Source organism: Platalea leucorodia (assembly GCF_965183815.1).
Source record: "Platalea leucorodia genome assembly, chromosome: 4".
Lineage (NCBI taxonomy): Eukaryota > Metazoa > Chordata > Aves > Pelecaniformes > Threskiornithidae > Platalea > Platalea leucorodia.
The window spans coordinates 21,057,882-21,270,446 of NC_138826.1; the positions used below are offsets into that span (position 1 = coordinate 21,057,882).

The 212,565-nt window shown below is 41.3% G+C and overlaps 3 protein-coding genes across 3 annotated transcripts; 2 read left to right on the forward strand and 1 right to left on the reverse strand.

Annotated features, from left to right (window-relative positions):
- Positions 1–470: 470 nt before the first annotated feature.
- On the forward strand, positions 471–38,510 carry VSTM4 (V-set and transmembrane domain containing 4; the record flags this gene model as incomplete). Its single annotated transcript, XM_082308110.1, has 8 exons — positions 471–594; positions 6,165–6,563; positions 14,456–14,524; positions 15,990–16,097; positions 20,237–20,270; positions 25,306–25,418; positions 26,269–26,330; positions 38,385–38,510. Exons 1-8 carry the CDS (start codon positions 540–542, stop codon positions 38,508–38,510), a joined length of 966 nt encoding a protein of 321 aa, XP_082164236.1. The 5' UTR covers positions 471–539.
- An 11,365-nt stretch (positions 38,511–49,875) lies between these two features.
- On the reverse strand, positions 49,876–196,255 carry WDFY4 (WDFY family member 4). The gene is made up of 62 exons (XM_082310287.1): positions 196,155–196,255; positions 191,070–191,343; positions 184,589–184,703; positions 183,880–183,983; positions 182,283–182,429; positions 181,709–181,898; positions 180,358–180,547; positions 178,124–178,284; positions 177,328–177,780; positions 175,604–175,708; positions 174,532–174,722; positions 171,313–171,923; positions 167,545–167,638; positions 160,712–160,926; positions 158,482–158,594; positions 157,316–157,523; positions 156,965–157,041; positions 156,043–156,261; positions 154,542–154,726; positions 151,817–152,048; positions 149,347–149,498; positions 148,694–148,805; positions 148,390–148,580; positions 146,599–146,751; positions 146,088–146,161; positions 145,088–145,249; positions 143,281–143,372; positions 142,157–142,256; positions 141,119–141,324; positions 140,332–140,501; positions 139,799–139,924; positions 139,158–139,319; positions 138,847–139,044; positions 137,199–137,316; positions 136,484–136,641; positions 135,798–136,036; positions 133,224–133,333; positions 132,065–132,256; positions 131,356–131,495; positions 113,870–113,947; positions 112,740–112,943; positions 111,865–111,916; positions 110,276–110,442; positions 99,431–99,579; positions 98,174–98,294; positions 95,672–95,757; positions 94,194–94,256; positions 80,899–80,941; positions 79,977–80,096; positions 79,289–79,406; positions 78,476–78,585; positions 72,990–73,143; positions 71,323–71,414; positions 64,834–65,046; positions 64,140–64,287; positions 63,112–63,269; positions 61,590–61,748; positions 57,486–57,665; positions 54,417–54,599; positions 53,701–53,788; positions 51,347–51,458; positions 49,876–50,253 (listed from the first exon to the last, which is right to left on the reverse strand). Exons 2-62 carry the CDS (start codon positions 191,328–191,330, stop codon positions 50,187–50,189), a joined length of 9,591 nt encoding a protein of 3,196 aa, XP_082166413.1. The 5' UTR covers positions 191,331–191,343; positions 196,155–196,255; the 3' UTR covers positions 49,876–50,186.
- LRRC18 (leucine rich repeat containing 18) lies at positions 89,912–90,700 on the forward strand (the record flags this gene model as incomplete). Its single annotated transcript, XM_082310292.1, has 1 exon — positions 89,912–90,700. One exon carries the CDS (start codon positions 89,912–89,914, stop codon positions 90,698–90,700), a length of 789 nt encoding a protein of 262 aa, XP_082166418.1.
- Positions 196,256–212,565: the final 16,310 nt, after the last annotated feature.

Sequence of the window (212,565 nt, forward strand, 5' to 3'; positions counted from 1 at the left end):
GAGGGGAATGGGCATGAGGGCCTGCAAAATTTCAAACACCTCCAGGAAAGCAGAGAGGATGCATAACACAGCCTTCCCGGTCCCACCACCCTGCCCCACAACCCCTAGCTGCCAGGCTGTCTCAGCCGCTCGCAAAGAGGCTTTCTGTGCTCAGAGAGGGGAGCTCTCCGCTTACCATCTGCACAGATCCGTGTCCTTTGGGCACGGGGTGTGTGCACAGGGGGGATCACAGAGACTACAGATGGAGCAGCCCTATCTAGCCCTAGTGCCGCCCCACAGACCTGAGCTCGGTGGGAAGAAAAGAAAGGGAAAGAAGGCGAGAAAAAGAGGAGGAGAGTTGAATAGGGGGCAGGACGGTGGGAAGAGCAGAGAAGTAGGGAGGGAAGGAAGAAAGCGGAAAAAAAGGAGGAGAAAGGGGAGGAGATGAAAGGCAAGGGGAGAAGGGAGGACCGGGCAGGGAGGAGGCGAGAGGCTGGGGAGGAGAGGAGGGAGGCAGCTCGGCAGAGAGGGAAGGGACGGGACCCGGCGCCCCGCGGGCCATGCGCCTCCTGGCCACGGCGCTGGCCGCCCTGCTGGCCACGGCCCCGGCCCCAGGTAAGCGGCACCGCGGGCGCGCAGCGGCCGGCGCCCAGCCCCGGCAGCCCGTTCCCGGCCGGGACGGGGCAGCCCCTTAGGCAGCCTACGGGACCCCGGGCTCCGCCTCGGGCTGCCGCCCGCCCCTTGGCGCCGCGGAGCAGGGTCCGGGTCCCCCCCGCACCGTGGGCACCGCGATAGGGGCTGGGGCAGTGGCCCCCAGCCGCGGCAGCGCCCGGGGCTCGGGCAGCAGCAGAGGGGGCTTAGCGAGGGGTTGGGGGGCCGCCGCCCGGGCACCGCCGGGAGCGGGCACCGCCGGGAGCGGGCGCCCCCGCCGCCCCGCGCCCCCGCAGCCGGCCGGGTCCTCCCCCGCCGCCCCGGGGGTCCCTCACCCCGCTCTGCCGCTGCCTTTCCGGGCTCCCGGCAGCAGCGCTTCTGCACAGCGACCTGACCCGCAACTGTGTTTTGACAAAACAAACAAACAAACAAACCAACCCCCAAAAAACCACCTCCCCACGCAGAAGTTTATGGAACGTGTCCTCTGCCACCTTCTGTGCCAGGCGGGACAATGTTTAGCTGCACCGAGGAATTACACACCAAGTTGAGGCAAAGGGAGATTTGGCATTGCTTTTTCCACAGATGCCTCTATGCATCCAGTGGAAATGGAACCCGTAGGTTACTTGTAAAAAACCTTCCCCCCTCAAGACCTTTCTGCCTCCAAAATCAAAGGTCCGTTGGCCAGCGTTGTGTCCTAAAGCTGCAAAATGCACACAGAGCCTGGATCTGAACTTCAAGGTGCAGTGAGGGTTGGGGGGTGGGAAAGCCCTGCTCATTCAAGGTTAATAAAAGAGCTGAATTTGGATCTTCCCTCAAAAGGGCAGGAGATGGTGGAGGCAGAGAGGTTTGGTTCAAGTCCATCTTTAGTCACTGCAGAAGCTTTCTCAGAGAAGAAGCCTCTGACTTGTGAAACTTGCAGACAGATCCGTTCAACTGAAAACAGCTGGTTGCTTTTGGTGATCTTGCTAGCCAGTTCCTAATTATTTTCATTTAAATGAAGAGCTTTGCTTCTTGTCAGCTCATCTGCTCTTCTTACTTTTTAATTGTAGAGAAGTCAAAATAAAGCAGGCTTTGACAATGACATTGTTTCACAGAACAAACTACAACAGGGATAAAAACTATCCCATATGCTTCTGGTCATGCAAATCCGAGATCAGAGGGTAACTACCCTGACGGTATGCCTCTCTAGTCCCTTAGCTATCAGCAGGGGCTAAGGAAAAAAGTCCTCTCAGCTCTTTAGGGTGAGTTATTGATTCTGCCTGTCAGTCTCCATAGAGGAAGGAAGAGGGCCCTATATATAATGCTAAACCTGGATTGTGAGCAGTAGCGCACAGGAGCAACGCTACTCGTGAGTATCTTCACCAAAGTAGCTGGGGTTCTTCCACAAAAACACAGCTACGCTGAAAGTGGTCACCAAATGTAAGGACCCAGCAGTGACTGTGGGTCCTCTGCTACTGTTCCAGCACAGACAGAGGGGACAGCCCTGGTATAGACAGGTTTCTGGCTGCTAAAAGTATGATTTGTTAATCCCGACAGTGAATGTGTTTTGCTATGTAATATGGCAGGCAACAAAGTCCAAACCTAGCTAATACTTGGAATTGACCTGGTGTAAGCAGAAGTGGACTATTTTCAAAATAGGATTTTTCAAAACAGAATGTAGTCAGCAGTAACCTTCCCTGACTCCCAACAGGCTAGTGAGACATGCAGGTGGAAGGTACCAAAGAAACAAACAGCTAAAACATCAGGATGAGAGCAATTAAGTGAGCTGGTTGCAAATAGGAGAGACATGTTTGATGATCAAGCACACTGCAAAGGAATCCTCAAGTCTTTGACTCACTCTCCTCCCCTTTTCTATAAATAATTTCCCTTTGCAAGCAGAAGCAAGACAAACTCTTGTGGTGAGCTCCACCTGAGCATCTACATCATGCTATACTGGGAAGGCAGGAGAAGAAAAACAGAGATTCCTCACTTGAAGCAGCAATCTGAAGTCTAGAAATTCAGTGCTCTGTTGGCACACAAGCCTGCTCTCAAGTTGTGGAGGAGTCTCCTGTTTTGGCAAGGAGCCCATTACCAGGGTAAACCTCATGTTGGGGCTGATCCAGTGTCTGCTAAAGACCGGAGGAACATTTCCACTAGTGTCTGGGAGCCCAGAACGAGGGTTTTCCTTTCCACAGAAGAGGTAAATGACCTCTTTCCTCCAAAATCCACCCCTGTTCCTGCTCCAATGGCAGTGGGAGGATAGCGTCAGATGGACACTGCTTTTCTGTTTTATATAAAGCATCACCTCACCCTGTTCAATATAAGATGAGATGAGATCATGGTAAAAGCATCAGGAACTTTCCAAAACTCTCCCCATTGTTGCATTTGTACAGCTGCACCAATAGGAGCCACAGGAGAAGGATAAGGAGATGGTTTCCCACTGATCAGACAACATGAAGGATACAAAATTTGATATTCCCTTATAAAAAGGCATGTCCCCAGAGGAAAAATAGAAGCCTTAGTTATAAAATACCAATGTTTGTATGAGTGTAAACAGCTAGAAAGGGATCAGAGACTCCATGTACAATGCTTCTTTATCTTCTTGCAGAGGCTTCCATCATCACCATATCTGAGTTCTTCTGTATTTTCTCTTGGGTACTTTTTGGCACTGTGTTCTGCCTAGTTTCGAATTAAGCAATGATTCTTTTGCCTTTTATTTTGGGACTCTATTCCACAATTAATCCTAGCCAGCTTTTTCAAACAAGAAGTTCACATGTCAGGAAAATGACATAATTGTTTTTCTTTACAGCGTTCACGACGTGTTCATAATTTCAGTAGAAAAAGTTTGTTTTTCATTTACCCAAACCACATTTTTATAAATTATTAAACATTTATAGCCTAAGTAATTATGAGAACCCCCAAAGTGTTGAAATCCTTAAACTTTTTCCTTATTTACTGAGCAGCACCACCTTCAAAGTTTAATCTTATTTTGATGGCAGAAGCCGCCACCTTCACACCTGCCTGTAAAGCACTACGGTCAGGTAACTCCAGCAAGTAATAACTGAAGTTTCAGGCCTGGAAAGCTTTTGGTGGTATTCAGCTTTAATTTTAAATTTCAACTTCCTGTTCTATTTGTGTGCTTTCTACAATCCAAAGTAATCTCTTGCTTTGGCCCTTACATGAATTGCACACACAAACGTCATGCACAGATTATATCAATAATCTAGGCCATGCTTAGCTGTAGTTTCTTAAAGAAATTAAAAAAAAAAACAAAACACTTTCTTTATACAACTTATTTTCTCCTTCATAAAGAAAATATAATGGCTACTTGAAAAAATACACCATTCAGTAGACCTTTTTATTGAAATGACCCAAAATAATTATTATACTATTAATTTTCAGAGGGTTCTTCTCAAATAGCTGCAATATAACGTCTTTAATTTGGTGGATTTACTTTAAGTAAGGTGATACAATTCACCACTCGATTTTACAGCTTCACTGGGGCCATAAACCCAGTGTCTCTGCCTCTAATACTCCTTCAGAAATAGAATGGAAATACTTTACTTGCTTATTTTGAAGATAAATATATGTTTGTGTTTCAGGAGCTGATGTCAGACGAGTCTCTGCCAAAACGCTCATCCCCTTTGTTAGAATGTTCCTAGCTGATGTGCTAGAAAAGTGTCCAGAAATGAAAAAATCATTCTCCCAGAGTTGCAATTCTCATTAGCATCTGAGTACAGTATAGTCACATAACAGGAAGCTTAACACTCACATTTTAGAGGACATTTCATGCTTTGCAGAGTGCATTTCGGGGAGTGCTTGCTCACTGTTGAAATATGGTTCTCTCTCTAGCGGATGCCATCAGACCAGTAGATTACACATTACAAGTCATTTAGGGAACACATTGCCACAATATACCATTGGTCAAAAATAGATCAGTTTCTGATATGACTAATACAAACATTCTTTCTTTATATACATTAGGAAGGAAATAAAATGAGTGTTGATTCCCCTGCCTCAGAAAATCAGTCCAGCATAAATCAGTTAGGTCAGGAAAGAAAAATCTTCCTCTAATGAGCAACTATGGACTTCTTTCAACCTTCACCTATAACGGCCATAGTTAGAAATAAAGCAGAGAGACAAACAACTGGTCTAAGGTAGGTTCATGCTGAAGAACAGGAAAAAAAAAAGAGTCAGAAGTGAACGGAATAATCATCTGTCCCAGTATAATCTCATGTCATATTTTATCATGCAAATGATGTCAGATTAAATTGAATTTGTATTCAGAAGGACTAATCTGACAGATGTAACCCAGACTTGAGATAACCATTTGATTATGACAAGGAGAATATTACTTAAAACACAGGCCATGGGGAACTGTAAAGTGAGGAGCTGGTTACAGGCATATAGAGAGGTTAGTAGTCTTTCAGTGATCATCTAGGGAACAGTATCATGTAAGGTTTGCACAAATTATACCTAAAAGAAGTAGACAGAAGCATGCACATTGAAATTATATGACCTTATCAAGTTAGCATAAGATTGGGATAGCACGTAGGAAAAACTCAGGACCAAGTAACAAAAGTGGAGCAGAACTTAGTGAAGCAAAGTCATGCACTTGGGGATTAGTAAGAGTTTCTTTGGTACACTAGGAACTGAACCACAAATGACAAAGAAAGGAAAATGCTGAAGTATATTATTTAATTATGAACTGACATATAATCACATGTGAAAATATCATGAAGAAGGACAACATAATTCTGGGATATACGAGGCAAGGTATATCTCAGTCAACTCTGGGAAGTACCGTGACTATTTCACAGGACATTGGAGAGCTTCTTTCCAGACACTCCCTATAATTCCAGTCACCCACATTAAAAAAAAAATAAAATAACTACAATCAAAATAAAAATTTAAACTGGAAGCAATGCAGAGAAGGGCTACTAAGCTTAATAGGGAAGTGGAGACACTACTTTACTAGAGGAGACTAACAGAGCTTGGCTTCTTTAGCTCAACAAAGCAAAGGCTGAGAGACCAGATAATTGCTTTCTACATGGAGTCAGGAAGCAAGCGCTAGGGAAGAAAACACTATTTAAACTTCAAGCTGGCACAGGAACAAATAGGCATAAACTGGCTATTGAAACAATTTAGCCTGGATATCCTAAGAAGGATGCAAGTCGTCAGAAGAGCTGGTTGTGGAACAGCTTTCCAAAAGACATTCTTGGCTGTTGCTCCAAGCTAGTTTTAGATTAATGATTGTTCGCACTGACGAAAGATTATGTGATGTTGGGCCTATGGTAGCAGCAAGGTGTCCACTTCAGCCCTGCCTTATTATTATCGACAGCAAGAATACTAGAGCAGAGTCACTGAAGGAGGGCCTCATACCATATTTAACATTCACAGAGAGACAGAAGATGTCAGGTTCTAAAAGCTCATTAAATTGCTGCACACTGAACAGATGCCATCAGTTTACCTGCTGTGGACTTGCACGCTGGGACAGATTATGGTGCTGTTGTGCCAGTATGGAGGATTCTCACCATCTCTTCTTTCCATTGCAGATGTTTGTGAGGCTTTAAATGTGACAGTCTCTCCAGGACCAACTGTGCGATACTCCGAGGGAGATAATGCTACCCTTTACTGCCACATTTCTCAAAAGAGAAAGACAGACAATTTGCTGGCTGTGCGGTGGGTCTTCTCTGCATCACCTACCCAGGAGTATCTGATGATCAAAATGACAAAGTTTGGGTCTGTCCAATATTATGGAAATTATACTCATCATTTCCACAAGCAAAGACTTCATCTTCTTAAAGAGAAACATGGAACTCTGTACAAATTTCTTATTCTAAGCCTCCAGCAAACAGATCAAGGACATTATATATGCAAAGTCCAGGAAATTGGCAAACACAGGAATAAGTGGACAGCATGGTCAAATGGCACGGCAGCTACTGAAATAAGAGGTGAGAGAGTACTGAATTAAATTCTATCATTTTTCTTGTCCCATGATCCCTGTTTTTCTTTTCTTGCAAGTTCATCCATAAGACATTTGAAGTTGTTAGGTTATTTTTTAAGTGTTATCTGTGGATATGAGAAGAAAACCTAATACTCAGCTTCTTTACTTATACAATTTAAACATTATTCAGTCCATATTAAAATGTAAAGAAGCGAGAAGATTGGTAGATTTGTAGAAGATAGTCTATTTCCATTGCCTTTTACCAGAATAGCAGTAACTAAAACTCCTTTACATTCAGCTACAGGTCTCTACAACTTTGCTAGGGGGAATAAACAAATGCCATTATTATTTAAATACAAAGAGGCAGAAACAGAGAGAAATTAACTTATTTTCTGAAGAATATGCAGTGGGTCAGCCAGCAATAGAAGCATTATATTTTAGATCTATGTTTTGCCTCTCTCTTGGTGTTTTCATTGCTTTTAGTTCTAGTCTAGCAGTAGTTGGTAAGTAACATTTCTAGTATCACTTCTGTACTTCTGTTTATACCACTTGTAGCCAGAAAGCAGAGCTAGAAAAGCAGTGACCAGCCTGCTGGTATTGAACTTCAGAGAAAGAAACGACCAGCAACGAGCGAGGGTTTTGAACCAAGTCGAAAACAGGCCTTCTCTTCAGGATGGGTCAGCTCAAATCTAACGCCACCACACCCACACTTTCAGAGATGGGTGAAACTGGCTTTTTGAGAACGGACTCCTTTGAAGGAGTGGTTGAGCTCAGCAGTTGTGCCATTAGCTCTAGCTGGCAAACTAACCCCCTGCTTGTGGTTTTATAAACAGAAAAGTTGATTTCCCACAGGGCCAACTCTAAAGATAATGCTAAAAATCAAGTGTGACTGCTTGGTCTGGAAATTCAAGAGGTTCATCCAGCAATCGCAGAAAAACGGGGGAGAAAACTGTACTTCATGAAGTTTCTGCCATTGTTGTTGATGATAAATTTATTGTTGTGTTTAGACTGCAAATGTTATTCCTGTAGCTGGGAACCCTAATCCCACTTACCTAATTTATGTTTTGGGGAAAGTGGCACTAGCTCTCCTCTGAAGCCAGTTTTGCTCTGAGGGAACTCTGTTGACTACAGGTCTTTTCAAGATGGATTCGAACACATTTATGTAATCTTAATCCAAAGCATATTCTGTCAACGCCAACTTCAGTGGTGTCATTCAGGTTTCTGTATCACTTTTGGATTATACACACACCAGGGAGACAAATGTGACAGTAAAAAATAATCTTTGTGAGTGTATGATGATCTCCTGTGGCTATTTCTCAGGTATCACAAGCTTTCATTTTGATCTATGAGAAATATGAGAGCAAAGATGTGAAAAACACAATATAACAAGAGATAGAGAGCAGCTTCATGTTGACCAGCAATGTTTAAATCTGCCTTGAGAAATCATGGCATTAACATAATATAATTAGCTGATTATTACTAGCAATGATGAAAGACACTAACGATGCAAAGCTGAAGTTCTGTTTAAATTAGCGGCAAACACCATGGATTAATTTTAAACAACAGCAAGAAAATCCTAGTCTAAACTATTTGGTCTTATAGGGTATGCAAAAGTTGTCTGGAAAGCCTCTAAGACACTCATGTGGGATTTCCTCTGCTTCCTGGTTGCAGACAGTCAGAAATATAAATAATGACAGAGCAAGACACAAGTCCAAACTGGAACTCCAACCCATTACCTGTCTCCACCAGGGAAAAGCCCACCCCTCCAGCACCCAGACCCCAGCTGTGTGCATCAGCCACCCTTCTTTTGCACAGAAGACCAGGGAAGCAGAACTTAAAGGAAAACTTCACCAAAGTTCATTAGACTCCTAAATACAAATCACCAGAGCATTCAGTACCATGGGTCAGAAAAGCAATCCTGCAGCCTAATGTCATCTGTAATCCATAACCTGGTATCCTAAAGAAACCAAAGCCTACATGATCACACTATCAAGTAGTCTTCACCCTTTTGAATCCATGCGCTGATTTTAACGAGACAACAGTCTTAAAGATATTAAGGCTGTATAAGTAATGTGAAATTGGCTGGGGGGAGGGAGAGAAGATCTGCAAGAACTTCCTCACTGAAGGAAAGCTGTAAGAACAAAAAAGGTAATTATTGTTCTTGAGCTGCTATGTGCCCAGTGACCTTCCACATCACAGTCAGTAGTTGGGGCTCCTGGACATACCACAGGAGGAGGTGGCCAGTACTAAGGTTGTTGTGGAAAGGGGAGCCATTAGAGTATGGGACACAGAATTCATTAGCTTCACAGCTCAAAGAACAGTTTCTTGTTTGATTTTTGTTGCTGTTTTCACTCTTTTGTTTTTGAATGGGGAAGAGTAAAAACACTAGAGCCCAACATCTCCTGAACTCAGCCATCTTAACCTCTGGAGGGCATTAAGTTTTACAAGTACTAACCCCATCTTGGGTGGCTGGAGCCAAGACACAGTGGTTAGTCTTGCAACCACACAGGGATAAGAACTGAAACTTTATTGCATGCATGATTTCGCCCTACAGACTTCAGGCATTAGCTTGCTTCATGCTCAGCAGTCGTTCTTCCCTGCTGTTCCTATGCTTGGCTAGGAACTGGCTCTCCTCCTCCTCTTCCTCTCTCTTCCTCCTTCACCCCTTTAGATTTGGCCAAAAGGAGACATTCAGCCACTGTCAAGAAGGAACTGGCAAGCAGGAGGACTGATCACCCCAACTGCCTCAGCGTCTCACCTTTGGGAAGGGGCAAAGCTGGTGACTGGTGTGGGGAAGAGATGCCAAGGCTCTCATCTCACCCTGCAAAGAACAAGTGGTTCAATTGCTGTGCTGGGGGAGAAGAGGAAGAGAGGCTGAGAGTAACTTGCAGGTGGTGTTACTTCCAGCAGCACCTCGAATGGATGGCCAGGGCTGAAGCTTGCAGGCCTACAAGCAGGTCTAGGAGGCCACCATACAATCCCAGAATCTCCTAGAGGATAGACTACACCTTTTTCCAGTGCTTTGGGGAAGAAATTCTGAGGATAACTTGAGGGATGGGAGCTAGAGAGGTCCAGGTCTGGTGTCAAGACACAGAGAGAAGCAGTGAGGGAGGAAAGTACTGTTTCAGGTGGGGGCTTTCTCTATACTGACCCTTCCCCTCAAATCCTCTGCACCAGACCAGGTCTCTGTCTCCAAGAGTAGTACACTGAAAGACAGAGTGGATAACAAGAAATGTGTTTCTTGCATGAAGGACTTGCAAGATAGACCAATAGATATACCCAAGGAGTGCAGAACAAGTAGCAGGCTTGCAAGGGAAAAAAGAAAAAAAAAAGAAAAATAAAGAGAGAAAATCAGATGGAGAAACATTTTTAGAATTTTCCTGTGATAATGTCATTTCATAGGGCAGGTCAGCATTTTAAAGAGTGTTTTCTCATTCACTGAATGATGGAATTTCTTAAATGCCTGTAGTGAAACATATGGATTTGTCAGGAGTGCTTGGAAAGGGAATGACATGTTCCAGGTAAATGGCAGCAGATGAAAAAGCAATATAAAAATATTGTTAGACCACCTGTCATACCCCTCCTCACAAAAAGCCACTCTGCATCCTTCATAGCTGCTCAGGCTATTGCTAACTATAACACAGAAATTTCTCATTGCTCTTCCTAGCTGAAGTGTGGGGTTCAGATCAATTTAGTTATTGCAAAGAAGGAAAACTAACTTTTCAGTACAGCCCTTAAATACTATTCTCCCCCCCCCCCCCCCCCCCCCCCCCCGATTTTTAGTATGATTTATGAATAATCAGGGTGGGGATTTGAGACCCATGACTTCATCTTTCTCACATTCTCTGGTCAGCTGTATTGCTTCTCTCTGCTTCAAACGTAACTGAAAGCAGAGCAGGAAACCTGAGACAAGGGAGGAAAGCAGGGCCACCTGTAGACTGAACACATTGACAATACACCCTGTGGTGATCTAGGGCAGACACCACCACAACCCCGGCCATCCCAAAGGCATATTTATTCTAATTCTAAATCCAGAATAAAGATACTAAAAGACATCTGAAAAATGACGTATCTTTAAATGCCATAGCAACTGTTTTACTACTAAAGGCCTCTTCACTGGAAACAAAGGACTGCCTTAGCTAGCATTCGGTTAACGCACTGTGAGCGTACAGGGCTTGCTACACACGGGAGGGAAGGCAACTCATTTCAGAGTGGTGATAAAGTCTCCAGTTTCCCCAATGGTAACAGTTGGACTCTTCAAGGAAATTTTCTTCCAAACACATTTTGCATTTTATATTATGATCGGTTACACTTTTTATTGCAAAGGGATTTACTTATATTATAGTTAGATCCAGGATGCAACAAAAGAAGCAATGCAGATTGCCTGAAGCATTTGGATACTTAAATTGTACTGCTTGTGCTTTATCAAATAAGGTAACAGTATTCAAACAAATCACAGTTGCTGTCTTGTCTAGTATTTTGTTCCAGTTAATGTGTTTGCAGTTATGCCCAAATTCAAAGTAGTATCTTTATGCTAAAGCACCAGGCAAATTTCTTACAACCTTGCACATCAAGTGGATGCGGAAATAGCATTGAGGTCCCTTTTTTTGTTCACACAGGAAGAAGAGTTCACTGTGTAAGACAGAAATTTCCAGAGGGAATGGAAAAGGGTCATTCTGCTTCTTCAAAATCTGACTTGCTCTTGAAACAGAAAAAACCTGGGGCAGTTCAGTACATAGCCTGTGTCAGCCACCAAACATAGCACTATTCAAAGCAAAAGACCTTACCAGATTATGGCTGGGTCTGTAGTATCTACTGCTACTACCTTATATTCAGATTTTTTTTATTTGCTAGCAAGTTTGCAGGTGTGAATTTGTGTAGGCCATTAAGAAGTTGCAAATGCATTTTCTTACAACACAAATTTATACAGATACACATATTAGAGTTGTGGAAAAACAATTGAGTTACAGGCTACAGTTCCTTAATGTGTAATGATGTCAGTTAAAAGTTTAGCTACATATCTGGCTTCTCCTTTAGGGACAGAATACATGTATTCAGAAAATAAGCCTCATCTGATGGGGATGAAATCCTTAGTCTTCCATTCATGGAATCATGTGTCAACTACAGCAACTTTGTAGTGTTTTCAGAAGCCCTAGCTAAAATTTGAACTGTTGCAGTTTGCACCTTTAGGTGCAGTAAATACAAGACATCAAATAGGATTTATAAAAAGGCTGCTGTTAGATCTTGGTACTAAATCCAAGAGAAATCCATGTCCTGATGTTGCCAAGAAGTGTCTCCTACTCCAGTCATGCAACATCTTCTCTCTAAGCTAAGGTGAACCTTTCCCCCTTCCTCCATCTTCTTATCAAAGACATCTGTTCTTTTCCTGGGCTTGTGTGGTCAATGTTAGCCTAAAACCAAGTTAGTGATCTTCATTGTAGTACAGAATACACCAGAAAACAGTTTGAGGGTGGGGGAAAAAAAAAAAAGATATCAGAAAGATGGTTCTCCCACTGCCTTCCTATCAGAAATCTCAAAATAGCGAGTAGTCTTCTCAGAACAATATGCAGCACCTCCAAACCATCATTTACAGTTGGGTAATCCCTCAAGCCCACTATGCAAGGTACTGCACATCTCTTAGGAAGAGCAATACGTCTTCCAAATGGTTTACAATCCAAGAGAAGAGACTACATGTAGGAGGACAAACAGAGAAAATTAGGCAGTCCAACTATAATCCTACTGGTATGGACAACACAAACAAGTAGAGATGATCACAACAGTCTGTCCTGTTAGGAAGTTTATGTGTCAGAGTCTCCCATAGAACAGAGTCCGAGTTCTGTTAAGTATTAGTTGCATGTTGTGTTTTCTAACAGTAAAAATGTTGCAAGATATAGGAATGCAAGATCCCCCCTCCCCCCCCCCCCCAAATGAACAAACCCCCTTTTTCAGGGAAGGTATTCTAAAATACTCGCCAAAAATCTGTGTGTGATGCTTTCCTGTAACAAATGAGTAGATTTGCTAAGATATTCAGGATGAGCTTCCTATCACAACTAAACATAAGATTTCTTTAGTCCTGAAAGCAGTTCCATATCCACTGAGTTAGCCCCACACCTCACATCCCTAGAGGACACTCCTTAATGCATTACCTTTCCAGTAAGAAGGAGGTTCAGACCTCATTGGCAATGTGGGGGACATCACCAGACTCCCATTCAATTGCACTGATTGCTAGCAGAAAAAAATAATGGATTATCATAAGTGAGATCATCTAATCTGATGTCATCAAAAAATGTCAGCATGCATAAACAATCTGGCTGAGGAGAGCAGAGAGGGTTTTGAACAGTGATACAGCAGTCAGAGCATTTGGATTCTAGTACTAGGTTGTACAGCTGTTATGACATTGACATTCATCCATTTGCCCAGAGCTCTGCAGTCTGCTCCTCTTTCTGAAACAGAGAGCGCAATTCTGTGCAAAGTCTGCAGCTATTTTCCCCCTCTTACTTCAATTAGAACACAGTCGTTCAGTCGGCCCTTTTTCTAGGATATAAAGGTGAGCTGATACAATTTGTGGTCAAGCTGTCTTCCTTCTCAGGGAAAACCACCCCACCCATAGGCAGGAGAATTACTCCAGCTGAGAACTTAAGCTATTCTACACTCAATAGTCAATGACCATTGATACAGCAGTGACAGAAAAGTTTACGTTAATTAAGATGTTCAGACTAATCCGTTCCTACATCTAAGCCAAAGACACTGAGGGTAAGTAGATGTGTTCTGCTTCCCCGCTCAGATACGCACTTTCTAAAGCATTTGGACATGCTTCAGAAAGTCCATGCATGCATGGGTGGCTTTTTTGCCGATAGGCAGGTGTCATATCCATGTATCTTTAAAAGGCACAGCATAGAAGCCAACTTTTGGAGGAAGGAAGAAAAAGAACTCGTGAGCAGTGATCCCACTTTAATGGGTTGTTTGGGTGCTGTTGTAGGAATTGCAGGGCAGTTCAACATGCCAAGGGGCATCCATAAGAGCTTTGTAAGGAAGGCAAGTTGGACAAAATCAGGGGCCTACGGAGTCAGTCCCGAAGCTGGGGAAACATTATCGTATTGGCAGAGATTACTTCAGTGCCAAGCATTTCTGGAACAACTTCCTTGTTTAAAAAAGCTGTGTCTAATGAGGCTGGCTCCAAATCAATTCTCAGGAAGCCTTCAGAAGTGTGTCCTTCAGTAAAGCTACTGCTCTTAAAATTATTTTTTTTCCTTAACCTCTAAGACTTCAAAATAGACTGTATTGTTAAAAATTCTTATATATTAATTACAGGGGAAAATAAACTCCCATTCTCTTGAGCAAAAGTTATTTATCTCCTCTCTCGGAAGTAGCCTGCTTTGGGACAGAAACACAAATTGCAACTCTAGAGGTACAAGTTTGGGTAACTGAGAATGCAGAGTCAGAATAAAACCAGCTACATACAGCATTAACAGCAGCTTTTCCCCTGGGATACTCAGACAATCCCCACAATGCCATTACAGACCTTACAAGCACATGGCTGTCCTATTCTAAGGGCTAGGCTCTTCTAAAGTGTGTTTCTATCCTCTTGCTGTACTTCACTGCATTTAACTTTCAATTGAAGAGCCACACACTGCATCTTCCCAGAATAAGACGACAACAGGGAGGCAGTCTCACAAGCCTTACAGCACTCATGAGGGGTGCCAAGCCAGATGAGATTTGCTGGAAGACATTTTAATAATGCTGTTGTATAACTGAAGTGTTTCATTGAAAAGTAATTATCCTGTGAGATAAGGCAAGATATTAGTGCACTGAAGCCTAAGGCAGAACTACATTTACTTCAAGAGGTCCCAGCATTTTATGCCACATATTTTCAGTTCTTATGTCTTTTTTTCTTCTCAGTGATTTCATCAAAATCTTCTGATGATCCCACTTTCAAGAAAAACCATGAAGCTTGGAAGTTTTTTGAAGGTAAAGATACATTTAACTGCTACTGGTTGTATACAAGATGTTACTTTAGTTCAATGCTACAGTACAACTAAAGTGCCCCAATCAGGCCCAATTTTGCTAGTTCCTGTGCCAACTCAGGTCTTGCCTGAGAAAGCATCCCACAGAGTACTAGGGGTGCTGGAGAAAAGAGAATGGAAGGCTGCAGTTTCAATTTCTCATACATCTGTTATGGTCAATGGGAAAATAACCTAAGCCTGGCTAATCATGCAATGCAAATAAACCCCCTTATCCAGGATGGTGCTGAGTGTGTCTGAAGAGGTATCAAGCACTCTACACTCCCACTAGCTTTAGAAACTGCTCACCAGACATGCTCTGCACTGCAAGAGCAGCCTAAAGCTCCCTTGAGTTTCAAGGCAAGCAGTATTTTCTGTATAGATTAGTGAACAACTGTTCTAGGAAACTGAAATCCAGAATTTGCAGGCAGTTGGGATTCCCTCCTCCTGCCCCAATCTGGAGCACCAGTGAAGCACCAGCATGGCATTCACAGCCACTCTGCTGTGCTGCCTGCCAGGCAGTAGTGCTTGCTCGCAGGCTGGCCTTGATTCTGTGGGGACCCTTAACTGTTTAAACCACAATTTACAAACTATATTGCTGTACTGTGTAAGGGGAACGAAGCACAGAACTGCAGGTCAGGGGTCTAGTTCCAGCAACGCTATTTTCTACAAGAACACTTGACCTTCGAGGCTTAGTTTCCTCTCTGTGAAGCAGTAAAGAAGCCAATATACCTCTCTAAGGACATTTCAAGACACTAATGGGTAGAGCATTCTTAAAGTACTCTATTTAAAGTTCTAGTAAAAGCAGAAATAAGTCATTAAAGATTTCTTCTTCTTCTGAACAAAACACTCCATCTTGATCTGCCATGGTACAACTCCTGTCAGCTCCACTGGGAATGTGTTATAGCACCTGAATAAAAGCCATAAAGAGAGACTGAAGCAGTAGACTGAAAAATAAAACAAACCAAAAATTTCAAGCCAGTGCTGCCACCAGAAGCAGCAATCACAGACTTTCTTCCTTCTTCCTCAGCCATGCAGCACTCCTCCTGCTGCCACTTTTTTTTTTTTTAAACCAGTACAGCTGTTTGAACTGGGAGTTCAAACTTCCAACTGAAGTCCTTTCAGTTTTTGGTTGCTCCTTCAAAAAAAGGAAAAAAGGAAAGAGAAAAAAAAAACTCAAACCAGCTCTCTCCTCCCTCTTGAAAGCAAGCCCTCATAACTACACCTATTTGCATTTATGGAGACGTCAACAAAATTTTAAACTGAGCAGGATACTGTATGAAAGTTTCAAGGGGGTTAAATTACTTCTGAATTGTTACCTTAAATCTTATGGGCCAGGGTCTGTTTAGATCTTGTAGACGTAACTTTTTTCTATCCTATAAGCATGAAGCATACAGCTGCAACCCTCACCTTCATCTGTGCTTGGCTTTCAGATCTGTATGTGTATGCAGTCTTCGTGTGTTCGATAGGAATCATCAGCGTTCTCCTTTTTACACTTGTCATTCTCTGTCAGTCACTCCTGAACAAGAGGAGATCCACAGGTGAGTGAAATGTCATTCTTGCTGACTGCAAGGCCCTTACCAAAGAGGGAGAGGGGGAGAAGGAGAATGTAGAAAATACAGGGAAGACAAATATCTCCTTGCCTTGATTTTAATAAAAACAAAAGAAGTTGTTAGAAAAGACCATTTCTGCCAGCAAAACTAGAACAAAGGCATTTTGCTCCCTTTGAATAGCTATTTCACTTTAAATTTGCTTTGGGCTTTTCAAAATTTTTCAGCTTTGCATAAATATAAATTGAAGGTTGTTGGAATTTCTTTCAGAGAAGACCAAGTGCAATACAACTAAATTGCATTCTGACCAGATTTAGCTAACATTTTGCATAAGTGACATTTCTGCAGACAAGTTTAGAGGGGTTTCAAAGTGGTTGTCTTCTGTTCTGTTTTATTCTCCCTTCCTGACTAGCTGTCAATATTAGGAAAATGGGGATTGGTATTAGCACTCTCTCCTTTGTAGTATTCCTTGAAAGTAAAGCATCATTCTGTCATTCAGATGTGCATTTTTATAATAATCTTTCAAGATCAATGATTACTATTTTATTCTTCTCTTCCTCAGAGAGGGCTTCTCAGAGAGGCTAAACCTGCATCAAAGCAGCCCTATTGTAATCAAAAGTGCCATTTCAGATCTGTGGAGTAGCCAGTGCAGACTCTACTTTCATTTTGGTTTAAGAGTGATTTATTGGAGACACCAGCACGCTTAGCAGCCACCACCTTAGAGGAGAGCGTAAGGACCACCTCTGAACAGAAGCTTTCAAAAAGAGTTTGGTTAGTGATTTGACCTGTTAACAACAGGAGAGAATTGTGACTTTGCTGCTTCTTCAGCACTACACACACCACGAAGGAATGAGTGACTCAGATACATGAGGGAGAAGACATGTAAGCCAAAAATAGATGTATACAGAAGTCCTTGCCTGACCACAAACACATTTCAGGCTGTGGCTCTGTCTTCCCGGTAGTGTGCTTAGTAGAGTAACTCTGATTCTAACTGACCCCAACAACTCTGCTTGCCAAAAGGAAGGAGCAAGATCAATGTTATTCTTCCTACCCTGTTAAGTGATGACAAAGGTTTTGTGCCAAGGGAGTACCCACACTTAAGTGTGTTGGTCACGTTGAGTCACCCTGAAGCCACAAGCACTAGACACACTGATGTATCCTGGTTTTTCTTGAGCAGACATTGGGCTAGATTTTGCTTCTGTTTTTTTGTGATTTACACCGGTGTAAGCATACAAGCAGCTTGGAGAAAAGGTCTCCTTACATTGAACCAACATCAGTTAAATATAGAAATAATATAGAATACAATATAAAATAAGCATATACAACAGAGAAAAAGTAATTTCTTCTGAGCTGCTAAATCCTTTCTTCACTACCCTAATACCTGAGTAATTGCAGGCTTCACCAAGTTTTTATTTAGATTTTGAACATTATCCAGTAAACCCTGGCAGCATTAAACTTATAGATTCAATGCAAATATAACAGAATAAATCTTAGCAGACAGGCGCTCAGTATACAACGATAAGATTTTCAGGCAAGTCATTCAGCTAGGACCACCTGATCAGAGTATTTTCTGGAGCCACATTAATTGGCTCAGCATCCAGTCAAGCACCAGGGAATTAAAATTTCTGAAGCAGCAGTGGAAGAAGCATCAGTGACAGACACAGTCTCCACCAGCCCTGAATTGCTTTTTCTCCCCACAGCCTCTGGGCCATCGCACAAGTCTCAGGCCTGAACCTCTGCCCCAGGGAGCAGCAGTTCCCTGGGAGATGCTGTTTCCACTCAGCCATATGGGCACGGGGCAGAAATAGCCCCCTCCTCCCTCAACACTCCTCTATCCCCTCCAGAGGCACCTTCCAGGGGTTAGGGTCTGACCACAAGATACCCACCCTGTCAGCCAACAGCAGTGCTCTCTCATTCAGACTCAGAATAAGGCATCACTCCTCATAAAGCATTACCTTACCTCCTCTCCATCCTCAGCACTCTGTACCTCCATCCTGGGCTGGACTAGGCAGATGCTAGTATTCATGTGAAAAGAGCCTGCAGTGAAATCATGAAGTCCATCCTTCCTTGAGGAAAGGAGAAAAGACAGGGACAGCAAAGCAATCCTCCCTTTGCATCATCCCAAGCCTCCTGGCAGGCTCCAGGCACAGCCTTCTTGCACCTTCAGCGAGGTGGTTGCCACATCACCTTTCTCAGACATCCTTCAAGAGAAGCCTGGCTCTGCTCTTCCCCTTGAGACCAGGTCAGGGGCCCAGGACAAGCAAAACTATCTCCTTACCTCACCTTGCTAGGCAAATTTGTACAAGGGCTTCTTTCTCCCTGAACCTCTCCAGTCACCCCATCCCTGTCAGAGGGACACCAACACCCCCCTCCACTCTCCCACCACTCCAACTTCCTCCCTCAGTTCCTCAGCCCTAATACCACGACGAGGATCATCTGCCCTGCCCTGCCCTGCCCTGCCCTGCCCTGCCCTGCCCCGCCCCACCCCACCCCACAACAATCCACCCCACCTAGGGAGTGGAGGCAGAGACCCAAGTAAGCACCAGGAGAAGAGGGAGGGAAAACTCTGCCTAATCCTGTACGAGAACAGTCCAGCCTGGGACAAAGAGCAACTCATACCTGAACTAAAAGTTGGCATTTGCAATAGATGAACCCTCTGGAGTGTCTTTCTGTGAAACCTGAGCAGACCCTGGCTCAGCTCAGGGATCTGACATGAGAAGGGTGATGCTGAACCCAGTTCCATCAAAGGATCTCCCTCAGTTTGATTGGATTGGCACTGCAGCTGAGGCTGGCCCATAGCACAGGGCAGCTATGGGATGCTGTGGGAAGCAGCAGTGGTTGCAGCTAGTAACCCCTCTGTGGTTTTGGTAGAAGCCTATGCCCATTTGTTACAAGGAGTGGTTGTTCTTCCCAATCCCTGGTTCAAAGGCTTGGAGGATTTACTGTAGGGCAAACCAAAATATACATACCTAGAGATGCTCAAAAGCATGTCAATAGTGTACATGAGCATCTCCTTGCTCCCAAAGGGTCAGGCCTACTGTTCTCCTGCACATCTAAAAAAGGCCAGACAGATAGATGGAAGGACTGCCTTGGCTGGCTTATACATGGCCCCGGTGTTAGACCCAGTTACCAGTGCTGTCAGCTCTCCTTTCCTTAGGACTAAAATGCACCCCACTAGGAGCTGCGTACCTTCCTTAGAATGGGAGAATTCAGGTAAGACCAAATATGAAAACTTTCCTGTAGAGAGGGGCATAATGATGTAAATGTACTGTTGTCTGGTTTTCATGGCCTTTTAGAGAACAGAGAACATGAAGCGAGGGGGGTGTCTGTGTTGTATTCAACTTCACATCATGGCCCAGGGATGCACCCTCTTTTCCTTCTGAGAAATAAGTTGGCAGTAGGTCGACCAGAAGAGCCAGAGCCTCTCCTCCTGCCTGCATGTCTCCACACTCAGCACATGGCACAGCTTGGGCAGGGCACAGAAGCCACTAAGCCACAAAAGAGGATCTTAATAACCCTGGCTCCTAAAAGGCTGCAGTGGGGGGAGCTGCTGTTGCTCAGGACTACTGATTCAAATGAATACGAAGCAGAAAGATTTATACAGCTCACACACACAGCTGTCAGAGACAGGATAGTGGCTGGACTGGACCTCTGATCCGATCCCAGGAGGCAATCCCTTTATGCCTGAGGCCACAGTCTAGTTTGCATTAGGAACAGCAGTGGCTCCTGTGGGTGAATGGTTTATTTCAGGCTTCTGGAAATAAATAGAGGCACCACAAGGGAAATAAAAGTCTTCAAAGTAAAATTACTGGCCTGCTGTGCTTTTCCTTAGCAAGCTGTCTTTTGGCTGGGCTGACCACTGGAATGTGTGTTGCCCAACACTTCCACAGCAGATTTTTGGTGTTGTTTGGTACATTCCCCTCTCCCAAGCCTAGCTATGTCTTCGAGTCAGACTATATTTTAATGCACAATATAACGTATGGTGACGATTAGCAGCTCTCCCAGAGTAACAGCCTGGCAACTCCACAGTCTTAGCAACACAGGTCTATCTGCAGTGCCCATTTGTAACTCATAAACTGTGTTGGTGTAAAGCCATATTTTCTTTCTTTTTTTTTTTTTTTCTTTAACAGTGAAGCATTACCTGGTGAAATGCCCCCAGAACAGGTAGGAGATTACACTTCTCTTTACTGTAACCCAAGGCACCAGTTCTGGTTTCGTTTTGCTATGTATGCTGAAGAAGATGAGTAATGTTTTCCAAAATGCATACAGGAGGATAAGGAGTCCCAAGTTCATGACTCATGAACATGCCTGCAAGCCAGCATCTGCTGTGCATGATAAGGGAGATATACCTGGGCTATCTAGGTGGAGGTCCTGCAAGTTCTTCAGTGACAAGTCTCTCCTTGAGGCTCTGAATTGCTTTCTGGAGAAGCCTGCTTTCATCCTGCATGGCTTTCTAGGGTTTCCAAACACCTCACCAGATGGTAATGACTTAAACCATCCATGTACATACAACAAACCACAATGTTACCCAGTGATTCCTGCACCCAGGAACAGGGAGTGGGGCTCAAAAGCAGGTTTTCTAGGCCCACAGTCTATTCCCAGCTGAAGACTCCAAGTGATGGGAAAAATTATACTTCTGCTGCAGTCATTAATCACCGTTCCTTTAAATACAACCAGATGCCAAAAGTTTTTGATTGTGTGGTGCGATAAAACTGATTTCCATTGTATGATCTTCTCGAGATATAAATTGTGCTGGAATTGCAGTAAAAAAAAGATGACAGAAGTATTTTACAAATAAAAAAGATTAAAGAGGGATGCCTCATAACAACACAGAAGAACAGCTGTTTCCCAGTTTTCAGTGACATAAAACATGTGTTTGTAGCTTGTAGTTTAAATTCAGTACCGCTTGGTATCACAGATACTATTTCTCATACTATTTCTCTGTTTAGATACTATGAGATTCAATGCCAAGTATAGCATATCCTAGATCCTCAAATAGCGAAATTTTTAGTGCATTCTCATGGGATTATTGCTGTGTTCAATCTAACAAACACTCGGATGTAAGTGAAGTCACAACAAAGCAATAGGGTTCAAGAGAGGCCAGTACAAACTGAAACTTTCATGTTATTCATGGAAAGATCTTTGTTCTGTGACCCTGACCAGCCATTGCACCACACCAAAAATTTACAGAGACAGCTCAGCAGTTTTCATTTTTCCCTGAATGTTTTCTCTTTCTTCTTCTTTATTAGCTGCTGGAAGTTGGAAGTGCAAAAACAAAAAAAAAGAAGCGGGAGGGGGAGGAAATCAAAGTAGATGATTGGTAGAGAACACAAGAGGAGGAAAAAAACAAGGCCCGATTGAAAAGTTGACTGAAAAAATGGAGCATGGCAGTCAGATAAAAGACTTGTAATACAGAATCTGCCTGTCTGGGAATACATGATGTGGTAGTGATACTACTGCAAGCACTAAACTTAGTAGGCTCAATAGCAGGGGAAAACAAGCCAACATGATTTTTTCACTGTAAAATGGAGTCTCTGGAAGTGAAATAAATGCATGACTCTACACGGATAAAAATAAGGTTTCATGTATTTCAGTGTGGCAAGATAGGCTAATGAAAGGCCTGATCCCACAAATGCATGTCTGAGGTGCATTGACTTCAGGGCTTTAATATTAAATAGCTGTGAAAGTATTACCAGTATCATAATTTTTGTTATGTTTCACACTTGGTACCATTTATTTTCCACCCTCTGCTCAAAACACAAACCATTAATTCCTTTGAACTCACTTCTCTTCACCTGTGCATTCCTTGTCTCGGAACTTAGTTCAACATATTTAGACCCCCAAACCCAGTGTCTAAATATCCATTAGGCCAAACTGATGAACTAATTTGCATGAGATTCCCACCAGTCAAAATGACTATGCTGTGCAAAACTCAGCCTTGATTAGAGAGGCTCAGCCCCAACTCCCTTAGTGGTATTTCAAACTCAGAGCAGAATCCGATTTCAAAATTACATTAATAGTCCGGTGTCTAAGAAATGTCTGTACTCCCACTGCAGTAATACCTAAGCACCTTAAAATATTTCATGTCTTGACATCATAATGGTGTTTTTACTTAATTGGAATCTGAAGCACAAAGGGCTAAGTGATTTGCCCCAGGTCTCACAAAATGGCCATGGTAGAAAAGAAAATTAAATCCAGATTTCCTGAGTAGAACAAAGCAAATGTTTGGGTTTTGGTTTGCTTCTTGACCAATAACAAATTAAGGAAAAAAAATGAGTTTACCAAAAACTATTTCTTTCCCACATTTTAAAAATAAATACCTAAATAAAAAGTACAGTTATTTTGGGCTTTCCAAACCACCTAATTCTATTTTCTGGGGTTTTCTTTCCTTTAAATATCCTCCTTATTATTATCTTCCTTGTTATTAGCTCATTTTGTCAGTTTTCAGATCCAGAAACCCCAAGGAGGTGTAGGTTTCAAAATAGGAATTCTGTCTTTTATTTATTTGTTTTGGCCTGAACTCCCCAGTTCTTCAGTGACTGCTCTTCTGGAGACAAATAATTTGAAAAGCTTTGAGAAAGCTGTCCGTTTCATGCCTTGGCTCCACGGTGCCGATCTAACAGCATAGGAGCAAATTCTGCCAGGCTGAACCAGAACCAAGTACCCAGTCCTCCCCTGGTGCCTTCTCACACAGCTCCCCTATTTGGAATATATCAAAGCAGCTCCCAGTTCACTCGGGTGAATTTTTTGTCATCCGCCTGCAGACAAGAGGGAATAGCTGACCTATACAACCACAGGAAAAGTCCCACATCCTTAACTCTAATAGGGATAGTAAAGCCCAAAATTGCAATAGCTTGCCAGCTCTTGGGACAAAATGTTCCAGAAATACCAGCCATGACCTCCAGGGAAACTGCTGTCCTGGTGCCATGATTGTTAGACACCTTCCACAGTTTTTTTCCCCAAACTCCTGTCTTTTTCTTTTTCTCTAAAAACTCATTAGATCCTTCAAGAAATGCACAATGTGACACTGTTGAAATAGAAGCCAGGAGGCTGGAGGAGGAGCTGGAGATAAAAAACTAACTTTCCTTTTAGACATGGAACAAGACAAGCTTACAAAGAGGCTGTGTTTCAGAGCCAAGGAGTCTTTTCTGAGCCTCCTTGTTTGGTTTGAGGAGCTCAGTTCTAAGACAGCAAGTACGGTTATTGTATCTCCCAGAATCAGTTAACCCTGTATGGCCCTGGCATTTAAAAGAAAAGTGTAAGCTACAAATACATTTCTCTGTAGCTTCACTTTTTCAGTAGCAAAGCAGGATAACAACTAATGCAATGAATTGACACTAAGCCTTTTCATATATCATGCTTAAAGTAGCTGTATCAGAATGATAGTATCTTTAAGCTACACTTCTGCCTTAATGACCTTGGATTATTAAAACAAAAAACATTAAAAAATCATTCTTGTCCCCTTTTTGGTATTCTCTGCAGTTTGCTGTGTTTGGGCAATGGAGCTAGGCAGGACAGTTTCATTTCCTGCTGGTTTTAAACAATTTCATGTTTTGATTTTAATATAGAAACAAATGGTTGTTGTGGGATAGGTTCACAATAGTGCAGGCAGACTTGGAAATTATTTTAATACAACCCTTAGTTTACATAATTGATGTGATTTATTTATAAATCATGAAAATATTTTACCTTTTAAACACTTTAAAAAACATTTGGCAGCAAACCTATGTTTTGGACTGAGTATATGGAACAGAACTTAGGAAAATCAGAAAATTAGAGGCTTTTTGTAATCTACGCAAGTGTAAATCCAGAGTGATTTTACCAATGGTAGTGACATTCATTTGGATTTACAGCTGTGTAAAATTATAATGTCTGTTATTTTGTTACTCTTGTGTGGGCAATAGCAGAGACATCTTAACTTTCATTAAGACTTTGGCCCAGTTTGAATATATTATTCTATTAATATAAAGAGAATGTTTCATTATGCAAAAGAACCTGGAGAGGAACAGCAACTTGGGATAAATGATTTAAAATTCACTGAATTCAGTGCTGTCAGTGTTGTGACTATGGAGACCCTGGTTGGATCCCATTGTGTGGTGTAACTCACCAGCACAGAACAGAAAGGTCCCCACAACCATACCGCGTTCATCTTTCCCAGGGCGAGCCCGTGGTCAGATGCATCTGAGCAACAACTGCTTACCAAGTCACCTCCGCCACCATAGTCATCATAACTAACTGCTATACACTCTCCTCCCACCCCAGCTGTAAGTTCAAATTTCTTTCTTTACCAGTTAAGCCCATACAATTTCATTTCATCTTAGCTGCAAGCTAGGAGCACCTGCACAGTCAGTTACCACAGCTCAGCTGACACATGGTGACAATCGCTGCAACCTGACTGCGTATCCAAGCTCTAAATATTCAAAGCAGGATATACTACCTCAGACTTTGGGAGATGCTGAGGGTAAAAAACCCAGACTTAGAGGATGTTAAACTGTAATAGTCCAAACAGAAGCTTTCTTGGACAGGAGTCTGTTTACTGTATAGCTTGTACTCTTCCCTCATACCTACTAGTGCTTTTTCAGCACGGAAGTACTGGAGAATGCTTGAGTTTAGAGATCAGGGCACAGTTTCTCCATTTTAGATGCACTGAGCACACCAGCCTCTTTTAAAAACCTGGCTTTTTCAAATGTGGGTTTGTGAGCTGTCTGAAGGCATGCTGCACACTCTCCTGGCCTGCTGGCCCCTCAGCCAGTCTTAGCCCAGAAACCACATCGAAGATTTGGCTTTGCCGTAGGCTTTCCCTGTGAGCTTACACAAGTCACCTAACCCATCTGTGCCCCCGGCCCTTGAGGACAGAAGGGTACAAGCTCATCCTGGGTGTAGCAGTGGGGTCATACATGTTTTTAAGGAATAGGTGTTATGAAATGAGTCGTTTAAGCCTGACACTACATTTTCTGTGCCAGGACAGATCAGACTCCTGAGTTTCTGAGCCAGGCTGTATGGTTGAAAAAATGCGAGACCCAGAGCATTTCCAACCCCTGTAAGAGGTTTTTCAGTATATCCCCAGGTCAAAATGCAAGTTGTCAGGCAGGGACTCTTACAAGTGGAAGGTGATGTGTTTGCATGAACTCACTGGGACAAACCGTCTTTCCCTACATTGCCTTCACTTTTCCCTCACCTATGGGTCTCTGGTTTGCAGCTCAGGGGAGACAGTTACCAGTGTGACAAGCATGTCCCCTCTACAGCCCAAGAAGGTAAAGAAAAAGAAAGAGAATGAGAAAGCGGAGCAGCCACCAGCCATCCCAGCAAAAGGTATGAAAACAGAGATGAAGAGGTATTTCAAATCCCAAGCACAACCATGGAGGGACAGCAGAGCACAGGATGTCAGGACTCCTGCACTCTGCCACTGACTGTGCCTGTGGGGTGACCTGTGCTCGCTGCTGTCAGTGGGGGGAGAAATGGCCCATGCCTGCTGCTGGGACCAGGCTCTCACCTCCGTACAGCTTTAGCTGTTGAAAAGCTGGTCACCAAGTCCAGGCGAGAGGTCTCAGCTCCCACTAATCAGAGAAGAGAGAGGAACCTCTGTAGCAATATTCATACTGCTCGAAGAGAAGATTAGGCAAGATGAAATTTCCTGTTGGAGTTAGACTGAGAGAAGCCAGCACATTGCACTCTTAAAATTGCAGGTGCACTTGAGAAGTTAAACAAGCTGAGCAGACAAAGATCAACCTCTTGGGGAACCTCACTTTCAAAGAGGATTTGCTATTGCCTCCAGGGCCAATCACACAAACTCTTGGGTGTACTTTCTGAACACTACTGCCAGTGTTGAGCCACTGGCAGAGAGGAGGGTAAGGACCTGAAGGCTTACTGTGCATTAGATCACAAGTGACCAGATCTCAAGAGGTGTATTTGCTCTGGCTTCCGCACACAAACAGCATGTTTTGCATATCAGATTCTTTAATATCTTATGAATTTTTCTAATTCATAAGCCCTATGTTTCATTGTAAAATGTTACCTGAAATACAGTTAAACTCTGGTATAAGTACATGTATTTGCTCTTAATCTGTTATTAATCTGTAATTTATAAATTGCTAATGCATATACTAAAAATGACAGTGAATGATGATAATATGAAATGATCCCTTAATATTTATTTCCATAGCTCCAATAGCCAATAATTTTCCTAAGCCCAAGCTCTTGAAACCTCAAAGAAAATTGATCCTGGTAAGTAATTTCCTATGACATTATTTTCTCCATATTCTTCTCTCTCAATACAATTGCTGTAATGTTGCCAGAACTCTAGGTTCAGAAACTATAAATTGGCTTAAAAATCATACAATTCCTTTTTTTCTAAGTAATATTTGCTCAAGTGATGAATTGTCTTGGCGCTTTTAATTTTGAGCATTAGGTTACGCTGGATCATGTTTTCCAGCTTTCTAGCAGTCGTCGTGTCTACAAATTTAGCCTGTTCTTAAAAGAAACCTGCTATTGATTCTCACATGCTTCTGGCAGCTGGTGCTTTGGAAAAAATACCAGTTACTGACAGAATCACAACTGCACTGGTCACACTGATTTTGAGACTTTTTAAGTCAAAAACAGGATACCTGTTTCTGCCCTACAGTGATATAAGTCAGGAATAACTGAAGGTGCAGGAATGAGATGTACGTATACAGCTCATATCAAAGAAAAGAAAAACGCATATGGCAGTTTCTGCTGGATATGAGTTTCTGTATGATAAAACCCTGCAGATATTCGCCAGACAAATCAAATAGATGGAGAGATGTTTCTCTGCATAACAATACCTGGACAAGACATCCAGGGGTAACACAGACAGAGTTTTACACCAACTATTTTCAGCTGCCTATATAAAGAGGCTGGTCTGCTAGGATCCCTATATAGTCAATAGAAAGAGAGATGAGTTAGAGTAGGAGCCTGATACTCCTACTAATTCAGACTAGATGCTCTAAATCGCCTTTTGGGGATCCTTTCTCCCTTCTCTGGCAATAGAGCGAGCTCAGAGTGACTAACTCCCTAACTTAAGGGAAGGTGGGTACCTAAAATTAGGCCATGTGAATAACCTGAACGACTCTGTGATGGCTTCACTTTCAGAAGACGGTTAGAATTGGGAACCTTCCCAAATAACCCCTGCCCTTTTAAGCATGATCAGGGTACAACCCAGGATACCTGGACATACCAGTATACCTGCCAGGTGACTTCAGAACATCTCAGCTAAAATCCTAGGCAATGCTGCTGCTTGGATATGGAGCGCATCTCTCCTCTGCTGGTCCTGCAGGGGTTGCACCTTGGCAGGCTCTGCTCATACAGGTCAAGTTTCAGCAGAGGAAGAGGTAGCGTTTTAAAAGTCCATAAAAAAAACCTTATATCCATGTAGGTAATTGTGTCAGGCCACAGCTACGCTGAGAGGACAAAGACACAGATGAGCGCATTTGGCATCAGGGAATGACAGCCACCCTTTGCTGCACACGCTGCATTAATCACTGTGCCCAGGCACACGGCTCCATCAAAAATCAGTTAGTCTTCAGCCCTCCGAGGAAAAGCTCTCATCAGTTAAAGCACTCAGGCTCTTCCTGCAGGTCAATAAAGCACATCAACATATGCTGAACTTGAGGTAAATCTGTTTCCAGATGCTTTCTCTTTCTGGAATAAATCCAAGGATGTAGGCCACAAATAGCTGTTTGCTCTTCCCTTCCTGCTGTGCAACCCCAGTCAAGGTTCAAACTGTTTGGAGGTGAGCAGGAATAAAGCCTTTTCAAACAATGAAATCAGCTTTGTTTTCCCTAGCATAACTGAGGATCCGTACGCTGCGTGCAGCCAGGAGACTCGGTTTTAATGCCTTGCTGTCGGACGCGTGTCTGGCTCTGCTCTGTTCCTTTTCATATTTCACCTCAGCACCTGGAGAGACATCGCAGCCTGCAGAAAACACATGATCTATGGACATGAGTTAGTTTTAAGTCGAAAAGTAATACAACAAATATTATTCAAAGGATTTTCAAGACCCACACTCACCTACTAGTACTTTAAAGGGCAAAGGAAACTAAACCCAAGTCAGTCTATAAGGCATGTTCAGAAGCTGAGCAGGACACGTGCCAGAGCTGTTTCCCATTTCTGTTCCTCTTGCCCCCCTTTACAACACAGTTATTTAAACCCCTATGTTTTAGTATTCTCAGAAAAAAGAAAAAAAAAATCAATTTTTTCTGCATTTAAATGATTTTTCAGTGAGGAACTTAAAGTAATTGAAGTAAAAGAAGTTTCAACAAAGATACAAAATGGTAATAATTACAGAGAAAAAGACATATAAAATTCATCTAAATGAAACATTTTATTGATTTTCAGCATACTTGTCTCCCCAATTTTTTAATTCTTAAAAATTCCTCAGATTTTAAATTTTCAGTCTGCTTTGGGGCAAAAAATACTGTTGTCATCCTGCCAAATCTCTGCAGGATAAAATACTTTTTTCTTTCCAACTGTAATTATTGCGCAGCTGGTGTTTGCACTAGGTCTTTTTTCATTGATGGCACAGAATTACTAGGTAATCATCACTGCAAAAACAGACTCAAATTGCTGAGTTTCTGGACTTCTTCTGCAGCTTCCCTGTGCAACCCAAGGAAGGTACCACACCAGAGCACCAGGAGAATATTCTAGAAAACCTAAGCAAACAAGCTAGAGTATAAGGGAACATTACAAAATAATTCCAGTGTTTTGGGAAATTTTTTGTAATAACCTAAATACCAGCAAAATTATTTCCAGAGGACATGTGTTTCTGGTTTCTTGAAAGATGTTTATAATAAGCTAGAGAATTTCTTTTGTTGTTAACATGCTAGAGTGGGTTGCAGTATAATTTTACAAGAATACAATAACCTGGATAAATTATGGACATAATCTCAATGAAAATTAAAAAAAAAAAAAAAGAGAGAAAGCCTAGTATCATGCTCAATTGCACAGCCTTGAGTAAAGCCTTTTAAAAACTCTGCTTAAGTCATATTGCTTTTGCTTTAGCCAGAATAACAATTCTATGCTCCCCTTGTTGCAAAAATATTCCCCATCAGTGTCATTCTCTATTAGCATCAATGAGAAATGCATACAGATCAAAGGAAATAGAGATGCTGAAATGCAAAAAGGGATGTTTTTTATAGCATGCAAGAAGCACAGAGAGTCATTAGGTAGAAGAAAATTCTAGGGGCCCACAAATTCTGCTCTCTAAGCGCTGTTCTGCTATAGCCTTAAGTACTTACCCCTTTGAGTTGGTAGAGATAAATCTTATACTTCCTCAACCAAATTTTCTGGTAAGCCTTTCATTGCCTCCTAGAGATTAGTTGTCATAGCCCAAGAGTGTCGGTTATAGAACATCATCTAAATGAAAAGGTTTCAGTGTCTTTTCATGAAAGTTTGCACCACCAAGCTTAGGAGCTCCTGTGTGATTCACCAGAGCCAATGGAAAGGATGTGAGACTTCAGGTTAGACCAAATCCTGCAATCTTTACTTATGCAAAATTTTTGTTGACTTCATCATTTTCACACTAAATGTTACAGGGAAGAATACCTGCATAGATAAGACAGGCTATAGGGAATCTTCCTGATTCTGCTGTTGACTTACGTGGCCTCCGCTAAGTCATATAATCGTCCCACTTTGAAATCAGGTAAATACATCCTGTATTACAAATGATTCCCTCAGGCTTAGTTCTTCAAACACATCGTAACATGTAAAGCACACAGTATATGAGAGTTGGCTTCTGCTGTTCCTACACTGACTAAGCTTTTGAATAAGCTCTTTACTGGGGTGTATCTGGCTTCTCTTGTTCCCCACCACAGAATACATATTGGTCCTGTGTGACTTCGGAAGCAGAGTGCTTTCAGTGACCATAGCTGAGCTATTTAAGAGAAGCATCCTTCTACCTTCAGCTCACACAGCAGAGACAGCATTGTTTATCTCAGCATGGATTGGATCACCGGTGGCCCTGCACCACATGATCACTGAGATTTTCTTTTGATGATGATGATGATGTAAAAGCTACTTGAGAAACAGGAAGGGCTTATGGTTATCTAAGCCCGAGAGAAATTTCTGAAGTCATTTTGTTAAGTTTGAGTGAAAGCATAATCTTTTGCACTCCATCTGCCCGCCCGCCTGCCTTTTTCAGGCACCGCTTACATATTTTACGCTGAGCCAGCTCAGAGATCTCGATTCCCAGGTTTTTACAGATGTAACAGAAATGGGAAGCTCAGGTTCCTTTCTGCGGCTTTGAAAATCCCATCCGTATTTATCATTATAGGCTAAGTGCTGACAATGTGTTGAGTCCCAGCCAGTGCAGATCAGGACAGTCCCTGCACTGAAAGTGCTTACTCTGTAATGAGTAACATGTCTGAAAGTCAGGAATTTGCAAGTATTCATTCAAAGGACAGCTTCCCTGCTCCTGCCATGTCTGCAAAGCAGAAGGGTGTTGTTTCGAGCAGGAACTTGACATAGGTTTGACACCTGTGGAACTGAGAAGGCTGTGACTTGGTCTCATCATCTGCAAGTACTCAGCAAAATCTAGTTTTCAACATTTTACATTTAGCTCAGTGTTCTACATCAGTGTATACTCCTGAATCAAGCAATGAAGATGAGTGCTCCTAAAGCTGCCCAGAAGCTTAAGGTTCCTTCACCTGAAAAATCCTTTTGACTTTTAGGTTTCAGGAGTGCATTTCCCATTGTACAACAAACCAACAAGATCCACTGTATATTAGAACCAGCGACCTTGGAGTCCTTTAGGGAAAGGGGTCTAGATGTGCAAGTGAATTATCTGCAGTCTGATTACCACGTCAGAGCTGTCAAATGTAAAGAGCTGCTTTTGGGTTTTGATGGCTGGGGAATTTGTGCCTTCTAAGCTGTGCTCCAGCCTGCTGTCCTGAAGCTTCAGCCTCACTGCAACCTGGGAGCAAATTTACACATTGCAAGATTCTACTTGATGGACAGAGCTGATTTTTTTCCATCTTCTTTTTCATCTTACAGTTAAGCACTACATCATTCAAACCAGTCTTATACCATATGCATCAAGCTAGCTAGGAAAGGTAGGCTAGTCAGTTTTTTTGCACAACTAGTAGGATTCCTTGTTAGTCTTAACCTGTAGGTACCATTGGCCCTTTCCTTGAGAAAGAAAAGGAAGTGAAATACAGCTATTCAGTAATTTGTGAATTCTGGATCTGGGAACAATCAGGCCTTCCTTTCTGCTGGATGGTTTTAAATTAAAAGCTATGCCACCCTCTGTTAGAAGAGTTGTTTCCTCCACAATGTGTAACAATGGGTGATGATTTAAGTTCCCAATTTCTTAAGGCATTATTGATCTCCACAGACTTCAAATAACATTGTACGTATGATATACAAAGAAGTGGTGAACATTTTTTTCCTTGACTCCCTGTGATTCTTGAATATTCCAGTCCACATAATTTCTCTCTCTGTGAGATGAATAATACTTTTTTTTTTTTTTTGCAGTCTCTCCTTAGGATGTGAGATGTCCATAGGAACATGAATATCATTTACACATTCACATACACATGACACTCAGAACACAACATATTCAAAACTGCTGAGTTATGCCTGCTTTCCCATTCAGATCACAGGTTGCTATCTTTACCCCCAAGAAGGAACAGTTTGCATAAATACATAAAATCTCTTGCTGGAATTGTGCCGAGGCTTGTGTATTTACAAAATCCCACAGCAGATGATTTTTGTGTGATGACACATTTGGAGTAATAAAAGTGTCCCCAGAAAACTGAAAACCTTTAATTACTTCCTTGGGCCTTTTTGAAGGATAAGAAGTCAGCCTGATTTCAAGCAATGTTGGTTTAGAATCTAGGAATAATGCTGCAACTGTAAAAGAAATAAAGCATTAGCACAGGCTTCCCCAAAAGCTGTTAAAACAGGCTGGACAAACCTCTGCCAGGTATATTTAATTCTGTTAATGAAAAAAGATGGACTGGCTCACCCCTTAGAGTCACTACCTGCCCTACATTTGTGGGATTCTGTTTCTTTAAAATAAAATCATTCAATGAGATTTAGTAAACCATCTTTGTCCCTGAATTTGTTACCATAACTTCTGTGGGATTCAATAGCAAAATTTAGATGCAATGCTGAAAGATGTTTCACAAATTGTTGTACATATTGTTCCCAGGGAGTCTGGGAACTTTTTTACTCTAGGGAGTAAAAAATATGCATCTTAGTGGAAAGAACCTGTCCTTTTTAACTGATAGTGCCACTAAAAGTCATACTTTCTACTCCCAATATTTTCCAATGTCATATTTCTCAGCTTTGGCACTGAGAAGACAATGGCTCCATTGGTATTTCAGCGCTCTTACTGGCCAGCAGTTGCATTTCTAGGGGATAACTCATCTTGCAGATCTATCTTCAGTTTGTCTTGAAGGTCTGCAGAAGCAATTTTTGAAGCTCCTCTCTTCCAGGAGAATCTCTGGCTTTCTGCCTGCAATCAAGACACTGACATTGGTAAACACCCGAAGCTCTAAAGAGAGAAGGAAAAAAAAAAAAAAAAAAAAATCTCTTTCTGACTCCTGAGTTAAGTTACTACGTTGATGAGGGAGCCATCCCACTGAAGTTCATAGGGTTTGAGCATAAAGTGTATCTATGGCCCTGAGGAGCACTACTGACTTCAGCACAAGAAAGACCACACATTCTAGAGAGAGTGGTTTTCCAGTGTATATTAAAAAATAGGACTGTCAAAGGCTAATTCTTTTCTCTCTGAAGCTACAGTGAGTTTTCTCACTATTAACTTTGCAAAATCCTGCCTAACCCCATTGGTAACATGTGCTGTCTTCCCCTCTCCTGGTGGCCCAGACAAGGGAGTTGCAGCCTGCCCATCAAACATGCTGAATCTTTGCTTCAGCACACTCTTGCCTTCACCTCCTTAGCTGACTCTCTAGTGATGGCCAAGCTGGCAGCCATACACCATCCCCTCCCACATCTTCAAAAAACCAGATGCTTATGAAAACGAGATATGCGGCGGAAAAGATGGGCTAAGCCCCTTTTCCTTAGGTTGCGCACAGTATGCAGTTTCCTCCCATCTGGGCATTCATGCAGGGAGATGCAACAATCTGTCCCTGTGGCCAAAGCCCATCCAGTTGGCCTGGAGAGTCCTGTCTAGACACTTTCTGACCGAGTATGCTCAGGCAGTGACACAGGATGCTCCTGAGCTGTGCCATCTGGACAGTATCTGCATTTTTCCTGTGGAACTCTTTACCAAGTGTGAATACAAAACAGGATGTTTCTCAAATATGAAAGGCAAAAGGCCAAAGATCTGAGTTTGGCCTTTGCAAGAGAAAGAGGGAGAAAAAATGGTAGTTCCAGCATGTGCTTGCTAAGAAAGAGCTACTTCATGGCAGGGCTGCTTGCTTTGTGCTGTGGAGTAACCTGGAGAGAAGTGCAATTCCTAGAGACTGGATCAAACAAACCTCACCACCACCTCTTGACTCTGTACCTTTCCCATTTGCATTTCCTAGAACATCCCCCTGGCGCTGCAGTGTGCATCCAACAGCACAGCATGGCCAGTCCATACGTGGCAATTTGCCATGTACTGGCAATTAGACCAGCAAACCTATGCATAATTGGCAAGGTTTTATCCTTGCTGACCTAATCCATTCAGCCACGAACACAGGGCATGCCAGTGAGGGTGGGGTTTCATTTTCAAGTGTTGCTGCATGGAATCTGAGTTACTAAAAATATTACGAAGCTCTGACTGGAACTTGGGACAAATACTTGTTAAATACAGAAAACTCAGAGGTGAAAATTCAATTTGGTCTATAAACATAATTTTCTTGCCCTGGTCCTGTGTTAAAGTCATTCTCCATCATATCCCAAACAAAAACTCCATCACATGTGATCATATAGACACCAAATTCCAAGGCAAATATCTGCAGAAGTAGTCACTAAAATATTTAAGATCGAAGTGAACTAGGAAGTGAGCCCTTTTCTGCCTATTTTTGATAGTAAACTAGAATCAGGGGATTTTTTTTTTTTTAATTAGAAAGTCACATTCGTTTTGTCATCTTCATGATGACTGGTGTGGTCATGGAACAGTGAGATTGCAGCAATCTGTAAGTGCAAGTTGGCATCAGTTGTTTTTCCAGACAAGTTAAATTTATGAGGTTATTATTTGCTTGTTTTCTTCATACCTAATTACAAATTTGGATAAAAGTGGTCTTAGTTAAAACTTCAAGAACTTTCAGTCTGACAGTGCTCACAGTAAACATCCTTGAGGCTGCCAAGAAACAAACCAGCTAAGCCTAGGAACAGCAAATTTGACATTCCTGGTAATTATGACATAAAAATCAGAGTAAGTTTCAGTAAAAACCCAACTCTTCTAGGTCATTTATAATACATTTATATACCGGACAAACCCAATAAAAACAAATCTATGTATACACATACTTTAGTTTCTTTTAAATATTCACATGATAGACTTTGCAGATTGTTTATTAAAAAAAATGTTCCTGTAAGTGAACTCTTTCGAATAGTTGCCCGTGGGAAGCCCTGTGACTGGAATAAACTAAAATTAAACTGGAAGAAATCTGGAAGAGAAATCATTTTGCATTTGCCAGAAGATACACTGGAAAATGATGACTCTTCCTAATTTATATTTCTGCAAAGTGTGTGATCCCAAGAAAGAAACCAGACATACAAGATAAAGACTGTATCTAGAAATGTCACACTGGAATAGAATTCTACTTGAAGAAATCATTTCCATGTTATTTTAGAACAACGATGTAATTTTTCAGGAAAGGATGTTGTAGCCATAGAAATCCCAATGACCTCCTAAGTGAAGAGCCAGGACGGAAAGAGGGAGGTGAATGGCCAGTCATTCATTGTCTCTTCCTCTTCTGCCCTAGTATCAGTCCCACCTATAACATCAGTTATTAAAGTCACACTATTGTTCCAAACAGGAGGTGGTGGCAGGATTCCAGGTTTACACTGCCAAAACGCTATCCAATCCAAATGAGAGATGGAATTGTAGAATTAGTTTTCTTTCCCTGCCTGATCAAAAAAAATTTGTTTTGGACAAACAAACCAGCAAAATTAAATTAAATATGTGGTTGATAAATGAAGTACAGAAGAGCGTATGGAATAAAACCCTGGCTACCATAGGTACTTTAACGTAGTGTTGGCTTCCATGCACTGTTATTACGCATCCTTTGCTGAAAACTGTATACCCTTCACAATTTTGAATCTCCTGTGTGTTTCCTCATATTTTCAATCAAATTATTACATACTAGAAATATGCATAAGGGAAATTATTCTACACATTTTATGGTGTGCTGTTGCTTGTAGCAGTAATTGAAGTACCTTTTCCACTTATGAAAGTACTAATTTTATTTGGTTTTATTGCTTTTCTAGATGCAATTATTTATTTAGTGTGTTTTGGCTTTATTAAATTATGTTTACTATAGGAACATCATAAAAATGTATGAAAGCAACACATCAGCCACTACTGCCCAATGACCTGTTTTGGGGAATCTAGTGTTATTTTTCATATCCAAACATAATAGAATAAAGTAAGAATAAAGAGATAATCTACACTGGAAAACAATGCAATTTTGAGATAATATAATAAAACACCTGGACAATATGATTTCATAAATCTTAGTTCTAAAATTTACATGAGCTGGGTGTTGGGGTGGCTATTTTAGGACATGTGGCATTTTCTAAATGGAAACATAACATGAAATACAATTAAACAGCAAAGGGGAAAGCCTATACAGATTTAGCTTGCCCTGAGCAACTGATTTCTACAGAACAATGAAAATATTTCTACTTCAAAAGATGCACTAGGTCAGTCTTAGGAAATGTAGAGTTTTTCTCCGGCAGTGACCAACAGCTTGTTTGTAAAGTCTTATCATCAGATTCATTTTTAGGAGGCTTTTCACATGCAGTGTATCATTCTGCATTGAGGGTCTGAGGTGACACCCACTGAAGTTGGCAGCAAAACTCCCAATACCTTCAAATAGAGACTAGATGTGCTATCATACACCGATAATAAAATCTTCAGCATTTGCTGGTGTTATTGCAATGTCCAGCCTCAACTTAACTCCTGTATTTAGCCTCTGTACTACCTACTGAACAGATGGGCACATATAGTTTTGAAATCTCAAAAGGAATCTTTAACATATCATAAAAGACAAAAACAACTTCAATGCCAAGAAACTGAGGTTAATACTCTCAGGCTAGAAAGAAGAGGGGAATGTAAAAATTAATTAAGTATCAGATTGACCAGGCGTTTTTTCTAACTCTTTAAGCCAAAGCCAGGATAGGACAGATGCCTTTCTAAACATTGTGGTTCAGTGCAGTCCCGATATATGAACAAAGAAAAGAAATGCGTGATTTTATTTCTCTTACATACAAGATCAGGCTGGGATCCACAGGAAGTCCTTTTACATGGTTACATCAGAGAATTCAACGAAAGCAGGAAATGTTCTGTGTAGTCAACAGTGGAGCATTTGATAGTGAATGAGGACCAGAAGCTGAGATCAAATAGGACTACCTATGCAAGAAGGGGAGGGACAGAAGACCATGTGAATAATCAAATGCAAAGATTGCAGTCCTGCAGACACTTAGCCCTGCAAATGGCCTTTACTCACATGCACAGATCAACTGACTTCAGTGACACCACTTGCAGCAGCAGCTGTGCAAAGTATCTCAGGATCAGATCTGCAGAGAAGAAATAGGATTAAATTAATGCTGGAAAAGTGTAAACTGATCCACCAGAGGGAAACAATCTGAAATGCAGTGTGAGCAACTGTCAAGGCAAAATGAGAGGATTCCAGAGCAGTGCAAAAGACAGGAAGCAGGGGAGCACAGGGACTGATTTCGGAGGATATGAGATGTTTATCTTTTTAGCCAGAAGACAACATAATAATTATTCAAACACATTTCAAGGAAACAGGAATAATTTATGTTAAATCAGAAAGAAATAAATAGCAGTAAATAAAACATAAAGGAAACTCTTGCCATTGGAAAATATTGTCAATTTCTTCATTATAACATTTAGATACTGTATGGAAAATCTTGGTTAACGAACTTTGAGTCAGTTTTCAGTTTACAACTGGCAAAGCCTTTCTTGGTCTCAGAGATGCAACCTTTTCTATAAGGTATAGGCCTGTGACTGCAAAAATTTGCATGGCTGAAATGTTTTTTGTTTTGTTTTAATTGTCCTTTTTAGGCTTAAACTTGAGGACACCAGTTATATTCAGGTAGAACACAGTACCCAAGAAAATAGAAGAACAAATTCTCCAGTTCTTCACTTGCACAGGGTCGTAGCACTTCACCCTTCTTCAGGGAGCACAGACTTCAGTCTTCTAGAGATGAACTGAAATCCATTTCAAGCACTAGGGCCCCATGTACAATTCCACAGCAACTCTTTTGTTTGTTGCTACATTTTCCGAGGTGAACTCAATATGAACAACCCGCTCCCAAATGATGAGCCAACACACACAAAGGAACAGAAGACTTTCCTCCTCTAAGCCACTACTCTGGGTCTGGATGAAGTCTCCAATAGCAGTAGGCAGCTCTTCTGTCACCCACGTGAAATTTGTTCAGTAAATTTTCTTGATAACATCTCTCTTAGCTAAGTCTTACAGTTTTAAGTCTAAAGCTCAACCAGTGTAATACATCAGACAGCTTTGGTGGCATGGCCTTTGTTCTAAACTCTGAACTCATCTATAGCATGGCAAGAGTGGTGAAATCCCATTGGAATTACAGTAACGCAATTCTATCCATTTTATCCATTTTTCCTGCCATCTGCATATTTTTAGCATGTTTTCTGTTTCTGTTAAGAAACATAATGAGAGGTACTGTGAGTGGCTGTGATTAGAGATGTAACTGGTCCAAAGTTTACAGCTGGGAAGCAAATCTAGCATATATATTTCAAATTGTGAAATCTGCAATAACTAAAATTAAATTGGGAAATTTAGGATTAAAGAGGCTGAATGTTTTGCTAACACACATCTTTCAAATTTGCAATATTTGAATTGTCAAATTAAAATGTTCAGTGTTTGAGAAACAAAGAGAAGTTTGAAATTAACCTGAAAATCTTACTATTTCCTGTTTCTTATTTTTCATATTTTCATTTAATCTTCTATGAACTACCTAGTCCAGACTTAACTGATTAACAGCATAGCATGTGTGAGAGAAGAAATATAGCCCATTATATAGAATATTTAAGGTGTCTTACATTCAGTGATAATGACATTATAACTTGAATTTGTTGGTTCTGTTTCCTAGCCGAAAATTGCAGAGGAGAATTTAACATACGCTGAACTTGAACTTATGAAGCCGATTCAGGAAGCCAAAGGCATTCCCAGTACAACAGTCTATGCACAGATACTCTTTGAGGAGAACAAGCTGTAATAGTTCATGCCTGTATAAGTGTCCTTTGTCTGTGTTCTATTTAATTCTTGCTGTGCTGTTTATTTATAAAAATCATACAAATGACCTTATTTTTTTATTTCCATTCATGCACTTCTATTTTTCTGTGAGTCCTTTAAACAAAATGTAGTTGAAAGTAATCATAGAAAAAGCAGCTGGTCTACAAGTGACATCCCAGAGACACCCTTCGTAGTGTTCGGCCCCCCTGTTTTAAATGGACTGAAATTCCACCTGGGGCATTTTCAATACTAAGCATTATTCCTTCTTTGATGTTAATGTGATGAGTCCAGCTGCAAACATCAACATCTTAGCAAGCCTCAGAAGGACTAGTGGCAGGATCCATGCACATCAGCCTGCTCCTGAAGACAAATTTGTCAATTTAATGCTGTTTTTCTCATCAGAAAAATATTAACTCAGTAAAGATGAAGCTTTTTTTCTATAGCAAAGGAAAAGTTAAAATTACTTTTTCTGCTTTTTTTCCCCCCTCCAGAAATAGTTATAAAAAGGTTTGGTTTCTGTATTTTCAAATTCCCTTTCTAAATTACATTGTCTTTAAAAAACTTATGTTACTTTTAGTAAAGTTCTTCTTAAGTGCTTGAAATCAAACATTTCAAAATAATCCAAAGGAAACATTTGTAGTTAAACCTCAATTATTTGAGGAAGAATATTTATAGCTTGGGAACATTTTCCAGGATTTGATCTTTTTTTAATTCTGATTGGGAATAGGAAAAACTTGATAGTGAGTAAAAGACTTCGACAGAGCCAGGACACTACTTTTGCCCTTGATCTAGATTGGTGCTCCCAAACCTGCAAAAGTTTCCTCCTGTGGCCTACATTACTGAGCTGCTGAGCTAGAGGAAAAAATCACACAGCTTCTCCTTTAGTATGGAGCAGACTCCATTAACGCCCTGCTCGCTTACTTTGGAGTTATTTCTTCGGAAAGACCAGGGCTCGGGAGATAGGGAAGTGAGCCTAATGTGAGAGCACAAAATACTCTTCCTCTTTCTTCACCTCTTGATAACTGAGAAGGGATTTTTCCTTTTCCTTTGATACACATTCATGGAAAATGGGCTGTTCTGTGGCACCCTGGGAATTTCAGTCATGAAAGATAGCTGGACTGATGTTTTCAAGCTCCTAAATCTCCAATGCCAAAATTCCACCAAAGCTCAGGGAGAACTGGGTACCCAACATGTTTCAGCCCTTAGGAAGCTTTAGCCCTTGAGTGACCACAGAGTTAATGGAGATGTAAAAGTATGGGCTCTTTAGCTCACCATCAGGCCATGGAGAACTGATACTTGGTGTGTGCCAGGTCCTTTCCAGGTCTGGGAGGGAGCACCTTGACAGGCCACTCTTTCAGCAGTATTTAGTGTGGATTTTGGAGTAGCACTTGCAGGACTTGGGTTTTGAAATCCTAACCAAGGTGATTCAAGTTGCTTCCTCCTTTACAGGTCAGGCCTTTTTAGTGATACAGCAACTTCTCACCAGGGCTCAGAGCACAGCTGGGAATCGTCGCAGGAATACTCATGCCCTTATACCTGTTACTGCATGGGAGTGCAGGAGAGGAGGGCAGGGGTGACAATGTAGGGATGAGGACACACAACAAAGGGAAAGAGCACATCACTGCCTTTTGGAGGGTTTCACCAGAATAAGCAAGTCTGTATAAACTGCTTTTTAACATTTTTGAATGGGGCAGCATAGATTAGGCAGCATACATAATCTGTTACTGTGTAGCCAGGATGTGTACATGTAAAACGCAGTCACCTGCTTCCATGTTAGATAAAAATCTCTTGTATAAAAAAAGAATTTAAGAAAAGCTTGTCAGGCTGGCCATTATGTACAGTACTAATTCCAACCCTAGTTCCACATCAAAACAGTTCTTTCCAAACTAAGGCCAGCTTTTAGCAATAGGTTTGCTAGTAATTATTTGAATTTTTAATGTTTGCATTTGTGAGTTGTCAAGAAAAAGTTTGTTTCACCTTTTTATTATCCCAGGAGTTTAATCATCCATCAAAATGGCATGGTATCTTTCCTTGTTCTCTGATCGGGTGATGGACTTTCAATGACAACAGCAATCAAGTCATTGACCAAAATGAAATTGGTGCTAAAGAGTGATCAAACATTCAGGGATCAATTTTGGAATAGTCAGAGTTTGACTGACTCTTCAGAGAGGACATCCCTTATGCAGACAGCTGTAAGGAAGGCCTTAGAAAAGTATAGAACTTATTAGTGATTCCTTTGGAATTAAAAATAAAACCCTAACACATTAATGAGTTGACCACTTAGTTGTGAAAACTTTCTAAAGTTCGGTAGATAAAAATTCATTTTACATTCAACTGGTCATTGTGCCCATTGTTCAGAAAAATCCTCTACTGTATGTTTATGCACAGTATTTTAATGAATACCATTCTTTGTGTATTAATATTCTATATATTCTTGTTTATGTTTGATATCTAATTCCCCAAAATAATAGTTAATTGAGATAAATAAATTACCTTTTTTGGTGAGATAAGTTCTCTAAGTCTGTGTAGGATTTATTGCTTGCTAGAGAATGATTCGAGGATATGTGTTTATCTCATAAACAGCATTTAGACAATCCCAATAGGCGGGAATTGAATTTTTCATTCTGCAGAAAAGTCTATGATTTTAAAATGTTTTCCATTTGTGATTCAGATGACAGCAGAATCCTGAAATGCAACAGACCAGCTGAGTGAAAGGAGGCCAAGAAATACTACTTAGGAGAACACCCATCTTCCTGAGCAGACATTTCCTATGCCTTTTCTTATGCAGTGTCCACCCAGATTTAATAATGTCAGATCATATCATCGGAGAAAGAAAAACATCATCCTTTACCTTGCAATTAATTGTACATCTTTAAGTATCAAAGCAACTCCCTTGAAAGACTACAGAGAAGAAAATTTCACTGAGTATAATGTGCTTTAGTGGGAGAAATGCAGAATAGGTTGGATTTAGCTCCTTCTAACAGGAACCACAAGGCCGAATTAATCTCTGGACTAACTCCCTCTGGCTTCAGCAGAACACCAGCAGAGCTGAATGTGGTCCACTGTTCTTTTATGACAGGGGCTCCCATGGAGACTCTTAATACCTTATTAAGCAGCAGTTGGAGTCTGCTGAGTCATACTATTTTGGTTACTCCTTCTGTTGTCATTGGTAAAACATGGCCTAGTGCTGAAATTTTAATAAATACAGCTCTATTAGCTTCACACCAATTTAGTATCAGATTGTTAAATGTTAATATGTACTGCACCCTATAGCTTTAAATAGAATTAGAGATGTTTACAGCTTTGGTTAAATGCACCTTGTTCCTCCACATTAAATTTTATTACTAGAATCCTCCGTCAGCAAATAGGAGTAAATCATATTAGCGTCACTGGCTGTGTGGGGGTTGATTCTGCAGCCCAAGGAAAAGGTATTTTATTACTATTTATTACCACTTTCTAATTGGTAGGTGTGGTCAGAATGTAATTATCTCTGTAATTAGAAGCAAATTATTTGTTTTAGAATAACTGTAACATAATTGTGGGGTTCTCTTCATTAAGAAGTCCAATAAACTTGTGTCGTTAGGCAGGGTTTGGGCAGGTTCTGCTGGCATAGCAGGACTCAGACCAGATGAGGTCTCATTTGATGTTTGATTTGTAGGTCAAATTCTGCTTTTTGAGGGCTTCTCCAACATAAAATTCCTAAATTTCACTGCATAACAATTGCTCTTCTGAGTTCCCTGCACTAATCTGAAATACACTCATTTGGTATGCTTTGTTCCGCCACATGGTTTGACTCCATTTCACTACCTTCGTTGGGAGGCAGGGTAGATCGAAAGACTGCATGTCAATAGAATACTCCGAGTTTGTGTTATTCCTCTCAGAAAAAAAGAGAAAATGGAGATGGAACAGATTTTGAGATGTCAGCTACTCTATCACTTGATCTCAAAGTTGGACCAACTCAGCCTGACTTAACATGGTAGAGGTTGGTCTAACCTCTTCTTAGAAACTTACAGTGACAAGGCTCCATACTCTTCTCACCATCCGTTTCCATAGCCCTAATCATTCAAAATGTTTCTTAGCATACAGGCTATATCTTCTTGCCTTTTCCCCAGTAGTCATACAGAACATCTCCCTTTCCTCTTAACAGCCTTCTCCATATTTGAAGACTATTGAAGGGAAGGTTGAAAAAAGAATTAACAACCTCAATTCTGTCAGGCTTTCCTCTTGTAAAGAACAAATGATTCCCAATACTGCTTCTCTGGAAAAGATTAACAAATTATTCCAGAGAAAACAGCCCTGGAAATTCAGGGAATGATTAGGTTGGGTTCTCAGCTGGCTTCCGAGATCCCATTCTGAGCACAGCTCATAGAGGAAAATGCCTGCTGGAACCCCTGCACAAAACACACCATAGCTCCAACATGTGGATCTCAAACAACCCTTCTCCCTGGCTGCCCCAGGTCTTTCAGCAAACTTCACAGCAGTTTCATATTCCAGCATTTCCACTCAGAGGCTAAATGCTGAAGCAATGTGCTCTAGTGACTTCATAGCAATAGGTAGGGCAAGAATCCTACCTGTCTTGGCACCATATTGTGTTAAGTCTCCCTTGTTCCTCACCAGTATTGCTGGGTTGTTTGTAAACCCCACAAGAGGCTTTTCAGTCTTAGACCACCCCAGTCAGAAATGTCCTGGCAGCCGTTTTCGAGCCTCCAGCTGAGACCTGCTCAGGTTTTCATTTTAGTACATAACACAGCTAGTCACTGCAACTGCATTTCTCCCTGATGTGCAGGACCTGGGACTCTTCTGCATCTCACACCAGGGAAGCAGGAGGTCATGTGCACAGAGTCCCCAGGCAAGCTCACTTGGGTGTTGGTCCTGGCTAGGGAAAAACATCAGGGAAAGGGACTTCTTACCTCCCTGCGTGCCTGTTCCCTGTGCCCCTCTTGAATGCAAGCTGTTGAGTCGAACTCAAACTTTTCCTCTTGGATTTAATTTGAGTTGTTAAGCCATGTTAAAATCCTATATCTGCCTTCTCTGCAGCAATATTTTACCATAAGGAAGCACACAAGAACACAACGGTTCATTAGGGCTCTGTACATAGAGCTGCACAAGACAAGATCACCTTTGGGGGCTTTTGCCTTCCTGTTCTCGGCTGCCATGGTTTTGGGTACAGCTGACAGCAGCTACAGTACGTAGCTACCCACAGCCCCACGTCTGTCTTTGTGAAATTAGCTGTTGATCCTTTTGGATTATCCTCAGGAAAGGGGAGGCCCCCAGGAACTTCTCTGACTGCTAACAGTTCTCTCCTGACACCAGGGGCGAGCACAGCACAGAACCAGGATATCACGTAAAAAATACAGGGCAAAAAACCACATGAGGATGGGCAACAGTTATGACTTTCCAACATGGTAACCGGACATGCATCCTCCCCTTACAATAAAAGCAAACAACGAGTCACTGGATACTGCTCAGTGGTGCTACACCACTTCCTCTACCTCCGAGCCTGCCGTGCATAGGAACTAGAAGGGAAACTGCTCAGCACCATCTGTGAAGGGATTTTTCAGGCACCCAGTTAAGCAGCTTTACAAATCTCATTCCCCTGTACTAGTCCTGTGGGAGACACATAAGTGGAGAATCCTGGCCTAAGCATTCAGCTCAGAGAGGATCCACAAGATTGACAGCCAGCCATTACTATTCTATATGGCACCTCTATGCCTTAAATGTTCCTGCCTTGCAATGGCACTCTGCTCTCACGGGAACACGTGCCCTTCAGATCCCTCAGGCAAACATAGCTATGGTCACTTCTACCTCTACTTCCTTCTGGCTTGCTCTCAAAGAGAAACCAGAGGATAGAAGAACTCTGTTCTGCCAGGGAACTAACTCAAAAGCCAAAATTAGTAAATCACTGTGCACATGACGACGGCAAATGGCAAAGGCCACTCCTATGTATCACTATAAAAAATAACATTAATTGGGATGCTTTGCAATTTCCTGTACAACCCATAATTAGGTTAGATAAGAAACTAGCAGTGTCTAAGTGCTATAAATGTCTAAATTAAGTTATTTTGAAAGTGCTCGGCACTTTGACATTTGAGAGTTCAGAGTAATTGGAGTATTGAAATAAAATTGCTTCTGTTATTTAAAAGGTCATTATCTTCGGGTAGATATATGAGGACTATTTTCCACTCTACTGAGCCGTTCTATTTGGTACAATTAGACCTGCTTGAGTAGATTTCTAGTGGGCCTCCTCCCACTTATCACAGTCCCAGCACTGCCACAGGGAAGGGCCTGTAAATATACAGCCCAAATATGGAGTATATATTCAGCTCATAATCAGGCTCTGAAGAGCCAGGAGCTGCCCAGAGCTTCCAACAGACACCCACCATGAACACCACAGGCTGCTACACCCAGCAAGGTGGCAACTGAGTCCTTACAGAACCAAAGTCAACAAATGCCATGTTACAGGCAGAAACCAGCCTGCCAGGCAGACAAAGGCTTTGGAACAAATCAGGATTTCACCTTCCCAACCAAATTACCTCATAGTCTGGCAGTAACTCTGTTATTTCAATAACACCACTGGAATCTCTTGTTTACAACATGCATAGTCCCACTGTCACAATAAAGATAGGCCTTTTGCTTGCTTACCAAATCTGGTGCTCTGCAACTGTGACAGTCAAAGATGGGAACTTAAATGCCTACACCTTGACTGCATTTTATTTTGCTTAGTCCAGCCGTGTCAGTAAAATAAGGGGGTATAAAAACATAGACATTGGCAGAGGAGATTTAACTTGCTACCAAATCTTTGCTGGAGACTGCCACAGCCAGGAGACTGTGGGGAATGGACTGAGCACAGGAGTGGCCAAAGAGCACTCTCACTGTTCATTCCAGTAGCTTAATCCCTGTGCTCTCCCCATGGGAGCTGAGCATCCCACCAAAACTGGAGTAGCTATGGGAGCATGACTCTTCATTGTCCCTCCTGGCCAGTGAACAGATGTACAAGGGAGAAGCAAAATCCTTAGAGCCTCCTGCCCAAACTGAACAAGGAGACAATTTCTGACGTGAAACAGGGAAAGTTCCTATGCTGCTGTTGCAATCACCCACACAGAGACAGCTTCTCCCCCATCAGTAAGAGCTCACAATGTTCTTTCCACCGCAGAGACTCACCTGACACCCTCATCTCCAGCCACCCAGCCAGCACACTCACTGCTGCTCCCTCAGTAACTGCCCTACCCCACCAACCCTCCACATGCATAGGGTTGCAACATATGAGTATTGAACACATCAAGTGATCACTGAACAGAGGTGCAGCTGTTCCCATCACAAGGCCTACATTTGCTCAGTACTCATTACAGCAAATATTACTCACGGTCACCAAGATCCCAACGCAGTGCTGAAGGCTGCCTGGTTCTGGATACCAGGTTTCCATAAGACACTTACCTCAAGTGCAGGGAATGTGGGGGTTCCCTTTTAAAAACTTCATGTGGCAAATTTCCAGGAGCCTCCTGACCCTTGGGAAGAGCTCCCATGACAACTCATCTGTAAGGCAAAAAGCACAGGGAAGGCTGGCATTCCTCCACCAGCCCTGTTCCCTCTCACACATCCCCAACAGCCTGGCTGACTTCAATGACAGTAATTGCTATGCACATGTCTGAAGAGTGACACAAGGATCGGAGTAGCTGTTGCATTACTGAAGTGATGTGTGTGACCGTAAGCAAACAAATAACTTCAGCTACCTGTCTCAGAGGTGCTTCGTACCAAGCAGGACCAGACAAGAGAGCTGCAATCAGGTCCAGAGCTTTTCTGGGCTTATTTTTCAGCTTCCTTGGGATGTCTCTCCCGAAAGACGAGAGACAAGCATGGCAGGCTGCTTTTTCATGCAGAAGGGAGCATATTGCTGCAAATTATTTTAGCTCATGTGGCTCTCAGGTAGCTTCCCTCATGATAGCCATAGGCAATCCTGAATGAGATGATCTTCTTACCAATACCCTCTTGTAACAAGCTGAGATCCCTGTACGAAAAGGACTTGGGAACAGTAGCACATGGCAACAATCACAGGGAAACTTTCCTGTGGGAGTTACAGATTGGTTTGCGTGGATTTCTCAAAAGAGGTTTGAGCAAATTCTTTTTTATGAGGATGCAAAGGCCCTGCCGTACACAGGCAGCTCTGCAAATATTGCTTCACTAGCATTTATTAGCCAACAAAAAGCTACAGAAATCAGACAGTATTTAATGCTCACTGTAACATTTATAAGACTTCTATTGCCGAAAAAGGAAGCAAGATGGTCTGTGCAATAACCAAATAAGTGTGATTAAGGCATTTTAGGGTTTATGGTCCTCGATTAGATTAAACTGGTTTTTAAAGTCACATAAAGATTGTGCTGTTCCATATTTCTCTTCTTGGTTTCCCCACAGGGCAGAGTTAAGACTGTGCCTTATTTCTGCATTTCTTATCCTAATGGGATTGGATTTCTTTTAAGGGTAATTCTCACCCTGAGCTACTTACCCCCTTGCAAAAGTTGGTTCTGAGATAATTACAACACTCTGGTGATGTTTGCACTGTGCCACTTACAGTAACAATGGAGTTATGCTGAAAGTATTTGCTGCAGAATTGCTCTACTTGCTTAATTTTTCAAGTGTATTCTAGAGCTGTTACCCCTACATCCCATGCGGCCATTCAAGAATCAGTGTCACATCAGGATACCCACCAAGTAGGCACCACTACTGCCCCTGAGCTAGCACCAAGCCTTGTCTACGAGTCAGTGAAAGCTACCTCCACATCTAGAGCTGACAGAATGGACATTCATCATTTACCAAACGCACAGGAGACCAACACAAATATAAAAGTAGGTGCTTGTGAGGGGGTTGGTTTCAGCTAATTGTTCAACCATATATTACAAATCTCTAGCAAAAACTTCATGTCACAGACTTGCCTGCAGAAAAATGACCAGGTAGCATTCTACTACTGTCGCACACACTGGCTGTATCAGACTGAGGAAATTTGATGACTGCAACATGCTTACATTTGTACCTTAACTTTGCAAGCAAGGAGCAGTGCTTTTCGTACTCACAGTATGCGTTTCTTTCCATGACTTACAACTTTGGGGAAAAATCCTCTAGAGAAGAAACCAAAACTTGCTCAACCAAGCACTGTTGTACACCAAATCATTCCTAATCAGAATTTTCACCAGGAGGAAATTGCAACCCATTTCTACCCATTTGCCTTTTATATTCTCCCAAATTACAACTCCCTGAACGTTAGAACAAGCTTGACTCAGGAAGACATTAATTCTTAACCTGCTGACTTCCATTCACACATGCACACTCTGGATTTGTCCTCTGTGATCCAAAACAACAGCTGATGTACCTCGTCCTTCTCTTGAAGGTGTAAGAGAACTGATGTTAGGCACAAGGAGATGAGCCTGCCAAATCCATGCATGGCTAGCCTACAGCTGGCCTCTTCTTATACCAAAGTCAGGTTGATGTCTAGAGCACTGGAACCATTAGTGCTGTTGTCCAGGCTGCAAAGTAGGTGCCAGTGCCAGCTCTAGGAAAGGGAGTATCTGCTGGCAGACAGGCTGCATGAAAAGGCTAAAGGAGGAGATGCAATTAGCAAGCTATTAAGACGCCTACTAGGTAAATGAAAACACAGGTAGTGAGATTCTTTCATGGCTCTTAATCACTTTTATCATGATTCAGTAAAGCTGTATTCACAGTTGACGGGAGTCCAAGTCTTGCTGTCCATCTATCCAAATCACAGGTTATTTTTAAGGAATGTGCAGAGAGGGAAGAGAAAAGAAATAGTGTACTTAATTTTGTTGAATTCTATGACAATTGACCTTTCCCCAGTCCTCAGGAAAAGGAAAGATGGGCATGGTCCACCTTTGCTCCACAGGGTTACTTTGATTGCAAAAACGTTGGTGCGTTTTGGCCTGTTTTCAGTGTATGTTTCACCGAGCACAGAAAGGATAGTATTTGAGTCATCAAGTCACATACTTGGAGGTTAGAAAGGATAACCAGCCAGGTCACCTGTGTAGACATAATGCAGCCTTCCTTGTATGTCTGCATCATGAGCTAGCCTCTAATTACTACATTTTCCACAGGCAATTACCTCACTCAGTGTGGAGATTAGACCGAGCTGCAGGGTGGGTTGGGGGGGGGACATGTCTCAGCACTCTGTAAGGAAGGAAGCTGTTTGCCATAGGACATCTTGCTCATTCAGCAATGTAATTCAAAAGAAGAATCATGAACAAAGCAGTGCCCTACAGGAAGAAGAAAGTTGATGGTGTAGTTAGAGGAAGACAGGTAAAAACCTGTCTTCTACTCCAGAGTCTTCCTAATGATGCTGGCAAGTCTCTAGCACCAAGATTTTGGCATATAGCAGTTCCTCGCATACCTCAGTCTCTGGCTGTCCAGTGCAACACACACAGGGCTTCACTCCTGCAGTGCTAACCAGTCTTACAGTGCAGTGGAAATCGGGGAGCTCTCCTGGCTCTGTCCATTCAGGGGTGTGTTTATCGGTGTGAACACAAGGGCCTTCATGGCCACAATGTCCTTCGTGTTCATCCTGACTTGCCCTGACCCAGCCTGTGGTGTTCAGGAAGCTGCTCTGCCTAAGTGGCTACTCAGCCCTTCTGCATGTAAGATAAGATACTCAATTTCTTTACCAGGTCAAGGAGGGGCAGGAGAGTTGGGGAGTTAAGTTATCAGTTTAGCTCCTTCAAATTCTCATAAAATGTTAAGGAGCTTGATTTTTCACACTTTCTCCATCTCCAGTAGGGACACACATAGCACTTAAAATTTATTACACTATGGCCTCAGCCACAAATACCCACTTCTACCATGCAGGGTGATTATGAAGGTAAATCCTGAAGTATGTCTCATATACTGATACTCCAGAGAACACCGGGAGGAGGAGAATGGAAGAATATGTTGACCAGCTGTGTCAGATCTTCATCTTCACCCATTCCATGCATTTTACCTGCCTTGCTCACTATGAAAAAAAGCAAGTCAGGGATTAGGAAACTAAAGATTGCACCATAACACATGTTCACAGTGGGGCTGGATAAAGGCACCGCTGTCAACCTGAGAATTCCTACCTTCACTTTGCAAACAAAACAGCTTTTCAGAAGGCATGCATACATTTTCCTGCAGATTCAGGGAAGGAGGAAGAGCAGGAACGGAGATATTAACATACTTATATGTTAATAAGAACAAAGATACTGCAACAAACTCACTTAACATCTGTTTGAAGCCTCAGTATTTTCTGATCTCATGGTATTAAAATTAGAATATGCTAATTTTATTAAGCTACATTGCTCTTTGGCATAATCAAGGCAGTTTTATTTGCTAGCTACTATTTGTGAAATACAAAGTATTATGCGAAATTCAGTATCTAAAATAACATTTAAAATACAAAAGTTTTCCCAGGACAAATACTGCAACATCTCATTGCCTACGTGCATGTCTGCAAGTGTCTCTCTTACAACTTCGGAGTCCATTCTCTAATTTCAATCAGAGTTGACTGCAGGGTCAGTCCAACAACTCCTTTGAGATTCAGTCCCGCACTGTAGGCTTCCAGTTTCTCTGACTGTTTCATGCTCTGAAGGGTGATTTTCTCTCCATCCAAAAGGCTGAAAAACCAAGAGTTCTTGGCTATTTCTTCCTACCCATCCACAGACCAGCAGTAGACTCTTCCCCAGTCATCACCGACTAGGAGCTTGGAGGAATTTCTTGAGAAAGAAAGAAAAAGAAGAGAAAAACATTTAAGAACAAGATGCAGATAGGGTCAAGGCTTTCTCCTGTATGTCTAGCAATTAGGAGGATGTAACATTCAGGGGAGCAGGTTGTCTTTAATGTTAAATTTGAAGAACAATGATATAAACAAAGATTCATACTTCAAAGACTGAATTTAGAATCAGATCCAAACTTTTATGGAGTTCAATGGGTTACTTGTGGATGATCTAGACAGATCAGGAGCTCTTACCCTTCACTGATCCTGAGAATTCACAAACATTAATTAAATCTGCTGGCCAGATTCAGAATTCAGACTTGTTAGCACATAATGTCATGGGTTCAGCCGCTGAAATCTCTGCCGCATGCAGTGCCATCAACACTAATGAAACTAACCCTCCCCACCAAACTTTCCCACTTTCAATGCATACGAGCATCACGCTCAAAGTGCTCTAAATCTGAGCATGCAGAATATAGGAATCATTTTAGCAACTATCAAAATGCCAACACTTTTGGAGAGAAAGACAGCAACTGTTTTACAGTACATTGTAACATCCTGAGGTAGGAGATAATGACAAATGTTACAGCCAGATGAAACTGCAGGAGGGGGATTGAGTAAACTAAAGTATTGCTGGCTGTGCAAACTAAGTTGAGTTTAACAACAAAGTTGTCCTTTGGCCAAAAACTTCCTGTTTACATTTTAAGGAGATAGCACCTCCAGCAACTCCTACGATAGTGGTTTTTCTGTGGTGCAGAGGCAGTGTAGCAGCTACTGATCTCTACAACTATTCTGGCCAAAAGCTGCTGTTTCTCCTGGGTTGTCTCCTATCTGTCTATCCCAACATCATTCACTTAAAAGAGTTAGCCGGGCCAGCTCCCAGAGTGACTGCATTTGGCTAAGACAGCGTGATTCGACTGCGATTTTAGAAAAAACAACAAAAAGAAAAAACAAAAGACAAAAACCCAGCAGTAATACGAAGTTCAGAACAAAATACCATAACCTGCCAGTTTAGGGCAGAGCGGTGGAGACCCCGAGGCTGGCGCGGTGCCCTCTGCCGGACACCGGCTGCAATGCAAAGGGAAGGACAGTACCTGGATACTGCCAGCGCTGTCACTGCTGGGCTGGTCTTGCTTGGTTTTCCAGTCAAGGCAAGGCTGGGATTCAGTTCCCGACAGAGAACAAGATGTTTTCCACACTTGTTACCTGTTGCGTGGTTTAAAAATAAATATTTAGAAAGTGTCTGGGGGCAGCATGGATGGGATTGTTATTATTTATGGTCAGCAAGTTGTTAAGTTGAGAACAAATATATTTAATCTCAGCCTATGCTGTTGCAAAATAGGCCCATCCCAATTTAATTTGTGGCTATGATAGTTACATGTGCTGACGTGCGGCTGTATCAATTGTGTGCTAAATTGGATTTGTGTATTATTGCTTTCTAAATTGCATGCCTAGTTCAGCAAAATTGTTCATCAGTTTTCACTGGCTCTATGCTTAATAAGATGCCCCACAATACCTTGCTGCCAGGATATAATACAGCCCATAATTGCCTAGTAAAAAGAAATTACATAAAGCCCTGGTATTATCAACTTATCTAAATCTGCTCATAACAGAACCAATAATTAAATGCTGAGCACATTTCACATATACACACATACATACACACACACCCAACAACATAACTCAATCATAGTTACTTTGGTCTTTTTAATGACTGTGTTTTGTATTAATTTTATTTTCTTTAATGCGTAGAATGAGATATGGGAATATTTGGCCATTTGAAACAATTCTGAAGTCATCTGAATAGTTTAAGGGAGCATGTCACTGCTTTGATTATACCTCTCAACTCTTTAATAAAGAACACTGCTGCTGTATGCATCTGAGAACATGCATCATTATGTTCATGTGTGAAAAGGTGTGTCTGTCAACACATCACCAGATGCCTCGTCAATGCTTGTCGTCTTTTATGATCCTCTCTGAAAAAGGCACAAACAGGAGTATTCTGCTGTGCTCCCATGGGCAGCTTTTAAGTCCTAGTTTGGAGAACTGTTTAAGACATAAATTTTAAAAATAGCTAAAATCTCAGTTTGCTCGAAGACATTCCTATGCAATTGTACCTGAGTAAAAAGGACATGGAAATAAATGCCACAGGAAGTTACAGGCAAGAATTTAGGAAATTCTTAAAACAAATTGGATCTTTGTACATGTAAAAAGAATCTGCAAAATGACTACATAATACTACAAGGATTTTGGAAGGAATGTTAAGTCTTTTGCTTTGATTTACAGCAATCTGATTAGAGACTGCAATGAAACCAAATATGTAGCTACCACAGCCAGACTATTTCACATCTGGCATCTCTGGTGTTCTTGTACCTTCCCTAGAAGCATCTGGCTCTAGCTACTCTCAGAGACATGACAAAAGGTCAGACGGGCATCTAGTTTGGCATTTCCAGTATGCCTCTGTACGTATAAATATTTTCACATAGCAATTTAAGTAATGTAGATGCTAAGTTACATGAACAGCACTTCTGAAGATCTCAGTGGTAATGCCCAATTACTGTATAATATCTTTTTATGCAGATGTTACATCTATAGCTCTATATTTATGCAAATTTTGTGCCTAAAATTGAAGTAATAGAGAATGTCTGTAATGAGGATCACAGCAAATAAGTGGTGTAAATTATACATACTAACAGCACAATTCCTTTCTCTTATAAAATGTGCTGTGAAGAGAAGCAAGCTGTGCTATTTAGGCTGTGCCTTTAAAGCTCCCTGGCAGGTTTCAGCTCCTGTATTTGTTTGAACAGAGAAGTGAGCTTGAGTTGTTTTTAATACCAGTCAACACTGTAGCCCCATCATCTTATTAACCTCAGCTTTGTGAGAACTCCAAGGTATCAGCTTCAGCTTGGCACAGCCTTGAATAAACAGCTCCATGCACTAGGGTCTGCTGCTGGCCTCCCACCAGTTTGAAGGGCCTCTGACCTCATTTAAGGTGGCAAAGGCAACAAACTTCCCTGTTCCATCCCAGGGCAGGATCTGGCACTGACCACTCTGACATTATGCCAGGATACTTTAGTACAGGCCATCAGCAGAAGTGCCAAAGGAATGGGCTTTCTGGAGCCAGGATAGTTCATTAGTTTCACAGGTTTATGCAGAAAGGTAGTCTATCAAGCTTGACAGAACCCATGGCAGAGCCCATGAAGAAGCTTTCAGCTTCATCCAGGCAGGATGTGCCCTTGAGACTGGTGGCTCAGGGCTCCTCTCTCTCTCTAAGGTAGGGCAGTGGCTACCCACTACTTCTGCTGCTAGTTACAGTAACACCGCACCAGTTACCTGCACCATCTCCCCTTCACACCACTGTGCCCACACACCCTCTTCTTGCTCACAACCAAACAAGGCCTGCAGCACACAGTCACGCTGCAATTCACAGCCCACACTGTGGTCACACCTGTGTTGCCTGGCTCCTCCATCATGCCTCTCTGCGGTCTTAGTCCAGCAGCTTTGCCTGGGGTATTGGTGTATTCAGTCTTCCACAGCTGTGCCAGCAAGAAGGTAAAAATGGAAAAAGCATGGATTATAACAATGCAACAAGAGAGAGATGTGCCTGTCTGCTTCCCAGCAAGGGGTGGGAATTGGACTTCTAACATCAACACAGGATTTCACACTTGTCTCTCCCTCTACCACTGTGCTGCAGGGTGTCACACTGGAGAAATGTATGCAGGGAGCTGGTGGGGTTGTGGGGCTGACACACTAACGAGGATCCCAGTAACCCAGGAAGCTCTCCCACCAGACTGGAGGCAGAATCAGCAGTGACTTCCTGCTCCTTAGAAAATATGGCTTAATAAACTGAGCTATGAGCCAGCTCTCAGAAACCAGACTCAAACATATTTCCAATGGGCAATATAATTTTTGTTTTCAAAATCACACCAGAATGAAAAGCACATTTTCAAAACTCTTCCTGAATGGCCAAGACTCCTCCATTCAGGAGGATAAAAGTTGATAGGATGCAAACATTTTACTCTGATTTTCAGCTTCTGCCCTGTGCTGCCCTGTAAAGAAAGTGGCATGGGCTTTTAGTAGCTCTGTCACTCCATTTAGGATGCAAAATTTTGCTTCTAGTCTACAATGAATCAGGATTCCTGTTCCTCTCCCCCATCTACCTACCCTCACCACTCCATCTGTGCTTCCTGTGATGATGATGCTGCATGTGTCCCAGTCCATCACTTCAGCAAAGCAGCAGCAAACAATATGGCTTTCAGGTCTGCAGGTGGTGTTAATGCTTGCAAGAAGCTGGCCATTGACTGTCCACAGATATAGGTAAGATCCAGCACAAGAGATAATAGCACCCTGTAACAAAGCAATAGGCAATGTTTCAAGATCCTACACTCATCCTCCTCATAGCTCCTAAGTGCTGATTTTACATTAGAGTTGCTCTGACTTAAATTCTGACCTTTGTTTTGCTTCTGAGCAGATGATTTAAACCAGAGAGAGTAAAAAATGACATTTTTTTCTCATGAAAAATTCTGACATTTTTACATTGTAGAAACCTAAACCAACTGTCTCAGATTTAGCAAGATAATGCAGAAACAAAGGGTTTTTTGCATTTTGTAAAAGAAAACATTTCTTTACATGTTCCCTTTCTATTTTCCAGAAAATCTAGGCTTTTAGTAAAAAAGCAGACGGACAGACTGACCTGGATACTGCCAGGGACAGGCACTGTGCACAGGCAATGCCTAGCACAGGTTCTGGGCCAGGACTAGCGCTCTTAAATTTTACAAATAAGCATTCTCTTAAACAAGGACATGGTGTTCACCTGCTTAGCTGCAAAGCCTTTGGTGATTTCACAATCCTCCTCTGCCCCTCACAGGGAGCTTAATGTCATCGCATTTTTAGACTGTGTTTCGCATTTGACCAATGACCAGCTCAGCATTCAGTGAGCTGCACTTCTGATGCAGAGAACATCCTTTGCAACTGAATCTCTCCTCTCCCTTCTGTGCAGGTGCATAGTCTTACCACAGACTGCACGTAAGGAGCAGATACACAGGTAATCCCTTAGGGGCAAGAAACACAGAACCAAGTGCCAATGGTGCAATTTTAAATTATCTTATCAAAAGTGCATTTTGATCAAGTTACTAATTGAAATTCCACCTGACCTTTCCACCCTTTGCCTACTAAGAACCAGCTAAATAGAACACCATCAGCAAAGTCATCTGATTCTGGCAAAGGCCAGTGTGCCCTTAAATTAGCAGCATGCACCTGGTTTAAATCAACTAACACAGTACTTCACCCCTGCCTGATCTGGGGCCAGGGCTCTTCACACTGCAGGGCAGAATTCTGAAGATAGATAGAACAAGGATAGTGCATTCAAAACAGAGTTGCCAATAATTAAAGAGATTAAATTTCAGCTACCTTATCTGCATGAGAGTACGTCATGTCCAGGCATTTGGTAATGATCTACAGTGTTTTTCAGGTCAGGGATTTAAAACTAACTGAAATAATTTGTTACAGCAAGCTTTTACAGTCCTCCTTAGCCTATAAACTTTTTGGGACAGCCTTTTTATTTTGTGTCTACGTGACACAAACACCATGAGGTTTGGATCTATAAATGGAGCTTCTAGATCCTCAAGCAAATATAAAAATCAACAATCACATAACAAAGATCTGCACAGGGTTCTTATTTCACAGAAAAGTATGCAGTTCAGAAATTTGTTTCCTTCAAAACTTTACTTCAAAACGTTCTGAATTTTCCAGGAAAAAACCTTGTTACCAAACATGTACTTTTGTGTCAATCAAAATATTTAATTTAGCACAATGGAAACATTTTGTTTCTATCTTCATGTAATAATATATAAATATATACAGAAAATTTAAACAAAAACACATTTCAGAATTAAACATCCTGTTTTGCTAATGTCAAAAAGAATTTTTTTCATCCACAACATATGGACCCCTTCACCTTTTTTTCCTTGAAGTTTCAGTCATACTTTCCTAAGGTTTTTCCTCTTTTAAATGAACCTTTCTGCAGGCTCTTGTCCAATCAGTTTAACCATTTGCACACCAAAAAGTTGGAGAACTGCTCTTGGATCAATCACCAGACTGTTCCTAGCACAGACCATCTTGGTTTTGGATAGCTCCAGAAGAGGAGCTACCAACTAAAAAGGCTACCATCAGTGGTGGGCTGGTACATAGAAAGAAGAGGACTCCATCCTCTTGGGGTCTCAAGCCCATGGTCTGTGCCAGCTCACCCACTCATTTCTGAACGCATGGCACTGCTTCAGCTGATTTCATAGGGAACCACCAGGGTATTCTGAACTGGCCTGCTGAAGCCACTGGCCATTTTACACTAACCAGGATCCCTGGGGCTGGGAGCTGAGCTGGCACTGACAGACTACTTAATTCCCACCCTCAATTGCTAACCATCAGACTGCATGGTTAATAAAGCTCTGATATGAGATGACTATTTTTGCACAGACTAAGTAGAGAGTGTCTGCCTGGTTTCTTACTGCTATGGACTCAATTTTGCCTCTCTTTGTACAAGCTCTGGTACTGGATCCAACCTTGAATTGTCTGAGTAGCTGGAATCCTGCTCCAGTATATGAACAGAGACAGAAAATACAAATGTGCAAGCAACATTTTTGGGAGGTAGAAGGCTGGAAAAAAAAAATCTTATCCAGAGTATTTACAGTAAAATCCAATACAGAATATCAACATGCATGCAATTCTGGCCAGGCACATAGACTTATACCCACTGCTATCAAGAGCCTCCCGTGCCCCCCACCTGATAGTAGAAGGGAAAGTAAAGCCAACATTATCACCACAAAGATGTAAGGAAGTTATCAGCTGAGGTGGCAGACTGAGGTCTAACATGTCTCAGCTAACATGGCTTTGCTGCATGAATGTCAGGAGAAATTAAGGAAACAATGGAGGCAATAAGGTTGTGGGTGAGCCAAATCCAGGAGCTACTAGGGTAATACTTCATCCTCCGTAAACTAGAATTTGTTTAATCCTGCTATCTACCCACCCAAAGATGCTTCTACTTAGCTACTCAGTCTAAGATGTTGCTTTTAGTGCTTGCCTCTCATCATTAAGAACACTATTAGCAATCTCTGTAGAAAGAAAAAAAATCAATGTATCAGACTCTCAGGATGTTTTTATGTTGGGAAGAGCACCCATTAAATTATCATGAAATGTTCATGGATACATCAGAAGAAAGATGATAAATGAAGATCTTACTGTTGAATTGTTGATGGCAACAGAACAGAGGCTTGCCTCGTGGGCAGGAAGCTGGTTTATGTACATCAGCTTGTTCAGGTCCCAAATGATGCAGGTTCTGTCATCGGATCCACTCACGAAGATGCTGTAGGTCATAGATGCAGCAAGGCAGGTCACTGCCTGAGTGTGCCCATATAAAGCCTGGTGGGGAAAAAGCAACCAATAAACCACAGCAGAGGGTGGCTGATTTACTAGGGAACCACAATCCTACTGTCATTTGCTTAGTAAGAACAAGCAACATAGTCATTCTTTGGATAACTGAAAAAGGTATGAGGGGGAAATCCCAAAGGATCCTATGGAAGCAACCTTGTCCTCAACTTGTGGTTGAGGAAAGTTGAGTCTCCAAGAGATTAAATGATTTGCCCCAAGCTGCATACTAACTCAGGGCCCTTGGCATACATTTTAGACTCTGTGACAGTGCTTTGTGTTTAGCAACAAACCATCATTTTTCACTTCAGTCCATGAAGTTTTAAGTAAGATTTATGCTTGGAAATTACTATTTCTCAATATTTAAAAAAAAAAAAAAATTGAAACAGAACTTATCAGGATGTATTTCAGTGACCTTCCTCAGTCTTTTCTTTCTGTTTTCCTGAACAAGTACTAATATTTTTCCAGTTTTACTTTAGAAGAAAAACAGCATTTGGGGATAATTTTTGCATAAAGCCATATATGAATTCCTTTCTCTTTCATTATTATCCAACATCCTTTTTTTGTTGTTGTTGTTTTATAGGTTCTAGAGACGTAAGGAGTGCCCAGTTTAATTTAGCCTTAAACAGTTACATAAAAAAAGACTACACTTCAGGCAATTAAATCGCACAGATAGAAATAATGAATAGAAGTATACTGATAACAATTGTTTAATGCAGCATTCTCAAATGACAGCAATATACATCTCTGCTGCATAACCATCAATGACAGTAAAGTCTGTAGGGTAATAGAGAAAAAGTCCTTCACAGCTTTCCTAAAAAGCCTTTCAGGGCTCATTTTTTAGCTGCCTTACTGTGAAAAATCAGACCCACCAGTTTTAATCTTGGTTTTAACAGTAAATGCATATTCCCTGCTGGCTTCCTCTATGTGACATAATTAGCACATCTTCAGGGTCTGTCTCAGTTCAGCATGGAGCAGGAGAGCCACATGTCCCGGATGATTTTTGCAAACATATCTCATACTCTTTTCCAGTGTGACTGCGAGACTGAACTCTCACTGGCTAACGTGCTGCCACTTGCCAAGGTTACTAGGACAATAATATTCAAACATTAATCTACTGATGAAGAAGTCAAGCTGCAGCAGGCTATGTACTACTGAAGGTGACCTGCAACTGCAAGGGATGAATTTCAGCTTGTGATTTATTCCATTCACAAGAACTGTCAATTAAAAATACTGGCACAAAATGGAGTCTCCAACAGTGGTTTTCAGATGTCAAAAACACTCTCAACTAAGCATAGAAAAGGAGGCTCAGCAATAGCTTTGGACTGGCTGTAGAACAGTCTCCTTAAAAAGGACTGGGCATAACCCTGTGCCTGTGCTCGAGAACTGCACAAGACCTCTGCAAAAAGGGCTGGGACAAGGCAGGTTCAAGGGCTCCAAATTTCCTCTCCTTCCTCCAAAGCATGAAAGAAAACGTACCCACCATGACAGCATCCAAACTGCCAAGTCAAGCCAAGCTAAGCTCCTGCACAAGTTTTAATAAAACCCTTTTTTTCTTTTTTTTTAAACCCAAGATCCTACCTGGCAATGAAGTGCTTAATATAGAAGCTGAAAGTGGAAGAGAGGGCTGGACCTGAGCCCAGTTATAATCTCAGCTTCAATCCACCAGTGTCTCAATGCATATTCATGCAAAAACAGTCACATACTTTTAGCTCTGTACCATCTTCTCATTATTGCTCTGTAAAGATTGACAGGTTTTCCCTCAATGGGAAGTGTCCTGCAGCATATCTGCAGAAAGAACTGTGAGGCCTATCTCCAGAGTAAATTCACAAATTCAAAAGACAAAAAAGAAGACCAGTTTCACTGTAGGAATGCTTAGTCCATGAAAACTTAAACCAAGTTTGACCATCCAACTTAACTGGCTGACATGAACACAGACACTTCACAGCTACACTTAACACCTCCCTGAGAGATCTGTGTGGCAGACAGCACAGCTTGCCCAGATGCTTCTCCCAGTCTAGTGTTTCATTTGGCCCAGAAATTCTGGGGGCTGGATTGCATGGATCACTCTGCTCATGAACACTGAGGAAACTGGTAAATTGCATGGATCAATACTGAGGCTATTACGCTCCGTCTTTAGTGTTCCACAAAACTGTGGAAGCAGTCCCTGCTAGAGAGGGAAAAGTGACTTTTTCTGCTGAAATATAGTTTCTGTACTTTACTACATTCCAAACCAGAATGTGTCAGTCCCATGAGACAGCTGGTAAGTGAATAGCATCCACTTTATAGCACATCAGCTTTACTTAAGCAAAGCTCACTCTCTCAGGAAAGAGGATACAATTTTTTTGTTCAGCAGAAAAAGCAGCCACCATGAAGCAGTGAATTACATGAAAGCAGCAAGTAATTCACTGGAAGACATTTAGAACCATAGTTCAAATTTACATCTATGCCAGACAGTCATTAAAAAAAAAGCCTCTGCTAGCAAAGAGAAGGAAAAAAATACAGAATTTGTCATTGCATGATCTCATGCCACTTTGTGGACTTTGGGTAGTACTAGATTAATCACAGTGAAACACATCAGCAAAGCTGTTTTTAGATTGTTAAAGAGAAAGGCATTATATTGGAGATAAAAGCCTCTTCAAACGGTTGCCTGAAACTCAGACTGACCCCCTAACTGGTATCATTTTGATGTTGATGAAGATTACTGCTTATGCTTTTCTCTATTGCTATTTCTTCCATTTCGATGTCCATGTCCTGGTTTGGAATAATAACCAGCTGGATTAAAACGTCATCATTGAAGATCTTGTCTCATATTTCTGGCTTCTTCTCAAGCAGGAAACATCATAAACCTCAGAAGAGACACTGCTCTAAATACAGTTTCCTCCCTAATTTCAACACACAAGAATTTCAGATAAATGAAGATCTAAATACTTCTCTGGCATCCCAACAGACATTGAAGTTTTCACATCTTTTAATGACAAATAGAATCTGTTTTGGCTCAGGTTATGGAAAGCACTGAAATACCGTCTGAATATCCATCCAGAGCAAATGAACAGAAGCAGCTTCTAACACCCAAAGACCTTGCTGAGCAGCGAACCCTTTATTAGTTTGCCTAAAAGTAGCAGAGCATTTTCTGTCTCTTGATTTCTTAGGGAAAAAGGGTCCCATGCTGCCTTTCAGATATGATAGAGGTGTACTCTAGCTTTATTTGTAAAGCTGAGAACTCACTGTAGCTGAACCACACAAATCTTGCATGAGAATTCACTTTTGTAAAAGAAATAGCATTTACACAGCTGTTTGATGACTATAGATAAGCTCCAAATCAACAACCACTAAAGGACCTGGGACAATGAGGACACAAACTATGTCATTCTTACTGGATGCATCCCTACCTCATGGAGTGACAGATAAACCTTTTATGTTCTGAATTCAGGTAGAGAGAAAAGAATCAAGAACTTTGCCTAGCTGAGCCTTCATCTCCATCAGCTAAGTTCGCAGGGTGTTTTGGAGATCCTGTCCATTGCTGTAGCAGCCCAAAAAGAACCATAAGCATCTCCAGGTGATACTGGTTTTTGAAAATAATCCAAGGGTTGGCTGCACTTCAAGTGAGGAGAGCATATGCCTTATCTTCCCTGTTTCTTTGATTGTGATAAACTTTGGAAATACTAGCAAAGGGGGAAAAACAAACAAACAAACAAAAACCAAAAACCAAGCAGAGTTTATAATTATAAACTGTGGGTATAAGGCACATTATCAGCTCCTGACCTGATAACAGGCTGTCACATGATACTACTGATTATTGGTTTTTTTCCTGCCTTCTTGATTCACCCAAAGGTGTTTCCTCTGCCAGTCATTTGAAAGAAAAACTAATTTTTGGTTTTCATTAAGTTTCTATAACAAAAGGGCCACAGTACTGACCTGTCTCAAGTTTAGACATTTCACTTTGTCCTTGACCAAGGAAAGTTCCCAGACACACACAACCGAGCTTGTTCCAGATGTGATTATGGTAGTTGCTGAAGGACACACAGCGCAAAGGCACTTTCCCCAGTCTGCCATGCACTCAAATGTAGTCGTGTTCTGTACAAGAAAGCAATTTTAAGTCAAATGCTCATCTGGCGATACCATGCATTTATTAATACCAAATGGCAGATTCAATTTTCAGAACTGAGCCTCCATTTCCTCAAATCCAGGAAAGAAAAGCTCATCTTAACCAGTCTCTATGGTCACAGCACAGCTACCTAATATGTGCATGCACTGGCTGTGGCTGCATGCAGCTGTGCCATCCTCCTGGGCCAAACAGGAAGGCTGGACAAAGGTCAGTGTCTTGTGTCTTCAGAGACCTGAGTCCCAATCCTTCTTGTGCCACAGACTTCCTGCATAACTTCAGGCAAACTCATTCTGCCACCATATAGTGACAGAATGCAAACGTTCAATGTAGATTAAAAAGAAAGCTCAGGCTGTGGCAGCCACTGCTAACAGAGTTAGTGCCAGGCTCTGCAACCTTCCTCTTACTTGGATTGAAAAGCCAAAAGCCAAAGCACTATACTCCCTTCTGTGCCAGCGGCTCTGTTAGCAGCACCCAAACCAGCCTAAACCAAGGTCAGGTCTATTACACATCGCTACGATTATAGCACAAACATCCTCCTGCTCACATTCTAATTGAAATCAATGGAGAAAACTCTCAAAAATTTTATACAGGGAGCAGAAAGTAAAATACATCTCATGGCTTTTTCACTTCCATTGACTGTGGATGTATCCGTAAAAACATAATGATGTGTCTTGCACAAATACCCAAGTCAGTATCTTGCTAAATGATGTATTCTGCTATTCTGGTACCCAAGCTAACTCAGATGCCTTTGCATGTCATAACATTGCCCCAAAAATATCAAAAAATCAGTCTATTTGTGGTAGAGGAAGAAACTGGATCCGTCAAGTGCCCCAACAAGCAGTGTGATGACATAGACCGTTGATTTTTAACAGCAAAGAAGAGTATTAACTTTCTAGAATAGAAGACATTATTATTTTGAATGAATGCACTGGGCTAAGCTTGGGAGCCAGAGGGGAATTGACAGATGGTCCTATCTTAATTCCAGCAGAAAGTTCTGCACAATGAAATTTCTAATCAGTGGCCAGGAGACCTTGTATTGTCCTTACAACCTATGAAATGGGGTTTCTCCTTCATTTTGATGTAAAACACAGCCACTGGAAGGAAAACTTGAGATAATTTAGAGGGGAAATGCCACATTTTTCAGCAGTGTAGAATGACTTGGACTCATTGGGATATCCAACTTGAGATTCCTCAAGAAGCTTGACTATGAGAAAGTCCTGTACAGCATCCTCTGAAATCAGCTCCCCGACAACCTCTGAAATGGATGCCCAAACCAGCCAAAGACCACACATATAATTCACTTCTGGAATGCTTACACTTTTTCTTATTTACCTTCTCAGACCCATAGTTGCCAAAGCAGCAGGTGAAGTCCTCAAATCCCCAGCAGAAGGTTTTGCTCCAAAGAGGAGGAATCAAAACTTTATTTTTTTCAACAGCCAGAATGCCTTTCTCAGTATGAACAATGTGCCCAATAGCTCCCTTGGGATAGTCTGACAAGATAGAGAACATATTTAATTCTGTTGTTTTTAGACACTTATGTTAACTTTCCTCCTTGCACAGCTTGTGTGGTGAGGCTGGCAAGTCCCGCAACTGGGCTCAGTGCTGTGGCCCAGCCCACAAACAGAATTCCACTCTACAACTGAGATTCCAGACAGAATAGTGGAAACACTCCTCTCCAATGGACCACGTATATCCATGCAGAGGAAGTGACGTGGTCCAAAGGAGGGGGTTTAGCAGCAGTATCATTAAGCTCCTTTTCATTGGCAGACTGCCTTATGCCATGCACTACAGAGGATGCTGGGCATATGACCAACAGTCTCTGTAGTACAGCTATGGGAGCGCACTGTCCCCACGAAGAACTGTGATGTAAAGAACACCACCATGGGATGAAAAAGTAGACATGCTGAAATCTTCCAGTCTTCTTCATGCTAAAAAAAGTAACAGACTAAGAAAAAGATGAAGAAAAAGAAAAGATTTGAAGATTGAGAAGTGGAGAAAGACAGACAGTATTTACTTTGCTGTTGAATATAAAAAGAGAGAATGAGAATGGAAAACAGTGAGCTTTATGTTTCAATTTAACATATTCAGAATGTAGAAGAGAGAGAAGATTTAGGTGTCTTACAAAAAAAATCTGTTCTGAACTCTGCATCGGAAGTTTCAAGATTTCTCCTGAGTATCTGAGTGTTTTCAATGCCCACTCACAATACACACATATACAAACAATTGGCAAAAGGGATCTTGATTGTACTGATTCATACAAGGCTGTGTGACTATTTTTGTGCCCTTGAAAACCCACATTCATCCCATCCAAGAATTCTGCACTTATTAGCTCAGAAAATGGAGCACAGCCCCTGCAGCACCTTTTATTGTAACTGGTGAGAGCTTCAGATTTTGCAGGCTGCTCATAAAAGGAGGAAGAATTCCACTTGAGTGAAGGGACAGCACAGTCTCTCTTCCTGGTGAACTTTTCCCTTGGGCATTCCTGGATGGATGTGGTTTCGTGAAGAGCTAGAACAAAGGAATAGCGTCAAAAAACGAATCTCAATTTGCCAGATCATGCAGGAGAGATATCTGTTTAAATCCTTAATCATAGACTCCAGGACTATCATACATGAACCTTTTCATTAAAATAAAATCTTACCCTTATTACATTTTCACCAGACTACATCCCTTCCTCACAGAGACAGGAAGCTAATCCCAGAGATTCAGGAGAAGAGAGAAAAGTATAGGGGAGACTTTGAGCTGCTTTTATTTGATGGTATCCATTCCCAGACTAGTGGTTACTCATGTGACTGTACTGAAGGAGCAGAACTCAGATTTGATGCCACAGCCTGTATGGCATAAAACAGGAACAGAATGATTAGAAAGTGGAATCACACACATGTATGTGGGTGCATACTGATGTAGTACACAATATGGAGAAGTCTATAGCCCATCTTTCAGCAGATTTAAATCAGAAAATGTCTCTGATTTAAGTTTCTGTTCTCGCTTTTCAGTAGAAATACTACATGATCAAAATAAATTATGCTCTCTACTCTCAGGATAAAGTGGTACCTGCTTTGGTATCTGTCCGAAGTTGCTGATAAAACCCAGGATGGTGCTCTTAATCAGAGGATCTTTAATGTTGTTGAGGTCCATCTTGTCTCCATAGAAGTAAGGGTGATAGGTGTTAACTGCCTCCACTGCAGCTGGGCCATGTTGCTTGTGGCCAAAAATCAGATCTATCCAGCGATGGAGGTGTGCACTGACATAGTCACTTTCCAGTGCCTGACACCAAAAGAAAATTAATTAATTCACCAGAGTATATCCATTACAAATGCGTTACCACTTTCCAATTCCTGCTGGAGACTTAAATTCTCTGCAAGTGAATCTTCACACTTTCAGTTCCTCCAGTACCATCATTCTCAGCACATCCTCACAAAATGCGACCAAAGAGATGGAGGGTGGCTCCCCACAGGAAAAGGAAGGACAGAGTGCAGCATGCTTGACTTAGCAGACACCAGGAGCAATATCCTCAGAGACAACACAGGCAGATTCCACTAAGCAAAGTGCAAGCACTCCACAGATCTTGGCACATCCGCCAGCTTCCGGCATACATTAAAGCCTGCGCTATTATGTCTTCACCAATACCATTACTGACACAAGATGGTCTAAATGAGCAAAACGTTTGTTAGCATTTGGTATCACCACTCTGCTCTATAGATAAACCACAGGTGAATTAAGGTACTAGCCTATTTGTAGAAATATGCCTTAGTTATGAATTACACTGAGTAGCCGAGAATTTATTTGAGAAGATACATATAAATATAGATTGGAAAGGGAGATGATTAGCAGAGGGGCTTTAAGTTGGGTCTGAAGGATACAGCAGCAGAGGCTGCATGCCATGAACCGGCAAAGAGAATGTAGAGTTTGTACTGAAATGGCAAGGGGTGCTGCAAGCCAAGACAGGGAAGAGGGTTTGGAATAGCAGATTTGGGGTGCAGCAGGGCAGCTGTATAACATAAGCTTCAAGACTGTTTGGGTTTGATTGATAAAGAAACATTTTGCTACCCTCACAGGGCTTAAGCAGAGAGAGTCGCAGCACCAGATTTCCTCATCCTGGCAAAACTCGGGGTCTGAACTCTTTTCCCTAAAGTAAGAAATGGTTAACTTTGATTAGGTTTGTCACCCATAGTGACAGGTGTGTGGATTAATGGAACCAGAAGAAACAATTACTACTGGAGAAGACTGGGAGAGATGCTACAAGGCAATACATCCACCCCAGTGTGGGCTCCCTAGAAAGCTCAGTGTATCATAGCGGAAAACTTGTGCTTGGAAGACCCAGACAGCAAATTCATAAGCTGTGGACACAAGTTTGAGTTGAACCTTTGTCCACCTCCAGGTTGGCCAGCCTTACCCATGAGGCTTCACTAAATGCTACTGCCCCTGCCATCACCTGCCTAACCAAAGTTTTGTGCATTCCCAAAACAGCCTTGCCCAATGATTCAATCAGCAGTGTTAAGCATTATTAAAAATACTTTCCTATCTCCAAATCATTTGACTGTGCAATGCTCCCTGATGCTCAGTTAAAGGTCTCCCAAGCAGACCATCCCACCCAAAGCACAGCAGAAATAAACAAGCTAATGGGATCCTGAACAATGGCTCATTTCACAGAGCAGACAGTTAGCCCAGTGCAGCTGGTTTAAATGACCCTGCCCACAGCTATAACGATCACAGGGCAGCTCAGAGAACAAGCACAGCATACAATCTGTCCCCTGCAAACAACAGGAAAACACTTACGAACAGACTCAGAACTCATCCTCATTAATAAAAGCAGTTAGTCCATGAATTACAAACTGCAAATTTTGCCTGGCATCACTGCCAGAGCAAAACAAAGCAACCAACAGAGCTGCAACTGTGCAGCCTCTCAGTATTTCACTGAGCACTATGACAAGCCGAGCCAGGGAGGGAGAACTTGCAGTCTCAGGAGGAAGCAAATAATACATTTCTTTAGTAGACTAGATTCCCAACTTATTAAACATGAAACAGGGAGCTACTCACAGTTTTATGTCAAGAACAATTCTTTGCTCTCATATTCTTTAAAACAATAGCCAAACCTCAGAACAGTGTTGACCTGGATCTGTTTAATGCACCAAATTCACTGTGAAGCCTCCTAAAAATGACCATGATACCAGTAACAAGTACATTCAGTCTCGTGGATGATTTCAGAGGAGACAGAAACCGTCATGTTTCAGAATTCAAGATCTCTAACTCTTCACCTCAGGGTCAGATGAACTTTCCCAAGCAGGCTAATCAACTTACTTTCCACAGCAAGATTTCTTGCACCCTCCTCTGTAACATCTCATACTAGCTATGGTTGGAGAGAGAACATCGGACTGACTGCACGTGAGGTCTGATGAGGTCTCACAAATCATTAAGAACACGAGTTTATAAACGTGATCTTTCATTTGCTAAACTGCTCCTATTTGAGATTTGGATTAATTTGTAAAAGTTGTGTGGCTTTATCAGTTGTGCCAATGTTATCAAATAGTGCAGCTCAGTGGAAGCAGATCTGTAGAACAGAACAGATGGTAGAGAGGGCCCAGTATCCACATTATGCGCACTGTGGGGGCTTTACTTTAAACTAGATCTAGTCTGCTCCCACAGGCTGAATGTCACCAGCAGCTGGAGTGCACAACTGGAGTGCAGCTTTTGGTTTCGTTTCATTCAAAACAAATCTAATTCACACAATCTGAGATCACTCTACAATAAGAGGAAAATGATGCTATGCAGGGATGATTGATAGATTCATTTCCAAACTGCACCCTTACTCCAAAGTACAAGGTGAAAGCAGATGCTCCTCATTGTATCTAAGTGCCTTTGGAGTGCCCACCATTCACAAGCAGTAAGGAGCACAGGTCAGTACATTACACTCCAATCAAGCCACAATATAAAGGACAGCATTTCTTCCTACATGTTTTTCTTTTAAAAAACATCAGTGTAAAATTGCAGCAGCTTTCAGGCATCCATAGATTTCTGTTTGCAGCACCTCTGTTAAGGAAGGACAGTGTTGTCTTTCCCGTGTTTGGGAAACTGGAGAACAGAAACCAAGCACCTTGGAAGGTCACAGACTGAGCACAAGACAGAGCAGAGAAAGGAGCCAGAGCATCCCAAAACCTACATGCCTTCATTGGAGTCACTGGGGAACACCAGGGAATTGTCGTGTGTTTCACCTCAGTGGCCAAAACCTATTTGCGGTGGGTAGCGCTGAGTTGCTTCCCTGCAAGGGGAGGGATTGGGCACTCCCTAGGCTCAGCTCTTCAGTTTAGCAAGGACTGTACTTTGGCAGAAAGCCTGCAGTGCACACAACACTTACTTACACACGGATCTCCTTCCTCGTAGGAGATGTATCACCATGTGGTTACAGGCACTGATAAAAACTCAGGTCTCTCTTCCCTTCCACTACCTTTCAGTGTGACTAGAGCTCTGAGCCTCTAAACCACTCTCTAGGCACCTTCAGAGATGCCTGACTCAGTAATACCTGTTATTGTGTATGTATAGGAGCTTAAGCAGTCCGAACGCGGCTCTTAGTCTCTGCATCTCAGTTCTTTGGCAAAAACATTCTTTCCTTATAGCCTCAAGCTAATAGGTTGCAAACAGGCATGGGACAGAGTCTGATTGAAAAATGGAAGTCAGATTTTGGGGGAAATTCAGACACTGAATAGTGTTTTCTTTCCAAATTGGAACAAAAAGCCCAACTCTCAATTTTCTCATGTATTAAAATCCTTCCCACCCAATTCTAAATTCGGAAAAATCACATCCTTGTATTTTACTAATAATGAAGCTATTTACCATACAATATTAGTTATAACAGCTACACCATAAAATATTTTCAGTTCAGCCTGTAATCTAATATAAACATTGCAATGAAAAGACCATTTTGAAACGTTTTGATAACAAAGACAAAAAGTTGAAATGGTGTATTGACACATTTTCTTGTTACTACTGACACACTCCCAATTCAACCTGGCCAGTTTTCTGGTGAAAAACTCTTCCGTACTTTTTTTTCCCAGACAGGTCTACTCACTGTGTGCTTGTCAGCCCAGTAATACTGGGCTGTGATCTGAGCTACACATGTAACTGCTACAGAAATACAAAGTAAAACAAAGAACAAGAAGATTAATATGTAGCTTCTGTAAAGGGACTGATTGGTTACTGAATATGCTGTAAATTCAATGTACTGGCTTAGGTTACTAAACTGTGTGTCAGCACACCACTGAGTCAAGCTACTAGGCACGGAGACACTTGTGACCTGCTAATAATAGTGATAATAATAAAATGATTGAAACCAACGTTTTCAATAAGTGTATACAAAAGTTAACCATTTCAAAATAGGTAAAGTAGCAAGATAGAAATTTAACTTCTTCTAAGTATTTTTTTAGCATTATTGTTCTGACACAGATTTAAAGTGAAATGTTCAGGTCACAATAGAGACTGCAGGGAGCCTCTTAATCAATTAAACCAAAAAATGAAATATCTCACTATATGCTCAACAGTCCTAAAAAAGAAACAAAGGCAGGACTACTGCACAAAAAAGTAGTCAAGCACAGGCTCGGGTCATATCCATGTTCACTCACAGGAGTAACCTGAGCACGTGTGAATGAATCCAGAGTTGAATAAGCTCACTCTCAGAGTTATTCACAAGCCAAAGTATTTGAAGCATCAGGAGCCTACAGAGACAGCATGGGATGCAGGTGATACAAAGCATCGGCTTGTCTTTGGAATATAATGTTTTAACAACAATTAATTCTTTGCAAGATATACAGATGATGCACACTACCAGGATCCTGTTCTCTTAAAACTGATTTAATAGAAGAACATTTTCTTCAGAATGGATTCACAGCCCATAGACCAGCTTATAAAGGATTTTTTTTTAAACACAGATAAAAATGGCATTGCCAAACATGGGACTAAGGCTAGATTACTGACAGCACCCAGGTGCCTGCAGGGAGAAGGAGATAAAAGAAGAGGCCAGAACAAATAAATCAAATAGATGTGTAGGGTCTCAAGAGGGAAAGGAGAGACACCTTAGGTATGAGGAGTGGAGCCATACAGAAATTCAAAGTATAAGAGCATGAGGAAGGAGATTTGTACGTAATGCCAGACAATGAAGATGGTCCCCTTCCTGTTGTCTCTGTACTGACTTGAAACAAGGTATCAGTACATCAGAAAGAATGAGATGAAGATTCAAGAGAACGCCCAAGAAAAGCATGGAAATGATTTGGTAGTATGGACAATCATAAAAAGTATGGACTCTGAATGCAGCACAGAAATGCAAAGCAAGGGACATGAAAGTAATGGTAACTTAATGGAAGCATGGTCGTTGCTGTCAACAGTTAAGGGAATAGTGGAGAAAAGAATATTTATGAAGTAAGAGTATGACTCTGGTTTTGTTCAAAACAGGAACAAAAAGTTAAGGCAGTCAGTAAGGAGGTCAGAGACAGGATTTAGGAACCAGCATTTGGAGAGGTCAACTGAGGAGAAGCTTATTTGGAGATATCAAAATAGAGAAGATGGTTGTAGCCACAGGTTTGGATGCAATCACTTACAAAGAGATTATAGAAAGCGAAAGCTGAACCACCAAGGGCAAGGCCTGCATAGCATAGGAGATGTGAGAAGAACCCACTGAGGCAGAAACTGAAAGTACACATGACAAATCAGGATGATGCAATGCCTTGAAAATCATGGGCTATTTGTTTAGTCCCACCAATGCTAACACATATAATAATCATGCTTCTTGTATACAGCAACAATCTGCATCCACTCACAAATACAGATTGACTCCTTTTGCCAGAGGAAATCTGAAGAGATAATGCAGGGGGACTATAGTACAGCCCATTCCCTTTTTAGCTCTAACAAAAAGAGAGACCTGCACCAAGATATTCAGCAGCAAAGTCTGTGTTCAATGCAATAACCTACATACAGAATTGTCCTTGCACTCATTACTACGTAGCAGGTGACATCATACAGAAGACTTTCTAACTATTAACAAGATAGCACTAATTGCAATAAGTCTCAGGACATTAAAGCTATTTGCTTTCAAATTGCCTAGGCTGACTTCATTAAAGTCAGGAAATCACATTAGGTTCCCCGCCCTCCCCCCCTTCCCCCCCCCCCGCCCCAATAAAAAAAAAATAATTGTAGTCCTGGCACGACTCAGAGGTGGAGGTAGATAGTTTAAATAAACACACAGCTGGTTAGCAACAACATGGAACTATATGCATATAAATGCCATGTGCATGCCTTATGTTATGTTCACATACACTTACAGGCTGAGATAGGTCCATGCCATAGGCTTAGATACCAGCCTCACCTGGTTTGCCTTGATTCAGGGTGAATCATTAGGCAGACAAGGAGACATGCAAAGTTCAGAACCCAGCATGAACTCTGCAAAAGCAGGATGCATTTGGATCTAACATTTTGGTTTGTCACTCTGGCCTTCAGAGTTTCATTTTCAGTGGGACCCCCTTCAGCATTTTGTCACAAATCTTGATATTCACTGACCTGTCTGTGCAGGAGAATGAATTTATGGGGGTCCCCATCTGCCCAAGGAGGAAGTTGCACATCTCCCAGCACTGTTCCATCCTGCATGCAGCCTGCAGGAATTACAAAGGGAGAATTAAAAACAAGAATCAAACACACTGCAAATAGAAACAGCTTTTCTAAAACACTGAAGTCAAAGGAAATGGAGGCAATTTTCACACATGCTGTTTCAGGTTCTACATAAAATACAGAACACTGCAGAACCAATTTCTCCTGGGATTTCTGATCTAGTAATAAAGCACTGAGAAGATGTTCTAGTAACTGTCGCTAATACAGTAAAAATATGCACGTCCTCAGCACAAACCATTTTAGCACAGACTGCAAACTCCAACAAGACAAACCTGTTGGCACAACTTTCTCTTTATACATAACCCAATGGGCCTAACTGCCAGATATTCCTACTAAAGCAGCCACTGGGAGGGATTTTGTTCTCAAGTCCTTTGCAATCCGATTCCTTTCAGAAGGTGAGCATATGTTCTTAAATCAGAGCACGGTGTTGTGCAACTGGATGAATTCAAATCTAAGTTAAGGCTCAGGTCTGGGACTGCAAATTTCCTTACAGTGTAGCAGTGAACAGATTCAGGTTCTTGGCTTTGCCTATTGTAAAATCTTCCTGTATATTTTCTCTCTATCGGGAAGACTCTGGTGTCTTTTTTAGATCCCTCCACTCAGGTCAGTCTCTGGATCTTGATTTCAGACAGGCTCTGTTTCTTGGCCTCCTCTCAGGATGAGACTACCCCAATTCTTTCTTATTTTTTAACAATCTTCTAACATCTTTTTCACATTCTGCCCTTTTCTTGGCATGTCTCATTTCACTGAGATCTTAAATACAATTATAGCCAGACCTCAACAACATGGGTTACGTTTCCTTTGCCGTCACCAATTTAGGATGATTCTTAAGGTATTTCTCCTCTGCCTTAATCTTTAACCAACCTGAGTCCACTACAAAAAGCAGCTTTGTATTGCAAATAACGTGAATTTCCTGTAAAGCGAACTGAATCAGGACTGCCATGTCTATTTCTGAATAGTATTTTTTCTGGATTCTGTCTGACCTTCCATCACTCATGCAGAAAGGTCTAGAGGCAGTGTATGTTCAGAAGAGATTGTGATGCTGCTTGAGGCCAGGTTCATGTGGCTTCTGCAGACCCTCTCAAGATGACAGTGAGGACATTTGGCAACTTTAATCACCAGAGACATGAGATTTAAAAAGAGACCTTTCACCAACACCATTTAACAATTTAACCATTTAACAACTCCAAAAGTCAAATTAATCTTTTGTTCATAGCCACATAGATGTGATGGTACAAACCAGATTTTCAAAAGCAGCCATCTAGATTGCTTATATTGAAATCTACTTTTGTGTGACAAAATGTGCAATTCCTTTGCACAGTAACTAATAGGAACTACGATCCCTTCTGAGCTAGAAACATGGTTGTTCTGATATCATTCAGATATCAGAAGCTTGTATTCTTGTAGCATTATTTAATAAAAATTGATCTGTCATCGCTAGAGAACCTCATCAGTCAGCATAGTCCAGGGACCAACTCCCAACATGTGATCTGGATCTTTTCCTTTGGCAGGATGCTGGGGAGTGGAAGGGGGGCACTGAAGTCCCTTCTAGCACTTACCAAGTTCAAAGTGATTCGCATTGGTTAGGAACTCCGGCAAGTAGAAGAATTCAGGGATGAGTTCTCTGACATCACTCATGTTGTCCCTTGATGCCGATTCCCATGTGCTCTTGACACTGTGAAACATCCTGTCTGCAACATCAAAACTCCCACCCTGTGAAATGGAGGCAGACAAAAAGACTGCAGTGTGAATATTCTGTTAGATAAAAAGCAAATGCTGAATCTTAGCCAATTCTGCAATAATCACCTCATCACATGTTTGATTAGGTGATATCTCAAGATCTGTCCCAGCTCTATGTACTGTGATCTTATATTAGGAGTTGTCTTAGTCCTGATTTGTTAGGTATGTAGGTTGAGAATACCATAAAGCTTGGAGTCTTAGCATAGCTTCCAATAACACAGAGGCAAGCAGAAATTATCATGGGCAGCCGGAAAATATCAGCATACCCATTATTAATGCTTCTGAAGGCAATTCATTCCTTTCATCCCAAAGTGATTTGCAAGCATGGACACCACTTCAGTGTTTTCACTTCAGTTGTGACCCAAATAGTTGTGAACAATCTTATATGCAGTCCTCTAGAGAAGAGCCTTTGGGGAAAGGGGGTACCACTGAGATAACATTCATCAGATCCAGGTAAACAGGAAAGGCCCAGTGGGCAGGAGCCTGCAGGGACTGTTTATTCCTTATGAGAAGGAGGGATAGCATAAAGAGGGGAAAAAGGGAAGAATGTCTGGGTCCCAAGCTTAATAATTATGTAAGGAAGGAGAAACAAACTACCTCACATCTTGAGAGCATTTGAACATGTTAAGTTTAATGAGAGTCAAACACTAGACAAAAGCAGCCTTAGTAGCCCTGGACATTACTCTGAACTAAGGCTCCAAGAAGAAAGAAAGAAAAAACAGATTTAAAAAAAAAAAAACAACCCACTCACTGAATGAAGAGTATATGCCTTACATTGAAACCATAATTCCTACAGGATTTTCTAATGAGATTTCAGATACTGTATGCATTTGTGAAAATCCAGGTTCACCTTTATACAGGGATCTCTACATTGAGTATGAAAGGATTTATTTTAACATAAAATTTCTACAATAATGGAAATAACCAAATAGACAATCAGTTTTTGGAGATCATCTGAATGAGTTTGTCAGAACAAATGACCTGTTTCAGAAGAATGCTGACTTTTTAACTGTATAAAGTGACAGAACCAAATTGCTTAATAATACCTAGTTCAGGTACTGACAGCAGAATAGCTGCCCAACTGCAACATTCTCCCAGGCTAATATATGTATTTCTTATTGGGGTTAATTAATTTGGATTATATGTCATGGGACATAACACTACGTCCCACTGCCAGGGCTCAAGAGAGAGTATCAGAGATAGAACAAGTATCTTTAAACAGTTCTGCAATGCAGTGAAAATGTATGAATGATTGCTCATCCTCAGCCATTCAATCCTCAGAGCTGCTTCACTAGGCAAAAAGAACAAGCCAGTGCGACTGCAGAATGAAGACACTAAAACCCAGAGGTGGTGCAAGACTGAATCTGTTAATGAATATGAGATGCAGTCAGGTTCTGTTTATGGCTGACCTCTTGAGAAAACTTGCTAGCTTTGGTTAGTTTTCTCTCTGCCTGTAGACTGTTGCATGTGCCAGATGAGGAGGATGCTGTCCTTCTGCACAATAACAGTCAGCTGAAGCTTTGACTTGCAATCTATTAAATAGGAAAATAACACCTAAGCATGCTCATGCTGTAAGGATGGGATCTCACTCCCATGGTCCAGATGAACCCTGAGCAGCAGTTCCCACATTGGTTTCTGATGGTAAGAACCACTGCCCTTTTGACCCCTCAAGTACCTGCACACTGCACAATGCATCTCCTTTGGATCTACAAACTCTGCTAAGTCTGAGAACTGCAAGTCAAGAAATAACTTTTGCCACTATCTTTTGCTAGGGAGAAACTACCCTCATGAATAAGGAACCAAAACACAGAAGTCAATAAACCCTAGGTTCTGAAGCCACATCTCCTTGCTTGTCTTTTCAGATAGACTCCCACCAAAAGCCAGCACATATTCCAGATGGAAAGACCCTGACGCTGTTTCCCCTGAGGTGAATTCTGACCAGGTTTTTGGTCCAGCCTCATCTCTAAATGACAGCATAGTTCTGCTTTACTTCCTTTTATTTTATGGCCTACTTCCTTATACCACTGACAATTGTGAAGCCGTCCCACACCCACTCAAGGGACTGAGTGAAAAAGTGGCTAATCACATGAGTAAGCCTAGCTGGAGTTAATCTGATGCACAAGGTCATCTTGTTCTTGATCATTATTAGGCAAGGACCCTTGGAGTCAAATTCAAATTGAAATTAAAACAGAGTAGAAGAAGGACTATAAATAAATCAACAGCTAACAAGTATCTCATTGAAGCATATTAAAGGGCTTTGTATATTTAATCTGCACACAGCGCGCTGTGTCTCGTGGTGATTGATGCTTTTTCATCTTTTTTTGCAGCTTTTATGAGAGCTGATGGTAATCTCCTGAGAAACAATATGATTTGTAATAAAAAGATTACCTGTATTAAATAAAAATAATATATACATAGGAAATGCTGTTAGCGCGACAAATCTGGTTAAAGATATTACCACCACGAAAAAATGTGATTTTTTCCCTGGCTGTCTAATTCATTTTAGGGAAAAGTAATATCTTTAAAACTTAAGCCTGTATTATTTATAAAGGAAGCAATAACTGATTTTCCCATTTCCTATATTAATAAATTTATTTGCATATATTTATATCAGAATTAATGAGTTTTCTCTCTCTATGAATGCAAAAACTGCACTGAAAGGGAAAAAGAGAATCAAGAATTGCTTTATGCCTTTAGATTGCAAGTCAACATAAACTCTTATGGCTTTTCTATAGCTAGATACAGTAAGCCTCTGTTTTCTTTCCTTTCAGTAGAGGCCTTATACTGTCATCAGGAATACTGGAAAAATATGGGTTTTAAAACTACAGTTCAGCAGGGTATATACAAAGCAACTAGTCAAAGTGACCTCTAGAGAGAAGTTAGAACTTCCCATGTTTCTAAAACTTAGCATGCTAAAAGATCCTTGGTGGTGCTTTAAACCCAAAGACCTCAAAGTGTTTCTAAGAGATGCTTACGAAGATGCTTACGAAGGTGCAAAGACCTACCACACTCCCAGAGTTGCTGAGAAGTAATTACCTGCAGACAGTGCTTAAATGACTGCTCAAGAGTCAGTGACACAATGAAGAGTAAGAACCCTATTTTCTTTGAGAGGTAAACGCCAGGGAAGAAGATTAGCCTGCTAGCTGAAATGCAACAGTAGAATAAGAATAAAAGGGGATAAAATCTGACTTGAATCAAAAGCAAGTGCTTCTAATTGAGAGCATGGGGTCCTAGAATGCATTTCCAATGAAGACGCTAAACACAGAAACCTTTGCTGCTCTTTTGTGGTGCTGAAACCAACACCTGAAAGGAATTCTGGGAGATACTTGGCTAAGGTGAAGTGGAAGGTACCATCCAACACCTGTCTGATGAGCCTGTCTTTCATCCATTCCAATACAATATCCAAAGTACATACACACTTTCCTCCAGAGTCAGATCACAATACACTTAAATAAAATGTGAAATAATAAGGTTTTGTAAACTCCTGTACAGTTCCCTTACTAGAGGCAATGCTTCCTCACTGCCTTCTTCTGTGGTCAGGTACAAATCAATTCTTTGACTTGAGAAAGAGGATGGTACATCAACATCAGTTTTTCAAAAGGGGTGCACCCAAGTTTTTGCATTTCCTTGTCATGTGCATTCAGACTGGCAGTTTGCAGTTATAATCATAGCTTTTCCACTTTTTAAGGTGCTGAGAAGCCTTCACAGCTCCCAACTCAGCACCCTTCCAAGGTCTTAAGTTTGGGAGTACTCCTTTTCCAACCTGCTCTTGACTTGAGCATACAGTTCTCAGGTGTGCTGTTTGACTGACTGCATCTCACACTTAGCAATTCCTAAGCCACTATAGGACCAGTCACCTGGGGGAAATGACAGCAGAGCTCAGCTGAACATGCAGTAACATAAGAGCAAAAGAATGAGAATGGAAAAAGTTCAACAGTTACAGTGGATCCACATCCAGACAAAATTTTGAATGCTTGAGATCTCAGCAGCCTTTGAAGATAACTATCCCCACAAAAATGCTGGTTACCTGCTAATCACACATAAACACTGCTGCAAAGCAGCTACTCAGACTGGGAACTTGTTATGCGTGAAAAGTGTGCCAGTGAGAAACAGCAGCCTTTGTTGTTTACAACAAGAAATAACTGCTCCACAGTCACTGATTACTGCAGCTAACATATGGCTCACAGAGTGCGATGGTAACCATTGCCTCAGGTGGTTCACTAACCCATCAGCTACTGCTGGTAACAGCCGATATCATAGGGCTTATTACTTAATTAGCACAGCGCTTTATTTGTATTAGTTCATTTAAAAAAAAAAAAAAAGAAAAAAGACCAGCACAACAGCAAAGCACTTGGAGAGCTGCAGGAAGTATGGCTAGTCCTCACCATATGTACAGCAATCTCTCAGTGTGGAATATTCTGGCCTAGCTGTCTCCCTCACATTGCTCCATAAGGACAGGCAGATTTCAGCAAGATGCTCCTTAAAAAATATACTCTTGAGGACTTGTCCTCCTGGTAGACCCTGCTACAATGCAACACATACTACAGAAATAAGGGTAACAACTGCTACAGCCCAAGTGTCTGTGCTTGTGTGTCACCAACTGCCTGCTGAAGAAGGCTGTCAGGAAATTTGGTGCCCCTGTATGCTGACCAGCTGGGAAAGGTAAGCACAAAGCTCAGTTTTCATGGAATTCAGTTCCATAGGGAGTGATTTTGGCACCATAAAACAGCAACAAGTTCAGAACAAGCTAAACCAAAATATTCCTTCTGGAGCACTGAATGTAGTCTCACCCCACTTCTCCTTCAGGGAGCTGATCCCATGATCCCTGTCATTCCCCACCCACTAGAACCTCTGCATCCTCATCTGGCCCAGGAATGCTCTTTATGCCACCACAGCCAGCTCCAAGTGCTTGCCTGTAATCACATTACTGTATGGGCATTTGGGCTTAGAATACCTAGCGTGAAGGTCTCATATGCCCCAAAGTGAGAAGCTCAGTTCAGACAGGTAGTAAAACATTGTCTAGGTGTTTATATGCCTCAGGTCTCACAAAATGCATCACAGGACCAAAATTAAATAATCCTTCTCCCTCAGAAAAAAAACACGATCATCAGGCATCAATCATGCTCCCATTAAGATGTTTTCATTGCATTCAACAGACACAGCATAGAGCCTTCAGTGAGCCCAGAGTCCACACAGAGTATACAGAAAATGTCAAAAGAATTAATCCCTCTTCATTACACAGCCACTATAATGTGCTACATGGTTCATAACGAGGTGTAGGAGGGAAGCTATCTTGCCCCCTTACCTGCAGAGAACAGAAGGTCTGGGTAAATGGCTCCATTCGGACCAGGTAAGATGCCACTATAATTGCTGATGAATAGTGAGTACAGTAATGGCATTGGGCTGACAGGTCTCCTGGAAATTGGACACAAATCAGATTTCAGTACAAAATATCACCATTTCAAGCCCATAGCTTCCAGTTACCACAGCCCAACTAAATAGGGAGCAGGTCTTTGAGGCAGATGTGTTCAAGGATCTGTGAGCAAAAGCACACCTTGCATATTTGCATTGAATGTGCACAGTTACTACCATCTCTGTGTGTTCTTTTTTTGCCTTCCACATTTCATTTTCTGAAGAATACAGCCTTTAACTTTCCAGACCATCCCCTTCCCCATTAGTACCAAAAAAGATCTTGATCTCCAGAGGTCAACAGCCTCAACATCCTGTTTCCTTTTTTTACAGTAGGTGTTAGTTAAGCTGCATGCAGCAGTCTTCTACATGCAGCTTAAGCTAACAGACAAGACTAATGCGTGCAGCTTAGTTAACAGTCTTTTCTAGGGAACATATTGTTTTTTGCTGTAGCATCTCTTGCTGCCCAAGGGAAGAGGGTAGAATGCAGCAGTACAAGGCATGTAAGGCAGTGCTTGAAGGAGTAATTTCTCTTCGAATCCTCAACCAGTTTGTATCCAGAAGTGAGGGGATCTCCTTGACATGGTGCTTCCCTTAGCCACAGCTCTGGAAAGTTTTTGGGTGACCTTTTCCAAGGGATTCGCTAGCATCCCCAAAGGCCTGAGGGGACTTAAGCCTCTGCTGTCTGTTACTCTCCTAAAACACTCACCCTCACTCTTCTCCACCTCACTGTAGCGCTGGATGAACTTGTGTTTCCTCTCCACAGTCTGTGCTCCCATGGGCTTTGACAGGTCCCGAAATGTATGAGGATTAGTAAGGTTTAGAGTCTGAAAAGCAAAACCAGCAAAAATGTAGATTTTTAGATCCCCGAGTCTTAGACATCATGACTAGCTCAGTGACACTGGATAGCAGCAAGGCTCTGTTGGAAGTTTCACCTAGACAAGGCCACAGACTCAGTACTAAAACACCTGTCTCCAGAACTGGGATGGGACTTGGAAAGAGAGTGGAAGCATGTGCTGCTGAAAGGATAGCATGTACAAGTAGCTTCACAAGTAAAGGACCTGGCAGGTTGCAAATTGCTCTCAAGGCTTTTCTGTCCAAACTTCCTTGTCAGGGGTCACAGAAGACTGTCTCTGCCTATCTGCTGAGCCAATGCAGCCTGCCCTTAACTAGGTTATGTATTTAACAGATGTTTATCCACCTTTCTGAGGCAGAACATGATCCTCAGCATGCTTATTGGAAGATAACGCTAATCGATAAAGAATCACTACAGTTCAAATTAACTACCTCAAATTTTGAACCCTTAGTCTAGACCCCTCTGCTTCAATGGCATCGTTCAACAAACATTTGTATGGTTGCTGTCATAGAAAGTACAAAATGCTGCAGCAAGCACTGACCTCGGAGTGATAGTCAGCAAGGATCCATGGAAACACAGGATACTGCATATAATCATTGTAGCTGCGGCCAGCCAATGTGTTCAGGTACATGAGGTAATCAAAGTTGCTGATCTCCCTCTTCTGCCAGGGAAAGGAAACAAGCATTAAAACCTCCTAACTCCACCCCTGAAAACTATGCCTCAGAGGCACCCTTGGAGTCCTGTGGTTCCCAGGTCCACCAGGACAAGAATTATAAATAGTGTAATCAATCACCCATTGCCATTCATATCAGCACAATATCGCTTATACAACTATCCATTCAACAGAATCGGAGTCTTCATTCTGGCTCTTCTTCAGACAGGCCATTTGCATTTGTCTATAATCACCCATTACTTTTATGCTGTATTTGCATAATAGAGCACTTTTTCCCAATTTAAAAGTGAGTCAAATGCATGCAATCTGTATATTGGAAAATCCCGGACAACTGTCTGTACAGAAAAGGCTGCACAAAGTGCTACATATAAACAAGAAGATACAGATTTCTTCAATGTGTCTTAGGTCACCAAGATCAGGGATACAGGAAAGTGAATGCCTGTCTCAGGTCAGCAAAACATCTGGGAAAATGAGAGGTGCACTGATTTAGATGTACAGATGATCTGTGAACAGCCATTCAACTAGGTGGCTCTCTTTGGTCTCGGTTTAAAAATGTGCATAAAATCACACTTAATCTGTCAGACAGTAGCACCATATGTTTCACAGCAAGAGGAGCAAAACCTCTGCAATAACCAGATGTAAATATGCTGCTCCTCTTGCCAATAACCTCACCTCCAGCAGTGAAAGAGCAGCTTAGGTCTTGAAGTACACACACACATATCTGTGCACAGACACACAGACAGGTGCTGAAATTCTTCACTTAACCATGTGCAGCCAAGATTTAGCTTACCTGCCACTTCTGGAGCATTGTCTTTTCCCCTCCTGAGTGTTTCCTGTATGGAACAAACATTTGATTGAAATAATCTGCTTCAGAACAATAAGAGAAAGTCAATGCCTTAACATCTGTGCTCCCTGTGCCCCCTGCTCTCATCCCACAGAAATGAGAGAACACCAGCACTAGAATGTTGAAGTTTCATCATTGACCAAACCATTCCAAAACCAGAGTGTCATCAGTTAGGTTAGTGCTGCACGATGCAAGATTCGTTACTGCTTTCAGTAAGAAGGAAGGCTCTGCCTGATGAACAGGGATGGCCCAGCTTCAGATGGCTAAAGAGTTTATGACTGTCAGTCACTTTCCCTATGACACGCTGACTCTCCCAAAGCTACTTACCAAGTTTGCTCCTGAATGAAGTGTCACTTACAGTATGATATTTAATAAAGAAAAAAGAAAGAAATAGGGTGGTGGTGTTAAGGCTGGATTCTGTTTGCCTTATGATATAGCTGCAAACTGCGGCAGTGGTGCCACATGGTAAACTGCAAGAATTCAGAAGCTGACTCTCAGGCAGAGAAGATGCTCCTGCAGCAGAGGCAGATGGACAGCTGGGGACAGCCACCTCCTCAGCTGTTCCCGAGCTAAGCCACACTGCTAACCAGTCTGTGCTTCCTGTCTCATCCCACTGTAGAACTAGCGTGCTAGTGACAGGTACTATTAAGGCTGTCTGTTTCTATTCTGAAGCCTTATTCTCAAAGGCTCATGCTTTTCTGAAGCATTCTGAAAATACCAGCTTGAAAACAGAGGTGTCTCAATCTCCATATCACAGATATCCTTTTTGCATAAAGCACTTTGAAACTAACGTGGTGCTTAAAAAATGGGTTGCCATTTTTATAGTTTTTTTAAAGTAACAGAAGTAAATATGACTTCCACTTTCTCTGTTCTCAAAATGCAACATTTTACTGAAACTTTAAACAAAAACCAAACCACCTGAAGACAGATGCTAAACAGGGGAATTCACCTGAAAATGTGAAAGGGTCAAAGGTTCTGAGCAAGGAAAAGTAAGTTTCAGCTACACTGAGCTAGAAGGTGTGTCACTGTCTGAAGGCCATGGATTTGCACTTGTTAATTCCTAGGAAACAAACTGAGACAAGTGACAGCTTCTGGATTAAAGAAACTTTTGATCTGCCAAAGTAAACAGGGTTATTGACATGATATGATATGATATGATATGATAAAACTGGTGGTAGGAGATACTTTTCCCTTTGAGTGTACAACTTTAATCCTAAGGTGCCAGCTCAGAGATAGGATTACTAACTTCCTGAAATGTAAGGAAATCAGTTCAGCCATAGATTAAAAAACTGCTGTGTGTATAACTAGTGGCTATTTTGCATTCTTATGCTCTGTATTGGATCACACCAGAAATCCACAAAGCTAGGCTTAAAGCATCTTCAAAGATCTAAATAAAACACTGGAATGGTCTATGATCATTACAGTTTTATTAAATTTGCAGTAGTAAATTCTTGTAAACTACCTCTCATGATAATGAATCATTATTTTACTGCCTATTCACTCCTGGACCAGTTAATAGTGTATGTAAAGGAAAAACATAACAGTTTACTCAACACAATATTTTATTCCTTGCTTAGGCACTCTCTTCAGAGAAAAGTGTGTATCTGAGGGAAGGATTTTGCATAGTCTAAGTAATAACCTATTCTGTGAACAAACATGAAACCCACAACCAATTCTAGCTCATGGTCTACAACTCCTAAGCTTTGTTTAGTTCTCCTGCTAAGCATATGAGACCTACCAATGATAGGCTATGTTTACAGAAACCAGGCAACACAAAAAGGTGTAGTTCACATCTGATATGGGAAAATAGGATCTTCACTCTTTGTCCAAAAAATTTAATAGATTATAAGATGGTCTAATTCACACAATGTAAATCAGAAGAAAGTCCATTGACTAGAGTAGAGTTATGGTGGTTTTGCACCCCCAGTTTGAGCCACACGTAGCTCAAGAATGTAGGAATTCTAAAGTAGAAAACAGATATTATGAGCACTTATCCTTTATAATTCAGCCCTCTCACACTATATGTAGATTTCACAGAGCTTTGCCCCGCTGGCCTTTGTAAGGTCTCCGACAGACATTTGGAACTCAGAGTATCTCAAAGGGATGGAACAGGATCAGGATTCCTGGCATTATTTTAAGTGTGGTTGGATTAGGGTGTTTGTCACAGAGGGATCACGTTAGGTTCTTCCCTTTCCACAAGGGCAGACAGACTCTGTAAAACTGCCCAAGTTTATTTTGGATTTATGGCTGAGTTAGAAAGCAAGGAGTATGTAACATACAAACCTGCTCAATCCATCAGTCTTCCAACATTTTAAAGTGAGAGCATTATAGAGGAACTAAAATACCATACACAGAACTAAACTGGGCCAGCCTATGTGTGTTATGCAAATATGCATAATATATGTTGACTTGTGGGTGCCATGACCCTCCAGTGCAACTCTTGCTCTGCTTGTCACAAGCCCTAAAGAGCTAATAAGGACTCTACAAGGGTCAAAACAATCCTCTCTCTGCTGACTTTGGAAGCTGCTATATAACTCAAAGAGGTTGATGAGTTCACCATGTCATGAAAATACACAAGGATAAATGTAGTCACTCCCCTGTAAGAGTCATCCTTCTGGGTCTCAGGGGACCAGGCAGGATGCTCCCTCTAAGTCTCCAGAGATCTGGAATTCTGCATTCTCCCTTGTCAACTCGCAGGAGGTCAGAACATGAATCGCATTACAGGCAGCTCAAGCCTATTCCTCCCTTCTCCTTGGTAATCAATCAGCATTCCTCCAGCCAACACCTCTCTAGCCAGCACAGCAAAAGCTCAAAGTAGACCAACTGCAGCTATCCAACCACAGTAAGTGCATTTAAAAATAAAGAAATAATCAAAGGCTGGTTTGAAAAAGAAACAGGAGAAGTGCTTTATAAATGTAAATAAATAAACTTCAAGAGGGGGTGAAGTTATGTGAAGTCAAGAGAAGTACCTACATATCTATCTGTATCTAAATCTGTAAGGCATTTGTAAGGCACTAGCCATGGCAGAAGCTAAGCATGATGTGTACTAATGATGATCCACCTTTGGCTACACTATGCATAAGTGATTTATTAATCCCTCTTGCATTAACATCAGACTATGACCTCACTCTTGTGATAGCCAATGCTCTCCATTTGCTAGAGACAGGTGTACCTCAACCCACTTGCAGATTCATTGCAGATGAGATAATCTCAAAGGATAACATTTTGCTCCCACTGAAATTAATGCTAAAATTCCAATAAACTTAATTGGGTTCTTAGACTTCACAAAGCTGCTTTCATTTTCTTTTTGTCTTCCATCCTTCAGACTCCTTAAGTCTGCAAAACAGTGCCAAAGCTCTCCTAAAACCATTTTTCTTGAAGAATCTTTGCAATTACCAAAAATACTGTGAGGGAAATCCCCTTCCTGGTAAGCCACAACCTAAGTCCAAGTCCTACTACTAAAAGAGGAAAGAACAGGTCAAAAGGAATGTCAGCTTTCCCTGTGAAACAATCAAGTCTCTCTCAAACCTCAGAAAAGTGTTAAGTTAGATTACTTTAGAAAAAAAGGTACAGGATCCTCCTTGCTTGATTGTACCAGTCCACCTTCTGGGTATTCTAACTCTGTGCTCAAAGAATAGAGATATAATACAAAATTTATAAATAAGTATAATATTAAAGTAGGGCTCCTTGAAGTAGGATGTCTTGAAGGGGCTGGGGAGGGAGAAAGGAATCTCCCTCATTTACAGAACACTGTTTGCACCATGTGTATTCACAGGTTTAAACCAGACAAAGGGATAACATTTCCACTGGGGAAATGGTGCACCCAGGCACATTTCAGGTCGTAGAAGAAAAACATCAAGTAAATTCAATTAATTTGTTGAGGTGAGCAGAATGCAATCTCCAACCCTAGAATCAGCCAAGCACATCAACATTATCAGCTTCTTTATGCCAATAATATCCCAGTCCCATTATCAGCAAGAGAGGGACCTCAATGTTGCATCTCCTGTGAACAATACCTGCCACAAAACACACAGCTATTTCTCTTCCATAGTTCTTCTTTTCTAGATATTATTTTGAAATTATTGCGGCCAGTTACTAAAAGCTTGAGCTTGGTAGCCCCAGTCATAGGGACAAATTCCAGTAAATTCACATGCTACAAAGGGGAACTGTTGTATCAGCTGCACTTTTGAAGGGTCACAGATAGATGTATATAAAGTGCAGCTCATACCCTCTCTGCTGCACCGCTGAATGAGCCTTCCCTTCTGTGTCCATATCTATCCGATCTGGCACGTGCTAAGGATGGTATCACAAATGTTGCGAGTTTTAACACACACATGCAAGTATCTCACACTGTGTTACAGCCAAGTAAAATGAAATAGCCAAATGACTAAAACAGACAGTTAAGGCAACATTAGAAGCTGATGAACAGCTTCTAACCAGGTCCAGATGCTTTTTCTTTCTACATAATTTGAAATCTAACATTTCCAGGCACTGCATGCAGTTCAGTTCTTTTCCCTCCAGCTTGAACTTGCATGCTGGAACCAAACATTATGCTAATGATCTCCAAGGACCTAGCATTGCTGTTGCTTAGGAACAAAGGACTCACAGGCTGTGGAAGGAGAATTGAATAGAGAGACCCTGGAGCTGGGACCCTTTTTGCCACTCCTCCTCTCCCTCCTCCCCCCCGCCCCCCCGCACACTCACATACACAAGTTTCTTGAAGGGCTGCCATTTTCCGTCGAGGAAGTACAATTCAGAATTTGCAGGACTGAAAACGAAATTGTCCTGTGCTCTCTGCTCACGGGTTTATTTACAGACTGAAAGACTAATTCATTACTCAAAGAAGAGTAGACAGAGGACGACTGCACAGTAACAGACCATGAAGGCTCATCCCGCACTACTGAAAAAAACAAGCAGCTTGTGACATCTATACCTCACCTTCTAAGTCTTCCTAGCTGCTAGCCGGTAAGATCTTATGCAGGGGGGCAGTCTGGCAGAATTGTGAAGGTGAAACAATATTTTTGTTAATTTTTCTTGGGCCTTAGTTTTATAAGTGACCTTGCACTGTGTGTTAGCACAGTGGCTCTGAAGTGATCTAGAAAAGTAAGAAAATTAAGGAAGGAAACCTCTCTCTATCTATTTGCTCATGGCAGGGTTTAGTCTAAATCTGCCTGTTAGCTAGAGACTGCATTTAAGATAGTCAGTGAGTTAATCTCTCTTCCACAACAGGTTGTATCCAACGACAAAGAAATGGTAACAGGCTTGTAAGCGGGGAAATAAAAACCTACCCTAGCTGGAACTGCTTGGCTTCGTGCATTCACTGTACAAATGCTGGTTTTAAGTTTTATATGAAATTATTTCCATAAAGCTATTCCATGGGTGAATTAGAACATGTCACTGCCTTCCTGCCCCCAGAGAAGTGCGGGGCATGCATAGCTCTGCTGGGCTTGGCAAGCCTGCTCTGCCGTACACAGACTTCCAGGAGGAAAGACAGAGGGAACTTTTCTCACAGACTAGTTCAAGATGGGATCAGGATGGTTCTGTGCAGCTTTGGGTGCAGTGAAGTAGGAAGCAGCAACCTATGGCAGGAAAAGAACAGGCAGAACCACAGAGGAGGAGGTCCTGAAACACCCAGACAGTGTCACACGCAGAAGGCCTGTTCTGCTTCTGCCAGCCCTATGCTGGAAAGGAAGAAGAAAGGTTCAGGTAGAAGAGACTAGATCATCAGGGTCCAAATCTGTATTCTTCTAGGATCGGATCTCCTTCTTAGGACAGGCTTAGCTACAATGGGTCATGACTGTGCCCTGTGCAAGTGCTTAAGTGCAGGTAAGGAGTAATCTGCAATCCTTCCTTGCCTCAGAGAGACACTGACAGTCCTAGTCCTGATGCTCAAGGTCTGTTCCCTCGCTGCAGCTCCCAGCAACACAGAGCACCACAGAAAACATGATGCCCTTGACACACATTTTCTATTCATTTCTGTATCAGATCAGCCTGATCAGCTCTGGGCCTGTGAAACACTTCTAAAGCTCTGGGGTTAGCCCTGGGCTTTCAAAAGCCCAATCCAGACCAAAGATTTTACCAAGTGTGGATAAAAAGGGAAAGAGTTTTCTAGTCAAGGTCCTCTTTAGCAAGATCTTATCACATCAAAATGCAGCACCCTCACCCTTGGGCAAAGGCTTGCCAGCAACTCAGAGGGTGAACCTGGCAGTGGGGTGAGGGTTTAGAGAAAATGAGTAAAGAGAGTTCCCTCTTGTCATCATCATTTGTTAGGTAATAGGGCAACACATGTACCTCTCCCTCGCTGTCCCAGGAGATGCGCTGCGAGCATGAGATTGAACAGGCATAATTAACATTTACAGCAAGGAGGGCTCCTGTGATTCCTGAGTTTTTAATATCAGTGGCTACAGAACCGGAGCCCTCTTATATGGAGCTAAAGAAAATGAGAAGTGGCTAAGTAAGCTCCATTATCTCCAGCTACAGCCCTGTGAAACACTGATAATTAGTTTACAAGCATGCAGAGACAAGAGAGCTATTCATCCCCTTCAAGCTGTCCGGTGTGTTATGGTGTTTCTGCAGAACTCTAATGCTAATCTCTATCTCTGGGATTGACCATCACTTTTTTGTAAGTTCAAAACATGGCTTCCACTTTTAACGCAAAGGAAATAGCACTTGGAAAGTGTGAGCACTCCCTAGGGACTCATGTTTTCCTGATCAGTCCACCTGAGATGTCCACGGTAGGATTTTAAAAAGTCGAACTAAAAGAGACCTGACCCTACCTTCATACACAGAGATCTGCCTTCAGGAAAAATTACACTAATCTGTTGGTTTGGACTTCTTAACAATATGAAAGGTTCAGGTTCAAACTTCGTAACAAGTTGTCAAGGGTTATTGACAGAGAAATAGCCAAACCCAAAAGGTTAAACTGGACTGTTGTTCCTGACAAGCAAGCCTCCAGCACTCAACCTTCTACACTAGGCTCCCTCTAGTGCTCCCAGGCGCGCACAGCACCGAGGGACACCCGCACTGGGAACCAGCATTAACAGACAGCTGCAGAACAGGCTGATTTTTTGGCTAGCTGGTATTTTTAAGAAAGGAACTGTTTTGGATCAATGTTTTCCCCTTGGATTTTAAATGAAAAGTAGTAGAAAAAAAAATTACTAGCAACTGAACAAAATGTTTTCTTTCTGAGAGTTTTAAAGACGTTTTAAAAAGCATTTAAAAAGAAATTATCATTTTGAATTTTGAAAAAAAATGTATTTTTCCTTGAGGCTCCCTTTAATTTTTTTTTAAAGGCATACTTGGCTGAAAAACTTCACTGATCAAAATGTGTTGAATATTTTGGTCAACTCGTCCAACACAAAATTCAAACAAAAAGAAAGTTGGACCCAAAAGTCACCAGGTTCACATCAACTGCAGGAAACGAAGTCTCTTTCCATCCTGACAAAGTGTAAGGAAACTGCCCTGCAGATCTTTTTCTGAAGCATGGTAGTCACCCTCTGTGCACCAGTAAGGGACTCGGGGTATCCTGTACCACCAGTAGCGCTCTGGCATTTTCTATGTAGCTGAACTTTATCTTCACAGAATTGCTAAACAATATCACATCAAATCCTTAAAATGAGTGAACGGTGATTAAAACAACTATTGTTTTGATCTCCAAGAACTTCCTACCCACTCCTGGGCAAATTATCAAAGCTAACATCAACAAAGGTGGAAAAAGTGCTGGATTTTCCACTGTAGAGTACTTTTCTTCAGTTATCAGTCTACACTATGGAAAGAATAGCATTGATATTGCCCTGGGGCACAGTAAGGTCAAATATAGCAAAGGTCGAGAGGCCTTCAGATATAATGGTAATATGGCCCTGTAAGTACTGGTGAGAGACAGAAATGTGGGAGTGACAGACACAGAAAGATTTAACTGTGTTTAAATATTTTTATATAAAATAACAAAGATTCAATTTTGGAACATATCCTCAGGGCAAGACTGACCCCATGGTGCTGCTTTCAGGATTTTCTGAAGCATCTGCCTCATTACAGAGCTCCCAGGAGTGTGGGTGGCAACCAGCAGATATCCCCCTTGCTTTTGCATTATTTTTGGCTATGGCATGTAATTGAAAAGGAGCTGAAATGCCTTAGTTGTAGCCTGAGCTTCCCCTTCATGTATTTGCACATGATTAATGAGTAGCCAAAAAGCCTGAAGGGTTTATAATGAAACCTTTCTAATAGGAAAATGTATTGTAGACAAATCCATATTTTGTCCCAAACAATCATTCATCAAAGCTGCGATTTGACTCTTCACAATTAAATGCCAAGCACCCAGACCATCCTAAGATTAGCCAGCTGTAACCCATGCTCCTCTCTGCACTCTGGCTGAGTGGCACATTGTCATCCATTTCCAGGGAATCAGCCTATTTCCTTTGTCACTAGCCATAATTAGCAGCTGTATTTGATGACCTTCGATTAGAGAGACAGTTCACGAAACCTGAGACTACAGTGGACAACTACTCATACAGGCCTCAATTCAACAAAGCATATAGCACATGCTGAGCATCAGTATGAGTCAAAAGTCTGACCAGAACACCTACACGCATTTTTCGAGGGCAGGGCACCTTCACAGTGGGAGTCCATCTATTCCACGGCATGGATGGAAAGACAAGGTTAGAGTATCCAGAGTCTGTCCTTGAAAACACAGGAGTCACTTACTGAGGCCTGGTTTAACATGTTGTTAAGCAGCACTGACACAGACCCCCTGTTGCAGTCAGCTCTGCAGGTAATGTGTGAACTGCAAGCAGTTCTGGAAAATCTTCTGAAGAGTCCAGCAGTCACATGTTAATTTATAACTATGTGATTATTTTTTTTTTTTTTAATTAGGGAGTAACAGCCACTGCTTTCAAAGACTTTACTGGAGTTCCCACACTTCATCCACAGAGTCTGGTGTGTCTGTCTGTCTCTCAGTGGAGAGATGGCCAAGGGGAAAGCAAAAGGTCAAAAAGGTAAGAAGATCACCTTGAAAATTGCCAAAAATTCCATCCGGATATCTTCTGATGGAGGGCGCCGTCTTGACTTAAGCAAGATGGGTATCACTACCTTCCCCAAGTGCATTCTGAAACTGGCTGATGTGGATGAACTTGATTTGAGCAGAAACATGTTAAAAAAGATTCCAAGCAGCATCCAGAAGTTCCAGAAACTGCGCTGGTTGGACCTGCATAGTAATCAGCTTGAGGAGCTGCCCGAGGCAATAGGTACACTTCAGAACCTTTTCTACCTGAATATATGCAACAACAAGCTGACCACCAGAAATCTGCCAGAAGAGTTGAACCTTCTCAAGAACCTGCGCATTCTCAACCTTGGCTTGAACTGTCTTGACAGTATTCCCACCAGTCTTGGGGCTCTGAAGGAACTTAAGGAGATAGGTCTATTTGACAATGCCTTGACCACCATCCCAAACAGTGTGACAAAGCTCCCCAAGCTCATGAAACTGAATGCAGAAAGAAACCCTTTCCCAGATTCAACAAATCAAGAAGAGCATGCCGACTCCATCAAACGTATAGAAACGCTTTATTTAGTACAAGATAAAGACCTGTGCTCTTCCTGCCTGAAGACGTGTCAGGATGAGAGGAACAAGCTGAACAAGTTAAGGAACGTGACACCTAGCCCCTCAAAGAAGCCAAGTTTCCCTTTACTCCTTACACCCAATTCCTCTGCAAAGGATAACCAAGAAGAATGGAGATTAAGAGGCAAACATCCCTGAAATATACCAAGGCACTCCACAGACCATGTCCCATGAAGTCCAGCCTAAGCTAATAAAAAGCTGACCTCCTTCCTCCTCCCTTTTCCTGCAGTTCTCTTCCTTTAAAGATCTACTCAGTTTTAGAAGCAGGAGATCTGTGTGGTCTCTAAAACAAAATCCAAAACAACTAAAACAGATGTATATTTGGGAAAGGGTGCTTTTGGGAAAGGAAGGATTATTTCCATCTGGGCCTGTTCCTACAACATGTTTTCCATGTTTGGGTTTGTTTGGGTTTTTTTTTGGTCTTTTCTGTGTGCATTTGTCCAGTGAACCTATCTTCAAAAAGATTTTCTAGTAACTCCACTCCCACCACTGAGCCCCAAACATTAGTTCTGTTCGTTTTCATAGGGTGACACACGGTTAAACTAGTCTCAGTAAATACCATTTGGAGGAAAAGGAACAGATCTGGGAACCCTTTGCTGCTGGTGGCTGCCACCAACCCCTCAGAGAATCTCAGACAAGCACTGTCAGTGTAGGAACCATGAGCCCATTCCAATTTAGCAGAGGCAGCAGACACAAATATTATGCTCAGGAGTAACTGAACAGTGCAAACACAATGCTTAGAGCTAAACAAACAGTGATCCTGTTTGCCATCAAGGGGCCAGACTGCATAAGCAAGTTCTCTGGGATTTTGGGTGCTATACCTGGGTGCAGTGATCTCTAACTTGCACAACACAATCAGCACCACTACCTATTTTCACTGTGTTTTGTCTGCCTCTGAGTCTTCCTCCAAGGAAGGTACAGAAAGGAGAAGAGGTAGGGAAAAGATTGGTCTTTTTAAGGGTCCTGGGCATATCACTTAAGCAGTGACTAAGAGAAGAAGAGTCACCCTCTTCCATGATCCAAGAGTCAGCTGGTGAATTGATGAAATCGGGTCTGGCGTCCCCACAGTACTTCTAGCTTTCTGTTCACATGTGCACATGCATGTGTGCACCTGAGCGCACACATTCACTTGCTCAAATCACATCCCTAGGGCAGAGAGTGCTGACAGCCTGCGAACAGCAATATACAGGTACAAGCAATGAGCAGATTATAAAGGCAGTCAAGCACGACATGAGAAGAGGTGCTGGCTGTGGCCATAGTAACATATGGTGACAGCAAACATTTAAGTTTATTTAAATGAAGAATAAAGTGCCAGGGGCAACGTACTCAGTTGTCCAGTAACAGCCCATTATCATTTTTTAAATGGCTACAGTAAAGCCTGGGAGTCAGAACTCCTGTGTATTATTCCTAGGGACTAGGTGGAAAAACTGATACGGGGTTTCCCAGAAATGCTACTACCTCAATATCATATGATACATCAAAGCAGTGATTTCTTCTTTCCATGCTTCAGCTGTGTAGTTATTAATAGTGTGTCTGGGCAAAGAGCTTAGTCTGGCCTGCCTCCCTGTCTCAGGTAGGGCAGGAAAAGCTGAGATGCTATGGAAGATGGCCATTGCTCCCTAGATAGGGAAGGAGAATTTTTCTAACTCAGAAGCAGCTCCAGAATTCCAACGAGTAAACTCATGAAGTCCTCAGTCCTTCATTTCCCAGACTAGAGCTTGGTAAAGGCAAGCATGCCTACTGTGATCATTTTCTCTAACTTTCTACTTAAGCAGAACTTTTCTGGGATCATTACTTAGGCAGTGGCACTATCTTATGTTTATTTTATTTCAGCTCATGCTGTAACATGGCCCAGCCAAAGCTATGCCAAAGGCCCCTGTCCTGGTTTCAGCTGGGATAGAGTTAATTTTCTTCCTAGTAACTGGTATAGTGCTGTGTTTTGGATTTAGGATGAGAATAATGTTGATAATACACTGATGTTTTAGTTGTTGCTAAGTAGTGCTAAGTTGTTGCTAAGTAGTTGCTAAGTAGTGCTTACCCTAGCCAAGGGCTTTTCAGCTTCCCATGCTCTGCCAGGTGCACAAGAAGCTGGGAGGGGGCACAGCCAGGACAGCTGACCCAAACTGGCCAAAGGGCTATTCCATACCACATGATGTCATGCTCAGTATATAAACTGGGGGAGTTGGCCAGGGGGCAGAGATCACTGCTTGGGGATGTGCTGGGCATCAGTCAGTGGGTGGTGAGTAATAGTACAGCATATCACTTGCTTTGTATATTATTATTGTATTACTATTATTTGTTTTTATTATTATTATTACTACTATTACTACTGTTCTATTTTATTTTACTTCAATTATTAAACTGTTCTTATCTCAACCCACGAGTTTTCTCCCTTTTACCCTTCTGATTCTCTTCCCCATCCCCACTGATGCAGGGGAGTGAGCAAGCGGCTGTGTGGTGCTTAGTGGCTCACTGGGGTTAAACCATGACAGCCCCTTACATTCTCAGAGTGAATAAGGTGCACAGGGTCCTCTCTCAGCCAGTGGAGTAAAACTGAAGGCAGAGCCAGGACAGGCTACTTTAGACCTAGACATACAGCCTGCTTCAATCTCTGAGACCAAACATGAGTCAAGTGTTTCTCACAATAATCACAAGCCCCAGCTAAAAGCCCAGACTTCCTGCAGCCGTAGTGCATCTTATCTCAAGACATTGCCACCTCTTGAGCACCTAACAAGCACAAGCAAAGGAAACCCTAGGGTGAGTTATTGGTTACTGCACACAGAACACACATCACGCTCCATAGAGTCAACCATCACCTCTAGCATAGGTTAGGCTCTAGCCAGAACCGGTTGCATACTGCACTGATAATTTTTGCAAGCTGATGGCTGGTACTCAGGGGTGAAAAATGTTCACTTACAAGATAGGTAATGATCTACAACAGGTAGAGTGAAAATTAAAAAGAAGAGTACACCTGACACAGGCCACAACAACTCATAGGGGCAACCTGCCCCTCAGGTCTCAAGAGTATTCCAGCCTCCAGGCAATCATTTCCGAGGACATTAATTAGGCACTTAGGGTTGTGTTCCTCAGATATCCAAACTGAGAAGCGTTCTAGGTATGCAAGTAACTCAAGGTCAGCATGAAACATGCTGTCAATCACCTCCCACCAGGAGAAAACTTTTTTTTCCTGCAGTGGTGAATCTGAGGGACAAGTTGGAATCTCCACTGCATGGTTACTATCACATGCCAAAACATGTAACGTGTACATCTATCACTGTCTGCCCTAGCCACGCAATAAAGAGGCCATTATGCAGAAGCATTATGGATTAGCTCTAACCTCACCTCACTGTCTCTTTCCCACACTAACCATCTGTGTAGAGTTTACCAATAAAGTCATATTAAGGAGGTAATAATTATAATCAACTATGCACAGTCAGCTACTCAATACATTCTTCATATCTTCATACTGTGGATGCTGTATACTAGAATGCTTTTCAGAGTTCTGGGGACACCTTTGAATCTTTAAAACAGGGGGCACAAATAGGTATGTTTCTAGATGCTTTTTTTAAGATGAAACTTATTCATACAATTGCACTTGTTGTCTAGTTATCCAATGTTTCCTATGTTTTACCTTATATTCAGGGACTCTTCTGTTATCGCCTTCGACTTCAAAGCAGGTTGGAAAGAACAAAATCTATAGGAGATATGAAAGGTCACATTATAATTATTTAAACGGTTGTCTGTACATATTAGATGTGTATATAATCTATGTCATGCCCTGAGAGCAACTTTCTTCCTGAAGGACACCACCACATTTCACTGAGACTCTAACCTAGGACAAAGCTGCAAGACAACACAACAGAAGCATACATTTAATATTAAAGAGTTGCCTATGGGCTACTTGAATTGATATATAGGGCTATGGACTTATGACCAGGCAGTTTAAGTTGCTATTAATTAAGCCAGAGAATGAGAACTCACTTGGACATTTATCTAGCAAAAAATGGCAGAAAGGAATACCAACCCACATCTCAGCTATTCCCATTTACTTTCACTGGAGGTTTATCATGTCAGACGTACTAAACCCTTGAAATACATACGTTTGGTGACTTTCAGCTGAGGGGCAACAAAGGCAGCTGAGGATCAAAACATTATCTTGAACTGCCTCTGCAAGATTCCCCCAAGAGATGTTTGTTAGAGCTGAGAGACAGCAAAGATAAGGGCTAAACAAAGCAGCTGGCTCTGGGGCAGAACCTGGTGATTCTAAGTAGCCACATTATGCAGACAATTTAGAATGGAAGACTGGACAAATCTGCATTGACTTTTTAAGCAATGCTCCATTAGAAACTGCTCAGAGATTTTGGGAGCAGAAGGAACTGCTATGATTGTTTAGAAATTAACAGTACCAATCCTCAGTCCAGGCTGCAGAATTTATCACTGGAAGTACTACGGATCGAAGTATTTTTCCTGTGCAAAGGACAGTGAAAGTAAACATGATATAACAGCCAGAACTGCAGTAGGAAAAAAAAAAGCAAGAAAACAAAGTGCAAATTAATCACTTCATAGTCTTACATTCAAGTTCCATCAAACAAGACAAGCACATAAGGAGAAATCTTTTTTAAAAAAAAATTCCATTGTTAGAAGTTACCTTCACACCAAAGATACAGTCAGAGTCAGAGAGACAAAACCATTTTATTAAAATGAAATAATCTAACGATACTTGGTGTGCTGGAAGAGCAGAAGAAACCTTCTTTCATCCAGTACTGTGAAGTGAGATGGAGGTGGCGCTCTCATCTCAGTGAGAGGAAGCAGCACAGCTACAATTGCTATTTCCTGGGATGCTCACCACTGGGTGCTAGAAGAGTCCTACACATGCATTAGCGCCCTTGATAAATCAATGGCCATGCAATGCTCCGAAGAATTCACAGGTCAGCAAAACGAAAATTTTATAACTTTGCTTAAGTGTAACCCATTAAAGACCAAGGAGCTGCAATTGAAGAAAAAGCCCCTGGGACAGCACACAACAGACATCTGAAGCCAGGATAAATAGGGTCAATAGACCAGGAGTGTCACCTGGGTGTTCACATATTATTATGAAGTAGTGGTTACCTCTTATATATCTTATTTCGGTCACTGTCATGGAAGACAAGAAATCTGGAGTAACCATTTTTGAAGAATATTTCCAAGGCGATCTCCTGGAAAGGTAAATCATTTACAGTGTGAAGAGCTGCAGAGCAAAGCCTACCCAGTGCTGCAAAGAGTCCATCATGGCCTGTCCAATTCTTCAGGGCTTTAAAAAAAAAAAGGCCTTGACTTTGTATCAAGTGTGAAGAAGTGTAGCAAAATATACCTAATATCCCCAATTTCTCCAAATGTAGGAATGCTCCTACTGAGTTGACTTCTCTGAAGCAAAACCAAACTCCAGATATTTGTTCCATCACCCGCCTCCTCCTGCTTTTTCTGAAGCATTTTTATCTTGAAATCTCAGTGTAATTAACAAGACACTAGTAGGATTAATTTCTCATTAGGTGAGAAAGATAACATGAAGAGGGGATGCTAAATAAGAGTTTCTTTTAGAAAGCAACCATACTGCTTTCTAAATGAATAGTGAGCTCAACAGAAATGCCAAAATAATTTCTCCTGACTAGGAGCAGCAGAGGAGGAAAGGAAGTTTATGACATTTCTCACTGAAGTTTTAAATAATCAAAGCTGAAAACTTCACCCCCTTATTTCCACAATGTCTCCACGCATTGTTATGTTGGTCATTTGCTTATAATCCTATTATTTATTCAGTGAGTGGTCCTTTTTTCCCCAAAGTCAGTCAAGTAAAACTATAAATAACGTGTAGTGTCTGGAAACCCAGACATGAGTTTCAATCCAAATACGGCAGGTGCAATACAAACCTAGAAAAACACCACAATGGCAACTGCTCTCTACATGATTCACAAATGAAGTACAAAGCAGAAAGGTAACATGAGACCAGCTATGACAATAAACAGCTTGCAGCATTTGCTCTGAAGCTCAGCTTTCCAAACCAAGTCTGCGCAAGTATCGCCATTACAAAACTCAGCCGTGTGGTTTCACAGTGCTTTGCTCTGAGCTGGGCTATGTGCATGAACAGGAGATCAGCTCTCTGAGGCACAGTAGCTGCCTAAACAGCTGATCCACCTGTCCTGTAGGGAAAGCACAAGGAATCAGTTTTCTTCTTTTTCTGTAACATTTTTTCACTGGAGTCCCAGTGCAAGAATTTGAGAGACTGATACAGACATCTGAGTTTTCAGTTCACTAATTGAAACAAAGCAAAAATAAATAAAAAATCCACAAAGAAAAAAACCCACAAAAACCCCTCAAACTAAGAAGCCCCACCTCTTCCCTGGCCCATTCAAATAGTGTTTTTACTCATCTCCATTTTTCACTTCGGGTCACACAAAACATTTCCATTTCACCTGTTTAAAAAAATCCATGCATACACAGATGTGAATATATGAGAAGGTGGCAAGATTCCCCTGGCAACTTTGATGCTATTCAGAAAACAGACAAAGAGGTGACAGTTCTGTTGCTCAGGTTGCTCACCAGTGATGTAAGAAAATAAGCTTCATACAGTTACACAGAACAAGACTTAACATTCCTATACATGCCTGGAGAGTGACCTAACCACTAAGATATGCTATACCCTGTAGCAAGTCTCACCTACTAAAATTGTCCATTTTGCATACGTAATTAAATATAAAATAAACCAGGGCTGAGTCATGGATGAGTGCCATACCACATAACATAACATGACAATTATCAGCCCCATTTTCTCCATCTTTTGAATTTTCTGAATGATTTCTTAATTCTCTGTTGAATCTCAACCTTCCAAAAATGGATTCAAAATAACAGGTAACTACTTACGGCTTCTTCAAAACTCCATATTTTTTATGGAACAAAACAAACAAAATCTGTGAATTATTCTTTAGACTGTACCAAAACCCTTTAGAGCAAGCACAGGCTCCAGTGCCACAAGAAGCTCTAGCTACAACTCTTCTATGATTCTCATCACAGGCTCATCTAAACCAGAAAAAACTAAAAGGGTACCAGGCCACTGGTAATGAGTCACTTCTGGGTAGTGACTAAAGGCACAGAGGAATCAAATCCTCTGCTCTGACTTATGATTCATGTGTTGACTCACATGCGCAACCTGAAAGTTGCCAAGAGGCCCAGGGTAAGCGTGTTACACATACCCATAGTCCTCTGACGTCCAAAATTACTGAAGCCTGTGGGAGCTGAGCACTACTGAAAGTCAGCCACTTACTGGGAGCTTCCATCAAAACACAGGAAATTGACTTCAAGTTTTATTTTCAAAAGCATTGAGATAAAATGTGAAGAACATTGTTAGCCTAACAACTAATGAGCCAAGCACTCCAGTGAGAGTGCTTAAACACTCTGGTGAATATAGGAAGGAGTTTGTATTACCAAAGGCTAATGAAGCAATGATGGGAGCAAAAGCATTTTGGGACTCAAGAAAAAAAATCTCAGCAGTCTTAGTAAAAAATGTGCAAGTAGTTTTCAGTCACATGTCATTACTGCTGTTGTAACTTCCCTCAAATGACCAACCATGTTAGTTCCTACCTGCAGAAGAAAGCGCATCAGATGAATCTCTTTTATATCATGATATGAATAACGGGAACACATCTGGTCTCCCACAGCATGATCTTTATGACATAAGTTGAAAATAAATGGATCACTGATGCTGGAAGAGAAAAATATAAAGAAAGAAAAATTAATCTGAAACAAATAAAGATCAGGAGAGCCCTCATGACCATCCAAGTCCTCCCTAAAGAAGAATAAAAATGCTAAGAGATAGCAAGATCAACTGTGACATGCATTAATTGAAAACAAAGTTAAATAATGAAGGCAGATTTTGTATTAGTTCCCAAAATAAAATAAAGAGCCTGTGGAGGCTAAGGGTAGGTTTGGAATTATTTTAGCACATGCAAATAGGCAGACAGCAATGTTTTGCACACACTGAAGTTTGAGAAGCAGCAAGGGAAGGAGCTGGGTGGGAGAACTTGAAAGCCTGGGTCAAGGGCAAGCATCATATGGACACACAGCTATTATATACAGCAGTTAATTGGAACTAATAATTAAGAAATTAATTCATTATTACTTTAGTTGTGTATATGTATTGCAATTGCTATCTACAGCCTAGCCCATAGCAAATCCCTTAGAAAAACAACCTAAGCTTTTATCGGACCCAGTCCAATCGACCCTTAAGTCATGTGATCAGATTGACCGATATTGGACTTAGTAAGAATCGGATGTAGAGCAGACAGTCAGGGAGTAAAAACACTGAGTTACTCACTGTCCCACTGGGCTTTGCACATGAGCACACAGTATGCGCAAAGAGCTAAGTCTAACAGACTCATTTTCAATATTGATCAGTTTCAATAAATCATGAGTCAAAGCTGATAGCAGTGTGCCAAATATTAATTATGATTCTGTCTTGGAGAAACAAATAAAAACTTATGAGACAATGAAGCTAAAGGCTCTTGTAATGACTGTTCCATATGAATAAAAGATGGGAGCCAGTCAGAAAGAAACATTAACAACACTTTAAAAGAACTGAAAAACAGCAACGTATGTGTTAGACTGCCCACCATCTCCATCTGTTGGAGCTAGGAGTCCTTGTTGCACCTCCAAAGCCTGTGAACAAGCACCTATGTTAGCTATGTTAAACAATTCTGTGAACAGATGGAAAGGATGGCAAACTTCTTGCTTTGCTAATATCCCTCTTGAAATCCCCCCAAAGTATGTACAAATTCCAGGTATCCATGAACCAATATTGAAGTTAACCAAGCAGATCTCTGGGAGGAAAGAATGGCTCACCTGGACAAGCAGTGACGTGTACAGTAGACTTCTTCTAGAGGGGATAACACAAAGCACTCGCAGATGTAAAAGTGCTCTTTGCCGAAGAGCAGCACTCCTTCCAACACTGTATGCCCCTGCACAACTGCCACAGAGCACTTGAATGTGACCTAGTATGGAAGCAAGCATAATGAAGCCAGGAGTGGGTAACACAGGAAACAGGGACAACAGGGAGCAAGACCCAATGATGCAGAAGGACATATGTTTGTACCAAAACAGCTGCCATCTTGATTGGCAGGTCCCTATAGGGGTGCAGCCACAAAATCACCATATGACTGACAGTGCATGCCTCTGTGGTACTAGTAGTGGGAGGGTCTGATGCCTTTTTCCCCCCAGTAAATCTGTTCCTTCCCCATGCATATGTGGCTATATTTAGCAATTTCACTACAGAACACGAAGAACTTGCAAATGTTGCAGGAGTTAGCACTGCAAAACTTTGTTAGACAGCAACACTTACTACACAGGCAGGGGGTTGAAGCACTGAGGAAAGAAGTGACTTACACAGCATCATATAGAAAACGAGTGGCATATAATAAATATATGTATATTTAGAATACAGAGAAAAGGCAAATACTTTTGTTTAGATCCCAGTGAAATCTATACTTGAAAAAATCCTGCAAAGGGATCCCAGGGAGCAATGACCAAGGAAAGGATATAATAAAATCATAGAATCATAGAATCATTAAGGTTGAAAAAGACCCTTAAGATCATCGAGTCCAACCATTAACCTATCGCTGCCAAGTCCACCACTAAACCATACTCTAGGTATCTGTCTCACCATGGCCAGCTGAATCAGCATAGATTGAAATCTCAGTAACACAAAATTCCTTGCATTGTCACTTTTCCTTCCTTTATTATACAGAAGGCCAATCAAAATATATGAATCTATGATTATAGTTGTCTTAAAGATTTAGTTAAACATTCTGGAATAGTTTAAAAAAACTCCCTTGGCATCCTAAGACTCATTTCTTTTTCTTTCTCCTGAGCAGATTAACTTGGCCCTTAAAATAGAGGAATTTCTAACCCATAGTTTAGAATCATTGGGAATTTTTCAACAGAGTAGTTCTTCAGTCATATATGTCAGTTCACAGACAGTTTTCTTGGGAATTGACCAGTTTTGATAAAGTAAAAAAAGCCTTTTTTTCTGGAACAGTTTCTATGACTGAGAGATGGCGCAGAAAGAAAAGACCAATACAGAGACCAGAAAAGCCCAACGATCTGGAAAATTGTGTGGGCTGCAGGAAACAAAGTTCTGATTTCGAATCAAGCTGTAATTCATTGCAAAGAATTGTCCTAACATTTAGATCCATTAAGTTCCTTATTTTTCTTGTCTGTTGATTCAATCTTCTGTATATACTCAGCTCCAAAAGAGCAGTCCACTGGTTAGCACAGTCAACTGGGAGGATCAAGGTCAACTCACTGCTGTGCACAGTTTGGACCAGAACTTTGAACCAGTACCTCCTACATTCCCAGGGAAGGAGGCAGGAGCTAATCATCAGCCTATTAGCCCGGTCTCAGATGAAGCAACCTCTATTTGCAAAAATCCCTTCAAATATTCATGCTGCAAAACACTAATGCTCCCCAAATCTTAAAATACTAATACTACCTTACACACTAAGAAAAATGCTCACTGCTGAGCTCGTCCTGTAAATCAACATAATCCTGAACTACATACAATCCAGAAATGAGTGTAAAATTTTGCAAGCTGAGTCCATCTGAAACTGCAAGGACCGGAGAGCTGCATACAGAGGGATTAGATCTGAGAGGTACTTAAGTAACAGAAGTTTGCTGGTTCAGAAATCCAGCGCAATGTTCTTGAGAGAACTGATTGACAAGTATGAGAAGTATCACAAAGTCTATTTTTTCCTCTTAAGATCTCAATGAGCTCTTAGCTTACCAAACTTCATAAGAACAGGGGTCTTGTATTATTTTTTGTGCATGCAAAAATGACCCAGAAATAGCATTAGTTCTACTAGATCATGTAAAGTCTACATGATGATATGTACACTAAGTATGGTTCTCATTTGCTTTTTGCCTTTGTTCCTATCTCACTATTTCTGGAACCAAATCTACAACCTTCCTTGCCTCCATCCCAAAATACACATAGGCTAGCTCAGGTCAGCTGAAACAGACCTGCACTGCTACACACAAGCTTTCAGTCTTGGATGCCAACATAACATAAATAATAAATTCATAAATAATTGAAATAAAATCTTGTTTCCACATTTAATTTTTTTTACTGAAAAGCAATTACTTTGCCAACAAAATGGGGGGTTTCATTTTGAAATCACTTGAGTGGGCACAGAAGGTTGTTTTCATTCTGGATTTAAAAAAACCAGCCCTGGAAGATTTCTGTGGGTAATATTTTATGAAAATACCTTTGCTCTCTTTCTCTTTCCCTTTCCCCTCTATATCTAAGAGGAAGCTAGCATTTTTCCATCACCTCTCCTGCAGATCCCACAGGAACGCCTGTCTCTGTGGGGATATGCCAACCACAGAACTCTCTGAACTGGAGTGCCTGCATCTGTGCATGCCATTACATGGTTAGAGGCATGTATGCTTGCACTGAGAATACTGGGGAATTCTGCTCACATTAGTGAACCACAGGGTTTCCTGAAGTAACTAAATAGCAGAAAGACTGCTTCTTTCAAAAAGGAAGGTAACTAAATATTGAAAGATCAGGCAGTTGTGTAAAATAGCTAAATAGACACAAAGTTGAAATCCAGATTTCTAAGAAATCTACTTCAGCAAACCCAGCCCATATGCCAGAGATCATGTGTGTGGTTTTGGGAGGCACATGGATTGTGAAGGAGGCCCGCTCATGATCATTAATATGATGCAGCACAAATAATCACTTTGTTATTCCACCTAAGGCAGGACCAGGGCACATTAGCAGGCCTTGGGAGGGGAGAGAGCATATATCTCTCAAACCTTAAACTCTAAGCCCCAGTACATTCTATCTTCTGTACTATTCAACCAGCAACAGTCACCAGTGCCAAATCCATTTCTTCAATTTTATGTTATCACCCCCAACAGGATTGGACACATCTGCATTGTTAGAAATAGGAGAGCCCTTGGGCTGAGTCAGTTATTCTCATTTGGAGAACAGGGCTTATTTCATTCCAGGTGAGTAATAAAGATCTGACAAAGAGGTGTACTACAGAACCCCCACCAGGACAGTCTTGTACTTACAGTCTTGCACTGAAACACCAGGCAGCCTGAAATTACCATAGATTAAACAAAAACTTTCCTTTTCTGTCAAAACAGAACGGAATCCAGTTCACCAGCCACTAGAATCATTAATCAATGAAGCAAACATGACATAAAATAATTGAATAATTACCTTCTAAGGTATTGCCCAAAGCCCTGCATCTCTTGATTGCTCTGTTCATTCAGATGTACGAGGGAATTAAAGCTAAAGGCATGGTTTTTTTTTTCTTTTTCTTGTTTTTCAGAAGAGCTGTTTGTAAATGTTCCAGTTGCATTTAAGCAAATAGCCATAAAAGCATATCTGCTCTGGAGTTCAAGAGCCAGATTTCCAAAGGAATTACATGCCTGAAGATGCAAACAGTCTTTACAGTTTTCAATAACACTGGAGGAGGTTAGCCATCTATTCCTGCAGACTCTAATAGTGTTAGCATGGCCCCTCCAGGATAAAATACAATGCAAGGAAATTAAAGTCACAAAACCGTGTCACTGGAACATACTGACCCATGTCACACAATCTCCTCAGCATAGAATTTTTACAGAATAAGGACAAAAGAATGGCTACTCCAAGTCTGTTCAGAGGTCCATCTTAACAACTATCCTCCGTCTCAGTAACAGAAGCTTAAGGAAAGAGTATAAGAAACATGCTAGCTATGGAGTGATTCTTGATCTTCATATACCTTCTCAGCAACCAGTGGCTTAGGGACTTCCTGAAGCCACTTCCTCCTCCTCATTTGTCACATCTCATGTTTCTCTATGAACACTCACTTTAGAAGTCTCTAATCACTTGCTCAGCAAAAGGTACAAAAACTTTGCATGATACACATAAAAGCAACACATTCAGGTGGCACTGTATCAGGAATCACAGAGATGAAACCTGTAGTTATACACTCTTTCTGCCCTTTCTGTTGTGTATTGAGGAACCCCCGGGCACACCAGCTACAAAGGACCTGTCAGTAAAGTAGGGTCAATGTTATTTAGGGCCACAGAGTTTAAAATGACTAGGAATACATGAAATCAAATACGTTGCTTTCACAATTTTTGCTAAGGAAACAGATACGTGTTATCATGGTAAGTGAGAGCAACACAGGTCCACCTCTCTGTGCCACTCACAAGACCTTTCCTGCAATGATTGTTAGTTTGCTTGTTGTTGAAGTCTCATCTTACTTTGAAACTGTGACACACGCGTCTCATTAATCACAACTTAAGAATACATGACAGGTTGCTTCATTCTCTCCAGCTGCTCAGTGACCAAAGGAAACTAAATCTACCTGACCTAGTCTTTAGTGGTAGGGGCTCTAGGCTCAAGTTCGGTCACATCTGAACTGTTATGAACATTGGATCAAATTTCTTCTGCTCAGACTTGAGTGAAACAACTGCAATCACGCGAAAGAAAGCTTTGTGGTCACAACTTTGCTTTGGAAGACCCAGGACACATTCCTTTTTTGCAGGCAGCCTCCACTCACCCTCCCTCCCTTATTCCACTGGAGCAAAAACCCCATGTGGGAAGTGTTTCTTCAGCCTGCACTTCTCAGGTTTTAACAACTTCCCAAATGCTGCAAGGGAAGAATATCAGATATTCTCTGATATAGGGGAAAAGGGAGAAAGGAAGGGTGGCAGAAGAAGGTTCTTGTCTTGTACATGGTCATGGGCACTGCAACTGCTCTTTGTCCTTGCTTTCTGTGATGAAAGCTACCATCTGTCCTGGCCGATCCCCAGCCTGAGAAGCTGGCATCCCTTAGCTGATGATAGCATCTGGAAGCCAGTTCTAATAGGATTGTGCTCATACCTCTTGCACACTCAGACGTCTCTGTCTCACTCCAGGCTCCTCTCAAACAGAAAATGCTGCCAAAAACTAATATGAGCCCTTAAATTTCCCCTTAGGTCAGTTCACTCAAGTTCATGCCCTTCCCACTGCTCCCATGACTCTCTCAGGAACAACCACAGCAAAGTCTGCCTGCACCTTTCCCTGCTGCATCATTCTACAGAAAACAACTGTTAGGGAATCAGCTGTGCTTGGTTGAGGTGGTAGTCAGGACCCTGAGGTTTGTCAGGAGCTCTGCAGAGATCCAGGGAGCAGCTACAGCCTTACAATTGAATGATGTTTTTCATCAAGGCGAACACCAAAAAAACCCACCCAGAAGCAGATATGAAGGGGGAATACTAGGAGGTATCCATGGACCACAAGTAGCATGGTGAAGGAGCACATCCAGAAGAGCAGAGATCTGGCTAAAGCCGCTCTGGGTTTTTTTTGTGACACTGACAGCATGAGTCAGATCCTGCCCTTTGCACCTAGTAGCACAGTTATTCGCTGAGCTGGGGTGGGGGTGGAGGAGTATGGGCTGGGGAAGGGGCTCCCAGCAGCTTCTCTACTGCAGCAGAAACCCAGACAAGGAAAGTCAGAGAAGTAATCGTCCACAACAACTTGTCTTTCTTTAGGCACTCCCATCTGAACACAGGAAGAGTTTCAGCACTCCTTCCTGCAGTAAGGTAGCCGTTACAATCTCTGCTCCTGCAGCAGGGAGGGAAGAGGAGAAACTGAGGCACAAAAAAGGGAAATGGCTTGTGCCAAGGACCTGGCTTCCTAATTCTCTGCTTTGATCACAATAGCTAGTCCCTGTTCCCACTGTACATCAGCATACATACAGTTCTTCACTGCTGCATCCTCACACTGGGATGAAGTGTAACAGTGCTCCCATGAAAACAAGCTGCCTTGGCATCTTGCATAGCTGTGAGGTATGTGCAATACCCCTAAAAACACCGGCTCCACCAAGTGGATGCAGAGCTGCTGCACCGTTCTGATGGTCCTAGATGCTGAACCTTACAGCTGCTCCCTTTTTCAACGGAGCCTATTCTTCAATTAGCTTTTTTCTCCCAACCATGGATCCAACTCCCTCTAACTGATTTATGCTAGTCCCTTCTATTATTGTCCTTGGCATCTCCTGTGCTCTCTCCAGCCCCTCCTTCAAGGAAAGGCATTGTGCCCAGATTTCTGCTAGGCCGTGCCCTCTTGTTAACTTCAGATTCATTACCCCAGCTGTTTGGATTTCTTACCATCTCGAATGACTTGCTGGCAAACAGAGGTTTACTTTTCTCCAAAATTCAGAATTTCTACACCAAAATCATTCCCCAAGCTTTACAACACTTTCTTCATCTATTACATGCTAACCGCACATTAACAACCTGGCAGGACTACTTTAGGCTTGTAAAGATCAGGGAGGCAATCTTGCAGTTAGGGGCTCAGGTTGCAGATACAGGAATTCAATCTCCCTGTCTCTGCTGGTAAGCCAGGGTTATTTAAAGGGTTGACTCTGGCTTTTCGTAGGCAAGTTGATAGATTAGGTCAGGACAGGTTCCTATTTGCATTTCTCTTGCACAATTCTGCAGCAGCACATGTTGTGTAACATCACCCACATTGCATATAACCTCTCCTTCCATGTCTATGGTGTGTACAGTCTTAGTATACTGAAGATACATGCAAAACAGAATCTTCACCTGTACACACTATAACCATAATGGAGCCTCAGCAAAATGTATAACCAAGGACCCAGAGTATGACAGTTCAGTTACTTCTAGGAGGACAGCCCTGACAGCAACACCTGTAAATCTGCACCTGCAGTCTGATAATTCGTCTAGTGAATTACACACATTGACTTCTGCATACGGGAAAAAAACATATTGTGCTTTGGGCATATACACATAGATACTACTTTACACTACTGGAATTACAGCACCAGTTCCAAACATTCAGCAATGTAGTGACCCAATTCCCAGCTTTGAGTTCAAAGTCACATTTTTCCCCAAACACACCAAGAGTAGTCCTTTTGCCCAGCTTTCACAAGTGGTCCCTGCTGTGGCCATCTGTAAGGGAGGAGGTGAAGCAACAGGATCTCAGCTACCAGCCCACCATCCTCCTCTAGTCTGCACACAACTGCTCTGACTCTCCATCCCCTGTGCCCAGACTCTCAGTGCGTGGGCGAGACACAAACATCTACAACCCCTCTGAATGCCCACTTACTTCTTTATGTACCTCCATAGAGCCAAAACACAACAATGGCCCTCTGTATCTTGCATTTCACCAGCACTGCATATGAGGTTTTTGGCTTTTAGATCTGGCTCTAGCAGATCACTGAAAGCTGATGGACTAGGGGAAACTGGTAACGAGTATAGAAAGAAACAGGGAAACAACAGCAAAGAGCTTCATATAATTGAAAATGACACTACATCTAGGGTAGGGTGACTGCAGAGGAGAGACTAGGGCTCTCTGGGCAAGGGAAACAGGATGAGATCAAGAATCCCGAGAAACAGACTATGTAGGTGAGGAGAATGGGACAGATAGCTCAAACACAACAGGAATGCAGGGGCAGCTGAGAGGGGCAAACAGCTGGAGCTAAACTTCAAATAAACAGGAAAGAAAGGGTGCTCACCACAACACACTCTCCCTTCCAAAGGCAGGGCTGGGACACATGGTGGAGGAGATTCGTGATTCTTTGCAACCTCCTCCCTCTACAGGACAGGCCCTTATACAGGATCATAACATATTCCTACTATCCCCTCCAGCTGCCACTTTGGCAGAGGCCATTATAAAGGCCTGAAAGGCTCTAAAGGTGCTTTCTCCAGCAGATGTCAATGTGATACCTGCAACTTTCAGCAATTCTGCCATTGGCCCGCTATTCTTGGGAGGTCTGACAGATGCTTCCATTTTCAAGCTTTGGGAATGTCACACAAAATTTAAAAAAGCGTTATTATGATTGCAAAGTTATATCCTCAAAAGTCAGCCTGAATTTAGCCCCTTTGCATTATGTTACCATGTAACTCAGGATTAAATACTATTTTTTTCATAGAGCTTGCTCAGGATGGACATATCATAGTGATAAATTAACACTGTGTAAGGAAGATGATTCGAGTCTATAGCATTCCTGCTAGCTGCAGAACACAGAAGGTGGAGTTATATGTATTACAAGGATCCTGACTGGAAGAGACAGATTTATGGTCAATACAACTAAATACTACTTTGAAGGTATGGATTTGGATATACATACTTTCCTCCCTATGTACTGGTAAAACAGAAGGGATAGCCTTATGGTAAAATCAGCAAGTGATTATGTCATTAAGGGTTGTAATTGCACAGATCTGGCATTAATTTCTTGATTTCTGGCATTTCCTAAATTCAGAGTGTTTGAAATATGGGAAATGCATTCCTCTGTGGGTAGTTTATTGCATAAAAGCAGCAACAAAAAAAGGACACATCTAAAGGCTGAACTCTGCATGGTCTGTGTGCTGTTCAAACACACAGAGCATGACTGCTCCCTCATATGATTCATCTCCACTCTCTCAGGGACTAACCACTCTCAGTAGCTTCCTTTAGCCTACACTCAAACTATATCCATTTTTGTCCTTTATAGTCCCTTTCTCTCACAGTCCAAGTGGTAAATTTATCTTGTTTAAATACTTAAAATTATTTTCACAGGAATGCCTGGAAGTGTTTTCTATTCTATTTTTCAAGTAAGATAAAAAAAAGACTAGATGATATTAGCATAACAATACTCCACCTGCACCCATATTCTCCTGATTTAACTTGCTGAGGAACAGACTCTGAACCAACAATGTCAATAGCATTTGATCTGCTGCTTCTGCAAAAAGCCATCTCAAATATCTGAGTATGTACAAAAGTGCCTGTTTAATGGTAATGCAAAAAAATAGCACTTGGTGACATTATAAAACAATGACCACTTTCCAGAGAAGGGCTATCCCTGTGTTACAGAAATCAATCTAGTATCTGCCAAAGCATCACAATGACTTTTCTGTGCAGTGCAGTAGGTAAGATGGTTCCAGTTGCCTGCTTAAAGTGCAAACAGCTCACGAGGCAGCCATTTACGAGGCAGGACCACAGCGCACTAAGTGAGCGCAGGACAGCTAATGTCACCCCCTACTGCTTTTTTTAATACTTCTGTCAGCTCGGCAACACGGTGACTGCTGCTGGAAAAAAACATGCCTGGCGTTTCTGACGGCTTCCTGCAGAGTGACATGGAGAAGAGACAGACAGCCTGAAGGCTCAAAATGAGATCAGCACACGGAAAACATGCCTCACATTTTCATGCTTGTCTCCTTCTGCTGGGGAGAGGTATGGGGGGGCAGGAAGGAGGAGGGGCAGGGAAATGAATTATGTTGTATAGACAGACAGTGTACCAACAGCTCTAATAGCATAAGGAAGCCATCATGTTGGAGAGCACAAATGTGACCCCCAGCCACTGGCAAAGCATCAAGAAAATTCAGCAATGGTATTGAGACATAAAAATAAAATAATTATTTCTATATCTATGTATCACAGCACTGTGAGGGCTGCGTTTAAATACTCCAAGTCTGACCCTTGGCTTCCACTATGGGATGCTAGCTCTTGGGCCAACAGGGGGAATGATGCCACTGGAAGAAACAGGTACACTGGAAAAGATCACAGAAAAACTTCCTTACTTTGATGGTGACAGAGCACTGGAACAGGCTGCCCAGAGAGGTTGTAGAGTCTCCTTCTCTGGAGATATTCAAAACCTGCCTGGACATGATCCTGTGCAGCTTGCCTTGGGTGAACCTGCTTTAGCAGCGGGGTTGGACTAGATGATCTGCAGAGGTCTCTTCCAACCCCAACCATTGTGTGATTCTGTGATGAGGCCAGGTGTACTCCTCATGACAAAATATCTCACAGTCCTGCAGAAAATGGCCATGTGCAGTGCATATTCAACATCAAGGATTTGATTTGGAGTCACCATTGTGGGGACTATGCTGAAAGCAAAGGACAGGTTGCTGGCTTTCAAGCAAAGGGATTAAATTGAGAAGACCAGACCAAAGTTCCTGTCCTCCTAACAGAGTCAACCCTATTTACTCCACAGTTCATGTCTTCCCCCAGTGTTCCTGAACCTGCCTCTTCCTTATGCTGGGAAGAAAGCTGGGAGAAGGGCATCCAGCCCAGTACAAGAACAAAGAAGGAACAGCACTCTTTTGACTAGATGACACATGATGGAAGCATCAAACAGAGAGCAGGGAAAGTCTCTATGGCCTTAGACGGAAGAATCTATCCAGTACTCACGGGGAGGCAGAGAAAAAAAAAGGCATGTGAAGCGGGGAGGAAGAAAACATTTTCTGGTATTCAGCAAGAAGACATTTAAACATCACTGAAGTAGCAACCTATACAAAATTGGCACACCCTTCCAGAGGCAATAAATAAATTTGATCCAGGCACTGCTCTGAGCATGAGTGAAGGTGGGGAAGCATGACAGGAATTCTCAGTCTCATAATTTGCCATGTCTTAGGCAAATTCAGACAATACTGTCTCACAGGTACAAGAATACCTTGGTTGTATGCCCAAATTTTTTTCTGTTACTTCAAAGAGTTAATGTTAAATGCTCTTCAAGAATAAGTCTATAAAGGAGTTCATACAGAGGCTGGAAAACTGTAATTGCTCTAAGGAAACAGAGAGTGATGATGTTTAGTGTAGCCTGAATCCACCTGAACCCCAAACTGAAAGGAACAGATAGGGCTCCACATCCAATTCACCCTCTAAAATGCCATCTCCCCAGAGAACATTTTCTAGTTCATCTTTCCTACCTTTTCAGTCTCTGCAAACTCCTGCAGTATAATTTGTCTCTCCACACACAGTTCCAAGAAGTCTTCTGAATGGAAACTTTCATGTAGAGCAGGGAAGAACGTTAGCTGGTTACAATCTGATCCCTTCTTATCCATCTCCCTTTCTGCTCCATTTAACGTCAGCTCTCCTATATCAGTATAAAAGAGATTGCAGTTTTAGTGGCTGCCGGATGACACCAAAAGCATTTGCAATTTAGACTTTCACCCAATCTGTTCTACCTTGGGAAATAGCGTTATTTATCTGCAAAAAACAGGCAAGAGAGAAGTAAAATCTGTGACTGCTAAAGAAGGATGCTTAGGTTCAGGGAACTAAAAACAGGTAGCTGCACTCAGTCATAATTCAAACTAAATTCCTCTAATCACTGAAGATTCAAACATATTGAACAAATGTATTTATTCTCATTTCTGCACTGTGTTGAGCTCATCATCTGATAATAAAATAATTTTTTAAAAAAAGAATCTTGTTCACATACCCACGTGAAATTAGAAAAACTTGAAAACAGTAGTCTTTTGGGGACATGCACTGAGCAGGATCTTAAGAGAAACCAAGGAGAGACAATCTGCTTGTACCTTGCCCAACCTGTGTCTCAAATTTTGCAAATTCATGCAGTGCACACAGTTAAGGGAGGCATGATCAGCCTTCTTATTGAGGTAGACTGTAACCACTTTCATGCAGAAACTACATAAACTACGTAGTACTTCAATCTTGTTTGGAGTCTAGAACAATGAGCTCCACTCTCACTTGATTTCTAGGCCCTATCACACTAAAAAGTGTACAACAATACTGCCTATTTCCAACAGCGTACACTAGAAACTTGACTTGGAACAGCCATACAGGTGGCTGAAATCCACAGCCTTAGACTTGGCTGACATTTCCAAACTACAGTTCTTTCTCAAGTTTCCGCCCCCCCCCCCCCGAAAAACTATTGACTTCTGTACCATATTTCACTCGCCTCCCACCCCATTCTTTTAATGTCTCATATAGCAGAAAACGTGGCCTTGGAAAATGAAAAATGTTGAAAAATCTGGTTCTATTTTGAACACTGAAAAACAATTTGATGTGTTAATTTTCTTGGTGATTTCCTTCTAGTCTCTATTATTTTGTCCACGTTCTTGGAAAGTTACAATTCCTGTTACCACTTCTCTGAGGCATCTATCACCTGGTTTTAAATACTGTTTCACAGGTATAACAGGGGTGTCTGCTAAAAGCAGGGGGAGAGTCTGCACTTTTCCTTCTGAGTTTAAGCAGTTGGGAGTTTTCCAGCTGCCCAAGAACACTCAATGCTTTCATTTCAAGATAGCTTTTTTGCTTTCAGATCTTTCTGGTGGCAACAAGAGAGCAACAAATTCTGAAGACAGTTTATATACCACCTCTAATAATTGCATCAGTCTTTTCCCAGATGTTCAAGTAACTTTTTAGCCCGGAGCACTGACAATAAGTTTTTTTCACTAGATGAAATTCTGACCTAGAACTCAATACACTAACTCCAGTTCTTTTTGGCTGTTTGTGTCCACCCTCTTCATGATGTAATTTAGCCCTAAAAGGTTACCTGGATTCACTTCAGCAGTGGGGGTTGTTTCATTTCTGTTTGCTAGGAGAATCTGAAAAGAGACTAGGTATGACTAGAGTGGAATATGCAGACAGGTAAACATAACTCAGAATCTTGCTGCAGAGAAAACCACAGATTTATAACTATGTTGCAAATAAATGCCTTGGAAATTCAAATACACTCATTTGAAAGGACCCAAAGGAACAATTAAATGTAGGAACAAATGTCAACAATTAAGCCAGAGGACTTTGTCTTTTCAAAGAAGACCCTGCATGAGGCCAGTTATAGGATAAAAACCATACCACCCAGTCTACAGAAAACAGCCAGAATCCAAGCTTCACATAAAAGCTGAAAACGTCCTAGAGATGGGAACCTCCTGATATACTAAAGTGCTTCAATTTCTGGTTGATAGGATTTGGCACTTAGATACTATAGAGACAGACAGTAGTAAATACCCAACGTACACAGTTCAATGCTTAGTTCAAACCACTCTAATTCCCCTTTTGGCCATCCACCAGTTCTAGCGGCCCTAATAAGCATAAGACTAACAGGACAGTGCAGCCTTCTAACTGGACTCTGTTGCATACATTGGGAAGTGTTATACCCACGAGATATTACAAGCAGAAAAATGTCGTCGGGTTATACTCTTATCTGCCTGGGGAGATCTTATACCAGAAAAGAAGGAAGATCATTCTGTTGCTGCTGAACACATTGCAGCCCCTCTTACTCTCTCAAAATCAGACACATTCAGTGGGTTCTCCATGCATGGCACCGTATATTGATGAGTCAGGTAATGAGAACCAGAGGAAACAGGAGAGTATAAAGTCACCAGCAACTGTTACAGAAACTGTGCACCTCCTGCAACAGCTTTCTACCTCACTCTTCATTCGCATCATTGTCGCTTGACTGTTCGCATGCTGAATCCTCCTCCTCATTCGTGAAGGCCCTTCATAACAATCAAGAATCCATCGTGGCTTTAAGGATCGTGATGCATCTCCCCACAGGCCCATTCTGTAGAAAAGTTGCTCCTCAAGTATCATCCAGTCCTTGGCTGCTTTGCTGTAACCACACTGCAGCATCTGTGGGACAGAACCACTTTGTGCCACGTTTCTCACACTTCCCTCCTCCCGTCCAGCAGTGGCACCACCCCAGTGATTCAGAGGGATCTACCCAACCTACTGGATGGGACCACTGCAGGGGGAGCGCTGCAGACCCAGCAAACACAGGTCCGACTGACCACTGAAAGTGTGCTGTGGGAGATGCTACTAGTCAAACAAAGATACAGTGACAAATATAAGCATGTCACAAAGTTCAATCGCCTTGAAAATGGCTGTTTTCATTAGACTTCCAACTCAAAACCAGTGAGCCAGGAGAACAGCATCACAGAGCTTTTATTCACTCCATTTTTTTCTGGTGAATGTTTGTATCAAATGGCAGCAACCACACTCACTGAAAACACAGTCTGAAAGTTTCAGTCAGAAGTATACTGTGCTCCCTCCAAGCATTGCATAAATTTAATTATTTCTGCTTAGGAGGTGTGTGCAGGGAGTTGAGGGGCACTAAAATATCAATTTAAAGGAGAGAAGAGGTGAGAATTTCAAAGAATGAAAAGCTTGTTGGTCTCTGATGGCCAGTCCTGAAACAGAAACATACCTGTGAGATTTTACTGGCTATGAGCTTGAGAACTCTTGGAAAGTTTTACTGGTGCTAAGAAAAAAAGGTCAAAATCCTCACTTTCATTTCTAGCACTGTGAGAGTGGAATAATTAATTTAAACAAAAGAAAAAAGGCTCCTGAAGATAAAGTGAGGATCAGCAATCTGATTGGTGAGTGACGCTATATCACACTTCAGTGGCCATGTCAGGAACAGAGTATTGACTCATCAACACTCAGCATTTCTTTGGGCATACTACTCATCTCACTTCTGAAATGCCTTATTTCTCAGGGTAGTCCAAGAGCATCCTTTCAACAACAGAAAGCTGTTGCATGATATTCCTGTTGTTTACCTGTACGTGGTTCTTGTACAAAGAGGCGTACAGCTCCTGCCCAGTTCTTCGGTACCGTTCCATACATGACACGAATCCCTAGAAGAAACATCAGACCCCATTACACCAAGGTGCTGCAGGTGAGAGGCAGAAGCAGGCATTAGTTGCTCTGCCTTTTTCAAGAATAATTAGGGAATATGGCCTGTGTCTGAGAGTTTGACAGCTCTCCAGACAGTATAGTGATGAGGCAATCATCTGAAAGAAAGCTGTACACTTACACCAGGAAGATAAACATATTCATGATCTTAACAAGGGTCATTAGTGGAACTACTCAGAAGGAGAAAGAAAACAGCAAATAAAATTTAAGGCTCTTCCTTTTGGAGCGAATTAGTTAGTCCTGCAAGTAGCATAAAAGACAGTTATCTGTTGTAGAGGCCCCATCTGAGGCAAGGATCCAGGATTTGTAACTATACACCTGCTCCTTGCTGCATAAACAGAAAGTGCAGACAAAGGAATGGTCCATGTCCCCTTTTTGCAGACAGGAAACCACCTGTTCCCAAAAACATTTTTGAGATTTAGGAGCCTAAGTCCTCTGGCAACAAGTGACTTGGAGTATAAATACACTATTTAATGGGATTGCGATGCAGAGATGTCTGAGCTAGCTCTAGAACTGGAAACTTGTAAAACTGTACTAGTGCAAGAAGACACACCTAGTAACTGCCTCTGCTCCACTACGCAACACAGACATGCCCTAAACCCCAGTGCTATTTAGGTGTTTCTGGAAATAGATGTTTTTCAAGGCAGTCTGACAGAACTTCCTGGCCACCTTTCCTTCCAGAATGCACTAGACTCACAGAACAGTGAACCTGCATTAACAGTCATACGTTTCACCTGCTGTTTTATTGGAATGAACTTCTCAAGCTAAGGGTGTCTGTGCAAGTATAAGACTGATGAACTGCTGTCAAGAGATTATAGGTTGCATTCCCCACTCCACAAGCAGATTGTTATGTGATCTTCAGCAAGACATGCAATTGCCCTAAACCTCTACCTCTCCCACCACGAAACAGAGACTATAATACTAACCTCAGAGTTACACAGGCTAAGAACATGAACAATGGACCGGTGTGGTGGGATCCTGAAACTCAGGGAGTAGGGAAATGAAATGGGTTTCATTCTCTTAGAATCATAGGATTGTTTAGATTGGAAAAGACCTTTAAGATCATCAAGTCCAACCATTAACCTAGCACTGCCAACTTCACCACTAAACCATGTCCCTAAGCACCACATCTACACATCTTTTAAATTCCTCCAGCAATGGGGACTCAACCCCTTCCCTGGGCAGCCTGTTCCAATGCTTGACAAACCTTTTGGTGAAGAAATTTTTCCTAATATCCAACCTAAACCTCCCCAATTGAGGGGGAACAATTTGAGGCCATTTTCTCTTGTCCTATTTCTTCCTACCTGGCAGAAGAGACCGACCCCCACCTCGCTACAACCTCCTTTCACGTACTTGTAGAGAGCGATAAGGTCTCCCCTGAACCTCCTCTTCTCCAGGCTAAACAACCCCAGTTCCCCCAGCCGCTCCTCATAAGCCTTGTTCTCTAGACCCTTCACCAACTTCGTTGCCCTTCTTTGGACACGCTCCAGCACCTCAATGTCCTTCTTGTAGTGAGGGGCCCAAAACTGAACACAGTATTCGAGGGGCGGCCTCACCAGTGCCAAGTACAGGGGGATGATCACTTCACTAGCCCTGCTGGCCACACTATTCCTGATACAAGCCAGGATGCTATTGGCCTTCTTGGCCACCTGGGCACACTTCTGATTCTGATTCTGAATTCTCTCAGTGCCAGGAGGCACACAAGGCGCGAACATCGTTCTTCCACTTCGATCAGTCTGCGGCTGCATGCCGTGCCGCTTCCCAAGAATTCCAGCCTGCACCATTCCTCTCAACCTCCACCATCCGACTCCAGGTCGTTTTTGGGCGACCCCGCTTTCTTCTTCCCTCTGGAGTCCACCCAAGGGCCACAGCGCAGTCTTCTGTCAGTTTTTTCCTCAGGACATGACCGATCCAGTTCCATCTCCTCCTCCTCAGTTCGTTACTGATTTTCTCCATGAAAGTTGATGCTCGTCGTTTCTGCAACTTTTTTTTTTTTTTCTTTTTTTTTTTTTCCGGGAGGAGGTAGTTGGCCTCGTGCCCAACCCCCATGACTTGGAGGGCCAGTGGTTTTTCTGTCAGGGTGGCCTTCCCTTAGGCTGCGTTGGTTCACGGCACCTTCTTCAATTTTATCCGGTGCACCCTCCAGAGAGGGATCGCCTATCCACCACCCAGGGGACGCGCCTTCTAGCCGTGCAGCCCCAGCCGAAGGACCTGGGCACACTGCCAGCTCATATTTAGCCAGCTGTCGACCAACACCCCCAGGTCCTTTTCCACCAGGCAGCTCTCCAGCCACTCTTCCCCAAGCCTGTAGCATTGCATGGGGTTGTTGTGACCCAAGTGCAGGACCCGGCACTTAGCCTTCTTGAACCTCATACAATTGGCCTTGATCCATTGATCCAGCCTGTCCAGATCCCTCTGCAGAGCCCTTCTACCCTCCAGCAGATCAACACTCCCACCCAACTTGGTGTCGTCTGCAAACTTACTGAGGGTGCACTCGATCCCCTCATCCAGATCACTGATAAAGATATTAAACAGAACTGGCCCCAGTACTGAGCCCTGGGGAACACCACTTGTGACTGGTCGCCAACTGGATTTCACTCCATTCACCACAACTCTTTGGGCCCGGCCATCCAGCCAGTTTTTTACCCAGTGAAGCGTACACCAGTCCAAGCCACGAGCAGCCAGTTTCTCCAGGAGAATGCTGTGGGAACCTGTGTCAAAGGCCTTACTAAAGTCCAGGTAGACAACATCCACAGCCTTTCCCTCATCCACTAAGCCGGTCACCTTGTCACAGAAGGAGATCAGGTTAGTCAAGCAGGACCTGCCTTTCATAAACCCATGCTGACTGGGCCTGATCGCCTGGCTGTCCCATACGTGCTGCATAATGGCCCTCAGGATGATCTGCTCCATAACCTTCCCCAGCACCGAGGTCAGGCTGACAGGCCTGTAGTTCCCTGGATCCTCCTTCTGGCCCTTCTTGTAAATGGGTGTCACATTTGCTAACCTCCCCCTCAACTGGGACCTCCCGTTAGCCAGGACTGCTGATAAAGGATTGCAAGTGGCTTGGTGAGCACTTCTGCCAGCTCCCTCAGAACCCCTGGGTGGACCTCATCTGGCCCCATAGACTTTCGTGTGTTTAAGTAGCGTAGCAGGTCGCTAACCATTTCCCCTTGGATTATGGGGACTTCACTCTGCTCCCTGTCCCTGTCTTCCAGCTCATGGGTCTGGATACCCTGAGAACAACTGGTCTGACTACTAAAGACTGAGGCAAAGAAGGCATTAAGTACCTCAGCCTTTTTCTCATCGTTTGTCACTATGTTTCCCCCTGCATCCAATAAAGAATGGAGATTCTCCTTAGCCCTCCTTTTGTTGCTAATGTATTTGTAGAAACATTTTTTATTGTCTTGTACAGCAGTAGCCAGATTAAGTTGTAGTTGGACTTTGCCCCTTCTAATCTTCTCCCTGAATAACCTCAAGACATCCTTGTAGTCCTCCTGAGTTGCCTGCCTCTTCTTCCAAAGGTCATAAACTCCCCTTTTTTCCTGAGTTCCAGCCAAATCTCTCTGTTCAGCCAAGCTGGTCTTCCTCCCCACCAGCGCATCTTTTGGCACATGGGGATGACCTACTCCTGCACCTTGAAGATTTCCTTCCTGAAGAATGTCCAGCCTTCCTGGACTCTTTCTTACCTACTCCACCAAAACCCACAGGTTTTGGGTCATAAGGTTCACGTAGCCAAGACCTTTACAGAACACAAATCAGAAAATTTCAAACAGCGCTTCCTACCTGAGCCTCCCTTTTGAAAAAGATCAGCAGAAACATTATTAAACTCAGCTGAATCCCTCAGGTGCCAAACTAGCACCATGCAAATAACAATAAAATACAACCTAGGATATTCACTATCATACTAATTCCTCAAATTCACCTGTTAAACATTAATAAAAGACAAGCTTCCAGCTTTGAAAATGCTAGGTTTGTTCACCCCTTTCTCCTAGCCATCTATGAAATTCTGAGTCCCAAAGAGACTTGAAGTATTTGTTCTCATGACATTTTTTTGCCTGATCAGAATGACAAAGCATACTGAAAGGTTGTGCATATAGCTGAAGCACTGAACAACTGCTGAGTAAGCTACTGGCTTGTTTTATCTGCATGAGGGCAACTGAAGAACCAGCACAGGACTCTGCTTTAACAGGCTACGGTCTTGTAACTTTTTATGCAAACACAAGGACAGCTGCTCCACCTATTTCTCTCCTTGCTCAGTATCTCTTCGTGTGCCTGCTGACAAGTAGCTACTGAGGGAAGTTCAGTATCACAGACTTCTTACTAAGTCACAGGTAAAAGTTCTCCTGTTTGACAGTGTATTTTCCAGAAAAAGATTCTAGCTATCCTGTTACAACTACATGATGACATGTCTGATGTTCTAGGCATACTTGCTTTAAAATTTTCCAAACTGAAAGCTGTCTGAAAGACCAACTTTTTTTTTTCCTGAAGTCAATGGTACAACACTTTGGGATCTGACTCAGGATGATGCTCCTAATCACTACTGAAAGAAACAGAATCCCAAAAGTCACAATATCCAAATAAACCATAAATATCTATTCCATGTGCCAGCCAAATATTTAGGAAGGATGCAGGTTTACTTCAACATTATTTTGAAGCCAAAATAAGATTGCTTGCCCTTCCCAGGAATTTACAAATGGTACACCAAAGCCATGAAATGGGGGGGTGGGAGGGTGGGGGGGAGGCAATTAGAGTGGCTGACCATTAACTGCATTACAGAGAGCAGCAGAAGTATCTGGTCCTTTAATAAATTCCTGAGGATTAGTCATGGCAGAGAAGGCAGAAGCTGTTCAGAGATTATATGGGAGAGGTGAGAGTGCCCTCAGTGCCAGGCAAAGGCTCTCATGCCCACCCAAGGTTCCCTGACAAAGGTGAGATTGCTGTGAGCCACAGCACAAGGCTAAACTGGCTGCAAAAGTCCCAGCCTCTCCCTACCTAAAGCCATGGATCAGATGGGTAACTTTTAAATGCATGGACTCTGTGCCACGCTGGCAGTGATTCCTCACAGCAAACTGTCTAGCTGCTGCTTGCACTGTGCTATAATTAAGTTAACACACAAGGTCTATGTGGTGTGCCGATTACTGCTGGCTGGCAGCCAGGTCTGTACCCCTGCCGCGAAGTCACATTTATTGGTGTTTCCCTGCAGGAAGCTCCTGTTTTATACTGATGAAAGTCATTACATTTTTGTTTGTTTAAAGCATCATTAAACCTGTAATCACAGTTGCGGCCTCACAAAACTATTCCATAATTCATATAAAACTCCCATAAAGGCTGACCTAGAAAGCAACAGCATCTCTGTGCTGTTGAGCCTGGCTCAATACAGGAGAAGAGCTGAGATCCCAGCTCTATGTGGACATAGGGTAAAAGCCATTCAGAGTAGACAACCAATTCCTCCAAGTATTAACAACCATTTCAGATACCCACAGGCTATTCCAGCTGTGTCAGTGTTCTACTGGCAGCTGTTTCAAAGTTGCTCATAGTCTGTATTTCACTCATGGTCACCAATCAGACCCCTAGGTCAAAGCCCACATTGGAAAGATTCTGACTGACTTCACTGACCCAGCTCCCAGCCTTTGAAACTTATGAAGGGTCCTACGAAAGAAAAATTCTGCTAGCCACGTCTGGTGAACTGAAGACTAACCACTTTGGCTTCCAAATGAGCTACAGCTAGCCATCTTCAGCCAGATGAATATGTCCCTGATGACCATCCCCACAAGAAAACCAGCTGGTTGTAAAATGAAATGAACAGTTAACAAAATTGGAGATCACTGTGATTGAAAAAAAAAACAAAAAAACAAACCAAAAACAAACAAACAAAAACCTCAAAACAAATCAAACAAAAACAAAACCTGAAAAAGATATCCAATAAACATGGAAAATATAGACCAGGCTATTATTTATTAAGTGTTCAGTTAGAACAATTACACTGTAATGCTTAATGAACAACTAGTGCAAAGAAGTTGCTAACAAATAAATAGTTTCCATTAAAAATTGTAGGTGGTTACCCTTTAAAATGGTGACTCTTTGTGCAGTAGATTAAATACAACAGTGCCACAGTGTAATATCTATCTTGAACAAAATCAATATGCCAGCTTTGATAATTCTTAATACAGTGTAACATAATATAAGGTTTGAGTTTTGTATGCAGAAAAGCAGGTGTAAATGCAAGAAGTATGACCTGCATTCTAGGGAAGAGCAGACTAAAAGGTCATATTGATCCATCCTGGCCTAAAAATCTGAGTATAATACCATGCTTTAAGTCTTTTTTTATACAGACTTCTCTACTTCACAGCCTTAGACAATCACATTCTAAGTAGAATCAGGTCATTTTGCTGCCTCAGATTCCCCAGTCAATATTTAGAGCTTGAAAAGGTGATGGAATTTACAAGCTATTTCCCTATTAAAAAAAAGAAACCACAGAATCAAACCCCGTTTCTCCTCTTGCTGCATGGAGACCTCATGCAAATAGGAGAGAAAATGATTAGTGTTGGGGAAAGGTAAAACCAGCAAGGAGGAAAATGCTGGCAAACAGAGAAATTAACATGTCAAAAAACCTCAGAGAGTGGATGTTCTATAATTTCTTTCAAATAAAGCAACTGAAAGGCTGCTTGTAATAGAAACAGTTGAAAAGAAAAAAAAAAAAAGGTTGAGGTGTGACTTCTAAGTTAACAATTCTCTACTGAGCTCTGGTATGTTTTAAGTCTGTGGGATTTTTTATATATATATATCACTTAACACTCTTGCACCCTATAAATATTCAGGCTTGCCATAATAAACTCATATTGCATGATACAGACGCCACATATGCCATAGTTCTTTCATAAAGAAACATTATGTCATTGGACCTCTGCACTTTGAGGCTTTCTTTGGGGAATTAAAGGCTATGTGTTTTATTACAGAACACATGTGCGCACAAAAGTATGTGCCAAAAATCTTAATAAATAAAAGTAAACTTTAAGACAAAATAATTTCGGACTCAGAAAAGCCAAAAGGAAAGCCCAAATATCCAGATCCCTCAGATTGTATGATCGTATTCTAGTATAGCTGATATACCAGATATTAGACCTTATATCACAGGAAGAGTGCACATACCTTGCTCCTCTAACCTGGGCTTTCACAATTCCACATGGAAGGTTTTTTGACCTAATAACAGCTATTCAAGCAATCACTAGGTTTTTAGAAAGTATTCCATGGGCATAGAAAAACAGAACAATAGGTAAGGAGCTCTTACAGACACAATAAACTGCATGCAAATAGCATATGTGACAGTGGCAAAGAGTTTGTGCATGACAGAAACAGATTTCATGACCCTAATTCAAGAAAACGCTGTGTTTTAGGATGTGTTTAGGCATATATTTTGCAACATTCATATACAGGTTGTTTGCTACTGAAGGGGGGCAGATTTGCCTTTAATCCAAGCATTTAAGATATAAACACACAGATAATATATATGCAGCACTTGGACCTTAAAAGCGGCAATTAAACATGCTTAAAACCTCTATGGGTGATGACTGCAAAAGGGGGAAACAGGAAATTAGCATCATTAGAATGAGAAAAATGATATGATACTCATGTGATACACGCTTCCCACCTTGAATCAAACAGAAAAGCTGCATTTTTCATTAAATGGAACACTAAGAAAACACCATTTTATAAAGAGCAAATTGTTCAGTTTTACTTAAGTATATATTTCCCAGCAGCTCAACATTAAATGGCATCCACCTGTGGTGCAGCATTGCTCCTCTCAGCAGCCCCATATCCCAGCTCTGTCCTCTGGACTGCATGCCCTAAGCAGTGTGGATATCCTGTCACCAATGATGTGACTTAGGAAGGAGACACTTTCTCACAAAAGCGATTGATTATTGGGTTTAGATGCTGACTGCAAAAATCTTTTTAATGGAAAATTCCTGAACCGCTATGACTTACACAGGTATAGAGCTAGATTGTCAGCAGTTAACTTCTGAGCCTAAACTCTTTTGAGGTGTGAAAACTATCTTCTTGTATTCACTTCAGTTCTCATGCTCCTCCTTCTTCCACACATCTAACCAGAATTTCCCCTCCCGACATACACAATTAAAGCCCAATACTTCTGGCCCTTTCCTGCTAAATCACAGAAAATAAATCCCTTCCTCATCAGCCTCACAGGCAGAGGATAGTACTACAGCTAGCATAGCAGTTTTACAGAGAAGAATCTGAGTGTTATAGTAAATTACTAGAGCTGGGTGAAGTCTCCAACTGACCAGCCCTGTTGTATTCAGATACAGGGACAAAGTGCATAACATCTCCAAGTTTACTACTGCTACTAAATCTAACACAGTGAATCAGGGACCAGGTACACTGCTACCCCATGCAAACAATAAGCCACCCACCTTGTGACCAGTCTACATTTCAATTGACTATGCACTAGGAAGCAAGTAGGTTCATTGCATAAGAGGAAAAATTTTTTCATTAGTCACCAGGTAACAAGCATTAAGCTAAGGCAGATAAAGGTTTCCTTAGCAGATGAAAGAGCGATTTGTCCTAGCCCTTAACATATACTCTCCACACTGAGGGTTGTTTGCAGGCTCTTTTGAATCACAAAATTGTTATTGCCATGTGGATTTTATTGTTACTTTGCCAAAATTCATTTAGCTTTTCAACAGACTGTAGTTCCAGCAGTTAAGTGTTGCATGGAAGCTTCGTGCCTCAGCCCGCTAGGAGGCTAATGCACAGTGCCAACTGCTCCTAAGGATCATGGATGGATTCCTGGCATTGCCAGTTGGTTGGGGAATAGCAAACTTAATGAGAAAAACCTCCATATTTCAGTGCATCATAAATGTACCCACACACAAGGGTGGGTTTCAAGAGGATAAACCCAAAGTATGGTGTACATGTGATGAGACTTCCACACTGCATTTATCAGCTAAACTCAGGCAGCACAGGAGCAGCTCTACTTCTATAGCAACTATATATATATGTGCATACACACACTCTCCTTCAGCAGACGATACTAATGAAGAGATGAATTCCTGGGAGAACAGATAACTTGTCTCCTAATAGCAAAAAAACCACAATGGGAGGCGAGACACGTTTGTTCTTTAATCCTATCTCTGAGACTGACTTCTGTGACTTATGGATAATTCACTCAACCTCTTGAGGGCTCAGTTTCCATCCTGTTACAGAAGAAGTATTAGCTTTTACCTCTAGTGAAAGGTAAAGGTCAGACTTTGGCATTATGGGGAATAGCAACGGGGTCTCTTCTTTCCTTCACTTGTTCTTACTCACCATTTTCCTATTTCTATTTAAAATGGTGATTTGCTGTGAAGTCCTACAGGAGTATGTAAATTAGGGCTTTATTACATAGTATCTCAATGCATTTATCTGAAAGCCTCATGCGCTGGTGTTTTCTGATTACATTTGAATTATGGCTTTTATTTAAGAAAAATGTGTGCTTCTAATGCTTTAGCTGAAGAAAGAATTCTGTAAATATTAGTGTATGCCTAGAGCTCAAAGTACAGAATACAAAGAAACATCTCTTTCCTGACCCCTAAAATTATCAGTTTTCCTAAAATGGCACACATTTAAAGGTGACAAGATTACTTCTGGAATTTTTTAGTGCCTGTAGAACAATCCTGGATTCTACAGGCTACTCTGCAGCAGAAGGCATGAATAGAACACAGCTAGGCACAACCAAGCTTTATCTTTAATTTGGCTAGCAAGGATGAGAACAAGAAATGAATGATCACAGACTTCAGCACAGGCTAGCAACCTACACCGTCATTTAGGCAAAACCTTTAAGTTCATCTTGCAGAGATTTCTAGGACCTCCCAATTTCCTGTTCTCTACTTGCACACATCACCATTCAGTTCATACTCTTTGGTATTTTCAGTCCCTGCTGTCTGATAGAAACTCATACTTAATTTTCTGGGCACCCAGACTCCTATGTGCATTTTATACTGCTCCCTGCATGGGACAATAAACCATATATAAACTGACAACTTCTTGATAAGCAAATTTGGTCATAATTCTTCTCCTTATAAAGATTTCTAATAACAAATAACATAATTGAAAAAATCCATTATTTGTCTTTAAAAATAGAACAAATATAGAACTGAAAAAATAATGAATAATGAAAAATCATTTTCTTGTGGGAAACTGTGGATGAGAATGTTGATTCCCCACAAAGTTTTAAAACAAGAATGTAAGTTTGATTCAGTTTAAATTGCCACTTAAGGCTACTGACTCAAACAATCCATACAAAACAACTTAATTCAAACAATTTCTTTATGAAATTATTATAAATAAAATGTTGCATAAAAATTCCAGAAGAAAACAGACATATTTGAACAAAGAAATATGAAATATTATCTGTCTTTCTATATATTCAGCAGCGAAAAAACATGTTCCGTTTCAGTGGCCAGCATTTGTTTCTAGGGTTTCTCTGCAACCAAATAAAACTCTGCTTTCATCCACACTAACACCATTCAACTCATTTGGCATCATCTCTGTTACGTGAAAATAAAAGTCTGCAACCAGCAGCTCTTGAATGATGAGATTTCAATGCCAACAGCTTTAAACATTAAACTCCACTCACTGAAATCCTATATCCAAGCTTAAACCTGAACCAGACACAACCTCTAGCTTGAAAGGCAAAAATATATTTAAAAAAAATACACAAGAAACATAAAAGAAAACATGTTTTCATACAATGTGTAATTAAATGAAGGGACTTCACTGCCACAGGCCACCACTGAGTTTAAACATACAGAAAAACTCCCTCGGAATAGTTACCCACAAAAACTTTTGGAAGAGTTATTATTTCTTGTATTCAGGTGTTAAGATGAAACTGATATTAATCAAGAAAGGAACAACTTTGCTAGGATAGATTTTCTACTGTGCATTGTGCTGTCACACACCATCTCCTGTAGCAACCAGTACTGGATTTTTAGGGGACAGACTGTGGGGTGAGTGGCCTGTGGATCTGAGTCAGCCTAATAATTTGTATTCATCATCATACAACCTTTATATTCCAGCTTCTCTGTTAAATGGTTATCTTCAATTAACATGGAAATTATTCCCATACATTTCAGAAAGTTCAGTGATTTGTATTATATAAAACTAGATAGCTATGCATTTTTTGTTTTCGTGCAGTTCTTATCTAACTTATTGACCTGTTGAATTATTTCTTTATGATCTCGTAAACAATCTGAAAATGATAAATGAGCAGCGTGTCAGATATCTGCTTAAAAGGACATAAAAATTTCTTTGTTCAAAGTTAAAGAAACTTTTTCCAGCTTGCTGCAGCATACTGTAATTTAGCTTTGAGCCAGTTATTAAACAAGACAATAATATTATAATGGAAATTGTTTAATATACATCATTAATAGTAAAGTGCCTGCTTTCATTGAAGTAAAAAAAATGCATGCTATGAGCAGTTTTGAAATGAATATTTGATTCCAAACTTCCCTTGTGCATTTAATGACATGCTAATTTACATTTTAATTACTTCCTAAGAAATCAAAGCATTTGTTGACAGAAGAACATAATGTCAACTTCACGGTGCACTGTTGGTGGATAGTTAATGAACTTAATTAGATAATTAGTGATGTTAATTATCCTTCTATTGTGAAGATAAAGATGTTACACAAATGATGCACTTTTCAAAGAAATATCATTACATGTTTGTAACTTGAAAATCTCATAAAAGACCAACTGAGTGATTGGTAAGAAAAATATTTGTTTAAATAATAATTGTGATTATGTTTCAAATATTTCTGTCTTCTTCATTTCACCTATCATGAACTGCTAAGTTGAGCTTCTCCCTCCTTCATCCCAAATTAGCAAGCTCTTTTTGTTCAACCTTGTTCTCCTTTTCACTACCTCATATACCTCCCCACTTTAAACGACTCTCTGATGCAGTGGCTCTCCTATTGTTTGAAAACCCAGGCTGGTCAGCATCAGCCTTGATTTTACAGTCAGTTTTTGAAAGATGCTATAACAATGCAGGAAAGTAGCAGCTAGTGTTTGAAGGCACTGGTCCACTATTGAGCTCTGGGTTCAGCTGCTAGTGTTGCCACTGACATCTTGGGTGATAACGGCCAAGTGTCTGTGAATTCATGTCCGTCAACTCGAGATAAAGCTTCTTTCTTACAGCAGTCAAAGCCCACTGACACACAGCATTTAGAGCTAACACTGATTTTATGTCCTGGGGTTGAGTCTTCCGTGCCCTGACAAGAGCCTACATCATCAGCCAGTTCAACATTAAACACTTCTGCTTGAAAAGTCTTGTTTCAAACTACCCTCTAAAACACAGACTTTTGCACACAGACATCTCACCCAAGAATTTGTGAGTATGACCTATACATATTAATTTAAAACAGGTCATTTCTCCCTCTTCCCCCACACCTAATGCAAAACCTGTAAAGATGGCTGCAAAAAGTGTGAAGCAAGACTGACAGCCAGGAGCGAATGAAGCCACAGTGCTCTTTCCTGATGGTGTCATGTGGGGTGAGAGCCCTGCCCCAGACAGGACTGATCCTGTATCTGTAATGCAGCTACTATTTGTACTAGGTAAGTAAGTCCTAGCACTGTACAAAACACATTAAAAAGCCCTGTAAGTGTTGATGTAGAGATTTAAATTTCCGGGAAGGAAGGAATGTAAGTCTGTAGTTCAAACTCCCACTGCAGTCAATGGAATGTTATGTTTAAATACTTTTCAAAATACAATGCATTACCACCACTGGTGAATCACTAGAGATACCAGGTATACTAGCCATATTTATCTTAAGAATGAGTGTTAACATGTGAAACAATTTTTTAAATTCTTTTGCTGGCTGTGAAATTTGAAAAGATTTTTGTTCTTGGTATAACAAATGAATAATTTTCTGTAGCAACAACACTTCTAGCTAAGAGAAAAGCCTGGTGAATAAACACATGAGAAAACTAAAAAAAAAAAAAAAAAAATTTCCTGTAAATCTAAAACCAAAGAAAGTCTTAAAGACTTTGAAATAACATGTTGTTTGAAACATGCCTCAGTTTTCTCAGACTTCAAAAGAAACATTAACTCCTAGAAAAGATTTGATTCTTCCTCTTGGGAATCTAACTATAGAGGCAGGACTCAACAGACAACTTTCAGTGGAGCTTGCCCAAGAGACATTTGTTATTACTTTAAGCAAGGATATCTGTTGTTAGGAAACTATGCAGAATTCAAGTCCTTCTTGGTCATATCACTATCTTCTTGCACAGTGATAAGATGAGGACATACAACCCACTTTCCTAAATGAGTTAATGAACTTGCAGTTTCTTTGCAGCAGGTACCTCAAGAGTTCTCAGCCATCAGTATAAATAAATAAAATATTACATTGTAAAAATTTAAGAGGAAGAATTTTCAAAAGGAACTGAAATAGATTCTCTGTTTGACAGTGACTTAAGTCTCAGTTAGGAGGTGTCTTCTTGGAGCTCCTGACTTCAGAAAGTTATCCACAGAAACAAAGGTGGCTCTCACTGACACATTGATGGAGTTATTTGTAACGGATTTGCTGTAGGTTTAACAATCTGCCTGTTGCTTACAAAAGTAAGCACAAGAGATGGGCTCTTACTACAAAGCCAACTGAAGAAAAATGAATCACTCCCAGTCAAGCCAAACTTAGCACCTTGTATTTTCTGGTTTGTAGAACTACACCATTAAATGCTTTTTTTTGCCGTTAGCTCTGCAGTGACCTTGCATGCGCCGAGGGCAGCAGAGCAGAAACCAAGATATTCATCAAACTGTTCAAAAATCCTTAGAGTTCAACAGCTGCATTCTCCTATCACTTAACTAGGAAGAATTCTCTTGCAATGGACAGTGACAAAACTGGCACAAAGGAGGTCAGATGCTGGCTCTATATCTATAGCTGTCTTCACAAGTGTACACTTGCTGACTCAAATCCTACCATAAGGTTTCTGGGTTTGCAATTACAAGTTAGGAGGCCTCTGTTAACCTCTTCATTCTAAAGACTGGGATTAAAAAGAACTTTTCTATTTCATTCTCTCAAGGTATATGGGTCTCTGGCATAGATAAATGTAATTAATGAACTAAAACAGGAGAGGTCAGACATGATCAGGCCTGCTGTAAAACTCAGGAGGCTCTGCATTTCTTGTAAAGGATAACAACTATATCTACAGCCCTGAGGCAGTGTGTCTTAGAGTAGTTAGAAGTATGCTGCTTATAACCTTGCTCAGGCACTCATCCTCAGGAAGAACCTCAGGACACTGCATGGTAGAACCTGTTGACTAATTTACTGAAATATGATTGTTATAGTGGTCCCTTGCTGCTCTTGCAGCTTGTTGAAGATGAGAAAAACAATCAGTCATTGCTAACCTAAAAATTAAATGCATATTCTAGATTCTGACAGCAAAATTGAGGTAGAAGGGGACAGGGGGAGGAAAGGAGGAGAAAGAGCAAGAGATCAAAAGGCTCCCTTTGAAACAGGAAAGTCAATGATTTGGAAACCTTTGTCACTGTATTCAGAGTCTTATAGACCCTCCTGCTGGCAAACTTACCCAACTCTCTCAACTGTAAGCATTAAAAAAATCTGACTTTGTACAGTGCTCCTCTTGCTCCTGTGTAGCTACTCAGACTTCCAAGAAAGCACAAGATGGCAATTACTATAGCAGATTATTGCCCTTCTACTACCAGAAATGTGATCACACTCTCCCTGCTGAATGACCATGTGTTCCAGACAAAGCCCAGAGCAGAGTATGAGATAGCAAAGTGGATTCAGAAATATGGGGAAAACACAGCTGTATTGGATTGTTAATTTTATTTGCCACCAAAAAGCATGGAATTAGCATCACCGATGCTGGAGATCCTGAGCGAAAATACAGCAGAAACATGGGGCCTGATCCTTTGCTGGAGTGAATAGTTTTAATTTTGCTGTTTTTTTTCCCAGATTGAGGATTTGGTCTCAAAAGCACTCTTGCTATCTTGTAAATGACAACAGGGAAAAAAGTTGATAGTTTTGAGGGGGGTGTTTTGTATTTATTTATTTTTTTTAATCTGCAGCAAATACTACTACTGCTTCAACTTCTTTGTTTATTTTCAATCTATACAGGAATCAAACTAACAACCCAGGAGCCAACCCATTTCTTCTTTCTGCTGAGCAAAGCTTTCAAATCCTGGCTAAATTTCTTCACTTTTCTCAAATTTAATAAGTTTTGCTGAGTTAGGAACAACCATGCTTGGCTCTCAGTAAATGCAAAGATTTTTATTTTACTATGGGATTTAAAGGTTTTGTCTCTCACTATGTAGTTCATACTGCTACTTATCCTTTTATCTCAATGTTTCAACCAGGTGCCTACTGCTGTATGACACAGGTCTATAACTAGCAGTAGTGAAGACAGAGACCAGTATTTGAAGATTTTTCACAAGTGAATACAGAAGGCACCTGAGACACCGAAAATGATTCAAAATCACGTTACAGCACCTTTAAAGTGACTACCAAAGTGAGGTCAAAAATACAAGTTAGAAGCACAAATACCATTTACTTTTAATGTAACTTGTGCTCCCAACTTCCTTTGATGCTGAAAATCACACCTTATACCTTGCTTTTGAAGTGTATGAAGAGGGCCGCTGAGGAGCAAATAAATTAATTTTCTTCCCCTTAGATTTCATCTCTCTGAAAAGCGCATCAAACTCTTTCAAAGATAGGCTGGAGGGAGAAAGGGGGAGAGGGAGAGTAGAGAAGAACATTTGGAAGTGTAGCTTCACATGTCATTGAGAGGAACAATTTATCAGAGCTGTGGAGCTGTCAGTCCTTGACATGATAAGGAATAACACCAAATGAGTAATGTTTCCTCCAAACCCAGCTCCTTTAATTACAAGCCGCTTCCTCGCAGAAGAGAGACAGAAGATGCAGAAACACCAATTTCATGCACTTGTGCCTGAATAATGTCTCCGTGCTGCCTTTTCCAGATGGCAACCTTTTCACTGGAGGAACTAATGATGTGGGCATATTTAGGGAAAAACCAATAACGGAGTCTTTAACCTTCAACAGCAAAAAGCATGTTGTACAAAATGTTCCTTGGGATACATTTACAAATATCAATTACATTGCTCACTGAGGTGTAATCAGCTGTAATAATCAAAATTAATTTTAAAAAATAATTAAACAGACCCCAGGGCAAATAGTCGATGCTCTTGTAGTATGACATCACAGTCTACATTATGTACCTGGAAAGAACTTGCTCCTTCTGTAAGCAGCAAAGTGATTTTAAGGAATTAGAAGGATGCTGTGGCATGCTGAGAAAAAACTTGCAGCTCAGTAAGGTACTATCAGAAACATTACTTGTGTATCATAGCCTTCCTGATCAACACACCTAGAAGTGAACCAGTCATCACTGGGGATAAAGCTGCAACCTGCTACAGCTTGAGCTAGAGGACTGACTCCCTAAACTGAAGCTGTAACAGACTCACTATCTTCTCATGAGGAGGAAAAAAGACCTTAATATGTTCAGCACTGCAATAACACAACCTCAGTCCAAAGCTCTGAATATTCTGTCAATGCACTGCTGCCCTACCCTATATAGATGGTTACTCTAGCCCTAACACACTTAAGCAAGTAACATCTAACTGGTGCTTTTTATTTGCATTCTCAGCATATATGCCCAGCAAAAACATGGCAATGGCCCTGTCAGCAAAGGAGGAGCTTACACATGGAAAAGATAGTCCAGCTGCATTGCTGGCAGTAGCAAAGCTGCATACCCTCCAGACCCATCCCTGGTTTATATAAGCACTTGTCTCCTTATCTCTTGAGGCTAAACTAAAATTTGGACCTTTAATACTTCATATTGAGTAGAAAATGAAAGGACAGTACTATGGTAATACCTGATCCTTTCTACTAATTCAGTGTCCGAAGGACAAGGTTTACATAACCGATGTAAGCCAAAAGCAGCAGCAAAACCAGCATCTCCTCACCTTGCTCTGACCCAAGCAGAGCCCCATGAGCACAAGCACACATGGGTTGCTTAGGTTTGTCCTTTCAAGTGCAATAATTAGGCCTCATGCAAAAAGTAACAATTGGACTTGATGATTTTAAAGGTCTTTTCCAATCTGATTCTATTCCTTAAGGCTGCCAATTGAAGTTCTTCAGATCAATGACTATTTCTTAGTGATTATTTCTAGCAGTCTAGAAAAGGAACCTTAACAGCAATAGGTGTCTAGTGGAACATGTCAACAGAAATACTCGGAAGCCTCCCAGGTCCAGACAAACTCTCCAGAGCCATATCAAAGGCAGAGCTGGCGACAGTGCCAGAAAAGACAAAAAGCAGAACTTACCTCAGATTTGCATGCCATTTCCTTTGTGTTTCGGCCAGGCATCAACCTAATAGCTGAAGACAAGCTTTCACTCCAGGAATTGTGCTTGCTCTGCGACAGGCCTGGCCCTGCTTTAGTCTGGAGAATCTTCTTTTCAGATGCTGTGGGCCAGAACAGAAAAAATAGCTTGTAAGACTTAAAGTTGAGCCTGTGGGAAGGTAGAGGGTTTGTATCCACTTCACACAAGACACAAGAACATGGCAGTGCCTCACTCCAGCTGGCTTGTCCTTCTATTTGCAAGAAGAGCATTGAATTAACATTTACTTCTCAAGTCTTTATTTAAAAGCCTCACAGAGGTCTGCCATAGACCACTGTCATTATACAGACATGAACTTTGAATCCCTGCAGCACTACACACATTGGGATGCCGTTTGTCACTGAAATATCCTCCCTTTTAAATTCTCTAATGGGATACAATTGTCTAAGGAGATTTCTCTTTGTTGCAGTACAGTACGAGCCCTACAACATCACCAGGTGATTACAGAAGGGCTGGGGCATGACACAGAAAGCAATCACAATCCTGGATGAGAGAAACTGAGAATCTGCTTTGTCTAGCAGGTGATGTGCAGAGGAAGGGTATAACCAAGGAATCAGCGGCTTGCCATTAAGCGCTACATTTACTGCAATGTTTTTGCTTACTACAACGAGTGCTCCATAAAAGAACAGAGACCTATCAAGTGTTGCCATGCTTTTGTCATAATTTCTTCCCATAAAGGAGTGATCTCCGTTATCTTCATGTCCCTTTCTTTGTCATTTCCTTTTATAGAAAGATCCATCTTGTAAGTGTCCTCCAGAGCCTGCCGCCTCTGAGAAATGAGCTGCTTCCAGATGATTTCTACTGTTCTCAGAATTTCCTGATGGACTAAGAAAAAAAAGAAACTACAAATGAAGAATAATTTTTTGTGTAATAAGTCAAGCAGCAGATAAAGTAGAAACATCTCATTTGTAACAACATTGGCCAAGAGTAACTGCTGGAGTCAGTGGAGTCGCTCCATTTTGTCTACTGCCTCCATAGGTTCTAAGCCAGACTAGCTAGTCTAATACAGAAAACAGCAGGACATTTCTTTTACTATGTTTCAACTCCCCAAAAGAAACAAGTAGGAGCGACAGATGATTCTAACTGTTTTCTGCCTTGGAAAACCATCTCATCAGAATTTTGATGATCTTATTATCATACAGAGAGTGCTAAAGCATCCTGTTGCCAAACATCATTAGACACAGTGGGGGAAGGTAACCAAGTCGTGAAACAATTTGACACAGCAACAGGATGCTGTACAAGGAAGTGCTGAGCTGTTTTGCTGTATTTCCCTGCAAATCAGACTTCTCTGGTTGCATCATATCCAAGCCAACATATATATTAAAAAAAAAAAAAAAAAAAAAGAAAAAAAAAAGCATCACTCTGCTGTAGGGTTCAGCTGAGAGCCCTCACACTGAAACCTGCCCAAAATTTTTTCCAGTGTTTCTCTTAAAAGATCAAAATGTTTCTTCCTGTGTACAACAGACAGACACAAGCTCTGTATAGGCCTTGAAAAAAGAAATAGAGCTACAAATAGTACGTAGCTGGGCACTGATACTGGCCACAACATGGGGAAGAGATCTCCAAACTGATATCCATTACTCCTGAGGATGCGGGGTGTGAATTTTGAATAAAAAGGTATGATGCGAACAGAAGTAATTTTTAGCACAACCTTCCTTTCTCTATGCTGTGCCTGCAGTGCCTATATACTGAAGAGGCAATTCAGTAGCACTTGCACAAACTGCTCTGATAACTGTTTAGGTCAGGCACTTTCCTGGTCTGTAAGCCAAAGGTAACGTGTGCCATAAATTACCATCATCTGGAGTAGGCAGGTTGCCCTTGTCCTCTTCACTGGGTGCAAGGAAAATTTGGTGATACGAAGCCAACTTTGGTTTTGTATCCACCCCAAAACCTTCTGGATAGCTGTGACAAAAAAAAAGGAGGGCACATGAGTAAACCAGACTTGAACAAACTGAGAATAGTGCAAAAGCTAAAGGTATTTCTACACATCCATTCCTACTCGATTAATTTAGTAGACCAATATTCCCAGGCTTGAGGGCTTACACTAATCATGATATTGAAGAATTTACAGGAAGTGGGAACTAAACCACTGCCTGTCTGGTTTTCAAAATCAAGGAGCACTCATCAAGATCCTGTGGAACACACTGTTGTACATGCCTTACCCCTGCACTTCTTAGCGCATTTGTATCTACCATTCATCTCAATTACCTGGAACACAGGGCTGTACTGGTGGAGCCAGATTGCATACAGCTTTCTTGCACCTCCCCTGAGCATCTTGTATGCCATCTCATTGCTCTGAATTTCTTCACTAGAGGTATCTTCCATTCAGGTAAGCACCTGAACCACTTACTTAGTCTAAGTTCTTTGCACCAATGATTGTTCATTCAGTTTATAAACCACTCAGCACAAAAAAACTGCAGACTTTAGCACCATGATGTTAGTGTCACGTAGATGTGATTATAATCGAGACCACCACTGCCAAAAAGAGTTAGTGCTGCTTTGGTGGTGTGTGGGGGGTGTGTGTCAGATAATTTACCAGTCAATAGGTAAAAGACACCAGGAATTTCAGCACAGCATACTACTTACAATAAATGCAACAGGCTTAGTTAAGGCATCCAGACAATGTATACTTGGTCACAGAAATGCTGTCAATAATATATATATTATATATAGCCACTAGTAACATAATATGTTCTTTCAATTGTAAACAGGCACTACTACATGGGAGAGTCAAATCTCTTGGGTATGCAAAGCTGCCATTTTTATTTCTGATTTTCTTTTAAATACCACAATTCTGATTCCCTGGATCTGCTACATTTGGCTTTTGGATAACACCAACATTTCTGGTTTGGTTTTTTTTTTTTTTTTTTTATATTTATGCTCTTGCTACATAAAAACAATCCTTACCCCATCTCAACAGTTTTGGCCTGGAAATTATCTGACTGGAATAAGAACAATCAAGAAGAACAATCAAGAAGAGACCTCATGAAGTGCCACTCATTTCTGATGTGATACTGTATTAATGGATTCAATTCAGACCATCTAAGCAGCACAGACAGTTTTCATTGAAACAATGAACATCATTATAGTGAATAAAGCACTAGCCGATATTTGCTTCTTTTGACAAAACAGAGCTGTCCAAAATAAATCCCCAGCTTACATTAGCAAGAGTACTTCTGACACATCACCTGTAAGAATACCAAACAGAGCGTGCCTGGATGTTCTAGCCCTATCCAAGTCAATGGCAAAACTCACAACTTCAGTACAACCAGGACTTTGCAGCTCAGATCCAAGTAACAATAACCACAACAGAAAGATTCACAAGATCCATGCACAGTTTTATATATATTTTTTAAATGTACCCACATAAGAATAGCTGCTGGATCAGAAAAAGCATCTCCCTAAATTAGTCCAGGCAGATTTCTCAGAGAATGGCCACCTGCATGCTTGTGGAGTGATTCTAGCCCACATCCCAGGAAGTTTTCCAGATTCTCATTTTAATGATGGGCTTGTGAGCCAACTCCACTGAAATCAGTTCAAGCTTGTTAACTGCACTTACTACTCCGAAGTGAGTAAGCTGCTGGAAATGCTGGATGAGTAAAACAGGTACACACAGATGTTTTGGTTAATAAAGAGTAGCAATTAAACCTATGTGCAAATTTAAGGGTTCTGCTTAGACAAACATGCAAGCTTGTCTGGATGTCTCTGAAATGAAACACCCTTTTCAAAATGAAAAAAACGGAATTAAGCGTTACATTATTACCATCCACTGTGCCTTGCTTATTACACCCACAAACACACATACCAGCCTGCTTCTGAGCAAGAGAGGTGGTATGAAATTTTCTGCTCATTAGTGTTTCAAGGAGAAAATAGCCTTCTGATTGAAGAACAGTTTATCTCTTCCGCCTTCTTGCTGAAAGACAATCCATTGCCTCCAGAATACTGAGCACATTAGTAACCTTCTTCTACTCCAAATTAAATGATAAAAAAGTACATGAAAACATTTCTGTTGTTGTTTTTCTTTCTTTTTAAGTGTATGAGGAAAACAACCATCTTTCCTCAAGTGGCTTTACTCTGCCACTTCAACAGACACCAAATCAGACTGGAATGTTTGCTCTGTTTAAAGCAGAATGGTGCTTTAAACCCCCAGAGCACGGAGCCCAATGGGTCAAATGCTTGCTAGGATACAGTACACATACTACATCCAGAGTCCTTACTGTAGGTGAATCCAGCTCAATCTCAGCTTCCAGCAATTCCCCCAAATGGATATTGCCTAAGTTTTGTGAAATCTCCCCCTCTACACCCACTCCCATAGATAACAGCACAAAGATGTAAACAAATGTTATACTGAGATGGACATTTGTACCTGCCCGAATTCAGTTGGCAAAGGCAGTACATTAGGCAGACGATGAAATTATTATTTGAGTTGTAAGTTGCAAAAATAATGTCCCACTGCTCCTGCAGGACATTGAGAGTGTTCAGGACATTAAACTGTTCAGGCAGCGATTGTTGTGGTCTGGATAAGCAGTATAGGATGACTCTGTTTAGACAGCTGTATAGGGCACTGAGGAAAACTTCCTTTTGAGAAACGGAGCTTTCTAAGACCTGTGAAAACACAAAACAGCAGAGTACTTGGCTTGCTCAACGAACTCTCTCCCCAAGGATCCACTCCTCTCACTTCATTTAAGGTGCTGCAAACTTATTTCAGGAAAATACCACTGAACTACGTGTTAGATACAAATTCAATTTTCCTGTATTTCTGCTGAAGTCCCCAGAATTGTGGAGGAGATTAATTTATTCCTGTTCAGCAACACGTACATAGCCAACAGACAGTGGCACCAAAGAGCTAACTATCCCTTCTTTATACTGCACAATGTAGTTCTGATTGTCATTTAGAGCCATTATGTGCTCATGCAAGAAAACAGGAATAATCACAATCACCAAATGGATTACAGCCAACTTCTTGAGAATTGCAGTATCACGACCTCAGTGTGAAACAGAGCACATTACAACATGTTTATAACAGTTGGAAAAAAATTTCATGTGACTCACCCCCATAATCTGTTTAGCAGTGAAGATCAGAATTTGCTTGGGGTCAGCAGCAAACATTCTGCTGTTCAGCTTCTCAACCAGCTTCTGAGCACAATAAGCAATATTCATCATGGATACAGGTGCAGTTGATTCTGAAGTGTCATGAGGATCACTGCTCCCTGGAGAGGATACAAGAGGGTTGATTATTCCAAAATAAGCTGAAATGCAAAAAAAAAAAAAAAAAAAAAAAAGATGCAAGATGTGAGGTTACCAGAGCTGAGAAGGAACACTCTCATGCCATAATGTCTCAAAGTTGGGACGTGTCTAAGAAAACTCTAGGTCTAGAAGAAATACCTTACTCAGACTGGAAATAACAGCTCCATCCTAAGGACAGGACCAATCTCACTAAAATACCGTCATGAAGGACTGGTCCAAATAATGACTCAGAAAGGAGAGCAGCAACAACTAAGTTATCAGGGTTGTTTCCAGAAGCACTCAAAGATAAACCTAGGTTTCTTTCTAAGTACTCCCTTTTTAATGTCCACAATCTGTTCTCAAAAAGAGAGAAAAAAAGTGAAGAGGTTCCCTAGAAAAACAGTAAAACTACAGTAATTTATGCAAACTGGCCTACAGCAGGAGTGAATGGACAGTCCTAGCTGCTGTTTCCAAACCTTTCTAGCAATTACAGCTACATGCTAAATACCAGCTAGCTAATGATCTGATTCTCACCACTCACCTCTTGGTCTTGTTTTCCCCTCGCCTTGGCTGGTAACATGGAAGATGTCCATAGCAGACAGTAAAACTTTTGTCTGAAAATGTCTCTTCTGCTCACTGGTGGCACCCTCTGGAGAAGCCTATATAGTGACCGTATACATATTAGTACAGCAGGAAAACAGCCAGGAAATCAGACTCAAATTCATTTTCAGCCTTTACTCAAAGGCCTTTGATTTAATTGGATCTTTGTCAGATTATGACTGCCAAAGATGCAGCTCCAGTAAAAGTTTTTCTCAAAGAAGCGAGCAGAAATTCCAAGAGACATTCAGTCCTATCTGAGATAACTCAAAATGCCTGACATTTCCCTTAAACACCTAGGCACCGTGTTAGGAAGAGGAGGGGAAAAACAGCACAAAAAGAGCAAGGACAACTACTCCACCTCATTTGCACACTTCAGCCCTTCGTGTGGACATATCAAACAGCTGCTGCAAGCTGAGAAGTTATCTGTGACAGCTAATCCACAGTAACACATAAATGCAGAGATCTGGTGTACTCCTCTGTGTAAAGGCAACAAGGCACCTCTCATACAGAATTCAGCAAGAGTGCACATGTGGACAGTTCCTGGACAGCAGATGAGATCGCAGAACCTCATACCCTAGCTGGGAAAACAGGAAATCTTACATCGGTCTACTCTCTCTAGCTGATAGCCAGTACAGTTGCCCTCTGCACACTGAACACAAACAAGGTTTTGCACAGGGCCAGAACCCAGGTTCACAGGTGGTTCCCAAGAGATCTTGCCCTCAGGGAATTTTAGCTCCATTTAGCAGGCTCAGGATTCAGATAATCAGAAGAGCCATCCTCTATTTTAAACTGTATCAGGCCTTGAGATGTTATCGTATAAACCTTTAGGGAACTGCTGCTCTGCAAGACGATTTAACTCATGACCGTCGCAGTCAAGCTTATGTCCATTACTATTTGCATTACTAAGCAAAGTCTGCATCAGAACTCACATCTGGGACACCTGGACTACTGACAATTTGGAGCTGAAGGCTAAATTTCCCAATTTTCCCTTTCTTCAGACTACTCTAAATCTTTCCAGTGCTTTGAGTGGTTGAAATCCATAATCCAGACTCAGCTGTTACAGCTTGTATTAGTCTGTCCTAAAAGTGAAGACAGTTGTTTTTGGTTTATTTGAGCATTGAAAAGAAATTGTTGTCTCAAAAATCAGTACACAGGAATGCTCCATGTGAAATCTTCTCAACAAATTCAAGGGCTGCTCTAATGATAAGCAGGTATTACTAAGGAAAACGGAAATTTTTTCATGCTTTACTTCAATGTTAAATGTTGCCTGAAAAATGCCTTTGTTGTTGTCTAGGGGCAGCATTTTCTTAGTTCACATTAATGCAGAGCAGGCAGAAAAGGTCTGTCTTCTTTGCTGAGAAAGTAGAAATTCCATTCCACTAAGCAGGCTGTCCAGATCTGCCAGGAAGTAGTGCCTTCTCTCTAAGAGCTGTGATCCCAGCCTTATCCTACACTGTTGAAAATGCTGACTGAGTACACCTCTTCATCACTGTCATCACTTTTTTCACCAGGCCACTAGCAGGATACCTCCTGTCCTTCCACCCCCAGTGCAAGGTAGAGCAGCAAAGCCTGATGACTACAAGAGAGACCTCAAGAAGCAGCTCAAGTGGGTGCCCTTGTTTGTTTGCTGGGATGTTGAGAAGACTATCCATCAGGAGGACTCGCACAAAATCCCACACTTGTTTCTTGGCAGGGTGTGGTAGGAGTGGGAGAGAGGAGGAATCAACACAGCCTTTCCCTTCAGCAATGGCTGGACCATCAGGAGACAAAAGGCCTTCAGAGCCTCCCTGTGGAAGCAGACAGCAATGCATTTTAACCATAATATCCCCTTCAAATTGATTTTTCCTCCTAGCAATCCATCTCTGATCTGAAGGGCTTGTGCTGGCTCAGATGCACGTACCTTGGGTGGTCCAGAATGGAAAGCAAGCATAGCCAAAGTTTTCAAGAAGTCAGGACAGTGCCACACAGGGTCCTGAGTATAACTGTGATAGATCAAGCACAGAAACTGGATAACGTTCCCTGGATAGGCAATCTCCCAGGAGTCTTCTGTATCTGCAATAGGCTGAACAGAGACAAATGTGCATCTAGTCAAGGCAGCATTCCTCTCACTCATATAAGCTTGTCTTTGCTCCTCTCTAGGTATTCCTAAGCAGCTAAGCAAACATGACATGGCCACAGAGAAGTCAGGCAAGGCACAAGCAGTGAACTCCCAGCTTGTAGACTGAAGACACACCCACAATCAGAAAGGTGGCATATTCTCATCATCAAGAACAAACAAAATGGGTAATGCTGTGGGTAAGATCCATCTCTGTGTTCAGAAGTTCTTAAACATGAGCCCATCACATCATCTGCTATGTAACATAACCAAGCCAATAGCTGTGCTGACACTTCAAAGTCCTTGCTCACTATTATGCTCAGTATTGCCCTGTGAGGGCACAGGAAGGCTAGGGGTTACAGGTAAAGACTACCACTAACATCTGACACTCTCAGGCAGTTTATTCTGCCATTCACACTGCACTGTCCTTGTAACAAAATGCTTACCTTGTCCACAGTAACTCTAACCATTTCCAGCAGTAAAGCAGCTGCCTCTGCACACAACCCAATTTTGAGCACGTTCTCCGTAAGGTGGTGCTGCAAGATCCACTGCAATAGAGACTCAAGATCTTTCTACAACAGGAGGAGATATATTTCAAGAAGAGATGGGAATTATTGATGATACATCAAGAGCAATGCCTGCTCTCTCTAAATCAGTAAAAACCCCAAACATCTTCACCTCCAGCAGCTCCTCCCTCTCCTATTAAATGCATTTCCCCAGGATAGCACTAATGAATTGTCCTCTTCTGAAAGATATCTTTGGCACTCTCAGGGCAAAAATGTCTTATGACTTCTCAGGACACGGGGGGACAGTACCCAAATCCACTAATTCTGAGATTTTTAATGAGTCTTGACAATGTAAGGACAGGGAAGCTAATCTGAATTACCTTCTAAAGTGCTGTAGTTAAATATCATTAAACAGCTGCGTGAACAAGTTTGTTGTGAACACAAATTTCCTTATTTCACTATTTTTTTCATACCTTGGCTGCTTCAGGTGGTTCAGACTGTGGAGTTGCCAGAAAGAGCTCTGCCACAAGGAAGTAGATCTCAGGGATGTGGACATGATCAGTCAGACATCTTTGCAATACAGAAAACCCAAAAATCAGGAAGGAGCTGTTGTCAGGCACTGGAGGATGAGTTTTTAAATTATCTGTAAAAGAAAAGAAAAGGAAAATATTCTGAGTAAGTGTCTAAAAAATAAATGCCATATCAGAGGAAGGATTACTGACCCAACTCTATCCTCATTTGTCTGTGTCCCAGGCCACTCAGTACTCTGCTAGGCTGCAATATCAACAGTTCACAAAACCTCCTTAGAGTAACAGATAACAATTTTTCTCACTATCACTTCTGTTACAGGAGATTCTCCCTGAACTATTCTTCTTCCTTTCTCTTCCCTTTCTCAGAACCACAGGTCTAGTTATCAAAAAGCAAGCTGAACAAATCTTAAAGAAACAGAAGGTTTCAGGGTACAAGCTGACATCTGAACACCTCACAGGCTTATCAACTAGCCCGATTTTATGCAAGACAAAAAGGCCCATTTCCCTGCAACTGCTAATCAGAAATGCCAACTATCATGCAAGGGAGAAGCAATGCTTTCCACTCTTCAGCACAGAAAAGCTGAAGTACTAGGACAAGCTTGACCTAGAAAGTAATATTAATTCTTGGTCTACTGAGATCAGTGGGAATTCTCCTATCACCTACTTCAGTGATCTCCTGTCACTGAGCTGAATCAAGGGATTGTTTTGGGAGCATTAAACCAACACATACCCATTAGAATACTCAAACCCACAGAGCTATTTTCCAGCCAGCGCCCAGCCACTGTCCCCTCCTTGAATTTGTTCAGCAGCAAACGATTGTGGAGGAAGCACAGAAGTAGCTTGATTCCTAGCACAACTGTGCTAGAGTGCAGGTGGCTCTGTGTGAACAGCAGAAACCAGTCTGGCCCCAGTGCCAAAAATGTCTCTACCTGCTCCCTAGGACAAACAGGGAAATGAAAGCACATGAAAGGAGACATGGTGAAAGACAGAAAGTAGATTTTATTTAAAATTATCTCTAAGTCATTTAGAAACTCAAGTTTCTCTAGAAAAAAATCTGATTAAAGGTTTACTGCAACACAGAATTATAAAGATTTAACAGCAGACTCATCCACACAGTTCAAGCTGCTTAATTCCCACTAAATCCAACCTTATATTACTGTCAGACAAAAAAGCTCATTACCACGAAGCCTCTTCTGAGAGTGTGTATCAATAACTGAGGTAAACTACATTCCAGACTAGATCTTTCAACCTATGAAATCCAAAATTTTGGTTCAAATTTTGAAGTCCAAGATATGTTAACTAATGAAAATGCACAGTTACAGCACCCAGCACTATGAACCCTGCCTTTCAGTTATACAAGGCAGAACTATAGTAATTGCATGTTCATGGTTACGATAGAGAGCTGCATGTAATCCCACATTAAATTGAATTGATTTTCAAAGATAGCTGGGATTTCTTCAACCCTGGCAATGCAGAAGAAACAGCAATATTCAAGTTCCTCCTTTGAGACATTTTCTGAAAACTTTAAACATTTTTCAAAATGGAGATCAGATGTGTGATCTGATCATACATCTGTGTGAATGCCAGATAAATCACTGACAAAAAAACCCTCTGAATCCAGTTTGCTCTTATTTACTATTTTGTTGAGACTCAAATGTTATTAGTATGTTCAGTTCTGGTCAAGCACCAGTAAAGAGGAAATCTAGGAGACAGATTTCCTCTAGGAAACCTTCTAGGAGACACGCCTTCCTAAATTGTTTCTACTTACTCAGAGGACAGATGAAGTTTGTCTGAGTGCATTACATCTAACAGCGTCTTCAGTAACTGGTTTCGAAGCCAGATTGTATTTCCAGATGTTTGGCTTAAGGCTACAAATATCAGAAAGTAATAAAGAGTAATGAAGAGACAAAACACATGTTCCTTTGCTTTGATGAACAATCTTGTTTGCACCAGATTAGCCCAATGGAAGTACTTATATTAGTCTTTTGTAAAGTAAGAAGATGCAGACATCAGATTTTAGACATAAGAATTCCTGCTAACATCAGAAATGACCAGTGCTTACATTGTCAAAGTCCTCTCTTTAGAGTTACTTGAAACTCATCCAGACTACATGTTGAATAATAATCCACAGGAAGCAATCTCAGGTTAACTAGAGAGGGAAATGCTAATAGGCAATCTGACTTGTATTGCGTAGCTGTGATGTCTATATATATAAACTACAGTTAACAGTGTCTCCTTAATATAATATATTGTTTAGAGGTGCAATAACCAATATAGTCTCAACTGAAAGATCACAATGGAAGAGCCAGCTGACTGGAAGTTCACACACACAAAACTGACATAAATACACAGCTACTTTAAAAGGTGCAGAGCTCCACATTATTATTTGCTACAACTGTAAGCGTAGCAAAGCGTTCACAGAAAATCCAGGATGCCAAGTGAAATTTTATTCTTCATAACCGCCCAGTACGTTAGTTTTGGGGAAATTTCAATTTAATGTCCTTCATCTCTGTGTATATCTGTGAAATCCAACATTGTGTAGGCTCTGGACAATGCAATACTGTTGGCTCATTAGCAGAGAGAGGACAAAAGGGGAACTCCCTTAGCAGGAGAAGGATCTTGCTGTAGGTCAGGCCTTCCTGGATATATTCACAGTGACTGTCACTTCACTATTCTTCACATCATGCCTTTGCAGCAATATAAGTTTTCCCCACAATTTCAGGTCACCTCAGTGCAGCCTGTCCCTTTCCAGATGAAGTCACGTGAATTGTGTCTCTTCCTGCCACTGGAGGCAGAAGCACTATGTTGCATTTAGGGTTCATCATGCCCTGGGGAAGAAGGGAAGTACTTTAGCTATCTATCAGAACACATACACCAAAGGCAGCTCCTCACCTTCATTGGGCATCTCAGCCACACCACCCAGGCAAATCTGATTTTCATCCACAGAAGAAGGTTTCAAAGTGTAAACAAGGAACAATCCAATCCTTGCAGAGAAAGAGGGAACCAGTTTTGGTCAGCAGAAAGATAGACATTCATTTAATTACTTTGAGATTACATGCAAATCTCAATACCAATTAATGATGGCTGTTAACGACAACCATTGGAAATTCTAACGGCTGCAGAAATAGGGTTGAAATAGGAATGCAAAAGTTCACAAACTAGGAAGCAAATAAAAAGGACATCTATCTACAAATGTAAATAATATCTGTTCTACTATGGAAACATTTTTCTCTTTATGTCTTGATTTTACAGGTCTTGCACCATGAGGAAAGCAATACTGAATTAAGCACTCTGTTCATACAAAAGATTCTGAACTGCCTGTTGCATTCAGATATCACTGTTATCTCCACTTGGTTTCCAAGCACATAGAGGACAGCAGAGAAACCTCAGCAGCTACTCAGGGAGGAGGACTGACAATCTCTTTTCACCTATAGTTTGCTTTAACACATTACCTGGTTCAAAGGATAGATAGATTAATGTGACATACACAGTTACTGAAAGTGCATAACCTCCTCCTGCCCACAAGAAAGGCATTTTTTAAGGGACAGAACACTTCTTGTTCTGCAGGAACAGTCCACACAGCAAGTTCCATTAGATGTGTCAAAAGTCTGGGACCTGCAGAAACCCCAGCACCTTTGAGTGCTGCTGAGAGCCTGCTATAGTCTCTGCTCTCCTGGATCTGAAAGGATAGGGACTGCCTTTATCCACTCGCTCAGCACTCAACCAATCAAATTACCATGGAATAAAAAATCATGATATTTTAAGAAAAATGCTCATTCACGCTGCTTACCACATGGCAAATTTGATATACTAAATCCACTACTCACACCTGTATGAAAAAAGAATAGGCTAACTCATACAAATCCATATAAGTAATTCCACAAAACGGATGGCAAGCACTAAATTCACGCATTAGCTTACTCCACAGTAACTACTTGAGGTGCTCGTACTCTTCAACAGAGCTAAAGGCTGACTGCAGAAACAACAGATTCAAGATGCAACTCTGTTTCTGCGTTTTATTTGGACAAATAGCTTTAAAAACAGAGCTGTCATCTGTGCAGTGCGTTTCCCTGGAGTTAGGTGGCTGTAGACAGCACTGTGTGGACCTTCCTCAGTTCATAGGCTACAGGCTGATGCAACTAGGCCGGGAATATAAAATGGAGCAGTGTTTACATTCTATGGAAAGAAAATAAAGTATTTAAGTTCTTTGCTTCATGAAATCCTGACTAACATATGTTAACTGATTGAAATTCAAGAACAGAAAGGATAGCTACTGGGATATAAGCCAAGCCAACAGGATTAGGTACATAGTTGACTGGGGCCAAGTTGCAATACTATAGCAATTGCAATACTTCAGGGGCAGGCTTTAATGAAGCCAAATATTAAGCACAGACTTTGAGTAGTGCCAGTCATACCAGCAGAGCTGTTTGTGCCATCATTGTAAGGGTCATCACCCAACCCATCCTCACATAAATATAAGGTTGGACTGAACTCTGTTTCGAAAGCATGAAAGAGTTTTTCATCAGTGAGCATCCTGCAGTTGCCAAAGATCTGGTGGCTCCTGCCAAAGATGAGGTGAGGGAAGTTGTGCTATAGAGCTCTCTCCAACACTGGCAGGACTATAGTTCATCTGCAAACTGAGAAAAAGCAGGTTTGGTAACTTTGGTAACTTTGGTAACTCAGGTAACTTGAAGGTTACCTGAGAACATCCCTTGTGTTAAAGTATCCTTGCAACAGATGAGAGAGAATAGTGCAGGCCACAGTGATCCTGGAGTTACTGATTTCAGGATCATTGAAGAGGAAAATGAGCTTGGGCACCATTTGCACCTGGTAGGCAAGTGCGGCATTCTGACATCCATCTCTGTAAAAAAGCACAGGCACTATTAAAAGCTTTTACTGGAAAGAAGCAAATTTGCTGGGTTTCAGCTAAAAGGATCTCATGTTGCACTGATACTTTGCACCTTTGGCTTCTAATGTTGCCTTGGCAACATTTCAAACACTGTCAGACAAATTGAATATGTGTCAGCAATGGAGATCTGAAGACTTCTTTGTGTGTTCTTTACCCTTCCCATCTGCCCTCTCGCCCGGAAACTTCTGCATTTCAACGAGTTCAAAGAAAACAACATTATTGAATTTTCAAGCAGTGAGTTGGTGGTAATAAATGCTATTCTTATAAAACTCAGCAAGGGACACCAGACAGCTCTGCATAGAACTTTCTGGTACTAAAAAGAAGGAATCTTTTCTACTCATCCTGTTCTACTCAGCCCTTCTGCCATTTCTTCTGATACCTTTAACTGTAGTGCAGCTGATTAAGAAAGGATACTCTTACAAAAAAAGTCTTCCTGGGTTGTGTTTTGGTTTTAAACATACCTTCACTTATAATTTTTTTTATTATTTCATACTCAATTCAAACATTCAGATTTCCCCTCCCCAGCAGACATTTAAACTTTCATTGTACAGCAGTGGTTCCACGTGAACGAGGTCACCAGATAGGTTTTCCCAGTCTGGCCCCACAGTCATTGCAGGGGCTGATCAAATCACTAACTCTAGCCTTGAAAGAGCAATATAGGAATGATTCACTCCCAGAGTCCACTGATTCCAACTAGGATTGGACCCTTCATATCCACCTCACAGTTCCAGCTTCAGGTTACAGATGAGCTTGTCCCACATGTTTCTGATTCAAACACTAGCTTGTGTACCTGGAGGACTTCAAGATCTCCACAAGATGTGAAAAAAGAGCAAGGTCAAGATTTTCTGGTGCTTTCATCCAAAGCTGAAAGACAAAGGAAAGCAGAGGTTTTACTGCTCTGCTGAGCTGAGGGGACAATAACCTGTTGCAGAGAAAAAATTACAGGCAGTTCAGGGAGGATAACATCATAAACTCAGTCATTTCTGCAATGATAATCCGCAGGCACTGGGAAATCCCTGCTGGTGTGAGGAGTTGCTGCTCCTGAGCAAGCCCTGAGGAGCAGGCCTTCAGGATCTGCAGGAACACTCCAGAAACTGCACCATGGCACGGTGGAGAGCCATGGTGACAGAGGACCTGCTGTTCCAAAACCACCTCCCCAAGTGAGCCACAGTGTGGAAAATCACTGCACACCAACCCATCCCAAATATTGGATCCATATTGTGCTATGAACAAACCAAACATCGTACTATAAAGCCATCTTTAATACAGCCAAACCCACAAGGTAACATCAATAGTTTTACCTCAAAGTTGCACAGAACATACTGGAATGCACTACAATTCTTGATGACTGAAGACTCAAAGCCAAGCTCAGCTGTGCCCACTAGGGAAAACATTAACTGTAAAATCCTGTTGTTTAACAGCTGTGTCTTCCTCTTCAACAGATAGGTCAGCAACTGAAAAAAAGATTTAATAACTATCTACTGAGTATAAATCTGTATTGATAAACTAACGTATAACATTATTTTTTAATGTATAACATTTTTACAGTTTATTTGGCTGTAATGGTCACGCATGCATACATCTTACATAAGCATTATGAAGAAAGTGAAGATTTCAGTCCAGGCATAAAATTTTGTGCAGTAAGTGAAAAGGTAAGTTTTTGAAGGAGTTTGACAACTCTGTGGCATTGAACAGGAGCAAAATACATGCCATATTATGTTGAATGGAATTTACAAAAAGAAACATACAAATATATTTTTAAATAACTACAGTAGGTTTTCTACACTATTCTTCATGGATGTATTCTTAGTTGCTTGCAAATGGTGTTAGTTTAAAAAAAAAAATTGATGTTGCCTTCTTCAGATGAAAGACATCTGTGTGAAACATTGCCAGTTTCTCAACTGAGTCTATCTTTGCTTATTCAATGAATTCCTGATAGAGCAGGAAAAATGTTCAGAAAGCTACTACATTTTGAATAGGTTAGGAGGAATAGACATTCATTTGAAAATACATATCAAGATACATTTTTATGAGTTGCCTGTTTAAAAAAAAAAAAAGTTCGGACATCCAAACAAAGAGCAAAACCACTCCATTGCAACATGATGATCAGTCACACGAAGAGAACATTATTTAGCATAAAGTTGAAAGGAACAGCTCATACACAATCTAAAGGCTGGCATTCACCTAGAAGAAAGGATTGGGCAAGCAATATCTAAGTATGATAAATAGATTCATATGAATCAGGATCAATTTATGAACAATTCACAAATTGGGAAAATGGAAAGTTTATAATAAATCATTCATGAAGCCCTAATGTTAAGAGCCTCACTTGGAAACATCTCTGTTAAAAGAGTCTTCTCTATTCCATAAGGCTCTGCTTAGTCTGCGCAGCATAAAGTAAATGATACTGAACTGAAACTTCACACTTGAGCCTTAACCCATCCAATATTACATATATAGTGCTTAAAATTTGCCCTGGTTCTCCCAAAGCCCTGAGACAACCAAACTCTTCAGTCTGCACAGCTTTAAGGTCTGAAAGATGTATTTAGGACAGATCTAATCAATACAGTTTGAAATCCAGGCAGCGCTTATTAATATCAGCACAATTTCAGTGCTGAAATGAAGACTGAGCCATAGGAATTCATTGCCAGCCCTGCACTGGGCAGTCTGTAAAGAGAAATCTTAGGCTGGATGAGCCAAGGGAAAGAAGCAGACCTGCCTGAGAAGTGGTCTCTTGTGGGAGGGATCAAGTGTGTTGGTAAAAGGTGAAGGGTGACTCAACTCAAATCTGCTGCATTGACTTTACTAACTACAGTCATCTTAATATGGTCAGCATGACACCTTCCATTATTAGATCACATCTGACCAAGATGCATCTGTCCTCACCTTCCCATCAGTAGATATAGTTACAGAGGTTCCCAGAGATTGTAAGCACAGGATTTAGGGCACTATCCTATATCCCCCTCTCAAAAATCTCATAACTTACAAAGTTCCAACTGTAAGGGCTGATAGCCAGGATATGCTTGGTTCATTGTCATTGATAGGTTTTGGGATAAGACTATATCCAGAATGAATGAACAAAAGAGTATTACCTGGTATCCACCCATATGCCTCATCAATTTTTCACTCATTGGGCTACTGTTCAGGATGGAGTTCAGGACTTTGACAGCTGCATACATGGTGTGGTCATCACAGGCCATAGCAATGAGACCCAGGAGAATGGCAGGGCCTCCAATAAAGTTCAGGCTAGTAGCTGCTGGACACGACTGGAACACTCTTACCCCTAGGAAATTGCAGAGTTAGTCCACCAGGAAGTTACATGAACCAAATCTGTTATTGGACAGAGAAAGGCCCAACTCTTAAAAAATATGAAACATTAAGGCATAGTGCATTTACCATATTGGCCCACAGCAACTGACCCAATAGTCCGCAAGGAACCTGAGAGGTGTCCAGCAATATTCTTAGCCAGGAATATTGGAGTTGCACTGTCCCGAGAGCTAATCCCAATCTAAAACACATAAAAGAGACATCCTAAGAAAAAACGTGGTAATATTGGGGAGACAAAAAGTAATAAGCAGACACTCTAATAATTTAGATTATTTTATTACTTTTTGACTATGAAAACAATTTTTTTTTCCTTCAAAATTGATTGGTAGGACAAACATTCGCCCACCTAAAATATCACACAACCGGATTACTTTGACATGTCAGTAAGCCTGGCATTGGCAAGAATTCTAGAACAGCATGTGAAAGGTCATCATGAAGGCATTAAGAAATCACAGACTGAAACAAATTATCATTAGACCTGAAAACTATGGCTTCTGTTGCTGTTTCAAGAAAGGCTTTTAACATTGTGTTCACACTGTCCAATATATTCCTCTCCACAGATGAAAACAAAACCACGAGTAGAATGGAGTTAAGGAATGGGAAGAGAAGCTGGAAGAAAAATCACTGAAGGTATGCAATTAAGACAAAGTCACAAACTTTGCTGTAGGAAACCAATCAGAAATGAGAAAAGGTATTTAAGACAAATGAGGGAAATTTGTGACCTCTTTGGCAATCAGCCGGCCATCCACTTCATTGTAGGAGCTCCTTATATCTTGGACCGTAGTGACAGATGAGCACATGGCATTGATTCCAAAAGAAATCTTCTCTTCTGCCACCAGAGGTGTAGGATTATGATCACTGTACTGGTCCTCACCTAAAACAAGAGAGACTATAAACCTCTGAAGGAACTCTGTGTGCTCAACATGTGAGACAGGAGTGAGGCAGATGAAAAATAACTGGAGGAAACCAACATTTAGACAGGAATTTGATTTTGACTTAACTATAATCAGAAAAAAAGCCCTCACCCTTTGCAACAGTCCATGGCATCTTGCCAGCACAAGCATTAGTAGGAGACGTGCTTGGCTTGTCTCCTCTGGTTACTGCTTTGTGTAGATCCTACATCCTCTCTCAGTATCTCATGAAGCTCAGAAAAGCCCAGAATAAACCTTTCTCTGTCCACACAAGATAAACAAACTTTCTGTGCAGAGAAAACATTTCAGAGGCCTTCCATGTTACTGGGAGCTTTCTCAGGGTACTAGGAGCAAGGATTCATGTGGAAGAAAAAGGACAGAGGCTCTGGGGACAGACTTTTTAGCAGGGCCAATAGCAATAGGACAAGGGGTAATGGTTTTAAAATAAAAGAGGGTAGATTCAGACTAGATATAAGGAAGAAATTTTTTTACAGTGAGGGTAGTGAAACACTGGAATGGGTTGCCCAGAGAGGTGGTAGGTGCCCCATCCTTGGAAACATTCAAGGACACGCTGTATGGGGCTCTGAGCAACCTGATCTAGTTGTAGATGTCCCTGCCAGTTGCAGGGGGGCTGGACTAGATGACGTTTAAAGGTCCCTTCCATCCCAAAGCATTCTATGATTCTATGAAAAGAGCTGCCAACTCACAACATATGAGAAGCCTGTAAAAACTACCAGGTTTGGCAGTTTAATGATTGTATGAAATTCTCACATGTTTTTCTTTAAAGAATTTTCTATTCCTGTTTGCACTTGGAAAAACTATGTGTACCTTTTAAAAAAAAATCTTGTATTTTAGACAATTCTATAGACTGGGAAAACAGCTGATTTATGGAACTGTTTACTAATGCTGGTGACACAGCCCTTAGAGGCACGTATTCTACATGAAGATTAACTAGAAATAAATGCCCCAAGACTATGTCACCTATTTCCCTTCCAGTAGGACAGGGACTTATGGCTAAGCCTCTGCACAGCTGCTGATGATTAGTGAGAAGCAATGAGATACTGGTGAGATGGGACACAACACTGCTGAAACAATTTAAACTGCTGTTTGCAACAAGGACATAAATTCATTTTAAGGAATAAACCATAATATCTTGGGGTTTTGTGCTGAAACTTTTTTAAAGTCAAAATTTCCATTAGAAAAGTTTCCTTGGGTGTTTTGATGGAATAGGGAGATGTTAGGTACCACCTCCCCTCCCTGCCCCCCCCCCCCAAAAAAAAAAAAAAAAAAGAGGCAGGGGGATAGGTAGAGAGAGAGGGAGAGACATCATTTCACAATGATGAGATCACATCTTGTATAGTGCCCTGTGATTTCCCTGCATCAGGGCATCACTGGAGTCAGATGACCACAATCCATGATTAGTACTAAAGTCCAGCTGGGGAGACCAGTGTGCAGAGAACAAGCACCCCAGACTTCATAAAGACTCAACACTTCAAAAATCAGACCCTTCTGACTTCTACTGGTAATAATTTTTAGGGCTGTATTTTGACATAATTTCTCTTTCAACAACCCCTTCCCATGCTTGACTTGGAGATTTTTTTGGTCTAGATAGACAGCATTCTGAAGGAGTACGTTCAGCCAGTCTTTTCACTTTGCTTTAGGCTGGAGCATCACCAGGTGGGATTATTCTGCTCTTTTCAAACAGAGATGACCATCCCATTTCATCCCAAGCTCTAGTACAGAGGTGAATGCACTACTTGTTGAACAAACTGTAATCAATAACTGAAATGTTTTGTCTGCCTGTTTAATAATTGAAGCTAACAGTATACTTCAGTTAAAAAGCCTCTTCATTAAATGGAATGTAACTTATTCCCCTACTCCTCTCTCCCCTGTGCTCTCTCCTACTCTGCAGGCAGTTGCAATTAAAAATGATGCTTCTTTTTCTGCCGTGTTTTTCCTGTAGCACCATAAATGCACAATGTTTCAGTTCCAAAGCTGCTGCTTTAATGCTTGTCCAACAGAAATTGCAATCTTACATCTCCTCAAGGACATGTTATCCCTCTTTACTCTCCAACTCTGTCTGCTGCTTGATTCCTGCCCTTCTTTTTCTGTCCAATTTACAGTATGTTACAAGACCCTCACGGTGTCTTACTGCAATCTTGTACAACGCTCAGTAACACAGAGTTCTAGGCACAGTTGGAATACTAAGAGCAGATTATAAGAATAAAAAGAGTGTTGCCCTGACAAACAAATAGTGATGAAAATGAGAATTATCACATACCTTGAAGCTGTACTGCTTGGAAATTGCTACAGTACTGTGGACCAAGCTTATTGATCACCTCCATGGTTTCCACAGAGATGGCTTCTTCAAACAAGTATGTAGGGCCAAGGCGCCAGGTCAAGGAGGAATTCTGTTTCCAAATTCGAGGAGTAGCTATGTACCCATAGACATCAATAAAGGAAGAGGGTTCCATGGAAATACAGCTACCTGGTAAGGGCTGGAGATACTGCATCTGCAACAGAGGAAGAATTCACTGAGGGGACTCAATACACTCGGGGTGCCTTAAGGTCTTGTCCCTGGAAGGTACTGTCTGCTGCCTTTCCTCAATGAAGTCTCAGTCAGCTGTGCGACACAATTATCAACTACTGTTTAGAAATTGGACTTTCAGAAGTATCACAAACATAAGCATTTTGGAAAGTTCAAGCCTACTTTTTGTTTAAAAAACACAGTCAAAATAATTTCAAGTGTTGGCAAAGAAAAACTCTATCTTGACCCCAGATTTAATTTTCCTGTTCTTAACTTCATAACTCAGACTGTGACTTTCAACCCAGAAAGCCAAGTTACAGATTACATCTTGTACTAAGCACCTAGAGGTTTTGAAGAGTGTAGAGTGCCCAAGTGCATCAGTTAGCTTCAATGAAAGTGACATAGCTTAGGAAATTAGACCATTTATTTTTGGTGTCAAAATAAGGATTCAGCGTCCTAAACTGCGTGTATTATTTTATTTAAATATGGACAGCTCTAGTAGGAAGTAGTTGGAATTTTTTTGGTAGAAACTATGTTGTACTTCAGGGCTTAGCCCTGCCTTTAACAATTTGCTGTTAGGATGAGAGACTCCTAGTATTTACTGATCTCTGACTACCGAGATACAGAAGAAAGGGTTAGTCAATATTAGCAGGCAGGACTTGATACTTCAGTGAACAAATATTAGGCTTGAGACAACACAGTAACCCACCCCAACCTCTCCACTCCCAGCTCCACCACCCAAAAATAGCTTTTGGCATTGTTAACAACCTTTGTGCAATTCTAATTTCTTACACAATCTTTTCTTCACTGTACACATCAGGATGAAGGCTTACATCACATCAGAGACCCCAGCACTGGGACCATCTTTTATTTACTAAAGGCTTGTTTTATTTATTATGAGCTGTTTCACTGTATGTTAAACACATTTGCTGTGAATTCTTTAATCAAGTGCAGTGCTTAGGCCTAGTTTTATTGATGACTTTCAGTCTCATTTGAAGGAAGGCAAATTAAATTAAATTTTCATTCTTGAAATAGATATAGGTCCCAAAAGGCATTTAGAAGACAGATCATTTTTCTCAAGTATGGGAAAGAGAATATTTGGAATTAAACAGGTTGCTTTTACAAGGGAAGTATAAAACAGACAAGTGAGCTTTGCATGTGTTGAGATTGATTTGAAATATGGGAACAAGAGGGAAGCGACCAAGGTTACAAGTTTCAACTAATAAAAGGAGTCTATTCCAAAACAGAAACAAAAAAACACCACACCAAACAGAGCTGCAGTAGAAACAGGCTGCATTTTCAACATTGCCAGCCTGGAGCATTCAAAATCCAAAAATAAAATCTCAGAAATAATTTGAGATTGGCTTCAAAACCAGGAGCATGATGATAATGATAATATAAACCAGGGGCTCTTCTCATTTATCTTGTAGATTATGAACCCTTCAGGTGCATTTGGATTGCTTTCTTGTGATACCTCAGGCAACCTGAAACTAACACCTATGCAACAAGATCACAAGAAATGGCACGTTAGGGGAAATAGTAGCTACACCAATATTTGCAATGAACTCATGAGTTGATATCATTGAAGTTTACAAATTTCTCCTAATTGAAACATTTCTTTCATTTCTATTAACTCAAAAAAGAAGTATTATTTTAATTCAAGAGCTATCTCACACACTGAACAACTAACCCTGAGGAACATTTATCTGTTCTTGAATGCTTAGAGTGCCAGTGGAAAAAGGCCACTGACTCATCAGCTGATTGTTCAATAGGTGTAACAGGAAGAGGACAGCTTGAAACAAGCCCATGTAAGATGCTTGAGGAAGTTCCATTCATCTTGGGATTCTTGCAAAGAGCTAGCCAGTCACAGAAGCTTGTTTCTCTACAACCTTTTCCCTTTTCCAGGCCTTTCTTAAAAAATGGAGGGTCCCCACATAACTCATCACCTTTGCAGGTTTTAGCCTAAATCCAAAGCACCTTCGGTTTAGCATTCTCTCGTCACACCTTAATGTGATGTACTTTTTATAGCTGACAACTTCTGCAAATCTTGGGTGTAAACTGAGAGATCCTCAAAATCACTAGTCAATTCAGAAAATTTTGGCCTAGGAGTACAACTGAATTTCATCAACATAATCCTGAGCTACCTGCAAACTAGGTAACCCCAACTCTCAGATGAGTGTAACCACTCAAAATTGCCCTGGTTATCTGCATGCTGAGGGGGGAGGGAGGAACTAGTTCAAAGCATCAGTATAAGCTGATAACATACTTCTGAAAAGCAGCACAAATGCACCCTGGTTTGTATGGATTTCTGACTCCACTCACGCACAGTGCAGAGTGGCACATCTTATGTATGTAAATCACCATGCTTTGAGTCTCTCAGGTTAATACTGAAAAGTCATGGTATGTGCATGGGGAGATGAAAAATGAAAAGCAATGAAAGGCAAATGTCAGGCACAAGATCTATGCAGAGAGTCTTTACCTTTGCAGAGCCAAGCATCTGACCATTTATATAAGCTGACACAATGCAGTTCTTCTTTGCTTCCTTAGCAACTGTTACTGTGAGATGATGCCACTGGCCAGTGACCAGCAGCTTGCCACAGCCAAACTGGACTTGCCCTGGAAATTGGGAGGGATTTAGGACCTCACCCTCAGGTTCCATGATATCTGTAACAGCAGAAACAGGGGGCAGTCAACAGAAAGTCTCTCTCACTTTCCCCTGCCTCTGGAACACAGCTATCAAATGTGACCCAAAGAACATGACTCTCTGTGGGTATAGAGTGATTTGGTGCTATTCTGTTCAATGTCTTTAAAACATTCCCTGATGGTCTACTATCAGGACCTGAGACTTGCACAACACTCAAGACCCTCCGGCATACAATGTACCATACTCCCAAGTAACACCTGCTGGCTGCCTCAATGATGAAAAACTAGACTGAACGAGGACAAAGCCAACGTATTCTCTAAGAGAATCCCTCAGAATATTCACTGAGTTAGCTGACACAGAAAAAAATTCATAGTGAATTCATGAGATGATAAAACTCTACATTAATTTGTAGTTTTTATGAAAACAGGCAAGCTGGGATTTTTAACGTCATCTAAGGGAATCAGAGCGCTCACACAATGTCAGCTGTGCATGAAAAAATCCCAGCTACTATTCTGACTCCATTCCCAACCTCTCTGCAATGTTTGATCACATTCACATTTGAATTACCTACTGTACTCAATAAGGAGAAAGGGATAAATGTCAACAAGGAAAAAAGATTAATAGGCTGGCATGATAGAAAACATTCTAAAAGTGAGGAGAGAAAATGAGCTGTTTGATTAGGAAGCTAGATCACTCCCACGCTCCTCAGTCCCACTCTCCAAACCTGCCTACTGCCACACAGAACAGTCAGGGACCAGTCCAGTTCAAGTCCAGTCCCCACAAGGGCACACAAACATATAACTGACATTCAAAAGTTTTCCTCAGAATATCTGTAAGTTTTATAGAATCATAGAATCGTTAAGATTGGAAAGGACCTCTGAGATCATCGAGCCCAACCTGTTAACCTAACTGGTCCACCTCTAAACCATGTCCCTAAGCACCACATCCACATGTTTTTTGAACACTTCCAGGGACTGTGATTGTACCACTTCCCTGGGCAGTCTGTTCCAAAGCCTAACCACTCTCTCCAAGAAGAAATTTTTCCTAATATCTAATCTAAACCTCCCCTGGCACAACTTGAGCCCATTTCTGTAAGACTTGTGCTCCAGACCCTTCCCGTATGTTGCAGGCCACAAAATAATTCTCAATGCCTACAGCAAACTTAAAACTGAAATATGACCAAGAATTACAATCACAACAGGCTGCCAGAAGAAAACCAAAGAGATAAAAAGTCTCATTAATGTCCTGGGTACTTAGAAGAAGAGGAAATTTGTTAAAGAAAAATTCCAGATAATCAGAGGAGACAGCACTGCAGCTTGACTGAGAAGAGCCTTACCGAGTGGCTGGAATTCCACTTCTTCTGTGGAAATGACCAAAGAACGGTCCTGTGGGAAGAAGCTTACTGAAAAGCAAACAAATTCTTGCTCTGTTCTTGACATGTGCCTCACGACTGTGAAGAAACGGAGTGGGTGACTGCTGTGCACCAAACCAAACTTGCTAACCAGAAACCAGCATGAGAGAGTCAGACCGCTTGAGGGAGGGAATATTCTGGTGCCTGCAGGTGGGAAAAAAAAAGGCAGTAAGGAAGTTGGTTTCCCTGTGCAGACATTAGCAAACTGCTTTCTATTTTATTTGTAGCCCAAACCAGAACCAGCATTAGAATATGAGGTTTCATTTCTGTTCTGTTCTATTAGATTTCACTGCCTACCTTCAATATCATAGAGACTGCACTTTTGAGTGTGTGCACATGTATAAACGACCTAAAATTGACTGATGAGAAATAACTACTAGATCCCCATGCCACAGAGCTCATCAATTGGGAAGCACTAAGCCAGAAACAAGTTTTCTCAGAGTTCACAAAATTTAGTAAGCAAGAGGTACAGCCATTTCCCAGTTCACCCAATAGAGGATTTTGATGTGTAGGAGAATCCCTTCTCATGTTAAGTGACAGTTTCTATTCCTTCCATGGGAGATTACCCTAAAATCTGGTGGCTCTTGCATGTTAAGACTGTTTTCTTAGCAGCCTGCTTTAAATTTGTATTGCTAATGTTAATGCATCATACTATTAAGCTGCATCTGATACTGCATTTTGGTGAGCAGTCTGAGTTATACAGCTCAGAGCTGGACTGGGACACAGAGACAGAAGCGTATTGAAACACACAGCTTATTTGCCGCCATTTCTTACAAATGTTGAATGTTTTCAGTGGGGCTGAAAAGTCAGTGCTTTCAGGAAGCTGTAGGTGAGTCAAAGTGCTTACCCACACCAATTCCTCCTGAGACAGATTGCTCTGCACTCGGTCCCATGACAGTGGCCAAGGTAGGGAGGTATAAACACCTACAAAAGCAAGCAAGAACACATTCATCAGAAACGTAAAATCATCCCTGAAGGTCACCAGTGACTTAATACGGCAGAATCATGGTAGCAAGGCAGAGTCTAGGCTGTCAGCAATAAGACAATAACAAAATAGGTTGGCAACATTGCTGCAAGGAAGGCAGCGATAGGGCACAAGGATTGACTAAGATGGAAAGAGAAGTGATTAGTTGCTGTGTCCAGAATAAGGCCTTGGAGACTGCAGAGCAGCTAAAGAGAAAAGCAACAGCAGTAATACCCGTATCCTTCCATAGACATGTCAAACTCCACAAATGATGGAGCCAAAGCAGTGCTGCGGAGCTGGAAGTTTCTAGGTGATGTCATGGAGATGAGACTCATTGCAGTCTGGAGTGCCAATGCAGATCCCTTAGACACCCAAGGAGAGCTGCTGACAGGCACAACTGTCTGAGGATCAGTTTTATTGTCCGACATATCCTCTTCCGAACCTACAAGATCAACATAGTGGCTAACCAGATCAGTGTCTGCAATACTTTTTTCAGTCACAGGCCTTGCCCATATTCAATTCATCACTGCTAAGAACAGCACTGCATGCTCTTCAACTAACATCCTCAGCAGCCTGCAGAAATCCTCAGCAATACACAAAAATATTGCACTGAAGGAATTTCAAAATAGGAGACTGGCAGGAGAGAGGAGCTTACAGAAGAGATAGTCATATTTTCTCCCCACACATCTTCAGGCAGCTCCAAACTTCACCTCCAGTAAAAAAGGTTCCTGACCCATTGGTTCCATTTTTCTTGTACACAGACCATTCAATTCTGCCATAACAGAACAGTTATAACCAACACATGGGAGAGGATCTGAAGAACAACTGCAAAGAACATAAGACCCAAATTTGCACCACACTGTATTGGGTGTCTCATAGGCATGAGAACAGTTTAAGTGCCAAATACTACTATTATAGCCTATCACTTCCAAATACATTAGAACAGAGAAAGGACTTGGATGGAAAATGGTCTGTATAAGCAAGGCAGACTACTAGAATATCCTAGGGATTACAAAAAGCAGTGCTCTTTATTCACATCTTTATTTCTAGCTATAAACCACAGGGAAAACACACTGCAAATCCAGAAGACACTATTGTGGAATACGATTAGTATTTTTATAGATTGCTGTCATGACTGATCTAGCAAAGTCTGAGTCTATGTCAGCATCTGGCTTCGGCACACGTATTATAATTTGATCTCTGCTGGCCATTAGATCAGCTCTCAGTGTTGGTCAGGTACCACCCAACCTGGGCAATACCCAGTCTAAAACACCCAGGCATATGCCACTTTCACTGTGACTGTCTTGAAGCAACCTACTCCAACAGCAGTTTCCTGTCATTACAGAGACATCTATAACCCAGCCACTGTATCAGCAACAGGCTGTTCATTGTGTGCTTACCTTCATTCCAAGCTGCGTTAGCTGAATCACTCCCCTGACATGTAAGGGCCTCAGTCCTGTTTGTGCTGGTCCTGGAAGGCAGGGGTGGAGAACCTCCCAGCCAAAGAAATTGCCTAACATGAAAAAAGAAAGCAAGCAACAAAAAAAAGGAAAACAATCAAGCCAGACACTTTGGAGTCATAGCAACCACGCAAATACAGCTCAGCTCTCTGGAGACCAACTTTCTTTCTATGCCTGACCAACCCAGTGGGCTTCTATGATGGAGTGACTACATCAGCAGACAAAGGAAGAGCTACAGATGTCATCTATCTGGACTTCTGTAAGGCCTTTGACATGGTCCCCCACATCATCCTTCACTCTAAATTGGAGAGATATGGATTTGATGGGCAGACTGTTCGATGGATGAGGAATGTGTTAGATGGTCGCATCCAGAGGGTGGTGGTCAACGGCTCAATGTCCAGATGGAGATCAGTGACAAGTGGTGTCCCCTGGGGGTCCGTATTGGGACTGGTACTGTTTAATATCTTCATCAATGACAGAGAGTGGGACCGAGTGCACTCTCAGCCAGTTTGCAGATGACACCAAGCTGAGTGGTGCAGTTGACACACCTGAGGGATGGGATGCCATCCAGAGGGACCTAGACAAACTCAAGAAGTGGGCCCATGTGAACCTCATGAGGTTCAACAAGGACAAGTGCAAGGTCCTGCACCTGGGTCAGGGCAACCTCTGTTATCAATACCAGCTGGGGCATGAAGGGATTGAAAGTAGCCCTGAGGAGAAGGACTCAGGGGTACTGGTGGATGAAAAGCTAGACATGAGCCAGCAATGTGTGCTTGCAGCCAGAAAGTCAACCATATCCTGGGCTGCATCAAAAGAAGCATGGCAGCAGGTCAAGGGAGGTGGTTCTGCCCCTCTACTCTGCTCTGGTGAGACCCCACCTGGAGTATTGCATCCAGCTCTGGAGTCCTCAGTACAGGAAGGACATGGACCTGTTGGAGAGGGTCCAGAGGAGGGCCACAAAAATGATCAGAGGGATGGAACACCTCTGCTATGAGGAAAGGCTGAAAGAGTTGTGGTTGTTCAGCCTGGAGAGGAGAAGGCTGCGGGGTCACCTTATTGGGGCCTTTCAATACTTAAAGGGGGCTTCAAAGAAAGATGGGGACAGACTTTTTAGCAGGGACTGTAACGATAGGACAAGGGGTAATGGTTTTAAGCTAAAAGGGGGTAGATTTAGACTAGATATAAGGAAGAAATTTTTTATGATGAGGGTAGTAAAACACTGGAATGGGTTGCCCAGAAAGGTGGTAGATGCCCCATCCCTGGAAACATTCAAGGTCGGGTTGGATGGGGCTCTGAGCAGCCTGATCTAGTTGAAGATGTCCCAGCTCATAGCAGGGGGGCTTGGACTAGATGACCTTTAAAGGTCCCTTGCAACGCAAACTATTCTATGATTATATGATTTCTTGTTGGATACCAAATTTTAAAGACATCCCAAATAAACCAGAAGGAATGTTTCCCATTGTATCATCACAAATATTTGTTTTGCGTTACACTTCACCTTTCAAGGGGAGTGTTTTTTTTCCTATTGAAAAAAAATCAAAGGTTTATTTTCTTCAGCAATACTTTTGAATGCTAATAATTTATCAGAAAAAATCTATGGGTTTTTGTTTTGTTTTGTTTTTTTTTAAGAAATTCTGTTCTGTTTTTGAGTAAAATAAATCTAATCTTCCACTTCATCTGCACTGATCTCTATTAGGTACTCTCATGCCTAGCTTTTGTTAGCATTCACGAAGAAAATACATCCTCAAAGTAGAAACAACAGACACTGAGAAACAAGACTACACTTCTTATTTCTGCATCTGTCATTAACATGGATCTGAGCTAAGGGAAAGTCACTTTTACTCTTTAAGAAACAGCTTCTCCATATGAATACCAGGAAAGAATAACCCTAGTTGTTTTGCAATTACTTAATTAGTTACCATTCATAAATGGCTTTACAACGCCTGCAGAGATGATGCAGCAGAACACTACGGACTCATACCATCTTCAGTAAGTCATTTAAGCATATAACCTGTGATCAGCATGTGAGTAGTATTAACTGAGACTTGAAACAAAAGGCTAAGAGTCTTGCTGAATAAGAGCACTAAATGAAGTATCCAATTATTACACAAACTTTGCAAAAAACTTGCACCACTAAAGCAAATTGGTTCCATTAGATACAATCTGATACCTTAACACATCTGGCTCAATAGCCTGCGATGCAAGCTTCTCAAACACTCTAGTGAGGGGCAGATGCAGTGGATGGCTCTCATTGCGGAAGGCATCCTGACAGGAAGTTATGATGGTTCTCAGCAAGCCAGATCCACACATCACCTGGCGGCTCTTCTCTGACTTCACCAGGGACTGGATATGATCAACAACAGCACATTGGATTTCCTGTGAAAGCTGAAACAGACACAGAACTGAAGTCAGTGGGCTGGAACTGAAACTGTACATGGTGACTGATTTTTTTTTTTTTTAATTGTCAAATCTCTGGGTGTAAAAATTTGGCCCAGAAATGAAGCCTCTAAGGCCAGAGGCTCAAGTGCAACTGCATGGTGGTTCTATAAAGCTCTGCACTTGAACAGTGTGCATATATCCATCTGAGTAGCTGCTCAACCATCCCCAGTTCAGCTTTCCTGCCAGAACACTACAGTAGTGAAGGAAGAGAACAATTGGCTCTCATTCAAAAGAAGGAACCATCACCAAGGGCAGGTTATTAGGCATAAACTCCAAGACCAACACAGTAACTCAGAATATATTTAACATTAAGCATGTGGAGAGTCATATTGACATGATCTACTCTTCGCTCCAAAAGCACTGTTCTTAAACAAAACTGCATCTAGCAATGTCATGAAACACTTATTTTTAAAGTGTTTTGTTTTTGTTTTTTTTTTTTTTAAACACTTCCCTACATGTCTTCATGAGGAGAGTGGTTAGGCATTGGAACAGACTGCCCAGGGAAGTGGTACAATCACAGTCCCTGGAAGTATTCAAAAAACGTGTGGATGTGGTGCTTAGGGACATGGTTTAGAGGTGGACCAGACAATTAGGTTAACAGGTTGGGCTCGATGATCTCAGAGGTCCTTTCCAACCTTAATGATTCTATGATTCTATGTTTTGCTGAATTGAAGCTTTACTTCATTATTGCTTCTTAATGGTCTTAAAGAAATATTTCAATTTTCAAAAATTATCTTTAAAGCAATTTGTTCCCAATTAGGAATGGAGCCTACCCCATTGACCTAACTAGATTTCACATAAATCTAACTGTGCATCATAAACACAAATCTTACAAAGATGAAATGTTCCCCGCCCCCAAGAGCTCTTTGGCTTTCTCATATGATCTTCTAGGAAATATCTATGCAAACTTTTAAAGAAAAGAACAACAATGGTGGCATACATGCAGATTAGGACATTGGGATTTGATTTTATAACATGAATGAGAAGCAACTTCACTGGATTCAGAATAAGCTAGCTTATTAAGTGTAAAGAGGAATTCAGCTCTTTTGCACCCAGACCAAACTCAAAACCAGTACAGGAAAAATGCAAAGCCAACAAGCAATTTGTTTTCAAAGTGCATAGCAACCAAAAGCCCCAGTTGCAACACTTAGACAATAATACTAGCACATCCAATGCAACATGCAAATTGCTTTTGTAAACTCAACTACTACTTTTGATATCTGAAGAGCGAGTTCTTTGGATAACATTTTCTTCTCTCTGAATGACTGTTCATTCTCAGTGACACAATTTCACTGTGCATCTCATTACATACAGAAATCACCCACCAGAACGAACTACACTATTCTTCACAGAGAGGCACTTATTGCTACACTGTATCAAACCCTCACTTATAACTTTTTGGATCTTTTAATTAGTATTTTACTCCATTTTTGACTGGATGCAGGAAAGTATCTGGATGTGTAAAACCACATGAAAACAGAGAAAGACATAGGTCTTGGCTAAGTGAAACTACTCGTTTACTCTGAAATAAATCCAATAAAAGCATAATGGCATACAAAAAATGGATTATATTCATTAGCTTAGCAGCTTTGTCAATACCAGTATTGCCTTGTTTTGAATAAAACGTGCTGTTTTCATGGATCTTAGTTCCAGTAAAATAAGATTTTAGTGGAAATATTAATGGTGGCCAGGAAACCAGGCTGTGTGTTTCTATATGCATGGATTGATTTTCCTAACACATATTACTTGCACCATGAGTCAGGATATTGAAGGTGCAGTTATAATGTAGTTGGGCTCACAGCTCTGCCTCAGATTAGAGTCTTAAGGGCAAAATGTCACCTAGCAGTTCACCCAATCTGTTTAAGTAGTTCCCAGATTCTTTCTCCTAAGAGTCCATAGTTTCAAAACTTGGTAGCTGAATTTAATTCACCGTTATTAGTCCTCAAAATGCTTATGCTCTGTTTAAGATCAGCAAGAACTTTGAACCTTTGACAGTGTGGGTTCATTTCAAAAGGATGTAATTTTCTTGGGTATAATAATAATAATAATAATAATAATAATAATAATAGTAGTAATAATAATTCTGTGTGCAATTGCAAAAATCAAACTTACTTTTCAATCTCAGGAGCACCTCTCACTTGAAAAGGTAGCAGCCCTTCATAGAAAATTAGAGTTAACCTCCTAACATACCACAGAGATTTCATTTTACTAATAAAGAAATCAGGGCATTGAAAGTAGTGCTTTCAAAAAGTTCCAAGTGACCCAGGATTTTAAATCATGCTTTCAGAAGAAAATGTAGACATCCATCAGCTTAAAACCCACTGTCTGTAGAGAGTTTGACTCCACTTCTGAAAATCACCTGTGCAATTATTTTTCCTTAAAATGTTATCAAAAATAAGTAATTCATAAATTCATCACGGCCCAAATTCCTGATGCATAGGTCCCAGCTGCAAGCACATTGCCATTCTGTCACAATATTTTGCTGATTAACTCTCAGCCGCTGCCCTTAACAAGCAAAACTTACTTTGCTGACAGTATGTATAACTGGTTTTACAGAGTTACAGAATAACTTGTGTTCATGCACTCCTTGCAAGTAGACAGGGAAAAAAGCACTGTGAACTGTGAACTGTTTCTGCTTTTCCAAAAACATGACCTAGATAGGGCCTAGTTAAATGCCTCACATAAATTATGTCATCTCCATGAGGCTTTTCACATTTTCCCTTGGTACAGCTTACGTGTGAGAGAAGCTACAGAGCTTTCCTCATATGAATACCAGGGCTACTATTGCCTTCTAGAGAAAATATACTAGCAAGTCTTGACCGTTTGAAGCCAAGCAACAAAATCTCTTTGTAATGTTAAGAATCCTTTTGTTAATTCTGTGGTCTGACAGACCTCTTGCTTGCCAAATTACATTAAGTTGCAGTATTTTTTTTTTCCCAGTATTGGCTGAATGTAGTGTCTCCTCCTCATTTTTCTAAGCTACTGTGCAGTACTATAATATGATCTTCATCAGACACCTGAGAGGAAGGCAAAGCTGTCTCTGTGTGCCACCTTATAAATGATACGATTGCATGAAAAACAAGACAAAGTAGAAAATTATCTTCAGTATAGTTAGCCAGGTATTCTTGGCAGAGTTCCTATCTCTTCAATCCAGGGTACATTACCAAGATGTTAGTGCAACTTCAGAGACACTGGCTGCTTTTTAAGGAGAAAGTGAATAGCAAGAGAAACAGGACAAATAAAAGGACAGGCTGTGGAGTTGGAAGCACAGAAGGAAAATTGCTTGGTCTGTATAAACAGTGAAAGCTTCAGAAGTAGATTGATCAATGAACAAGCCAACTTCTTACTAAAAGCCCAAAAATAACCTTGGAAAAGAAAAAGCAGACAGGCTGTGCATTTTCTGTAAAAAAAAAAAAAAAAGTTGTGCAGTAATCAGAACAGGCTCAGCAAAGAAAAATCCCCCAGGAGACAAGGCTGGAGCAAAGCCTGCAGGAAAGTGCTCAGGGGAAAGAGCTGACCTTCAGCTACCAGCCCAGGCTGGAGGACCCACTGCCAGGGTGTTTCTAGTCTCCTTCCTCCTACCAGAATTCTTGTCCATTCTCCTTTCCTTTCTCCCAAAGTCTTGGCTGCACAACCCAAGGAGAATTAAGCTCTGGCCAAATACCCAAAGAATTTCCTTGTGCAGATAATGCAGTGCAGTAATTTAGGAATTCACTGTGATATCAACAGTTAGTTACATTAGCAGTGATATTAGTACTATATGTCTGAAGGCAGACAAATCTCAAATGTCGTGGAGTCTTCTGTGGGCCATATCTAAATATGTTAGAGACCTTTTCAGTTTAGAAAGAATTTACATTTTTAAGAAGTACAAATACTTGGAAAGTGTTATGCTGTTAACGTCTGCAGTGAGAACAACTAGTTTAGGCTAAATTTAAAACAGGGATGTTTTAAAAGGGTGCAAAGTACTTATTGATACACGTTTTAGTTTTACAACAGTGAATATGACAGCAGTTCATCATAGGAGAGACACAGATAAAAACAGATGACAAATCCAACTGTAGCAGCAATAATATTATTTAACAAAAGTACAGATAATTTACATAATGAATCACATGAGGATTTTTTTGTCCATACTCACAAGAAACCTGCCAGGGTGATGCCAGAGAACTGAATCATGCTTTGAGTCTCTTCTCAAAAGTTCTTTTCTTTCCTTACCCAATCTCATCAGATCTAGGAGATCTCCTTATTTGACATTGCAAATGGAATAGATCTGGCATGACACCCTGGAGTCTTAAAAGCCCCAGTTCCAAAATGCCAGACAAGAATGAGATGTGTCTGAGGGGAATCTGTGAATATCTTGAGCCACATATCTAAAGTGGATGTTAACTTGTCTCACTTGTACTTAGTTTTTGAAACACGTGACAATGCTAATCTTTCATCACTGAACAGGCAGCATATTAATAAAAGGAAAATCCACCTTGTATTTTGTCAAACTGTATGCAGTTTGATGCACACTGGCTTAGTACCAGTCCTAGGCATGAACATGAGCAATATCTTCTAAATACAGTTTACTGTCTCTTGGGGGGTTTTAAGGCTTTTAAGCAAATTTTCATACACATATGACATTCAAATGATTTTTGATCATACCTGGGAATGACAGTAATATACAATCACAAATCTATTCTCCTCAGCTTTTAATTGTCATTGTAGACACTCAGAAGAAATGGCTGAAGTGCAAGACCACCTGTTTTACTGTCTGTTAATGTTTTTTCTATGCTGACAGGCTCAGCATTGCTTCAGCTCATCACTGCTTGGGTCTGACAAAGGTCACTGAGAAGCAGCAAATTTGGCAGGAAATGGATATTATCTCTGAGGGTCAGAATTAAAGTACATTAATTTTATTGAGTTCTATTAATGTTTCTGTAAAAGCAGTGCTTTCTCTTTGCCATTTCTGTGAAAGCAAAGGATTTGCACGTGACCTGAACTGATTCTGAAGATTTTTCCAGATTACCCATGAATACCTGGGCCTAAAAGATCTATCATATCATTAAAACAAGCAGAAAGAGATGAGTTACTGTCTGTTCTTCACCATTGCTCCTAAAAAATGTACTATTTGACTCAGTATTAAACTCAGAGCAAGAAGCCCTTGAATGAAAGTCTGCAGTTAAAAAAGCTCCATCCACAGAGAAATTATTTCATCTCTCATATAGCTGTCAAACACTGTCGCACTAAAGGAAAGAACAGTACCCTGTTTGGGACAGAATATATCTATTCAAAGGGAAATTCCTTCAGTTATTACCTTCTACCAAGTACCTCCTCTTCACTCGTCATTGATGTCTACCTTTTGCATCAGATCTTGCCTGAGTCCCATCTTCCAAGTAGCATCTTGTTTCACAAGGGTTCATGCAGTAGTACATGTTATGATTAAAGGTACTAAAGTCCAGCCTTTTCCGTCACTACCTGACAGCATCAGTGAGCTGCCCAAGCTATGGGACATGAGGTTCCACTCATTCTCTCACCCACTTTTAAATAGAATTAGTCAGAAAAATTCTATTTTTCCTCTATTCTTTTTGTGGGTCATTTGATGAAAAAACTCTTCAGGACATGTGTTAACTCCTAGCCAGAGTCTGACTCAGGACCCCATATGACAGTGGTCTCATTTTACCTGGGGCAATCCTATTCACAACAGCAATACTAAAAAACCACCATCAGTAATAATTTCTTGTTGATTAAGAAAAAAGGAGTGAGAAAGGAAGAAAAGATTAACACAATTAAATACAGAACTGAAATTGCTGGAATTTGTGCTCTAGCACTTCATATTTTTAAGAACACTGCCATCTACTGAGGGTCTGAGAGACTTTCTCGTAGAGCTCAGCCCTAAAGCTAACCCCAATAGTTACTTAATTGGATGAGAGAAAGTGTTATTAACTCTTCTACTTGTTTTTCAGAAATTAATTACTGTAATTAACAAAATTTCACTAGCTGGTGGCTTAGTTCTGCTACACAGAGTTGGGATGTGCCAGCAGTTAATTGCACTCCCACCTTCCATAGCTCCGGATGAACAATCTGGTTTTATTTCAATCCCTCCGTATGTACTTTAACTGTGTTCAAGTATTTTGGATCAGATAGCAGATACAATATGCTTGTTCAGAGCAGGTGTGTGTATGGAAGGTTTGACAAAGCAAAGCAGATTCTAAGCTGCACTGAAAGTTTATGGACTGTTAGGCCTAAAGAGCCAGACTGTTCTGGTGGCTAGGTCCATTAGCAGTATTTTAAACAATTTTCAAGGGACTTCTACACTTGTGCCTTTGCAGTAAGTACTCTGGGACCAAGACCCACGCATTGCATCAGACAGGTATAGAAACACTTAGTCAAACTGATAGCCAAGAGCCTTTGTTGTTCTTATATCTGTTCACTCAGTGAAATTTGTGCTGTTCCTCCTGCCAGTGTTCTAGGTAAATTTTAGTACTTCCACAGCTGCAAAGAGTAAGCAGTTCTTGGAAATGAAGCTACAGAAAAGTAGTAGACACTGTTTAGATGACACTTTGATATGTTCAGACTCACCTGAGAGTGTCCCTCTTTGTACAGCTTTGGCAGCAACCTCACCATAACACAGACAGCACCTGGATGTACAATGGCGCAGTCTCCCACTTGCCACCTTCAGGAAAAAGATGCACAAGACTTATCATCATAATTATCATTAACAGTAGCAAAGAGGGTCCAGCAATGTTCCAGAAGAGTGCAGCATTAAATCCTCCTAGCAGTAACCAGGCTCAGCATTTGAAACTAAGCAAACAATACAGATGACCTGGAACAGCTGGAAGCCTCCTTAGAGTAACAAAGACAGGACATAACCTGCTCATGAGCTCACATCTCAGGGACCTGTACATTCAAAGATGTGCAGCAGCCTCTTTAAACAAACTTTGCCTTTGAAGGTACTTGCAGCACAGAGAACAGACAACCAGAGGGATCTCTCTGATGCATCAGCCCAGAACTAGTGTTATATTTTCTATTTTCAAGCAGTCTGTAACTTTAATCAGACAATAACTTCAGTACTTTCAAACCATAATAGCAATAAGCAAAGATGAGACAATCTTGATGAAATCAGTATGCCTCCCTTCCAACACCAGAACCTGCTTAAACTAGTAAAAGAAAGTTAAATATCTGTGCTTCCCCACCAGTTTTCATTTTTGCCACTTATCACCTTTGCACATTGAGGCACAGGAAGGAACTGAGGCATCAGAGTTACCACAGAGATCATCTGCTTATGCCATGATGCAGGCTAGAGGTCAGATACATCTCAAAATGAAGCCACAGCATAGCATTAACTCTAGTTTAGGCACTGCAGGCTCGTCATGTTCAGAGTATCATCAGCATTTCTGAGTGCACCTCTGAACCAGAGTTACGATGTGCACTATCAGAAACATCTGTCCCAAATAGATTTCATGAGAAAAGCGAAGGCAACATCTAACAGCCATAATTAGACTGGAAAAATAAAGCAGATATGCTTTATGGAGTGTATAAAACAAAGGGTACAAGTAAAAGTGAACATAGAAAAAAGCTTTTACAAGGGACCTAAAGAAGAGTAAAAAAGCTGTAATTAACATGTTAGCCACTTGTAAAAAGGCTCATCTGACACATCAGAGCAGGGAGTAATGTGTAGCACACTGCCACACAGTGACAAATAATTCTTACTGCACCCTCAAGAAAGACTTTCAAAGAAATTGCTCATTTGCAATATTTTCTGTGTAATGAATCAAAATCAGATCTGGTATAAATACTTACTGCAGCAGTGGCTCTAGTGTGGACACACACACCTGTACTTGACATGAATGTGGGTGAGTTTTTAAATGCCAAACAAGAAAAAAGCACAGACTGAAAATATGCTCTCCTCCCATCTCTCCCAAAAAACCCTAACCACCTTTAAAGAGAGAAATCCAGGCCCACTAGAATCAATAGCATTGAAATTTCAGTCTGTTTTCCTGCTGCGGCTGTGCTCCCCAGAGCAAGTTCAGTTTTAAACTAAGCCACTGTATTCAAGGACTGACTTCCCAAACTTTCAATTCAATTCAAACTTCCATCTCTAACATTGTAAAAATACATTGCCAGGCAGTGTGCCCAGTTCTCCTAACATACAGCAGTTTTCCTAAAGACTTAAGCAATGAAGAAATATGGTTACCTCCGAACCTCAAAATTTTTCTTTCATATAGACAATTTTTTTTTTTATAACCCATATGATGTGTAGTAAAAGTAAAATGTGAGCTAACAAAATGTGAATATCAGAAGACAATAATAGAAAGTGATCCTTTAAAAAAATAAATAGAATCATGAAATGGTGAAGATATTGCCATAACTATAAGGAGATGTTCTCTTATTTTGGGGCACTGCCTGGCAGGTTTAGCACTCTCCAGGGCTGTTAAAAAGGAAGAACAAAGAAGGAAAACCCAGAGTCCCTGACCAGCATCAAACCACACCTCAACTTCCCTGCCAGCAATGCTTACTTGCTCCCCTCTAAGAATATTATATAAGCCGTATCTTCAGCCTTCTCTGTGGTTTTCCAAGAGGACCTCATTTTCTGGCTTGTCTTAGTACAAAAGCTGTTTCCATGTAGCAACTCCTCACTCCTGCAAATATCCCATCTCTCACACTCCTGTCTCAGGGCTATCCCATCACCCCCATGATTCCACTCCATCTACCCCACCAGTATCATGGCGTGAATCCCAAATCTGCTGTGCACTGGCTGCTACTTAAAAATAAGACAAATAAGAGGGTTTGGGGACAAAATGAGATGCTGCAAAGAACCTGAAGAGCCATTAGCATGGTGAGTCTGCGGTAACAGCAGCTGCAGCAGCCATTCTGCTAGGGTGGGCATGAAGAGGGGCTTCCCTCCCAAAGAGGAGTGGTACATTCTCTACAAGTGGTATTCATTCAGTTACTGCACAGCCTCACAGCTCAGCCAGCAAAACAACACAAGGACCTAGGAAGCCTTGCTTTATGTTTCAGATCTAGTAACTTGAGAAAAACAAGCAGAAGACAGAGCCATACCCTTCCCAGCATTGCACTGATCTACTCTTTCTCCCTTATCTTCCCTGGGCCTCCCTTATACACACACTTAAGCTACAGGCTGTGGACTTCGCACAACCACCACGATTCATACACTCTCCGCGCACTGACTGACGTTCTCCCAAATGGGGCTAGGAAGATCCACTTTGAAAAGAGCATTCATTCCTCCTCAGCCACCAAGTCCTCTCACCAGCACTGAGTATCTAACCAGAAGCTTCCAGTGTAATTTGAAGAGTGGTAACAGGGAGCAAACATCCCCATGACTATTTTAAAATCAGTTACACAAGGAACAAAGAAATCTACTGCAGGTTTTTCTAGTTGCTTCAAACAAGTACAAATATGACCAGAAATACTTACTCAGCCTGTCTCTGTACTCAGGGAAAAAAGTTCTGCTGACTTCAGTGACTGCTAGCTACGAGTGGCAGACCGAATGACTTGGTCTTTAAACCTGGAAGATGACTGTGGAATAACCTACAATAAGGGCTGAAGGAATCTCACAGTTATAAACTTAGCGTTTTTAAGCATAACTCCAACCAGAAACATTTTTGAGAAAAGGACTGAGAGATCCAAGATAAAGCTACAGACTCATGAAGGGGCAGAAGATTTCACAAGTTATGAAATTTAAGTTATTCAGAATTGACTCACAGCTGACAGCTACGTTGATTTCTGGTGTAGTCTTTCCTTCCTGCAAAGGATATATATTTTGATATAATCCTTCATTATATGAGGCAGGCAGCATTACTATCCCTTTTCCAATTTTCTCAATTTCAGCTATATGAGTAAATGAGTGAGAGTATGTGTCTGTACACATGTGCCAGGACACACAAGCATGAGGGAGAATTCAAAATAAGAGTTTTTATTTTTTAATGTATCAGGTGACTGGAAACAGTTTTCCACATAATTGAAAAAGTCAAAATTGATCAGGGCAAATTCAAGCAGAGACTAAATGCAAGCTTCAAGTCCCAGCAACTCTTTCCTTAGAGCTCAGTTCTGCTCCCACATTGCATGTGTCAGAACCTTCAGCACAAACTCTGCAGCTCTCAGGGCTCTGTGTCCCACTGCTCCACTGAACACTTATGCCCCAATGTTTACCTTCATTTACCTTTCAAAAAGAGGCGATTTCTGCTGTCTGGAGGCCTGGGAGTTGGGACTGTGGCACTGATGTGCTTGTTCTACGCAGGTTATGTCACACCTTACCTCAGTTTACTACCATATAAAACGCAGATACCAGTCTTCCCACTATATTTCCTGTAGTAAATAAAGACTTACTTCTCTTCAGGGTTATCCCTTAGCCTGTAGGCGGAGGCTGGTAATTTGTTGCCTGGTCTTTTGAAAGCAACGGGGTGCTCTTCTTGAGCTTGGAGTGCCTCCTGATCATCTCTTGATGCCTCTCCCATCTCTGGCTTTCTCTCCTTGCAGTAGCTCTCCAGATGGAGGGTTCCTTTGACCATGTGATCAAGAAAATTTAGAATCCATATGCAGTTCTTTAGCCACATTGGGAAAGGTTCTGAAGAGCAGAAAGCTGCATCCAAGAATTCTGCAAACGTCCTTGTCTTCTCAAGGCTCAGAGGGATTTGCCATTCCCCTTGTGTCCAGAAGCATCCAAGTGACCCGAGATCTTCTGCCATCTTTTCAAAAAGACCATTCCTCTGGAAGAAGTTGCTGTTGACAGGGTCCAGGTGCAGGGCTGCTGTTATCCCCTGAAGTGTGTAGAAAACAAGCTCCAATATGCAATTCTGCCCAACTGCTGTCCACAGCCCAGATGGAGGGTCCTGCAATGCACCTTCCATGTCTGAGAGAAGGGACAGGAGTCCATTGAATCCACTGCAGGTTCTGAAAGCTGAATGGCTCTTGGGACTCTCCAGTATCCTCAGGAGTGACTACAAACATCGGGAAGAAAGGAGACAAAAGAAGCACTTAAACCAAGCGAAAAAGAAGCTTCAGAATATTTTAAAATTCCAAGTTTGCACCAAAATTCTTTCACTGAAATTTCAGTGAAATTTTGAAGAAAAAAAAGAAAAAGTTAGTCAAAGTAAAGGTCACTACTGCACAACTTTTCTCTTCCTCCCTTCCCCCTTATACACAATGGGTCAAACAACCAAGATTTGAATGCACCCTCAGGAGCAACCCATGGAGTCAGCCTGACAGGTAGGGAATAGTACTCACAGGAATAAGCAAAGAAATCAAATTTCCTACATTACATATCCTAGTCAGTTTGGCCAGAGGTAGTTTCAGACCTTTGGCTATTCTTTCATCAGTCTTCTCAGACTCTCTCAAGAAACCTGCCTTTGCCTTAATTAAATGAAAGCAGATATTCAATTGTAAATAACCTCATATAGAAACTGAGAAGGTGGCGCAGCTCTCTATGGGCCAATCTTCTTACAGCCCTGAATACACATGAGCAGCCACACTAGACTTTTGCTCATAGGACTGAGCAGACCCTTTCCAAAAAAGAAGCAACACAGGATGGTCCAAAGAATATTGCAAGCAGCAGGCTCTCCTCATTAAGGAAGGCAATAATAATTCCTTTTCTCAGTAGTGTTATTTTTAAAAAGTTTGCACAACACTTTGGAGGTAAAAAGTCATAAAGAGTCAGATCCCAAGATAACAAAGTCATTAGATTTTCTCTAACTTCAGTAGGCTTAAAGCAGGTTAGAAATGAATGTCACCTGACAATTATTACACATGCATAAAAACCAACCTATGCCACTTGTAAATTTTGAATGCTATGGGCTTGCCATTTTAAAACAAATCTAGAAAAGCTATTAAGAGTTGTAGTGGTGGAAGTAAAATTAGTGAGAAAAAAGAGCTTGCAAGGAAAACAGTCTACTGTATTTGAATGTAATCCATCCCAGTTTTTTGGGATGTTACACAATTCATTTTGTAAATATGATGTTCTTTCTGGCACCAGGGAACTTTCAGGCTGTGACTTTTCACATTGGAAAGGGATAATTTTACATATGAAGTTTCCCAACAGATATCCAATGAAAGAGGTTCACTTCACAACCTGCTGGAGAGGAACAGTTTCTAACATAAGCATATCTCCCCGTAACAGGATCCAGGACTGTAAGAAAGGGTTGCCAGAACTGGGGGGGGAGGGGAAAACTCTATTACTGTCATTCAATTTTGTATGATAATGTATCAAACCAGGCAGAGACTTCTGAACAGGGAGTAAATTTAATAACTCAGAGCTGAAGTTATCAGGATGGCTTTAACACATTTCAGAGAAGGTCAACAGTAACCACGTTTCCTCCAGCTCTAACTCAGTTAGAATTTAATCGCCTATGAGTTAGTATTCCTCTGTCTTGAATCTATAAAACTGATGTCTGCTGGAAACCCCCTAATTCGGTTAGCGTTAACAGAATTTATTTCACATTCCATTATTTGTTATTCCTCATAATTGCCCACGTGCCACACTGCAATACGGCAGTGCTAATTGCATTTGGGCTCAGGCTTTAACAGCTAAATATATATTAGCAAATCAATCTGAATTTGTGTGTAACACAATCACAGTCCCAATGGATGCAGATAATAAATTCATTTGCTTACATTATGCTTTAATACAGTTATCATTTGTCAAAATTAGACACTGAAGCTGCATTTATTTTCATATTAGTTTGGACACCGTACTCAACTTTTCCACAAATATTGTTAAAGTTTACTTTTTCAAATCAAAGCTATAAACTTCGTCCCATTTTTGTTTTTTTTAAAGTAACATGGTTCTTTTATCACAGAAGCAGCTGCTGAAAGGTGGATTCAGTTCACACTTGGTAGAGAAGGTAGAATGAAACTTTAAATTAGTGCTTACCACACTGTTGCTTTTCAATTTGATGCCTATAATCTAAACCAAAATAAAACACACTGATTCTTTAGCCTGTTTCATTGCTTATGGATCAGACCCTCTATAAACACAATAGAGGCTATGAATAGTTTTAGTTTCTTCCTCCAAGCATTCATAAGACTCCTTCTTTCAATTACCTCACATCTCTTTTTCCACGACACTGGTGTATGTGAGAGATGACAAAATTAAGGACAGTAAAGTTTAAACCTTGGAAACTTATCAGAATCAAGCTGTTCATCTCATGCCTACCCTACCCCTTCCAATCTTACTCCTTTACCTCTTCTCACATCCTCCTCCACATCTCCTCCACTTGCATTCACATTTGTTTCTCCTTTCTCTGTCATGTTACATAGAAAGGCTCATAGAACTGTGCCCTTTGCCATTTCCATTTCTCCATCCTGCATTACTATTTAAGGCTTCAAAATACTTCACAATGTGATACTGAGTGAAGGTGTTGACCATACATACATCGTTAAAAATCACAGTGCCCAATTTATGAGAACCAAAACTGTCCCAAGGCTCTTTTTTCTTCTGCACTTACCTTCTTGGAAAAAAACACAGTGCTAGGGGTGAGATTAAGAGTAATTTTCCACAAGCCAAGCAGTTTCCAAGAAAACAACAATGAAGTCAGAAACCACATTAATTACCTTCAGCAGATCTCGTTTCAGCTGTAGTTCCCCTTGAGTAGAAGAACAGAGGGCCCCAATAATAATACTCATATATTCTTCATAGTTGATGACTGATAGTTGCTCCAAGATGCTGAGAGTAGCAGTCCTGTAGCACTCATCATCCAAAAATATCTTGATATATGGCACCATTCCGTAGTCCTTCAGAACAACTGGGAACAAATACGGTATCATTTGTTACTTAAACTATCCTTTACGTGTAGTTTTCACAGGCAGATTTTCAGTGTTGGTGTAAAGTGCCAAATTTCTACAAATACAGCAGGAGACGCAAGAAGAAGACCTCATTCAGCTAAAGACAACACAAACTGAACAGTACAAGAACAACTAGGGATAAAATGACTGGATGACCATGGTTTGTAATCATCAGAGATGACAGCTTCCCAATACAATAATGAATGAAAAGGAAAAGACGCCTTATTAGTTTTCAGCTTAAACATCTCTTTAGTTTATGAAGGGGACTATTTGATAATTTGTGGCAATATGTTTGCATTGCGTAAGATGCTGCAAACATGATGATTCTAGGATTCAAGAGTGAATTAAGTGAGTGGATTCCAGTATTCAGAAAAGTTCACTTCTGCATTACTGTGTTCCACAAGATTTCCCACACATACACCTCTTAGGTATGCCAATACTAAACATATGAGTGTTACCCAGCACGCATCTGATCCCATCAAGATTTCAAATAATCGATACCATGAAAGAAAATCTGGATGAACAAACAATACAAAACTCACACACGAGAGTGTTGTTTTCCACAAGGTAAGTTTGTGTTTTCCATGTAAACACTTCAGGAGTATCCACACTGATGAGGGAAGCAGGGTGACTACTGGGATAAGGCTCATTATGCAGGATGAGAATATATTTGCCACATTTCTTCCTGGTGTAATACTGTTATACCTACACTTCTAGCTTTTGTCCTCCACTTCTCACTGAAGCACAAAAGTTGGAAAATTTGTTGGTGCTCCTTAAAAGACATCATGGCCACTTACCACCAAATATCACAAAGGTAATGCAGTCATATGTCATTTCTTACCAGTGTTCCTCACAGACCCCACTGTAAGGGCAGCCACCATCTTCAGCATCACAGCATTTAATTCCTTCTCAGTGCCTTCTTCCAGACTGGACAGATGGGTTCCAGCTGTCAGTATATTAAAAGTCATAATACAATTTATACAAGACATTGTTAACTGTAGCTAAAATATATTAAACCAAAAAGGAAAACCAGTTCTCCAGCAAATTCTAGTTTTCTCTTAAATGTTACTTACAGGCTACTTGAACCTTAAAATGAACAACAAAATACAGACAGGGCATTGTCTAGTCATCAGGGTCTAGTCTGAGATTGGGAAACACAGGTCTGATTCTATGCTCTGCAGCCCAGATCTCCCACATAACTATAGGAAATACTGGTAACAGTGGTGTTTCCACTTCCCAACTGACGTAGAGTTACCTGTTTAGTGATACCTAGTAGGAACACACACAAATAAAAGAACTTTACAGATTATGAGCTATGAAGTGGTAAAATATTATAGCAACAGGGAGTATTTAAATACTTAAACTAAAAGTGAAGAGCAGAAACCCCTGGCAGGTTCAAAGGCAAACATTTCCAGGATCAGACAGCGTAAGGTAGGTTATTTTTATATCTAAGTCTTGAAGTTTGCAGGCTAAATTTCTGGAAACCAAAAGAGGGAAGTAGTGATCACTTCACACAGCATCTTTCCACCTGTCCCTCTTCATCTGTGTGTCTAAATTTCAAATTACATAGCCATTCAATCACTTATTCTATAACATTTAGATCACCAAGTGATCTAAAGCAGTGAAATTAATGCAAAGACAGAAGAAAGCCCCTATGCACCAGCTCATACCCAGAATATAAGTTTTCAAAAACCTTGGTATTTATCTTGACAATCCTTATCTAAGTACTCTTGTACAAAACTCTAGTTCTCTGATATCAAGAATGTAAATCTAAGTATCCTTGCAGGTAATGGATGTCTGCACTCTGGAACTTCTGGTGAAATTTATATTCCTTCTGTTGCTTGAAATAAATGTGTATAAATAATTCATTTGTGCTTGCTGCATCAGAAGTTATACCCAGTACTTTGGGTCCCTCCTCCTTTACTAAACAACTGTTGCACTGAAATTTAAAGGTTTTTCCCAATTCATATGGCATAGAAAATGTTATTATGCATTTTTCTTTCTTTAAAATAGCAGTTATAAACTTTTAAATATGTGAGCCCGTCCCCTAAGTCAGCTGTACCCCAGAGTTACCACACCAGGACTATCACCTTCCTGTTTTCATAATAGGAGATAACTACATCAGATGACAACGGGTGGTAGTAATTGTGGGTAGTACATGGCCAAAATTCAAGAAACTGCTTTCCATCATCAGTCCTCAGGATTAAGTGTTATTTCCAGAGGAACTAAGCACTGTGGAAAACTCTTTCTTCCTCTACTCTCAAGCTGGCATTCTAGAGAACCCCAAATTCAGATGTGTTTAAAAGTGTGGGCTGAATGGTACCCTCCAGAATAATTCATGGTGAAGAATAGACCAGAAATGTTTAGTCTAGCAAATAGAATGATAAACAGCTAAGATTTCAGAGAGGACCCACCTTAGTATGTTATAAACTTAGGCCAGTTGGCTTGCAGACAAAATCTAGCTACTCAGTATATAAAATTTATAAATTGCCCGTAGAAAGAGGTTCATTCGTTCCTATTGATCTGCCTACTTCAACAGTCATTGTGAATGACATTAAGTTGTACCTGATTTCCTCAGGATCTTGGCTTGTTTCCTCAAAAGTGCCAGCAGTAGGCCTAAGAGCCCAGAGTCACGGAATATGTCGCTGAATAACAGGTCCTTCTTGGTCATGCTGAGAAGACACCGGAGAGCTGTTAAGGTGCAGAATGGCACTATATTTTCCTTTATCAAATACTGAACCTTCTTCAAAATTTCATGAGGGACATAGGACAGGTCTAGCACTATGGACTCCACCAGTCTGAAGAACTGGACTTGGACTGTGTGTGGTTTGAAATGGATTATGTCAGTAAACTGGTTGATAGGTTGTAGTGTCCATTCCAGAAGAAAGAAGTTCACTGTGTCCCAGGCCCATATGGTACCAATTGCTGCCAAGATTCTTCCACCCAGGTGCTGATCATTACTTTTCTGGAAAATGGACTGCAACACCTGAAAAGCCTGGAGGTTTTTCACTGTCATTCCTGTGGGGTAAAACCAGGTGAGATCATTTTTACATCAATGCTATTTAAGACTCTAAGCACCATAACTACAATGTTAAATTATTTCTGAGAGTGGAAATAGGAGTCACAGACATGAGGGATGTGATTGGGAGGCATGTTCTCAACCTTGGATCAGACCCTACAGCTGACACGGTCAGTTCATTTTGATGTAGGTAGCATTCAGGCTCCTGCAGCATTAAGCACATAGATCAGAAGATGCCATCTCATACTCCTTCCTCCATCTTAAAACACATATTGATCAGAACTTCATTTTTCTATGACCCGTCTACATAGCCACATATATACGTATATATATATACTGTACCAGAAGACCGTGTCTGTTCAAAATTAAAGTGCGGTAATTGTGGGTGTACAATGTTGCCAGAAACTTTCAGTTCAGTTTTTCCACAGGTTGTAAGGCAAGTCAGCATGTCCAAGATCTCATCCAGATAGGGATCTCCTTCATTTTGCTGCAACCCCTCACATCTAGGAACAAAACTTGGCATAGTCATATCTTCATGCCTTAGTAATACAAACGTTTTGGATTTATCACCAGGTACTGAGCACACATGAGCTACCCGTTTTACTCCCCACTCCTCCCCAGTCTATTTTACTGTCTGTCTTATTTCTGTGACTTGTTTAACCACTTTACAAACAGTAACTCCACACCATGGTAGCATATTCTGAATCAGAACAAAACTTACAAACTGAAGAAGAAAACTGAAGTGACACTGTAAGATTCTTCTGAAGAAAAAGAAGATAAATGTTGGACTTTAGTCCAGTTACGTGTACTTCTTTAAAAAAAAAAAAGTAATTCTCTCCAAAAGAATGCTTGTTTTGGGGAGTAAAAGTTTAAATTTTGTGAGAGATCAAAAAATTAATACTTCACATTAAAAGATAGGCATAAAGGTTGGCAAGGTAAGGGACTTACCTTACTGAGATAAATAACAGAAAAATCTCAGTCATTAGGAAGGGAAAAATATTGTATTGCCTGCACTTTGTGAATCAGACATGAAGATGGCATGTCTGTCCTACATAAGGAAACAGTTTGAACTGTAACCCCAGATTTGCCATAGTTTAGACTGAAGTGAGAGTCTGTCAAAGGGCAGAGAGCTGCTTGTCATATTGTCCTATTCTGTACTGCTTAGAGGGGTCAGTTCTTAAGGAAAACTGCAGCATCTGGGTGTGGGTTAGCAGCAGAGCAATAGACTGATACGGGAAGTCAGGAAAATCTCAGAAGAAAAAACAAATATGTTCTGTTTTGATATAAACAAACAAAAAAAAAGGGCCAGGGCAAATGCTAGTATCCATTTTGGTGGGAAAGAATGCAATCAGCAACATTCTTTTTACCTGAAAAGAAATTCCAAACACCAGAGAAGAGGAAACCTGGTCACACAAAGTGTTCAGGAAAGAGGTGCTCTGTCTATCCCTTTCTGCCAGGGAAGGGAGACTAATCTGAAGCCCTGAGCACCTGTATGCTATTTCTGTCTCTCTAGCCTAGTTACATCAGTTAAAAAGGACGGGGGCAGTCATAGCCCTTATGGATAAAGATTGGGTGTTTCTGCCCTTATATGGATAGAATTTAATCAGAAATATACTCTCAACACAGCTTATTTATAAGGGAAAGCGAGACAATCTATGGTAACTAAAAAAAAAAACACTGCCAGAAAAAGACAAAACTTCGTCCAATGTAGGTTAATAATTTTGTGCCATCCAAAAATAATCAGAAATCATACTCATCTATGGATATCTCTGGATTCATGATTGAAATGATAATCCTCTAGATCCAAATTACAAAATACCCCCCCTCAGTCTAATATACTGGTCAGGGACAAAAGTTCTTGCAAGTGTTGGAGAAGTACAAGAAAAGGCAAAGCCAGAATGGAAACAACAACAGATTGAGAAGAACTGGAAATGCTTTCTTCATATGATATTAAAGAAAACCAGAAAAAAGCCCCTCAGTGCTTCAGGGAAGTGGTATAATGTACTGTTTTGACATAGCAAACTCAGAGCCTGGTTAGACAATGCAAGGAGACAAGGAGAGTAAAAGATTCTACTTTGTATGTTTGATTAGGATAACTAATGGGGATTTGTCCTGATATGTTCATATTCTTCTCAGTTCTGAAGAACATAACCATTTCAGATATAAGTTGGGGGGTGGTGGTGTTGTGTTTGTTTGTTTTCTGCACAGCAAGGAGATCAGCTTTCCTTCCCTAGCTGACTGCATTCCTGCATCAAGAGTTAACTGAGACAAATATCTCTGACCTACATCCCCTCTAATACTAATTGATGAAGAACCTTTATCTTGTCTTAGGTAAGTCCCTATCCCACCTGTAGACTAACTTATTCTACCATTAATTCCATTATGGTTTCAGTAGAAGAAGTTATGTACTGCTTCCCTTCCTAAAACAGCAATGAAAGACCCAGTATCAGGGTATTACCGGCTTTGCATCCACACGGGATTACCTACATGATTCATATTTTAAAACAGACCACCATCCGTTCTGAAAACAAAGTTTTACCATCCTCTAGAACCCCACTAAAAACCTCTCTACTTACCTGAGTAAAATTTTTAGTAGGAGTTGGTAGCCATCATTATTTTCAAACTCTGTTAATAAAGCTGGTGATATTGGATAGGAATCTTTCACAAAGCACAAGACAATACTAGCAGCTTCACACACATCACAAGCAGGTAGGGTATCAGCCAGTTTAAAGAGATTCTGAATAGCTATTTTAATGCAGTCCGCAGCTGTGGGGGAAAAAAAAAAATAAATATAGCAGGTATTTAAGAACTGACAGTCAAACAAGTTCAAAGTTACTAACAAAAATGGAACAAGAAGTTCAAAGTTATTTCCCAGTAAAATAGGAGTCAGTTCACTCTTTTTCTGGAAAGAAAAGACAAAAGGATATATGAACACCACACTCATCTCAGAAGCTACATGAAGAACATTTCTGGTTTTAAAGTATGCATGCATTTCTTTGCTTAACCACCAGAAGCTGATTCAGTCTCAGGAGTACAAACTTCCAATCCACCCACTCACCAAGATTCATATACAGTGAATCCAGCTGCCTGAATACAAGGTAAGTGGAGGCCGACATATTTAATTGTCTTGTACTAAGTCAATCACATATTCTGTGCAGAGTTCACAGATTAATTCTTTGCTCAATGAGGCATATGTAATGTGGTATACACATCTTGCTGTGAGCGATGAAGCCTAGTTTTCTTGTCTAATCTGATGGCCAGTCATTCCAGGACAGCTTCAAAATATCTAAACAGTTCAGTACTCTTAGAATTATTATTCTCCAGTCTTTCAATCTCACCCAGGAAACCAAATTTTTATTTTAAAAAATAAAAATACCTCTATGCAGTTACTCCATAACAAGGAATACTGACAGTAAAGTGTGGATTATAAAACTATTTTTTTTCCTTCTAAGAAATTGAGACTCATGGCCTTTGCACTTCTTAACAAAAAAACTGCTTACTCTAATAAAGCCTAGGAAGACATGAGGATGTAACTCAACCAATCATGATGTTGTCCCAAAAGATACTGTTCCTTTGGCAGTGCCCTCAACCTTGTATTTAGAGTGTGCATGAGCCTTAGGCTCACACATTGAGTCACACAACTTAAAAAAAACATAATACATCTTGTCCTTGCCTACATTAGTGTGATCAGGTGAGATTGGCTCTTGCCTGTAATTTTATTTTTTATGTAGAAAAAACTTCAGCTTCCAGATGGCTATCAGTACTAAATAAAGCTCCTGTCTAGAAAGCCAAGAGCCCATACTTTGCAACTGACTGACTACCAGATGATGTAGAAACAAAAATCTATCCATCCCGGGGAGACTCTTCTTGAGAATTCATTCTCAGTGGAGCTACGACGAAAGGAGAATCCAAATTACTAAACCAAACCTTGTAGGTACACAATGCTGTTTTTGGTCTGAGCCTTTGAAATTGTTCTCAGCACACGGCCTGTAGGTACTTTCCACGAGTGGCTACACTGGTCCCAGAGGGAAGCAGTTGCTATAATTAATGATTGAAGCTTATCAGCTGCCAGAAGTTCCTCTACACCTTGTTCCTCTCTGTACATGTTAAGCATTATCTGAAAGGCAAACAAACATCAGCTACAATAAACACTTCTACAAATATCTGGGAGATGAAGAAAAATCCATTTGGAGGGGGGCATTATAGTTTGATACTAATGCCAGGAGAAAGGATGCAGTGAAATGAACAAGCAAAACTATCGCCAGGATACTCTCAATGGATTTTTTTCCCCACTTACAAAGTCATGTTGTTTTGTTTAACAAAAAGAAAAAAGGGATATAGTGGCATTATCTCAGATTGTTTTATACTGCTCCTGATGCTTGTTCAATCATTTTCAGTCCAAATTTACTCCTTTTTTGGCAGTTTGAATCACTCACCAGCTAAAAGCCTAAGTGAACATCTGAGTACTCAGGGCAAATGAACTCCCAGAGGCGCATCTCACCTTAACAAGCATTTCCTGAGTTTGAGTGTCATCCTCACTTGTCTTTCCATCATCACTGGTTTTCTTCAGAGGAAAAGTAAAGAAAAGGTACAGGCACTGCATCAGAGCAGCTGGAAGGCCAGATCCAATGATGTTCCACATAGTTCTCTAAGTAAGGAAAATAAAAATCAGCCCCTCCAGAAGCTGATCAGAGTTTTCTTGTATTTCTACACACTGAGTGTAGTCATGGCAGATGAAGGAGCTACTTGAGCATTTTATCCTTACAAGTACTCTACGGCACACAAGCGCGGCAATCATATAGCATGGCTGTACAAATCCATTTGGCAGAAGTAAACACACTGACCATGTGTTGCCGTAGCTATTCCCAGGACTTCTCACTCCAGCTTTGGCAGAGATACTTACTATGTCCTGCATAAGGAGACCTACAGTCGACAAAGCACACAACCTGCAAACTAACTAGCAGCTAAAATAGCAGTAAGTCCAGGGGCAGACAGTGCCTCCTTTATCATGAGTTCATAGGACACCCTGCAGCTATAGAGGCCTGGTATATTAAAAGCATGAATTCTCCATTCCCTCCTTGACTCAGCACAGCAGCAATTTAACTATAATGCTTTTGCTTTTGTAACATACTGAATAACTGCACACACACTTCTAATTATAGCTTTTATAAATAAAAGAGACACTGTTTCTCCACAATGTTTCTCAACACTTAGATTCTTCCCATCTTCACTACGGCTGTGTACAACTTACAGAGAAGTCCCAGTGTGCCTGCTTGGCACACAATAATCCAAACAAAAATCAGCAGCAAATTAAACAGTAGAGTGAGGTTTGTGATATGAAGTTTTGTGAGTGTGTGTGCTACAAAAATTAGCAATGTCTTAAATCTGTGAAAAACACAAACCTCATCAGGAACTTCATGCTGTGACTAACTATATATAATTTTATAGAGCTCCTTACAACATAGAACATGTCCATTAGAAGCTGACAGTAAGATTTTATTTTCATGTATCTGAATAACGATTAGACAAACTGCTGAGCTCAGTGTTAGGGATAAGCGTACCCCTGATGCCCATCAGCAGGCTGCACTGCTGATGCCCGTCTGCATTCAGGATGGCTGTACAAGTAGAGTTTGTGAAATGCTTTGAAATGCTTCAGAGTGAGAGGCTATCAAGATGGAAAACTCAGCCACTGCATTACCAGACAGACAGATCCTCACTAGTCATCTTTTTGATATATAAGCTGGAGTGACAAAGAAAGGTTGAAGAGCAGTGATACACAATGGGAAAAAAAAAAGATAAATCAGAGGAACACTAGAAAAAACAGCTGCCTGATGATCAAAACAGAAAGGGTATCTGAAAGCACAGAGCACTTACTTCCCTCTTTTAGAAAAGCTTGGACTATAAACCTGGTGATGTGTCCTCTATCTGACTGTATACGCTGGGCATGCTGAAGCACAAAGCATTGGGGATAACACAAATGTTATGAAGCTTAGGTGTTCCACTGTTGGGGTGGCTACCCAGCTTCTCTAAAATAAAAAGGAAAAAACCAAAACAAGACAAAACAAACAAAAATACCCCTTTGTATTCATTTCTCTTACCAAGTCAGTCTGTGAGAGCAGATACACTGATTTCAGGAGCAAACGGCCATCTTCTGCTTCCCCTTTCTGTCGTAGCAATTGCTCCAAAGCCAGACGAGCTTCCTCTGTTACCACAAACACATTAAACTTTAATTCCTTAATGAATGATGAAAATGCTGCATTGATCCTTTCTTAACAGATCTGACAAATTTAACAAAATTACAGTAGCAGGAGTCCACTGAAGTGAATAGAAGGACTTAAAAGGATTTTGATCCAGCATCAGGCTCAGGTCAGTTTATATAAACCACGTTTCAAACTGACAAGCTTCACTGGGAATACCAGCTCAGTTCATTAAGCCTGCCAGCTGATCAGGGCAAAGAAAGAACGTACAACAGCCACCAGGAAAGCTATGTGTGGCTAGCAATATTTTTCTCATTAAAGAAAGCTTCTCAGAATAGTGTGTAGCCTACTCTTTTACTGCATAGCTGCAGTATTATACATTTCCAGCTACAAAAGTTCCAAAACCAAGGTCAGCATGGCATACAAGGCCAGATCTTCAGTGCAATCATCCAAAACCAGTGCTAGCTCACACCTACTAAAGATCTGGCTTGCTACATTTAGCATTTTCCCGTTCCCCCTTTATTCCTCTCATGGTAAGCACAGAGGACAGCTGAACGACAGCACATTCCCAGAAGAAGTGGATCCGCTGAATATGGTATGGGATCATTACCTGCAGGCTTTCCACTGAGGTTCCTCTTAATTTCTTTTGTCAGAAGCTTGGAAACCTCACTGGCTAACAGCTGAATGTTGGGGAATATGATCACTCCAGAAGACTGTTCCCAGGCCTGAAATCCAAGTGTAACTGTTAAGTCTTTCTGATACAGCATGTCTTCGGTAGATTGAGAAGTACTAATAAATATAAATAAACAAACATAAATCTAACATTCCCCTGCAAAATTCCATCTCCAGACAGCGTAGTCCATTAAGCAGTATTTGCCAGGCAGGCAGGAGCCTGACACTACAGATACAGAACTCAACCTGGAACTACCTTTTGAATCATGTAACGCACCTACTAGAGAGCATTTACATTATTTTTTCCACTGAATACAATCAAAACAATGTAAATGTTTGTCATAGCCCCTGTGCCATTAATTATTTGTATCAAAAAGCATGCTAGTCCCTTTCGAAATACAACATAAACACCCTGTACCCTGAAGAGGTTACAGCTACAGTTGTCCAAGAATTTTTCAATAAAACTACATCCTTCTCCAAAAACTGGTCTCCCCAAAACTAAAGCTAGTCATAAACAGAACTTGAGTATTTAATTGAATAAAAATTAAAAATAAAAATTTTATTTTCTCTGTTCAGCAAGTCATTGCACAGTCTCAACTACTTAGAGACTGAAATGGGATTGGAACTGCTGCTCTCATGGAGCATTTGCAACAGATCTGTTAAAAAGAAACCATGGTAATACAGGACTACTGCTCCCAGTTAGCAGTATACTGGCCAAGATTCACCTGAAACTGAACTATTTCTTTCAAGTCAATAAATTTATAAAAATCACAGAAAGAACAAACAAGCAAAATCCTTTGGGTTTTTTTTTGTTTTGGTTTGGGTTTTTTTGTTTTGTTTTGTGTTTTTTTTTTTTTTTTAACACATTCATAAAGTTTTTGCCTTTCAATTCTACCCTATTTTGGGAGGAAAGTAAGGCTCATAAAATCAGCATTTCTTGCCAGACAGAAATAATCTTTGTTGCAAACTAAGGAAATAAAAGAAAACATGGGGAAAGGGGCTGAAAATACAGCAATATTCTAGCCGAAAAGGCACTGGATGTGATTTTGCAGCAATATGAATTGCCTAACCCAACTGTCTATGAGGTTAAGATGTAGGCTGCCACACCTGGAGTGACAACCTTGCCTGACGAGGAATTTATAACATTACAAGCCAGCTTACATCATGAGTACAGATTGGTGCTGATGTAGCAAAAAATGCACTTCTAAAATGCTGAGATGATGACAGTAAATGTTTACGAGATCAGGATTTCTAAACATTTCCTATGCTATAATAAGCACCCCTAAATAGGAAGGCATAGTCCTAAATGCATAGCTACCCAAGGAAAACAAATTTATACACAAGTTTATAAACAATTTATAAATAAGTTTATCATAGAATCATTTAGGTTGGAAAAGACCTTTAAGATCATTAAGGCCAATTGTTAAGGACAATTGTTAACCTAGCACTGCCAAGTCCCTGCCTTGACTTTGGGAAGGAAAAAAAAAAAAAAGCAAAAGCAAATTAAAAAGATATTCCAGTAGAATAATACTGTCACATCCAACTGGCCTCCGAGAATCAGGTACCATTACTTTTATATAGAACATCCGATGCTACACACATCAATGTATTAGCAATAGTGCAGCATTCACCTCTAAATACCAGGCTGAGACACCTCTGTCCCCAGCAACCTTGAAAATTTTCTTTACAAAAGTTTCCTCTTTCTAAAAGTTCAGGAAAATCAAGCTGTAAGGCCAGATGATGAAAGGAAGGTAACAAAATTAGTAACACATCTGTTCTCCTAAAATAATTGGAGCAGACAACCCATAATACTGTCTGCCAAGAAATCAGTGCAGCTCTTTGTGAAAGAAGATCCTCTACAAACATTATTTCCTTCCCTACCATTGCTTTCAATTACTTGTTCTTTCTTTGCTGATGGCAGCTTGTGGAGGAGCTATTTCTTTCCCCGCAAAGTGTCAGTTGTCTGTCAGCAATCAGGCAAGCACCTGGTTTTTGCTTCATTTTACTGCACTGACCTGTCTGGAACTGCACCCAACTCTTTTTTCTCAGCTACAAGAGAGAAATAAAATTGCACAGTGTGCCTATCAATTAATTTTCAATCAACCAACAATATTAAAAAAAAAAAGCTAGTTTTTGCAGATTTTGACCATAAATGATTTTCAGAGACCCTCAGTTGCAGGAGCAAGGTCCACTGATTCCTCTACTTCTGATGCAGAAGTGAGGGAATATCTGTAAAGACCAGAAGCAAGCTGGGCAAACACAATGACAAGAAACCCACACAGCCACTTAAGAATATACAATGTTTGTCATTAAGCTATACCCTTTTTCAGAAGAAAGCAGTGATAGATTCCCGTCCCTCTGCCTCAAAGAGGAACACCCTCTGAACAATTCAGAAAGGACTTGTTATACTCACTCTTCTGCTAACAGAAAGAACAGGACGCATTTTAGAAGTTCAGACCAGACACAGCAGAGAGCAGTAATCAAAGGTTCATAGCAATGCTACCATTGTGCAAAAATTTAGCTAGTCCATCTCACTACAGACCAGACCACTAATGTTCTGATTTGATTTTACAGGTGATCCTCCTGTGGGTCAGCCACCAACCTCTAGAATACGCTCTCCTTTAAGAACAGACCTAATCAGTTCCATATTCATCTTTGAGCCTATAAAAGATCTGTATCTGGAAGAATATCAACCTGACTCCATTCCAGGATGTCTGCCTTCAGGGGAAACTCAAATAATACAGTATCAATGTAATCTGATTTTCTTTCCTTCTCTTAAGCCTGTTTCTACATGTTTAAGATTCTGCCATAAGTTCCCTGTGTTTGCTGTTGCCATCTGTCCCTCCTATTCCATACTTCATGGAGTGATGCTAGCTCAAAAGCCAGCCATGTAATAGTACATTCTGATACTTTCTGAGACACCAAGAGGGAAAATACAGAGGGCACATTAAAATAACCCCCAGCCTAGGCCTGAATCACAAGCAGATGACTAACATTTTCCTCCTCCACCTTTTCCTTCTATATCAAGGAGTATCAGTGAGTAAGGAGCCCCCACATCTCCTGGTGGCTCCTGGTTAGTGCCCTCTCTCTCCATCCAACTGAGCAAGAGCTAAAGCACTCTAAGACAAAAAGACAGAGATGCACTGGCATCTGCATGATCAAACAAAGAAAGTAAAAGCAAGAGATGAAAATCCTCCAAGGAGGGAGAGGGCTTATGCAGAGTCCCCTGCTAAACAGAAGGAAGCCAGGCAGTTTCCATAAGAACTTCATAACACGTACAACAAACTGAGATTCATTTGCTCAAGCCAGCCCAGGGGCTTAGCACAAAGCAGAAGGCTGGTACATGAAAGGAGTAAAAGTCATATGGGGAGGGACACGATGACTCAAAGCTAAAGGGCCAGATCCTCCACAATGTACTCCTAAATCAATGATGCAAGGCCAAAACGGTCTAACCACACATCTGCACCTAAAGACCTACAAAGCACTGCAAAGCTCCACTGATACACCTAAGAAAAGTGAAGGGGAAGAATCTCTCTCTTAGGGCACAAAATGAAGTGTTAAGCTAATGAGAAATTCGCATCTCCATTCTGAATATATTCTGTAGCCAAAATACCCTTTAGGAATTTAAAATCCCCTCTTTGTGAGCATTACTGCAATTCAGGAAATCATTTTCTACAACCTTAAAGCATGTGACGTTCAGCCCTAGAGAACGGAAACACATGATGGATATGCATATGCACAATATTGCCAGTCCCTTAGCAATACTCAGCTTGCCTCCTGGGGAATAGCTGTCCTTTGATGCACTGGTACTAAAGTTTATTTCTCCTGTGTCATGACAAATAAGTGATTTCCTGCTTTGCTGTTCAATTTTTAATTCCTAAGATTTCTAGAGTTTATAGGTTTTGTCACCTTTGTTCAGTAACAACAATTTCCTCAGTCCTTTGAAAGTTTCACTCCAAAAAATGACCTTTGCTTGAAAGCCGTTCTTGCTGTTCATATTTAGTTAATGATCAGCAAATCTGAAGTTGTTCTACATAATCTCATCTCACCAAGACTTGCTTACTTCATGTTCACTATATGGTGTTCAAAAGCTAAAGTTGCAACAGAATTCAGAAACCTTGAGATCTGGGAATTTCAATTTCATTGTAAATTTGAGGCAGGAAAACCTTAGCAGAAGAATTTCACAAAAATCCTGCAATACATTGCTTACAAGAGCCGGAGGGAGCAGTTTGGAGAGACTATCTTCCACAACAAAGTTTATCTTTCTTGGGATGAATTTATACCCTCAAAGCATTAAGCACGTATGTTTTCCATGAAGCTTCAGGAGGAAGGAAGATAGGAAGTCTGAAAACAGCTCTAGGAAAAGCAGAACAGATGGCTTTTGCTCCAAGCAAAAAGGTTGCATCTTGTTGCTATGCTGTCTCAGAAAAAGAACAGTGCAATTTTCAGCAAGCCATTTAAAAAGCAGATCCATGGAACAAGAAGGTGCTTCTTTACAGAAAACTGCCAAATTATCAGTCTTATCTGACTTTGAAGAGCATTCTTTGAAGGCTGCGCAAGGAACACTGCCCCTTTGCAACGCCAGAATTTTTGTGAGATGATAAAGAGGTGGTGAGCTCCCAAGAGAGCGAACTCTGCCCCAGCACATGTAGTGCCATATGCAGAGAGAGATTCGTTTCCAGTGTAGGCACATATGCAGAGAGCAACAGCTCTTCTGTCCAAATATAGCCTTTGGTTCAGAAAGGACACTCTTCTATGCAAACAAATCCAGACATTGAGAGGAAGTGGTGAAAAGTGAAAGCTTTGTTCAGTAATCGTAAAATATCTGTAGGGCCATTTAGATTAAATGAGAAAGCCCCTTCTGAGACTCCAGGCTATACACTCACTGCCTTTTCAGACTCTTTCATTCATTTTGTCTGCACCGGCTTGGACCAGGGCAACCTTGTACTCAAACACAGCAAACTCTTCACCACAGGCATCACCAGATCCTACTTGCAACTCAGTTGTTTGCATCACACTGACACTACCGGGTGACCTGTTTCAGTGCTGTAAACTGACACCAGTATCTACAGCAATTTCAAAGTCCTGCTCTGCAGCAAGACTTACAAGCTTCACATGTTCGTGCTCCATCCAGCTGAGCGAAATGTTTATGACTATCTGGAAGTTATACCTCCTTTACTGTCATGGACACCAAAGATTTCATAGCCCTGAGCACAGTGATTTCCCTGCACACACAGTTCAAAATGTCCCTCTCACTACAGAGTATCGCTTTTTATGTCCCATAATGCTTCCATATAAACAGAGTGACCATGTCATTGACTTTTTTTTTCCTCACCTACCCACTAACTTCTTTTTAGAAAACCAGCTGAACTAGGTAGGGAAGAGATGGATCTGAGTTTGGTCACTCAAAAGCACTGAAAACTCACAAGTACAGATGGCTGAAATATTCCGTCATTAAAATATGGTTTCACCAAGAATTTTTTATCTTCTTTCTGAAAGACTTACATAGTGAGAGAGTGTAAAAACAGAGATTCCATACCCATAAATACCCAAGGTAATTCATAAGAAAAACAATTCTTCTGTACTACAACACGGCCACAGTACATTTAAAGATAGGCCAGGTTTTCTGCTCCTCTCAATGTTAAGCTCTGCCATTCTCTTGCAGTATGGTCCACTCAAACAGTTCCCTGTATGTTTCATACACTCTAGCAAACAAACCCAACCCATTCATTACAGAGCTCTTCCAGTCTCACCTTTCAATATGGCCATCTCAGAAATTGTTGGCTGATGGAAGCTCTAGGGCGTGGGGTAGGGCAGCCTGCAAACTAAAATTTTCTAGTTCTCAGCTGTATCCCTCACCCACAGTATGACCTTCCTCTCCTCATGCCACAGTTTCCCCATCTATAACACAGCTCCTCTCTCAAGCACTAAAAGTAGACAACAGCACTGTCATTAACCCAAAAATTCCATCTTAAGACTGTAGCCCTGCATTTCCCCTAGCTGGCTGCGTGCCACAACCACATTTTCCCAGACTGAAACTGTGCTCAGCCCCCAACTGAGTAATAAAATAGATGAGGCAGACATGAAGTAACCTCTTCACAGGGTACTCACTTTGAAACATGCCTGTCTCATCAATATATCCCTCGACTTCACGAATAGAATTTAGCCATTCATGAAAGCAGAGCAGTGCTCCCCCATACACTTTTCTCATGCTAACATTGCAGGTTAGTTAGATGAAAGGAGGACAAGAAACTGTTTCCCCAGGCTCCCAATGGAAAAAATGTAATTATCACCTAGACAAAGGGATCATGCTCCAATTAACTCCACTGGCAATTAGGGTGACCGCAGAACAGATAGAGCAACAGAAACTCAAATTTACATCCTTGGCATCTGCACCAAAGGCAACAAGGAGAACAAACCTGTAAGAAGAGGGGAAGAAAGTCCAGCAGCCTTCTCTGTTGCTCCTCTGGGACGAGAAATGGAGCCACCTGCTCATACTCTACAAACTGTCTGCCTAGAGTCTCCCACTGGAGGGTATGGCTCTGGGGTGGCTTGTCCTTGCTGTGTGCAGGCTGTCCCAGCACTTCTGCTTTGTCTCCATCATCAGGGCTTTGCCTTTGCTGTCCTGCTTTGCCAGGTGAATCCTCCAGCTGCCACGTGAGGTCAGCTGCTTTGTCCATGCTGAAATGAGACCTGAAGTTAAAGATACTGTGTTATTTACAGTTAACATCATCTCTTACCAGCCAACTGTCCCATGAAACTAGACGCTGACAGTCTTAATTATTGGAGTTGGGGAGTTCAGAAGCATAGAAATGCTGGCAGCCACTGGCTCTTTTCCAATTCTGATGAGCAGCCTCATTTCCATCAAATTGAACCTACACTGGGTCAATCTTGCACTATAGGTAGAGGAATTCTTCTGGTACCCTCATCTCAGCCCCAAGTCCTCTCATCTACTTTCCAGCCCTGTTTTCATCCATAGTCTTCTGGGAGGTCACTAACACAGCCTTGAATCCACAGCAACTCTATTCCTTTGCTGTAGCCTTCTGTGAGCTCACCCTGTTACCTAGAGCCAATATAATCCAATGTTTACACCGATGGAAATGAGGCTTCTCCAGTTTCCATCAAAATCATCCAAATGCTTATTGGTGTCTAGGACATTGTCTGACTACTCAAAACATGACACACATAAATTATCATAGTGTGGGCAGGCAGCTGGTGAGTCGTCACCAAGATGAACGTAGCTCATTACTTTACTTACAAAGTATATTGTCTTTTAAGAGCCTAGAAGAATCTTTAATACATCATTATACCCTCTCAAAGAAAAAGACCAATGTACCTCCATCTCTAGGAAATAGGTTCTCTACAGTATCTCTGATTGCCATTCTAGCCTGTCAATAAAAATGCCAAAAAGCAAATGTAACTAAAAAACTGAGTCAGATCTCCTGCACTACCAATACATACACCCCTTAAAATACATTTTAAAAAGGACTATTATGAGCCTGGTTTAGAAATTATGAGCCAACACTAAGACTATATTTGGGATTCTCTTCCTTTGCCATCCACCAGCTATGCAGCTTGCTTACTGTTTGCGTCCTGCCCACTGCAAGCCAGATGAACCAGTTTCACTTCCACACTCATGCAGTAGCTCCATACTGCAGAGATGAAGAGGGTGACATTATCTTGTCACTGTGCACCACACCACCTGCAGCAAGCTGATGGTCACAGCAGACACCTACACTTGGATGCAAATGCTGATCCTTCACACTACATCAGAGGGTAACTTATTCTACCATAGTCCATACTCTGTCCTTCACTAGGAGATGAAACACTATGAAATTTTTATCAGTCTTCAGGGCTGTCAATCTGGACCTTCCTACCTCAACAACATTTTGTGTTTCGCTGCTGTTGTTTTCCTTAATTATCTGTGTTAAGACAACAGCCCTGTGAGCAGAAAAAGTGTGATGACTGTCTGCACAGAGTAAACAGGAAGACTCTGTTCCTCATGACTGTGTGGGAGTTACATTTGTCATATGTTATACTTAACCCTGGTATGGGATTTTGGCCCACTTGAGTCATTGTGAAGCTGTAGAGTGTGTTGAGAAAACCTGGGTATGGTTCTAGGGGCTTCAGTGAGAGTTACTTTTTCAATGAGGCTGCTCTTGCATCCCAAATGGCACCATTCCCTTCCTAAGGGAAATCTCTCACCTTGAAAGCGACTCCGCTAAGCCTAAATCAGTGCTAAGTAACAAGCAACTCACTCCCAGTGCCTACATTCACCTTAGTCATTTGTATAGAGCAGCCCAAAATCTTTTACACAGGTATTTTACAGATGGTGAAACTGAGGCATGGAGACATGAAATGAAGTGCTTACACTGGCCTCAGAAGGTCAGTGACTGACCAGTCAACAGCACTGCTTGAACTGCACTGCACTGAATGGCACTGCAAACATGTTTGCCAATTTTCTCTCTTTCTATTCATAATTTCCTTAGCAGGCCTTTCTTGCTGGTGACACAGCTAAGGCAAGCAGGGCTGGTCGCTCAAAAAATTCTCACTCTATGAATCTATGTAATGAAAGAATTCTTCCTCTCTCCACAGAAACTATTAAAACCAGATACGCACACACAATTTCATTAATGAAGACCTAATTGTAACAGACTATATAAGGCATTTGAGTGTACATGGAAATCTTTAATCTCCAGAAGTACATGAAAGAAAAATGAGGATTATGATTTGCCTCCTTATTTACTCCGTCTAGCCTACAAGAGGCATATTAAACCAAATATCAGACCTCTAGTATTAGTCTGTTGTCTCCACTTGCACTATCTGCTTTAAATATTCCTCCTCCTAACAGCCTTTTCTTGCACCTACAATTTCATTTGGACTTCTAAATCCTTTGCGTTGTCTGTTCCTCTTGGACAATAACGATTCTTCTAGACCAATCACAATATCACAGGGTCCAGCATTCAAGTATCTTTGGTATTAAGGATAGCTTAGATATTTTAGAAAAGGTCTTATATGTTGGCTCTCTTCTACATCCCACCATTTGTCCTGATCCTCAGTGTAAATTAACGGCTTATTTCAGTTTTGATAAGTTATAAATATCACAATGATACAAAAAGTAAAGTCTAAATAATAAAGATTTTAAAAGACATGAAAGTGAAAATATATCAAATAAATCTGATGCCATCATTCAGAAAGTAGCGTCAGGTAACAGAGAGGAAGTGGAACTTATTAATGTATTTTCCCTTTTGTTCTAAATGAAGCTTGTGTGAAATCACACTGCAATGTGGCTACGCCTTTTCAGACTGATAAGAAAAAAGGGAAGAAAGGCCTGACCAAAGCTGGCAGGAAGACAAGCAGAACGCTCATACTAAAAGCTTACTGGCTGAACAAGCATGATTTTTTAAATGACATTTTAATCATATTTATCTGGGATTAACTCCTCCAGCAGTCCAAAGAATGATCCCATACAGCTACAAAATCCCAATTTGCACCAAGATCAAGAAGTTTACTTATGCATTTAAAAATAATTTGTTATCAGAGAAGGGTCTCACGACAAGATGGTTGACCAAAACACAATCAAGTCTCATACCAAATTTCAGAGTTTGATACACTTTTTATGGTAAGTATCAGCAAAAAATGTCAGATATTTGAGTGTACCTGGAAATCTCTAATCACCAAAAGTACATGAAAGCAAAATGAGGACTACAATTTCCCTCCTTATTTACTCCAACTGTCCAGATGACAAGAGGCATATTAGACTAAATATCAGACCCCTAGTACTAGGACTACCTGCTTTAAATATTTCTTTTCCTAGTAGCCCTTTCTTGACTATTAAAACCCAGGATTCTGGTGGCTATCAGAAACACACGGCTCACAGCACCCCAAAAATCCAGTATGATACCTCTTTATACCCCCTTCCTTTCCTTGGCAGCCAAGATAAATCTGTTCATTAAACAGTCATGCCAGTCAATCATTTTAAACACTAAAACCATGGATACCACTACCTTCCCAGGAAAGCTGTCTGATGCCGTAACAGACCCAAGCAGTAGAAGGCATCACTTATTTCTTTTATGAACCATCTTATTTCACAAATTCTAGTTCCCTCCCAATTCAATCACGAACTCCGTCTTTGTGGCTCACACCACTCTGTGCTCACAGGAAATGACAGTACCTCAGAATGAACACTGTGCCAGACACTGTCCATCTAATACTCTCTTACCTCTGTCCCTCTTAATCACCTCAGTTCTTCCTCCTTGAGCTCCCTCTGCCTTTCTTAAATTATCTACACCTATCAGTCCTATGTCTAGTAATCATACTTGACATATTTCATGAGGTAAACCTAAAAACACCATCAAAAAGTTTTACACTTTGATGTCACTCTATTTATCTTCTCCAATACAAGGACTGCAATGAATTAAAACAAGTTGCAAAATTCAATATCCTACCCACCCTTGCCAGGTCCATTTAATTGTAAATTCCACGGGGAAGGTACTCTCTCTTCCTAAGTTCTGGCACAGCGCTTTATACAATAAGAGCCCAACCTGGCTGGTGCCTTGAAATACAAATAGTTGACAGAACACAAATAATAGAGGGGGTTTAAAACACTTGTCAGCTTAGAGAAGGTTGAATACTGTTCAAAGAACAAGTCGCATTTCAGTAGGACATGCCTCCTACTTTTTCAGCAATATAAATATCATTTCAGCTTGTTTCAAGAAGCTGTGACACTATTACTACCAAAAGAGTTGCATTCATTTACACTAGGACTTCATTTGTCCAAGTATATATTTACTTTTTGAGTACATCTAAGTAGGACAAGGCATTTCTGCAGTATAACCTCACAAATCATTAATTCAGTTTCAAACACTTAACTGCATTTTCTCTCTATTTTTGTTTGAAGAGCATCTTCATGCAATCCAAAAGTAACTATAAAACTGACTTAGGCTCTCCCTCATGTACCCAGTCTTCATTTTTTCTGTTTTAAAAAGCAGCTTCTAAATATCTAATTGGGAACAGTTTCTTCTCCGACTTGCATATACCCCTACTGCAACCAAGGGAGAAGCACAGATATTGGGTATACTTGCTTTTGAGATGTGGTCCTCCTGGAAGTGAAGTAATGCCCCCATCTCGAGAGCAAACAATGCTTCTGGTCAGTCACGGGCAATATAGTTGCAACAAACTCAAAGGAACAAGACCAGGGCAATTCTGATCAGCTCGTTAGGTAAGGACATGCAGTTAAACCAAATCTAACAAGTCTCCACTAGCAGCAGCAACAGATATACCCCTCACATCTGCAGTACTGTTATCAGCCCTAGATTAAAGGACACAAGCAAACTGCCGGTCCTTTTTCCTCCTTGTACTGCAGTTTAGGACGAACTTTGACCGAAACCTTTGCTATTTGAAAATGATCCTACCATAACAAACCAGCTGCAGATAATACTGCAGTTTCCTTCAACAGTTAACAGTCTGTTCCTTTTGCTTTCACAGCAAATCTCTTGACATACCTGGGCTCCTAGATTCGGCAGCTCCTGTTGCAGTCAATAACCACATCCAGAGAAATAAGCGTTACTGCTTCTGTCCTACTAGGCATCTTGGTGTATGCAGCGGCTCCCACTCTGCTCTTTAAACTTTCCACTGTGAATCACCTGATTAGCTGCTGCACTTATTTCCTGAGGAAAGCAGAAGTGAAGAGCAAAAGAAGCGCATGCTTAGGACCCACCAAGTTCCCAAAGCAACTCAGAACAATTCAGCTTACGCATAAACCTGGTAGGCATTGCATGCTTCTCCCTGGGTCAAGAGTAACCAAGTGTTTTCCCCCATACCATATTCACAAAGAAAAGGAGTGTGTGTATGGGGGTTGTTGTTTCATTTTGTTTTTAAATTTAAGGTTTACCAAACTACTACAGGAATACAGCACCACAAAGCTCATGCTCTCTGTGCAACCTGTGCCCAAAGGACAGGCAACAGTTGGAGTCCTTCTTCAAATGCAGTACCCTTAAAATAAATATATTTGAACGCTGAGGTGAATGCTAAGTCCTTGACCTCTCTACTAAAATGGTCAAGGCAGCTACTCAGATCAAGAGGCAAACAAGCACTATAAGCTCACTGACAACATAAAGGAGCCTAGATTAGCTATGGGGTTGGGGGAAGACTACTTCCTAGTTGTCTAGTTGCTTTTTCATTTTCCCTAATAACACATCTGAAAGGCTTTATAATTGGTTTTTAAGGGGTGGTGGAGTTTAAACATTTTTACACAGGAAATTCAAGTGTTTCCTAAACTGCTTCTCCCCGAGAATTTTACGGTGACCTTGAGAATCAGTGGGATCATGGCCTTACAGTGACTGAAACCTGAGGGCATTTCATCCTAGGTGGTTAAAGCTATCTGTTTTCTGTTAACATCTACTTCACTCAAATGCCGAAAAAAGTGTTCAGGAGGAAAACTAACTTTCTCTTCCAGCTAAGCCAGGGCAGTATCCAGACTGGAGACTCCTGATGTTTCTGAAGGTAAAAGCAGCAAGTCTTGGACAGACTGATTTCACTGTTTGATAGGGTTACGTAATAAAACAGGACAGCAATTGCCTATACACTGCAGGGACCTCTCCCAGTGCAGTGATGTTTTAGGAGAAGAGCCTCAGGGGATTGTTCTCATCCCTTACTGTGGAAATGTATTTATTGAAAGAAAGATCAATAGAGGCAGCAGCAAAATCATGGGTTTAACTCATGCCTTTACAAATTATACCAGGAATTAAGCAGCTCTGTAGTTTTGCTGCAAACAGAAATACACCTTATATCCCAAGGAAAATAATCCACTCCAGTCTGTACAGACAGCAGCGTTAAGTGGACCAGGTTTTGGAAAGCATTAGCTGAACTAAGTATAATCTACAGGGTGTTTTCCAGGCAGATTCAAGGTCACACTATGAGCTACCCACACCCAGGGCAGCTGCAGTGAATGTCGCATTTGGCCACTGTAGTGAGCCCCACTGAGGCATGCACAGGTCTGGCTGAACTCATTGCTGCACCAACATGGCTGCAAGGCCTCTGGGCCGCTCTGAGCACAGGTTGAGCAAGCTCATGCAGCCTGCAAAAGGCTGTGCCAACACATCCACTACTTTTCTGCCTTAGGCCATTCACATATTAGCTGATACTTTCCCAGTTGCAATCTAGCCAAAACCACAGTGGTGAGATGCATGGCAGAAGCACAGAGACACAAAAGAGAATATTAATACCAACCCAGAGAGAACATTGTTTTCCCTTTCCTAACTCAGAAACAAGCCTAAATGTGCTCCATTTCCGCCCTTTTAGTGTCAGTTTAAAACCACAAAACAGAAGGTCATTTGCAGAAGCCCATCCATGCTGTTTGATCAGAGGCGTTTATTTCTCAGGAGCCTCTCCTATCCAGTGGTGCCCCCCTCACTAGATGCTGTCAGGACTCAAGCAGCCACACAGTCATTAGTAGATTTTTAATCCACAGAGCAGAGGAAGCACCATTTCTCTTTTTCATTCTGTGCTAACTGCTGATAGGACTGTAAGTCCGGAGTTTCAACATGCCCTCCCACTTAATCTCTGCTTCACTGGAGCAAAACAGCTGTAACCAAATTATCTGTAGTAAAAATAACTCAAGGGGAAAATACAAGCCAATAGCTAACGTAGTAGGAGACAGTCCTACAACGCCCTTTGTCAGTTTGGGCTGTTTATATTAACAACCCCTTGCACCGTGCCTCCACCTACAAAAATTGAGAGAAAAATCCTTCTTCATCCTTTTTCCCCCAGTCTCACAGGAAAAAAAAGGCATGTCTCCCACATACTTGCATTTCTATCTATAAGCAGGGCACCTAGGTCAGAGGAACCCTCATCTTGGTTTACAGTTTCTAGAAAGGTGATACTGATTCACATTATCAAGTTATGTCCCTTATGTTGATTCTTATTAAACTTCTCTCTTCTTTGCCTCTCTAACCTCCACACACAAGTGGAAAAACCCTATTTCATGCCTTTACAGTAATGATACCACCCACACCGAGGTATCTTAGTTATCTTAGTGGTCCAGAATGGCTGGAAGCACAGCACTTCTCCAGCTTGAGGCTGGAGGTCAGCTACTGCAGGTTTCTCCTGAAACCCAATTCGCAGTACATTTCAGCTGCATTAGATTCACCAAACGGGCTGACTGGTTACACCAAGAGCAAACATGTCCTCTGGCAATTGCTGTGCAGTTGCCATTGCCTGAAGGGCTGATGACAGTTCAGCCTAACTGCAAACCCAAATGGAATGGAGTTTTGCCGAAAAGCCTGTATTTCTCCCTTCAGCAAGTTTCTCTCCTTGTAGACATAAGAAACAAAATGCAGCTGATTTTGCTGAGACAATACATTTTTCTGCTGCACATTCATAACCTTCAATCTAGAAAAAAAGCCAGTTAAATGCATGTCCCTTTCAACATTGCAAAGTGTCTAAAAGTTGAGCTAGCTGCAGGGTTTTTTCTACTCTTCATCTTTCCTGCTAAAATCCAGCTATCTTCTTTCTTTTTTCTTGATAAAAAGAATGTTGATTAAAAAATGTTCATCGAATCATTTTTTATTTCTTTAGCATCATAAAGGGAAGCAGCACTGTTTCATTTTCCTCCGCTCTCTTCAATGGCAGAACAGAAGCTGACAGAGAGACCGCAGAGAAAGGCAATTCAAAAATTTAAACCATCTGCTCAACCATTATTTTCACTCATCGTTTTTCTCAGTAAACCTTGAAATCTGCAATGAAGGAGGCGTTCGGCTCCTTCAGCAAATCTTCCCAAAGAAGCAAAAGCAGCAGGCCATGAAGCGAAAAGCTGCATGACTGTGAGCTTGCGCAGCACAGCTCCTCTCCCTCTGGCACACACCTGAGGGGAGGCCTGGGGCAGCAGGGAAGGCCGCCCCACCTCTTTGGCCAGGTTTTCCCTGGAGGCCAGAGCCCTGGAGAGGCGGGAAGTAGAAGCCAGCTCCTGCTGGTGCTGCCGGGCAGCCCCGAACTGGCCCAGGACCTTTGAGAGGCGACCTTCCCGCCCGGGCCTGTCGCCCACAGGCAGCACCACCACCTCTGAGGTAAATAAGGCAGCACCTACCGATGCATGGCCACCCTATGCAGATCGTAAGGTAACTTGCATATTTGTACACCTGCAGAGATAACTAAACTTCAGCTTTAAATTAAAGGGAGCTCATGCTGATGAAGCCATGAGACTGGTAGCTGGTAAAGACGTACAGCTTATCTGTGAGGCAACGATTTCCTGCCTATTGCCTGCCAGCACCCCTTGGACCTAAGCACTCTTAGTCTGGATCGGGACGTCTGGTTACACCACTGACTACTCTGGCACCATGGCTGATTGATTGGCTGTAAAAAGACAGAGCAGTTTGCAGTGTCAGTGCTGGAGTCAAGCTCCTAACTTGTCTCAGGAAAGGAATCCATTTCCTTCTTCTGGCGTTTCTGCCTAAGCAAGGCCAGGCAATCTACAACCCATCCTCTGTGCCTCCCGGCATCCAGCCTGCACCGTGGCACTGGTAAGGTTTGATCAGTACTAGCAGTGTAACATGATAAGGATAATTTGTCACATGAAATTCTGCTATTTCAAAACATTTTATTGGAAATTTGAACAAATTCTCTCCATCAACAGAAATCCGTAAATCAAAATGGGATTTTTTTCCAATGCTTTTGTTGTTTAAACAGGAATGAACCACATATATGCAATATATATTCACACGTAGATTCAATAGCCTGCATCTTAGAAGTCAGGTAAGTGAAGTGGTTTCCAGCCTTTTCCAATCTGTGTAATCCTGAAGTACTTTCCTATCAACTCTTACACAGCAAGTGTAATTCTGCTGCTTGACAGTCCCCCGCTTTGCTCATCTTCTGTGTCTCCTTTAAAAGTAGTCATTGGTGGTGGTGGAGGGGGGAATCACTGGACTATACAATCACGGAAATACCCTAAATGATTTTAAACTACCTTTTTTAAAATTCTGTGCATAACTAAATGCCACCAAAATTATTCCAGAGTTAGTAAAACAATATCAACTTTTAAAAACACAGGAAAGAAGAAGCCATATTTAAAAATTGGTTGTAACAGAAATGAAAACATTCTTGTTTGAAAGTGTCAGAACCAAACATCTTGATCAAATGAACAGAATCTTTTTTTTTTCCCCAAAGAAAGGAAGTATCAAATACGAAAGTTCCTCTGGGAAGCTGCTATTTTGATTAAATGCCACCTACTGACTAGAAAAATGTTGTGCAAGAAAATTTTTAAGGCAGCTTGACTGAACACACAATCTCCACACTAGAAGGCATGTTAGTCTAATGAGATTGAGGAAGTGGAAAGGCTAATGCAAAGTATAATGGCATACCATTTCTCCCCCCTCCTGTACCTCAGATTAACTTTCTACTACAGGATACACAGGAATGAACTGTTTTCATGATCAACTCAAAAGCTGTCGAATGAAAGGATCATGATACAGAAGTTCTGCAGGAATATTTACAAATATTTACAAAACAGAAAGGTAGACTTTAACACATAGCACAAGATATAATTACATAAATACATATTGATCAAGAGCTTGGAAGATTTACTCTTCTCACTCTTTGCAGAAGCAGCACCAAAACCTCTGCAGACTTTCTTGAGTCTCAGAAATTGGTCCTAGTTCCTGTTTAACACTCCTCTTCGCTCTCTGCAAGGATGATGTGTAGCTTGCACAGCCTGCAGCAACTCTCATTGTCATCTTAGAGGAAATAGGAAGCCGGAAGTTCAGGCTAAACAAACTAAGCAAAATCCTTGCAACACAAGTATGAGAGCAGACGTATTTCTATCTCTGATGTGTCCCCTACTAACTACTATTATTTTTCCTTTTGCAGCTCCCAAATCTATTTATAAACTGCTCCTGTGACCTTGCTCTTCTGTAAGCTGTGCTCCCAGAGAGATTCTGCATGTGTCCAGGAAGGCTGCTTTCCCACAGTGATAACTACTCAGGTACCTTCAAATAGCTAATAAGCAAGCTTAATGAGCTGTCACATCTTATGCATGGATAAGCCCGGCTTTTCTACAAATATTCTTCTAACTCTCTGAACTGGACTCATGTATCTTCGCCTCTCTTTAATTCCTTATTTACAAAACTAATACTCCAGTTGCATTTGGTTGCTAGCTGTTGCCATGTTACACAAAATTCTGGACAGAAGGAATGGGGACAAACTGATGAAAGCAGTAGTTTTGCTACCTGGTGTGCTCTGGTTTAAAAAACAATTCTTGAAGCTGAGTAGCTTCCCTGGAGACTGTGGTTGCCTTTTTTCCTAGGAAAAGACTGCTTTTAGAGTGTTCAGATAACTCTGTTCTAGGCTGGTAAATAATAAGAAAAATCTCCTTAATCTTAATTTATAGCCAGATTCTACAATAGTGTTTTCTTTTGTGCTAGGAACTTAACCTGTAAGGATACACAAAATTGCTGCTGCTGCTCAGCAGAGGGGTAATATTAGACTTGAAATAAACCCTAGCACTAAACACATAGAAATACTTTGTTAAAGAAGCAAAGTAGAGCAACAAGAAACTAGTCATTGGCCATGTGATCATCTGTAAGCTCAGTGTATTCAGCAGAACTTGAAAGCACAGCTTTCAAATTTGAAGCGGAGGCTGCTACCACATGGAGTAAAGGAGGAACTGGTAAAAGAATGCAGTAGTTACCTTGCGGAGAGGCTCACCGCAAGAGGGAAGTGCAACAGGCTCCTCAGCAGCTATGTGTCAGATAGGAGTACCTTTTGCTGTGATGCCTTTCCAGGCTGGAGAGCAGTGGCTCACAGCTGATAAACTGGCAAATTCCTTCTGTAAGGTTGCATGTTAGGATGCCAGTTCAGACACGGGGTCTCTAGGGCTGTCTCTGCCTGGAAGAATTTCCTCTCTGTAAGCAGGGAAATGTGAATGGCAGGCTTCACATGGAGGTCTAAGAAGGCTTATTCAGTAGTAAGAGTTGTTAAGGTGTCTAAAAAACAGAAAGCAGTCATGAGATGAAACTTAAATAATTGTTCTGTATCTCAATGCATCTGTCACTACACAATGCTTAGAGGAATGTGCAGATGCCTCTAAGTTGAAGGAAGCAGAAGTCTACCTTGTAAAAGTCTGGGACCAATATACATTCAGAATGTAAGCTGCAAGGTTTGTCCCCTTCATGCCAACTAGTAGCAACAAACTAGTACCAGAACCTGCGGTCAGACCATTGGCAGAGTTACTAGTGCAAAAAAAATGGTCAAAGTCAGTCCCATGGCTTGTGTTTTATTCTGCACAACTGGAGTAGTTCAGAGATGGGATCCATCTTAAAAGCCATCCCAAATGCACAGATGACAAGTGTATCACTAAATGCAGACATGCCAGGCTCCAGTGGTACTTTTATTTCTATTTAAGTTCTTGTCTTTTTTCATTTCCATTAAACTTTTATTTTCTATTTTTATTTCATATTTTTTGCTCAAATGAGATGAGAATAAAGCTGAAAAATTCCAACAGCCTGCCTTTCTCCAATACAGGCATTCCTGCCAGAGATATTCAGTGCTCTTTCTTTCCCACGCACCTATTTTGTCCATACAGACCATAAATACGAAACTATGTCTTGCAGCTTTTTAGCCTCTGCCCCAGCTCCAGACATTACCTGGTTTGTGGGTCTCAGCGGTAACATGGGCAGTCTTCGTTCTGAGCATCCTTGGTGTTGGCACCTTCCTCTCCGAGCGTCACCAGGTGGCAGTACCACAGAAGGGCTTTCAAGGTCTGCTGTTACATGAGACAGCAGAAACCATACATAGCTGCAGATACACAGTTCATTTTCATGTTATAATTGCAGCTTCCATTTCTTTTCCTCAGTCCACCTTAAACAATGAGACAGGAGAGTATCACAGCACAAAATATAACGACTTGCTTTTTGCTGTTTATTTACTTTCAGCAATTTGAGCATTTATAGGATTACATATTCATACTCGCACCAGCCTCTGGAATGGACAGGTTTCAGTTGGGCACCCAGCAGAGAAGCCACTTGGAAAACAGTGGTCTACTTTGACCTGCTCACTCTAGGGGCATAGATTATAAAGGTGTCAGCATGTAGCAGAGCAGATAAAAGATTGTGAATGAAGAATGGACCTTTAGGGTGAAGCAAATTACTTGTAAATTGGGTCAGCTTTGGCAAAGGAAAAAAAATAAAGTATATTTAATTGAAGAGGGTTTTTTCAATACTTTTAAAATTAAACTAGTTGATGTTTTGTTTTGAAAAGGCATTTTCCATTTAAACATTGAACAAAAATATTAGTAAGGCTAAATAAAACATAACGTAAAATAGAATATCCTGAGACAAGTGTCATTTGTGGGGAGTTAATTTTTAGAGGGTTATTTCATTGTTTTTAAACAAAAAAATCCTATTCATATACCTTTAATGAACAGTTCAGTTCTGTCTCTGTAAATCCAGTAATATAGAACTTTTCATTACATATTTTTTTCCCAAGCTGTAAATTCCCTGCAAGAACACAAGCTTAGGAACTGTCCTGCTAAGGATTTAGAACCATGGGGTTTTTTTGGTGCTACAAATTTCTGATTTTCAAATGAAGTATCTCTATGCAGACTCATTACATTGCAGCTGCTATGAGTGGACAACCTCCACAGGAGATCATATCTGAGAAGACATTTGTATAAATACACAGTTGGATAGTCCAAATAATTCTGCTCCACATGTTAATATTGGGGCAGGGAAAGGGAAGAAATATTTGTCATCTTCCAGGAAACAGGTTTTACATGTTTACCAGTTGCCAAAACTAAGACCACTTTTATTAGGATTATATCTGCTCTAAACTGAATGCTGATTTTAAAAGACTATGATCCCTAAATTATTTTTTCCCCCATGGAAATGCTGACATCATTATTTAAAAAATAAAAATGCTTTTCACATTTTTCTGTTACATTTTGATCCAAAAATATTTACAGGAAGAAATTTTCAGGTCACATTTTTGCTTAATAAGTAATGTTACTTAAAACCCACTTTACTGGGCATTTTTCTTCCATACATCTTGAAAAGTTTATCAGAGAGGTCAGTATTACAATCTCCATTTCACAGGCTGGAAACAGTGACATTAATAATTGAAGTGACATACCCAGAGCCACATTGCCAGCCAGTGGCAGAGCCACAGGTATTATCTGGGCCTCCAAAATCCAAGTCCAGAAGTCATTAATAATTACAACTCTATTTCAGTTTCATTATTTTCTCCCCCTCTGCTTAAAATGATTTGAAACAGAGGAAAAATGGGTTAGTGTTAAAATAACAGCACATTTGAAATTTTTAGCTCCCTTCATTTTTCACCTAGCCTCCAGTTTTCACCCTCGTTTCATTTTGAATCAGATCTGCCTAAATGACTATATTTTTCCCTGAGACAGCAGGAGGAGATACGTTCCTGAGGATGCCAACCTCAGTCCCCAGTGTCTAAAATATGCATGCACTGCTCTTTGGTTCCTGCCACTAAAAGACGAAAAAAAATTCCATTCTGCAGAGATAGCATTTAAGTTTTAAATAATGCATTTCTGTATCTCCTCTCCGAATCAAGGACCTCATTTCTTCTAGACCCATAGATGACAGATAGGATAAGCGATTGCCCAGGTTACTGCATTTTAATGCGGCTGATTCATGAGGTCCTGCAGCTCCTGACTAAAGGATATATTGCTGTCACTGTTCTCAAAGGTGCAGGGAAGGTCTAGGGGTGTAGAGGAATGGATGAACAAGGGAAAAATCAGTAATCTTTCCATGCTTTCACATCCCAGCTGTCCCAGGAATGTCAGAGAAACTCAAAGAGGCAAATTTTGTTGGGCGATCTGAGTGAGAGCAGACTGATGTCAAGGTACAACTGGAGGCATAACTGTGTAGATAATACAATTAGAATCCCACACCTGGGCTTGACAGTGCAGTTAACTGGGACTTGGTCATGTAGCTTCCTTTGAAGTTTGAGGCTCTGTGCTTTGCTTACATAATGCAAAATCCAAACAACATGAACTACTTCAATAAATTCTGATCCAGCAGATCAGTTAAGCATGTATTTTGATGTGAAGCATGTGAGTAGTGTCTCATGATTTAAGTTAAGCCTTTAAAAGCTTTTCTGTATTGGAATTGGGAAATTAAGTTCAGGGAATATCAGAATTCATTTCATAGAGAATTTCTGAGAGAAGAATCATCCATTTGAAAGAGGCAATGATGAAGACCTTCAGCTGCTATTTCTCTGATATGACAAGTTTGATTGCAGTAGCAGCTCTGTTAGACCTGTGATGATCTGAAGGTAGCAGTGAGGCAAGGGTTGGAGAGAAAAGTAGCATTTTGTTAGATCAGCAGATATAGCAGCAGAAAGCAGGCTTTCAGACAGACCACAAAAATGTTGGACAGAAGGGACTTCTGGAGGTTACTTAGGCCAGCCTTCTGTTTGGAGCAGAGCTAGCACCAAAACCAGACTAATCTAGCCATCTTGAAAGCCTGCGAAGACTGAGATCTCACCTGCTCTGTGGGTATCTGCCCCAGTGCTGCACCATCCTCTCGGTGAAAAAGTTTTTCCTAGGCTCCAATCTGAGTTTCTAAGCTGAAACTTGGGGACATTTCTTTTTGTTTTAGCATCTGCCACTACCAAGAAGTGTTTGGTTTCATAGTCTTCAAAGACTTCAAACCTGTCCTTTAACTAGTTGTGGGTTGCTATTAGATCCCACATTAGCCTCTTTGCAAGTCTGTTTCCTTCAACCCTTCCTTGTAGGTGATGTGCCCTAGTCCTCAACCATCTATGTAGCCCTTATTCAGATGTGAAACAGATTTCCAGCCAAGTACAATTTGGGAACAATTTATTTGTATTTACCTTAATTATGTTACTCAGTATTTTACCTGGCTATGAGACACAAGTTGCAGTGTCATTTCCATTCTATTTCAGATTGGAAAATATCTGCTAGATCTCGTATGGAGCAGAAACAAATAATTCAAAATCTCTGATATGCCCTGGAGTGTCTCCAGTAGATATTGCAAAGCTAAAAAGATTTCTGTCTGCCTTATTAATTAAGCTATCATCTAGGCACAAATTTAAGATAGGCACTGGTTGTCCATACAACTAGTATCCATTCTATATGTAATTTATCTCCTTACCTTGTGAAAGGCAAATGAGATGCCATACTTGGAGCCACCCTCAAATGTCTCAGTAACCCTATGTTTGCCTTTATTACTGAAGAAAACTTTGCTTGCAGAAGTGTTTAGGAATACTGCAATAGCGAGAGAATTTCTGGTATTTAAGGGGACACAATCTCGTTTTCTGGCATCACCCTTGGTGTAATAAGGATGATACCACAAAGATTAGTACAGAACAGAAAATATACAAAATTAAATAAGAACTAGGAACATGATTTGTCTCACTGTTTATAAAACTTAAAGAAGTTTAGAATCTTTGGATTTATAAGAGATTTGTTGTTTTTAAGAAAGTTTTTACATTCATAATCTAAGTCTTGTCTGCCTCCAATGTATGAAGGTGCATCACAAAACAAAGTGGAAATCTTTATCAGATCATTCAGAATTGTCTAGCCTTTCTTTTGTCACCTCTTCAACTGCACTGCCTAATAGCTTCTTGGAAGTCAGAAATTTCTGTTGAAGATTTTACTTCTCATTAGTATAGTGCACACCCTCGGCATGGTCAGAGACCACTGTTTATAGCAAAACCAGAAAGGGTACATCAACATCTTTGATGTTTGTCAAGTATAAACAAAAAAAAGGGAAAAAAAATACCAAGTCAGGCTTTCTTTATCTACTATGAAGAATAACACAGAATTCTCAAAGTGCTTTTGCAGGTCACTTAAGTAAAATACTTATTCTTCCTATTCACAGGGCACTCTTCTGAATAAAGTCAAATGATTTTCAGGTATTTGCTACAGTAGTAGGAGAGATCTTGCAGGGATATAGGTACACTTTGCACATGTTCATCACTGCAGAGGAGAAAAAAATTAAAGCCATCTTTGGCTGCCAGCAGTATCTCTGCTTGGTAAGTTTCTTGTCCCACTGAAGTCTATGACAGCTGTATTATAGCCTTCTCTCAAGCTGTAGCTGCTCTCTAGAGATTCGCTCTTACATCCTGAAATGAAAGATGAATTACTCCTGACCTATTTGTGGAACGTGACTAGATAGGAAGGAACAGTGATTGTAAAAGAATGATAAAGATACCCAGAAATTGCCTAGTTTCACTCTGCAAAACATTCAAAATTATTCTTGTTTACAGTCTCCACCTTACCCCTCATTCCTGAATGTAATTCCATGAGGTCATAGCTCTGTCCTCTCTTAGTAGTCTTGATCTGTTTGGCATATTCACTGCCTCCTCTGGCGAGTATTACCCCTGGGAAGCCCAAGATGCCATTAGGCTTATGCATTTTTGTAATTTTCAGCCAAACCTAAAGAAATTGTTCCATTTCTTCTCTCTTGGCCTTAGATAATCCCTGAACTAAAGTTTTTCCTGAACTATTAATTTTTCTCAAAAATACCTTTGAGCTTCCAGTTGTTTCCAGAGCTGCTCTAGAACATCTGCACAACCTTCTCCATCCTGCATCATCAGCTTTCCTGGTACTAGGGAGGCCATCTCGAAAGGAGAACAGGGGAATTGTCTCTTCATGGTCCAAGTATTTCTTGCTATATCTCCTAAGACTGCCCATAAAACTGCTGGTTACTTGCAGCTGAAAGACCAGTGTCCCTTTTCACCTGGAAAACCAGATGGCATCATCATCAAGAGGTTTGAATTGGTGATCACTTAGCCTGGAAGCAAGGGTTGTATCAAACTGAAATTCCTTCTGCTCATTAGGTACTTGAAAAGTTGTCAATTTATGCCCAGTCTTCTTCAGCAGAATTCCCAGTTTCTGTATACAAAATTATTCTAGCTTGCTTTGCAGAGGCAATGCTGCTGCAGTTTTTGATCTCAAAATGCACACCATGGTCCTTCTTGTTTCTTTGGACCCTTTTCCATCAACTCCATTTTATACCATATGAGAACAGATTGTAACAAAAGTTGCAATCTAAATAAACTGGATCTGGATTTCAATGGTGCCAAAGTCCAGGGTGATTAGATCTTGGGCTTTGATCCAGACGCATCTTGCTGATGAGTAAAGAAAATATATCAATCAGCTAGTTACAACAAGTCCTTGGCTGCATATGGAATCAGAAGATGAGGAGGAGGAAAAAAGGATATGCCATGTAATAATTAGTAGGTGACAGCATGCCGTGTGTGCCGCCTGGGGAAACAGAGATCCATTCAATCCCCACACACAGATTCAGCAACTTCACTGACCCACGCACTCTTCTGTCTTAAGCACCCAACATGTTTTATAGCCTCCAGCCATCAGCCTTGGCGCCAACAGATGAATCATATCTTCTGTGAGTGTCCCTGCTGCAGTAACTTATTATCACCCTCTGCGTTTAGATAGCACTTGCCAATCCCAGGTTTCAAAACACTACATGGAGGTGGATGGGACCTGGGACTGAGTATCTTACTTGTAGCCATGGGAAACCAGTTGGCATTAAGGCTGGAGGCCATGCCTCCCCACTCTCCTTAAGTTTTCTAATCCCTAGGCCACATCACCTTCCTTCATTATATGTGCTTAGTAATCAATGGTAAACACTTGTGACATACAGAAGAGTTTTTCCACACTCCAAACAGGCAGTAGATAATTAATGAGCACATTTATTTTTAGATTCACATAGGAGACAGATAGTAGCGCTTCTCTAGTACTTGGTTAGTCAGCTGATTTCTGTTTTCTAGCCTTGTAGATGCTTAGTGCTGTATGATAGACTGCCATTCTGGATTTGGACAAGCAGAGACATAATCATGAGAGCAGTGGTTTCCAACAACTGGTACACACCTTGACATTGGTATCTCAAGCCACCAGGAATGCCCCTCTTGCCTCAGATCAGTCAGTCATAAAAGTCTTATTGCCTACAGCCCAGCAGCTTCCTTAGCCTTTCTGAGAAGCCTGCTAAATTGGGCCACCTTTAGCCTAGCTCTGGAATGAGATGACCAGCAATGGCCATTTGCTCCCTGAGGGAAAGGGAGGGACAGCACAGCAGGGTAGGGCATAGTCCCTACAGTACCTGAGTAAGGTAAGGAGGAAAGACTTAGAAATGATGGTCAGGTTCAATTGAGAGTCCAGATCACCAAACACATTCATGATTCAAGAGGTCTAGGGTCAAGCCATGAAAACCACCCACAGCTCATAGTCATAATTAGGTTGAATGAAGGTTACTGGTATCAGACACAATCCAGCAATTGCTAGGTAGATCTACAGCAGTGAGACAGATACAAGGTCAAGCTAAGAAAACAGTCCATATATCACAGCCTAGACCAAAATATCAGTATAGCTGAGCTGGAAAACAATAGTTCTACAGGACAGCTCAGACTGGAAGTAAAGCCCCAAGCCTGTGCTTAAATGGAGCTCCTGGGCCTATGGGCAGAGGATGGGGGCAGTGGCCAGGTGAGGCTGGTCAGGGCTGTTAAGGCTATTAATGCACTTCAGAGCTGCAATATAGATTTCTGTAGCCTTTGTAGAGTGTGCTTAGACAGAAGAGCAACTCTGCTGCTTGCTGTGACTCTACTGCAACTCCTTCTATACCTCTATGCAAGAATTTTTCTGCTATTATAACCCTAGGCTTCAGTAGCAAGGACACAGATGAGTTGTGTTCTGAAGAGGCAGGCATTATCCAGAACTGCTGGTGCAAGGACTCAGTCTGAGGCTCAGCACACAATTTCAGATACTCTCAAGCTGGGGAGCCTGCCCAGATGCCTTTTCTGGCATTTCTGTCTAAATTCTCTAAGCGGGGTATTTTCAAACTCCCCTTGAGGATACCTTTACTGGATGCGGGGGGGAGGGGGGACACAGTGACAAAGGAGGAGGAGAAGGCTGAGGTACTTAATGCCTTCTTTGCCTCAGTCTTTAGTAGTCAGACCAGTTGTTCTCAGGGTATCCAGACCCATGAGCTGGAAGACAGGGACAGGGAGCAGAGTGAAGTCCCCATAATCCAAGGGGAAATGGTTAGCGACCTGCTACGCTACTTAAACACACGAAAGTCTATGGGGCCAGATGAGGTCCACCCAGGGGTTCTGAGGGAGCTGGCAGAAGTGCTCACCAAGCCACTTGCAATCCTTTATCAGCAGTCCTGGCTAACGGGAGGTCCCAGTTGAGGGGGAGGTTAGCAAATGTGACACCCATTTACAAGAAGGGCCAGAAGGAGGATCCAGGGAACTACAGGCCTGTCAGCCTGACCTCGGTGCTGGGGAAGGTTATGGAGCAGATCATCCTGAGGGCCATTATGCAGCACGTATGGGACAGCCAGGCGATCAGGCCCGGTCAGCATGGGTTTAGGAAAGGCAGGTCCTGCTTGACTAACCTGATCTCCTTCTATGACAAGGTGACCGGCTTAGTGGATGAGGGAAAGGCTGTGGATGTTGTCTACCTGGACTTTAGTAAGGCCTTTGACACGGGTTCCCACAGCATTCTCCTGGAGAAACTGGCTGCTCGTGGCTTGGACTGGTGTACGCTTCACTGGGTAAAAAACTGGCTGGATGGCCGGGCCCAAAGAGTTGTGGTGAATGGAGTGAAATCCAGTTGGCGACCAGTCACAAGTGGTGTTCCCCAGGGCTCAGTACTGGGGCCAGTTCTGTTTAATATCTTTATCAGTGATCTGGATGAGGGGATCGAGTGCAACCTCAGTAAGTTTGCAGACGACACCAAGTTGGGTGGGAGTGTTGATTTGCTGGAGGGTAGAAGGGCTCTGCAGAGGGATCTGGACAGGCTGGATCAATGGATCAAGGCCAATTGTATGAGGTTCAAGAAGGCTAAGTGCCGGGTCCTGCACTTGGGTCACAACAACCCCATGCAACGTTACAGGCTTGGGGAAGAGTGGCTGGAGAGCTGCCTGGCGGAAAAGGACCTGGGGGTGTTGGTCGACAGCTGGCTAAATATGAGCTGGCAGTGTGCCCAGGTGGCCAAGAAGGCCAATAGCATCCTGGCTTGTATCAGGAATAGTGTGGCCAGCAGGACTAGTGAAGTGATCATCCCCCTGTACTTGGCACTGGTGAGGCCGCCCCTCGAATACTGTATTCAGTTTTGGGCCCCTCACTACAAGAAGGACATTGAGGTGCTGGAGCGTGTCCAAAGAAGGGCAACGAAGTTGGTGAAGGGTCTAGAGAACAAGGCTTATGAGGAGCGGCTGGGGGAACTGGGGTTGTTTAGCCTGGAGAAGAGGAGGTTCAGGGGAGACCTTATCGCTCTCTACAAGTACGTGAAAGGAGGTTGTAGCGAGGTGGGGGTCGGTCTCTTCTGCCAGGTAGGAAGAAATAGGACAAGAGAAAATGGCCTCAAATTGTTCCCCCTCAATTGGGGAGGTTTAGGTTGGATATTAGGAAAAATTTCTTCACCAAAAGGTTTGTCAAGCGTTGGAACAGGCTGCCCAGGGAAGGGGTTGAGTCCCCATTGCTGGAGGAATTTAAAAGATGTGTAGATGTGGTGCTTAGGGGTGGAGTTGGCAGTGCTAGGGTAACATTTGGACTTGGTGATCTTAAAGGTCTTTTCCAACCTAAATGATTCTATGATTTTTTGCTAGGTGAGAGGGGAGAACTGGTGTCACAGAACTGTATCTCTATTTTCCTCAGTTCTACCACCCCTGTACTTACCAGCTTTTATTTAGCAATGAAATATGGGACTGATATGTCCCTGGTTGGGCTGGGCTAAACCAGTATCCCTTTTTCCTACTATGTGACTGCATATTCAGGGAGAAACCTGATGCAAATACAGTGAGAGTAAAACTTTCACAAATTATTCCTTCATTCTTCACATCTTTACAATACTTTCCTTTAAGTAAAATTACTGCACTGAAATAATTGTCCCTAGATGAACTGCCAGATGAA

Bases quoted from the DNA above. Each gene is read 5' to 3' on its own strand.
- WDFY4 (XM_082310287.1), bottom strand. From the start codon at position 191,330: ATGGACAAAGCAGCTGACCTCACGTGGCAGCTGGAGGATTCACCTGGC. The intron at 152,049-154,541 runs GTAAAGACTCTC...CCTCTGTTGCAG, and splicing joins AGATGCTTGGCTCTGCAAAG to ATGCAGTATCTCCAGCCCTT. The intron at 139,045-139,157 runs GTACGTGCATCT...CTGCTTCCACAG, and splicing joins TCCATTCTGGACCACCCAAG to GGAGGCTCTGAAGGCCTTTT.